Consider the following 288,358-nt stretch of genomic DNA (forward strand, 5'->3'; position numbering starts at 1 on the left):
TGAGGGGACAGGCGTTGTCTGTCGCGTTCGGCGTCTTCGTGCTGACGAGCTTGCACGAGTGCGTCGTCCAGGGAAAGGCTCGGAGTGCGGCACAGCTTGTCTGAAAGGCGAGAATCCGCCAAACCCACGACGAAACGGTCGCGAACAAGACGCTCTTCAACGGCAGGTGACGGGTAGTTACACTTGCGTACCATGTTTCCGAAGGGCCGTGAAGAAAACTGTCGCGGTTTCGCCTGGCTCTTGCGTCCGCTTGTGGAACCGAGAGCTCTCGTACACCTCGTTTACGGGGTGCACGAAGTAGCTTGTGAGCCGCCGGGTGACTTCCCGCGTAGGACTTGTACGCTTCTTCATCGGACATGAGAGAACTGAGGACAATGCGTGCACGGGGCCCATACAGTAGAGGAGAGTCCTAACCCTCGTCTCGTCCGGCTGCGGTGCATGCCGGTGGCGAAGGCATAGTCCTCAAATTGCCGTAACCAGGGCAGCCACTCGCCGACATCGTCGAAGGGAACGGAGCGGGACTCCGGAGACTGCGGCAGCGAGAGCAGGAACTGAGCGTCTTTGTTAAGCCATGGCAAGTCGCGGGAACCACGGATCCCACTTCTGACAACCATGGGGTGGGAGGGTTCGAGCCGAGGCGGCCGAGGAGGCAGGCTGAAGCCCGAGGGCCGCGGAGTAAAGACACACGCTCCGAGTCCCCAGCAGAAGTGCCCCTGTTATTCACAGCACAGCCTTTATATGCTACATCCTATAGAGGGCGCCTCATAATCGGCTTAGCACTCGCGCCCTCTACACTGTAATGCTGCATGCTTGGTACCAGGTTACAACAGTATGCGTGCTATCAGCGTGCAATAACATTCTTGACATGAAAGCAGAGAGCGCAGAGTTTTTAAGGAAGGAAACACAAGCAAGACAAATGACGATTGTTTGGGGATCAGGTACACATTTTTTAGAGTGAAGGCATTATGTATGTCTGGCAAGTCTATTAAAATAATGCTCGGCATACACAGCTTCAAGAAACTCAATATATGCACTTTTTGTGTTCTCCAGGTGTCGGCGACACTGTGGCCGAGGACGAAGTGATCTGCGAAGTAGAAACTGACAAGGTACGTTGTGGCATGCTGTGTTGGCGTGCCGAGCACCAACTTGCTGTTCCTTGAACAGCATGTTAAGCCTACGGTAATGGCACTGTGACTGTGTAGGAGTACCATCAAGTTTCATGATTAGAAAACAAACGAAAATGGCAACCTACATGGATCAGCTAAGCTAATGCAACCGTATATTTAATAGTAATCATGCACTAGACTGTCCGAATCGACACTTTTCTACATTGTATGGACAGTACAGTATATATGGCTGTTTTAAGCTGGGTCCAGGTTTTTTGATCAAATGCTGGAAAGTGGAGATTGCAAGATTCTTTGGTTGATTGTTTAACAAAACTTTCTTTTTGCAACTAGCAGTGCTTTTTCTTTCTTTCTGTCTGTCTTTCTATTTTTCTTGACATCATATTTTATATGCATAACAATATGAATGCAAGCTTTGTTTATCATTACCACCCTGCCCTATTCTTCTTCTGCGCACTGCAAAAATATATGGCTAAAGGGTTCTCTTCTACTAAAGCTTGACTACTGCTTCACTTTAGTGCATCATAACCCTTATTTGAGCAAGCGAATTGGGGAATTCCACTGGTTGATTGACCTGAATCTTTGAGCTAGTGCTCGGATTTCGCAACTGCAAGTCTGCCAATGAAAGACGAGCTGAACCGCGGCAGACTGCCACGGAAATTATGATGTGCATCTCCTTTTGGAAGCAGCATTCACAGTAATTCCTGTCTATTCTGTCTATGTTTTATAATTGTCAAGGCATCAGTGTAATTTCAGCATGCCTGTCAACTCTCCCGACTTTTCCATAAAGTTTACGCATTTGGGCTCATTCTACAATTTTTCGAGTGTTTATGTCAAGTTTTATGATAAATGAGTTCTGTTCACTATAAAAGTCTTGCCTGTTGGTCTTTGAACCTTGTGTTAGAAGTCTTCTGATGGTGCAAACATGCCAGAGTGATACCTGCTTCAAGCAAGTTTATACGGAAAGTTTCCTGAAGCAGACGAAATTGGCAACAGCAAAGTCCCTGAAGAAGTCACTATAATGTAAAAACTGTCAGTCTCTGCTCTTCGAACTTTACTTGTGCTTGTGTGTTGCATATAAATGTAAATCATTGTTAAAAATTCACTTATTTATTTCTCGCAAATAAATTTGTGCTCAGGGCAAGCTCTAAAAAAATGCATGCTGTCCCCCTCGTTGTGTCTGTGAGATTTTTACTTATCTTAAAGGGGCCCTGAACCACTTTTTAGCAAAATGGAGGAAGACATTTGAGGTGAAAAGAGGCTATTTCAGAAATACTTTGCCGCAAAAAGTACTTCCATGCGTTCAGTAGAAGCTGAGTTATTGGCAATCAAACACAGCCTCATCTGTGCTCCCCCTTCCTTCTTCAGTGCCTTGCACTGCGAAGGCTACAGCGGGGTGCGCAGTTCAAATTTCCAATTTTGGTGCCTACGCCGCACTAAATGTATGCCAAACGCGGCTGTCCTCGGAGAGCTGCAGTGCTCTTAGCCAGTGGACTCGTGGCGGCACCCCGCGGCGACCGCGGTGTAACTGACCGCAGCTACGAATAGCAGCCGCGTAATGGAATGTGCTTTATTGTTCCAATAAAGCACACACAAGAGAGTGAGGATCATGGCTCTGTGAAACGAGGGCGTTTGAGAGAAAGGTGACTCCGCGGTCCGCTTGCGAGCTCCACGCACCGCGTACTACAGCAAAACTTAGCTGAGATGTTCACAGCAGCGTATGCTGACTGTGTTATTTCACAAAGCCCGAGGGGTGGTTTTGGGACCCTTTAATGTTCAGAGGTTGGCAGGTGGGTTGTTTCAGTACCCCACCTCTCTCACCTGTAATGTTTGAAATTCTGATCAAGTCCCACACTGACATGAGATGGAACTATAAAAATATATATGCTCGACATTACTTGTCAATGTTTACATAAAGCGCTAAAGCCGGACACTATCTTTTGCTCAGCTAGCGATAGTAATGTGACATGCCCTTGCATTTCCAGCTAAAGCAGTGTCTCAGTGGCAGCGCGCAAGGAAGAGCACTCTGTCGTGTTGCTAGACGATTTGAAATGACCCATGGAAGAGACAAACGTGGAGCTGTATTTTGCAACAATTATTTTCAGTTTCTGTTCTTTTCTGGTGTTCTAAGATTGGCTCGCCCGGCCCAGTTTCCCTTTTATTACTGTCGCTTCAGTTGAACATTCGGCTGAACAGTTAAGAAACAAATGGTCGAAAGAAAAAGTATCCTCGCAAATATGGCCCCCTAGATCCAAGTCGCCCAGTGGAATACATTATCCTCACTGCAAAACAAAAAAACAAAAAGGACGCAAAACTTGCTCTGGATCGGCAGTATAATTTTCCATCATATTTCTTACACAAGTGCAAATGATGTACAGTGTGGTCCACTAATATAGAGAACACACAGCTGGTAATAATGCCGATATATTTGGAACACTTCAATCTTATTTGGAGAAAAAAATGACTGATAGGACGCATTTTAAGCTAACATCTATACATTGACAGATAGCTGAGCAATTTGGTTAGGATTCACAGTATGAAAAGGCAGGCATTTGTGTTGTCTTCTTCAGGTGTCTTGTTTTCATGTCTTGTACACCTGCCTTTTAATACCATCAACACCGTTCACTGCGGTAGCACTTTCTGAAACCTCGATTCCTGTGGGTGATGACCCTCTGGTGGGTCGCTTGTCACGTTCCTCTGGTGAGTCATGACCCACCAGTGAGTCACCAGGAAGTTGTGCTCCATTAAAGCTACCCTCAAGGTGCATAGATGGCACCACCACGCGTCGGACCAGAAGCAACAAGAATTTTTTCCTCTCCGCTGATTTCTAGCAAAGGTGTCGCTTGTGCACTTCAGGAAAGCCCTGCACAGCCACACAGATGCAATAACTGCCTACACCCCAGTGCTGCCTACCTCCAAAGCAAGTTTTTCTCTCAGTTTTAAAAATTCCCTGGACTTCCCTTGGTCTGGAGAAATTTTCCCTATTTCCCTAAATGCTGCCCAGATCTACGGAATTTTTCCTAGAGTTGGCAGCACTGCGGGACTAACCTGTGACCCATGTCGCAGTCAGCGTGCTACCTGCCATGGCCTCTCACTAGCTATAATGTTGCGCTGCGGAGCTTGAGGTCACGGCTTCAATCCCGGCCATGACACCCCCATTCCAATGGGGGTGGATTACAAGAGTGCTTGTGTAGTGTACATTGGGTGCACATTAAAGAAACCAAGGTGGTCAAAATTATTCCAGAGCCACTTATGATGCCTTTAATAAACCACTGTGCATTTTGGGAACGTTAAAGAGACGCTAAAAAGAAACACTAAATCATTTTAGACTCTTGAGGTATTCTTTCGGAATTCTATTTTCTCTAATTTCGAGGTAACAGGCAAGCTATTACCATGTATTTAATGAAAATATAACAGAAAAATTCAAGTTAAAGCTTCAATTTTTTCTATTAAGCAACTTATTAGAGGAGAAATTTAAATTCAAAGTCAAATTTTTTTAATTCTTTTTCTCTTTAATGTCCCTTTAGACCTCACAATGTAGTCTTTTAAGTTATAGTCGAGGTTCCTTCGAGTCACAGCTCGCTGTAATTGGTAGTCAAGTACTTAAATGGGTGTTGCCTTTAGCAGTGGACCATTCTGCACCGTAATGTACACGCATTGACACTCGAATTTTATTCAGACATCAGTGCCAATTCACGCTCCGGCCGGTGGAGTCATCCTCGAGATCCTAGCCTCTGATGGAACCACAGTGCAGCCTGGCATGGACATCTTCCGACTGCAGGTTGGAGGTGAGGCGCCATTGTTTCTCATGTTTGCAACAAAAGCTGCTTGACAGCGTTATGTTTGTATCGCAAGGAATTCTCAGTTGCTTTGTGGAGCGTCCTTAATGCATGCTTATAATGTTTCTTTGTTTGTTTGTTTTTCTCAGCCCTTTGGTGAATCTTTATCTGAACACAACATTTCTGTTGTATGAAGTTCTTCTGTATTATTTTGTCATTTATTTCTTGGAAAAACACCTGTGTACTTTGATTTTATTGCACATTAAAGAGTGCCCAGGTCGTCCAAATTATTCCTGTACCCCACTGCGGCGTACCTCATAATCAGATCGTAGTTTCGACACGTAAAACCCCATAATTTAATTAATTTGCACTTTTTCTACAGATTATGATTTGTGTCAGTATAATCCAACCTAACTCATCTGAAGGTCATGAGCAGTCATTGTTAATTGTTGCAGCCTTCCGTTACACGTATTACTCCTCACAAAATACCAGATTACTGGAGACATAGACGTGAGCAGCCACATTAGTGGAGCCATCTTGTGGTGCAGACTTTAACCAGAAGGGACATGCAGCAATTATTACAGTGACCAATCATGTTCTACCTTGGCAGGGCTGTAAAATGTAAACGATACGTAAGCGTTAAAATAAAGTCCTTGCATTTCTAAAATTTTTTTCCGACGAGAACGTCGACGTAGCGAATGAATTTGTAACCCTTTAAGGGCTATGCTCAAGTATGGTACTCGTCTGGCTGCAAATGCACGCTCCTGGATGTGCCCAAGGTAATTTGTGACTATGAAACACCTGTAAACTGCTCACACCATCAACTCAGAAGTTTGGTAACCTAAAACTTTAAACTAGAATTTTATGTAGATTTTGTTTTTATATGGCAGATATTGCAACAAAGCTCATTGACTGTCAGTGCTGTTCGCATCTCCTATTTTTTGACATGGCAAGCAGGTGCAAAAAGTCCATGCATATTTTTTTTCACAATGGAGAAATTTACGAACTTCTTATAAGCGATGATTTAGAGGACTTTGATGTCGATTACAAGGTGCCTTCGAGAGACAATGGCAGCGAGGAAGAGACCTTGTTGCCTGATGAACACTAATTACCCTAATTAAATTTATTGTAAGCATATCACTAATAAATAGCGTTTGAATTCAAAGCCCGCAGATGTTTTACTTAGACGAAAATTGAATTCGTTGCACTTTGGAAAAAAATACTTGGTGACCAAAAGGGGTAATGCATTGTTGTTGGACAAAGAGCCACAAGTTCTTGCTACAGCATATTAGAATTTACAAGAGCTGTTTAAGATGCATGTTAATGAACAAAAGGAACAGATGAACTGAGTGTGTTACATAGCACACTGCTGTAAATACATTGGAAATAAACATTGTTTTGGTTACCTTTGCTAGTCCATGCCTTATTTAAAACCCCATTTGGTGGGGTATTCCAAGTACTGCGTGTAAATAAATTTCGTTAAGGGTAATACGTATATGGACACGGTAAAGCTCCCCAGTGACTACGGTCACAGCAACCTTGGCCAGGTCTTTCCCATTTGCTGTTGTTTACAACTCACATTCGCTCGTACAAAGTTCTTTTATGATTCTTTTATTCCAAATACCTCGAATGACTCAAACCACCTGCCCACCTCTATTGCCTAACTGACCGATGTAATTGCATTTAAAGCTGCAGTTGAATGTTATATGTACTCTTAGCATGCGCATTATTTTGTTCGTGTTCTCTATGCATATTGTTCATATATTGTTGACTGTGTATATTGTTCCCCACTCCATTCTGTAACGCCTTCGGGCCTTGAAGATATTGAAATAAATATATAAATAAATAAATCCCTCTCAGGAGCCGGGGGTGCCCCTGCTGCTGCGCGCCCAGCAGCTGCACCGGCAGCTCCGGCGCCAACACTGGTGACCAGCACGCCACCGCCAGCCGCGTCATCGGGACCAATACCAGCAACGCCACCTCCCACGCCAGCAGTGCCCACAGGTTAGGAAAGCAGGGAGCGTAAAAAAAAGAAAATGTTTGTTATGTGCAACATTCAGTATAACACACACGCAGACATCAGCACTAACAATTGGTTGCACCCTCAGGATAGCAGCTTGCTGCATACCTTCTGTTGGGACTTGATTGTGTGTAAGTGCAAGCGCCCAGATAAACTCATATTTGCACCTCGGATGAGCCAGATATGTCGAGCAGCACAGTGACTGTGTTCCCTTCGCAAATGTATTTTAATGTTTTCAGTTTCAGTGTTTCAATTGCTGCTGCCTTGCATATTAAGCTGCATTGAAACAAAAATTCGTGTTTGGGGGATTGGGGGGGGGGGTGGGGGTGATGTCACCTCAGGCCAGCATTTTAGTTTTCATTGTAGCAGTAGAACACTTCCTGCAATAAAGCATGGCCAGCGATCTTTTATATTCACTTGGGTGCGTCGCATAATTCGCAAGCCCAGAATCTGTAATACAGAATTTAAATTTCGCACATCTCACTCTGCAGCTTGGCTGACTCTGCAGTGTCATATTCTTGTAACTTGAAAACAAAATTCAAAAATTCTATGCAGGCCTGTGTGTTTTATGAAAAATTATCAAGATATTTGTATGAATCTAGGGCGGTATTCTCAGACGATCACTTTATTGAGATTTCACATGACTCAGCAATGGACACGTTAGCGTCTATGGCCGACAACTATCTTTGCATAGTGCTCTGGAGGATCACTGTTGTCCATAGATGCTGACAGGTCGGTTGCCGAGTCTAGTGAACATGATCGGTGAGCTAGTGTACTAGTGAACATGATCATCAGAGAACACCGTCCCTGTATTTGAAAGCACTGCTGTCCACACAGCCTGATCGAGCAGGCTGGCAGCCTGGTTAGCAAAACAGAGTAAGCTACTGCGCAAATTTTCTGAAATGTCTGTGCACGCATGTGCAGGACCAATGGCCTCGATTCCAGTGTCCAGCATCCAGCTGCCGGGCCCCGCTGCACAATCCGCTGGTGCCGCAGCCGCGGCAGCGCCAGTTGGCGCCAGAACCGAACAAAGGGTAAGGGGCTCATTTTCATGGGAAACATGCTCTCTGTGCTCATGCAGAAGTCGCACTGCATAAACTGGCGCCCTGACGGCGCAAGACATCACCACCAAGGAAATAGATCCAAGGCCTAACGCATGTGTAAAACCAGGGCTCGTATAACGTAGAACTTTTCCGATCTGTTTTTGTTCCAAGTCGGCCATTGGCCCTCCGTGTTAGGTCGAAATGGCTCGGGCTCTGCCCATTTGGACATGGCGCCTGCCCATACGGGCTGGACTCGAACTGTTCTAACCTATCACGGAAGGCTAATGGCTGATTTGGAATAAAAACAGATTGGAATAGTTTTACATTATACCAGCCCATGTGCACTAATAGCGAAAGTTTAGAACCTATATACATTGGATTTCTTAGGGTTAGGATTTCTGCTAAGCAAATATGACTTCACTACTCCTCGGCTTCAATTTAGCAAGTACATGTGCCCTATAGTTTGTAATTAAAAAGTGCATTAGCATATTTTAGTAAATATCGAAATTATTGTGGAAAATGTTTTTGCTGCTAGTGTCCGCCCAGCCACGTAGCCTACTTTCAAAATAGTAATGGCCTAGATGCGACTGTTCTTTTAATTGTTTAGTGTGTTCTCCATAAAAAAGCAACACCTGGTAGTTCTGCCAATATTGACTGCAACATCATCGCGTAACCGAATTGGCACCATAATGGACAGTTTTTGCTTGGTTCGCTGTCTTATGTGTCTGTGATATTAAATAATTTTATTCGGTATTCTGAAGCTCGAATTTAGAATGATTAATTGTAAGGATTTATTATAAATAAGGCAAATTTGTTACCTCAAGTGCGCAGCAGCCAACAATTTTTTTTTTTTTTTGACATAGACGGAACTGCAAAAATGTCCGAATAATTGGTCAGTGTGCAAAAAAAATTTTTTTCAGTGGCCAAAAAAATTTTATGGTTTTTTTACAACTCCACTGCATAGAATTTCCTTACAGAATTTTTCTGTGCGTTGTGCTTCATCAAAGTACAGTGAAATTTCGATAATTAAAAATCTCATAATTATAATTGACATAATTAAAGCAAAATTATTGACCCCGACAGAGTCCTATGTATTTGGAAAGAGAAAAGCTCCTGCAAATTCGAACTCCAAAAACTGCACAACGGCTATTTTGAAATAAATTTATCGCTTCCATGGACTACCTTTTGGACAAACTAGAGCCAAAGGCCAAGGTTCTATGCGTTGCTAGCTACCTAATGTCAAGTGTTGTAAAAATGATGAGAAAAGACGCACGGGGAGCCAATATTCAACCGGAGCAAGAAGAGCGGCGCGCGCCCTCCTTTTCCAGCAAAGCTTGTATTGCCTCAAGTGTTGGCGGTGGTAGTGTTGGGGATGTCACGCTAAAAAACCCAGCTGCTCCCAGAGTAGGGCAGGTGCGGGGAAAGCTACGGCGGCGCCGGATTACGTGACGCGCGCGACCAGTCAGGGTCATTCGGTGTGTCGTGGGGAGAGAAAGTCCGCCGGGCTACCCTCGCCTCAGATCAGTCTTGGTGCCCGGATGGGAAGGCCACGCATGATGCGTTCCGCCGAGGAGCAGGCTGTGTTTGAGCAATATCGCCGTGAACTCACTCGGGAAAGGGCTCGTCATCGACGTGCCAATTCTAGCGTGAGGGCTTCCAAAGCCCAGGCGAAACATCAGCGAAGATCTGCCGATCCTGAGTTTAGGGCAAACACTTCGAAGCAGAATGCCTGCGAGAGTGTCATCTTGCCCTCCAGGAACCCGACAATGATGGTGCGCGCCTCGTAACTACGGGAAAGCAGTAGGTCAGGTACACACATGACAAGCTTCGCTTACCCCCATTTTCTCGACAAGAAAAGGGCTGGTGATTTTTTCATCCAGCCTAAAAAAAAACATATCTGGAAGGAGTCCTCAAGCGTGCACTTAATCACGTGACCTCCAACGTTGGGGATTACGGCGTGCATCGAGCCACAATCCTTCTCGGCTCACCTTTGCACCCACAGAAAATGGCGTGGAAGGTGTGATCTTATCGCACTTGGACTTTACCATCTAGGCCTAACCAGTGCTCACCAGAAATTTCAGTCGAATGTTTTATTTTGGCCGTGTAAAGTAGGTGACAGCACTAAGGGGAAGTCCAAATAATCGAGCAGGTCCAGAAAGTTGGTCGGTGACTGTAGTTAATAAACGAGTCCCGCAGTAGCCCTCTAGACAGGTTTTCTGTATATCTCTCGCAGCTTTTTTTTTTTTTTTTAATATAGGCCAGCTTGAACTGGTCCTAACCAAACAGTGCACACACTAACTCAGATTAATCGCCTTTTCACCCATTAAAGCACTGTATGAAAAATATTGAGTAATTCTTATAATCTTTCTGTACTGCTCTATCCAAGCGGTTGGATATTTTAAAAAAGCCATTTGTCTAGGAGTGTGCGAATATCTGAAACTTTTGAATAACGAATTAAATAGTGTCGTATTCGATTCGGCCTCAAAAACTACTAATCGCACACCCCTACTTTCTTTCTTCCTCCCCCCCCCCCCCCCCCCCCCCCCCCGCGCCCGACGGTCTTTCTGCCTTACTTACCGTCTCCTCCCCATTCTCGCACAGGTGAAGATGAATCGTATGCGGCAAAGGATCGCACAACGTCTAAAGGATGCCCAAAATGTATATGCCATGCTGACAACGTTCAACGAGGTTGACATGACGTGAGTGTTGCATCTTCTATTCCGCAGTAGAAGGGGCAGTTGTCCAATCACAGCTCCCCTGGTAGTCGTGCTTGTATTTGATTCATTCAGTGGCAGAATGGGAACAATAAATGCAAGATGTTTGTCGAATCGTTTTCGAGTTTCCCTACAACCGCTTTGAGCTGCTGTTACAGAGGCTCATATCTGTTGAAGGCCTACTGCAATTAAATTTTGCAGCAGCGCAAGAAGCCTAGCTTAATATATGTGGATATAGATTAGGCCCCCGTGTAAAATTACCGTATATACTCGTGTAAGGGCCGCACTTTTTTTTTTCGAGAATCTCGGCTGAGTGCGGCCCTTGCATGAATCAGGCCAATGACGTTTTGAATTTTTTCCTAAAACTGCGCCCTCCAAAGTGGTAGTGCGGCCCTTATACAAGTATATACTGTAAACGGTATCTGCGCTACGCAGCATGCCGGCGCCATCTCTGAGCCCACGTGCAGCAGACGCAGCTATGCACAATTATCGTGTGTAGACCAAAAATGCAAAGATCACAGCAAGATCGCGGCAAATTAGCTCGATTTTACGTCCTTCTTTTGAGTCACAATTCACTCTCGCACCTTGTTCAGGTAAGGGTGAGTTGACCGTTATAATGTAACAATTCTATTCCAATTATATTTCCTTTTGCGCTTCGTTAGTGCCACATTTGTGTTCCAGTAAAATTTCTTTTGGACCTAGTTGGTACATAATTCTGCTCTTAAAGTTACAGTGCCAGTGTGTTTTGTATCTTCCTTTTGTGGTTCGTCTTGGGTGTTTGCTCTGTAAGTTTCAGTTCAATACACTTACGTTATCACAGGTATCGGTCATTCGTGAGCAACGGTTGATAAGGAAGGTACAGAATCGAGCAGATGGAATTCGGCTTTTCATACAGGCCTTGGTTTGCTTTCGCTTTGCGCAGGAATGTCATCCAGATGAGGAACAAGTACAAGGACACCTTTGCCAAGAAGCACGGCGTCAAGCTGGGCTTCATGTCTCCATTCGTCAAGGCTGCCGCTTTTGCACTACAAGATCAGCCAATCGTTAATGCGGGTGAGCACTGATTGAACACATGAGTTTGGAGGATAACGTGCAAGGTAGAGGAAGATTTATAAAAGGGAGACTGGAAAGGAGCGCTGTTCTACAAACAATATCCAAACGGGTTTCTCAGAAAAAATTATTTGCAGTTTTGTAAGAAGAAACCTTTCTGGTCTTATGATTGAACGTGGTTTTCGAACGGTAAAGTCTATTTGTGGGGATAGTTTTAATGCCTTAGCATTAGGAGTGTCAAAGTGGAAAAAAGTGTAGTTTGTGAAGTGTGGGAAGCTGTTTACGTGGTAGAGGTTGAGAGGGGATGGGAGAGCTTAGAAGTGCGTGCGTGCAAGTGTGTGTGTAGGGGGTGGGGGGGGGGTGCTACTGACGGTAGTCTGCTCTGGACCACCACCAGTTGCACTTCCCTCCTCGATGTGGCAGGACGTGTCGAGCAAGCTCCTAAATGCTTTATAATGTAGTGAATGCGATTTAAATAATGGATCCCAGATCTCAAAGAAGTGTGACGTAATGCTATCACATTTCTCTTGCATTTGCTGATAAAACGCCACTGAATTTTTCAATGAAGCACAGTGATTGAACATGGCTTTCTTTTTTTTTATGGCAGTTGCTTTAGCAGCAACAAAGCATGTCGGGCAGCTTGCCGATCGTAAAGCAGTGGCAAGTTAATTGCATGCCCATCAATAGACAAATTCCTCACAATTTCTTTCTAGTAGCGGGGCTTCGATTGCACATTGAAAATTGAAATCTGGCCAGACCTTGCTTTCTCCTTTGTTAAATGAGTGATTTTCAATTGCAATTTGTTGTAAAGTCATTCGACTGCACTAACTTTTGATGGTTGAGTGTGCTTGTCGTACCTTGCTGTGGGTGATAGCCTCGTCATTGAAAACTGTGACTTATCTGCCTGCCTTAGATTTTTGGTGTAAGCACAGTCTGGCTCTTGTTTTCAGTCATCGACGAGCAAGAAATTGTGTACCGTGACTACATCGACATCAGCGTGGCAGTTTCAACACCAAAGGTGCGTTTTGTGCTCTGGATGCTGCTTTTTTGCACTGTTGTTGTTGTTGTGGCTTCAATTCATGGATCATACCCAAGTTTACTTCCTCTTATGCTGCTGTTTGTTCTTTCTTTCTTATTCTTTTTTTTATTTTTTAAGATGCGTTATTGGGTTTGCATATAAGCATTACAGTCAGTACATGCAAAGAAGCCCACCAAAATGTCATAAGGTTGACATACTGCGATGCAGGATATAATGTTGTGAGAGTAGTCATTCTGGTGAGCCCTTCGCATTATAACCGTATCAGTTGTCTGGCATGCATTGACTCAAAGTTGTAATTTATAATAGCCAAGGCGACAAAGCATCTTTCAAAAACCATTAGCCCTCTTCTCTGGCACCAAGTAGAGCATTTATTCAGGATTCCCTTGTCTTCTTATTATTCTGTTTTTTTTTTTGTTTGTTTGTTTTTTGTTTTTTTTTTTGTTTTTTTGTTTTGTTTTTTTTTTTTGCCTTTACCCAAGAGGAATCGCAATATCGCACGAATCACAAAAAAGTAACAGTGCAGTCTTGAGCACGCATCTTGTAAATGATTTGCGCAGGAATCTACCTTTCCTTTTTTTTTCTTTCCATCCAGATTTTCTTTTAAGTGTATTCGAGAAACAGTACATATGCATATTGTAAAGTAGCAGTTGAGCTGTATTCCAAGGCAAGCAAATGTAAAAAACTCACGCAGAAACTCATCTGGGAATTTTGCGTAAGCATTGTGCCATTTGCTCACCTCTAGACAGCCTGGTGTCTTTATCAATGTTATGAAACTTCATCCGACCAGTATAAACCTTTATCAACCCTTATCGGTCGTTATAAACCTTAACGGACTAGAACCAACCCATTGGTTGTTATCAACTTAGCGAACTCGATCGAGCCTTATTTATTTATTTATTTATTTATTTATTTATTTATTTATTTATTTATTTTCACAATACTGCAGCCCCTCCCCTGGTGGGGCTATAGCGGGAGTGGATAATACAATATCCTTATGATGGATATCAACCCTTATTGGTCGATATCCACCTTATCGCAATCGACCCGATACTTATGAACTCTTGTCTGTCCTTATCAATCTTATCGGACTTGATCCAACCCTTAGCAATGCTTATCGATGCTTACTAACCTTATCATAATAGCTGCGACCAATGTAAGCCCTTATTGCTATTTCCAGCTTATCCATCTGCGTCGAACCACTATCAACCGTGATGAGACCCATGTAACTTCTCGTCACTCCTTATCAACTCACTGACTCCTTATCTGTCTGTTTTGCGCAACGTCAAGTTCATGAATCCTCAAAGATCCGTGGCATTTCTATTCGGTGAAGGAATGTCCCAATGGAAAGCGCATCCTGCATCCACTGAAACTCATCGGAAATGGGGCATGTTTGGCATTAAATTTTCGCAAAATCTGCATTTTCCTAATACCCACAATGGTCTAAGATGGCTCTACATGTCCTAGAGATGGCTTTTATTCCACCATAACTAAATCTTACAATGAAGCCTTCATAGAAACTATTCTCCTTCGACATTTGTTTTGTATCGCAGGCACAACACATTCATATGGTTCAGATATATTTACCTTCTGCCAGTGGGTAAAACACTCAGCTTCTGACCATGGGGTCTTAGGTTCCAAACTCACCACCGCCAACGTTTTTTTCCCTTTCGAATGAATTTTTTTATGCATTATCTTTATAGTGATTCGTCTTACGTGACAGATGGACAGTTTTCCTCATTGGGTAGGCATAGAAATGCTTACGCATTTAAAAGTGATTACCAGTCACCATTATAACTTTTACACATTGGAGTTGGCTAGGTCTCACAGTATAGCTTACTTGCCCATTTGCACGACATTTATAGTGCTGCTTGAAAGCTTGGAAGTGACTACTCAGATACCTTTCAGTTTCTGATGTTTTGGCATGGCATTTCTTACAAATGTGGAATCACGAAAGAAGTTTGCAGTTTTTGCTGTATAGTTTTTTTGTGTGTTCTTGGTCTATGTTTGTTGCTATTGTATTCTTTTGCCATTCAGGCTTTCAACTTTTCTTTACCCAACTAGTTTCAGATCTGTACATTGGGTTGCTGAAGCTATCACATAAATGTTTTTCCTCTCACTTGTTGTATATTTATGCAGTGCTTAGATTTATGCTAAGTTCATAAATTTATGTATGTGGGCCAGTGGTGCTCACTGCAAAATTGTACCTTATGGGGCAGGGCTTAGTCAAGCTGCAGTTTACGCAGCTTTTTCTCGTTACCCCGTCTCTCTTCGAGAAATGAATAAAATTTGGTTGATTGATTGATTCATTCATTGAATAGTGCCAGCTTCATTCGTTGTTCACTATGGATGTTGTCAAAGCAACATAACCCCATTTCGTCTTGTCTATCTTTGCACACATTGTTCTAATGGCTTTTCCTTGGTTTTCCCAGGGCCTGGTCGTGCCTGTGATTCGCAGCTGTGAGCGAATGAACTACGCTGACATCGAGAAGGCCATCTTCCAGCTGGGTGAAAAGGCCCGCACGGGCAGCCTGGCCATCGAGGACATGGACGGTGGCACCTTCACCATCAGCAACGGCGGCGTCTTTGGCTCCATGTTTGGCACACCCATCATCAACCCACCCCAATCGGCCATCCTCGGCATGCACGCCATTTTCGAAAGGCCCGTGGCCATCAATGGAAAGGTTGGTTTGGACCTCGCCATTTGTTCATCACAAAATTAAGGAGTTGGCTGACATAAGATAAGAGTAAGCAAACATCGATGGGAGAAACCTTTCTTGTGCAGTAGTCATAAATTAGGCTAATAATTATCCATTAAGAGGAAGCTTTAGCTCGGGCCCAACTCCGACGCGGCCTATTCAAGTAGACATAAAACGCAGAAGCGCTTTTCTGAGATAACCCCTCGACCAATTTTAGTGAAATTTGTTGCATTCGAGAGAGAAATTTGAACTCTAGTGACTGTTGGAAGAGGAATTTCGATTTAAGGCCTGAATTTTGCTGAACGAATTTTCAGGAATTAGAAAGTTTGAAAATAATACAAGCATGAAGTTTACAACTTAATAGCTCTGCATCATGAAAACATATCGCAGTTCTGTAAACGGCATTCATTAGATAATCGAAAGCGGACGAATTGGATATGTCAATTTATATCTTACACGAATTCGTTACGTTGTGTACAAGGGTTCTGCAAAAGCTGTATTTACATAATATAATTTCTTTTGAGATTCATGTGTAACATACCAATTTTGTCCGCTTTAGATGTACTATTAGATGCAATGCACAGAATTGTGATATCATATTTCATTGCAGAGTTACGGTATTGTAAACTTGATAGTTTCGTTTTCTGAAAAATTTGCAATTCCTGCCAAGTTTTAATAAAAAATTTACGACCTAAATCAAAAACTTGAAACCAATAGTCACTAGATTTTAAAGTTTTTCTTGTAATTGCAACAAACATCGTCAAATTTGGTGCAGTGGTTGCCGAGAAAAACAAATTCTCCTTTACATGCATTTAGATAGGAGCACCACAGCTAAAGCTTCCTCTTAATGCATCAACTCTGAACGTCGACAGTGTGGTTCTTCTTTGCATCTTTGCACCACACTATGAACAGTGTTCTTTGCTGAGTGTCTTTTAGGAACTTGGCCATGTGTATTAGACCTTGTCTTCTGAGAAAATTCAAACCAGTAGATTTTGCTTCAATCCTTTCTGCCTTGTGATGAAACGTGAGAAAAGCACCACTGCCATCTTTGTGAGGTCATGCCCAGCAGCGTTGTCTGTAAAATTCCTGTGTGGACCTGTCATTGCAGGTTGAGATCCGGCCCATGATGTACATTTGCTTGACGTACGACCACCGGCTGATCGACGGCAGGGAAGCTGTAACGTTCCTCAAGAAGGTCAAGTCCGCGGTCGAAGACCCCACTGTGCTTATGCTTGACGTCTAGCACTGGATCTCGGAGCCCGGTGATGCACCACGTATAGAAACGTCTGGATAAAGTTAAATGTGTGAGTAGCGCTCTCTGGGTGTTCATCCATAGTGTCGGGGTGTACGTCAGGAACCCATATGTGAGGTACTTCGTCATGACAGGGGTGCATGGATTTCGTCTGGATAGAGTGCTCATCATGTCATGTTTGTCGTGTTCATGCCACATCTATATATTTGTCACGACTCAGTCAATGCGTTAGCTCCTCCTGAGCAGTGGCATAAGGGGGTGGAGTCTGGTGCCTGGCTTTCGCCAATTGCCGTCGTGAACGAGACAAAGGCCCAATCAAAACAAGCAAAGAGCAGTAATTTAATATAGTGTCTCAGCAACAAAGCAAACTGGCGTTATTAAGTAGCGGCTATGGATATGTTAGAAAAAGTAGGAAAGCGACAATTGCAAAGAACAGGTGTAACAATGCAGCATAAACAAATGAACTATGTATGTCTACTGGTACAAACTAAACTTCTAAACAGTAATTGGGACAGAAAATATTTAGAGTCCGCAGTCCACAGAATCAAAAGCAACATACAGTGAACCGGGCGCATCGACAGTCCGTCCACACCGATGCAGCTCGTAAGTGACCCTCGAAGTCGGCGCCTCGACGTCGGCAGCTGGCTTCCACGGTGGCATTCGGTGTTGGGACGTGATGTTGGCAGCCTATTTGCCCGGGAGTTGCTCGGCGTTCATTTATCGTCCCTGGAGCAGACTGGTGAAGTGTCGGATCGGCTCGGTTTTATAAACCTCTCGAGGCGCCAGCATCCACCTCTAGCCGTCCAGATGCACATGTGAAGCATACACGCGTGCACTGGTTCTCACCGTGGTTCAGACTCCACTGGCGGTCACTTTCACTGGCAGGCAATTTAATCACATACAAAACAATAGCTGCTGACAAAGATGGCTTCACGTAGTCCAGGCGTGCTTCCACCGTAGTTCAGACTCCGCTAGCGATCACCTTCACCAGCGAACAATTTAATCACACACAAAACAACAGTGAAGTATGCAAATTGCTCAATGTGTTCTAGATGTACCAAAGATCACGTTCGCTACCCTTTACGCAAAAAGGAGCTCCACGTAGGCTCGTGGCCCATTCTTACAGGAGCGATGCTTAATAGGCGTGTATACTTAGGAGGTGGGTAGGCGGAGAATTAAAGAAATAATGCGACTTTTGTGACAATATTTAAAGGCATGATTACTGCCTTGTATTTCTAGTGTCTATTTATAGTTCCAGGTTGTGCCACAGTGATGCCTGTATAAATAGGATACTTGGTACTGATGGGCTGCATACTGTTTGTCTCGATAAAGTGCACCTAAAGTCATGTTCGTGTGATATCCAAGCTTGGAGGCTCAAAAAAAAAAGACATTAAAGGAAGCTAGCTGACGACCACACGGCAGGCAGTATGAAGGAAAACGGAAGTTGTAACATTAAAGACAAATTATGTATTACAGGAAGGCAGCGAAATGTGATCAGGGATCAGATGCGAGTAGATCATGTTGAATATCATGCTGAAAAGTGGCACTGTGGGAGCTTTTAAGCGGGAGGTCATCTTATTTGCAGAGCATAAAGCAAGTGGCCGATAGAGGAAGATAATGTTCCAAGGGTATGAAAATGTAATTGAGGCTGGCAGAAAATTAGATAAAGAGATCAGGAAAATCACAAGACTAGACTTAATAGAAAGCTTGACCTCGGAAGCTCTTGTCCAGATTATCTGAACTGATCGGAATGGAGAACTCGTTTGCCTCGGGATCCACTGCACTGAATCTGGTGAGATTTGTGAAAAGAAAAAGTTAAGATTTCACCTACTGTAGGACATCGGATCAAATGGGAATTGGGCGCAAGCATGAACGTGAGTGGATGCCGGTAAATGCGAATGGAAGTGACTATGACTGCAAGGGAGTTTTGGTGAGCAGTATGAGTGAGTATCCACTCATTCTGCTGAGCTATGCTATAGGAAGTTTATTTTTAATTTAGTCAATAAACGTGCTGTTTTGAAGAAGTCTGGAAAAAAGTTAGGCCAGAAATTAGCACCGTTAACTCGAGTATGCAGCAGCACACTTAGAATGTGACGATTATGACATCTCTACAGCTGCGCATGAATGCGTCACGTGGAAACTTGCACGCTCGCATTTATCAAAGTGTTGTTTTATACGTACCTCGTATCTCTTACAAACTTGCAATTCCGTGCACGCCGTAACGTGCCCTGACGTACTTGGAGTTTTCTGTCAGATGCCTCCAAATTGGTGAAGTCCGCCTGAAATGCTGTAAGGAAACGCATGACCAGTGGTGTGATCGAACCTCTGTCTTCCAGCCCAGTAGTGTAATGATCTAACCATTAGGCAAATATTGCACACATGCTTCTCTCGTGCTAGAGTCGCTCTTTGAAACACGTCTGGCGTGCGCGTCATGTGCCAGTTTCTCGCTTTCTTCTCGCGTGACAGCTAGCTTCTTTAGACGCTGTGTTAGACGGCACGATTTTCAGAATCTGCGCATATTTTTTTGTCGGATGGATATATACCTCCAAAGCGGTTGAGGTCCACCTATAATGCTGTCACAGTAATACAGTCAAACCTCGATATAATGAAGTTGTACTTGCAGTGGAAAACTTCGTTATATCAAGAATTTCGTTATATTGAGGTTTCGTTAATTCAGTAGAACTAATATGAGGAAATAAAAATAGTTCATTACATCACGAATTTCGTTAAATCGAGGTTCGTTATATCGAGGTTTGACTGTATGGCAAAATGTTTTTAGAAACGCAAGTATCAAGTTTACAACTCTGTAACGCAGCAGTGAACTACGATATTGCGATTCTCTGAACTGTACCGATTGAGACATCTACAGGGGACAAAAGTGATGCATCACACACCATTATGAAATATACCATTGACCAGTGAGTAGGACTTTTGTCAAACCTTCTTTTGTAAAACAGAAACAATTTACAGAACTGCAATATATACTGTTTGGTGCGTAGTTATGGATTCATAAATTTTGTGCTTCTTCCTTTTTAGATTTTTGGCAATTTGGTAAAAGGGCTGAAAATCGAAATTCTGCTTGCTTATTGTGTCCTGGAGTCGAGCACAAGAGACAGACTCTTGGAGCAGACGAAGAAAATATGAAAGCTACACTATGTACCGATATAGCTGGTAATAGCAGTAAGAGCGCACCAGACCGACAAGGCGGCTGGTGGCGACTCGCTCCTCACAAAGGGCCAATTCTGCCTTTAATCCCTTTTTGGTTCCTCATCGGCAGGAACGAGGCGGGGTGGGTGCTGGCGTCACCCGCATCTAATTCGTGATTCGTCGCGGAGATGGCTCGGCGCTGCATATCGTCACCCACGTCACATTCTTGTTTCGTCGCGGTGATTAGTCGTGGTGCTCAGAAGAATGCAGGGGGGGAGCGCTGGTTACCTCGATGATAGGCACCCAGTCTGGCACAATATTGCTACTATCGGTATAACTCAGCTTTCTCTTTAAGTGCAACAAATTTTATTCAAATCATTTCAGCGGCTGTGTAACAAGAGCATTTCTGCATTTAACATGTGCTTGAATGGGGAGATTGAAGGTGCCATTGTCCTGGTGTGAACGCAGACATGCTTGCGATAATGATGAGGGCGCATTTCTTGAGCCCAAATTTTGAAACCTTAGGTAAGGAAGGTTTAAGAATTTCTTCTTCTTCCTTACCATAGTAAGGAAGACTTCATTGCAGTTAGGCCAATTCTGAAAGCATCCTTACTGAGGTGCCCTTAGTGGAGGCTTCCTTGGTGCTCTCTTACGGTAAGGCAACCCTGAAGCTACCTTCAGCTTCCTTTGCTATTTTCACTGAACGAGGGCTTCTTCAAATGCTCGCTCATGATTGGGCTGAATAAAGACATTTGCATGAGACTTACGACTACAAATGCCCTCGAACCCAGACATGTGGAATCCGTTCCTTACCTAACGAAAGGGTTCCTTTAGTGAAGGCATTTAAAAGGATCTTTCAGAATACATTTGCTTCCTCCATGCATCCATCATGGTAAGGAAGCATGAAGGGCTCCTCGTATAAGGTTAGGAAGTGGCCTAAGGAAATGAAGGTTTCAGAATTTGGCCCGTAGTGTCAAAAGCACACTGATACCACGCTCCAAAAATGTTTGCAATTGGCAGTTACATGTTCTTGTTCATAATGTTGTGGTTCGTGTTACTGTTGTTATCTTGTGACTGCATGCCTCTACTTGGGCAAGATATTATGAACTGAATGCCAAATTATTTTTTTTCTCTTCTCCTCACTCTTTCACATTGCAGGACAGGCCTGGCACACTATGGGGGAATGTACCCGAGAAGCGCACTTCAAAGTCTGAAGATTTTTTATTTAGGTCTTTACAAACGTTTTGCGGAAAGATGTTGTGGAGCTAGACGTAGTAATTTGGAACGGGCACGGCCAACAGCTTCACAGCAGCCCTAGCGTTGCCTTTCGTTCATGTACAGGCCTGCCGCTTCTCTTAATGTTTTTTTTTTTTTTTTTTATCTCATTCATCTAGAAAGCAAAGCACCCTCAATAACACAGAAAGCTACTACTTGCAAGGAGACGGTGTCTTTGTACAATTGTTTACTGACTGCTTTACTAGAATGTTTCGAAAGCAGCGTTGAGAAAGGCTGGAGAAAATGTTTTTGTTTTTACCTTTTATCGAGATCACGCTTGCCGGTTTCAAGATAAAAGGGCATGATTCATTAAACCATGTTACAAAGATCTTGTGTGCTGTGTTTGTCTTTTGTCATTTGAGATACCTAGATTTAAAGGGACAGTAAAAAAAAAACACTGAATCAGTTTGGCTGATTGAGTGTTCTTTAAAATATTTTAATTTCACCCTGATAGGTTGGTTATTAGCAAAGAAAATGAAGGCCAAAGTTGTCTTGTTTTTTTTAAATCTCGCGCCAAAACCTTTACACCAGCATGTCTTCGGGACATCATGGATTTCAAAGCGCACATATTTCTGAAGCATAACTGCGAGTCGGCCTAGTTGGAACAGATTCATTTTCTTAAATTTTTCTGCGCAAACAAACAGGGACGAAGAAAAAGGAGACACAAGGACGAGCGCTTTCTAACAACTGATTTTTATTATGGAAGAACCGCTGGCTTAAATACCCACAGGTCTGCGCGATCCTGTCAATATAACACATCAAGAGCGCATAAAATAACGCTTGTCATGAAATGTCGCTACCCAGTCAGCATAAAAAGCAGCAATGATCATAAAACAAGGGTTTCTGGGTTTTATGTGCCAAAACCAGTTCTGATAATGAGGCACGCCGTAGCGGAGAGCTCGAGATTAATTTTGACCACCTAGGGTTCTTTAACGTGCACTACAACGCAAGCACACAGGTGTTTTTGCATTTCGCCTGCATCGAAATGCAACCAAAAGAATTTCCATTCTCTCTAAACCACAAAAATATATGACACATCTGTCTTTTGTTAACTGCAAAAAAGAACCTGAAAAGAGCGAAATACAATATTTAGGTATTAAACAACACAAACGCTATGATACGCTAATTTTTCCTTCCCGGCATCCAATTACACAGTTGAAATAGAGTTCATCCTAACATGTTACATACAGGTGGGAAGTATGCTTCCCAGCAAAGAGGACACAATATGTAGAAACTGGGGCTGTAAATCCTTTTTTCGCACGAGATGGCATGTTTGCATGTTTTTTTTTTTTTCGTGTTCAGCAGAGATTATCCAAGCTACCGAAAATCTTCCTGTGGTGAAAAAATGCTTACGACTAGCTTGCTAACAATATCTAGCAGGTGGGAAATATACCCCCTGCCTTAGATGATAGAGGGGCAGGGGGGGGGGCGCTCTCGATGCCTCCCCCTGTGCGCACGCCTGTGGTAGGGAGCACGGGAACTCTCAGAAGTGAGTCAAAACAATGGACGAGCGGTTCCTCCAGTAAGATGAATTGGCCATATAAGGCGTAGGGTAGATAACCGGTGGGTGCCAAGAGAAGGGAAACGCGGTCGAGGACGGCAGAAAACTAGGTGGGATGATGAAGTTAGGAAATTTGCAGACCCAAGTTGGAAGAAGCTAGCGCAAGGCAGGGTTAATTGGGAGTAGAGTGTACTAGAATATGGTTGAGTGGGGCTAGCGGCTGAGGCGGCGCATGCTTTGCAGTGAGGCGCCCGACGTGGAAATACTCCATTGATAGTGCAAGTCCATTCCACCCACCTCGCATTTGAGTTTAGTGCGACTCCCACTCTGCTCGAGCTCAAATGGAAACTGAACACTCTAAAAAAACAGTAAGCTGTCTTTCGCTAGCTTACCAGCTAGCGTCTAACAGTAAGATATCTTTTAACAACCCAAGGTTGGCTCATCCTGGATTTTTAAAGCAAAGCTTTCTTGGTCTCTTCCTGCGACTTTTCCACTGCTGCCGGCCGCTTCCGCCGTTGTCTTGTACGCCGCGTCGGGAAGTGGTTCAGAGCGTGTAGTTACATGGCAGGAGCGTGGCAGAGACGAAAAGCGACCAAAGGCACCGCTTTCCGCCCTCGCACACGCGAGATTGAGCTGCCATCGTCGCCTCACCCCCGCAGGCTTTCACTCGCACAGCATACTATGCGCGGCGACGATGTTATCGCCCCTGGACTTTACACGGAACATCACGGCGACGGCAGAAATGCGCTGGAGTGTCCGCATAATTGCTATCGCAATAAAAACAGATGGGAATAGTTTTACGTTATACCAGCCCAGTGTTCATTGCGGCTCTCTGGGTCTGCGGTCTCACATGGTGACCGAAGAGAAAGAAATCGAGCTGGGCAGGCCATATAATGCGTAGGGTAGATAACCGGTGGGTGCCAGAATGGGTGCCAAGAGAAGGGAAACTGCGGTCGAGGACGGCAGAAAACTAGGTGGGATGATGAAGATGGGAAATTTGCAGAACCAAGTTGGAAGAAGCTAGCGCAAGGCAGGGTTAATTGGGAGTAGAGTGTACTAGAATATGGTTGAGTGGAGCGAGCGGCTGAGGCGGCGCATGCTTTGCAGTGAGGCGCCCGACGTGGAAAAATACTGTGGCGGCGCTGCGATCAAAGTGGATTGGGCCGCATCATGGGCCGCATCAAGGTCGCGTTGTTGGAAACTGTTGGCGATTAGGGAGCCTACATGTAAGCGCTGTTTTAGGGTAGTGACAACACCAAAATTTTGACCGCTGTTTACCGCCAAATTTAGTGGGTATAGCCATTTTGATTCCAAATCTCGGTAGAAATCGCGGCGCATTCCTGCTTTTTTTTTTTTTTCATGTTCTGATGTACCCATATTGGCATGCGATCTAATAAATTTCTTTAATTTAGTTTTTCATCAATGCACACACGAACCCTAGCTGCACACATCTTTAATATAGTAGTTGCCTTCTCCTTTTATTTTAGCACATCAAACTTACTTTTTTCCTATAGCATATATAAAGCAACAAGTTATAAGGCACGGTGACGTGTTCGTAGTATTATCTCGCGCCAGGAATGTGAACTGCATTAAGCAACTGCCCCACACCGGACGTCACTATTTGCGAGCAGTGCGGCATCGAGAATCCTGTCCCATCACATGCACCCATGCTCTCCCCGGTGCAAATCATGTCGAGGGGACCATCCTACAACTGAACCGAAGTGCACGCTACGCCAGCGACAACCCTTCAACACAGCCTGGGTGAAAAAAAGCCATCGAGGATGAACAGCGGCAACTGAAGGCCTCCACCAATGCGACTCCTCCATCAGCGATAACCCCTGCTTCTGGAACATCATACAAGAAAGCTGGCCGCGGTCTCGTTCGAAGACGCCGTCCAGATCCCGCCCCAAGACTTGGGCAAACTCCAAGTCCCGTTCCCGATCCCGCTCCCAGTCGTCCTCCGCCCGCAACTAGGTGAAGCGTCAGACTGCCCCGGCATCTCAGGCATCCCCGCAGCCCTGCAAGAAGGCACTACTAAGCAAGCCGGCAACTACAGAAGCTACCCCGGACCGTCAGCAGCCCCGGGCCCCGGATAACACCAATGCCAAGGCGGCACCTAGGGAGGTAATTAAGTTGCCCGCGGGATCCCCCACATCTCGCTCCCCCCAACCTTCACCCCACAAGCACAACACGTCCCCCTGTACTCCCCTACCGAACACCCACACCGATCCCCTTCTCTATCCGGCTTCACCACTTTTACGGGTACCTCTCCATTCGTGGGAGCCCTGGTATCAAAACACTTAACGTGCAACTCCCACACTATAAACATCGATATCCCACACCAAATTCTTGAAATCATTACACAGGGCAAGAACAGCTGCAGTCTCTTCATACTTAACGTGTACAGTTCTCCCCGCTCTCGCACACACTCATTTCATCGCCTTCTAATAGAATTTGGACTCCTTGGGCGCACCCTTCTCGTGTGCGGTGATTTCAACGCTCCGCATACAGTTTGGGGGTACCGCAAATCTGAAGCCAAAGGAACTCGACTCTGGGATGACATATGTAACTTGAGATACACCTTACATACAGACCCGGCAGGGCACCCAACACGTTTGGGTAACAGCGTCACACGTGACACGTGCCCTGACCTTACTTTTTCCAAAAATACAGGACCAGTGATTGCACATGGTCCTCTCGATGAACATCTAGGCAGCGACCATTACATCGTGGCCACTACCTTACCACTGTCCCGAGCGGAAAGTGCGCATCACGGACTGGACGCGGTTCAGGGAGCGTCGACAGAATCCTCCTGAAGGTCTGGGATACGAGCAATGGCTCGAGTCCCTTTCTGCTGACCTAGATGCGTGTACGTGCACACTGGTTACCACAACTGCAACCCCAGACGTGTACCCGCACCTACTGCATCTGTGGGAGGCACGTAGGGGGCTCACGCGACGATGGAAACGCCAACGCCTCAATCGCAAGCTTCGCCGGCGTATCGCACAAATTTCGCAGGAGGCACAAGAATATGCTGAGACACTCGTCCGAAACAACTGGCGAGGTTTTTGCGAGCGTCTTTCAGGCACCCTAGGCACCGCGAAAACATGGTCAATACTTCGCGCACTCATAGATCCTTCCACTACAAGGACGCAAACATTTAATCGCGTACACAGCTTAACACACAAGTACCGAGACGATCCGGCTGCTCTTCCTAAAGAGCTAGAAAAACGATTCATCCCCACCGGCACACCTCCACAGTATCCGAATTACCCGCAAGCATAAGAATCTAATGAGGAACTCGACGCGGACATACAATCGACGAGGTTCGCGTGGTACTTCAAGATCTCCGTCGAAATAGGGTCAGACGGGACCATTCAGGATCGACTGCAGCAGGCCGTCGACATCGTCACCGCTTAAGCACGACAGGGCAGCTTGTCTTGTGCCCCGCAAGAGTCCGAGCTTGTTCTCATCCGTGCACGTAGTATTACCCCTCCACCCGAAATCACGGTGCACGTGGATGGCGTTCCTGTCCCCCAGGTAAACCGTGCTCGCATTCTTGGACTACACGTTCAGGCGAACGGGAAGGCGAACTACACTGTATCTCTCTTGTCCCGGCAGACCGAACAGGCTTTGGCCATGATTCAGCGGGTCTCCAACAGGCGCTGAGGTCTACTGGAACGGGACCTACTGCGCCTGGTGGAGGCCTGTGTGATCAGTCGCATTACTTACCACTTTCTCTTCCACAGACTTACGCAGTCGGAGCAGATACGGGTCGACACGATGCTGCGAAAGGCGACCAAGCTCGCCCACGGCCTCCCACAATACACCGCCACGAAACTCTGCTAGCCCTATAGGGACGCATAACACTCTCGGTGAGTTATTGGAAGCTCAGTGGGCCAGTCAATGACAACGTCTTTTGCTCACACCCACTGGGCGGCACCTGCTCTCGAGATTGGGACATCCAGTTTTGCACAATTATGATGAGGACATCGCCATCACTATTCCGACTTAGGCCTTAAAGGTGCATCCACTACCACGAAACATGCATTCTGAGCATGACGCGGGACGCCGGCGCGCCCGTGCACGGTACCTGGTGCACATGCTCGGTGACATCCCTGAGACAAATACCCTATACACGGATGCTGCTCGATGCCAGAACTGGTATTCCGCGGTATTGCTGGATGGCGCTGAAACATTTATTACGGCCGCCTCCTTGCGGGTTTCTACACCTGGACACGGAGAAGTCCTTGGAGTAGCGCTTACTGTGCGACACGCACTTCAGATTCCTGGGGAGGTGTATATCCTAACCGATTTCCAGCAAGCATCCCGCGCCTTTTTGATGGGACGCGGCTTCTCCAAAGCGGCTCTCCACATCCTACACCAGTCACCAAACACAGACACATCTGCCCCAGAACGCATCCACTTGCTCTGGACTCCTGGCCATGCCTCACTGCCGGGTAATGACCGCGCGGACGCGGTCGCTCGAGAAATTACCCTCCGAGCTGCCCGGCATGACGAGGATCGGAGTACAGATCAGGTGGGCTCCCCACTCACATACAGAGACGTATTAAAAACTATACACGAGCTACACACGTCATGGGTCCGCCGCCGCTGTCGTTCTCGCGAGAGGAAGAGGTGGCACTCCGCCAACTCCAAACACACGATCGTACACATTTCCCAACCTCCTCTCCCTACATAAATTTTACCCTGACCGCTACGCAGACTCTTGCCCGGGCTGTAGCAGCTCCCCCACGGCGTTCCATGTCACGGTGGAGTGCACCGCAAAATTATTCCCTGCCCCTGCCAGTCATCCTGCACCCCTTCCGCACCAAAGAGCTGTGGGAGGATGCCCTCCGCGACGGGCCTCCCGAGGTTCGCCGGGCCCTAGTTCAACGGGCCCTTGCTGTCGCTGAGATCGTTCTAGGGACCCCGGACTAGGCGTCCCTCCCACACTCTTACTACCTTTTCTTTTTGTAATAAAATTTTTACTCTCTCTCTCTCTCTCTCTCTCTGCATTAAGCATTGTCGTTGCCTTCCACTTGTACAAACTATAATTTTCCGGTGTTTTTCGAAATGTGCTGTAATAAAAACTGCGGTTACAAGCCTGTTTAACTAAAACGTAGACGTGCCGTGTACTGCTCTCAGACACGCTATGTGTCTCTGGCTGCTGAGGCCAAAGTTTACTTAAAAATGACAGCAGATCCACGAGGTGAATGATGATGAGTGGGCGAAGCTCCGGAGGGAATCATCGGATCTCCCGCTTAAGGGGACGCTATAGCACAAACGCGTTAGAAACGTGCAGTACTCTCTAGTAAGGGGGAGCGGCCACAGCGTCTTACGCAGCCATTTACACATGCCGAAACGTGCACCGCGTTTGCCGACGCCATCACATGACTGCTGAGAGAGTATACCCCCCGTATTCATAAACGCTCCTCGACTTGAACTTGACTTGCCACCGCTTTGGGCAGCGCGTTCGAAACGCGTTGAAGGTAAGGTGGAGAGGCCACAGCGTCTTACACCAGCTTCTTACACGGGCCGTAACGCGCTAGCACAAACGCGTTAGAAACGCGCTAGAAACGCGGCCTTTCGTTAATGTTGGGTATTTATAGCCATCGTGGTGCGTTTGTCCATGTCCGCTTCGTGGCGTAGTGGGCTAACGCCGCGTAAAGTCCCTAAAAAAAACTTAGGGACTTTAACGCCGCGCGCTCGGAAGCGAGGGGTCCCTGGTTCGATTCCGCGCTACGGACACAACTTCGGAAGTTTTTTCTCATTTTTCTCAGACTGGTTACACACTACTACTACTACAACTACGGGGACGGAACGGGTGCCGCCATAAGGAGCTTCGCCCCTAAAGAGGGAATTAGTTTCACGTCGCCAAGGGTTGCGGGAAACGTGGTCTGTCGGTTGGTCTTTCGCCATTTTGATTCCCACATCCTATATTTGGCGGAAAATTTTACCCGCCAATTTAGCTGGCGGCGGCAAGTAACGGTTACATAGCTTACATGTTGGTTCCCTGCTGGCGATACTGCTCGACAGGGTCATTCGTACGTACTATTTCGCGCGCTGGTATTTGCGTTCAGACCGCTCAGATGGTGTTCGTAATTCCACATGACATGTATATTTATGCCTTAAGAATAATTTCCTTTCTTTCTCTTCTTTATTTTGTTTTATTCTTTAATGCCGCTCAGTGATTGCGCGTGCATTGCGACCGCAGTGCCGGCTTTCATTCTACTATGTTATTGTACGGTTCCCTTTGGAGAACAAATATTTTTCTCGTTCTTCAAGCAGCATGCATATCTCGTGTGTATTGTTGCGCATATAGTTTTCCATCAGTAGATCTTGAGAAACGCAGACGAATAAACATATGTAACCTTCCTGCTTGCCGCTTCAAACAAGTAAAACATAACTGTCCGATCCGGCGCTTTGCACTCAGATTTACGGGAAGCTGCTGAGTCGCTTCGGGCGACGGTATACGAGCATTCTGGTCCGACTCCGTAGAGTCTTGGGCAGCCATTTGAGTTGCGACGCTCTCAGCTTTGGGAATGCGAGTGGCAGATTTCGCAGCGTGCGCCGCGAACGCGCGAAGGCGTTCTGCTTCACCCTGGCGTCTCCCTCGCCGGACCAAAGCGATATTCGCCCGTCGACGCCGTTGCCTTTCTGCGCCGCTTAGCGCAGCAGTTTTCTTAGTTGTTGCCATCGCAAGCGAAGCAGCAAGCGGCGTGTAAGCACTGCTGACGCATGTTGAAGCTGCACTCCGTAGGCGACGAGGTGACTACCGGACTTTTCTGATCGTGGCTGCTATAGGTTCTGTAGGTACTGGGTGCTGCTGCTGTCTTGTCGAAAAGCTCATACCTAAAGAGGAAAAAAAAAAAACAGTGGCGATTCTAGCGGTAAATGCGAGAGAAATGCGCTAGCATTACGTCGCACCTAGGTCCCCGGGTCCATGATTTTAAACCACGTTCACCACATTGCAAAATGTTTAAGTGCGAAGCATTACTTGGCGAACATTTGTCACTTTGACAGTATCTATCTATCTATCTATCTATCTATCTATCTATCTATCTATCTATCTATCTATCTATCTATCTATCTATCTATCTATCTATCTATCTATCTAGCCGCCTACGTCTTGGTGCTCTCATGGTCGTATCGTTACCTTGATATTTACCAAAATTGGCATGCTATATGACAGGATTGTATGACGAACATAAATGATAGGTCATGACATGAATATCATGACATGTGTGTCATGTAGGTCATGAAACAGCCGTCTACGTCTTGGTGCTGTCATGCTTGTTCCGTTAACTTGGTAGGGACCGAATTAGCATAGTATGACAACAGTGTATGACGAACATAAATGATAGGTCATGACATGATTGTCATGACCTCAAATCAAATCGAACATAAGATGGTCGATATGTCATGACATGCGTGTCATGCAGGTCATAAAACCGCTGCCTAAATTGACAATGACCCAGCGAAAAAAATATTAACACAAAAAAAAACTGAAATGGGTTCGCACGTGGGTAATAGTGAAGGAAACACTAACGATGATGCCAGAAGTCATATGTCATGAGCATGAGTCAGCAAACATGACAATGGCACCCGCCGGGGTGGCTCAGTCAGCTAAGGCGTTGCGCTGCTGAGCACGAGGTCGCGGGATCGAATCCCGGCCCCGACGGCCCCATCTCGATGGAGGCGAAATGCGAAAACGCCCGTGTGCTTGCGTTGTAGTGCACGTTAAAGAACCCCAGGTGGTCAAAATTAATCCCGAGCCCTCCACTACGGCGTGCATCATAATCAGAACTGGTTTTGGCACGTAAAACCCCAGAAAGAAGAAGAAGAAGAAACATGACAATGGCTCAGCGAAAAAAGATTAACACTCAGGAACCACTGAAATGGGCTTTGACGTGGTATTCTAAGTGAAGGAAACACTAAAGGATGGTGGTAGAAGTCATAGTCATGAGCATGACTCAGCAAAAAAAGATTACCACTCAAAAAGCACTGAAATAGGTTCGGACGCTTGTACTAAGTGAAGGAAACACTAAAGGATGGTGGTAGAAGCCATAGTCATGAGCATGACTCAGCAAAAAAAGATTACCACTCAAAAAGCACTGAAATGGGTTCGGATGTGGGCACTAAGTGAAGGAAAAGGCTAAAGGTCAATGGTTGAAGTCATAGTCATGGTCTCCTAGGCGTTGCTAAAGGGACTCCTGAGGAATCATGACGTGACTGTCATGACATGAGTGTCATGTACGTCATGAAAAAGCCGCCTACGTCTTGGTGCTCTCATGGTCGTTTCGTTAACTTGGTAGGCTCCCCGCACACTGTTTCGCATAACATCGATTCCAACAGGGCGTGGGATCTGCCGGCTTTTCCAGGAGCTCACTCGACGTACGTCAAGCCTCTTCGGGGATCGAAGGGCAACTTACGGTGGTCCGGAGCAGACCACCGTCAAAAGTGTATTTACGTACTACGCGCTCTTCTAATCTCTCCCATCCCGGCCCTCTCTACCTTTACCACCTGACCAGCTCCGCCCCCCCCCCCCCCCCAACCCACACACACACACTTTTTTTTTTTTTTTCGCTTTGACACTCCTAATGCAAACGCATTAAAAAAAATAATTCGGCGAAATGCGAAAACGCCCGTGAGCTGGGTGGTTTAACCGGGTGGTTAAAATTAATCCGAAGCCCCAGGGGTTCTCAGCCGTCTGCTAGGTTGAGGGAGGCTGCGTCTGCCCCCGTGATTGCTGGCATCAATAAATGTTGACTCTCTCTCTCTTGATGTCAATGGCAGGCGGCTGAGTGACAAGGCCTTTGGCATGGCGAGTGGCCACCGCCGGCGTCTGTGTGCGAAATCGCCCACGCAGTCGACAACACCCAGGCTTTACCTCGGAATCCCCCTCGACAAATATCGGGACATATGGCCGAATATCGGAGGGAAAGAACGCAGGAATTGAGCTCACAGACGCAGCGATGTTCAAGCCGCGACCTACCGGTGTTTGCGCGTGCGGTTAACTAACACAGTTGCTCTTAGCTGGGTTAATTTGGAAGAGAATAAAATTGGGAGCTTTGTGGTGGATAAACGTAGACGTTGCATGGCATTACACTTTGCATAGCGTGAACGCAAGCAAAATTGTACGTATCGGCGCGTCAGTTGTAAATCATTTAATTAACCGCTTCAGTAAAGCTTCGCTCGCTCCCCATAGATTTTAATATGTGCGTTGGATCTGCGTGTCATTTTTGTTTTGCCACATTTTTAATGCCAAATAAGACAAGCAAACTTGCAAGGTGTATTACTGTAGTGACACGGAACACGTGACTCTATGATGTTGCGAAATATGAGCGAAAACAACATTGCAGTGGTGAGAAAGCAAGATGTTACTTTATTGTCGGAATAAAAACACAGTGAGGCTAGCTTAGCGGGACTATTTGAAGAATTATCAGGCATTTCCTGGGATATTATTGGCCTTAGTGAGGTTAGAAGAACTGGTGAGGCTTACACAGTGCTGACTAACGGCCACGTCCTCTGCTACAGAGGTCTTCCAGATAAGAAAGAATCCGGGGTAGGATTTCTAGTGCATAACAACATAGCGGGCAACATTGATGAATTCTACAGCATAAATGAGAGGGTAGCAGTTGTAGTAATAAAGCTGAATAGGAGGTACAAAATGAAGGTAGTACAAGCCTATGCCCCAACCTCTAGTCACGATGATGAAGAAATAGAACAGTTTTATGAAGATGTTGAACTAGCAATGAGAAAGGTGCAAACTCAGTATACTTTAGTCATGGGCGACTTCAATGCAAAAGTGGGGAAAAAGCAGGTTGGTGAGCAAGCAATTGGCAACTACGGCATCGATTCTAGGAATGCAAGAGGAGAGATGTTAGTAGAATTCGCGGAAAGGAATAGGCTCCGAATAATGAATACCTTCTTCAGGAAGCGCAGCAACAGAAAGTGGACCTGGAAAAGCCCTAATGGAGAAACAAGGAATGAAATAGATTTCATACTCTCTGCCGATCCAAGCATAGTGCAGGATGTAGAAGTGTTAGGTAAGGTTAAGTGCAGTGACAATAGGTTAGTGAGGTCTCGGATTTCTCTCAATTTGAAGAGAGAGAGAGAGAGTGAAATTAGTCAAGAGGAAACAGGCGAACCTAGAGGCAATAAGGGTAAAAGCAGATCAATTTAGGCTGGTGCTTGCAAACAAATATGCAGCTTTAGAAAAGGAAGATAAAGACAACATAGAAGTAATGAATGAAACCGTAACTAGGTTGATCTCAGAAGCAGCAATTGAAGTGGGAGGTAGGGCACCAAGGCAACCAGTAGGTAAGCTCTCCCAAGAAACAAAGGACCTAATAAAGAAGCGACAGAAGATGAAAATGTCCAACTCAAGAGATCAGATAGAATTCGCTGAACTGTCAAAACTAATCAACAAGAAAAAAGTAAGGGATATTCGAAATTATAACGTGGGAAAGATTGAGGAAGCCGTAAAATATGGACGCAGCATTAAATCAGTAAGAAGAAAGCTTGGCATAGGACAAGGCAAGATGTATGCACTGAAAGATAAGCATGGTAATATAATCAGCAATTTCGATGACATAGTAAAAGCAGCGGAAGAATTCTATACTGACCTGTACAGTGCCCAAAACAGCCAAGCTACTTTCATTCAAAATAGTGATGAACCGGATACAGAGGCTCCTTCTATAACTAGCGCTGAAGTTAGAAGGGCCTTGAAAGACATGACCAGGGGAAAAGCTGCTGGAGAAGATGGAATAACAGTAGATTTAATCAAAGATGGAGGAGATATCATGCTTGAAAAGCTTGCGGCCCTTTATACGCAATGCCTCACAACTTCATGTGTACCAGAGAGCTGGAAGAACGCCAACATTATACTAATCCATAAGAAGGGAGACGTTAAAGAACTGAAGAATTATAGACCCATTAGCTTGCTTTCAGTATTGTATAAGATATTCACCAAGATAATTTCCAATAGAATCAGGGCAACACTTGACTTCAGCCAACCAAGAGAACAGGCTGGCTTCAGGAAGGGATATTCTACGATGGATCATATCCATGTCATAAATCAGGTAATCGAGAAATCTGCGGAGTACAATCAACCTCTCTACATGGCTTTCATAGATTATGAAAAGGCATTTGATTCAGTAGAGATACCTGCAGTCATAGAGGCATTGCGTAATCAAGGAGTACAGGAGGCATACGTGAATATCTTAGCAAACATCTACAAGGATTCCACAGCTACCTTGGTTCTCCACAAGAAAAGTAGAAAGATACCTATCAAGAAAGGGGTCAGGCAAGGAGACACAATCTCTCCAATGCTATTCACTGCATGCTTAGAAGAAGTATTCAAGCTGTTAGACTGGGAAGGCTTAGGAGTGAGAATCAACGGCGAATATCTCAGCAACCTTCGGTTTGCAGATGACATTGTCCTATTCAGCAACTATGGAGACGAATTACAACAAATGATTGAGGACCTTAATCGAGAAAGTGTAAGAATTGGGTTGAAGATGAATATGCAGAAGACAAAGATAATGTTCAATAGCCTGGCAAGAGAACAAGAATTCAGGATCGCCAGTCAGCCTCTAGAGTCTGTAAAGGAGTACGTTTATCTAGGTCAATTACTCACAGGGGACCCTGATCACGAGAAAGAAATTTACAGAAGAATAAAATTGGGTTGGAGTGCATACGGCAGGCATTACCAAATCCTGACTGGGAGCTTACCACTGTCGTTGAAGAGAAAATTGTACAATCATTGCATTCTACCGGTGCTAACATATGGGGCAGAAACTTGGAGGTTAACAAAGAAGCTCGAGAACAAGTTAAGGACCGCACAAAGAGCGATGGAACGAAAAATCTTAGGACTAACGTTAAGAGACAGGAAGAGAGCGGTGTGGATCAGAGAACAAACGGGGATAGCCGATATTCTAGTTGACATTAAGCGGAAGAAATGGAGCTGGGCAGGCCATGTAATGCGTAGGACGGATAACCGGTGGACCATTAGGGTTACAGAATGGATACCAAGAGAAGGGAAGCGCAGTCGAGGTCGGCAGAAAACCAGATGGGATGATGAAGTTAGGAAATTTGCAGGCGCAAGTTGGAATACGCTAGCGCAAGACAGGGGTAATTGGAGATCGCAGGGAGAGGCCTTCGTCCTGCAGTGGACATAAAATATAGGCTGATGATGATGATGATGATGATGAAAAACACAGGTCAACTTTGAGCCTTAACTCACTCACTCACTCACTCACTCACTCACTCACTCACTCACTCACTCACTCACTCACTCACTCACTCACTCACTCACTCACTCACTCACTTTTTTTAGGGTGCTCTTCTTTTTTTTTCCCCGCGATTACTACACTACACCGAGAAATCATCTCAGGTTATCTCGCGAAACAGTGACGTGAATGTAACGCCAACGTCTTGTTCTCCGCTCCAACCCCTTCATAAGGCACTTCAAGTTGCGGCGAGCTCGACCACTATGCGAGTAAGTTCTGCGGAAAAGCTAGTCTGTAGGTGCCCTGGGTAATCGTCGATGGTCTCCTTCCGCCGCCGCCGCCGCCGCCGCGACCATTCGCGTTTCTGTTCACGCCGTCGTTCTTGGTAGGCACGCTGTTCTTCTTCAGACAGTACATGACACGCGGCCTACCCCTTTCACACTCAGAGCAAAACTGAGGAGAGGAGCCTACGTAGAGCATGACGTCAGGAGACAGAAGACGCTCAGATTGGTAGGCACTTGTTTGAATACGCGGGATGGCGTACACGAGTAGGCGCGAACGTAGACATGGCCGACGCGGGTCAAAGTGTAGCATCTGTTCTTATCAGCTTAATATCGGATACGGGTTGTATTTGGACCGAAGATAATAAAATTTTGTTTGCAGGTGGGCGGAGTACGTGCTTGAAGCCTGCTTCACCTCCGCCGCGGGTCGGCCCGGTATTGCACTATCTTCGGGATTTTTTGTCTACGGACATCGATCCGCTGGAAAATAGCCATATACAGCTTCGCTGTAAAACTACCGTTACAGATTTCTGTTGCTCAATACGTGCTACATAAAAGTGTTCTTCCACGCATTAAAGAAGACCCCGAATACACGCAAAGTATAGCCCGAATGGCCAGTCGCGCTGAAAAAAGAAAAGAAAAAAGGTTGCAACAATACACACACACACACACACACACACACACACACACACACACACACACACACACACACACATATATATATATATATATATATATATATATATACATAGTATTTTATTATTATTGTTACTATTATTATTATTATTATTATTATTATTATTATTATTATTATTATTATTATTATTATTATTTGTTTTGAAAACATATATATGCACATTAGAAAGGAAAGGGAAAGCGAGGCACAACGCCTGTACTGTTCAGAAAAGAGGAGACAGAAACACAGACATTACAATAAAGTGGATGCATAGAAATACGACTAAAAGAATTATTATACGAGTAATGAAGTAACCGGAAGATTACAAGGATAATAGTGATGACCAGTACAGACGACTAGAGATATCATTTTCATTACAAAACGCTTTAAGGTGTTAGCACATAGGCAAAAAAGCTTTTGTTTAAACAATGATCATCATGATGATTGCTTAATATCGTTGCGCTGCTAATTAAACTCTAGGGCGGGATATCAAATACCAACCGCGGCGGCCGCATTTCGATGGAGTCGAAATGGCAACAACTCCCGTGTACCGTGGATTGGGTATACGTTAAAAAACTCCAGGCGGTCCAATTTAACCGAGAGTCCTCCACTACAGCGAGCCTCATAATGATATCGTGGTTTTGGTACTTAACACCCCAGAATTAAATTAATTAATTTTATTTCCTTAACATCCAATGGCACCTTGTTCTAGCTGTCAATCGCTGCAAAGGATGGGGTATGTATATACAGTTAGAACTTACCAGTGGTAAAAGAAAGTTGTTGGATGCGAACCTGGTTGGATTCGTAGTAGGCTGTCTTGAACGCGTCAAAGGGAGAGTTGTTATTAAGTGTTCGGTAAAGTAGTATACCAGGTTTGTATTTGAACAAACAAGGTATAGGTAGTAGTTGAAGTTCCTGGAGTAATGGAATAAGTAAAAAAAAAAATAATAAAATAGTACCAATAGTATTTAAAAAAGTAGAATTGTGCTACATGCATGCCACGGGCGATTTTTAAAACTCCTGCTAACGAAAAAAAAATTACGGCAGAAACCATCTCAGAATGACTGTCGACGGTAATGCGATTAGCATTGAATCAATGTGTATGAGGCGTGCATGGAGCCGGACTCGTCCCTCGCGTTTCACCTCCCGACACGATGCGTCATCTAGCGCCGGCTCCACGAAGTCCTCGCGTGGCGCGCGTGTGTGAATATATATATTCAGACAAGATATTTTGAATACACATGACGCGGGGTTGATTCCGGCCAGCACCGGTAAAAAGAGCGGCACATATGTTAAGTTTCACGCACCCAGTTACGCAAATTGGCTTGAAGAGCGTCACATACACAATGGCGCGTATCCAGTGACCCAATTAAGCCGGTTCTATAGCTGGTTGCGAACCGAGTTCCCTCAGCACTGCAGACCGATGACCACGGACTACCAATTAGCCCAAGCCATTAGACCATGGAGTACCCAGTGATTAAAATTGGCGGAAACGTGGTTAGAGACACAGACAGACAGACAGACAGACAGACAGACAGACAGACAGACAGACAGACAGACAGACAGACAGACAGACAGACAGACAGACAGACAGACAGACAGACAGACAGAAACATGTCGGAAAGTGCGCGAAATATGATTTGAATGCTAATCGCATTAAAGGAGCTCCTTATATATATGTGGTGCTTCTTTTATCTTATAAGGCACGTCGTAGTGGGGGACTCCGGATTAATTTTGACCACCAGGGCAGGGCATCTTTAGGGCCCCCAATGTACGGGACACGGGCGTTTTTTGCATTTCGTCCCCGTCGAAATGCCCGCATCGAAAAGCGGCCGCCGCGGCCGGCATTTGATCCCGCGACCTCGTGCTCAGCAGCCCAACACCATAGCCACTGAGCAACCCGGCGGGTAGTGTGCGGGAGCCTAGACGTAGGCGGCTCTTTCATGACCTACACGGCACGCATGTCATGACATTCATGTCATGAGTCCTCAGGAGTCTCTTTAGCTGCACCTAAGAGACCTTAAGGCGAAAGCCTTAGTCATGCTCATGACTCTGACTTCGACCGTCAACCTTTAGCCTTTTCCTTCACTTAGTACCACATCCGAACCCATGCCTTTAGTTGTTGAGTGTTAATCTTTTTTTCGCTGAGTCATTGTCATTTTGCTGAGTCATGCTCATGACTATGCCTTCTACCATCATTCTTTAGTGTTTCCTTCACTTAGTACCCACGTCTGAACCCATTTCAGTGGTTTTTGAGTGTTAATCTATCTTTTTTCGCTGATTCCTTGTCATTTTTGCTCAGTCATGGTCATGACTATTACTTCTACCATCATCCTTTAGTGTTTCCTTCAGTTAGTAGCCACGTCAGAACCCATTCCAGTGGTTTTTGAGGGTTAATCTTTTTTTCGCTGAGTCATTGTCATTTTTGCTCAGTCATGCTCATGACTACCATCATCCTTTAGTGTTTCCTTCACTTAGTGTCCACGAACGAACATATTCCAGTGGTTTTTGAGTGTTAATCTTTTTGGTTGGGTCATTGTCATGACCTATCCCTTATGTTCGTCATACATTCCTGTCATAGTATGCCAATTTTGGTAACCAAGTTAACGAAACGACCATGAGAGCACACAGACGTAGGCAGCTGTTTCATGACCTACATGACACACATGTCATGACATTCACGTCATGATATATCATTTATGTTCGTCATATACTCTTCTCATAGTAGGGTAAATTTTGGTACATACCAAGTCAACGAAACGACCATGAGAGCACAAAGACGTAGGCGGCTAGATAGATAGATACTTTAAATGTAGCAAATGTTCGCCAAGAAATGCTTCGCATTTAAAAGCCGGCAGATCCCACGCCCTGTGGGAATTGATGTTATGCGAAGCAGTGTGCGGGGAGCCTACCATGTTAACGAAACGGCCATGAGAGCACCAAGACGTAGGCAGCTTTTTCATGACCTACATGACACGCATGTCACGACATTCATGTCATGAGTCCTCAGGAGTCCCTTTAGCTACACGTAAGAGACCTTAGGGTGAAAGCCTTAGTCATACTCGTGCCTATGACTTTACCAACATCCTTTAGTGTTTCCTTCACTTAGTACCCACGTCCGAACCCATTTCAGTGATTTTTGAGTGTTAATCATTTTTCGTTGAGTCATTGTCATTTTTGCTGAGTCATGCCCATGATTATGACTTCTACCATCATCCTTTAGTGTTTCCTTAACTTGTACCGACGTCCGAACCCATTCCAGTGGTTTTTGAGTGTTAATATTTATTCGCTGAGTTATTGTCATTTTTGCTGAATCATGGTCATGACTATGACTTCTACCACAATCCTTTAGTGTTTCCTTCACTTAGTGCCGACGTACGAACTCATTTCAGTGGTTTTTGAGTGTTAATCTTTTTTCGCGAGTCATTGTCATTTTTGCTGAGTCATCCTCATGACTATGATTTCTACCAGCATCCTTTAGTGTTTCCTTCACTTAGTACCCACGTCGGAACCCATTTTGGTTTTTGAGTGGTAACATTTTTCGCTACATCATTGCCATGACCTACATGACACGCATGTCATTACATTTATGTCATGACCCATCACTTATGTTCGTCATACACTCCTGTCATACTATGCCAATTTTGGTGCCTACCAAGTTACCGAAAGGACCATGAGAGCACCAAGACGTAGGCGGCTGTTTCATGACCTACATGACACGCATATCATGACATTCATGTCATGACATATAATTTATGTTCGTTATATACTCTTGTCATAGTATGCCAATTTTGGTTTATACCTAGTTAACGAAGCGATCATGAGAGCACAAGTCGTAGGCGGCTAGATAAATAGATACTGCCAAAGTAGCAAATGTTCGCCAAGAAATGCTTCGCATTTAAAACTGTGTGGTAGTACAGTGTACTGTTGTTCACGAAATCCGTGCCATTGTAGCGAATGCTACGGACTGTGTTGGGACGTGTGGATCACTTCGTACATAACTTCAAGCTTGACTCCGAAAGCAGGAACTGTATTTAGTTGTTCTTTTCCCCCCTGCCATTTGAATTGTTTTTCGAGGCTATATTCCTGCCAGGAGATCTCGAGTCGTTGGCTACGAGACCTCGATCCTTCTACGTGTATCTATCTCCCTTACTTGTAAATCACGAAATGTGAAGTATTAACATAATGTTGATTGGTTGACTCAGTAGACCTACCGCCAGTGGCGTGCTTCTGCATTAGCGTACGTCGAAAAAAAAAAAAAAATGGTAAGCGTGTATAATGAAGCAGCTGCACTAGTTTACCCACTGCGGTGGCGTAGTGGCTTTTGCGTTGCTGCCAAGCCCAAGGGCTTGGGATCAGATCCCTGCCGCGGCAGCCGCGTTTTGGTACGTAATACCCCAGAATTTAAACTAATTTTTAGCTGCGTTGGTTTAAAATTGCACCGTTTTATCGTTGGCCAACATGCAGAAGAAATAAGGATGCGGTCCGACAAATCTCGACCGGAAGTTGCATGCCAATGCATGTAATTAGCCCTTCGTAACAGCTTACAACGTTGTGCTTCGTATATACGAGAAAAGAGACCGCGGTTATTGCGTGGTTTTGTGTGCACATGACAGATGGTAAGAGAAAATGACTGGAGAAGCCGCCGCACTAGAGGAAAGAGGGGTGTTCATAGCTTCGGAGATTTGAATGCAGGAAGGCGTATCGAAAGGCGTGCCGACTGCCTTCGCGAAACGACCAGAACAGCGACACTACAAAAGAGGAAGCGAGCAACGCATGAAGTTCATAGCCCTAATGCGGATTCGGACAGGTCGTTGGCGCTTCCGCTGGCAGAATACGCCTACGCTTGAACAATGCTCGGCGTCAAGCAGCTGCATTGGAGCAGCCGCCACCGCGGCCTAGCGCGACCGGCGAACAGCTGTTGCGCCGCCGTTTCAAATCCGCTTTCCGTTGGCGCGCGATGACGTAGTAACGTTTCCGCGTTCGTTTTCAAGAGTCTTTCCGCGTAAAAGACGCCGGAGAAGTGTTACGTCCCCTCGAGAGGCAGCGTGAGCTGCCGTAAATTGTCGTAAGTCAAACAAATCGTAATATTAGTGCAAAAAATACGCGATAAACGTCACCAATAACGATGACGTAGCTTGTAAACAACTTCCTGTGACGTGCAACGCACCACGACATGAGTGGAGCATGTGGGTGCTCGCTGAAAAGTGATACTTTGGTGTTAATCCCTAAAAGGCTACAAAGTAGCCTTTCGTGAAGGCGATGACATGTTCGTGATCAAGAAAGACGCAGCGAAGCAAAGGTGAGTGCGCCTGCCGCTTCACTTTCACCTTCGAGGCGAAGTTTTCCTGTTGAATCGGGTGACCTATTTTTCCACTGCCATTAGGCCTATCACACCGTAACGTGTGTGTGTGTGCGCGCGCGCGCGCGCGTCCGTGTGTGTATGTGTGTGTAGCATCTGTGATCTGTTTTGGCGAGCTTCTCTGGCGTGTTAAGCCTAAGCAATAACCACTTTTTGCGTGTCAGATTCGTAATGAGCTCGTTCCCGTTGCTTCTCAGATCATCACCATACTCGTACCAGCGGAAGCGAGCTTTAGAGCGAGCCGGGTGAGTCACGGAGTGTCGCTTTTCCCGTGCGCAAAGCGGCCAACCGCACACAGTCGGTCCGGTGAATCGGTCTCGGTCTGTCGCGTGTTTACTTGTGTTGCGGCTCTGATTGCTCACGTTTCTCTGTGCCTTTGTATGAGAGATTCGGCGCCCCTCCCTTGCATGATTTGGAGCATATCCGAAGACATTGGGCGCACGCGTAAAGCTCTTCAAGGGCGGCCGCATGGTAGCGTAAACCGAATGTAAACATACGGCTGCTCGTGACAACTTTCGCTCTGCGGATCATGCCCCGCCGGTGACACTTGGAGTTTAGAAACAACGTTGAGTTTCACGGATCCTTCCGTAAGCTTTCGCATGTCGTAGATCGTCTGGCCGGTTGTTCAGAACTCGACTCGTTCGGATCAAACGCGTGATTGACGAATTTGACGTGAGCCGCGTTGTCGGAATACGAGTTTAGTGATTGGGATTTGGCGGTTCGCACGCGCTTTCGGGGTATGACGCACATCGCATCTCAATAGCATTTGCAAAGAAATGTAAACGTAACGTTATACAGCATTATTTCGTAGTTGGCACTAGGCTTACCTTTTAGGGGCCGGCATCGACAAAACTCTGCTCAGATATAGTTGGCGTGTCATATGTCTACGTCAAGAAAACCTGCGCAAACACGTGTTGGTCGTCGTTAGTGAGTGATTAGGGAAACTGTCGAGTGATCGCTACGTGCATTTTCGCCGATAGCTACTTACCCGAGCGCGTCGGTGTCGTTATGCTTTGGCTCCGATGTGTTTTCAGCCAGGTTTCATGGCGATACGGCCGTTAGAACATTATCGCACTATTGTGCATCTGTAATTAGGTGTGTGCTTCATTCAGATGCGTTATTTAATCGCCACCTAAGCACGCATTTCAGCCATTAGAATTCACTGGCAAGTTAACATCATTGTGTATGCGCTACTAAAAAAATGGTTCTGTGAAGGCGTTTCCCTGGGACAGTGCTCGTCTTCGCCTTGGTATGTGTTGATGTCGGAATACTTTAGCAGTTGTTACATCGTTTCTAGTGCACACTTGCCAAAAGAAGACATGAAGTCACTAGTAGCCTAGCCATGAATATCATTCGAACTATGATCATCTGTTCACATCCTTTTATCGTCAGTGTGCGATTGGTACTTTGCTTGAACTCAGTGTTCACTGTGGATGCATGCAATAATGTTGAGTAGTGAAAAATGAAACACATTCATGTTGCTGTCACGCTGAGTAAGATGTCTAGACTTAATTTACCGGGTCTGTTTACATTTAAATGGCAAATTGTGCTCATTGACTGAGATGTCATGTGTGGTATATGGCAACAGATGTTGACGTGCGTGATGATTGAGTGGTCTGGCGGTGTCTAAGAGTGTACTCGGTGTATGCTTCCGTGAAGCGAGGCCTGTGTTACGCCCACTAGTAAAATTTGTTTCTCCTATTGTTTACATTGATCATGATGTGTCATGTCAGGCTTTCTTTAATACCACGTTTCTTATAGAATGTTTTTTTTTTTTTTTAGTTTGTTGGGCTAGTTCGGTGTTGATACATCGCAGTATGATATTGTAACGCCATTTTCTTGCACGAGAACATTGTGGCAGGGATTTGTGACCATTGTTGACACGCTCTCAACCTGTTTGTATTTCTGGCATGCATTTTGCCAGCGCATCATTCTGCTGTTCAAGTGGAGCATGCAGTGGCATCATTTTCGCTGTGATTTGAAGCTTTAAATGCCAGGCGCTTAGTCTGCGGCTAGACCGCTAGGAAGAAGAAGCCAGTAAGGTTAACGTCGAAACAATGCCCGCAGAGATCTGTTCTGCTGTTGCCTGCTTTTAATGCTGCTAAGGATACAAAAGAGGGGTTGAATGTTCATGAAACTTGGCAATTAATTTGCTGAGTTCAGCAATTAATTAACACTTGAAGCAATTAATTAACACTTGTGAGTATAATGTATGAGAACCGCTTGAAAAGTACGACAACAGTGTCACCATTTCACCATGCATTGGGAACTTGCATGTATCAACAAAGACAGCTGGCACATTAATATGCCCAATATTGGTAGCATGAAACTTTTGAAGCCGCGCATGAACAGTCTGCGCCTCGCAGTTCACTTGAGCTTGCGCTTTTGTAGCCTGCTTGTCGGCTAGAAGCTGTAGGTTCTCAGACCAGTGATTCCACCTTACGCAGATGCTCCCAGTACAAGGAATCAAACTGGTACATTACGTTGTGCTTCCAACCACTTCCATATCTCAGGTCTAGCATTGTGCCATTGGAACCATTATGCTATAGTTTCCTTAACTCTCCCGAGAACCACAGTGTTGGCCTCTGCCAAGCTTTTGAAATTGTGGTGCCATATATTGTAGTGATTCCTTTAAATTTCTTCTCCTTTTTGCCATTTGTCATTGGTTTGCATGAAGCCGTGCCTGTGCAGTTGCTGGGATCAGCCACTCGGTGCCACAAACTAGAGGGGAATAGAACTGGAAGAAAAACTGAAGGCTTAAAAATAGAAATCCTTAGAAGGGCTTCCTTACTTTCTTTAGGTTCAGTCTTTTTCTTTTTCATCTGCATTCTATTTGTTGAGCTGGTTTTCCTCGACTTAATTCACTTTAGTGTTGGTTTTACGATTACCTCCGCACAGCAGAGCGTACCAAAATGGGCAGCTTGTGAGAGACTTAGCTGCTTAGATTCTTGCACTTTACTGGTGTTATGGTGACACAGTTGATTGGAGTGCCTGATTTTGGCAGTGGAAGGGTTTCAGGTTTGAAAGTCATTGTGGCGAGTTATTTTCGTCAAGCTTTTATACATATTTTATCTAATGCAACATGATAATGATCATTACTGGGGAGCTGCTGTAATGATGACAACATATGGCAATGCCATTTATGCGGCTGAAATAACCAAATTCCACTGCCAAATAGTAGCAGCTTTTAGCTGTAGCACTTCTGTAGGATGCGCTTGAAGCATCAGAGCATCAGTAGTATGGCTTGTGTCACTATAGTTGGCGACAACCTAAGTACCTTGCATATTGCCCAATTCTATTTAGTCTTTGGATCAAATGGTCACTGTCCCTAAATACGAATATTTTTGAGGTGGTTCTTGGGTATTTTGATTGGACAACTGTGCACGATTAAACACGAAATTGTAGTGAAATTGGGTAAAATTTAATCCCGGTGGTCATAGTGTAAACAAAACACGAGAAGTTAATAGTGTAGTCCTCTACGTTGCTCAGGAAGCCACACTTTTTCAGCCAAACCATTGTAATTCACACTCACCAATGAGTTACAGTATGCAAATAAACTGCTTGTTTGTTGCTGGCACTCTATTTGTGCTTTTTAATAAGCATTTCTTCATAACGTGCAGTGTAATGACAAACTTGCTAGCATTGTGAATATGTGAGTGTGTGAAGATCATTTTTATTAGTGGTGAGAAGGACTGTTCAACATTTGAAAACTATTTGAAAAGGACTTGGGGGATTCGATTTACTTTTGGCGCTATTTAATTCGTAATTGATTTGGTTTCGAAAATTACTAGTTGCACACCTTGTGAACACTGGGTCATCGTTTGGAATCTGCTGAAGTTCTTGCTGAGGTGTCTGCCACTCCAACAGAGAGTTGTCATCCTTTTGCTGTAACAGCTGGTTGGTAGCTATTACAGTACAGGCATGGAAAGGACGGTTACTCGTCGCTTCTCTGGAAATGTGGAGTGTCGGCCCCATCTTCTTCCTTCTCAGTGGTCATATATTTCATGTTTTAGACTGTGCATAAGGGTTAAGACTGATACGGTGGCACAGGACATAACTTGACGGACTGCACCTGTCGCTGGTCTGGTGTGACCTGGGTGCAAAGCTTGTTAGTGTGTACGTGGGTTGTAATATATTGTGATTGTATGATGTGATGTGATATGAGCTGGAATAACTGACATAGCTTGTGGCTGTGATGGGACACTGGAATTAAGGCGTGATGTTTGCAATATTTCTAACCTTTAGGAGCGGTCCCTCATCCTGAATTTCTTTCAGATGTGCATTGCAGTGGTAGTATGAAATTGTTGGTGGTTGCAGTCTACAGTTGCTTGACCTCTTGAACTGCATTTCTAACCTTTTTCATAGAAGTAAACATGATGTACTGGTTGCATTGAGGGATGTGAAGTGTAGTGATAGTTATTTCTTGCCTACTGGAGCACCTGCGGCTTTATACCAAGGTTACGGGTTGCCGCAGCTACTCATTGAAGTGTTTTTGACATGGGCAAAATTGCTTACCGTTACTGCTGCTGTTCCCGCCACCTGCTAGCTAATCTGTGTCGTGCATGCATCTGGAACAGATTAGATAATGCGTACATTGCTGGCAGGTGGCTGGGAAGATAATGGTTGCAGTGTGCGGGGTAGCACCATGCTACAATGATTTAATGAAGCAGATTAAAATTTTGTCCATGACGGACGGTGTTGCTGAGTAAAGTGATATGGTTGGTGGGAATGTGATAGTTCATTAATGTTGCTACTATCTGGGTTCTAACTGCTCTTGAAGCTGTGTGGTGTTGTAACTTCAAGAATTTGACTGCTTTAATTGGTTCAGGGGTTCGTAACGAAAAGAATGTGCACGGTGTGCGAGTAAGTCACTCATGTCATACTTCCACATTTGTACAGTATGGTCAACTGTTAAAGGGAACACAAAGTTAGTATTCCGCGATTGGTTACCAGTGAGTTGTGGAATAAAGATTCATATACTAATAATTCCTGTATAAATGTATGTCCAGTTGATCATATCAGAAACTTTTTTTCTGATAAAGGCAAATAAATGTTATATTGCTTTTATTACTGGTTAGTGTTCCCTTTTACATTGGATTGTACTGTATGCAGTCATTTCTTTTAGACAATAATGACCTAGACGTGGTACTGGTGGAAAGAATGAACAGTAGGAATGGGGAGAAAAAGTGGCCGTAGTGTAGTACTGAGAATGTCATCATTGACAATGCACCACGTTTCAGCTCTCACACTGAAGATATTCACACAGAGCTGCACAGTGTCTGTATGCGAGCTCATTCGACACGTATTTGCTAAGTCAGTCATATCGTTTTCGGTATTCGCCACTTCTTAGCGTGCTTTGATGGCTGCATATCGTACCTTCCACATTCGTTTCAACATTTTCTGGCTTGTGCAAACCAGTGCCAGTGGCTGTGGCATTGTGCTGTTGAGGTTCAGGGTTCGATTCCCAGCCACAGTGGCTACATTCAGAGGGAGGCCGAATGCAACAACGCTTGTGTACAACGCTATAGGTGCATGTTTAGAGAACCCAACATGGTGAAAGTTAATCTTGAGCCCTCCCCTGCAATATCCCTCGTAACGCGCTCTTTAGCTTCGAGCAGTTAAATTCCTCAATTTTTTAACCTCTGCTGTCCCACACTGCCTCGTTGGCAGCAGCAGTACCACAGGTTGCAATGCCGCAGTCTTTTTTCCGGAAGCTTGTTATTCGCTAAGTCTCCTGATTGTCCTGGTCTAGCTTAGCAAACCAGTATGTAATGCAGCAATGCTTGCCTGTGCGTGAACACACCTGTCTATTGTCCATTGTCTATTCTCCTGGAACAGCTGCCCACGTGCTAGACATTGCATTTCATCCCCCCCCCCCCCCCTTTACTCTGGGTCCACCTGCTTAAGCCTAGTCGTCGTGAGCGAGGCGGGTTACTTGTTCATGCACTTCCAATGGCGCCCCAAAACTTTATGCCGAGATGCGAGCACGCGGCAGCTGTTGCTTTTGTGCACTGCCTAAGTTTATTGTCTGCATGGCGACTGAACTGTGCCGAAGGGGTTTGCGCGCGTCTATAAGGCGTACTTCACGTTCCAGGCGAGAATATACTACTACACCTCTGGCCCCATTGTTTCTTCGTGGCCTTTTCTTGTGTGGCTTCTACTTGCTGTTGTGTTGCTGTTGCCGTTGTGGGGCCACGTGTAAGGAAGAGTACGCTGTGCTTTGAATAAGGCCGTACCCGCGATCGAAGGTGCCGAACTTGAATAGTTATTTTGGCAAATGTGGTGCATGAACTTTTCGGCATTTTGTACTGACCTGTGGTTAAGGTGATGTTTTCATCTTGAGAAATGCAACACTTTTGTGCAGAAATTTTGAATTGGTGCGAAGCAAATGTTTCCTGACACAAGTGGCATGGTCAAGCACTTTTCTAGCTTGTTATGACGTAGTTGCTGTCAGTACATGGTTCCTGGTAGAAACAGTATTTTTAAGTTACTGGGGGGCTAGCTGCGGTGGCTTGTTGGCTAGGGCGTGCTGGTTGCTTAGCAAAAGGTTGTGGGTACGATTCCTGGCTGCTGTGACTGCATTTTGACGGTGCAGAACACAAAAGTGCTCATCGATTGAGTTAATGAAGACGAGGTGTTTGTAATTTGGCAATAGCTCCTGTCCTTTAGGCTACTAAATAAACCACGTCAGTCAATCAATTAGTGAATAACTTGAGGTGACTGTAGGGTGAGAGCATGTATGCAATGCCATGCAGTGATGCTTGAAATGTGTGTTATGCTGCATTGGGGTTCTCAATAATGGTGTCAAACACTGTTAATTGCCTGTAAGGGTGCACGGCTTGAATGATAGCCAGCGCATTCAACCTAGAATTTATTTTTGTTGTGCAACTTCTTGTTTCCTACCTGGGTTGAGCTGTCACCTATCCTTGAATATTTTATGGAATGGTACGTACATTTGTATGCCCTACTCACAGTAAGGCGTAGGTTGTGGAGTTAGCGTCATTGTTGTACGCCATGTTCACTTCCTGTATTGCTTGTTGAATGGTCGGCCTAGTCATGATTGAAATTATTTGGAGCTTGTCCTTATTGTCGGAATAATATATTACTACAGTCGAACCCGGATATATCGAGCCCACTTATAGCGAATTATTATGTATATAGAACAGCTGTAAAATCTCTTTGAAAATTCCTATGCAAATGTATAGGGCTGGTGCGTATATAGAACACCTGTTCACCAGCTTATTTGATATTTCGAACGCGTGGCCAAGCCGACGACCTCAAAGTGCACTTGTGCACTTTGAGGTCTTCTGGCACCTGGAGGTGGAAAGATAAGGTGCAGTCAGTTGAGCCGTGTAGGTCATGTGGGCAGTCAATTGAACCCCTTTGAGCTGTTCGGCTAGTCTGCGGAATACCTCGAATGTCAAGATTCCTTCTTTCCAATTTTCGTGGCGTTGTCGTGTGGGTAGAGCAATTCATGAGTTCATTTTCTGCAAGCGATGGCCGTTGCAAGTGTAAAAAAAAATGAGCTTGGACTTCGCAATGAAGTTGACAGTGATCCAGCAATTTTTTGCACTTAAATAAAGTGTGCTTATTTTTTCCCTGAGTTGCGTGCAGTAACATAGTGGCGTTCGGATGCACCAATCCGTAAGCCACCGTTTGCCTCAGGGCATATTATTTTATATATAGAATTACCTATATATCAAACATTTCTGTGATCCCCTTCAGATTCGATATATCCGGGTTCGACTTTATATGAGTTATTCCCCTGTTGTGAGATCCTCAACACAATGTGCTGAAACTGTGGACTCCATCAGGTACTGGGTCTGGCATCAGGCTAAAGGCTGAAGAGACATCCCACCTTGGAGCTTTGCATGTAGATCTTCTATATTGAGCCATGCTTAGTCTAATTTATTGTGTCCATGCTTATCCAAATAGATTCTCTCTTAGAGGTGACACTTAATGTTTCCGAATATTTCTCATTGAACAGCTAGACATTCAGCTTTCCACTGTCAGTGCTTCTACAAAATTTAGGCATCAGAAATGTGCTGCAAAGAGTTTAAAAAAAAAGGAAGAAGCGGTTGGTACATAATATATACTCATTTTCCCTTAGACATGCTTTTACAGGATGCTGTTTTATTAATGCGATTAGCATTCTTGGGATACTTGAAGTTCTTTTCAATATTTCTGTTCATGTGTCTAACCGCTTTCCCCATCCCAGTAACTGAAGTTGTCTACTAGCTTTGGCCTCTAGGTATGGGCTCGTGGTCATGATGCCATCGGGGGTCATTGCATAGTTGTCATTCCAGCTTCGATATCCGACTCTTGTCATCCTGTCGCCATCTTCGTCGTTTCACCGACGTCATTCTATCGTAATCATGCTGTTGTCACTCATTTGAGATTATGACGCTGTTGTTATGCCATCATCATGCAGTCATTGTCATACCTTAGTCGTGAAGCAGACGTGGTTGTTTCATCGTCGTCATTGCAGCTTCCTCATCCAATTCTCGTCATACCATTTTCACTATCTTCAATGCTAATCACATTAATGTCGACATTCATCGTGAGGTGGCTTGTCCCGTAACTGGTTTGCTAAATCTTCAGATACATTCTCTTGTATTGTGCCTTTTAAGTACTTTGCCGATGATTGCTTTCACATCTTTTTTGCTGAGAGCAGAAGTTATGAACTTGCAAGTGGGCTGATTGGCGTTCATGTGGTTGGCGAAATAATCACAAGATGTCCCTACCAGCCCTGCTACTGCTGTCCACATTCTCTGGTATCGTGATATTTTGTGAAGGGTGAGGTAATACTGCTACATGCGGGTTGTATTTGGTCGCTGTAAATATAATCTGTAAATAGTATCTCGTTTAATTGACTCATCCTTCGCATAACAATACGTATATGGACAAGTTCTTTTTTTTTTTGCTATAGTGCAATCATAATCGAACTGACATCGACAATTTCTGCAAATTTGTTAGTCATGTTGGAATGCCTTTCTAGCGCTAGCCGAAGCGTGCAATAGAGATCCAAGGACACACATGTACTTCAAGTGTCCTTGCATCTTTCTGGTCTCTTTGTCAGCACTTAAGTATAATTCCAACAGCTATAGCTTTCGGCGGGCCTCATAATCAGATCGTGGTTGTGGCATGCAAAACCTCATAATTCAATTAAAAAAATTTTAGCTATAGCCTTTATGGATGACTCTTAAGGCTTTTCATTTCAGTGAACCCTGTCTTTGTACGGCACGTTCAGCTCTTAATGGGCACACCTAGCTAACCAGTAGTGAAGGCAATCTAATCGCTTTTATGGCGTCCTTATTGGAAAGAAGTGGCTGATATAATCAGTTTGGCAGGCATTTATACAAGAAAGATTAGTCTGTGGGCACTTACACTATATCTCGGCGGTAATTCATGGCGGAATACTAAATGCCTCTTCCCTTTACCAGTGGTCCATATCGTACTTTCGTTTCAGTGACCCTCCTTGTGTGCCTAGTTATGAACGCGCTGCGGGTTCTCGGTTTTCTTGGCTTCTCAAATCAAAGAGAAGATTACATGATAGCATAGTTTCGGTGCGTGTTTGTTTCTATTCTTTATTTCCCGTGCATTCCTTACTCCTTCGCGTGCTGCTCGGTCGGGTCGAGTGGTCTGTTCCACGGAAGTCCGCGAGGGGGCGTGCATTGTGCTAGCTTCGCGTCCCGATTCGCGGCGACGTGTAGAAGGGGGGCGGTGGTGTAGAGGCCATTGCCCCATTGTGTACACGCCGCGTACAGCCGAAGCTGGTCGGCTAACTAGACACGCTACGCACACAGCTGGCGTGTCTAATGAATGCCTCCGCCGAAAGGGTGAAAAAAGACGCGAAGAAAGGACGTGGAACGGAGCCGCCGTGTAAACGGGAGCGCATATAGCGGCATAATTGGTGGACAAAAACCATCGGTTTTCGGTATTGTCCTTACAGCGATAGCCGTTATGGGTTCTTGACTCGCTTCGATGCGCCCGGAGTCGTGTTGTGTTGTGGTAGGGCGTTCGCCGCCACAAATAGGGTCACACACAATGCTGGTGTGTGTGTGTGTGTGTGTGTGTGTGTTTACTGGAAGACGCGTCGCAGTTGGCTTGGCGAGCGGTGTTGTGCCTTCACGTGTGCCTTGTGCGTCATCAGAAAGCTTTATGCTAGGGGACGCAGGGCGGCTTTGCATACGCAGAAAGGCATTTTTGAAGGTGCGATCGCAACATCACTTGACGGAAGTGGCGAGCCTCCGAGCGCCCTAAATTAATTTATAATGCCTCTTCTACAGCCTGTTTCGGTTTCGTTGCTACTTTTTCTTGACGTCACGACTTAGAAAATGGTCACGTGGGAGCAGAACGTTACGAGGTTTTGGCACTCGCTCCGGCCAGCGCCTTTGTTCCGGCTCGCTTGGTCATCTGATATGATGCTACATCGGCCCTCGCCATGAATAGGCGATCGAGCGTGTCAACACGTCGCAATGACCGGCTTCCACGTGACCGCCCTTTGTGTCATGACAGAAATTCCCGGGAAACGAAAATCAAACAGGTTTTAGACAAGCTGTGGCATGATTTAGGATGTTCTGAAGCTTGCCTCTATTATTTCTGGCGTTTAGAGGTCTAGGACCTTCATCTACGCATGGAGAAAGTCCACAAGTGGAAACACCTTTTATAGCTGACGCAAAAGTTGAGGTCAAAACCGAAGAGTCCGTTGATTTTGCTCACGAGAGTAAGTACAATGCGGCCCACTGCTAAAGGGAACGCGTGATTGTAGAACAAGCGCGACTTCTTCCCTCTGGCAGAAGTAGTACAATCGCCCGGTTTTGCAGCCTTGTGGTTGGTGGCACTGGTACCTTTTTCCAAATATGTACAGCGCTTTTACATAGCTTCAGCATGCACTTGCATCTAGAGCGCCGGAAATGTGAGAGCCACCTAATGAAATGTTCCCATTAGCAGTGAACCGGCATTGTACATTACTCTCACATGCGCACAACACAGCCTAAACACGCAGGCTGAAATCAAGTAGCACGGCCTACGTGCGGTCAGTGTAATGCATCGAGACACTTCCACGTTGCACGGCTGCGCTAGAAGTAGTCTACAAATTTCGCCGATGTCGTGGTCCATAGACTTTTTAGCTCCCGACTGCACGCACATACGATGACGGTCGCTTATGACGTGCCCTTTCAATCGGGGTGGTTATAGTCACTTCGACTCTGTGAGCAACTTATGTGCTACCGTATCGTAATTTCTTTATTTGTAAAATACTGCAGTCCCACCCGTCTGGGCCCAGGCAGGGTGAGGCCTGACACTCTGCCTCTCTTTCTCTCTCTCTGCTTCATCTCGTAAAGTTAGCCATGCCTATCGCGACCCCGTTCCTATGGTTTTTTTCTTTCGCCAATACTCCAACAATCTCTTGCCGATTTCCGGCGCTGACCAGTCGGCACTCCCGTCAGCTTTGAACCCCGGCACCTCTGAAAGGTCTTTGCTCGGGTGAATATCTTCTAACTCCCTGTGTAGTACAGGAACACTTTCAAGCACTGCTGTGTGGTCCTTCAGTGTTGGCACACTCCTGTCGCGCGAACCTTTCCGCATCTCCCGCCGTGTCCCCCCTGTCCGTCCGTCCGTCCGTCCGTCCGCCCTTGAGTCGTCGAGAAAGTGGATTTTCCTCTCTGGGTCCGCGACGGTCGCCTCCTCCCCGAATCGCGCCTGTCCCCCGCGAGCGCGCATGCGTGCGTATCGTGGTGCTCTCGCTTCTTCTCGTTTTTCTTTCTCGTTTGCCGCGTGTAGAACTCGCTCAGCTGACCAGAGATATTCGGGAGAGCGCCGCCCGGTCGAGCGACTCTTGTTGGGCGAAAGGCCGGCCCGGCCGCTGTCCCCCTTTCTTCGTCTTCCTGGACCCGCGCGAGCGCGTTTTCACTTTCACTGCGCCCGCTCGGCTCATCTTCTTCGTCTTCCTAGTTCCTCGTCGTGGCTGCACCCTCTCCTCTCGTGAGATCGTGCGTCTCCGTCGCTCTTCTTCCTCGCCAGATCATCCTCATCTCGCGGAGGAGCGGCCGAGGGCGACGAGCTGGTTCTTGGGCAAGGCCGTGTGCGTCTCCTCTTATCCTTCGAGCCTGCAGTAGTAGTACACCCGGCGCTTCCTCGTCTGTTATACCCGCTTGATGATGGCGATGCGGGCCGGTCTCTTGTGTGTGTCTTGTGTGTGAAGCTTGGCTTGGCTCGGCGGCCGTTTCGGCGGCGCCCTCTAAACGAGGGCAGCCTCCGCGCACGGGTGGAGGAAAAAAAAAAAAAAAAGCGAGTCTGCGGAGCTGGCGAGATCGGCATTAACCCTACCTCATTTTTAGTCGGGCCTTTTTATTTGTTTGTTTTTCTTTTGTCGTGGGGCGCACCCTATACACAACCGGTGCAGCACTTCCCCACGTACCTCCAGTCGTGGTAGGGGTGGTTGTAGTTGTTGCGAGGTGGCGAATAAGTGTGTGGGGGAATCCCCCGTGACGCGGACAACCCCTCTTCTTCTTCATCTTCTTTTTTATTTTGTTCTTTTTTAAGCTTTCGAGCCCAGGGCGACACCCCAATTATTCTGCGGCAGGTGAGTAGCCCGAGTTGTGCGGCTTGTCTATACATGCGCCGAAGACGGAACACGTATACCGTGAAACAGACCAGACGGGCGCCGATTTCATGCTGCGTTCCGCGTTTAGCGCCGCATACATGTCGCACGATTCAGGCAAACCGACCGTGGAATGGATGTATAGTTCGGCTAGTTTGGTGTTTCATTGTTGGGGAAGCTTGTGCGGCAAGAATGACGAGACACGAAGATGGCACAAAGAAGCGTTTTGTGTCGTGTCTTCTTCCGGCGCTCTCTCTTCCCAACCAACCGTGGCCCAGTTGTACGTCTTCACAGAGAGTATAGCCCGCCGGGTCTACTCTCCCAAGGTCGTGATAAACCGACCTGTTCGGAGTGATGTGTTCATCCTGTTGTCGTCCCTTCTGTCATTGTCAATGCTTTCTGCTGGAAAATCCTTCGTTGCCATGTGCAGCGCAACGAGCTTGGGCAAACGCCATTCTCGAGTGACTTGGCTGCGCGTGCGCTTTCCGCTGCTCGAGCCGAATGTCGCGGGTTCGATTCCTGGCCACGACGGCTACGGTTTGCAGAAATGACACTCTGTGGGAGATTCCAGCGGGCGTTAGAGACGAGCGTTAAATGTATACGCGATGCGGCGATAATGAATCGGGAGAATCTGGCAGTGGTGGCATCCAGCGTTGTTCTTTGCGTTCCTTCTCGACCTGCAGTCACGATTGGATGATGAATGCGCACCTTTTGCTGAGCGGATGCTCTGAACCATCACGTCATTTAGCTTTCCCGCTCGATGGCTTCCGCCGATTAAAAACTATAGGGATTTTGGGGGATCGTAAATGATGCGCACAACAGATAACCGGTGGACCCGTTATAGAGTACGAGATCAGGTAGAAGAATTAGGAGAACGGAGTTAGAGAATTATGTGGAGTGATGAGTTCATGCGCAGATACGCAGGCTGAGTGCGCAGTAGATTGACACTGGACAGAGGCGCAACTTGATAGCGCCGGGAGAAGTCCTATTTATATCAATGAACTTAAAAAAAAAACAGTGGGGGGGGGGGGGGGGTCCTTTTTTTTGAAAGTGCAGATAGCGAATTAAGCAAGGGATCGCTAAGCACGCCTCTATTTGTTTTCGTTTGTGTGGTTTGCCTTAAGATATGTTAATAATGCCCGCCAGCGAAGGTTTACATTTTCGACGTCTGTAGACAACTTGTAGACGTTTCGGCGAGGGGACTTGTCTGTCGTCTTGTTGAGAAATTTGACTGTTCAACGAGGAGACTTGTAGACGTACTTATTGACGAGTCCACTCGTCCTGTAAACGTTTCGACGAGGCCCTTAGTCTGTAGACAACTTCTAGACGTTTCGACGAAGGGTCTTGCCCGTCGTCTTTCAGACAACTTCGGCTTTTCAACGGAGGGACTTGTAGACGCATTGACTTTGTCGGGATCTGCGACAGCACGTCAGCATCTCGGGGTCTGCACGTTCCGACGGCTCCAACCACGTAATCGCGACGCAGCTATACGACAATGGCCGATCCCTCATTCACGATTCCGCTTACATGTACTCACGCGCAGTGAAGTATTTGGTATTGCAGACCCGCCGTCGGGTGGCTATGGTGTGACGCTGCGAAGCCCGAGGGCGTGGGTTCGAATCCCGGCCGCGGCAACTGCATTTCGACGGGGGGCGAAAGACAAAAACGCCCGTGTCCCGTGCATTGGGTGCACGTTACAGAACTCCAGGTGGTCAAAATTAACGCGGAGTCCCCCCACTATAGCGTGCCTCATAATGATGTCTTGGTTTTGTCATGTTAAACCCCAGAAATTAAGGTGTGTTGCAGCGGTGGCAGCAGTACAGGGGGGTAGACTTGGGGGCCAGCGCACTAGCGCGTGTGCGCGAGGAATGTATAGCCGTTGTTGTTCGCATGATTCCGCGCTGACGTTGTTCTGAGTTGTCTAATCTGAAAGTTTATTGATTAAATTACGTTTCGTTTTCGGCTAAACCTTTTTTTTTGCTCCCTGTTCTCGTGGCTGGCAAATTGCACTGCTTCTTGAAGCCGAACGGAAGCTAGGACGCTTCGACTTGTAGACGAGTCCCCTCGTCTTGTAGACGTTTCGGAGAGGAGGACTTGTAGACGAGTCGAAACGCTGGCTCCTTCCTGATGCTTCCCTTGTTCGGTCGCTGTTGGTAAGTGTAATTCGTGGCTGAACCTCTTTCGAATGCCACGCGCGCTGCCCTGTCCAGCAAATTCGAGCGATTGAGACCACTTGCGCGCAGCGCGTTATCAATCTATTCCGAATCCTCTCTTGGCCGGCTCTTCGTGTTATAGATCTGGGCGCCTTCGCGTCCTATAGGTGTCGTCGTATTTACACGCGGTAAAGAGTGCAACCGGCATCTGGGCAACGGGAACTCGTCGGCGGTTTCTGCGCGGAGCTTGCGCTGCGCTGTCTTGGCCCAGGTGAGGCGACGAAGAAACAGTTCTTGGATGAGAGAGAGAGAGAGAGAGATAAGACGGTGGGGGCCGGGCGAGAGGGACAGCTCTGCAAGCGGCGGCGGCAGCAGCAGCAAGGCGTCGCCTTCGTCCTAGTTCTGGCAATCAGGCGGCCCTGATTATTTCCCGTTCGAAGAATAGAGAAGAAAAAGAAAAGAAGAAAAGAGACACTTCTGCTCGCATTCGTTGAGGGAACGGTCGGTCGCGGGGGACCGCTCGCAAGACGGGTCGAACCGGTATATGCAAGAAATACGCGAGGTACGGCGAGGGGGGGAGGGGTGGGGGACGAAGGAGGTCTGTGCCGGGCTGGGCGAACGTGTGCGGTTCGTGCTGCGCGAAAGAAAGGAGCAAGACGAAGCAGGAACAAACGGCAGCGGCTTTCTCTCCACCGTTGGTACTGCTGCTGTTGAGGCGCCTTGCTTTGCCTAAAGCCTTGCCTTGCCTTGTTCAATCTGTCTGTTCTCTTCCTCCTCCCCCGGGCCCCCCCTGAGCTTTCTTGCGTGCCGCTGCGGGGAGAGAGCGTGGATCGCGGGCAGGTCTCCAGTTTTTTCTGTTCTCTCTTCAGTTTTTTTTTTTTTGTGTTCTTAATTCATCCGTCGCTTTCTGGCCCACAAATCGCTCGGCAGGGCAGGTGTGTTCCCTGCCGCGAAGCGTCGACGAGATTGTGTAGATTCGAGGGCTCACGCGTGTCTTGTAGAGCGAAAGTTATGGTTAGTGGTGGAGGGGGAGGGAGCGGAGGTGGCGGAGACTATCAATATTGATAGTTGTAATGCTGTTAGTATTGTTGTAAGCGGTGTTTAATTGAGATCTCTCGTTAATAATGAATTATGGGGGGTTCTTGGGAGGTTGGATGATGCATCTTAGTGGATAAGCGCGAAGAATAAAGGAGAAATGCTGGCCGCTCTTGGGTGAATCGAATAGGTGGCTGAACGAGTGGATGGATAGAGCGTTGTACTGTGAATGGAATTAGCTTAGAATTAGACCGTTATAGCCCGAGTAGGTGGCCTACTTGGGGGAGCATTTTGTGGACTGCAGGCGCAGGGGGAACGCAACAGCAGCAGCAACTACAACAACAAAATTGTTCGGCGAACGCACCGCTAGTGGGTATCGTGCGTCTGCACTTACTGTAGTTTACGTCGGCGTTTTCTGTTGGAAATCATTTTAGAATACAGCTCGTCGTTTGTTCTACGTCGTCGTCGTTATCGTCATCATCGTCGTCGTATTTTATGTCCTCCTTTTGCAAGGACGAATGCATCTCCCAGAGATCTCCAATTACCCCTTTCTTGCGCCAGCTGACACCATCATATGTCTACAGATTTCATCACACCACTTCGTTATATGTCGTCTCTTACTGCGCTTGCTCTTGTCTTGGCATCCATCCTGCAACACCAGTACACCAACAGTCATACATTCAACTCATGGTATGACCTGCCCAACTCTATTTCTCCCTCTTAATCTAACGTAGAATGCACCCCCCCCCCCCCTTCCCTCCCTTCCTGTCTCTTTAACGTACGCCTATCATTTTTCGTGCCATCGCTGGTTGTGCGGTCCTTATCTTCTACCCAAGGTTATTTGTGTAATCCGCATACTCAATGCCGAAGGAACAAAAAGCAAAGTGACTGCCGTGTTCCGCCTCGCCCGCACGCCAGAGGGCGACACTTGAATCTGCCGGGTTTCGCGGCCCGTGCCGAACATTGTGAGATCTAACGAAATGTTGCTGGCGCTAATGATTCGACCATAGGACCATAGGACCTTGTTGATACCAAGTTACACCTTCCGTTGATCCTCGGTGTTCTTTGATTGTGGAAGGACTGCGTAGTGTAAGGTTTCGGAATAATCCCTGCCGCCTGGAGTGTCCCCGTAGTCGTAAGTCGAGGTAGCTATAAACGTTATAGGCTTTTACTAGTACGACGACGTCCTAGGGCGCCGTTGTAACGGTAAGTTCTAATACGACGGCGCCTTTCCGTTCCACCCCCGTCGGAACGCAATCTCCGCGCGCGTCCAGGAGGAGTCGAACCAGCCACCTTGCGCCCAGCAGCCGCGAAGCGAGAGCGCTGAGCGACCACCGAGGCGCCGGCGACGCGGGTGTTTGACTTTCAGAAGGTTTTTAAAGTTCGTTACTGCGGCTTACAGTCGACGGTCGGATTGCGCGATTCAGCCATTAAGGCGTGCAGGTACACACAGCTTGCGGCATGCGTTCGAGACAGCGATGCTTACAAGCAAAACTACAGCGTCAAGCCTCGACGCAAACTTTCACCGCCCCTTCCCCTTTTGTCTTGATATGCGCCAAGGTTTTTTTCGCTGGTTCAGTGTCATTTGATGTGTGTGTGTGTGTGTGTGTGTGTGGTTGGGGTTGAGACATAGGAGGGATGGGAGACGGGGGTACAGGTGGTTTACGTCGTTTGCATAAAAGGCTATATCGTGTACGCGCAGTCTCTCTCTCTCTCTCTCTCTCTCTCGCGTGTCCGCGCACAGCAGCGGCGCCCTTGCGTTCCCGCGAGGTTGTTGACACGTACTTGCCGCAACAACCTCGGCCGCGCGTGCCGCGCAAGCTTTAGCGCCTCGCGACTGCCTCTCCCGCGAGCCCTGACGAAACTTCTTGCCTCAGCAGCGTGCGACGACTTTTCGGCGTGCCTCGCGCGCCAGCCGCGCAAGGCCGGGGACCAAGGTTGGCCCCGCTCCTGCTGCCGCCCTGCGTGCTTGCTTGCCTTACGGACTGGCTGGCTTGGCTTGCTGGCTGGCCTATACGTGTTGCCGCTGGCCCCGTCTCGTGCGTGCGTGTGTGTTGCGACGGTTTCACAAAAGCTTTCGCCGGTCGTCCGTCGACGACGACGCTTTCGTGGCCGCCGGGTTTCTTGCGAAATGGCGCGCCGCGCTGCGCGCGCGCCTGGGGGTGAGGGGTGAAGTAAGAGTCTCTCTCTTCCCTCGGCGATGACCGGTGGAAGGGGGGAGAAGGAGGGGGGCGAGCCGAAAGTCGGCTTCGCGAATAACGGGACTCTGCCGATCCGTGTAGTAGTCATTACCGCGGTATGCGACGCGTTAAATAAGCACCGACGTGTCATTTGCGACCTATCTCTTTGTTTATTTGTTATTATTATCATTGTTTTTAACGGAAGGGCCGAATACCTCTAAACCCCGAAAAAAAGACTGACAAGCGTCATAACGTCCTATGTAATATACATGAATAGTTGGGGGTCAAAATCCGCGCCCTATAGCGACGGTTGCCCCGTAGAATAGCAGGATCAAAAATATATATGCTTTTGTGGCCTGCGTGCGCCGGAAGTGATTGCGGAGCCGGAAATGCGTCAATGTCGCCTTGACGCCACCTATAATTTGTTTCTACGAATCACTTTTGGTTATCTGGGAGGTGGATGCGTCGTGACGTCACGATGCAGTGGCTCTCTTCGTTCCTGCGATCGCCACGACGGCAAAACGCGAGCGCAGCAAGAAGAAAAGCTATAGCTGTATGCGCGCTTATATATATGTACATTTTTTTTAATGAGCAACGTCGTCACAGCTTAGCCTTATCGCTACACAATAACGTCAGCAAATTTTGCTTTCAGTTGTGACGTCACGATAATGTCGACGACGCAAGGTGCGGAATTTCGAGACCGACTTCAGTATCAAATTAAAATATAAGTGTTTCTGAACCTTTCGCCGAGTGTAATCCTTTTAGTTGCGAGAAACGTACGGTAGTGAGTCTACAATTTCGAAACTATAGTGTCAGTGCACGTTCAAAGGGACAATAAAGGAGAATATAAGGTTTATATGTAATATGCATTTTGTTTCTGGAATACCGCTAGAGGTCCCTCCGATTGCTAGCGGTGCGGCTGGCGGCGTCGCATTAAGTGCCCCGCACCAGCTCGTCGTGACGTCACGTACTTCGACTACGTCTACCGGGGCTTACTTAGTTGTTTGTGGTAAATATAGACTATGCACATTATTTTGAAGAAGCCAAGTAGCGGACGAAAACTTTGACTGCGCTACGATGGCCCAAGTATACTAGAAAATACTGCGAAAAGTATTTCTACTATAGAAATACTTTTCTATACTAGAAATACTTTTGACGTCACATTGATTAACTGGCGCTGTGGCTCTTACGCGAAAAAGAAATTGGATTTTATTATATTTATAGTAATCAAACCTTTTTCCGCAAAATTAATGAAAATGTAAAGATTACTTTATCTGTCTTGACTGATTTGGGGTTGAAAGCTGATTTAGTGGCTTTGGTTTCCCTTTAGGAAGAATGTAAATTGAGTCAGACTATGGTAATTAGCGCAAAAATGGCGGACCGACACAAACAAGATACAGACAAGGACTTGTTTGTTTCTGGTTTGTGTGTGTCAGCCACTTAGCCATTCTGTTCATGGTACTTAACGCCAAGCCCAAAACTAACAAGGTGCGAAGACCCAGCTTGGTTGGTAACCGATGATGATGTCCTCTTGAAGCAACACGAGCTGCGTGATTTATGCGATGTGTAGCTGGAATGCGGCACGCAAGATGACGGAGAACGCATATAGGACAAGGCGCTATACCAACAACTGACTGTTTATTACTACTAGTTAGTACATATACACCAAGCAGGAAGCAGAGCGAAAGCTAAGCGGGAAAAAGCAGCACACGACATAGATTATACATTACCAGCGAAACCATCTCCTGTCACCATCTGTCTGGATGCCCCCGTCTGCGCTACACATCACGGGGTGCAGTAGCAACTGTCCCGTCGGTCTGTCGTTTTGAATTGCGCGACTTAGTTCGCTGCGCACGGGCGCTAGAACAGGGAAGAAAAGGTGAACGCTTCAGTCGGCATATGTGACGTCATTGGCGATAACTTCGGCACATTCCGCTGAAGATTATGCATACGGAAGGAAACGCACGTGGTACGACTCTGCCTCCTTCCTGTACGACGCCCGGAGTATCAGAACGGCAGCTACACTCCGATTTGTGTAAAGTATGCCTTACAAGTCTCCCGCATTTTCCGTAAAACTTTATGAATTCTGGACCTTTTTACATTTTTACGATTGTTGCGTGAAACTTACTAAAAATAAATTCTGTTCTCGAAAAAGTTCCTCTAGTCGGGTCTCCGAACTTTCAAGTGGGCTTGACGTTGAAAGGGCGCCCAAGGGGTGCTTGAGTCGAGCAAGTTTGTACAGACAACTTCTCGAAGCAGGCGAAATCTCGGCATGTCTTGCGGTTTGTCAGTCTTTGCTGTTCCAAGATTGCTGCAGCTTGTGTGCTGCGTCTGAAACTAAATATCATCGTTATTAAAGTGTGTATGTATCTTTCAAAAGGCGTGCAATCCCCCAGCCCTCCGCTCTTTCAACCTCCATCGCCCTGTAGGCGTTGTGTCGGCAGGATTTTTACGAATTTTAGCTTCACAGGCTGGCTGGTGTATGTGTAGCTTGCTCGAACCTGTTCAGGAACTTCGTTGGATGCGCCTGTTTGACTCGAAATGCCGCATGGGACGTCCGGATCGCATATACCGGGCATCTCGGCAGACGCATGGTACGATGCGACTTCCGATACCACAAGCCGCATGCATCCGAAAGATCGCTGAATTGGAACTCGACGGAACACGTGTTGGAAACTGCTTGTGTGTGCCACGGGCTTAACTATAGAGCGCGCGAGTGACGCGCGCTACGAAACGAAGACAGCGATATATATTTTGCGTTTCTGCTCCGTGTGAAGTATACATTACTTGTGTGAGCAACGGTGGTCGTCTGACCACGTGTGCACGGAGCACTTCCGATCGCGACTGGGGGCATTACTCTGTTACACAGACTTCAGCGCGGCTTCCTCAACTTATAATGCAACAAAACGGTCAATAGTTGGTTAATTTGCATCTTAAACACTTTTTTTTTGCTACGCACCCCTGTTTTGTTGCGCATACGCGATCACCCCCCTTTTTCTTGCACATATATAGTTGCGCTCCTTTTCAATAAATCTTTCAGTTGCGAGTAAGCGCCAAACTTGTTGTTTCTATCGCGTATTGTCTATCGTTGCGCTTAAATAGTTTTCAGCATCCTGAACGTGTATTAGCTGCTTTGGCGTGAGCGTCTGCACGTGTGTATATAACCGATGGCGCGCGGAACCGTGTACCACGTGCACCCTGCTTCTGGGGACACACGGTATCCGACTCGGGCGTCCGATTCGACGCGCGGCTGGTTGACTGTCTGTTGAAATCTGACGCATATGTATGACCTGTTGGTGAAATCTTGTCGTCGGATGCGGTTGTTGGGTCTTATACACGTTGCCAGGTAGGAGGTTATGGCCGTGGCTTGCATGTTGTACTGCGACCGTTGTTGCTCTGGAGGGGGAGGGCGAGCCTTTTTTTTTTTTTTTTTGGCGCCCGGTGGGTGGCGTGACGGAACTCGGTGAAATTGTCCCGTTCGCGTCCATCGCCGTCGAGAAGAACTCGAGTGTGTTTCTGTTTGTTGCTGCTGCCGCTCGCTTCGCTGTTCGGTGCAACGGTCGTGGTGTCATATGCCCTCCAGCCTCTCTCTTCTCGAGAACCGCTTTCGCGCGAACGTGCGCGCGTGCGTCAAATGCGGCGCGTCGCCGTTCCTTTCCGTTTTCTCCGGGCTCCCGAGTCTGCTGCTGCTGGCGTCGATGGCGTTTCCCGGCGTTTTCTTTCTTTCTTCCTTTTCTTTTTTTTTTCTATCCTTTTTTTTTTTCCGGGGCCGCTATCCGCACCTCGCTGCCTGGCTCGTCGTTCCGCCTTGGCCTCGCTTACTCAGTTCACTTGAGCCCGACACTATCCCATTTTTTTTTATTACTTCGAATAAAAAAAATATGTTTCAGTCCAACGGCTGTCTCTCGCTTTCATATCAGAAATAGACGGGGAAGACGCCTGTTCGTTCTTTATTTGCGTTGTGTCCGCGGGTGAATTCAGCCTTAAGTTATGCTTGGACGTGTCTCACGGGCTATGGAACACAGTGTGTGGTTGAGGTTTTAGTAGATTAACAAATTCACGCTCCGCCGTACATTTGGCGCAGGCACCACGCCAGGCTTCGGCAAAGCGTATATATACAGGGTGTCCCAACTATCATGCACCAAGATTAAAATTTAAATATATATATATATGCAGATGCCACGCAGCTGGACAGAACCAAGGTAATGCTGTTTGCCGTCGCTGGGAGATACTCAGATTGTTTCTAGCATTCCGCCTGATTACATAATTAGTCTTGATTAATCAGCTACTGAAATATTATAATTAGATGTAAAGTGTCAACGAGAAAATCGCAGAGCAGCATGAAGAACTCCCGATACAGCGTTCTATTGCTCAATACGTGCAGCATAAACGTGTATTTTTTTTTGCGAGCGTGATAGAAGCCCGCCAATACACGTGGAGTGGCTCGATGAGCGGGCTTAGTAACAATCTCCCTAGTAGCAGCAGCTGTAGCTTCGTTTACTCTCTAACTTCGCGGGTCGAGTCAGAAGTCGACCTGTGACTCAGCCCGACCCCGCATAACGCGTTTTTACGTGCATCTTTCCAAGTGGGTTGGGTGATTCATATATCAGCCCTTATATAGCCGGGTTGACTGAATTCGCATCGACGCCCGTTCGACCCGACCCGCTATTCTAACGTTTTCCCGAACCCGACGATTGGTGTTCGGCCCCACAAGCCGACTCTAGCCGACTTTATCGGGTTCGTGTGAACGTAGCTTGTGTGCTTGCCGGTGCTCGGTCTGAGGCGGTCTCTCGGATTCTGGGCTCGAGATGAGGAACTGCTCTGCACGTTAAAGGTTGAGGAAACAAGATGGTTGCAGTTTGTATTGACTTCGGTGGCCGTGTCTCGTTTTTTTTTTTTATTCGTCGTATAACGTTCTTGAAGAATCGTACAACTTACGAGAACTACATAAAACTATTATAATAAAGATGGCTGGTATAGCCTGTCGTTGTATAGTCTGTCGGAGGAGGAAGAGAGACCTCTTCCTCCTCCACTTCTACAGCCCGCTTCCTTCTTTCTCGTTTCGTCTGTCAAAAGCAAACCGCTTCGCTTATTTTCCTATGTTCTGCTCGTCGGAGCGTGCATGTTCGGCGGATAAATTTTCGCCATTGTTCCGTATTGCTTTTTTCCGTCACCAAAAACTGCGCTCGCATGGAGCTCGCTCACTCTCTCCATTTTGTTCACTGACAGTTACTCACAAACTCAGTCAATAACTCTCACTGTGGCTCACTCATTCTCTCGCACAGGCAGGCATTCGTTATAGCGAGGAAGCGTACGAGAACATAAATTAATAGTGCCTTAGCCTGTACCTACAAAATAGAACGTGCTAGAGACAAACAAACAAAAAACACGCAAAGACCCGACCAGGCTAGATTAGACAAGACAGGCGTCCGTGCCGGCCCTTTTCCGCTGCTCCGTACGGTATACCGCGTATGCTCGCCAGTTGTTGAGCCTCTATACACACCGCACGATATAGCTGTGCGGCGGCTTCCCAGTGGGAACGAGTTGCGTCGTACTCGAGTGCGCGCGGCGCGCCCAACGGGCGGGCTCATGGCGTGCACACAGCGGACTGCTGTGCACATGTACGCGCACGTCAGGGCGGTCAGTGGGGCCTCCACAGAGTGTAAGTGTAGGCTTATAACCATGCGTGCCGCATTCGCCGAGTGTTATATGCCACGGAGTCTGGAAGATTGGCGCAGAGCTCGGCGCGCCCCGTTTCCTGCACTTCCCTTTCCACGCGCTTTTTACTCGTACCGTTACGGTAGACCGACTGGTCATGGCTTCTCTCGTCGTAAGCGGAGCGCTTCGCATCAGCGCCGCGGTATCTGGACGGAAACCATTGTGCGGCCAGAAGGAGGCGGCACTTTCAGCGCGCATATTTGGGAGATAGAAGGCGAAAGGGGCGGTGGGGGGGCTGCTGTCTATAATTTTTTTTATAAGACAGTATCGTATACGGAAGTGAATAGAAGGAGGAGGTTGTGAAAGGACAAGGTGGTGTCTCGGGCCGCCATCTTTGTTGTTGTCTCCCGGCTTCTCTGCCTCCGCGTAAAAACAGTGTAAACGAACATTGTCAGAGCGTCTCCCCGTGACATCGACAACACGTTACTATGCCCGTTTGGGCGCGTAAAGAGGAAGCCGTAATATAGTATGAGCAGTCGTACAGTTTCTACCTGAAACTACTAGAAGGAACTTTGAAAGCTGCGATCGTTTCGCTGCCGTGGGAATGGTGCGGACATATTCCTTACAAAAAATCGCGCATGACATTTGCATCTCAACAGAATTGTTACTCACGGCAACGCACTGTCATTAGAAAAGCTACATAACACCTACAACGATTTTTGTGAGAGCATAAGCGTGGTTTTGCCTGTAATTTTCGTGCTTGTGGCGTCACACGTTCTTGTGGCGGTGTGCATCACGCTTTATATCTTCGTAAATTCACAAGCAATTAGACTTGCCTATAGGCGCACGAAGGCATTTCTGTACAGGTGCGTGACCATTGCGAATCGTTGCACTTATAACGCAATGTCTTGTTTGAAGGCGATACAGTTGGCCGAAGTCGCAAAGCCGTCCGAAGCCATAGAAGTTTAAGCCAATCCACGTATACTAACCGTCACTTCTATGCTGGCTAAACCGCAGGGCCTGCAGCACCCATTGACGTTAGCGTCACTACTAAACACACTGGACTCACATAGATGCGCTATAGCGTCTTCTGCGCCGTTCCCTCGAGATACGTTGCTTTACCAACTAGCTCGGATTCAGACACTGTGGTTTTACGTATTGGAAACTCCATGAAGTCATCCTGCGGAGGCCAGGCTGACTTCATGAGTTTCCTAGGCGAAGCCACAAATCTAAATGTGGCGCTAGTGTCTGAATCCGAACTAGTTAATAAAGCAGCGTATCTCGAGGGAACGGCGATCTCAGAGGCTACGAAGTCGGCAGACGCGAACCGGGAAGTGTGTGACGCTAAAAGAAGACTGCACTGCAGGGAGTGGGAAACGCGACGCGGACCATTCGGCCGACGTTTCTCGCGTTTGAAAGGTTGCTTCCTATATAGACTGCTTCTGCGTTATCGAAGCGCCAGCCATCCGCATCTAGCGCCTTTTTTTCTCCTTCTCTCTCTCTCTCTCTCTTTTCTTACCGCCGAGTGGTGGCGGCGGAGAGGTTTTGTGTGCCTGTCGCTGGTCGTTTCGATGCTCGGTAAAAGCGTGTGTTGCTTGTCGAGCTGTTGCCAGATCGATGGCCGCGGGTGCCGTATTTTCTGTGAAGTTCGGTGCTGGATGCGGGGGGGGCGTTGCTGAAATGACGTGTAGGGTGTATACTATATAGTTTCCCTCGAAGAGGCAGGATGTTTGTCGAGTAGGAAGGAAGGAAGGGAAAGTGAGAGGTGAAAGGCAGAGAGGTGAACCAGGTTAAGTGTCTACTCTGTGCACAGGGGGATGGAGTAAGGGCAGAAAAGATAAGAAAATGAGAGAAGATACAAAGGTTAATAAAAAAAAAAGAACGGATCAGTTTGCACATACTGTATAGTTTTCCAATGAGTCCTGTTTCTTTTAGGAAGCATGCTATAGTGTGTCGAGTAAGCTCTTGAACAACACGCGGTTTAAATCATAGATCCGGGGCAAGGCTAACACAGATTTGGCGTAAGGCTAACACATTTCTCTCTCATTTACTGCTAAATCACCATTCATTTCTTGATTTTTCTTATTTTTTTGCGTATAACTATTATTTTCGCTTATTTTGAATGCGACAGCATTACACAGGACAATGAGCCATCGTCGTTGCCGATTATATATGTCGACTATATATGTATATATATAGAAGCAGAGGCAGGTTTCCTTAGGGCCGGCTATGCCAAAAGGCCGTGTACATTACTCAGGCAAGACTAATAATAATAATAATAATAATAATAATAATAATAATAATAATAATAATAATAATAATAATAATAATAATAATAATAATAATAATAATAATAATAATCAATCAATCAATCAATCAATCAATCAATCATGTTTATTTAACGTGCCCAGGAACAACCCTAAGGTCTGAGTGCTGGCGCATGCATACATTACAAACCAAAAACAAGACACTCAGGGAAAAATCATTAAAAAATAAATAAATAAAAATAAAAATTTGAAAAAAAAGAAAGTACCGACAACAAAGCGCAAAGTAATACAAAAGAAAAAGGAGGAGAAGGGCACTTGAACAATGCATAAAATTATAGCACAAGGCAAAGCTCGGAAAAGAACGATGACAAGGAGTTATGAAAGATATCAAGTTCACGAAAGTAAGCGTTATAAAGATTCTGTATTCTGTGGACAGTTGAGTGTTCGTGATGACAGGCAGGAACATGGAAAGGTCTATGTTCTCTGGTGATCTTGCGTGGGATGCGGAACATGACACAGCTGAGAAGTTCGGGACACGTGAGGTTACCGTGAAGGAGTTTAAAGAGAAACATGAGGTCAGCGCGATTACGTCGGTCGCGAAGTGAGGGCAATGACAACAATCCAACAGTGCTAGTACAGGGTGCAATGTCCAGGTTTGCAAAGCGGTAATTATATATGCTTAGAAACTTTTTCTGGACACGATCTATAATGTTACTGTTGGATCTAGAAAAGCCATTCCAGACGACCGACGCATATTCGAGTTGAGGAAGACAGATGGTTGTGTATAATTTGCGGAACGGTGTAGGAGACTTGAATTCTCTCGATAGTCTGCATACAGAACCAAGAGAGCGCATACCCCGCATTGCAACACGTTTAGTGTGAGCCGAAAAGTGTAAGGTTGCATCAAAAAGTACACCAAGATCATTGATCTCGCAGACCTTACACAACGGCACAGAATCTATAGAATAAGAAAAAGAAATACTTGCTGTTTTGCGTGTGAAAGTCATGACTTTGGTCTTAGCAGCATTCAAGGTAAGGTTATTATCCTTGCACCATTTAGAAAAGGAAAACAGGTCAGACTGCAGGGCGCGACAGTCATCAACAGTGTGAATTTTCTTAAAAATCTTGATGTCATCGGCATATAGAAGGAAAGAAGAGTTCCGAATAACAGAAAGAACGTCATTAATAAAAATTAAAAAAAGGAGTGGTCCTAATACTGACCCTTGAGGGACGCCGCTAGTTGCCAAGTAAGAAGAAGATGTTTGGCCATTGACGTTAATATAACACGATCTATCAAGAAGATAACTGCGCAAGAGATTCACAACTGACGAGTCAACATCAAGGTGCGTAAGCTTGATCAGAAGCAGCGAGTGGCTGACTACATCAAAAGCCTTGCTGAGATCACAGTAAATGGTGTCAACTTGCCCCCTTTGAAGTACCGGCGTGGAGATCTGTGTCATGAAACTTGCGAGATTTGTGATAGTGGAGCGGCCGGTGAGAAATCCATGCTGATTCGGAATGAGCGAGTTCTTCACAGTAAAAGACAATATGTTGTGAAGAGCAAGCTCAAAAATCTTGGACGTAGCACAGAGAAGAGAAATTGGGCTATAATTCGACACATCTGATTTACATCCAGACTTAAATACAGGAAAAACACGAGCAGTTTTCCACATGTGAGGGAAAGTGGAAGTAGTCAAAGAATTATTAAATATAAATATCAATACTGGAGCAAATATACTGCCGTAAGCTTTTAGAATTGCGGAGGGGATGCCGTCAGGGCCGCAGGATAGGGAAGGCTTCAAGCGCCTAAGGCATTCGTGGACAAGCTCTTCATCAAACAACACCGCACTAGATGTAGGAACCGTCGTGTGCTGCTGACTGACACCAGCGTTGAAACCTGAAAAGAAGGGTGCCATCAGCACTCGATGTTCCCAGGTGGTCTCCCTCCCAAGTACTGACCGAGCCCAATGCTGCTTAGCTTCGGGGATCGGACGAGAACCGGCGTATTCAGCATGGTATGGCCGATGGCCGATTAAATAATAATAATAATAATAATAATAATAATAATAATAATATTAATAATAATAATAATAATAATAATAATAATAATAATAATAATAATAATAATAATAATAATAATAATAATAATAATAATAATAATAATAATAATAATAATAATAATTAACAGCTTATCGTGCAACTAATGCCCGCCTTCTCATTGACTAGAATCATGTTAGCACCAACAGACGGTTAAAAAAAGATCCCTAAAGGTTAAAAATGATCACCCTGTATGCAGTAACGCAATCAACCGAAAGTGAAATTTTCAAGTTTGCTTACAAAACGTATTGGCATGCTGGGCATTAAGTTTCATTAGATTGTTTGTTAATCGATCAATAATAATTACTCTGTTAATAAGAACGCAACTATACACATAAGATAGACTGGAGGCTTTTCCATTGCGCCGCAAACAACATACGTGGGTCTCAACCGTACGGAGGGCGCCTCTCTTTTACTTTCTTTTTAACTCAATCCGCACTAGGACAGGCGGCGTATACTGCGCTCTTTGCGTTCTTTAGGCGCGGTCGGAGCATCAGGTGTCCTTTCATCTTTTCTTTTTTTCTGCTGTGTCTAGAGACCCATGACACTTGCTGCTGATTCTGGTCTGCCAGAGTCTGACGCAAAAGCAGCAGCTGTCCTTTGCACACACGAGACGGAATATGCCTTATATCGCGTCGGGCGGTCATGCCCGCTTTATTGCTCTCCCTTTTTTCATTTTATTTTAATTTTGTTATGCGTGTGTCGTACGCATCACAGACGTAAGGCACGCTGCTGCGAGCTAGCGCGATGCCATACATAGTTCAGTATAATAGGCAGCAGGAGCAGACGACACACACACACAGACCTGCCACTCGATCGCGCAAGGGTGGGGGACCGGTCACGCTGGATCCAGGTAATGAATCAGGCACAGTCTAACACAAAATTTAACGGAACATGAGATCGGAGGAAAAGCTGAGTTATCTGCGTCGCCTCGCAACGCAGCCTATATAGTATTCGTATTTGCAGCCCCTTTACCAGTATACATGTGAACAACGTTGCGATATGTTCGCTTTTTACCGGATACTGTTACAGGCTGCTCGGAAATTGGAACGTTTTACGAGATACCGTGGTCGGTAAACTTTTGTGTTTGACTGTACGTACAAAGAAAAGAAGCGAGAAAAAGAAAAGTCAACGGCCAAAAGAAACATTGCCGTAACTTAACGAGGCCAGACTTTAGATTCATGAGAATTAAAAAAAAAAAAAATAGCACAGTGGCGAACCCTTCGCGAGTACGATCAGGATGTCGTCGTCTTTCTCGTCGTCTTTCGTCTCGTTTGCAGCCGTAGCCCTCTGTACTTTCTAATGCTCGCCTTATACGGACGCCAAAACCGAGAGTCACTTGGAGGTCAACCGCAACGAAATTTTGGACCGCGTAAAAAGACTATAGGTTCAGATAGTGCACATAAATGATGGAAGCAGCCTCCGTGCGTAATCTTACGTTTGAAATACGAGTGAGTGGCTTACGAGAAACCCGCGAAACTAGACGTTTTCGATACCGATACTGGGGAGAAAAGAAAAAAAAAATGTACAGATACCACACACTGTGACACTGTGAGAATCAGTGAACTATATTCCGCTGCGCGCGCGCATATTGCCTGTGTGCCTTCGGCAGTGCTCTCTCTCCGTACCTGCAAACCGAGCCGCAACGCTGCAGTATGGTGGCTAGCGGCAGGCACCAGTTGAACGTGACTTCGGTTGTCGCTGACATCGCACGGCGCACTCTGTCCACAACAAGAGCGCGCGACGCGAGCGATTGGCGTGGTTGGTCACTGCAGCTTGACTACCACTTGTCGCGTCCAGCCGCGCATTCCGCCCCGTCCCTTTTGTTGTCTCGTTTTCTGTTTCGCGCTCCTGTTTCTTTTGTTCGACTCTTTCTTTGTTTTGTGCTTTTGTCTCTCGGTCGTCCGTCGCCGGCTTCGCGTTGTCGTATATGCACTCCTCGACCTGCTGCTGCAGCTGTGTCGTTGCGTCTGCTGCGGGCACCAAACGAAGCGAAGCGCGCTCTCGTTCTCTTTATTTTCTTTTTTTTTTTGTTCGCTTGTTTTCTCGTAGCTACTGATCTGCCAAGAAAAGGGGCGCGCGTCGCGACTTTGCTCTCCACGGCGAACCGTTAATTGCTTTTTTAGCTGCAGCCGCAGAACCGGCGCGCGCTCGCGCTCGTTCCAGTGGTGGTGGTTGTTGTGCTTGGCGAGTTGGAAAACTGGGTCGCGTTCGTTTCCAACTGTGTGTGTGTGTGTTAGTAGGTTTTGTTCGCGCTGTCTTATGTAGGTTTGCGCTGATATGGCGCGCGCGCGATCCTGAAGCTTGCAGGGAGAAGCACTGTTTACACTGAGAGGAGAGAGAGAGAGAGTGAGCAAAACTTTTAACAAAAAGCTTCTAAGGAGTCGCTGCTGTTCTGGCGTCACAGCCAATTTGGTACGGCTGAACCACGTCGACGCCCGTGTGCAGGACTCTTTGTTTCTTTCTTTGTTTGTTTCGGTCTTTCTTTCTGCTGTGCAGTGTACGTCCTTCGCATACTGTTCCTATCGTTTCAGCGATAAATGTTAGCGGCGTTTGCTCGTTTTTTTTTTTTTTTGCCACAGCTACTTAGTGACTTATATGCAAGCGGATAAATAGCCGGTAGAAGGAGGAGGGCTGTCAGGCTCTGTTTGCGCCGCACTGGAACGCACCCTAATAAATCACGCCGTCGCGGCGTTGACCCCTTTAACGCTGCGTAGATCGCGGACCGACCGCGACGTATATAGTTACAATTAGCCGGAGCGTTGGCGCAATCGATCGCCGGTTGGCGTTAATGGTTCTAGTTGCGTCACGCCGTGTCGAGAGCAGTTATAACGGGCCGGCATGGAGTACTGCAGCGAAGTGAAGTAGAGAGGCGCGCGTACAAGTTTTAGCCCGTCTGTATATACGTGTTGCAGTTTACGGAATGCAAGAGTGCACGACGTGAGCGTCACCTTGTGGTCGTTTGTGCAACCACGAAGCGTTGGAAACGTTTCTCAGTTTCCTGCTGGGGGGGGGTATTCTGGAAGAGTCCACCTAGTGGACTGTCCATTTCAGATCAGATGTAAGCGATTGGCTGCAGCTGCCCGAGCGCGAAGTAGACTGGCTGCCTTCGTCGCGCTCGTGCACCTGGAGCCAATCGACGAACTGGAGCCAGCCGAAATGAACAGTCGCACTAGATGGACTCTTACAGAATACCCCCCCCCCCCTCCCCTTGTTCACGCCGTAGGAAAAGAGCCACTGTACATCGATGATTATATCGACAGCTGTCGCCTGTCGTATAGTATATTATAAGCTATGTGGCTCAACTCAATGTTGCAAGATGGCGTCCCGAGCGTTGCTGTTGAAGTGTACGTTTCCTGCATTCCGTACGTGGCATTCCGTACGTGGCTTAAGCCTAATATTAATACTAATAATATACGGGGCACGTAGACGTTAGAGGCAACAATGGTGGCACCGGCGCATATCGTGGTGCTGAGCTGAACCAGGGCGTACGAAAATGTTGTTGTGTAGCTACGGGCGACTGTGTGCTACCGAACTCTTGACGTAAAGGCGCCGTTAACGGCGCACTCATGAATGTACGAACAATTCTCACATTTTTTTTTCCCCTTCGACGAGAACAGCAGGGAAGAAATAAACCATTCGGGCGCTTTGTGTTTGCAAAAACTGCCACCGGGTGTCGCTTCCAGCGCTGGAGGTGCTACTCGCGTCTTCTGTGTTTCGGTATTTGCTAAGCCGCAATACACTCTACAATACGCTCACGTACAAGCAAGAACACGCGTCGCGGCTAATATGCGGCGAGCAAGCGCCGATTTTGCGCCTAAATGACGCCCCGTTTTGTTTTACGCGTCAAATCGCACATCTCCGCGCCGAATTCCCTTGGCACTGCACTGCAGACGCCATTTGGGAGACAGCCGCGGGTGAACGAGACACACTCGACGTGGCACCGTGTCGCGCCCTGTGTACGTGGCCTTGTGTCGTACGTACAGTGTACACGTAAAACGAACGACGGTCCTGTAATAGGCGCCGCGCTGCCGTGTATTATGTCACCGCAAGGCGCCGCAGTGTCTCGGGACGTCGCGCGGCCTTTGTGTTGGTTGGGGATGGCATGCGGCGGAGTCCTGATACCGGCGTCGTCTTTTGTCTTTTCAGGTGGCCTCCGACTCCCCCCTGACGTCGGTGCCTACCCGGGCCAGCTCCGGTGAGTGTGCACCGAAGCTACTAGTTCGAAAGCGAAGGAGGCGATGCGATGCCCGGAATCCAAGTGATCTACAGTCGAACCCAGATTTGTCGAACTCGAAGGGGATTGCGAAATAGTTCGTTATAGTAATAATTCGATATATGAAATGAAAATTTTATACGAAAAAATTTCACTGGGGACCGACTGTATATACTCCATCAGGGTTGACTGGCCTTTGGGAGAAAAAGTAGCCGAAAAATTCCGTCGTCGACAGTGTAGCCGAATAAAGTCGTCGACAGTGGAAAACAGCTTTATTTGGTAGCAAAAAAAAAAAAAAAAGAAAGTAGCCACGGTGCGACATGTCAACAATAGACGATTGTTGAGTAGAAAGGATAGAAAAAAAGGCGAAAAAAAAAAAAAAGACTGGCACTTTTCGAAAAGGGCTGGCAGCGCCAAAAGTAGCCAGAGATTAAGTAGCCGAGTCGTCAACCACGATTTTCGGTCGTTATAGGACCCTCTAAAAGTAGCAGATTTGGTGAGACGTCGGCAAACCTGGCAACACTGTAAACTCCCATCTCGCAAGTCGTTTGCCGCACTGTGGAAGCTGAAGGCCTTCTTAGCCAATAGGAAGGCGTTAGAACGTCTGTCAAATTGGGTTCACCCGCTCCGCGTCGTCTGCTCAGCGGCTGCTGACATTCGCGGTATACGGCGCGCATGCGCAAAGGGGGCTAACATCTCGCGTATCGCTTTAACGTATCACGTTGCAAGTAAATAAAATGAAACTTTCTTTATCCTGCCATTAATGAGACAGTTACGCCCGGAACTGCAATCCGCTGCCCAAGGATATTGCCCGTGTACGCCTCGTACCTTCGACGACGACTTGGGATGTGGAGTGAGGTGGAGTGTAGGTAACTGTAGTACAAGAGAGCCTGTATATGAGCAAGGTCGTCAGACGTGTACGCCGACATCGCGCTATCCATTTTTTTTCACTGTCATGCCTTTCAACTCTCCCGAAATTTCTGTAAAGATTGCACGAATTCGTCGATCTCAGACCATACCTTTTCAAGTCTCCCGATTGTAAAAGGACATGAGTGGGGTACCTGCTTCGGGCTAGTTTTTTTTTTTTGTTTTTTGTTTTTTTCGGAATAAGTTGTTGGGGCAGGCGAAATCGGCAACCATAATGTCGCTGAACAAGGCGCCGTGATTTAAAGAACAATTGGTTTTCTTGTCAGTCTGCCGTTTCAAGTTTTCTGCTGCTCGTGGGCTGCACCCTAAAGGTAAATTAACGCTAATAAAAAGTGCGTACGTGTCCCGCAAAATGTGTGGGCTGAGGGCAAGACTTGCCATTGCCCTCGTCGCCATTCTGGTGTTGTGTCTGAGTTATTTTTGGGAATTTTAAAACTCATTTTGGGCAGATATGCAAATATAGACGGAACACACACACGTTCAAGTCGAGCACGACCGCGCCCGCGCCCGCTGGTCCTATTCCTAGATCGTAATGTACCCTGCGTACTTTTTGTAAGGCGCACTACACTGGGCTGGCCTGAACGCTTTCCGAGTCGGCTTGGTCGGACTGGTAATTCGTCCGTCAGGCCTCGTACACCCGAGATAACCAGGTTGGACTGAACGAGCGGCATGGATGTAGGGCTGGGCCAACTATAGAAGCAGACAACTCTTGTCTAATGCTGAGACAGCGCATCCCGGACAAGTTCTTTTTTTTTTTTTTTTTTTTTTTTTTTTTTTTTTTTTTTTACGTCTAGGAGGTGTTGTCTGGGAAGATACTATAGTCTAGGAGCTGTTGACTGAACCGGCCCACTTGGCAAGAGTTTATCGAAGGTTTGTCAGAAGGGAATCGGAAAAGTGTCATCACTAGCCACGTCGAAGGCCTCTTCCCCTCCCTTGCTGTGTCAGCGGGATTTTCACGAATTGCATAGTTTGGCAGGTACGCAGTTTCTTTATTTAGCTTGTTTTCGTCTTAGTTGAGCACTGTGCCTTACAAAAATGTATTTACACAGTCTATAGACCGTCTATAGAAACTCTAAATAATAGTCTGTGAAAAGTCGGAGATGTTTGTAAAGAGTGTAAGGTATTCTATTGACATTTCTCTATAGATATTCGGTAGACGATAGTCGATAACATTTGTAAGATGATGAAGTCATTACACTGTCTGTAGACCAGTCTACAGACATTCTATGACAATACCCTGTGAATAGCGTAATGCCATAAGTAACTCTATAGACTAGCCTGTACACAGTGTGTAGAAATTCTCCATAGAAGTCCATAGATGTGTAGTTAGGTGGTCTATCAACCATATAGATAAATGTTAACAGACTTTTATAGACCGTCCAAAGAAAAAGTTTTGTGAGGCGTGAGTCGATGCTTGCGTGGGTGACGCTTAATCGAGGAGGAGGAGGAGGAGGAAAGAAAAGGAGAAGGCAGGGATGTTAAACGAAAGTGGTGTAGGATTTACTGTCTCGGAAGGTTACTCGGCGTGTGAAAATCACATTTTGGGGCATCGCAGGCAGCCGTCGTCAGGTGAGCGCCGCGGTCTATATACCTATACCATACGGCGGTGTCTCGCCCCTTTAGAGAGAGCCTCCAACGTCGTCGTCGTCTTCGTCGCGTTTTCTTAGCCGCCCGCGGTCCCGTTTCCCGGCATTCCGGGGTCGGGTCTTGTCGGGCCTGTTGCTCGCCGGCTATTTAGAGCTCGGTATAGGGCGCGTGGCTTTTGTGCGCGGCTCGGGGCTCGTCGCCATTTCCCGAGAGCGTGCGCTTGTCTGTGGACGATCGCGCATAGGTGCATGCTGTGACGCGCGTCGCGGCCCTGCTCTGCGACTTTGACTGCGGCAAGCCGTGCGTGTCTCGCTCGGATTCCCTTCCTTGTCGGGAAGTGCCGCTTCCGTATCGGGGTCACGCTGGCTGCCTCGCGGTTTCCTCGAAGCCATTCGGAAAAAAAAAAGTTTTTGTTTTCTTTTTTCTTTTTCAACTCTCCGCCTTCTCTTGCAGGCGCGTCGAATTCGTTCGTGGACAGTAGTAAATATCACTTCTTCGGGAATCTGCAGGGCGCAGACGTTCCTTGAAAGGGGGGAAAAAGTGAGGCAAGGGACCCGTTAGATGTAATATCCACTAGTCGAACCCGGATATACCGAACCCACGTATAACGAATTATTGCGTATAATGAACAGCAGTAAAATCCCCTTGAAAATTCTCGTATAAAATTTATTATATATATCGAATTACCTATGTATAGAACTTTTTGGGATCCCCTTTAGATTCGATATATCCGGATTCGACTGCATTCCATTGACATGTCGGTGTGCTTTTAGGGATAGCCGTGAGACGACATTTGATCTGGTTTAATGTAGAATTCATTCTTTTTGTTACGCACAACAGAGATGCTAGGCTTACTTGAACTACATTGTCGGTCAGCACACGAAGGTTATATTTAAGCCCGTTCGCTGGTAGTACTTGCATTCGGCGCACATATGTAACCTTCGTTCAATACATGCCATCGTCAATGCGGCGACCGGCGGTGTAATTTAATCAAACCCATTTTCACTATTCGTTCGCAATGGGAATGGCGGCTAGTGCTAACTGTAACACAAGTGGCGCGAAAAAAAATTTTTTTAGCACACCCGTTGTGTGACTGCCCATTATACGAAGATCAGAAGCTTGCCCTCAACCCTTGAAGGGCAGTTAGATGCCAGGCCTCTTACGGAAGAGAAGATCTTGGGACTTTGGCGTCTCGTGTTCCTGCGATGTGCAAACACCACAAAATTAGCTGCTGCGTTTCTTGAGGTCTACACGCCTATGTTACGCCGTTCAGGTCTTGTAGGCATCAGTTCTCGTAGGCATTCTTCGGCTTTTTGTTCATCGTCTGGGCTTGGTTGATTTATTTATTCCTAGTTTATATATATATATATATATATATATATATATATATATATATATATATATATATAGTGACGTCACAGTAAGGTCCTGGGTATATATAGTCTTGTTCGCTTCTGTAATTCCTCTTCAGGGTCACCTCCAACACCTCTTATGAACTATCAAGCCCTGCACCTAGCAGGGCTGAGATCCTAAGTTTCCACTAAATTCTTTTTCTCTCTCTCTCTTCAGCCTGTATAACATCTCGTGGCGGACTACAATGATGAATCCTTCAGCGTGTGTGCGTGTTGTGAATTTCTTTTTACCCACTCCTCCTATTTATATCCCATAGTCTCCTTTCCCAGCGCAGTGTCGGGGGTCATCCTGGTTAATATCTCTTCTTTCTCCGTTTCTCTCTCCCCTCTCTCTCTCTTCACTAAACTCGCGAGTGCGTAAGAAGGTCGCGACGGTCGACGCGGAAAACGATGGGAGACAGCATGATATCTTTTCTTTTTTTCGTTTTAATACCGGATCTGTATACGTGGCGCTGTCTCGAGGCGTACCACGAGAGGCAGATTCCTCCGAGGCACCCAGCCTTGACTAACGTGACGTCATTTGAAGGAGCGCTCGCTACACATCCTTTATGCGCGAAGTGTTTGACTTTCACGAAACGCGCTCGCGACACGTTGCGACACCTTTACTCCGGCCGCACCCCGATACGCTAGAGCGCCGTCGCGGTTTCCATTTTTTTTGTTTTTATACTTTTTTTTCTATTTCACCGCTCGTGGTCGTACTTCCTCCGGCGTTTTACTCGATATACAGCCTTTATCGAGAGCTGAGTTCGGTTAGGTTAGGTTAGCATTGATATTGCAAAATCTGGCCGCCCCTTGCAGGACGACCGGAACTGGGCTTGGTGCAAATTGTCATTTGTCAAATTTGCTTTTAACCCTTGTCTAGTGGCATTAGTAAAAAATTGTTTGAGCTCTTATTAAGGGCACTCAACGGGCATCTAGGCATAGAGTTCAGGTTGACTCGAAGAAAATCAGGGAGAAGTCAATTGAAACTCCAGATGCATCATCTGTCGAGATTTCGTAAAGGATCACTTGTCGAAGGTTTCAACGGAGGTTGAAGAATAACCATTGACGGACATGCCGAACTCAGCTGATTCGTAAAACTGCGAGATGTCTGCTTTTACGCTTGTCTGGTGGCATCAATAGAAAGTCGGTTGAGTTCTTATTGAGCGCACTCAACATGGCACCTAGTTATAGTCATTGGAGTTCAGATTGACTCGATGAAAATCAGGGAGAAGTAAATTGAAACTCCAGATGCATCGAGAGTTCGTAATGGATCACTCGTTTGTCGAAGGTCTGAACGGAGGTTGAAGATTAACCCTGTGATAGATATGCCGATCGAACTCATCTGATCGGTAAAACTGCACAACGTCTGCTTTTTTACCTTTTTGTCTAGTGGCGTGAGTATAAGAGCGTCGTGACTTCTGAGTGCGCTCAATATGCATTCACTTGGAGTTTAGCTTTGTCACTAAATTCAGCACAGGAGTCATTTGAGACCAGTGATAGGCCTTTGTCGAGAGTTCGTAATAGGTCACTCTGCCGAAGGTTAGAACTGAAGTAAGAAATGAACTTTTGCAGACAGGAGTAACTTCGGCTGAGTTGAAGAACTTATTGTGCAATACTTTGATTAGCCTTGAGGTCTCGTTGGTAGATCGTTCGACTTCATACTTGCCGAGTGAGCTCAGTTGGCATTGACGGTCATTTAGTAATGGTACTGTCTCTGTCGAAGGCTGGAACTTGATCCAACCTAAAAAAATTTGATCAAAAATGGTCCGGACCCTTACAAAAAGTCATAACGACATTCAATTACACCTCAACAGAAAAGTCTACCGAGGCAACAAACTTCCATTAGAAGCGCAACAGACTTCTTGTATAACTTTTGTAGGATCCCTCCTAACCCACTCTAGTTTGGGGACGTCAAACACCACACCGCTTTCTTTTTTTTTCTTATTCCTTACCGAATGCGCTCGAAACCACCGCTGGGTCATTTTTGTACCTAGGGCGTCACTTCGGCAAACTTGAATGTCACTTTGATGGCGGGCTGCTACACTCGGGAATGTGTCATGCGGAATTGATGGCAATGACCGTGAGTAAATGTACTCACATAGTATACGTACAGTGGAACCTCGTTGATGCGATTCTGCGTAATACGTTTTTCGGGATGATACGATTTTTCTTTCTTCTCCCGATAATACGATTTGGTTGGATAATACGTATGATGATATACGATTTTCGGATGATACGCTTTATTTTCCGGTTCCCGTGAAGAATCGCATCAACGAGATTGCACTATATTATTTCCAGGTAATGTTCGCACAATAGCACTGCCTTTTCCTTTCTGCATTTTCTGAACAAACTGAATTTCTTTCCTTCCTCTCTTTACCTTCTTTCTTTTCCCGCGCAAGAGAAAGCCTACGCGCGCGGTCGCCTTCTTGTTGCTCGCGCATTTCGGGTCGTCGACTCGGCCGGCTTCGTTCTTCTTCTTCTTCTTCTAAGGCCAGCCTGCCTTCCGCGTTTCCCGACGAGATTAGAAACGTCTGCCGGTGGCCATTTGCATGCGCGCTCGCGAGCGGCCGGTCCCGAAGGCGGCCCCTCGTCGACCGGCGATACTTTTGTCGAAATCGTGCCGCTTTGCTTTCTTACCCGTGGACTCGCCGTGCGCAGTTCGTGTGTGTGTGCGCGCATATTCTATACATATATACTTATGTGGGTCGCTTGTTTGCCTTGCGTGTATTTCGAGCGTCGGCCCTCTTCTCGGGCGCCCCCCTCCTCGAGCCAATTAAAAGGAAAAGGGGAGAGTGTCAAACGCGTGGCCACGTGACTGTTTTAGGTGTTGGGCTTTCGAGCAACGAAGAGAACGAAACCCATCGGGAGCCTCTGTTTTTTTTTCTTCTTTTCTCCCATCAACCAAGCCCTCAAGATGCATGCTCAACATTGAAGACAAAAAAAAAAAAAAAAGAAAGAAAAAAAGCTTCTGTACTTAGATTTTAGCGCGCCTTAAGTAACCCTCGGTAGTCGAAATTAATCCATAGTGCCCCACTACCACGTGCCTCAAAATCATGTCGTACTTTCGTGCACGTAAAACCCCAGAGTTTTTCCCCTTCAACACTGTTAATAGCGGAAGCTCGGCCATCTTGCTTAGGGCGAGTTAGATACATGGGAAAGCGTAATTTCGCGTATCGCCTATAGAGAACTTGCACGTGACGTCACGAACGCGCCTTCTCAAAGTGCTTGTTCTCCAACATGGCGGCTAGGATGAGCTTATAGCGTGTCATATTCACTGACCCATCAATGTCACAGTCGCGGCCGGAATGCTGCTGGCGTCTGTGCAAAAAAAAAAAAAAAAAAAAAAAAAAAAAAAAAAAAAAAAAAGCCGCAGAAACGCCCGCATCACCGCGCGAGCAGCCAGCGGACGCAGCTTGTCGCTCTGCTGGTCCTCCAACATGGCGGCGGCTACAGACGACGGTTAGTGTAAGCTTACACCCAAACTGGCCTGGTCCTCTTTAGTGTCCCTTTAGTGTACACTGTAAATTGCAGCCTTATTGGTGCACGAGAGTATAAATCGGTCTATAACAATCATCACACCCATAAGGGGTGTAATGGTGTGTTATAAACACATTTACACCCCTTTTCATTTTTTTAAGGTCGTAAATTATTTTACAGCTATAATACAGGGCCAGCGCGACGGGTGTCAATCAATGCGCGGTGATGAGGAAGAGGATCGGGAGGAGCTCCGCGGGGAGCCATCATCTCGGTTGTTGCGCTGGCGGGGCCACGTGCCATTGACCTTGACCCCCCACCTAGCGATGGAACGGACGGCCCTGCTGACGTCAGCGTTTCGGGGAAACTCCCCGACGCCGACCACACTCTAATCGGGGGCGTGTTCCTCGCTCGCCGCACGGTCCGGTCTTCGTGCGCGGCCGGCCGACGGACCGGCCAGGTTTAGCCCGCGACCCGCTTTTATTTTCTGCCTTGGCATCGGCTTGGCTCATTCTCCTTTTTTTTCCCCCCCTTTGGTCGCGCGAGCTTAACGGGGCGCGTCGCCGCGTTCACTCGCTTCCGCGTCCATATGCAGATGGCGAACACGATGTGGCGCTGCTGTCGCTTCGCATTGGTATCGCTGTGCTCTTACTTGATACGTAAGCAGGTAACGGTGAAAAGGCTCTTAGAGTGACTTTTCTCGCTGCACTGTAAACTAATTCACGCCCCTATGTGTGCATATGGGTGTAAATCGGTCTATAACTCCCATGCACAAGTGCACGTGCGTAAAGGTGTAAATCGGTGTATTACTCTCACACTTAACCCGAGGGGGGGTGTGAGGGTGGGAGTCGGTAAATCGGTTTACACCTCATAGCGGAAGGGTGTGAATCGGTCGATAGCTCCCGCACTTGCACCCGAAGAAGGTGTAAGAGTGGGAGTCGCGAAATCGGTTTACACCTTATAGCCTAAGGGTGTAAATTAGTTTGACTCACCCCCTTGCACACAGGAAGATTGTCGGGGTGGGAGTTATAGACCGATTTAAACCCTTATGTACACTTAGTGTGTAAATTAGTTTACTCCGTGCACTCTTTCTCGGCAAAAAAAAAAATACAGGCATGCGTCATCTTATTGGAATTGACGGTAAGTGTGATGCTTTCGTGTCGCAAAGTGTGACGCGATAATTGCGTCGAAGGCGTCGAGGTTATAGACCTATTCACCATCGTTAGGACCAGGAGTAGTAACACGTTTATGCGACCAGTGGCGCCAAGTATTGCGCCCGTGACCGAAGCGTGTAGAGCTTTCGCGTGCTATAGACGACCGTCGAGTCGCGCGAATAATGCGTAACTCGACGTGTACCGCTACGGCCGCAAGTCGTGGCTGTAATACTATATGAAGTAGTTATTGTGTAGAAAGCCTCCCAGATTTAAAAAAAAAAAAAAAACGCGATTTGACTGCGAGACGCCAGGAGTGAGATTTCTGTGGCCGCACTGTTTGCGTGGCGTCTGCAAGATTGCCTAATGTAAGTGTGAAACGGGAGTTAGTAGCATCGTGGCAGGAGCCTAGGCAACTCTCTCTCTCTCTTATCGCTTGAGCCCTTGATAAACCTGGGGGAGCCTGCTGCCCATGAGCATATTATGCGATTTTGTTGTTGTTGTTGTGCAGGCATGTATATAATCATTCTTCTATGAATGAAACATTCAGTTGTTAGTGCATGGGTCGTCTCTTCTGTATGCGTCTCCTTTCGCGCTACCAACAATGAACGCGTACCAAAACTTGGCCAGTATTTGATGCTGCCGCATTCTGTAAGAGTCCACCAAGTGGACTGTCCAATTCAGCGCGCGCTGATTGGATAGAGCTCGAGAAGACGGCAGACCGGCGCTCGTTCGCTCTTTCTCTGCCCCTTCCACTCTTTCTCTTTTTATCCCCCTACTCCTTCCCCCCGTGCAGGGTAGCCAACCGGGACTACCTCTGGTTAAACTCTCTACCTTTCTATGCATCCCCCCTCTCTCAGCCACGTACGCGCGGCCGTCTTTCGATCTTTTAAACGTCTCGCCTGTCATTTTATTTGCGTTTTTTAAAAATCTCCTGCAGTGGTTATAATACACGTTTAACTAACTGCAAGGCCGACAACAGCGTCGACAACTACTTCCGCGTTCCGTAACAATTGATGCTACGCTCTCTACCCATTGCTAACGGGATATCAAATGTAACATCGCTACGTCCTTTCTTTCTTTCTTTCTGTGCGGTACGCCGGAGATCGCTAGCTAGACGGTGTATTATACCAGCACTCTCTCTCCAGCCGAGCGAGCTGCGTCTGTAACATGTTCTATCGCCCGTGGTGACCCGTTATCAGTGTGCACGTATTCCCGTATCGAAAGCGAAAGGGAGCCGGGCGGGGGGCATACACGGGACCTCGCGACGGGGGCGATGGTTTAAGATTCGCCTTCGCCATCTCCCGCCTCGCTTATCGGCTTCCTTCGGCGGCTGCTTCGTTCTTTAAATATAGGAGCGAAATTCCCGAGCGTCTGGGAAATAATGCGGTGAATGCGGATCGTGAGCACTCTCTTTATCTCGCCGTGGAGATTGTATTATACGGTATGTACATGTATATACGTTGTCGATGAAGCCCCTCGGGGCGGTTTGTTCCGCTGACGTTCGATGCGACGGGATTCTCGCAGGGTCGATCCCCCCTCCCCTCCGTGTCGCACCCGATCAGGTGCTGTAAACCCGCAAGGTCGATCGCCTCGCGGATTAGCTTGTAGGTTGTTTTGCGAGTGATCGCGCCGCTGTTTTTCTTTTTTTCGTGCCTGCCTGCATGCCCCCGAGGCGCGAACCGCTCTAAAACGGTTGCCGCTTCGAAGCGAGGAATTATTTGCCCTAAATGTATTTAGGTACGCGTCTTACGTCTCTGTGTGTGCTTTTCACCTCTGATCCAAAAACGTTCTTCCCTCGTACAAGCATCGCGCGCAGCGTCCGCGTGACGCATCAGCTAATAACAGCGTATTCAGGCGACGAGGCTGGGCTCGTCATCAGCTATACTGCTGCTATAGCTCGTAAACTCGAACGAGCTTGCTCGTCATTTAGATTAACAACACTGCGTTGGATCAGTGTAGATGTAGATCCCTGCGACATACTGGAACTCACTCTGGGGGGATTGGCCAAGAATCCGGTAGGTCAAAGTAAGAGGTCAGCATATTTGCATGATGGTTAAGTTACGAGAATCGAGAGAGGAGAGCCTGGTTGGTTTTATGCGAAAGTGAAAATTGTACCGTAACCGTAAAAAAAAATCGGCGTCTATATTTCTTTTTCTCTCAGAACGTCGTCTTCGTCGTTCAGTGGGAGAACGATTTGTTTAAACCCGTGGTGCGCCGATTAATTAAGCGCGCGAGAGACGAGATTGTTTTGGTTTCCCGCGTCTGGATGATCGTAGACAAGACGCTGCGATGGCAGCAGCCGCAGTACGGCTTTCGCTGCGGTGGCGTTCGGGTCTGTAGCGCGGTAAGGTATAGCGGGTTCGATTGGTCGACTCTGCGCGGCCGCGTCTCGAAGGGGTCGGAATATCTCCTCGGTATCCGTGTCTTTGCTTCTTCTTCTCCTTGTGTCACGTTTAATTGTTCGTGCGTTTGCGACGTGTTTTCCACGAATCTAGCTTCGACCAACTATTATAGCCCGTCTAGTATAAGTGAATGACTCGGAAAAGAAAAAAGAAAAAAAGCCGAAACGTTGCAGTCGTATACGCTATAACCTGATCAACTCATTGATCTATGACAGGGAAGCACAATTGGCGTGCTTGAACCTGGTTTTCAGCTCCACCTAACGTCGAAAAAAAAAAAGGTTTATGATATCGAGCCGAGCCGAGCCGAGCCAAGCCAAGCCAAGCGAAACCATCTGCGCTTTCGTGAGCTCGATCTGCTACAGGTGTCGAACTGCGGTTCCTTGTTTCGCGATCGCTGCGCTGCGCGCGTACACTGTAAAATAATTTACACCCTTAAAAGCGAATAAGGGTGTGAATCGGTGTATAACACACCTTTACACCCAAGGGGGGGGTGTATGGGTGAGAGTTATAGACCCTTTTACACTCTTTTCACTTTTGAAGGTGTGAATTGTTTTACAGTGTACAGCTCCCGGCATGGCGAAAAGTGTTTTCTCCTCTTTGATCGTCGCCTCCTGTCGGCGCTAACGTGGGCGGAGAGATCAACGAACTCGTGCTGTGGAGTGCGGCGCGACGGCCTCTGATGGACGACTATACTCCGTAAACGAGTTAGAAACATGGAGCGAGGTGCAGCCTGCGAGTCTCTCGCGTTCGCTGCCGAGTGTCGAATCGATCCTGCCGCTTCTTGCGTCGACGTGAGGCGCTCGCGTTGTCAGCTGTGATGCTGCAACGTTGTTTGCACGCCCAAATCTGTAAACCTTCATTCCCCCCCGCAAATATTTTACTGCAGCACGTGTTGTTTCTCGCTGTACCCTTCCTGTGTGCCGGGTCTGTAAGGTCGCGAATGAAACACGAGCTGTTTAACGATTCGTATCAGTATATTTCACCTAGTGAAAGAATCAACTCGCTTGGTCGTTCGACGAGCAGCGGAAGATTCTTTTTTACTTTGGTGTGTTGCGTCTTTGTCGTTGTTTGAAAGCACGTACGTATGAAGATTTTCCCTAATAAAACTTGTTGTGGGGCTATATAGCCCAAAAATTTTATTAAGGAAAATCGGAAGTTCTGCTCGTTTGCGCACGTTGCGTGCTGGCGAATGCGTTATAATTATGATAGTGTAGCTCGAATAATAGACGGACACAAAATAACAAAGTGGACAAGGACGCGTGGTTTGTTCTTTTGTGTCCGTGTGTTAGTGTGCGCTAAGTAAGCTGCCGTAATTATGACGCATGACCAACTAGCCTGACTGTCCGTCCTGCAAATAATGTGTCTGTTGCGGCAAATCCGCGAGCACGAATTTTATACAAATTTATTGTACTGCGAACCAGCATTAATTTCCATGGTACACAGTCGAACCCAGAAATATCGAACCCGGATATAACGAATTATCGTGTATAACGAACAGCAGTAAAATCATCCTTGAAAATGTTTGCATAAATCTTTTATTTTAAATATCGAATTACCTATACGTCGAACTTTTTCTGATCCCCTTCAGATTCGATGTATCCGGTTCGACGTATAGGTAATTCGATATTTACAATAAAAGTTTTATGCAAAAATTTTCAAGGGCGATTGTACTGCTGTTCGTTATACATGATAATTCGTTATATCCGGGTTCGATATTTCTGGGTTCAACTACATGCAGTTGAAAGATATAGCGGCGCGCCGGAGTTTGCTGCAGTAATTTTGATACAGGAAACTCTACGGCGATATCTACAGCTTCGCTGCAAAAACAGCTAGGCTTGTAAGCGCGCGGCGTCGGTCGGGGTTCCGCGATCCGCTGCCGGCGCATCGGCTTTGGCTGTCCAGCGTGTTGCGCGCAGCCGCTGATAACCGCGCGAAAAACTGTTTGCGCGTGCGTCTGAACACGGGGGAGGCCGGCGTCTGCGCGACTCGGCGGTCACTGAACTTTTTTGCCCGACAGTGCGTTTGGCTCAGCCGGGTTGGGAGGAGCTCGCGAACCTTTAGTGGGCGTTTGTGACTCATCTTCGGCTGGGAGGTGTCCTTTGTTTCGTAGCGCGCATACTGCAAATTTAACCGGCGCAAATGAACGAGGACGTAAGGACGTATACGCATGACCAGCGCTTGTTCCTGTGTATAGGTGTTCGTGCGTGCTCGTCTGCTTGAGCCGGTTAAAGTTGCGTGTATATGTCGCACCGACTGGCCCAAATTGAAGTGCTCCCCAGCCGAATTACCGTGTATAGCCTGTTGCTCGCTTTGTGGGAGAGTAGTCGAATATGCTTGAATTCTTTATCCGTGTACTTTTCTTCTTTTTCACTTCTTTTTTTTTTTAATCGTTCGGTGTCGATAGCGTCGACGAATATGCCTGCTTTTCTGAAGAGATTGCGAGCGTATACGGGAGCATCACGGTAGTCATTTCCTGTCCTCTTAGCTCGTCTCAAGCCTTGAAGTGTGTTAAAGAAATGTGAGTGCTAATATTGCAGCGGCACTTTACCTTGCTGGGTTGAACTACTCTGGATAGCGAGCATTGCAGAGAACGCTCACTGGAACCCTGACGCGGACACTCGTATATATATTTACGTTTCGTTATACCTACTAGGCAGTTTTAGTTTAGCGTGTTTACCGTATCAGCGGGCTTACCGGAGTAGCGGGATCCCAATGCGCGCATGCGCAGAACGCTAAACGACCCATACCGTTTAGCGTACGCACGCTATTTCTCAGATTTAACGTCACCGTCTTTGCATGGTTTACGTAGTTTACGTAAAACATGGCGGCGGTGTCCCGGTCGCCCGCTTCGAACTGAATTTGGCGTTCTTTTTGTAGAATTCACCTCGTTCGTAGCAAATGACTGCTCAAACTGCATTTGCTTAGTCTCATGCCGCTTCGACGAGAGAGTGTTATGGCTAATCTTGAGGAATTTTCGAGATCGCTTCTCGTTTCGAACGTATCTAAGCCTAACGAGATAAATTTTCTGAGATACGAACGCCACCTGTCGGTCAAGTTGGGAGACAGGCGCGATGACGGCATATGGCCTCTGAGGTGGGAAGATTTCGGAGGCTATGGTAGAAAGCTTGTACTGCTTGTCTGTTTCGCTGCAGATCGGCGGACACGGGAAGTCAAAATACAACGGCGCTCCTGGCTTCCATCGCGCTGCCTCTCGCACTTTCCGGACGCACACACACGATATCACTTAGGTGGCCTGTGTGTGCGAAATTCAAGGCGTAATGGAATAGCGTCCCGCACGTAAACTACGCTATCATGCTATGTACTAAAACTGTCTTTCTGCAAAGTTCGTTCGCGGAACGGTAACGCCATTTCCCTTAACCCGGCCATTACGCTAACGATAAACTAAAACTGTCTACTACCAAACGCACGCACGCACATTGACGCGTGAACGTTCGGTATACGCGTATGACAGAAACGAAAACGGGCTAAAGGAACAAACAGCAGAGGAAAGAGAACTATTTCTGAACATTGACGTTTCTTTTCTTTTTCTTTTTTCCGTGTTGTCTCCGGGAAATAACGCGCTGTGTGTAATGAACGTTCGAGGCGTCCTCCGCGGTCGCGCGTCCGTCGCCTCGCGACCACATTTCACGCTACCGCTGCCACGCCCCGACGAAGCTTCTCGGCTCGGCCCTCCTTCTCTGCCACAGATAGGAGAAAGGCAACGCAAAAGAAAATACACGCGAAGCGAATAAAGGAAAACAGCTATTAACGGGCGTCCACCCGCTAAAAAAGCGCTCGCGCGCTCACGAAAGGACAAACTCTTCTCTCTCCTCTCCTCTCTCGTAGTCTTTTCTCTTTTACTCTTCCCGGAGGAATGACTGCCGCGTTGATTCCTTCCCGCTTGGCTTCACTCTCTTCTCGTTTTACTTTTTTTTTCTTTGTTTTTTTTTTCTTTTTTTCTGGCGTCGTCGGTCCGTCGTCGGCAGCGACGGCATTAACCGCGATGCAGCGACCGAAGAACCGGGTGCCCCAGAAGATCGCGTACGGTCGACAACGACTCGAGGAGAGTTTAAGATAGGAGAGGGGCAATAGGGGGATGGGGATCGATTTAACAATCTATAAGGGGCGCGCGCGCGGGCTCGTACGCGCGTCAGCTTACACCGCGTATCGCGACAATTCTGCGTATATATAGTGCATCGAACTCGGAATTAATCATTGCTGGCAAAAGCTGCAAATCAGGGCTGCAGTCTGTCACGCGTTGCGCTTTGGCTAAACGCGCGCTGTTTGGCGCAAAAATTAAGGACGACTGCGAAACGGGGCGGGACACACGGGACATTATATAGAGCTTCGTTTACACGAGCGACGTTTACGTGAATGCGACAGTATATAGTGCGTCGGATTGTTTAGCGCATCAGAGTAATGTGACAGCATTTACGCGTGACTCGTCCGCCCCCCGTCTGAAACATGATGTAACCTTGTTTCCGGTTATTTGCATCCAGCCCGTGTGTGTGTGTGTGTGGAATGAGAGCACAGGGCGACAGCCGTCTCTTGCGCTAAAGCCGACGCGCTAGCGTTTTCGTGCACCGCGCGAGACAACTTAGGTAACCCAACTCGACCCGTATCGAACTGCCCTGCCCCTGTCGGATGAATGCGTTTCGCCTTCCCAGTGCATTACCGCCGTTTACACGAATGCGACGCGTCGCTCGCATTCATGTAAATGCCGCCAATATAACGAGAGTCGGCGGCGTGTTCCAGGGAACGGTGGAGGAACGCATCACCCGATGTGCGCTCCTAATCCTACCGCGAACCGTTCAGTCGACGTCGCACGGAGGGCGATCAGAAGCGGACAGCGGAGGAGAGCCATTCTTCTCGTTCTCACTTTTCTGGTCGCGACCCGTTAGCTTTCGCTGCATTCCATGCGGTTGGCGAGTTAGAGATAGGTAGGTAGGTAGGTGTGTTCGGCGCCGGCTGGCGACGGCTTTCCTTCTTTTTTTTTTTTGCTTTGGAGCGGGCGGCCGCGCGCGCGTGTCGCTGGTTATTTCCCTCCTCTATAAATAGCCCACGGGCCTCTCTGCCGACTGTTTTGCGGGAATGAAAAAGACAGAAAGAAAGCGCTGGCAGTTGCGATCGGGCGGCAACCTGTATTCTTTTCGCTTTTGTTCCTGTAAGATGCGCGGCGGCTTCTCGACTGACTTCCGCGATTTCGCTATGACGGGGTTCACTATAGAGGTTCAAGAACACTGCAGAGTTCGCCGTGGAGGTCAAATAGCACTGCGGAGTTCGCTATAGATTTCCAATAACACTCGTGTATTGGCGTGGAAGTGGAGACTGCGGATGACAAGTTTGACTATATGTAGTTGGTATATACAGTGATCCGTCTCGAGCAGCACCAACTTGAGATAAGTACGATAAGAATCGCCGGAGGCGGTCTATATGCGTCCTGCGCTGTGTCGTACACCTGCGAATCACACTTGTCTAGAATGGTCAGTGGGCCGGCTCATTCGGTCGGCATCTTTCGCGAAATCAAGTGCCGGTTGCAACACCGCACGCACCACGACCTTGCATGGTCATGCCCCCATGCTCGGTCCATGCGCTGAAGAACATATAGAGATCTGGAACACATATACCCACCCGCGGTGTACCACTATAGGTAAGCTGCGTGCGAACGCTCGCAGAGTCTGTGCAGCCGGCCGCTCGACCACCCTATACAAGTTAACGAGAAGAAGAACGCACAGTGTGATCACATTGTGCATCCCGTGCCACATGTGGTTCATCTCTTCCTCTCCTTTCATCAAGCGGTGCTCGCACTTGTATACAGTGGCAGCGGAGGTGGGTTCCGGGGATTCTCGGTTCACAATGTCCCGCACATGGCTGAAGTTAACCCATGACTGAACTGTGGCGGCACGCAGTGTAGTTGACTTGCTGCTACGTCAGTCGGTTATTCGCACCGCCTGCTTAACATGTTATCATAATTCCGCATATTGATTATAATAAGGGCAGCGCGGCACGAACACGCACGATAATATTTAAGAAGCGCGGGGCGGGCACTCTATAGTTCTTTAGTCGTCGCAGAGACGGGCAATCTGCTACTACTACCACTAGTACCACTATTACCACTACTCGCGGACCGTCCGGGCTCCACTGGCCGGCGATCCTCCTAGCTCGTCGGCGCCTTCCGCGTTGTTTTACCCCCTTCCCCTCACCGCGCGCAGACCAGCGTCTCCCTCTGGGTCCGCCCGTGTGTGTGTGTGTGTGCTCGCGGTGGTAATGAACTGTCGTTTTTCTCGTGTGCATGCGTTGGTTCTTTCTCCGGCGGTTCCTGCTGCTATACGGCCTTTCAAGATCCTCCCTTCTCCTCTGTGCCATCGCCGAGGCGGCTTCCCCGTTCTAGTCTCCGATAGCGCTATCGCTTTCTCCGTGTTCGGCGGCCGCTCGTTCCTCGTCGTCGTCAGTGACCGAAACGCGCTCCCTTTCGGCCAAACATTCGAGGAAGGAGGACGCTTTGCGGCGAAGCGAGCGAGCGAGCGACCGACCAGCTCCGCTGGGTGGCCGGCCGTTCGGTCAGTCGAAGTCGGCCCCCTTGTCCGAGCGAGGAGGATAAAAAGAAATAATAACTGGGACGCTTTCGGGCTTGTTTGGTGGGTCGGCGCCGCTGAGACGCCGTTACTGCTGTTGGGTAGCCCGTGCTTAAGCGCACACTCTTTAGTAATGCATTGGAGAGTTGGGGACGGAATACCGTCCGCGATCGGGTGTAGGATCATACCTCGAAATGGCGCTTCGAGATGCGTGCGGGTCTCGAAACGTCATTTTGTTTCGACCGCGGTCAGTGACCTGCTTATTTCCTAGCACTACACACAGGGTCCATTCGATTCTCCCGCACTTCCTGAACTGGTTTCTGGAGGTGCCTCCCCCCCCCCCCCCCCCCCTTTCGCTATATCGTTCGCAAACAAGGTTTCTTTCTTTTTCTGTTTTTTTTCTTTTAAGCATGCTTTGACGATTCCAGTGAATGTTAGCAAAGTTTAAACATGACCGAATCGGCACGTCCCCATTCGTTTCGCACAGTGCTGGCTTCTTGTGGGGCGATTTCGTGGCAACTATATCGCGCACGTTAGGAGAGATGGCATACATAGTGCAACCACGGCGGCCGCATTTCGATGGGGGCGAAATGCGAAAACACCCGTGTACTTAGATTTAGGTGCACGTTAAGGAACCCCAGGTGGTCCAAATTTCCGGGGTCCCCCACTACGGCGTGCCTCATAATCAGATCGTGGTTTTGGCACGTAAAACCCCATAATTTAATCAAGATTTAGGTGCACGTTAAAGAACCCCAGGTGGTCTAAATTTCCGGAGTCCCCCACTATACGGCGTGCCTCATAATCAGATCGTGGTTTTGGCACGTAAAACCCCATAATTCAATTTTTAGGAGAGATGGCATACATAATGCAGGGCTCGCGTATTAGGGTGCTGCGTGCCGTTTTTTTTTTTTTTTTGCACGAGCCCGAACTGACGTCAAACTGTAGTCAACGAAATGCAGGCCCAATAGAATGGACCTTGTGGAGCAAGCTATCAAGGTGAGCGCAGCTGGTTAGGATTCATCGTACGTTTTGTAACAGCGCAAGAGCAACGCGAACAAATGCAAGAAAAAAAAAAAAACACATCACGTGGCGCTGACTCGCAACTGATATTTGATTAAGGAAGCTCACACATATAGCAACCGAAGTCCAAAAAATGAAGCCTATACCATCTGTCCAGCGCATGTCCGGATTTTTGGACTTCGGTTACTATATATATATATATATATATATATATATATATATATATATATATATATATGGGAGCTCCCTGAATAAAACATCGGTTGTGAGTCAGCGCCGTGTTTTCGTGTTCTTCCTTTTGTCCTTGTTGTTGTTGCGTTGGTATAAAATATACGATGAGTGGATCTTCTGTTACAGAGCCGGCGCTATACCAGCGCCGCTGAAGCCCAAGTCCGGGGATGACTCGGCGCATCGTAATGGAATGCCATGATCGCGATGGTAAACACCGCGTAGCCACGGTATATTCAGCCATCGAGAACCGCTGGCCGTTCACATGACTCGGCAATGCCTGCCAAATGCGGTCGAACCTGCTAATCTCACAATGGAAGCATACCGGAAGTCCTATTGACTTTCGTCAAGGTCTTTCATCGACATCTGCCTCTCGCAATCGGAATGTCATATCTTTTCTCGCTGTCGGCGTTGCCAGCCACAGTTGTGCGAACATCCCAAGTTGTCCGTCGTGAGCCTTCGTGGCGCGAAATCTCCGTCAGATTTAGCTTATATATATATATATATATATATATATATATATTTTTTTCATTCACCGCGGCCCCGGCGCATTTCGATGAGGACGTACGAGTGCACAACCGCCGGTCCATGCTCCGTCGTCGTGGCCGTCGTCGTGCCGTTGTCGTGCCATCGTTATCGCGCCATCGTCGTCACACCATACCATCCTCCGCTTCACTCCTTCGCCTTGTGGTGTGGAGCAGTAGGCCAGAGGCATTTCACTCAGGCCGACGACCTGTCCGCATTTTTGCCTATAAAGTTTTTTGCACTTTTTACAGCGAAGCTGTTAAGGGCTCAGTCTTCGATGGTCGCGTCCGGATGTAGAAAAAGAACTCTCATTGGCTGTATGCTGTATGTGCGAGTGAAAGCGCGCGAGGGACGCGCGCTTTCACTCGATAGACCGCATGAACCTTAGCTCGCTGCTGCTGGCGCGCTTGCTCACGCCAGCGTTTTGACAGCGGTTGTGTGTGGCCACACAAACAACGCGCAGAACTGTTGTCGACGGCGGCGGTGTTTTGCCCGCGTTCGCACCGAACGCGCGCGCCGTTGGTGACGTGTTTAAGAACGTGCCAACCTTTGCCGTACACACTATGGTGACTGTACCGTAGCGACCATAAGGCCGTGGTCCCTGTGGTCATTAAATAAATGAAAACCACCGGATCATATATATTTCTCATTCTTTAATAGTTCCAATAACCAATTGCACCATCACATCTTAATAGTCATAATTGGAAATACATAATTCCCACCATAGTAAAGATTCGCTGGTCTTCCATCTCCACCCCAGGGGAAGGGCTGACAGTTTTTCTTTTCCTCTTCCCCTCACTTTGAGGGTGCTGCCTGCTGCTGTCTTGCCGAGTAGACAACAATATAGGATCCACTGAGTATGTGCGACTGGGCACCGTGGTAATGGATACGTGTGAACACTCTTGGCCAATCCCCCAGAATGAACATGTGTGCCACTGGGTAAAGTGCGTCAATGAACGTGAGGCAAGAAATGAAGTCGGCAACAGAAAATTGCATAAGGCGCGGCTACGGATAAGTGATGCAGTCGGCAACACAGCAGTTTTGGTCCGGACCGAAACACTGCTGTGAGGCAGCAGGGAAATTGCGAATAAGTGTTGTAAATATAGGTACGCTGTTTGAAGGGAATACCCCTCTCCCCAAGCGTTACTATCTGGAAGTTGTTGAAATTCAGCCGAGCGTTCGAAGTATCACTTTTTTTAAGCACAGCGAAGGGTGAAAGTGAACGCGGAGCGCAGCGGGGGATGAAAGACGATGATAGCGAAGAGAGCGCGAGGAGGAGGGTATGGCGAAAGCGTGATAAGAAAAGCGTAGTGCCGCGCAAGACGGGCTCTGCGGCGACGACCGATACGAGATGGCGCCGGAGTAGCGCGCCGTCGTCTCTTGACCGACGGCATGTGGCGAGCGCGTCCACCGCTACCACGTATCGAAACAAAGTGTTGCATGAGCGGAGTTCTGTCTGCGGCGGCTGCTGTGAATCGCGCCCACACGTCACCCGCGCGCTGCCTCTCGCGATCTCCCGATTAGCAAGGTGGTCGCGCCGCGCTTCGCTCCGTTTGCAACGTGCTGCACGAGACAAGATTGTCCGCGCTAGCCAATATATCGAGAAATGAAAACACACAGAGCTGCACTCAAATTTCGCATTAGGGAGTATCGTAATCGTCGGTGATTTTTTTTTTTTTTTGCAATGCTCACCATTGAGTTACACCGGTTCGTTGCGGTGAAGTTCGACAGATGGCCGAAGGGGCAATGTCCAAAAATTCCTGGGCGTGGGGAATCCGGCCAAGTGCGTCTACCGATGGTGAAATGAAGCCAGACGGGCACTCGCGTCGAGGGAGTTTGGTCAGACGAGTTCCTGAAGCAGCCGAAATTGGCAACGGCGGTGTCGCTTAAAAGAAGCCAAGAGTGAAGGTGTGTGTTTCCGGCTGGAGACGAATACGAGCTTCGTTTCCTTTCCTCTTGTGTCTCGTTTTCGCACTGTGGAGTTAGCGTCGTGGATAACCAACTAGCAGTGTCCCGTACCCTACGTTATCAGCCTTTCTGAAAGTGAGCGAGTGTGAACTCTATATTTGGCATAGGTGGATTTCAGAGTGCCGGAGGCGGGTCGTTGTTAAGCGGCCGCGAGTCCTTTGCGGTTTCCTCAGCTCGTGCAGTGATCCATTCTAGGACAACAGCGTCCCAGCTGAGTAACATGGCCCTCCCACTGCTCATGAGTAGTTTCTTCTCTTCTTTCCTCCTTGAGGCATGTCCATAAGATACGGGTCAGATTTGCTGGTTCTTGACATTTGAAATTCTTTCTCAGAAAGTTTGCCCAACGCGCCAAAGCTCGCCTCAGGGAGTACGTCGAACCCGGATGTCTCGAACCCGCATATAACGAATTCTGTATAACGAACAGCAGTAATAATCCCCTTCGAAATATTTCTAATTTTTATTTTAGGTATCGAATTACCTACATATCGAACTTTTTTGTGATCCCCTTCAGGTTCGATATATCCGGGTTCGACTGTAGTAGTGCGGCATCAACGTTCTCTCCATCCGTCCGTTCGTCACGACTCTAGGTCATCGCTCTCTTCTTGTCCTTCTGTGCTCAAGTCGCTTCCTTCTTGGGAAACTGTTTTGGAGACACACCTTTCTGCTGTTTTCCGCGGTCCTCAGACCCCCCCTTCTCTTCACGGTAAAAAACGAGAAATAAAAACGAAAAGCACTTGTCTCTCCCCCCCCCCCCCCCCCCCCCCTTTATTTTTGCCGCTCCCCCACTAGCTTCCCGGTCTCTCTGCAGCGCGCGCGAGTTTTTGCAGTACTACTCGAGAAATGCCCTGGCAGTCCGGCCGGCGCCAGAACCTCCGGGTGGAGGGAGAGAGTTAGTGCTCACGAAAAAAAAAAAAAAAAAGAAGAAGAAGAAAAGGAAAGGTCTGTTTTAGCGTATTGTGGCGGGAGGGGGAGGGGAGGAGAGGGTCTGTGATCTTCCTTGTCTCAACGCGGCCGTTTTCGCTCCAGTTTTGATCGCACGCCGAGCGTCTCTATCTTTTTTTTCTTTCTCAATTATTCTCCTCCTTCGCTACCGGGTCTGTCTGTCTTTCTTTTTTTTTTTTTTTGCAGTAGAGGAACAACACACACAGACACACACACACGACACGCGCACCTGTGGCGCCCGCGCGCGCTTTCCCGTCCGCCGCTTGCACTCCCGTCTTCTTCATCACCTGGGCGCTCTCCGTGGAGGCCGTCGTTTCCTGGACTGTTTTGGCGGCGGGCTGCTGCTGCTGCTGCCACACTTTGCTTCTTCATACTTTCTCCGCTGCGGGATCTCCCGACGTCGACGCGCTGTAGCGAAAAACGGGGAAGCGGTAGACAACCAAGAAGAAGAAGAAGAAGAAGATGATGATGATGAGACGTGTAAGAAAAGACCGAAGAGAGCAGAGAGAGGAGCAGGAGGTCTCCCCCGTGCAAGAATGCCGGTGAGCAGTGTGAGAGAGGAGGAAACAGGGATGCGGTAGTGGACGCGGGCTTTCGGACGAGGGGGGGGGAAGAGGACGAGGAACCGCGCGGTTGTTGTTCACTACGACGACGACGACGTCGACCGACGCGAGCGCGCGCGCTCGCTGGCGCTGCTCGGCGGCGCAAATGTAGGCCAACCGATCGTGCGACGATGGAGGAGGGGGGGGGGGGGGGGAGCTGGTAAGGCGGCTAGAAAACGGGTGGCGGGCTAGTAGGTGGGGGAGGGGAGGTAAGCGAGTGGTCGTTCGAGGGTGGGGGGTGAGTAAGTTGGATACTCGAGGAAGGAGCGCGCGGTGGTGGCCGGCTACTACTATACGTGCCGCGGCTGGCTCGCGCCTCGGCGTACTTTCTCTCCTCTCGGGCGCACCACGCGGCGTCGCTCGCTGGCTACTCTTCTCCCCCCCACCCGGCGGTGGGCAACAACTTTCTTCTTCGGCGGGGCCGAGTCGACACGTTCTCGGAGAGACGGCGGTGTCTACCTCTCGTCGTCGTCGTTGTCGCTGTGTCAGAGTTCTTCGGCGACCGTGGTGGTGGAGTTTGTTTTCGTTAGTGGTTGCGGATGCTGGCGATCGCGCGTGGCTTTCTTGCTTAGCTGAACAGGCTGCATATAGGAGACCGTAGCCTGCCTACCTGTGGCCCACATCAGCGTCGTCGTCGTTTGGAGCTCCTTGTGTGTGGACCTCGGAGGAGTGTGGTGGTGTTTGTTCGTTCCAAGCTCTTGACGGAGGAGAAACTACGAAAAAGCGAAAACGAGGACTGCGACCCGTCGACCACGATGCCGCCGCGTTCCTGGGAGCCTGGTTGTGCCGTTGAACGCTGTTGCTCTCTGTTTCTGTCGCGTCTGAGCCTCGGTTGCTGCTGCTGACCGCGCCGTAGTCGTCGTCGTCGTCGTCAACGTCGTCGTCGTGGGGCTCTGTTGTTGCGGGCAGTGCGATGCAGCTGATCCAGGGTGCCTGGCCGCCCCAGCGTCTCGGCGACGTCCTCTTCGACAGAGGTGCGTTGGAAGCCGTGGTGGTTGTTGGTGGTTTGTTCGGTGCGCGCGAGATCGTCTCTGGAGGAGCTAGTATACTTCCCGTTCTCGTTTACCCCCCGTCCCCCACTCACCAACCCTGATCTACACGTGTCGCGGCATCTGAGCCGCCGCGCTTACTGAGGAGGCTCGGTTGGTGGCTACTCGACCAAGACACGCTTTAAAGCTGTATGTATGCGCATGACTCTATCGCTTTTTGTTGAAGAGTCTTTAAAACCGCGGTGATCGCATTCTGGAATTTGCCCTACTCGGCCAACTGGCTTTTGTCAGCTGGTCGGCTGGTGTGGGTCCGGAGCAGAGGTGAGAAAGAACCCGAGAGCCTCCGCTGAAGTATCATCGATGATGTTCTATAGTTTCAGTAGGAAGTAGGCAGATTTGTAAAGAGTGTATAAGCAGATAGGTAACGGGAATACAATACAAATCATGTTTCTATAAGCGAAGAACATGCCGAGGCACTTCGAAGGACAATTGGGGTCCTGCATGGAGCTTTTCGGTGTCGGATTACCTTGAGTTTTAACATCTCGTTCAGCCCTTGGAACATACGTTGCTCGAGTAGCGGCCGTTCAGGACCGGTTTAGGTATGAGAAGCACGCATTGAGCCTCGTGTTGGATCCCCTGACACATTTCGCTCGGCGTCGGTAGCTTTCTCGACACGCGTTTTTTTTTTTTTTTTTGTAACATTTTGAAATAGGACGTTTGGGACCTATCCACATTCCGGTGCGCGTTAAAGCAGCTCCAGGTTGAACTTAGAACAGTGCTTCCAAGTTGTGCGCGTTCATAAGTCCCGCCGCTTGAAATTACTTGCGTTGCGACCAGTCCTCGCTGCTTTGGCGGTCTTTGTGCCTATGAACTCCATAAATTATAAATCTTTTTTTTTTTTTTTGATTTGCGGACACCTGACTGAAGCGCTGTGGTTCTCTTTTGCATCGTCAGTGCAAGAACCGCGTCGGATGACTGTCCGGTGTGCTTTGAGGGTGAAACAATGTCAGCAGGCGCTAAATTTATCGTGAATGTGCTGTGATCTGATTAAAAAAAAAAATGACCTCGCTGTATCTGAAAAGTTCAGCTTTTCGTGACTGGATGGGTGTAGGTTTTGTATGTACAGTGCACCAGATTCGTTGACGAAAATTGACTAGAATTACGACATTTCGGAAATTCAAGTGCAAGATGTCCAAAGCTGGAATTTCGGCAGCGGAAAGAGATGTGTCACCTAACTGTAGAACAGCATGTTACTATGCTTCTCTAAAGCGGGTCGAAATTGATACAAGTGGCTCGAGAGGTCGCCACTGTGTTTTGACCGGCCGCTGTGACTCCGGAGCTATGGCGTTGTGCTTCTGAGTACGATCGAGGTCACGTGTTCGATTCCCGGCCGCCGCGCAAAAAGAAAGAGAAAACTACCTCGCTGTGAAGGCACGTTTGTTTAAGGGAACACTAAAGGAAAACAATCGATTTAGATTGATAAAGTACTCTTTGAAAACACTGCTGTAGTCAATTACGCAATAATAGACTGATTATTAGAAGAGAAAATCTAAGCCCAACGTTTGGTTTCTTGAATTTCGCGCCAAAACGCAACTCCGGTACGTCAGTGTAACGTCGCGGAATTCAAAGTTTATTATATATATTTCCCCCGTATTTTGCCCACGTTAGCTCAGTAAACGTTCACGAAACTTGCCGTATCAAGTCTTAATTTGGCTCCTTTAGAACACAATGTAGTTGATCTTTACCCCTAAGTAATTAACTGTGCTCTGGAAACACGTCAAAACCTGGGACGTCACAGCAAGCTGGTTCGGGAGATTCAAGGTGGCGTCGCCACCCGTATTTTGTGTATTTGGTTTTTCTTTTCTTCTGGCTTACGAAACGTCTTCTCGCGGAAAGAGTGGTGTTTTTTGGTATCTGGAAGGGTACAATTTACTGGTACAGAAGAAATTATGTTTTTTTTTTTCTCCTTAGTGTCCCTTCAAAGAACCCTATAGGCGGTCATCAAAACTATTTTCGAGCCGTTGTACTACACGGTGTTCATCTTAACCTGCTGTGCAGCTTGATGACGTTAAACCTCACTCTTTGATTTCGTGCAAGTCGGCTCACGTGTTCAGAGACTGCACATTAAGGTGTTTTAGTCGTCTAGCGGAATCTTCTTTTTCGCGCTCCGCACGCATCCTATAATAGCGAGGGCTTCCGAACTCAATCTCGCACACTCGAGCACGCGCGTCCGTCTACGCGTCGTTAAAATAACTGGTTCGGTCGGATAGTAAAGGGACGCGCCCGCCACGTAGTCGATCGACCGCTTCTTCTCGTTAAGGTTATCAGCATGCATTGTGCCCACTTTCTCGTACGTGGCGAAATTGAGAGGAAACCGCAGGAAAACTTTGGTTTCTCGCGGACTTGGCGACGTGCCACTTGAAGTGTTTCCCAGAGAGATGTCGGCTCAGCTTGCCTCATCATCAATCGTCTGCGCTCGTTTGGTGCGTCCGCGTCGAGGTTTCGTGTCGAAGTGTACGCGTATATCCGAGCCAATGTAGTCTGCGTTCGTCCAGGAAGCGGCGGCGCCTCAGGACACAGGTTCCGCAAGATAAAGGCTAGTGTACTATACGTCGAGAAATCGCATCGTGGACGGAGTCGAACGCACGGATACTCAATCAAAGCAGTTGCGACAGTCTCTCCTTAGGTCCCCATATTTCAAAACCCGGACGTAGTGATTAATGGACAGCGTGGTTTGAAGAAGGGGGCGTGAACCGTGGGGGAGGGGGGCAGGGCAGGCGGTGGACTTTGTTTTAAGGGGTATTCCGTTAAAAGCGGAGATGCTCTTGGTCACAGTAATGCGGGCGTGCACATCAGCTGTGCGGGAGGTCGTAAAGTTATATAGTAGTGTGCAACGTTTTGTGTGAGGGTGGCTTCTTGTCTCATCAGTATAACGTTGTCGCTAGCGCTATCGGATGTCACGTTTTCCCGGGTATTACGTTATTTTACCATGGTCTCCGAAAGAAAAAAAAACCTATCAACCGGGTTCTTCATGTATGTAACATATGTTAGCGAGCTTGCACACAAATATATGTACCGGTTGTTGCAGCGAACACTCTCAAACATGTTTAAAGGTTGCCCTGTGGCAGATAGCACAATTCTAGTTCATGAGCTGGTCTACTCGAAGAGGCGGACATTACTCGCACAAGAAATGAAATGCATAATCTACTAATTAACAAAAATCCACTAATTAATTTTTAAACTAATTACCTTATGGCCTATATTGCAATTTACAAATTCTAGCCGTGGAGTTCGCAAGGCGAATCGACTTGGAAGGAATTCTCAGGATGACACCAGTTTCCTAATATTAATTCCCGAAATTAGCGGGGATATGCGTTGGCGTTCCAGTGACTTTCTTAAAACAAACGTCGTTTTATGAATTGAAGCACAAAAGTAGCTGGAACGCCAATGCATTTCTCTGCAAAGCTTGTGAATTAATATCTCGAAACTGGTGTCGTCCTGCGAATTCCTTCAAAGTAGATCCGTCTCGCGAACTCCACGGCTACAATTTGTAAATTGCAATCTGGCCCTTAAGGTAATTAGTGGAAAACTTAATCCGTGAACTTTTGTTAATTATTCGAATATGCACTTCGATTTTTTGTGCGAGTAATGTCAGCCTCCTCGAGTAGACCAGTTCATGAACTAGAATTGTGCTATATGCGACAGGCAACATTTAAAATTTTCGAAAGCGTTCGCTGAAACACCCGGTATAACGCAACTTTTTTTTTTTTTTTTGATACCATCAATTGGCACAATCACAAAGCCTTCAAGTTTTGAAGCCAGGAGGTCAAGTTTCGAGCTTATAAATCCGCGCACTATGGATCATTGTCATGCTGGCCGAACCGCATATAACTTGCAGCTTACGTACACCACCGTAGCGCCAGAATTCGCTCTGTAAAGTAATTTTTGCAGGAAGCCGTATTGTTAGAAGCGTGGCGTCCGAGAAGCCCACAGGCGCGTCGATGTGTTCTAATAGGAGGCCACGGTATATATATATATATATATATATATATATATATATATATATATATAGAAGCAGTTCAGGCTAGCAAATATTACGGTCCATAGGGAGCCTACGTGCAAGTCCTGTTTTAGGGTGGTGACAGCCTTTGTAAGGGTACTTGCCGCCGCCAGCTAAATTGGCGGGTTAAATGTGGGGAACAGGAACGACATGGCGAAAGACAAGCCGACAGACCACGTTTCCCGCAACCCTTGGTGACGTGAAACTAATTGACTTCTTTTAATAAACTTTGGCCTCAGCAGCCAGAGCCATGTATATATAGCGTGTCTGAGCGCAGTACATGGCACGTCTACGTTATAGTTAAACAGGCTGGTAAGCACTGTCTTTATTACAACACACTTCGAAAAACACGCTTCATGTATTACGTACAAGTGGAAGGCAACGACAATGCTTAATGCAGTTCACATTCTTGGCGTGAGGTAATACTACTACGAGCACGCCACCGTGCCTTATGACTTGTTGCTTTATATGCTATAGAAAAAAAAATGTTTTGAATAGTATATTAGTATATATAGTATATTAGTGAACTAGTATATTAAATGTTTCGAGGTTTCGTGTACACATTGGTGCAAAACTAAATTAAAGAAATTTATTAGATCGCGTACCAACGCGGGTACATCAGAGCGTGGAAAAAAAAAAAAAAAAAAAAAGATAGGAATGCGCCGCGACTTCTAGCTGGACTTGGGACCGAAGTGGCTATACCCACCAGAGTTGGCGGTCAATATAGCGGTCAAAATTTTGTTGTTGTTGTTGTCACCACCCTAAAACAGCGCTGCATGTAGGCTCCCTAACGGTCCCGCGTATACTTCGCACAGCGCGTCGGTGTACTTACCGCGACTGCCTTTCGCGAGAACTGGTTCTTAAAAGGGCACTGCGGGGTTCGCACTCTGTACTTTTCTCGTTACAGTTATTTTGTTTGGGCGATTGTTACGGCTTCTTTAGGTCGGCTTAATCCCGTTAATAACTCGCCGCGGTCGCTGTGCGCGCAGCGTCTCGTTTATCTCTTTGTCTGTCTCCTCGTCAGTTAGGCTTCTCTGAAGTCGTGCACGTATTATATTGGTCTCGTTTTGGGGGTTCAGTATACACACTGCTGCTGGTTGCCGCGTTCCACTGGTACGTGTGAATGGCTGGTGGCGGGGGTGGCTGGCCGGCCGTGGTCTCGCACCGCCACTGCGCTTCCAAGTATAGTTTGTACGCTGACACGCGTTCTCGAGCCGTGGCGTGAGAGGGCTCTCTTTAGCGGTGAGAAAAAGATGCGCGGCCAGTTCTTAAGAAAGGGCCCAAAGTCTTCGCCGCACACTGAGCGCGCTCAATCCTCCTCGCACGGTGAGAAGTGTGGCAGGCCCGCGTATACGGTTCTCGTGAGTCCTGTAATGCACACTTTGCGCGGGTATAATTGGTTGTTCGCAGTTAGTATTCTTTTGTGGCCAATGTGCGCTATATATATAATTTCGGCATGAACCAGTTTTGTTTTAATGAGCTGTTCTTGGCTCTCATGGTTTGTACGGACGTCCACACTTCTGTGTGGAGCGCTCGAGCACTGCGCTGCACACAGAGAGAGAGAGAGAGAGAGAGAGAGAAAGAGAGAGAGAGAGAAATAACGCAGCAGCTATCTAGGTTCAAGACACCGGCCTGAATACTGTGTGGGCCGCGCGGTTTTTTGTGGCTCACGCTTTTGGCCAAGCATTTCTCTTTCAGACTAGCCAGTTGTTTCAATGTATTTATGGATGCGGGTCCATCGACAAGGAGGTGTCGGTAGGTCGGGTTAGACATTCTATAGGAGAACGCATGACTCCGGTTTGGTGCGTAGCAGGCGAAGCTGCACGAAACACTAGAGATAGACATTTGCGAGCAATGAAGTAGTAGTCGGTCACATATGAAAGAAATCTACATACATATATTTATAGGTATGACGTCGTGTACTTCGACGTCAGATTTTATCGTGCTTTTACGTCGTAAGATGTGAACATGGCGTTATTACTACGTTGAAGGAGTGGCAGATCTGATTCTGTGTTTATAGCCGAGCGAGCGGAGTGGTACCTTTCTGCGGCCGGCGGTCACTGTGGACCACTTGCACTCGCACAGATAGCGTTCTGAACGCGCGGAGCTGCGCAAATGATAGGTGGTTTGACTTGACTTTACTTCCGCCGGTTGTATTATGCGAAGTTGGTATTAAGCGTTGCCGATCAAAAAAAACGAAGTTCGCGCGCAGTGAGACTGTGCTACTACTGCACTACTTTCGTAGCTTTCTGCAGCGTTGTCTGCTTAAGAGGAAGCTTTTTAGCTCGGGGGCTCGTGTCTAAAATACGTGGGAAAGGAGTAAATCGTTCTTTCTCGGCGACCACTTCACCGAAAATTTGATGAGAGTTGTTGCATAAAAAAAAAGAGATAAAAATATAGGGACTGTAGCGAGCGGAATTGTGATTTAGATTGTCGAGTTTTTGAATAAGATAGTTAAAAATGTCAAAACTTCGAGAACGAAACTATGAACTTTACAACCGTAACTGAGCGTAGAAACACGATATGAAGACTCTGTGGACTGTCGAATAAATAAATAAATAAATAAATAAATAAATAAATAAATAAATAAATAAATAAATAAATAAAGCATATAACGAATACGTGCTTATAAAGGATATTTGAATATAAGGGAGCCATTTCGTGACGGATGTCACATCTTGTAACTTTTTTTATGTTCTTATGTAATACTGTCGATCTGCGGGTTCTTTACGAATTTTAATGTTCATAGGTTGGCAGATATGCATATATTTTTTTTAAATGTCGCGACACCCATGTCGAGTGCTGAACGCGCGGCAATCTATAGTACGGGCAGTCAGCGGTACGCCGTATAGCGCCCCAGCCACCGTGGCGGATGCGATGTTACTCGCGCGAGAAAGCTCTAGGCTCAACGACGAAACCTGCATATCGGTGTCGTCATGCGCACCGTTCGGGTGCCTCCCCGCGATCTCCGATGCGGAGCACGGCGTGCACCTCGGATCGCGCGGTCGCCGCCGTCGCGCGGCGATGACGTCGCGTCGACGCGACGGCGCAGGAAAGTTCCGTGGCACCGAGGGGAGGGGCGGGGTCGCGCATGCACGCTCAGCACTTGCGACTGGTGTATACGTTGCGCAACGCACTGCGCGCATTGCGAGTCGGTGCCGGATCCTGTTGTGTGTTCCTCGCTGCCTGCATGGGGGCTTTTTTTTTTTTTTTTTTCAAGCGAAGAGGCAGGACGTGTATCGAGCGAGCTCCCGAACGACACTTCGCGATGAGGTGAACGCGCGTTAAACCGTGGATCCGGGACCTCAAAGAGGTTGCGTCGTAATGCCTTACGCATTCCTCTCTCATTGACCGCCATATCGCCACAGATAAAAGAAAAAAAAAAATCTCGGCCGTAATTTGGCGCCGGCTCCGACTTTCCCATTCCGGCCGCGCGGTGCTCGTATTTCCAGACGTGGAGGTTCCGTGCATCCTCGAATAAATCGTGAATTACCTCGGACCCATGCAAGCTCTTCCTCACGATACGTTACCGATGAGTCTATTTTTGTGCTCATCGCTTCAGATGATTAGCTTGGGCGAAAATATATATAATATATATATATATATATATTTAAACTTAGGCTTGTCTTTCAGTACCAAAAATATTGCTGCGCATATTTGACGGCAGTGGCTATCGGAGCGCATACCTTGGCGTCTAGCACATTCACAGCGATAGCTGTACGAAAAAAAGTGCGATAGCTCTACCGTATGCCCTCGGGTACAAACGCACTGACAGCGGTTCGGTGGAAGAGCGTGTAACCAGGGCGAGACGTACAATAGAAGACGTGGCAAGCAAGGCCAATATGTACAGCGATACCTGTACGAAAAAAAAAGTGCGATAGCTTTACCGTATGCCCTCGGGTACAAACGCACTGACAGCCGTTGGGTGTTAGAGCGTGTAACCGGGGCGAGACGTACAATAGAAGACGTGCCAAGCAAGGTCAATGTCTACAGCGATAGCTGTACGAAAAAAAGTGCGATAGCTCTACCGTACACACCCTCAGGTACAAACGCACTGACAGCGGTTCGGTGGAACAGCGTGTTAACCGGGGCGAGAGCTACTATAGAAGACGTGGCAAGCAAGAACAATGTCTGCGAGCCGCATGCTGCCGACGAATGTGTCGCGATACAGCGAAGTGAACTGCAACGGTCCACCGTCGACTCGCGCTTGTACCGGTCGCTGGGCGTCGCAGACATCGCGAGACGAATCGTCGTCGTTACGCGAGGCGCATGGCGATGAGCGAGTGCAGTGCATCTATATGGGTGTGTTCCAGTTCTTGGCCAGCATCGGAGACAGTCTACGTAGACAGCTGTACGGAGACAGCCGAGACTGCTGTCGAGCCCGAGTAATATGGGACGCGTCTCGAACCGTGTGGTAAATGCTTATGGAAGACTCCTCTGCGACTTGACGCCATCTCGCGGCGACAAGAAACTGAAAAAAAAAAAGCGCGCGCATTGACGCCATCTCGCGGCGACAAGAAACTGAAAAAAAAAAAAAAACACGACGTAACTTCATTAAGCGCATATATGAAAGCGTGACCATGTTTTTTCTTTTTTTTTTTTTTGTCTAGGCAGGCGACTTTCCCGTCGAGTGTGCAAGAGAACGCCTAGCTGCCATCTCGTTTGGACAGGGAAAGTAGCCTGCATTGTTTTTTGCCTTAGAGATGCTGTCTTCGTGAAGCTGTCTTCATTGACGTCTTCGTCAGAATCGGAACGAAACCTTTAAAAATGGCCGCTGTTCTCTTAGCCGTCTTACTTTGTCGCCTAGTATTGGAACTTTGCTCGGCAGTGAAGCACACTGTCTCGCTGGCTGGCTCGCGTCGCCTCGCGTCCGGCTGACCACGGGTCGCCTGCCTACAGGTGTAGAATTTCCTGCTAAAATTGCTAGAGGGCGCTCCCGCGCTGTTCAGCTCTACCTTGATAGTGAGCGGTTAGTAGTCTTAATTTTCGTGCTTGTGCGGTCATATGTTCTTGGCGCGCTGTTACGCTTTAGCTCCCTCTATCGGTAGACATTTTCCAAGCAATAAGTTTTTTTTTTTCTGAGCGCATGAAGCCAATAAGACTGCGCCGCATACTTAATCAATTGGGAATGGTTTGCACTTAAAAGGCAACATTTTGTTGATTATGATCCATTTTCGAAGTCACAAAAGTCGTTTGGGAAGCCGGAACGACAAAGTTTATGGGCAAATCCTTGTACTACCGATCAATTATTCCTCGTGCTGGCGGCACCGCCGTGCCTAGAGCTCACTGAGACACTAGAGCCAGGGGCGCGATCTTGTACGCGTTCCAAAATGGAACGGAGGCGGTCCGTTCCATCGAGCCGCACACGATTGGTCAATTTGAACCGTGACGATCAAATTGACCAATTGTGTGCGGCTCGATGGAATGGACAGCCTCCGTTCCATTTTGGAACGTGTACAAGATCGCACCGCAGGTTTCCCTCTAGTGACTTTGCGGGAAGCTCAATGCCTGTCGGTGGACCATGGTTCATTCCTTGATCGTTTTGGACGTGTTCCTTCCCTGAGTGGGTAAAAAAAAAAACGTGGGGCCACTCCGTCGCAGTGGTTCAGGTTCTATGGTGATTTCCTGAGTGTGAGGTCGCGGCTTCGATTCCAATCGGCGGTGGCTGCAAGTGGTTGTTGGAGGACTGCAAAAAAAAAAAAAAAAAAAAAAAAGCGCTCGTGCCTAGAACTTTGGGTGCACGATGGACTCCGGGTGATCCGAATCTGAAGCTCTCAGCTACGGCGTTTCTTGTACGCCCCTGTGTTGTGCTTAATAAGCCGTCAGTCAATCAATAGAGGGTGTAAGCTGATGCGGCATTACATTAACTGGAAAGAGAAACCTGCACCTACATCATTTGTAACGGGTGGTTCTCGGCCTGCGTAGACTTCTTGATGCACCTTGACGGCAGATTGCCTAAACGGACCGCGCGTCTCTCAACCTATTAGCCATCGTCGTCCGCTACTTTTACGCGTGTAATGTTACTGCTGATATCGATCGCAGTCGATTGATCGATGGAAACGTGGGGCTGCTTGCACAAATTATTTTACCAGGTGGTAAACTTATTCATAAAACACCTGCAAGCGGCAAATGGCCTATCTCAGCCTACGTATATTTAGCGGGACGAATTGTACAGCCAAAGTGAGGCCACCTTTTGACCAAAAGGTAATCAAAACGTGAAAATTTTTGTTTGATTTGAAGGAAACTTACGAAGTTTCTTCACTTTCAGCCCGTGTTCCGGTTTCGGCGGCGTTGTATGACGTCCACGTGATGTTCAGCAGCCCTGGTCCATTTTCAATCATTGCGCTATCAGCGCGGCATAGGCCACGCGATCGGGGATGCGATTAACTCGTTTTCCGACGGATCAGCGAGTGGATCGTAACAATTATCCTGCACATGCGCCGTTCGCCCGGCCACCTAACGACGCAATCACCGCAACAGGTGACTTTCGTGCGTGTCCTTCAGATTCTTCGCGGTTTCTCTAATGTAAGCTAGCGCTGTGTGGTAAAGGAAGAGAGAAAATCTGCAGACATGGGTGCATATCCTGGCGAACCCGCAGATCGACAGCGATAGTTGTACAAGCTTACACCGTTTAATACGAACACGGCGGCAGTGATGGCTGTACGAGAAATACACCCTTTGCTCCGTAGACATCGACAACAATTGCTGTAGGAGCGTATGCCCTTCAATACAAGCGCTTCTGCGGTGATAGCTGTGCGAGCACATAAAAACATCAACAGCGATAGCTGTGCCATTGTGTACCATTATATGCAAACAAATCTGCAGCGATAGCTGTACGGTTATACACCTGTTACTAGAAGCGCATTAAGAGCGATGGCTGTACGAGCAGATACCCTCGGGTACAAAAACCATCTACAGCGACAGCTGCACCATTATATACCATTAGGTACAAACATCTACAGCGATAGCTGTACTAACATATATACATGGCTCCGAACACATCTACAGTGACAACTGTAGGGGTGTAATCTTACTAGAGGCACATTGAGAGCGATAGCTGTGCGTGTACATACCCTCGGGTACTAAACACATAAACAGCGATAGCTGTGCCATTATATACCGTTATGTACAAACACATCTAGAGCGGTAGATCTGTTTGTAGATCTGTCTAGATCTGTTGTGTTTGTTGAGTGGTAGCTCTAGACGTGAGCAGCGATAGCTGTACGAGCGCATCCATGTCCAAAGAAACGTCGAGAGTGTTTGCTGTAGGAGTACATACGCTTGGCCGCAACTAATCGACAGCAGGAGCTGTAGAATCGCATTTCTGCAGTGAAGTATTGCGCGAACTTGCAAAAATCATACGCACTTGCTTCTCCACAAAGATTGCAGTTAGTGAAGAAAATGTAAAAGAAACCCATCGCGCGCAGGTTAACAGTTTAACGCAGTATCATGTTTCAAGCATATGCAACCACACATCCACATTACCTACATGTTTATTATCAAACGTCTGCCGATCGTGTTCACAGAAGTACTCCGTAAAAAAATTATACTGTGGTGGCGCACGTATAGTAATTCAACGTGTGCGCTGATAAAATCCGAAGTTGTCATGACATAGTGTCACGCACGCACACACTACACTCTAAGAAAAAAAGGACGAAATGGGGTATCGAGGTTAGTCCTTTTGGGGAGTAACTGACTTGCCACAACCATTCGTCCTTTTGGGGAGTAACTGCGAGGGGATGAACTGTTACTCCCCATGCGGTTACTCCATCAAGGGGACTAACAGTTGCTCTTTTCAGATGCCCCTCAAGGGAGTAACGGTCATTTTTTCCGATGCTCCGCAAGGATGCAATTGACGAAATTAGCTATTTACACGCTGATCAGAAAGAAAAAAAGCTATTGAGGTGACAAAAAAAAAAAAAACGCTCCCGCAGCAGCATTCGAACCCACGTCCTCTCGCTCACAAGTCGGGTACCCTACCCACTATACCACGGCAGCTAGCTTGACGAGACAGGATACTGAGACACAGTTATGGATCGAAACGCAGGTGTGGCAATGCCAGAGACTCGTCATTTTGTGCATGCTATGCGGGGAGAGTCTAACGCTCTGTGTACTTGCAACCATGCGACTGCAAAAACAAAGTTGCCCGATTACGCGATGAGACATTACGCGGTGTACGTGTACATACGTGTAGCGAGCGTATCGCAAGACGACAGAGAAGGCAAGCTTATCTGTCACTTAGCGTGCCCAGTTTGAGCTACATATCGCTTAACTCAAGTTCGTAATCTCCTTGGAACGGTTGGAACTTAGGCACTATTGACCAAGAACATGTGGCAGTCCATCGATGACTTGCGCGTTTAATGTGTATCGTTCACTTATGGCTTGCACATGACTTCCATGTGTCTTCACACTCCACATTTTAAATTTCACACAATTTTCTCAAGAAGAGACAAAGTGCTGCTTTGCATGTAGTTCAATAGACAGCGCACGAACTTCAAAATATTCACGATTTATAGACAATACGGTTTTCGACGCACCACTCCACGACACGGACGAAAGCAGCGAAATGCTTGGGGAGTAACTGTTGCCGTTCGTCCTGCCGTTGCTCTCTTTTCGACCAGGGACTAAACACTTACTCCCCAAAATTTGCACACGACACGCACACTCCTGCAGTTAGTCCTTTGAAGGACGAAATCGCACTTTTTAGGACTAACAGCCCAGTTACTCCCGTTTTCCCCGGGATTTTTCTTAGAGTGTAGTTAAGTCGATAGTAACACGACGAAATTTCTGTAACTATAGTAGGATACAAAAACAGCAGTTGGCAACAAAGGCACACGCACCGCGCGGGCTTGTTACTCCGCCAGCCAATCACAGCAGCAAACAAAATTGTCGTCATGCGACCTTCTCAAAATGGCGCCGTACTTGATACGACTGTACTTGTACGTTCCACTGTAATATGCGAGTGAAAACGTATAAAGTTACGCGCTTATAATTTTATTAGTGTTGTTACCGCCGAATATAGGTAACAGGGAAAGTTTGAAGTACGAACTATTTGCAGCCTCGCGGAGGAACAATGGCTCCCGGTTATGAGGGCGTGGGCGGGGCTTCAGTGCAGACTTAAGTTGTATCCGACTATACTTGCGCACGCCAAGTCAATAGAAACACAACAGAGTTTCTGTAACTGCGCATGTAAGGACGTATAGCGGCTGACTTTCGTATAGGCAGACGTATCTGAGTCGCGCTTCGCTGAAATCTTGATTCCAACCGCATTCCTGGGGCGACCGCGGGTTTATTTTTGGCCCTATAGTGGGCAGTGCACGCTCGAGTGCGCACTATAACAAGAAACCTCGCTTTTGTGACTTGTACAGCGGTATTGTGTGAGGTGCTCTAGCGGGGGCACTATAGAGTGTGTTAAGCAGTGGCGCGCGTGCAGTCCAGTCCTTTCTTGCGTGACACGCCTTATGGATGTATACCACTACGTGGGCTCGATTTGTAATGATGGCGTACGGTGGTCGTAGCTTATACCCATACAGAAGTGGTGATAGAAATTCTCTTGAGTTTCCATTGATCGACATTTTATTTTTGTTGTCGTCGACCGATTTCCTTGGTGTGATATGATTGAATATCATTCATGACTTTCGCATGAGGGGCCAACGGAAGACACTACTCTTTTTAAATCGTCGGTGCGGCACTTAGGTAACGTACAAGCTCTGTGGTTGACGATAATGCTGGATGCAAGGACAGTGAACGCTTGTGCCGTAACGGCGTAGTACTCTGACGTCTTGCTATCGCGTCGTTTTTTTCTTCTTCTTTTTCCTCTTTGAACGTTGCAGCTGACTATGTGCGACGCGAGGCGTGAGGTCGTTGAATAACCGACCCTCTTGACGCATAGGCTTTCACAGCTATCTACACCCTTGTCTCAATTTCGCAACATATAGTGACTGTAATCTCCCAGATCGGCTCGTGTAATCTCCCAGATCGGCTCGAGCTGGCTTGAGCGACGACGCTAAGCCGGATTCTCGTAACACGCATAGCCGCGTGACGACTAGATAACGGCGCCGCGTTAAATCGGATAATGAGCCTGCCCACGAGTGCAATTTCGGGGGAGCGTGTTGATTCGTTGTTGACACTTAACCCTGTAAGGCCCAACGTATCATATACATATGCTACGGCTCAGTTGATGCCTCAAAATGCTGATTGAAGTGCAGGAAACCTAATACAAAGCCCGTACTTGCGTTTTTAATATGCTGGAGTGAAGTTTCAGCTCTGAATAGTGCAGCAATTCATTTGCTAATTAATTAGTACAGTAATTAAGTTGTAACTGAAAAAAAAACATTTCTAGTTTTTTTCCCTCCCTTCACTAATGTACTCTACATGGCCAGAAATGAATGTCGACAATTTTTTCCAACTTTCCTTGGAGTCGAACTGTGTTTGCGCATTACAGGGTTAACTGTTAACCATCCCTCATAAGAATGGTTGCTGACCTTTGATTGCTTTTCTAATGAGTTTTGTAGCCTTCAATAAACTTTCTGCAGAAAAGCTTAAGGAATGTTCTTTTTTGTGAGAAGCACGTGCACATGACATGCTGCGTAACATGGTGGCACACGCTACTGTGTCCCAGGCAACTCCGCCTTGGCAGGGGACCAGAACGTCTAATACATATAAAGCGACTTAAATAAGTCGCTTTATATGTATTAGACATCAATAGCATCTCAATACGTCGAACTCCCTATATATATACACACACACACATACACATACGATCTTTTACAACATTCTGTGATGCTTTAGGGTTGGAATGTATTGATATGAATAAGTAGGCTTATAGATATATGCGCCTGGATATGTATACCAGGCTATGTATATACCAATATATATATTGTAGCGAAGAAGACTGGCGCCCTGTGTGACTGGCGCGCCCTGTGGACGCACTATCATCATCGGCCCGCCGACGAAGACGGGCTCGCGCTCTCGGTGTCCGACGCTCAACTGAGATGGTCGCGTTTCTGAGTCGTCAATAAACCCCATTACAATATATATATATATATATATATATATATATATATATATATATGTAGTCTCGGCCTATGCAGCCTCATCGCGCGGTCTAAGCGTGCGTGCTTTGGTAGTGCAAAATCGTATAATGCCGAAACGCAGCTAAACTTAACCTTCCTCTTCTGTGTGTCCCGTTAAGCGCAAGTCGTTACTTATGCCGGAGGCCTTGTATCTAACCTAATCATCTTCACCTTATCAGCATGCGACCATTCGCGAACGGCACTGCGATACACGATTCCCGCGACGTCGCGCGCATCGCGGTTTCCCCGTAACACGTTCGCCGTTTCTTCTTTTTCTTCGTATACTGTTAAAGAGGACCCTCGACGGTGCCTCCTTTCCCTTCCGTTAATCCTTTCGTCTCGAACGTTCCCGCTAACTTGTTCGGCGACGCGGAAACGGCGGCTGCGGCGTTATAATCTACCTTCGACCCTATCTTTTCTCCAGGTTTCCGGTGGCTGCGCGCCGTGTCTGGTTTGGGGTTTGATTGACGGGGGATGTCGGAGCACGCGCTTTGGCGGCAGTGAGCCTGCGGTCCCGAAAATAGTTCCGGTCCCGGCCGTGTTTTATCGATCTTATATTAGCTCACCGTAGGCTCTGTCTGTCGCTGTTAACCTTTCTTTTCGACTTCTTTGCACTACAGTATCATGTCGTTCAGCGAGCACCAACTCGCCCAAGTTATTGTTACTCGCCTCCATGCGATTTTGAATAAAAAAAAATAAATAAAATAGCGCAGAATTTAGCTACCGCGCTAATTCTCAAAGTATGCGATAGGAATCTTATAAATTTGAGAGGTATACATTTGTGTATATTGCTATATATTGACGAATGGATTCAATGCACGGGCTGGAATTCAGCCTGTGGGAAGCAAAGCTTTAGCTATGCGGTTATTTAAATTCTATAAAACTGCGCACCACATATTTTGCAGGATTGCGATTACTGCAAGGCCCAGAAATAGCATGGCTGCGGCGCAGTTTACTATTGCACTATATATCTCCAGGATCGACCCACATTTTCTGTTAGATGGATAGTTGCCTGATGGCTGAAGTCTGCAGCCTTAAGTGCTATCGCGTTAAAGAAACCCTTGTCATGCCTCAAGCGCACCTATTTATCGTTTTCTGGGCATTATACGGCGAAATTGATATGCATATCTGTGATTACCTGGAGATTGAAACTGTTGAAAAATGCGCGGGGCTCTGTATCGCCGCGCAATTATAACTGTGCCCCACAATTGTCTTGGCCACTCTACGTCAGGGGTGAAAACCGGGAACTCGTCAGGGTCCCAGTTTGAAAACGGCACCAGCACTGGTACACGGCATGTTTACTGCGATAAACTAACCGTCATCTACCACAAATCGGGCCGGTGCGTCCGCTGGAGCGGCGGCGATGGTGGGATGTAACGGTGCACCAGGGCGCCCCGGTGCGCACCGGTATGCGATTTGTCGAGGACGCCGTGAGATACGCTGACGCAATCCGGTTAGGGAGTCTATGATGGGTTACCTGCCGGGGTGGCTCAGTCAGCTAAGGCGTTGCGCTGCTGAGCACGAGGTCGCGGGATTGAACCGCGGCCCCGGCGGCCGCATTTCGGTGGAGGCGAAATGCAAAAACGCCTGTGTGCTTGCGTTGTAGTGCGCGTTAAAGAACCCCAGGTGGTCAAAATTAATCCGGAGCCCTCCACTACGGCGTGCCTCATAATCAGAACTGGTTCTGGCACGTAAAACCCCAGAAAGAAGAAGTCTATGATGGGTTGTGACTTGAGCTTGCAGGTACGTCGTCACGAAGGTGGTCAGTGTACACAGCGCAACTAACACATGGACGCGGAGGAACAAGGCCATCGTCGCCAACTTCCAACAACGGTTGTTTTTACTCTTGTACCCTTGTTTGTAGCAATCGGAATCGGTAGCTTAATCTCTACCCCAGTCACCGCCTGTCGGCGCGGCCCGAGCCAACACCACCTTGATATCACAGGCCTACGCACTCTGATCTATGACGTCATGCTACTTGACCCGAAATTTCCATTGCCAAGGCTGGCGTGACGAAAGCGGTGACGTCAAAATAACTTCCTTACGCGGGAGCATCCCCATTAGATTCTATGGCAGTCGGGCCAGGTAGCTTGATGTCATGGATCAGAGTTGCGTAGGCCTTGCGCAATCTAGGTGGTGTTGCCGGAGCAGGGACTGCGACGCGCCGCGGGTTTGATGACGAGGCGGCAGCTGATGACAGAGCCACGGCGAGCGAACACTTAACTGGCGGCCAACATGCGAGAGAAACAGGCCGAACGCTATGTCACCCGTTCGTTCCGCTAGTTCCCGCAGCCCTCCGAGAAAGATAACTGTCAGCTACGAGCGCTCGCAGATTCTTGTCTATGTAGACTCGCACGCGACGAGGTTCCGGGTCCACCACCTGCGCGTGGTGTCGCGGTCGCAGCAGGGCCCGCGCTAACCTTGCCTGCCTGTCTTGCGAAGGGCCGGCCTTTGGTGCGCCGGTCTCTTTCTCTCCCCTCCTCCTCGGTCAGACACCATTGTCCTTCTCTATCGCATGGCGCGCCTCCGAAGAACGGGGCTTTGGCGCGAATGCAGGGGCCGCCGAGGCTAGCAAGCGGTGGTGCACCGATCTGCGACGCTGTGTGAGGAAGGAAGGGAGTGAGAAGGATTACGGACGGAAGAGAAAACGAAAGAAAGGGAGAAATAAGGCGGGAAACCGGACGTGCCGGCTCGTTCGCAGACGGGCTTTTTTCTTCGGCTTTCTCTTTTCCTCTGTCTCTGTCTCTCTTTGCTTGCTTCTTTACTTTTCTTTTTTTCTTTCTGGTTCGATCGAGGACGCGACACACTGTCTTCATTTTGTCTTCTCCTGAGAGCCCCATGCACCGTAGGGTTGTTTTTTTTTCTCCTTTTTTTTTTCGGGAAAGTTGCTAGACAGAACTTCGGCGCGACGGTGTCGTCTATACGGGTGCTGCGACTTTGCAAACTGATCATTTCCAAACTAAGTATCCCGTTGTATGTGCAAGCAATCATCCGTGCGTTCTGAGTACAGCTGTCTTCCCCTGTTTAGAAAACTACACGATCAAATGTCGACCGCGGCAGTCCGCATTCGATGGGGGGTCGAAAGGCAAAAAAAAAAAAAAAAAAGAAAAAAGAAAAATGCACGTGTACCACGCGTTGGGTGCATGCTAAAACAATCCCAGGTGGTTAAAATCTATTCAGAATCTACCCACTACGGCCTGCCTCATAGTTAAATCATGGTTTTGGGCACGTGAATCCTCAGATTTTAATTTCTTTTTCGTGTGTGTGTTCCCTTATCATGCGTCACCAATACTCCAATCGTCCTTTACTGATTCTCCGTCGCAGATTCATCAAGCCTTCCTTTAGCTAGCACCGAAGTTGCAAAGTTTTAGCGTCCCCGGTATACCGGTAAACGCGAGCGGGACTGGCCGTTATTTACCGGAATACCGGACACGCTAGAACTCTTCTCTATAGTGATATTTTTGCTGGCAACTCTGCGGCGCGGCAGGTTATATCGTAATGCGCCGCTCTCAGCCGCTATGCGCTTGCCTGCTCGGGTATTCCGCTAAACGCAAGCGGACTGGCCGTTTTTTACCGGAATACCGGCCACGCTAAAGCTCTTCTGCTGGTGATTTTTGACCGGAAGCTCTGCGGCGCGGCAGGTCACATCGCGTCGTTCTTTAAGTGCGCCGCTCGCAGCCGCTATGCGCTTGCCTGCTCGGGTATTCCGCTAAACGTAAGTGCACTGGCCGTTTTTTTAACGGAATACCGGCCACGCTAAAACTCTCTACTGCCTCGGGTGATTTTTTGCCGGCAACTCTATACGGCGGCAGGTCACATCGCGTCGTTCTCTAAATGCGCCGCTCGCAGCCGTTATATGCCTGCTCGCGCTGGTAGGCCGCAGCTAGTTGGCTCGCCGAAGCATAGTGGTAGTCCTTGGCGGGGCGTGCGCACTCTCCGACGCCGCCTTGACGCTCGAGCGTCCGGCGTCGTACATACACGTCCACGCGCGCGCCGGCGGGCATTCTTCTTTTTTTCCCCTGCACGTATAACCCTGCTGCTTGCTGCTTGCTGCTGCCACTGAGGAGTGCATGCAAGCGAAGAAACGGCTCTGTGCACTCTCGCCACCGCTGTCTTAATAATTTGTTTTCCCGCCACGCGTTTCCTGCGCGCACGCGGCGCCATGGCGGCCGATCTTATAATACACGGGCGGCCGTATGGTAATTAAGCATGCGAGACTGCAGGCTGCTGCTATGCGCGCTCGCCCGCTATGCGCGCCGAGGTCGCGCGCGGTAAGAGAACGTCTCGCTCGCTCGCGCGCGCGCGCCGAGCTGCTTTTGTATAGTGAACCGGTCAGCAGCATGCAGCCGCCGGCCCCGCGGCCACGCAGCCAGTCAGTCCCGTTCACGTGGCGCTTTCTTCTTCTGCGACGATCGGCCAGTTCGTTCGTGCGTGCGTGCGCGTGCGTGGCGGCAGCGGGTCGAGTTTTTCTCTCGGAAAGGCTCGCGGCCGCTGGCATACGTTGCTGATATGGCACAGTCGAAACTCGTATAACGCGAATTACCCTTTATATCGATCGAGCGCGCGTAAGTTACCGGCCGATACTGATGTAAAATACCGGATACTTCGCGGATATAGCGTTTTTTTTTTAATATGGGACCTCAGAACCCGTCTACATTCAGGTTCGTGATGGGAATGCAACGTGATTTTTTTTTTTTTTTTGTCTGACGCTTGGAAGTACACTGAGCCTAACCATTAGGCACCACCGTGATCGCTACCACGTATGCGGAGCCGTGTTAGAACACACACGTACGATCGAACACGGTTTTGCCGTGTTCGGTTCTGTGTTCGATTGTCCCGCGGGCTGCTTGTCGATTGTTCCAAGCAGCCATAGGACAAGCAGCCATAGGGCTGCTTGTCCAATAACCTTGGTGGCAATGAAGGCCGACGCCGTTCTCGCCAGCAGTGATAAAGACGTCAGCATGTGCCAGCGAGTAAATTGTGCATGCACTCGTCCTCTTACTGTATTTCTTGCGACGGCAGTCGTTAACAGTAACCATGAACAAAGCGCCTTGCGCGCATCCGCGTTTACGCATCGTTTTCCGTTTCTTTGCTGCATCCATTTGAGTTACAATCCTAAAATATACATTTTTCTTTTTTGTGGGACCGAAAGTTCCCCCTCGCGTTATATTCGTGGTTATAGCGTTATTTACTGCAAATATGGTAACTCCCTCACAACGAACTGGACGTTGGATTTGATAGACATTGCTTTCAGTTCGAACGAAGCGTAACATACACGTTTCTTTTGATGTGATAGATGAATTAACAGGTTTCCCCGCTGCCTGGTTTCCTAACAGGCACTGAGCAGGATATTCATTATGAGTGTGACCGGGAAATTAATTATGCAATGAAGAAACAGAATAAAGTGTATTCTATAACTCGGACGCATTCGCTGCCAGCTCGATAATGTGATACAGTGCACTGGAACGGGCCTTCGCAACTTCGCGCATCGAGAACGCTTATAGTGACGCCGAGAAAAAGTTCCAGGCATAGGCAAACACAGCTGCCTGTAGGCCGTTTAATGGAGGACGCCGCCATTTTGCGATCACAGCGCCGTCTACCGTCCGGCGCCATGCTGGTATGTGGGATCACGCCGAAGGGTGCACAACGAACCTGTTGACGACGAGTGACAAGCTTTCTCGTTTTCATGAGAGGTCTCAACGAGTTTCTTTTTGTGTTTGGGAAACCAGTTAGCGTGTCGTTACTAAGCTTTGAGCTTCGATATAGCCGCAATATCGAACGGCTACGGACATATAGAGACGCTGCCACAGCTCTGCCCGCGATCGAACTAGGAGGCGAGTCAAGTCTGAACATTGTCGGTACGTAAGATGCGTGCAACGTGTTATTTTTCTATGTTTAGTCTTGCACTCTGTTAAGGTGTCACTCAGGTGAAAACAATCCGACGTACGTGTCTCCGTCTGTCATGCGGTGTGCCGCTCCAGCGTACATCCCGATCTAGGTAACTATAGCGAAGAAGCTCCGAGGAAACACGTTTTGCTAGCGGTCGTGCTCCTAAAATGTTCGCGGTACGATTTTCTAAGCATTGTTTACCTGTCACCCGGGCATCAAACTTTACAAAATTAAGAAGTGTAAAATAACTCGACCGGAAGGGGCCATTAGCATGGAACTTACTCGATAAAACCACCTGGGGACAGTGGCCGCGAGTATGCCGCGATCATCCAGACGCACGCGACGCGTTGAAAGAATATGCGCACTCTAGGGTCTCGACTGGTGTCAGCAAGGGACCACCCGACCGATTCGGGAGAGCGGGAAAAACGAACTACTCTCTGCAGCAACAGCAACTTTATTTTCTGAAGTAAAAAGTCGCAGTTTCGCCCTAAAGGCGAAGCATCAGTTGCGATTGCAAATTAGTAGAGAGCTATACGGAGTAAACTTGGACACATTCGCTTACTAACTGAATTAACAAGCATGGTGTCAGCGCGCACAAGCAAACATGAATAGATCGCACTCGGTGACCGCAGACAACCGCTGTCAAAACGCTGGCGTGAGCAAGCGCAGCTGCAGCAGCGAGCGAAGGTTCGCTGGTCTATCGCGTCAACGGAAACTGAGCGGCGAAAGCACAGTGCTTACAAAGGTAGGAGCCGTGTGCAGATCGCTTTCAAGATACGGTGTGCGCGACCGCCCGCAGCCGTGCGAAGTAAAAGTACGCAGTTGCTGCCAGAGTAGAAGCCGCACCCCCTCCCTCCCGCGCTGCCTTCCCGCTTTCCTCCTTTCGCGTGCGAGATTAAATCGCCAGTTCCCCTTGCGCCCGTTCGCAAGATACGCACTTGGTGCTGCAAGACAACGTCGCCCCCCTTTCTCGCTCCCATCCCCCCTACGGCCTTTCGGCTGAAGGAAAACGTCGCGTTTGCTCTACGCCGTGCGTTCGTTCTCCGTGAAAGCGCGCGTCCCCCCGCGCGCTTTGACTGGCACATACAACGTACGACGCGAGGCGACGATTTTATCGCCCTTGCTCTTTACACGGAACCTCACGGCGACGGTTGCGCAACGGCAGAAATCCGCTTGGAGTGTCCATATAATTGCTATCGCAGTAATAATAGGTAATTGAGCGCGCGATGCGCGCGTCGGCCAGACAGCTTGTCGCCGATATTTGGAATCATACGAAAGCCCATGTGAACTAGGGGTGGCCGTCACACGGTAGGCATGGCTTTGGTTACGGAAAGACAAAGAAAAATTTGTAGGACGCTTAAGCTTCGCCTTTAAGAGTGGAACGCGATAGCATTCAAAGATCCCTGACTGCTTGTCAGGCTTCCCGGTAAGTGCAGTTTTTTTTTCCACCTTCGCCTCCGCGAACCACTGCCGTGGCGAGCGCCATCTGGGTGGTGTGTTTGCAAGGAACCGACCTGGGCGCGACGCTGTATGAATGGTAGGAATGATGCTGGAAAAGTGGTTTGCGTTTGAGTTTCCGCGTAACAGAATTATGTTTTCTCGTATATTCAAGTTACAATCCGACGCTATCATGTCTGTAGGTTGTGGTTAAGTCGTACTTTACGATTTTTCTGACGCATTTTACTTTGAAAAATTCAGTTAGTTCACTAACGCCGCTGCGCCACGCGGGAGGGCCTGCGTGGTTGGGGTGGTTCGGGATGATTTTCTCGGCCGCGGATGCCGGCACCGACGCCGGATTTTCTGCGACACGGGGCCCTTAACGCTATCGCATTAACAAACCTTCATTTTCTTCGTCGGCACTTACTGTTAATATGCATAATACGTCCCCGGTCAGCTCCCACCATAACGTTGGTCGCCAAGCATGATAATCTTGGAACACAGTTGAAAAATATAACTTTAATGTGCGTGCACGAAGAAATAGTTGACTTAGGCATTCCCAATAGTTGACCGACTCGAATAGGCACCTTTCGTTCATATCCCAATTTGATCACGGGTGCCCATTTCGGCGCCGTGCGCTCACTGGAAGCAAAATCTTCTGAACATACACGCGACGAAGCTGATGGCGTCAATCGAGTATTATATCTGTTTATGCTGGCAATCCAAAACGGACGCTTGTATGCAACCGCAGCGCCGGAGTCCACGGAGTCGCCGCGCCTTCGCATTCGCTTCCGAAAGTAAATTTTGTAGCCGAGTACGGCACAGTGATAGGCCGTCGACCTTCAGTCATTTGACATCGCAGCAATCACAGACGGAACACAGAATCGAAATAATTTGCAATGGCACCGCAGCCGTTCAAACCTGACGCTCGGAGAATCGGCGATCCGCACACATCAGTGCAAAAAGGAGAGCGGCGCGGCGGGCTGGTTCGAGGCTACGTTCCTCCTCGCCGATAAAACGGTCTATAGTATGCGTAGTTCCGCATTCAATAAATAGTTTGCCTCTATATTCTCCGCTCGATGAAACAGATCCGTATGTATCTAATGCATAAAAAAATGTTTTAAGTTCGTTATAGGCGAGTTTGGGTATATCGAATTTCCTGATGCATCGAACGCATCACAAACGTTTCCAAGTTCGTTATAGGTGAGTTTGGGTATATCGAATTGCCCGATGCCTCTTTTTCATAACTGGGTGCGGCTGCATACAGCGACGTGCCCCGGACTGGAGCAGCCCGAGCTTTTCTTCAACTGTAAAGTCTGTGTTTCTTTCATTATTTCTTTGAGAACTCCGTATCGGGTTTTATATTTAGCTTCGTGGCTACTTTCGGCTGGACGACAATTTTTTTCCCCCCTTTCATGTTGCTCTGCATCATGTTGCCATTCACCCGGGCTTTGCGCGATTATTTATTTTAAGCTATCTATATGAACGCCCAAGAGTCTCAACGCTACCTTTTCACCCACCGGAGAGCTCTATGCCGAAATATTTGTACTGGCCGGCGACTTGTGAACGCACAAGTCTTCTGTATAGTACTTCTAGGGGGAACGTCCTCGAAGCGCAGCTTCCGTTCTGTTCAGCGCGCGCCTCATATTCGTCTATTGCCTCCGAGATCTGCTCGCGCCGCCCTGTAGCTCGGGAGGCTACGAGTCGGCTCACCGGTCGCATAGCACCCGACGGCCTCGTGAGACGCGTCCTCTTGCTTGTACTGCAGACAGCATTTCGCTAAATTTCATGGACAACGCTGTGGGCGTAGGGGGTGGCCTGACTTGATGTAGAACTGTCTTTTACTTTTCTGTCTCTTTCTGCTTTTGTTTTGCGAGCAGCTTGCAAAGGAGATTCCTTTCTTTTTCTGGCTACCTGGCGACATAGTTCGCCATACTCAATCACGACGAAACATTCTCTGCGACACTCAGTCATACTCAGTCATACTCATTTTAAAAGGCGTGAGTGTGAGTGAACGATGAAGAAGGGTGTGAGTAGACGGGGGTATAGTAACGGTGACCGAGTACCGGTAAGTGTGAGTATGTAGACGCGAGTATGTCTGGGGTTCTTTAGCACGCGTCCCCGTAGTGCATTGCGCGAGTGTCTTCACGAGCTGACGTTTGGACAAAGGGGAACCTGTCTTCGTCTGCGTCATCGTCGTCTTCCTCTGACGAAGCGAAAGTCCCCATGCCGAGCCAACCCGGCCTTGTAGACTTCCCTCATTCCTCTTCCGCTGTCGATTAATTGACGTCTTCTTCTTCTCTGGGAGGCATTCGTCTTGGTTCCGCACGTCTTCTCACCTGTGCAGCATATCGAAGCACCCACTCCTGGATACTAACGGCGTATAATTCTCTTTCAGTAGAAGGGGCCACATCGAACATTCGAATAAGCTCTCTCGCGAGTGATCAGCCCAGAGCGTCGCTAGCTCGTGAAACGTTTCGACGACTCTCGCGCAGGCGTTCCGGTTCTGCCTGGAGGACACAGCCGGCGTGTCTGCGTCGCATACCTTAACGCCGTTATCGATATTCGCGCGCACACAATAGCGGCGGTTAAAGTCTCCAGCGCGCTCGCCTGGTGTATATGTCGCCGGCCTCGACGAGAAATTAAATTCATTTTGGTCCTTGAGGACGTGGCGTTAGTTATACCGAGTGTGCCTGCCGCCGGCGACTGTGCATGCGCGCTTTTCTTGCCGCGCATGCGCAGGCGGCGTCTGTAGCTGTTTGTAACGCTATGCTATATAGAATGCTCTATGCGTATGACAGAGAGGATTGCATTGCACGCAAGAAAGGAACTGAAAAAAAAAAAAAAAAAAAAAAAAAAAAAAAAAAAAAAACTTGCACTACTGCTTCTCAATATACTTTTTTTTTTTTCCCTGCTCGAAAAGCGACTACGAATCGAGCGTAAGTTCTTTGCGAACCCTCCCAGACTTGCTGCTTCTGTCTTGTAGAATAGCTTACATGTTGGACAGCACTACCGTATTTACTACCCTTACCTACCCGTAGGTTTACCTACACTTACCTTACCAGGTAAGGGAAGGTAAACCTAACATCTTTATACTGTACCCTTAGTACCATTGCTACCCATGGCTGATGGCTTTGTTTTCTACGAAATTACTTAGTTATAAAAAGGAATTATACCTAAATATCCTTACTGCAACAATTATACCTCGTCAAAAGCGCATTTCCTTTAATGAAGAAAACCTTTCAATGAATATACTTTTCTAAGAAAAGGTTTCGGAGTTCGGCGCATCTGCTTCGTCTGTCTTTGGCCGAGTAAAGTGCAGTTTACTGTTGCACTGTCTCCATGCTCGGCCTGCTCTAATCGGCCCGTCATCCCGGGTAATGCATAATGCGGGGGGTCACGTGGTGGGAGTTTCCGCGTCTTGCCGTGTCTTCACTGGCGCGGACAGGTAATCGATACGGCGCAAAACGCTGTGCCGAATATGATCAGTGAACTTCGGTACTGGGTATGTGGCCATTCTTGGCCGGTCCTCCAGAATGAATGCGCCGCTGCGACTCAAGGGGTATGCAGCCTTAAATGTATTTGCATATGTGTTGCACTCCTGCGTGCATATACGCCTCTCAAGAACACTTTCCTCGAGAACCATCATACACATTGCCCCCGTCCTTGTGACGCAAATTTAACAGCTACAGGCGACGGCACTGAGCTCGTGCCATTCCCTACTGATGCTGCCCAGCTAACTCGAACAAGCTTTGCATGATTTATATTTCAACATTGCATTGGTTCTGTGTTTTCTTGTTTTTTTCTTACCCGTCCGCGGAGAAAGCGAGTTTGACCTCCGTGAACGTGCGCGCTCCCCTATCTGTCAATGTTTAGTGGACCAGGACACCCGGTGCCATTGTTCACCCGGTGAAATGTGTTTCTCACTTTACCTCGATCAGTATCGTATACGAAACTTGGCGCGCGGCCTGACCTGCTGTGTGCACGCACCTTGCATCACCACTAACCGCACCTCAGTAGAAAGCCGCGCCTCGCTTTGCCCGCGGTTTGTGCGCCGACGCTTCTCCCGAATCGCGGAGGATCTGTGTCGTTTGAATTTCCTCGTGCGCACGTCCCAGGCCGCGCAAGGTTTCGTTTCACATCTCTCTCTCTCTCTTGCCACGTCGATGGTGCTCGCGCCGGTGCCCCGGCATTATTGAATTTCGTGCGCTTGTGCCGATCGCCTCTTCCGTGCCCGTTTCTCCTCCTTTCCGGCCCACTGCGATGACGATGCTGGCCCCGGCGACCCAGGCGTGGCCGTCGGCCGGTCAACCCCCCCGCCCGACCCACCAACCGCGCTCGACCGAATTTCTTCGCTCTGCGAGGTCGGTTTCACTGCGTCCGCCGGCTGGCTTGGTGGCTCACTTTCCCGCCGCCGCCGTCGAAAAAAAAAAAAAAATAAATAAATAAATAAACAAGAGAGAAAGCGCGGACGGGGAAGTGGCCTCTTCCGAGGTGGAAGGGGTCGGCCTGGCCTGCTTCCTCCCCCCTCCCCGACCCCCTCGGCTTCTTCTTCCTCGTCGCTGCTGCTCTGGCGCGAACGCGCGCGTGAGGCCAAGCGTCTCAGCGTCAGCGGACCGCGGCGCCCGCTCGAGCGTTCGCTCGCTCGCCGCCGCCGCTGTTGCGTCGTTGCTCGGTCACAGGCGGGTGGTACTTACGCGCCACCGTCGTCAGCGCTGCGGTGAAGGCGAAAAGGGGGAGGGGGTTCTTAACGTCGTCGTTGACGTTGTTTGGCGGCGATAGTATAGGGTGGTTGGTGGTGGTGGTGTTCTCCCGGAACAATGATCGTGTGTGGTGTTCGCCGGTATTACGCTACTCGACTACGGCGATTGCGCCACTGAACCTCTTTCCCTCCCCCATTCCTTCCCCCTCGTCCTTCGGTGCGCCGTCCGCGTCGTGTCGTGTTGTTGACGGAAGCGACGAAGGTGCGAGAGACCGACCGTACGTACACGTGCGGGGTCGACTTTCTCTGCTGGCTGGGCGACGCGCGCAGTCACGCTTTTAATGTGGGGCAGGTAGGCGGCGCTCGACCGTGTTGTGTGTATATGACGGAACGCGGACGGCTTTGGCCCCCCTCTTCTATAGCGCAAGCTGTATAGGCTCTGCCTTGTGGCGGCGGGAGTGCCTTATTGCCCGCCCGTTATAGCCGAGGTTCGCGTGCTTCTATACCGTGTGTCCCAGCTAAAGTTGCATTCCTGTAGCCAGCTGCTCTGCGCTGGGGAAAGAGGGAAAGAGAGAGGACCAAGATGGCTGACGATGGCGACAGAGGGAAGATGCAAAACAACGGGCAAGTCAGCTCATAGCCTGGATTCCAGGCCCGTAATAAAAAAAAAAGAAAGTCGGGGAAGGCCTGAATTGGCCTGTAAACTAGATCTGCCCTCACGCCGCCGAAGGCCCAATATAACGTCCTCTGACAACGGTTGGCTGTCGTGGCAGGAGAGATCATCAGTCAACCTCTGCTACTCTTTCCCGTACCGAGTGCAGTCGCATTGCACATGCTTTACAGATACACACACGTCACAATTCTGAAGACGGTTTGTGTCGCAAGAAGTGCGCGTAACCACGCGTCAACGCCACACCGAGCCTAAGCCTGTGCCCAGGACTGGCACTGCTGCGCTGGACTTTTTTGATGGTCGCCTAAGTGTTACGTTAGGGTCCAGTCTCTGGTGGTGTCTGCGTGCAGATTTTCCGGGTGGTCCCAGTGCTTTTCTGTCGCTTTCCGTACGAGACTTGAGAGAAGGCAGTTGGTGTCACGCTATTTTTAAGCAGTGGCTCCAGTCTTCTTCGCTTCGACATCGGCCAGTTCGTTGCAGTGTAGACCACAGTGACCGAGAACCCATTGAAATGTTATGCAGTCGTTCTCTTCCGCTAGAGTGTGCAACGCGGCAGTGTGACGATCCAACACTGTCTAAGGACTTTCTTTCTTTAATTAAAACTGTAGCGCTAAGCGACGTAGGGACAGGTCTGAAGCGAGAAAAGAAAACACGACACCCGAGCATAAACTATCAAGCGTATTATTTTTTCAGAAAACTAGGCGTACATATAGCCAACTCGTATGCCCAGAGATGCTCTACCGAGTCTACCTACGCCCTCTATTGCCAGTGATTAAGCTAATCTCTCCTCTATTGCCAGTGATTAAGCTAATCTCTCTATTTTTGTTATTATTATTATTATTATTATTATTTTTTGCTGAGTGATATAGACGGCGCGTAGGATGGATAACCATTAGAGTTACAGAATGGATACCAAGAGAAGGGAAGCGCAGTCGAGGACGTCAGTAAACTAGCTGGGGTGATGAACTTAGGAAATTTGCAGGCGCAAGTTGGAATCAGCTAGCGCAGGACAGGGGTAATTAATTGTAGATCACAGGGAGATGCCTTTGACCTGCAGTGGACATAAATATGGGCTCACGATAGACGGCGCGCTGACACATGAGCCATGCAGGGCCATCTTGATGTTGTAGGCTTCAACGACTTCTCTTTTTCTTAGGTGTCTGTCGTTTGAGAGGAATCAATAACCGTCCCGTGGAAGATAAGATTGCACTTGCATGAAACGGGTAGGGCATCTCTGCGCGTGCGAGTAGGCTATATGTGTGCCTCGTTTTCTGAATAATAAAACGGTTGATAGTTCGCGCTTGGGTGTCGTGTTTTGTTTTCTCGCTTCAGTCCTGCCCTTTCGTCGCCTCGCGCAACAGCTTTAATAATGTCTAACACACTAGCCCGACGCGCAATTTTCCTTACCTATCTTTCTTTACACATACAAGCAGCTGCAGAGCCGATTTCGCGTCTCTGAATACTGTCAGTACGTGAGGGGGTTTGTCACGAAATGCAGATGACATTGTTCCTGGCTCTGATTGCCACTATAGTTCCGTAAATCTTGATGTTGCCCATGTTACGTACGCGATGTGCATGCACGATGAACACCACCTGTGGTTCTTTCACGGCTAATAGCAAACAGCGCACTGACAGCGAAGGCGGAGGAAGCCGTACACACAACACGAGCGCTGAAAAAAAAAAAAAAAAAAAAAATAGAAGCGGGGAGTTGACAAACTTCAACCGCGCATGCGTTTGCAAGGCTTCGAAAGAACGTGACAGAGATCGTGGTTAGATCAGTAACACAAGCGAATTGTTGGACGAAATAATAAGTAAAAGAGTTTTAAAAGCAACAAAAACAGTGTCATGGCGTTCGACTATCGTCGATTTGCATAATCTAGAAAAATTATTTTCCCTGTAGGGCTTTTCCCTACGTACCGTTGCACCCAATGAGCGGTACACGAGCTTTTTTTTTTTAAAAAATTCCGCCCTTATCGGAATGGAGCCGCCGAGTTCGGGATTCGAACCCGGGACCTCGTTCTCGGCAGCGCAACGCCGTAACCATCGAGTGACCGCGGTGGCGATAGAAGTAGCCGATATGTTCGCATAGGCAGAATACTCCCAAAGTTTCCATTTCCTGTTTGATTCGCAATATATATAGCCGAACTCCCGGCGTCCTTTCTGTACAGTGGTCGACTGACACCCGCCCGGGTGACGTCAGTCCACCACTATAGCAAGGACACCGTGACGTCAGTCGACCACTATAGCAAGGACGCCGGGGCTTCGGCTATACTTTGCGAGTGGTGGCGTCAGTCGGCGCGCGCGTTGCGATGGTTACGAACGCAGCCTGCAATGCGGTCTAGGCGAGCTGTGAGCTCGCTCGCGCTTCAATTAAGGTTGTCCGGCTGTGTAGCTTTCCTCCTCCTCCCTCCCTCTCTCTCTCTCTGGGTAGCTGCCTTCTCGCCGCGCCAGTTTAGCTCGGCGCGCGTGCCCTGCCGTTTCTAACGGAGCGTGGCAGGGCAAGGACGCCGGCTGAAGGAAGGCCTTGACGCCGGCGAGCCGATGCTGCATGCTGGCCACGCCGTCACTGGGCGAGCCTTTTTGTACTTATTTCTTTTTAAGTATTCTTTGAGCGTTTCTATTGCGACGGCAGTTAAACGAGTGCACTGACGCATATTTTCGAAGAAACTCTCTACCGTGCACCTGGCGAGCACGAAAGTTGGGCCACGCGAGATATCTTAATTCGATACCGAAAGTTCGTCGCGAGAATGGCCGGACTGTGCGTTGTGGACATCGTCGTGGCGTCATGACACGGGGCGAAATTTGCTGACGTTGCATAGCGATGTGGGTATAGGTGCGATGACGTTGCTCATCGAAAAACAAACGGGAGCGCCGCTGAGTCCCCCCCCCCCCCCCCCCCCTTTTTTTTTTTAACTTGCAAGTGTGGCAGCTGCAACGACCGCTGGAACGGAGTGAGACGGTGCGTCATGACGTCATGACGCACCCATATCATGAATACGAAAACCGAAACTAACCCGCAAAAAGTATATAGTAATTTGGGGTGCTCCGATACTTTCCACTATTTCCCCGTTGGAATTAACGGGAAAGAAATGACAAGTCGGAAATTTCATGTCAGTGCTCCGTTTATTTGCTGTTTTCGATGCAATTTAGTTTGCCATTTATTGAATAGACACATTGACAAGTAGTTTATTTTGCGCTATGAAAGTACAGAACGAAGGAAGTGGGGCTGTCTCGGACAATCGAGAAAAAAAACGTGGTAAATGCGAGTACTCCTTTAAAGGGGTACTTTCAAGGAGTTGACGTACCCAGCAAGTGCATGTTCGGTGACGTCGTGGTACACTGGCTCGCTTTTTTCCTGCGATAGCTTCGGCTACCATACGCGAATGCAACCAGAAGGAATGCGCGCAGCTGCACTCCTTTTGTTTAATGAGCACCGTCATCGTGCCTATAGCTTACTGCTATATGTAACGTCAGCAAATGTCGCCGTGTCCTGACGTTACGATATTGTCGATGACGCCAGGTCCGTCATTTTGAAAACCGCCTTCAGTGTCAAAATATCTGAACGTGTTTCCCAACCTTCGTACGTACAAAGTATTTTTCGTACGAGAAGTGTGTGGTATTGTACAACTTCGAAGATATGTCGACAACTTTTGAAAGATTCGTCAAAGGGTGGCGCGTTTGGAGCAATATAACGCGTCGATAACGTTTATTGCGATAGCAATTATATGCTCATTGCAAGCGGATATCAGCTGTCGCCGTGATGTTCCGTTTAAAGTCCAAGTGCGATAACATCGTGGCCCCGCGCCTCTGGCTGTGGGTGCGAATGAAAGCGTGCGAGGGTGAGCCGAGGAGGGTGGCTCGATCTCGTGCGCGCAAGGAAGGAACGCGGGGAGGAAGCGCGCAGTCTTCCATCGCGCGCAGGGCACCGGCGGGCGGTCTATTCCGGCGGCGGCTGCGTATCGCGCGGCTGAAAGCGGCCGCGTGGGCCCTATCTTAAAGCGATCTGTGATGATTACAGTCTAGGTGCCCCGGGGGCTGATAGCTTCGTGTGCGCTGTGTTCTCGCCGCTTCGCGTTTAAGCCGAGAGGCAGCGCGAGTGTCAGTTCGCTTGCTGCTGCTGCTCGTTCTCACTCCAGCGCTTTGACAGCGAGTTTCCGCGTTCATCGAGTGAGATGTGTTCGTTTGATTGTGCGCGTGTGACACCATGCTTGTTAATCTAGTTAGCAAGCGAATGTTTACTAGTTTTTGCGGCCGATAAAGTTTGCTATGGAAATCGATTCTTAATAGCCTTTCGGGTGAAACTGCGACTTCTTTTTCTTTCTTTTTTGTTTGGACAAACTGGTCTGCAATTTTACGATCCAGTGCCCTTCACACAGAAGCTTCAGGAAAGAGCTGTTAGGAATGTAGGAAGATCAAGAGGAAGACGATGTGCGTCAAATCTTTCCTGTAGTGTTGGCTATTTACCATTGCTAAGACTTACGAGGGTGCAGCGCGATGCACAAGGGAAGAAATATATTGCGTTCGTTATATTCATCGTCTCTGCATGCACGCTTAGCTGCCGCGTGCGACCGATGTGATCTAGGAAGAGATGGCGCTGCTGTTCCGTGTTGCGCCACTTGGCAGCGTAGCTATGTGGGAAAGCCTGCTTAACGGAATATCGCGAATGCCACAACGTCGCTTAATTGGATGTACTGTAGCGTGGTTGCGTATATAACTTGTGACATTTTTTAAACGATGGAAATAACGCAAGAAATTAAATACAATCGATGCAAGAGAAATGTATTGATAACATGGTGTTGCGCTGCTGAGCACGAGGTCGCGGGTTCGAATCCCGGCTACGGCGGCCGCATTTCGATGGAGGCGAAATGCGAAAACACCTGTGTACTTAGATTTAGGTGCACGTTAAAGAACCCCAGGTGGTCCAAATTTCCAGAGTCCTCCACTACAGCGTGCCTCATAATCAGATCGTGGTTTTGGCACGTTAAACCCCATAATTGTTTTTAACGTACGTTATTGTTTATTATGTTTCCGGTTTAATAATATTATTAAAAAGCTTCTTGAAGCTGCCTTGGCTTGCATTTTTTAAACCATTGGGGCCACAGCGATGGGCATAACGACGTCCGTCATTTATTTCTAGGGAAAAAAATGCATGCTCATTCCGGTCTTTTTTAACTATCACAGTTTATTCCGATTCTTTTCTGTCTCAGTTGTTCAACGAATCTCTCTGTAATGCGATCGTCGATTCATCGGATCTGAATGCACAACCACACACTATTCTTTGCTCTCAGTTTTAGCTCTCCTAGCGCTTCGCCTCATTCCTGAAGTCATTATCTGCGAGCTTTGTCCTAAAAAAAACCCCCGATTCCTGGCCTGTGTCGGTTGGCACGTGCCGTGTTAACGTTGGCCATGTTTTAAAAGGACGCTGAAGGCAAACAGTAAGCTAAAGGGATATATTAGTGCTCGAGAACGTCTAGGGCGCCGATATTATCGCGAACAAAGCTCTGGTAATGGAGAAATTGAGGTAAATGCATGACACGATTTGGGGAGACTCACCCGGGACATTCAAGTGTAGGCACTCGTCATTATAATTCTGTCACTAGTGTTGAACCACTCGCAATAAAAAAAAATATAATAGCATTGCATTATAACACGGAAGAAAATGCTACTTGTCCAGTTATATTCGATTTCTAAAGAGAGAAAAAAAAAAGTTATCCTTCACAACGACGCGAGCGGCCGAAAGATTTCGTTTTCGTTCGAGTCTGCGCCGCCAGCGTTTTCGTGTTTCGGTAGTTTCGTTATTGCGCAGGGCTGCGCTGGTTGTGTTGCTGGCTTGGGAAACTTGACACAAAACTGCAAGTAGCAGGGTATTTCACGTTCCTGTGATGTCACCTGATGCCCGAACAGTACATGCCACTTGGCCAAGAGCAGGTGCAGCGGAGAATACAACGTTCTATCCTTGCTCGGTTTCTCTTTTTGCGCAAAAAAGCGTAGCGCCGTCAGTCGGGCGTCATTTTACCCACCTACGGCAGTAAAGGCAGGTGCTGGAATATGCAACGTCATCGCTCGGTGGCTGGCGACCTAATTTGCGCTAAAGCTATGCGGACCCTTCAGACGCGATTTTCTCTTAGAACAAGTAGTTTCTTGTTGCGAAACAAGCACTGCGATGTTTCTGGAGTGGTATTTTAAAAGTCCACGTTGACTCAATATTTGCCTTTATGCCTTCAGTGTCCCTTTGAGGGTCATCGTCGTAAGTCGGGGTTCCGTTTGGGAAATGTGGGACTTGTTACTCGGGGTGCTGCCGTTCGTGTGCGGTTTCCGGTTTGTTGCACCGTCATTGTTGCGAGGTTATTGTGCTCAAGCACGGTGCACTCGGGTTCCGGTAGTGCTGCTCGCCACTGGTATTCTGGTCTGATATGCTTGGTCATTGGGACTAAGCTAAGGTTCTGTTGGTGGACAACAGCACGAAAGCGACAGCGACGGATGGACGGACGCGAGTGTGTTAAAAGTGGATGGTTACGTGATATTCGTTCGTTCTGGTGATCATTTCAGCTTAGCACCTGCTTAACTAGCGTCGTAATTGCTGCGACCTGTCCAACCTAACGAAGTCCGTGCTGCTGTGCCACATAACATCGAAGTTGTGTGGAGCAGTTACCTTGCGGTTTAAGGTCGGCTTTTTCATTGCTTACGCGTCCGGTGGCCGAGCACGGTACACAGGCGAAAATGATCGCGCAACAAGCATTTGTAGGCCGGGAAACGCAAAAAAAAAAAGGTATAAAATTGTGCAGGTATGGTGGCGATGCTTATTTGTAATGAAATGGCAGATAGTCTGACGAAGAGCGCCTATTGGATGCCATCTTTTAATACTTCCTGTTCCACTCGTGTAATGGAGAGCCAAGTTCAGGAAGTGAGTTGGGCACCACATGGGCACCACATGAACTTATTATTGCGGTAGCAATTATATAGACACTCCAGGTGCATTTCTGCTGTCGCCGTGATGTTCCGCTTAAAGTCCAAGACCGATAACATCGTCGCCGCGCGCCGTATATGCTTAATTGCGAGTGAAAGCTTCCGAGGGTCGGCCGACGATCGCGGCTCGATCTCGTGCGCGCAACAGAGGAAAGCGTGGAGAAAACGCGCCGTCTTTCGTCGCGCGCGAAGCACCAGGTGGATGCCATCGCAATCGATGGCAGACTAGTTGTCTACCATTATGTTGCTACACAGTTTGCCCGTAGTGGCTCTCAAAGCTATCGCTGTAAGGGCAAGCATGATGGCGATGATGTCAACAACAGATGGCACATAATTTGACACGAGAAACTCACTTAACAGCTTTGCTGTAACGGGGTGTTGGTCCACAAAATTTGTCCGAAGTGGCTCTCAAAGCTATCATGATTTCGACGATATATACTTCGGTACAAGTGGCACAGAATTTGACCTAAAGGTAACCCCTCCTAAGAGCTATCACTGGAGAGAAATGAAGTGGCGCAGGGGAGGCGTAGCATCGTGTGACGTTTGTACTTTTTCTCGTCTGCAGGACCGGGCGGGGCGGCCCCGGCGGGCGCCGCGGTGGCGGGCGGCGGCGGCATGAAGTCTAGCCTGGTCTTCCGGGACCAGGTGGCGGCCATGGGCTCGTGGTTCGAGCTGTGGAACCCGTGCGAGCAGACGGTGGGCCTGTACTCGCTGCTGCGGCGGCTGGGCCCGACCCAGGCGCGCTTCCTGGCGCTGGTGCTCGACCGGTCGCTGGCCGACTGCGCCGAGCTGCGCCAGCGCGAGCGGCACGCGAACGACCCGGCCTACATCGAACGGCTCGCGCGGGAGCCGCGCGACCAGGCGCTGGGCCAACTGCTCGGCCTGCTGCCCCTGCTCGCGCCGGGAAACCAGGCGGCCAAGGCGGCCTACCTCAGCCTCATACCGCAGGTGCGTATACTTTTTCCGGTGGCAGTGGCGTAGCCTGCAATCTTTTTTTTCAAGGGGGAGGGGCACCCACTTGACCGGGGAGGAGGGCGAAGAGGGAAAGCTCGGCAGGCCGCACACTAACACCAATTTCTGGGGAAGAGAGGCACCTGCCAGGCACGCGCTGGGGGTTGGCGGGGGGGGGTGGAGGTGAGCGCAGGCCTCTCGGTGCGACTCCGCGGCTCCTCCTTCAGGCTGGCCGTGACTGCTCATGGTCGGCCGTGCGCCGTATCGCGGCGGGTGCAACGGTTGGGCGAGCTGAGATAGCTGGTTGCTTCATGTGCGCTGTCTTCGTGACCATCTAATTTTGGAGGTCGGGTAAGTGCTCTTAATCATGCTAGCGTTGTGACAGCAAGGGTTCGGATTGCCAGTTGAGCGGAGGCATAAACGTGAGCGTCTGGAGTGGTGACGCCACCTGATGGTGCTGAGCTCAACCAGTGAAACACAGGTATTATTGCAGTTACCAAGTGTATCCTACTTTGCTGCTGGTGTAAGTTTTCGGTAGGGGCGTAATCGTGAACAGCTCTATTCTGGTTGAGATCTGTGCCACCAGGTGGTATCGCCACTCTGGCCGTTCATGTTAATGCCTCCGCTCAGCGTCTGGCCATCCGCCCAAACCGCCTGCATTTGCTGGAATACTGGACATGCTAAAGCTCTGTAATGGCACAGGTAATGCTTGTACCGAAACAAGAATATAGTAACGACTTTCTTGAAAGCCACTGCATCAATGAGGAACACCTGATCCACCACCTTGAATACATCTTATTGAGATGTGGGAAGAGTGCTTGCAGAGGATGTACGATGCATGTCAATGTGGATTAGAGATGGGAGGCAGGCAGATGATGGCCTTCAAAAATAAAGAAATATATAACTGGAGCTTGACTAGGTCATGCAATGCATTGAGAAAATATAATTGGGCATCTATTATAGTAATGGATGGATAGGTGGGGTAGAAATTTAATCCCTTAACTACCCATGATGAGGTAACTTGTGATCAGAATGATCGCCTTCTGGTGCTGATGACGTAACTTATCGTGAAATTTCCGCAATTTTTGCACATGTATATATGTGCAGTTTCTTGTAATACTGTCAAATAAATAATACACTATGACATTTACTTGCTATCTTTTTTCAACAAGACCAGTAAGAATGCAATATGCATTCTAGGTATGATATATATTTTTTAGAAAAGATTGGTGCAAAATATGCAGGTCTAAAAAAATTGGGCGCTTATAAAGTGGATTTTGAAATTTGTCATGGCAGTTAGGAGGTTAAATCGGCAATACATAGAAACATTAAATTGGCCTAATCTGGTGATTATATTTCTTAAAATTTACTTTTATTTCCTATGGTGCAAAAATATTTGTTACTAATGGAGAAAACAAAGGGCAAATTTCCCTTTGTTGAATTTCACACCAAAACCGAAGCACTGACATGCCAGTGCGACGTCACAAATTTCAAAGTATTTTCTTGTATTTGGGTTGTTTAGGTGCAGAGAAAGAGCTGGAAATCTGTACTCTGCCAGTAATTTTTTAGACCCTGACATCAGTTAGTTACTAAAAGTAATTAGCTAGCATATTAATTATTTTATTGTCAAGATGCTGGTTAGGAAGTTATAGAGAATTGTGCCACATATTAATGATGCAGAAAGCACTTCATTTTCTCACCCATTAGTGCTTTCAGACTGTTGTATGATTTAACTGTGATGTAAGAGCATTTTAAAGCAAATCTTCTATTGCACCGAATGCACTCAAGTTTTGCCAGCTGTCTGATTCGAGCTCGTAAATTTAGTGTCATGACCCCTTTAATGATTGTGGTTATTGTGTAGTTATCGCAGAGGTGTACAGGGTTGTCCAGTATGAAAGGGAACACCGGATTTATGTTCAAAGCCGGTAATTTTTCTTGTGCATGCTTGTATTGAGGAAAAGTTCCACGAGCAGGATTATTGAACAGGAGAACAACATAGCAGGTAGCAGTGAGTGAGGTTCTGACTTGCACATTTGCTGGAATTGCGGTTTGAGCTTAGATAAGGTGTACCCTTTCATGTTGGATAAAGGTACACATCCGCCTCATTCGAATGTTTATTTTCATTCACTGCAGCCGTGCGAATGTCCTTTCTGTAATGTTTCACGTTTAACTGGCATGATTGCCCAGGTGCTGGCGCACGCCTTGGATTGCCGACCACTGGTGGAGGGAGCCCGCCAGCTGCTCTCCTACTCGCTCATCCACCCGGCCATCAACTCTCGGGACGACCGCCGCCTTCTCACGCTCTGGCTCAGGCACCTCGAGGAGCGCATCTCCTCTTCCAGGTAGTGACCTACGAATTACCTGTTTGTGCGCTCTTCCTTAAAGGGATAAAAGGACCAGCTTATGGTCTTTGCAACACAAGTTTTAGTTTGGAAAGCACAAAGCTGACAGCGCATGCTTTAGAGTGGATCAGTTGAGGGCTGTGGTGAGCCGCTGCAGCCCTCTGCTGATCTCTGTGTTGAGCGCTCACGGTCAATCAACGTCAAGCTGTCTCGTGGACGCGCTGTCGTGGTTCTTCAGGACAGCTGGAGTACTTGCGGTGCTGAGTATTGTGTCATCCCTCTTTCCCCAGCTGCATGTTTCTTTTGGAGATAGTACGATCAATGCCGGATATATCGAATTCGAAGGGGATCGTGTCGCGAGAAGCGCACTTTCAGGGGTTCAGTGCGGAGCAGCGTTCGATTATATCGAATGTGGTGGTGAACAGGAGTCTGATGTACAAGTAGTAAATCGCTTCTCTTATGCATGGAATTCTCAAGGTGATTTTACAACTTTTTGATGTAGAAAATAATTCAGTATATTTGGGTTTGGTATATCGACTGCATTGCCATATCACATGTGCACACCATGTGACTTTCCCCTCAGTCTGTGCACGCCTCTTCTCTTACCAATTGCACACTTTATTGTGGACACGCGACCAACAAGGCGAATACTCAGTGTAGGCTGATTAGCTGCTGCATAGTAAATCTTGGACAAATGGCTGCAGTATTTATGAAGAAATTCAACTGAAACAACAAGCCTGGATCCACAGACAGTGTTTGGAGCTGGGGCTGTAGATTCTGGCATGTTGTCTTTAGTGGCCTGGGTTGCCACATGACATAATGTGGGCATGAAATGACATGTAAGCGTGGAGGCCTGTTTCATGCAGATACTGCAACAGCCACTTAAGTGTGTTGTCCATGAGCCTTCTCTCATAGTCACGTTGTTCACTTCCGAAATTCACATCCCTGAGGACATTTTCGTGGACTGTCTTTGTCCCTAGGGCATATTCAAAGCAGACGACGGACATCTGCTGCAGACGCAGGAGGGGAGCACTTTGAGCACTGGACGTTGCGTATATTTGGTTGACCAGAGGTGCAAGTGATGGCTTGTGTAAAGGGTCTCACCGGCCTGAAGTCTCTGGAGAGAGACTACCACCACCATGGAAAGATTGTGGTGAAAGGAGCAGATATGTGGGGAGATGAGGGCACACGTGTCCTAGCAAAGGATCAGAGGGAAGAGAAAGGGGAGGGAGTTACAGGGGCAAGGAAGAGTGAGCACTGCGGTTCGCAAGGTCGTTGTTGCATGACCATGTGCCTGCATCCAGTGGACAGTGATGTTAATGTGTGGAAGCTTGTTTAGTCTATGGATCTGCTGACAGATGCGCATCATTTTTATACTTCCACTTTCTATTGTTTCTGCCCTTTGTCATTAGCTTATGCTATGCCCACTATCGCCAGTGTCGGCTACTCGGTAGTAGGAATGCTGATAAGAAATGGATAGAACTGCTTGAAAAGAAGCCTCACAAGTCTGGCGTGCCTTTGCAGGTACCAAGAACACGGAGGCGGCGGTGCGGAGTCCCTGAACGGCACAGGTGGCCTGGATGATGGAGGGGGCGGCCTGGCCACTGGGCGGCCTCCGACTGGCGGTCTCGACTCGTGGGCGGCTGTCGACGGCCTCGGCTCTCTCAATGGCCACAACCACCATCACCACCATCACCACCACTATGGGGGCGGCGACCTGAATGGATTCGGGCTGGCACCGTTGGGCACTGCAGGCGGCTCCTTGCCTCCTGGTCTTGACTCCAGCCACATGGCACTGCACCCGAGCAACCTGTCCACTTACGCGCCTGCTGGTCAGTGGCTCCATCAATTGATTGATCAATTGATGGATCAATCAACTAGTCAGTCTGTCTGTCCGTCCATCTGTTCATCTATCTTTATATCTATCAATCAACCACCCTATCATTGTACAGTTGAACCTCGATAAAATGAACGTCAGTATAACGAAATTCTCGATTTAACGAGGTATTTAGCCTTTTGTAACTTCTTGTCTATAGAACACCATGTATTTAGAACATCAACCTAACAAAGTGTGTTTATACACGATTTCAACATAATGAAATTTCACTGGCACTGCAAATATATTCCTGCCAGGTATCTCAAATTGTCCGGGAGGCTCCCGAATTTTGATGGTTTTGTACGATTGTACGACCGAAACAGAAATCTCCTGAAAACGCGCCCGTGTTCGGCCGAATCCTTCTCCTAGTCTGGCCACATAGCGCCAGAGCTACGTGACGCAGATTGACATCGTGATCAGTGAAGAGTCTAAAAAGTGTAGCCGGTCAAGCGCAGGATTGAAGCTCCTAGTATCACTTCTGCTTTGCTATTTATGCGAATGCAGCGCCGCCGTCGTTTTCATCTATGCATAAGGAAATTGTCTATGCAGCGGCCGAGGGTATCACAAGCGTGGCACTAGGGTCCGATTCTCGCTGTAGTTTCTCTCCACTTTCTTGTGCCGGTTTTTCCTGTAGGCAGCACTAGGCCGCCTCCACACGCTCATTGCAAGTTTTCTTACATTCTTTGTTGGCTTCGGCGCTCCGGTGCTTGGTGTAGTGCATCCTTTACGTAGTTGTCAGCAATGGCGTTGAGTAAAGAGTGCAAGAAATACCTTCAAGTCTTTTTAAGGCAGTATACCACAGAGTTTGGGAGTTTGGCTGTATTGTGGCGTCAGCGGAAAGGCGAGCATCATGTATTTTGCACTGTTTGCAATTGCAACATCAGCATCTCGCCGGTAGAACCGACTTGACTACGCACATGGAAAATGCATGTGAAATGGAAAATGCGTGTGAAATATTGTGACTCCGAGACCCCCCCTGTCAGATCTCCCTAATGTCTTCTCTGCGAACCTGGCAGGTATGCAAATGTATACCGGGGTGATAAATAGAAATTTTCGTGGACGAAGGTGGTTAAATGGTTGAATTACAAGCGGCTGCTTGCGATTACGCCTCTGAAGTCTGGCACCGGGCAACCAAGAGCAACCGACTACCGCTGTGGTGCAGCGTCACGTTTCCTATAAAGTCCAAGTGCGATAAGATTCTAATGTGCCCCGCACGCTGTGTACAGCTTTTGGTGCGAGTGAAAGCGTGCGAGGGTGAGCCGAGAAGGATGGTGGCTTGATGAGCGTCGCCTTCCCGCGTGAGTAAGATGAAAGTTGGGGAGGAGGGCATCAAGCGCGTGAGGGGACGGGGGAGGGGCGGGCAGGTTGACGTGCTTCTCCTTTTCTAGTGCGGCCGTGACTGCACACGGCTGTCAGCTCATACGTTACCCTCGCACCTTGTTTTAGAAGTAATCTGCCACGGGTGGAAAGGAGTGGGCGTGCCGAGATGGCGTCACACCATAATCTGGAGTTTCAGATATGCGTTGAAGCGAGAGACACACGCAGTATTTGCCCGGCGCTTTTCATGATAGCGTTGTCCCACTGCAGGCGACACTATCAGCTGCGGAGATGGAGTGGACGCGAAAACATGGCTGGCTTCGCTTGGCATGAAACTGTATTTCATCACCAAATCTCAAATTCAACAAAATGAATTATTTTTTCTTATTCAAATTGGCTTTTTACGATTGCCCGATAATTCGGAAAATATTGTAGCCCCTTTCATGTAAGAAAACTCTGTTGGTGACTGTACTTATTTTGCATAAAAGATTGAATTTCAGTAACTAAATTTATGTAATGAAGCAAATTGACAACTTTACCGACTTCTTTATATCAAGGTTTACCTGTATATTTAACATTCTACGATCTGTGTTTATCTATCCATCTATTTACAGTGCTGACCAATTTCCTTGTACAAGGAGGGACTTTAAAAATGAAAATAATTAGCGAGTCTTGACAAACAAATTTTGGCAGTATAAGTGGTTAGGAACTTTCTCTTACAACTGCAGCGCCGCTGAAAATTTCTTTAAAGAACTTTGCTATATTTTGTGCTTCATTGAAATGCAGTTGAACCTTGTCGGCAAGTTCAAAAAAGAAAAGTAAAAAAATAGTTGTCGCAGTTTCACCTGAAATGCGAAGCATCAATTGCGATAGCAAATTTGTAGAGAGCTACGGAGTAATGATAGTAGCTTTATCAGCTGTATAAACTTGGACATGCAGTAGCACCGGCAACACGCAGAACTGTTGTCGACGCCGTCGGCGTTTTGCCCGCGTTTGCCCAAAATGCGTGCGGCGTTGGTGACTGTTGCCGGAGCCTCTGATATAAATAGGCACTTAGTGCTGCAGCTAAACGTCACCACCCTTCCCTCCCCCTCCCCCCCACGGCCTTTCGCGCGTCAGAAGAAGGCGCGTTTGCTCTACATATATGGTGATTGTAAAGGAGAAAAGAGACGCCTACTTCTGCAGCCCTTAAGGGAGCATGGCGCAGAACGCGCGTTTGTTCTCCGCCGTGCGTTCACTCTCCGTGAAAGCGCGCGTCCCTCGCGCCCTTTCACTCGTACATACAGCGTTCGGTGCGCAGGCGACGATTTCATCTCCATTGACGTCTTACGGAACCTCACGGCGACGCCGACAGCAGAAATCTGCTTTGGAGTGTCCATATAATTGCTATCGCAATAAAAAGGGGAGAAAACACCTAAGAGGTGCAACGTACTACAGTCAAACCTCGGTGTAACAAACATGGATATAACGAATTGTCGGATATAACGAAGTGAGTGTAAAAACTTTTCACCAATACCAGTGTGTACCGAAAGTGTGCTTATAACGAATATCAGATATAACGAAGGTATTCTCGTGACAGATAGCGACTTCATTATAACGAGGTTGAACTGCATTTGCAGTCACCAAAAAATTAGGAAGACTCAACTGTAGTTGAGATTTATATAAGGCCGAATCGTTGCCACGCGAGACACCAACGCGCGCCGAGCTGGTGGAAGTGAGCGACCTGAAATGTGCATTGTCGGTTTTGCGGCTTCGGCAAGTCTACATTCGCGTTCCTGAATTTCAGCTTGGGTGCAGCACCTTATTCGAGCGGAACAATTTGGACTAAAGTTTTGACTGTGCCCACTTAACGCTAATGCTTGCAGCACAAAATGATGACACGTTAGTTAGTCACGATGACACGATGACAGTTAGTCAGGCTTGAGCAACCCGGGATGCACGTTGTCTTTTTTTTCTGTTGCGTAGTTTTAAGACGGCGGTGGGAAACCAAAATGAGATCTAGCTGGCGGATGACACCGGAATACGATGCTGCCAGAGTGAAACACGACGCTCTCTTTTCGCGCCGCCTGCAGCCGGAGACAGCATTCTGAGAGCATTAGAATGAAGAACTAAATGCGGTAATTGAGCAATCCCACAGAATCGGCAACTGTCCCCATCTCTGTATCTGTGTCATCATTCAATCAGTCTTCCGGCCATCTCCACCTGCCTATCGAGTCAACCGGATGCTCAGGTGTAGGTTCAGTGTGAATGTCGGACTCTTCGATTGAGGCAGTGCCCCCTTGCCTTGTGCTGCAGGCCAGTCGCTCTCCCAGCCAATGCTCAAGCGCAGCAGCAGCCTGACACCACCATGCTCCACCACGTCCCTGCACCAGCAGCTGCCACAGGCACAGCAGGGCTTCGGGCCAGGGCGACTGCTTGGATCTCACCCCACCTCGGTGAGTCCCACCTCCTCACCACCCGAAAGGGCTTAACTGCAACCCAACAGGCCAACAGCCACGAGCTTTCGGGCCGCGTAGGAAGCCTAGTTTTAGGTAGTCTACAAAGTAACTTCTGTCTAACATTTTTCGTTCGAAATGCGAGTGGAAGTGTCACAAGCTTGCAGTTCAAATTGTAGTCGTTTTTGGTACTGCAACTGAAAGAAACCCTGCCGTTATCTCTCGCTGGAAGTGACACATTACTCGGACTGCACGGCTCCTCTCCTCGGCATGACCACCCCCGAGATGAGGCGCTGCTGCGGTTGCCCGCACTGCGCTGAGAAATCTCGGAGGCGAGGTGTTGGGGCTTGCATCATAGCCACTAGCCACCAGGTGCACATGTTGTCTCCTTAGGTGCTGTTTAGAAGCTTCTAATTCTTCTTTCTGCAGTTTTATGTGCCAAAACCAGTTCTGATTATGAGGCACGCCGTAGTGGAGGGCTCCAGATTAATTTTGACCACCTGGGGTTCTTTAACGTGCACTACAATGCAAGCACACGGGCGTTTTTGCATTTCGCCTCCATCGAAATGCGTAGAAGCTTCTAATGAGAACATACAAGCTTATAATGAGAACATACAATTCATACAGTCATCACAATGCGTTGGCGGGCTAGTTGGTGCGAATCCATAATTACTTTGTTTAGCGCAAAACTACGCATACAGCACATACAATCATATAAGCTCTGTGGCTTTGCCACGATTAGTAGCATGACTAACTCATTTAGCCAAAGAGAAATAGCATTGCCCTTGGCGTTTAAAGGAGAGAGACATTTTCTGCTCCCAGTAAGATCTGCATTGATGAGGTTTTGTTGGGTACGGATGCTAAACTCGGCATTGCATTGAATACGGCAGTGTAAAAATTAGTACGCAGGAACCATCGAAGATAGTTGCCAAAGCACGCAAAGGTTCTGATTGTTTCGCTGCCTTTGCTGCCTCTCCCTGCAGTCCAGCTTGTCATCTTTTGGCTAAAGCAGCTGCATTGCTGTTCACTGACCAACAGGCTGCTCCATATGGAGCCATCTGTGTAGTTAATTTGTAGTTAATGATAAACAACACGCCAGCCCAGAACGCCGGCGTAATCAAATGCTACTGAGGTGTGACCTTTTTGCTGTGACTGAATGCAGATGTGCATCTGCCGCAGTGCTGATGTCGTGGTCACTGAAGCAGCGAGCCAATTGGAGTCGTGCCTTACACTGCCCTCCTTTTCGCCGTACAACCACCGCAGCCTCAAAGCCCATTCCCCTCGGCAAAGAAATCTTCGCTTTAATATTGTACCCAGTAAAGATGTGTCACTTGTGCTCAGCTGTAGTAGTCGTGATGGTCAAGTTCCTCTTGACATTTGACGCAGATGTTGTCTACAAAGTGTGAACTTGAGTGAGTTGGTAATTGTTGGGAGCTGGCCGTGTTGTACTTATCTCTTTGGCTGTGACCTGTTTGCTGATGTTGGCGTTAATGTTTCATGAGAGCATGAATAGTCTTAATCACCTGATCGGGGAAGCATAATGAAGCAACCTTGCAAGTATGAGCAGAATTTATGAGGGGGACGAGATAGTGAACTGCAAGCCAATATTGCGTTTGCTGGCCTATGGCCACAGCACTAACTTTATCGCCAAACTTTTGCTCATGCTATTCGCAGGTGGACTGGCGCTGTGGCCCGCCCCCCGGCCCTCCACACGAAGCAGAAACCATCGGCCCACCTCTGTCCCCCCAGAGCAGTGGGGCATCCTCAGGTTCGGAGGGTCACGGAACTGAGGACCTGGGCCAGCCGGGTTTCAATCTCGATGGCTCTGGCATGAAGGGCAAGTGCCTTTGCGGTACTTGACAACCTTGCCACCTCTTTTTTGTCTTGCTGGTGCACGCTCCTGTCTGAGTGTTTTCTGTTCTGTATTGTGCATCGTCATTTGCATGCATTGTTTGTTCCATGAAGTGTCATTTTGTGCTGCACCCTGTGGAGTCGCTGCTTGCTCTGAGCAGTTTCTGAACACAGCCAGACATGTGAACCAAAAACGTAAAAAGAAGGCAATTCGCAGGTTTGTCATTGTACTCTGTAAATTAGATGGACAGGCGATAGGTAGATGGTGTTGTAAGCATACTTATATGCCAGGGCGTGCTGTCGAAACACATTACAGGTCACATCTACATACATGGATCTTGCTGTCGTTTTGAAGGTGTCTGCAATATTTGTGGCAGCTTGGACACCTTTGTCGAAGCTAGCTTCTCCACTATAAGAGGACTTGTGGGGAAGCCTGATTTTGTACTATAATTGTCTTTGTATCATGGGTGACGATGACTATCGGAAGTAATAAAGGCCCATTATTAGATACCAATCCTTTGCCCTCCTAATTCTGAAACTTGCTCAGTGTATAATGCGGTCAGGATGTCACATACTCGTTTAACAGTGCGCCAGGGGTATAAAATACAGTCGAATCTCGTTAATTCTAACTGCCGGTTTAATCGAACTGACGTTGTGGTCCCGTCAAAGTTATGTGTATTTCAATGGGCGAAAAGCGCTCGGTAATTTGAACGCGAAAGCATTTGCTACGGTTAATTTGAACATACCGCGAACCGACAATGCACTCAGCAGCGCGCCAAATAACGCAGCGGTCCTCCGACCAGCGTTGGTCCGACACCGCCATAGAGCAAAAGCTTAGGAGAGACCCCTTAATGCAGTGATGGAGGCCTAGTCTGCCAATGAAACTGGCCACGCCGACAAACGCTCGCTTCCCGATAACGGCAAAAAATGAAACTTCAGGGAGCGGGCTAATCTGCGCCGGGCCGGCTGTACCGGCGGTGCTGGCACGGCGGCGGGTGTGCACGGAGACAGTCGAAGGTGAGGTGCTGCGAGGGAGTTGAGAGAGAGGGCGAGGGGAGCCAACGAAGCCACTGCCACCGAAGTGGCAGAGTTGCCGAGGCCAAATCCGCTTCCCTGCCACCCTCCTCCCTCACCTTCGACGGTCTCCGCGCGCGTGCACCGGTCGCCATGCCGGCGCCGTCCGCTCCCAGAAGTTTCGTTTTTTGCCGTTATCGGGAACCGAGCATTGGCCAATGTGAGCGCTTGCGCGCCGCGATATTTCACGATTCGCACTGTTTGTACATTGTGCTATGGTGCTCGAATACTTCAAAAATACATCCTTCCTTTAATTCGAACAAATTTTCGGGCCCCTTCGAGTTCGAATTATTGAGATTCGACTGTATCTTGTGATGTAGGGTTAGGGTTACAAACTGCATACTGAGCTGAACACTAGTGGTGATTGCCAAGTCCTACAGTGGTGTGACGTTTGGAGTGTATCGAAGAGATGGCATTGGAATTTAACGCATGTAAGGTAGTGGGAAGGGTAGCTTCAAGGTCAGAAGCACAGTCGACTCATGATAATCTAAGCTTGGGCATTTAGCAGTTAACTCAAGACATTGATTGGTCTGCAACATTCTCAGTGCATCTTGAAAAACCTTCTAATTCAGGCATGCCTTTCGGCAAACGGAAGCGTCTTGGGCTCCTCGGGTAAGAAGACAGAGAGAAATGAGACAGAAGTGGCACTCGGAGGACATTCATAAGGCGTAATACGAATAGTCAAAATGCGCCTACATCTTTCAGATGCTGTCTACATTGATTGGGGCCTTGCAAAATGACACTGCCAATCCGCTCATAATCGTGGCTTTGAGTACACATATCTGTCTGTTTATGCAATTATGCATAGTTCTGTTTTGGACTGTGTTTTATTAGGCTGTTTCCAACTGAAGTACAAATGTCTGGTCTTTTCATAGATTCACCTAAGTTGACTATAAATGCAAATCTCGGGCATATATTGAAAGCGCCCACGAAGGTTTTCGGAAGTGAGCCATTGCAGGTGGAAGTGAGTAAAAGATTATTAAAGAAGTTAAAAGGCAGCATTGTGGAAGGGTGCATAGAAGTTTTTAAAGGCATTTATACATCACTTATGTTTCCGTTTAGGATAGTGGTGCAAAGTTTATTGATAAGTCTGGAAAAGCTTAAGTACCAACTACAGTTGAGTCCCGCTACAATGAAAGTCACGGGACGCGCGAGTGGAAGGGTGCATAGAAGTTTTTAAAGGCATTTATACATCACTTATGTTTCTGTTTAGGATAGTGGTGCAAAGTTTATTGATAAGTCTGGAAAAGCTTAAGTACCAACTACAGTCGAGTCCCGCTACAACGAAAGTCACGGGACGTGCGAAAAATTTCGTTGTAGCGGAACTTCGTTGATGCCAAATTAGTATGCATATAGGTACGCCAAACGGCAAAGCCGCGAACAAAACCGAAACCATCGTCTGGGAAATCTTCGCGATGGCGTGGGGGCAAAGGTTGAGACGTACCGAAGGTGGTCAATAAAGTGTCAACTTCACGAGAGAATGCATTTCGCGCCGCTGTTACAGCATTTTTCGCACATTGCGGCCAACGCCTAACTCAATGCGCATGCCCGGCCGATCGCGAAATTTATTTTGCGGCACATGCACCGTCGCAATGAAGCGGTTTGAATTATCAGAATTTCATTGCATATTTATGACAAAGTCGGGAAACTTGGCAAGCTTGCGCTTACTGGAAGTTTTATTTGCTTACGCTTCACGGCAAGCAAAGGCGTTACGTGAGTCTCGCAGTCCGTTAAAAGAGCCATCGCAATGTCATTATCGTGGGCTCTGATAACTTTGAAGATGAGGTCGAAAGGATCCATTACTTTCAAAGCAGTCGCTGGAGTCAGTGTGTCTAGCAGTTTGTCATTTTCCCCTGACAACGAGACGTTGGCATCATGATGACAACAGCGGCCGTGGCGCGGCCTCCATATCTTGAAAGCAATCTGCGATGTGCACAAAGAGCACGCCCGCGCGTGCCTCATCTTCAGAGCGTTTGTATCTTTAGTGATTGTAACTTTAGCAAAAAGAATGGAGGACCTAAATCAAAAATCCGCTTCCGACATTCACTAGAATTTTACTTTTTATTCGAATGCAATAAATTTTCTAAAGATCGGTCCAGGGTTTATCTTGGAAAAGCATTTCTGCGTTGTACATGTATTTGAGAAGGTGGCATTGGGATTGAGCCTGAGCTTAAGCTTCCTCTTAATCCAACTGCAATGCCTTTTTCCAGGTAGCGTGAATATAGAGCAGCCTCTATGCAAAATGTTGCATTTAAAATACGAGTGGACACCTTACGATAAGCTAGCGAAAACAGACATTTTAATAACGAGAACGGTGGAAAAAAAGAGAAAAAGAAATGGGGCCATCACCACTAGAAAGAGTACAGAAAACCTTGAACACTGAAAACCAGTGTGAGCATTCGACACGATTTTGCAAGATTAGCTAGTGCCTAAAGTGCGCCGAGAACCTTGGATGCCATGGTCTACATTTGCGTCGCATCTGCTAACGACCAGGTGCCTGTGTCGTCTGGCTGGGCACTCTTCTAAGGCTGTTCATAAAAAAATAGACACCCACCATGGTGGTGTTTGCATAGTGGCTATGGCGTTAAGTCTGCTAAACCCGAGGTAGCCGCGGCAGCCACATGCAAAAACGCTCGTGTACCATGCATTGGGGTGCACGTTAAAGGACCCCAGGAGGTCAAAATTAATCCAGAGACCCCCACTATGGTGTGCCTCATAATCATATCTGGCACGTAAAACCCCGGAATTTAGTTGTAAATTAAGAAAATAGAAATTACTAGACTGGCAGCTTCGCATCAAGATTACTTGAATAGTATGAATGCTGCACATTTGTAACCATTTGAAAATTTTTTTCAGTTAGCCCTTAAATGTGTTCACAGTTTGCAAGTGCCACAGTAGCTTCATAGCTCTACTGGTGTGTGTGTGTTTGGTTGTTTGCAGATGTGCCCAGCTGGCTCAAGAGCCTCCGATTGCACAAGTATGCCTACCTGTTCGCCAGCATGAGCTACGAGGAGATGATGAACCTCACGGAGGAGAAACTGGAGGCCCAGGTGCAGGAGATGTTTTATTTTTCTTTCTGTTTCGGTCCTGCTGAACACTTTTGCTTAGCAATTGAATAGTATGGACAGCCTCTCTTCCTCAAACCTATGTGGCAAAACCGTTTTCCATATTTCAGTAAAAGCTCATTAATTCACCGCTCATTAATTCGAAAGTTTCGATAATCCGAACCGGTCGCCTGCGGTCTGTTCCACAGTGCATAGAAGTCTATGTATAATACAACCCGTTAATTCACTTGAAAATTGGCACCTGCACCTATAATTTGAACCTGTGTGCCACCGAGTGTCGCAGTTGTGATGGCACCACCATTGGAAGCTTTCACGGCTGAGCGATAGGGGGCACAACCATCAGTAGTTCCGGCATGGTGGTCAAAGAGAATAGCCACATCGTCAGCAACACCATCATTTCGTGTTGAACAGTCTCGCCTGCTGGTGGTGGTACTAGTGCTTTTGTATTGTTGTGTGTGCACGCTGTTTCTGTGCATTGGTTCTGTTAAGCCTACGTCGAAGCTGCAAGATGTCGGTGCAGGGAAAGTACTGCGCGAAGACTGTGAAGGAGAAAGTGGAGATTCTGCGAGAAGTAGACAAATTGAAGACCAATAAGCTTGAAATCGCGAAGAAACACTGCATACCGCGGAGTACATTGTCTACGTAGACGAAGGGAAGACCAACAAGCTTGAAAACACAAAGAAACACTGCATACCACGGAGCACATTGTCTACGTAGACGAGGGGAATATTAACAAGCTTGAAATCGCAAAGAAACACTGCATACCGCGGAGCATGTTGTCTACGTAGAAAAAGGGAAGACCAACAAACTTGAAATCGCAAATAAACCCTGCATACCGCGGAGCACGTTGTCTACATAGACAAAGGGAAGACCAACGAGCTTGAAATCGCAAAGAAACACTGCACACTGGGGAGCATGTTGTCTACGTAGAAAAAGGGAAGACCAACAAGCTTGAAATCGCAAAGAAACACTGTGTACCGCAGAGCACGTTGTCTACGTAGACGAAGGGAAAACCAAAAGCTTGAAATCACAAAGAAACACTGCATACCACGGAGCACGTTGTCTCTACGTACATCCGCAATAGAAAGAGCATTCAAGATGCGTACCAAGCCGAGGATATTTCCAGCAGCCGAAAAAGGCTACGCATAGCTAAGTACCCTGACTTGTGAGCGCTGTGATTATGCGGGTCAAAGAAATGAGAAGCCAGAACTTCGCTTTGAGCGGACCCCTCATCATGACAAAGGCGGCCGATTTCGCCCAGCACTTGGACGTCCGAGACTTCGTCGCCTCTGAGGGATGGTTTTGTCGCTTTAGGGAAAGGCATAACGTTGTCTTCCGCAAAATATCTGGTGAGGCATAGAAAAAGGACGCCAACACATGCGCGACGTGGGAAAGCGGCGCCCTGCGGCAGTTCCTTGACAGCTACTCGCCAAGTTATATTTCTAACGCTGACGATACAGCGTTGTTTTGTTAACTTCAGCCAGATAAGACCATCATGTACAAAGGGAGATGTGTCGGCGGAAAGCGCAGCAAAGAGCATGTCACCGTGTTGATCGCCGCAAATATGACCAGGACGGAAAAGGTCCCGCTCTTTGTGATTGGGAAGGCACACAGCCCCGGTGTTTTAAAAACGTTCGTAAGCTGCCGACACAATACGCCGCCAACACGAAAGCATGGAGGACGGCCGATTTGTTCAGAAAGTGGCCACTCCAGTTTGTCAGACGAATGGGACTCCGCAGCAGAAGAGTTCTCATCGTCGACTATGCGGCACACAAAATCGAGTTTGAGCTGAGAGCCACGGGGTTGGTTTTGCTCCCTGCTACCACCACTGCGGCCCTACAGCCGATGGACCAGGGCATTATCAGAAACATTAAATGTTTCTACAAGCGCCACACGCTTGAAAGAATGATTTAGTGCTCGGGCAGCAAAAAAAAAAAAAAAGAAAAGAACTACTCACTGCCATGCACATGTTGGTGCGGGCTTGGGATCAAGTTATGGCAGCTACCATCGCGGACTGTTTCCGCCACTGTGGTTTTGCTGCTGGAGTCGTACAAGGAAGTGGCAACGACGGGGCTGAGGAGCTCGTGCCTGAAGCGATGCGTGACGTACATTACGATGTCACTTTTAGTGATTATGTCGAAGTCGACAGTGGTGCATCGGTGCGTGGTGCCTTAACAGATGAAGATATTATCGCCGAAGTAGGAGGCGCTAAGCAGTCAGTCGCCGAAGAGACGAAGAAGATGACAACGAGGAGGAGGTGGTGCCCATGCATCTCTCGGCTTCGGAGGTCATGGAAGCACTGAATGTCGCGCGCCTCTTATTTAGCTTTGAAGAGGGCAAGGATGACTCCCTGCGTCGCATTTCCGCACTGGAGCAGAGGACGACAACTATAGCACTCAAATAAAAAAAGCGGCAAGTGATCACCATTTTTTTTTTTTTTTTTTGCAGATAAATGTTTTCCATGCCCTCTGGGTCCGAAACGAATCCATTTTTTGCTCACTTTCGTTCGTTCAAATTATGTGTAAATTGAATTGGCCTAATGGTCCCGCGAAATTCGAATTAACGAGCTTTTAGTACTATATTATGCCTCCTCTAGCATATCAATACAACTGACTCGGTGATAACCTAAGAATTCGCTACAAACTTCCGCCCTTAAAACTGCAGTGTGCCTCCCTTTTGCACTTGATAAAAGTTCCAGAGGGATGTTGAAATTGAAGGACTTTCAGCCCTGCCGTGCGTTCCTGAAATGAGTGAACATATATTGCTGGAGCAACTGTCCAGATTATCTTTAAGAGTGACAGTGATGTAGGTACCATATCATTGATAGGTTGTCGCTGTCTATATGACAGTAGATCCTCATTGATACGATCCCATTTCGCACGATTTCCCAGAGCCCTGTGACATGCGTTGTCGTCACGTTCTTGGGTCAGCAGCTTCTTCAGGTGTGGCATTCTGGTACCCGGAAAGTTCCGACTTGCCCACTGAGTGAGAATCGGGGCATGAGAGGCCGACTCGTCAACCTGATAGGGCCCGAGCTGCCTGTGGTGCGCTTTGATGTTTTGCTGTTGCGCTGTGCTTTAAGGCGGCAACAGGAAATCGAAATGTAGCTGGTGGGCAACACAGGAACACAATGCTGCCCAAGCGAAACATGACACTCAGTTCATGCTGCCTGCAGCTTGGAATGGCAATGAGTTTGGGTTATCGCATATTAACCCTTTCAGACGCTGTGTACACAATTGTTTATACCAGGCTAGTGCATCAACAGCAAAAGCACTGATGAAAGTAATGATATTTAACATGTGTCGCTTGTATTGAAAATTACCCGTACTTTCTACGATTCTGAAGATGCAAGAAATACGGTGAAAGTAAGTTTTCAATCAGCCGGATAAAGTGGCGTCTGAAAGGGTTAAGATAATGCCGTATGCTTCAGTCGGCGGGGGCACCACGTCGCCACACACGCTGTCAAGATAAATGAAGATGCTTTTTTGCTATGAGGTTGGCTGCGATGCCTGTGAATGCAATGTGCAATGACTCGCGAGGAGATTTACAGGTACCAGAAGAGGAAACTCAGTGAATGGCGGCATTTTCTTGAGAACAAATAAAACGCCATCTTTGATGTCAGTCGTTACAAAGCTGCGACACCAAAAATAAACACTGCTTGGGGCTGATAAATGATCAGTATGCTATATGGCAGGTAAATCTTGATTTAATGAACTTCAGTATAATGAAATCTTGGTATAACGCTTCTGTCCCTAGAACATGTATTTCTTAACCTCATTATAACAAAGTGTGTTTATATGTGATTTCAATATCACGAAATTTCTCTGCCACCACGAAGCGGCAGCTGAGAGCATACTAAAGTCGTGCAAATGCAGCTCGCACCTTTATCTTAGAGGTAATTTGCGGCGGGTGCAACGCTGGCGCGAGCCAAGGTGGCTCATAGTGTCCTCTCACAGCGGGGGACGCTATCAGCCGCGACGGCGGAGTGGATACAAAAGCTTCACAAGCATCACTTCGTACTGCTGATGTAACAATATCGTTGACATGGCATGAAATCGTATCTTTGGTTGCTGACTCCAAAATTCAGCATAAAGATTTTCTTTTTCTCACTCAAATTCATGTTTTCAGATTTCTCGATAATTCGGAAAATTTTACAGCTCTTTCTGTGGGCAGGAAAATGCCGTCAGGGACTGTACTTATTTGCTTAAGAGGTCCAATTTCAATATAACGAAATTTCAATATGACAAAGTAATGGGCAGATTTTGCTGTAGTCTCATCATCTGCCACCAGGCGATGCACTAAATGCCTGCATGTCCGCCGCATGCTCAGCTAAAATCAGTTCTTCCTCCACTCATCTGCTCGGGCAGAGTGAGCACGCACAAGTGGAGCGAGGAGCAGAAAGTGTTCTGTTAAAATTGTAGAGATTTAGTGGGAGTGCGTATGACTTTGTGTGTTCACAAGCTCAGTGCTCATTTGGAAGGTAACAGGACATGGGTTTGTTTTGTATTTTCTTTCTTTTTACTTTTTTTTTTCTTTTTGTTGGTAGTGGTGTTTGCCTGTTTCTCTTGAGCTCATCACACATTTCCTCTGTTTCATGCATTCCGGATGCTGTTTTCTTTCGAAGAGTGTGACTAAAGGAGCACGTCACAAGATTGTGCTTAGCATTCGGAAGCTGAAAGAGCGCCCGGCCACGTTGCGTCAGCTGGAGAAGGTGAGGTCTTGATCCAGAGCTTTGCGAGGACCTTGTGAAGTAGTGTTGGGATGCGGCTTGTCCCAGCAATCCGTACAAGTCATGTTGTTGAGGAAATTGAAGTGAAGCGGGCAGTCTTGTGTCTGTTTCTTTTTCTTTGGTTGTTGTTGAAGACAAGGTCTTTTTTGGAGCCTTACAGATCGATTCGGGATTCGTGGTGGGATGTGGGTGTTTGGCTGCCACTTTCTGACCACTTTTGTCAAAATGAGGCGATTCAAGGCCTTCTAGGGCATAGTGCACTTAGAACAATGAAAAAAGCGTTGAAATAAAGCTCGAACGAAAAAGACGCACCAAGTTAGCGTAGCGCTATGTATGGAGCATTTAAAAGGGTGAAATTGGTGCAAGAAGGCCGAACGAGGTGTGCTCGTTCAAGCTGCGTACACCTAAAGCCATAACCATAACGTGACTTCATTGAGCAAAAGATGAGCGGCTGCTCGAGAGAATGCCGTCTATAAATGTGGGCCGATCCTAAAGGTAGTGCAGTCTAAACAACAAACCACATGGCACACTAATGCACCCAAGAAGACCTTGTCCTTCTTCGACGTTAACTGCCGTTGATTTGCCTTTCGGTCCTGAATACCTAATTTGCTTTTTCATTTGTTGCATAGAATTTAATAGTTAATATGAAAATTTGACAATTGTCTAATTTCATTTAAAACGGCAACCATATGCACGCAGTATTGAAGCAACAGCGACAAGCGGTGCGACAGGCGGACCGTTGTCAAATCATTCGGAAATTTGCGACTATAAAATTAGTGGCAAATTGTCATTGTTGCCCACCAGATAGGAGGATACGCCCTCCCCAAAAATTGCCCATCTCCCGAGGCCAACATTGCAGCCAGATGTTCTAGACCTAGTCTTGACATGACGTCATTGCCAGTAAAAATGTGTTCCATGTCGGCAGCATTCTATGCTGTGGAGCTATCCGGTAGGTGGAAATCAGTACTCTTCAGCAGCTCTTGGAGGCCTCTCAGACCTAACAGCATGAAAACAAACAGCTGATTTCAGTAATACAGTCAAACCTTGATAGAACGAACTTCGATTTAACGAAATTCGCGATGTAACGAAGTTTTTCGCTGCAAGTACAATTTTGTTATATCGAGGTGTGACTGCAATGACAAAGCGTTGTCAATACTTGAGCCTCAGTGTGAGATGAGGTGAAGCGAAGGCTGATCTTTAACATTTTTTTTCTTGCTATCACAGCGGAGAGCAAGTAGCAAGAGCAAATTCAGATTGAAGCTACTGCACTGGTCGCTACAATATTGTTACGCAATCAAGTGGTAACCGCTGTAACTAAAGAAAGTCGCGGCATGTACTTCCTGGCGATACGCGACATTTTTTGGCTGGTTAAAAAGCAGAAGTGTCGGGTACAGATTGCCCTCCGAGATGGCAGTACCTCTCGCTCAGCTCTGTCGCTTGTCGCTGTCACTAAAGAAATTGTGTGCACTTCGTTGAGCCCTTGACAGCACCTAAGCCGACGCGTACACTAGTGGCTAGCAGATGTGATACAGATCCTAGCATTTCGCTTCCCAAGTTTTTCAGCGCCTATTATCAGCGTGCCGTGGGCGCTGCCTAATCTCAAAAGTGACGCAAGGAAACCATACCAGGGGCGGTATTCTGTAAGAGTCTACTTAGTGGACTGTTCATTTCAGCTGTTTCTGATTGGCTGCTGCTTCACGAGCAGGAAGGAGACTGGCTGGCACCCTCGCGCACGTGAAGCAGCACCCAATGGCGACAGCCGAAGTGGACAGTCCACTAAGTAGACTCTTACAGAATACCGCCCCTGGTTTCTTTACCTTGCACAATGTGCCAGGTTCTGTATAATTTCCTGCTAGCGCTTATGGCTGCATTTCTTGCAGTCTCATTACAAAAAAAAAATTATTAAAAAAAATTTGGGGGGCTTTCTGTGACACGTCCACTTTTATCTAAAACTTAAGATTTTTCAGTGGAGATCGCTCTTATATCAGGTCTATACCGGGTGTTAAAAATTAAGCTTTACGGAATTCTTAAAAATCGCCTGTGGCAGGTAGCGTAATTCTTATCGTTGAGCTGGGTTATTCAAAGAGGTGGACATTAGTAGCACGAGAAATTGAAACACATATTCAACTAATTAACAAAAATTAACTAATGAACTTCTTAGTTAATTACTTTACGACACATATTGCAATTTACGCATTGTAGCAGGTGAGCTTGTCAGGCGTATCCACTTGGAATGAATTTCCAGAATGACACCAGTTTGGAGATACGTGCCATCAAACTTGGTGTAAAAATGCATTGTTGCTCCAAAAACTGTTTCACCAAATGCTGTTTTGCACATTGAAGAACAAAAGTAACTGGAATGCCCATATATTTCGTGCCACTCTTTGGGAAATAATATCTTGAAACTCGTGTCATCCTGGAAATTCATTTCAAGTTGATGCATCTTGCACACTCACCGGCTACATTTTGTAAATTGCAATATGTGTCGTAATTAACTAAGAAGTTCATTAGTCACTTTTTGTTGATTAGTTGAATATGTATTTTGATTTCTTGTTCTACTAATGTCCGCCTCTTCGAATAACCCAGCTCAACAATACGAATTAGGCTACTGCTACAGGCGATGAAAATTCCGTCAAGCTTAGTTTTGACCACCCGGTATGCACACTACGAAACTAGGCTTTTTGTGCTGTTAAAAATTCGGTTGCAGTTGTCCTTCAAGAGCTTTTTTGCTGTAAGCCCTTTAAAGGAACACTAAAGAGGAGCACTAAATCAGTTTAGATCGATTAAGTACTCCTTCAAAACTCTATTCTCAGTAATTTTGCGATGATAGGTTGATTATTAGAAGAGAAAATAAAGGCAGAAGTTCTACTTCTTTAATTTTACACCAGAACTGCAGTGCCACATGTCACTGTGACGTCACTGTTTTCGAAGTATCTTCCTACATTCGGGTCTTTACAGCTCAGCAAAGGTTCTTGAAGCTTTCTGAGCTCATCCTATGGCTTTTTTACAATACAGTGTAGTCTGTCTTTGTCATTAAAATAAATCAGGCTCAAGTAGATGACGTCAAACTCCATGAGTTCATAGCGAGTGGGTGCGCAAACTTCAAGGTGGCATTGCCACCCATCTTTCAGTATGACGTCTTTCTTTGCTTGTCAACGTTGCTCTTGCATTAAGAGTGGCTTTTTTGGTATTGTAAATCAACAGCTTACAACTACAGCTCGAATTATTTTTCTCTTTAGTGTCCCTGTAAGGAACATTGGTGATCACATGAAGGTTGTGGTGTTTTTGCAGAAGTTATATTTTATAACCATGTTTCTCATCCTTTCATCAACAGAGCCTCCAAGAAGAAGGCGACATCCGCACAGCCCTGGCCGAGCTCCGTGCCATGCTCCAGACCCCCATGAAGGCCTCGAGTCGCGCGGAGGACGGTCAAGATGGTGGCGGGCCACTCCACCGGGCGGCCTCGCCCGGCTCATCAACTTCCACCGTGACGCGTCTTTCTGGCAACAGCGACGACATTGGTGGTGGAGGTGCTGTGTCCCTGTCCTCTGCGGCGGAGGAAGAAGGAACGAGGTCGAAGGAAGAAGACAGCCCTCCATCTTCGCTGGACTCGGCCTGCGGTGGGCCGAGTCCAGCGCACAGTCCTAACAAAGGCGGCGCTGCTGCTATGGCGACAGACATTTCCGGAGAGGAGGATGAAGACTTGCCGGGTCTTTTCACTAGGGTGGTAGGAAAAGGTGGGTAATCAGTAAAGGTGTTGGAATGACAAAATTTTCTGATCGAATTTGAATACCTTGAAACCTTGACATTAAACAGATGTAATTAATTTATTTACATATTTAAATAACTGTCAAAGCCCATAGATGTTACAGAAGGGAGTAGGGCAAACATGTAAGAAATCAGGTATCCAGAGGTATGGCAGGAATGCATGAATAAAAACAGTACAACACATATTAATGTGTAACTCTAGATACATCAAGTAAGTTTACTGATGCTTTGGAGGCAGTCAAATGTTTCAATCTTTACTATCTGAGGGATGAATGGGCAGAAGCTTGAAATTTTATCATGGCCCTTTTAAGCCTGCGCTTGTTATCGCATTGCTTTGCTGCGGTTGAAACGGACTTTTCTCTGGGTGGCACGTGTGCAGTGTGCAGCAGTCTGCTGGTGAGCGTGCGCGCAGAGGACCAGAGTGTCAGTCAGTTTGTGACCCTGGTGGACAAGTGCCTGGCGCACGAGGCGTTCAGCCCCGCCCAAAAGCGGCGCCTCTTCTCCTGGCGGCAGCAGGTGCACAAGGCCTGGCACCCCGTGCCACCTCGGCGGTCGATCGACACCCGCCACCACCATGTCTCCACGGCGACGGCCGCCACCCAGGGTCCTCGGTTGCCCCCGGCTGGGTGAGTGTGCCAGCTTGTTTCTGCGAGTACTAAGCAGTGCCAAACACATACCTGCCAACTTTTCTGCTTTTACTGTGAAATACAGTAAAAGCTCGTTAATTCGACCCTCGTTAATTCGGAAGATCGGTTAATTCGGACACGTCCTTTGGTCCCGGCAGGCGTTTGCATTATTTAATGCAATGAAACTCTCGTTAATTCGGACGTATTTGGTCGCACATCGGTTAATTCGGACAACTCTCGGGGCTTGGCGAGCGCGGAGCGCCACAAATGTGCGACGCAAACGAGCCATAACTAGAGTGTACTCTACCATAACGGCGTTAGCGTCCACGGAAACGAAGTGACGGAGTTCGCATCGCCATATCCATCAGTGGATATCATACGGGAATGACAGCAACGCAGAACACTTCGTGTCTATTTGAGCCTTTAAAGCTTTTATTCTTGCGTTTGCAGGCGCGCATAGCACCACGTTAGCCGCGTGCCTTCAAAACTGCGTAGTTGCCATCTGTGATCGCGTTGATAGCAGCCGCGGTTTCATCCACAGCGCTTGCGGCAAAAAGTTTCGTTTTCACTCAGTGTCCGTGACGACAGGGAATGGAATACGAAATCCTTGAAAAGAAAAAAAAGAAAGAAAAGAAATATGGAGCCATTCCACGCCGCTGCGCGTTGTTTTCCATCCTTCTCCGCATCGCCAGCCTCGCATGCCTCTGTCCCGCCGTTGCCCTTCCGCCCCTCCGAACACGAATGGTCCGCGCCCATAGCTCTGTAAGCCACACCACCCTCCGAAACATGAATGGACCGAGCCAAAACAACGTTATCGTCTACCGAAACGAAGCGACGGAGTTCGCATCGCTGTAGTCATCACTAAACATCGTATTGGAATGACAACAACGCCCGAAGGCTTCGTGCCTATTTGTGCCTTTAAAGCTTGCATTTACCGCCGCACATAGCACCGCGTTGGCCGCGCGCCTTCATGACTGCGTAGTCACCATCCATGATCGTCTCGATAGCGGCCGCGATTCCGTCCGCCGCGGTTGCGGCAAACAGTAGTTTCGTTTTGACTCGGTACGCACGTCGGCCGCCTGCCTTCATAACTCGGTAGTCGCCATGCATGATCGCGTCGATATCGACAGCGGTTTCGTCCGCAGTTGCAGCAAACGGTAATTTCGGTTTGACTCTGCGTGCGTCGGCCGCGCGCCTTCAGAAACGCGAGGTCGCCGTGCATGATAGCGTTAACAGCGGCCGCGGTCGCGGCAAGCAATAGTTTCGTTTTTACTCCGTGCAAAGCTGTCGAGGATGAAGAGAGAGAGAGAGATATTGCGGTTGGGAAGAGGAAGAGGCGCACCGTCTATATCGCTATGGGCGGCGACCCAGCGACATTGGTGAAAAAATAAACAGGATGTGCGCGCGCGCTAGTGAAAAGCGCGTCTCAGATGAAGACGCGCGCCGCGGCCGCGATGTGAAGGAAGTCGCGAGACCTTTGCCGCTGCGAGCTCTAATCAGTCACGAGATGACGAGAATTGCAGTTTCCGCATTGCGTTTATGCAAAATAGAAACAGAATTTGCTGATTCATACTGCAAATAAGAGCGTGTTGACGCAGTAAGCATTTGTTTATTGTTTTCTTGATACCCTCGATAATTCGACATTCGGTTAATTCGGACATTTTTTTCGCTCCCGTGAAATTCGAATTAACGGGCTTTTACTGTACCACATATTCAGTTTTGTTTATGGTTGTTGTACTGTTGTCACACCACGGGGACGAGCGCTGCATTCATCAGGGATGCTAATTGGTGCCTGCAAAAATGCCTTTCACCGACACAAAATGGGTTGAGGCAGCCCAGCCAGCGCACAGTGCCAATGTCTATGTAATGTCTCTCAAACGACTCTCTTCCAGTCGGAAAGGAATGTGCGCCGGTGACATCACCACCTTGTCGTGCTCTAAAGTGGACCGGCGAGCCCGCATTGCTAAAGGCATGTAAGGCTGGACCGGCCCATTGTTACGAGAGAGAGAGAGAGATGCTACCAGTAAACCTAGTTGGTCTGGCAGCATCTGCATGTGCACCAATGACAACAACATGCAGGGGTGGGAATCCTGTGCCAGTTGCGCCATTTTGCTACTCATGCAAATGGTTGCGCCAGAACAGCTTTGGTAGCTTTGGCTCAGTCGGGATTCAGCGGAAGATTGCTGGTGAGGCGCAGGGCGTTATGGGGTTGGTCTCAGCGGTCGTGTAAAAGTAGCTTTTGTATTCTGACTGCCAGTGGGTGCCAACAGCCCTATTAGGCCCCCTGAATAAATGTAAAGTTAGCGACATTCTTTTATCTTGTCCTCTGAGCTGGCGTGTGAGAGCAGGCGAGGATGTCCTGTTCTTATCCGTGTGTCCCTGTTGGTGGAGCAGAGTCATGCGGTTTTGCTGCTGCCGTTTACGTGAAAACAAACGTGCGAGCGGCCGCACGCTGCCAGTCGCCCCTTTTGTTTTGTTTTTTTTTTCTTTTTTTTTGTTTTTACTTGCGCTGGTGCCATAACAGTTGCTTCGATCGTGGTGATCGTGAATCTTGATAATGCAGCGATCCCCACCATGGAATGCCTCATGATCACGCAAATCCCCCAGAATCTAATTAGACTTTTTTTTTTTGCCGCAGTCGCTGGTGTGCTGTGGGCTCCTCAGTGCTTCCCCCCCTGGCGGGGGGTTCAGACTTTGGCCGGCTGGCCGGCCCCAGTGGACCCCCAGTGGCCCCTCCGCTTGGGCGACCTCCCGCTGTGTTTTTTGGTGGCGGGGCCTCTGTCGACTGCCCCGGTGGCAGCAACGGCGGTGGACCCCTGGGGGGACCCCTCGCTATGGTCATCAAGAGGCCCAGCCTGCAGGAGGTGAGTGCTCTGGTTTGCCGAGTCGCTGCCCTTGGGATGAACGGGAAACAATTCGGACGAACGTGAAAAAATACCCGTGTTTCCTCGCGCATTGCTTTAACAAAAGCTGCAATTTTTATGAACGCTTGGTGGCGCTTCACTTCCCTTTGTCTGAAATAGTTGTCGGTAAAATAAATTTTTTGAAGGTGCCTGAAAGCTGTGACGCTCCTTCTAATGTTGAATATATCGTATTTACTCGAATCTAACATGCACTTTTTTTCCGGTAAAACGGGTCCAAAAATCGCGTGCGCGTTAAAATCGAGTACGACCCTAAATCTGCGTTACCATATCGCCATCGGTAGTTCAAAATGGCTGCCTTGTACGCGCTTCGAGCCTAGGTGCCGTAGCTTCCTCCATGTGCTGTAGTAAGTGTGCTTAGGCATTAGTCTACCATCTCTCTTCCCGTCTTCTGCATTTGCTATATCTGCATGAAGTGCCGAGTTCATCGTGATGCCGCATTTAAAAGTTTGAAGGACGCTTAAGCTTCACCTTTAAGAGTGGAACTCAATAACATTCAAAGAACCCTGGCTGCTTATCAGGCTTTGTTCTCGTATATTCAAATTACAATCCGATGCTATTACATTTATTGGTCGTGGTTAAGTCAGATTTCGCTTTTGAGAAATTCAATTCAATTCACACGGAAGGCCTGCACGGTCGGGGTGGTTCGGGAAAATTATTTCTGCCATCGATGCCGGCGAGTCCGTGCCCATGCCGACACGGACGCCGGATTTTCTGCGACACGGGGCCCTTAACACTATCGCGTTAAAAGGAAAGTGATCATGTGTGCTGATACGGACAGAAATCGGGCCGCGTCACAGGTATTCGGAGAATCCGAAACCTGCATGCAGGACTGGAGCAAACAGGAGAGGATTTTCGCCAGCAAAGCTACGCGGAAGGGTTTCAGTTGCCCGAAGCAGGACATATTCTGCGACGATCCACTTCAGCGATACGATCGCATCGGCCCTATCTTGAAAGCGATCTGCGACGGGAGTCCGCACACGCAGTGTTTTCGCCGTTGGTGCTGTCACTCCAGCGTTTAGACAGCGAGTTTCTGCGGTCATCGTGCAAGATGTGTTCATGTTTGCTTGTTAATTTAGTTAGTAAGCGAATGTTTATAAGTTTATAAAGCCGATAAAAAGTACAGTGTACACCACTTATAACAAAACCACTTATTGTGCAGGACCGGATATAGTGCGGTCTTTTCAGACTCCCGTTAATTTTCCCATAGCACTCTATGTATACACGTATCGCTTATAGTGCAGTTGCGGGAAACGAAATACCGGTTACAGTGCGGCTGCCTGGGAGTACGGAAGTCAGCCGAGACGGCTAACGCTCCCCTCAAACGGGCGCCCCAAGGAGTGCTCGAGGAAGAGAGACGAAGTGGAGCAGAAGGGCACGTGGTGCGAACGAACAGCCAGTGAGGCTGAAACCAGAATCTTGTGCGAGTCGTGAAATGTCATGGCGCGCATAGCGAGCGAGGGCCACGAAACTGCCAAGGCCGGCCAACGCTCGTTTCACGATAATGGCAGTAAACAAAACTTCAGGGAGCAGCCGGCGCCGGCACGGCACGGGGAAGGGCGCACGCAGAGACCGTGGAATGTGAGGGAGGAGGGCGGCAGGGAAGCGGATTTCGCCTCCGCAACTCCGCCGTTTTGGTGGCTCCCCTCGCCCTCCCTCGTAGCTTCCTCATTTTCGACTGTCACCATGCGCGCCTGCCACTGTGCAGGCGCCACCGCTACAGCCGGCCCGGCGCCAGCTCCCCGAAGTTTCGTTTTCTGCCTTTATCGGGAAGCGGGCGTTGGCCGGCCTGGGACAGCACCGCTACTTCCCTCTGCGCCGTAGCCGCAGCGTGCAAGGTCACGGCGGAGCGCGCGCGCCAGTCGAGCCCGGCCGTGGCAAGGTCAACACGTGACTAGAAAATAGAGGAATCATAAAGGAGAAAGAAGGGTTCACAAGTTTGTATGGGTGTTCTGGGGGTTCACTGCCATTTTCTACGCGTGGCTACGGTAGCGTGGCTGAGACGTTGGCATGTATACGCACGTTCTGGCGCAACGCAGAATCAGCGACCTTGCCATTTGAGAGAGGGTGAAATTTTCGCCGCCATTTTTTTTTTCTTTCTTTTTTTTGTTTTGTTCGCGCGCGACATTGAGGGGTCTCTCCTAAGCTTTTACTCTATGTCGGTGCCGGCGCAATGCTGGTCGGAGGTGCCGCCGTGTGATTTGGTTCGAATTAACGAGATTCGACTGTAAATTGAATGCAAACATTCTAGCCGCATTCCTCGACTGTCGCATACGCGTGGCGGCTCGGTGCACGTTTTGCATATGTGCGGGCCTTGAAAATTGTTGCTTTGGTTATAGTGCGGTACTGCTTATAGTGCGGATATTCGCGACTCCGGCGACTTACGTTATCAGCGGTCTACACTGTATATTCAAATAATTCTTTATAAGTTTCTTAGCTATTTTAATATGCAGGGGCCGACCTACATTCGTGTTCGACCTACTGCATTTGCTCGATTGTAACAAGAGTTTTTTTTTTTTTTTTTTGGGTGTGATTTTCGATGCTTGAACTCAATCCTAGTTTTAGACTCGAATAACGGCAAAATTCGCAGTTTTAAAGCAAATATGCTAAATTTCGCGACTTTTAGCATTACGTTGCAACCTATATCTTTACATCTCTATCCAATCCATAGACAAGTCGACCGAACTCAAAACTTGTTTTTTTTTTCTGGAATTGATGCCATTTTTGCTGTACTTGTGACTGGTGTTACGGTTATGTTGACACCCTGTTACCCTGTAGTCCATGGGTTCTCAAAGTGGGTTCCGCGGAACATACGGGTTCCGCAGGCCCCTGCTCGGGGTTCCGCGAGCCACTGATAAATTTTCCCTGGTCCCGCTCTCGACAAGTGTCTAAAACGGCAAACACGAGGTGCGCTTGATCCAAAGAACCTCCATTACCCATGCCCGAGTGTCAAAAAGCACATCACAGTGCGTAACAGCAACGCGCGAACTGCACAATAAATACGCAAGCAGCTTGTAGCCACCCAACCTCTGAGAACGGGCAACGCGCCTAAGCTTTCGCACTTGAATCTCGGAGGCCGTAACTTACCACCATGCGCCTTTCTCCTATTTGTAGATAGGGTAGGTGCCGATAGCGTGCGCACTGACCTATACGTTGGAGGAAAAATTTAAAAAAAAACGCGGAGCACCGCAAATGCGCGCTGCAGAAGAGCAAGAACGGCGTAGCGTCCAACCGAAACGAAGCGGCGCAGTCCGCATCGCCATGGTCCTCAGCGGCAATCGTACGCGGCACGTGACTGACAGCAACGCCGAAGCACTTAGTGCCTAATTGTGCCTTTAAAGCCTTTATTCTTGCGTTTATCGCCGCACGTAACACCGCGTTGGCGGCTAGCCGCGTGCCTCCGTAAGTGCGTAGTCGCTATCTCTGATCGCGTCGATAACCACCGCAGTTTCGTCCGCAGCGGTTTGCGGCAAATAGTAGTTTCGTTTTCACTCAATGCGCGCGTCGGCTGCGTGCCTTCACAACTGCGTAGTCGCCTCCCATGTCAGCGTCGATAGCGACCGCAGTTTCGTCCGCACTTCTTGCAGTGAAAGGTAGTTTCGTTTTCACTCAATGCGTCTGTCAGCCGCCTGCCTTCTGAACCATAAAGTGGCCGTCCATGATCGCGTCGATAGTGGCCGCGGTTTCGTCCACACTTCTTGCAGCGAACGGTAGTTTCGTTTTGACTTGGGGCGTGCGTCAGCCGCCTGCCTTCTGAACCGCAAGGTCGCCGTCCATGATCGTGTCGATATATAGCGGCCGCGGTTTCGTCGACAGCGGTTGCGGCAAGCAGTAGTTTCGCTTTTACTCAGTGCAAAGCTGTCGAAGATAAAAAGCACCGGCTACATCGCGATCGACGGACAATTTGTTGGCGAGCAGCTGAGTGGCGAAAAAATAATCGGGATGTGCGCCCGTTGGTGCAAAGCGCGTCTCAGATGAAAACGTGCGCCGCGAAGGATGTCGCGAGGCCTTCGCTGCTGCTAGCGCTAATCAGTCATGAAATGAAGAGAATTTCAGCTTCCGCACTGGTCTTGTGCTAAATAGAAACAAGATTTGACGATTCATTGAGTAAATAAAAGCGTGTTGACGTAGTGCAGCATTTGTTTGTTTTCTCGATACCCTCGATAATTCGGATAAAATGGGGGGGGGGGGGGTTCCTTGGCACTTTATGGAGCGTAGCAGGGTTCCCTGGGATGAACGTACCTGAGAACCCCTGCTGTAGTCCTTCGCGCTTGAACTTCGCTTATTTGTGATGTTATGGCGACGCAGCGCATTCGATATGATGCCCACTTCGAGAGACGAGCAATTTTGATGGGCGAGAAGGAGGGAAACTCCGTCGTGGCTCGGCGGTTCAACAATTCGTGGATGGCAGGACATTGCGACGTTGGTCGGAAGGGCTCTGTGGACCTCGTAGTGGCCTGGTACCATCTAAGAAATGAAATGGTTGTTTGGCCCTTTAAGAAGTACTTAATGTTAAGCAAGCACGAAGATGAGGTGATCTCGTGCGATTACTTACGGAGACAGCTTCACTGTCGCGAGACTCGGCTTGTCCCGGCACCAAACCCCTTGAAGAATATGGCTGATAGTGCTCCTGGCACTGACAACAAGCTTGGCACAGCGCCAGACACACTTGTTGGAGACGCTTTCCGTGCCGAGTCATGCAAAATTTCCTGAGACCGAAAACTATCTCTGAAAGGGTTAGCCCAAGAATACAGCCCAGAGAAAGCTGTCTCCACCTCAGGCGACGACGATAAGTAAAGAGAACTGTATTCTGAATTGCGATTTCTTGAATAAAGGTACCCTTTTTTCGGTTCTTCTCATGTTACATTTGCAGTTTAATTCTTTTTATTTCACGTGACTGCGACTCTCGTGTTACGATTGCATTTGCGTTTCATTATAGTAAATACAGTATATTTGAATAAATATGGTAGCTCCCATTGCTTTCAACATTTTCGTTGCGTCACATGCTCTGCGCCTAGCTGTGCTCTGCACTTTTATATGCAACTCCTTTGCTTGCGCTCGTTTATTTACAGCACCTGAACAAGCCACACGTGCAGATCCAGAGGACTCACTCTGCTCCCGTGCGACCAAATCCAGTGGTCGCTTCGCTGTACAAGCAGGCTGCAACTAACAATGGTAAGGAGCCTCTACTCCTGCACTTGTGTTTTTCGGTGAATGTGGTTTGCGAGTCAAGTTTTGGAATCATCTAATCTTCGTTGCACTGTTGCATCTTCAGAGAGTAAGCACATGGCTTATTGAAACTGCTGAAGTGCGTGCCTTAAAGGGGTAAGGATTGACAATGAGCCTACATTTCTCTATAGTACTATAGCCAAACCTCGATATAACAAACTTGTACTTGCAGTGAAAAAACTTTGTTATATCGAGAATTTCGTTACATCGAGGTTTTGTTAATTTAATAGAACTAAGATGGGAAAATAAAAATAGTTCGTTACATTGCGAATTTCATTAAACCGAGGTTCGTTAAATCGAGGTACGACTGTACACACTTCATTCACGAGCTCCACGTTTACGCACCGTTCCACCGCTCACCCTCAAGTCCACGCACAACACACCATGCAAACCCCACTCATTGTGCTGCCACCTAGTGCTCTGTCCAGAAACTACACTTCACATCTCCGTTCTCCCCTGCAACACTTGCACCATTTCCCGGTGGTCCCCCTAACTGTGTACGGGTTCGCTTGCACCGCCACTTCCTGCTCACCGGGTACCGACATGGTGTTGTCAACTTTTTGTTTTCTTTTTTTTGGGGGGCTAAAATGAAGGTCCAAGCTTTTTAAACCAGAAAGAGTACTGTCGTGCATCAGGGTGCCCTAAATAATTTACTGTTACAATTTGGTCTACGAACTAGTTACAGTTTTGGTAGCCAGCAGGTACCCAGGAGCGACATGTTTATGCGACCAGTGGCCTCGGCGCACCCGTTGTGCTCGCGACTGAAACATACCGTATTTACTCGAATCTAGGCCGACTCCAATTCTAAGCCGACCCCCCAAAAGTTCGAAGTCAGAAAAAAAAAAGCTTACCTCGAATGTAGGCTGAACGATAAAGCGAGGACAGCATTCGCAAAATGAAATAGCATTTATTAAATATGAACATGCCGAGCTCATTCTATGTCACCATCGCTGCTAGCCTCGTCGCTATCTTCCTTGCTGACATCTTTAAACAGTGCGCTATATTCAGTACCATCCAGCGCACTAGAGATGCTGCATTTTTGGAAGGAGCGCACGTTGCGGCGCACGCAAGAACCATCTCCCGTGGCCCCCTCCAACGACAGACCGATGCCGAAGTTCCGCCCGGCTTGAACATTTGACGATGCCTCTACGGCTAGCACAACTACTGTATTTACTCGATTCTCACGCGCACCCGTTTTCCGTGAGGAAAAAGTCCTTTACCAGTACCGCGCACCTCATGCTTTCAAACTGAAATTGGAAAATAATTTCTTCCCGATGAACAGATGTTGCGATGAATTAAAAAAAAAAGTCGCAGTTTCGCCCGAAAGGCAATGCATCGAATGCGGTAGCAAATTAGTAGACCGCTATTAACAAGCACGGTGTCACGTGCGCTCAAGCAAACATGAACACATCTCGCTCGTTGACCGTGGAAACGAACTGTCAAAACGCTGGAGACGAAGCGCGCCTTCGTGCTAGCATGCCTCTCGCTTCAACGCGGCGAAAACACGGCGTGCGGCGGACTTTACCCGTCGCAGATTGCTTTCAAGATAGGGCCAAGGCGATCGTATCGCCGGAGTGGATCGTCGCAGATTACGTCCTGCTTCGGTCCACTGAAACCGTTTCGCATTGCTTTGCTGGCGAAAATCCTCTCCTTCTGTTTGCGCCAGTCCCGCTCGCAAGTTTCGGATTCTCCGAACGCCCGTGATGCGGCCCGATTTCCGTCCGTCTCCGCACAGATGATCACTTTCCTTTTAAATGCGGCATCACGATGAACTCGGTACTTCATGCTGATAGATAGAACAGACGCTGAGAACGTGAAGACAGACGGTAGACTATTGCCTAAGCACGTGTACTGCAGCACACGGAGGAAGCTTCCGCATGCTATGGTAGCTAGGCTCGACGCGCGTGTGAGGCGGCCATTCTGAAATGCCGACGCAGATTTAGGGTCGTGTTGAAAGTGCGCGTTAGATTCGAGTAAATACAGTATTCATTTAGAAAGCGGCACTATAGTGGCATCGCCCATTTGGTGCCATTACGATAACGCCACACCGCGCGCCGATGCTGCACCACACCGATACTACCGATACGACGCAGGTCAAAATGGCGACGTCGTTCATGCACTTCAGTTGGCTACTGGCGCGGCTAGTAGCGGCTGCGATACTGACTTTTCTAGATGGCGCTAACTATGCACCATATTTATCAGTTTCAGTTAAAAACTGGCGCGTTTTTTAAAATCCTCGAATCTAAGCCGACCCTAGAGTTTCGTATGTGATTATTTGAAAAAAACTATCGGCCTAGATTCGAATAAATACGGTCGCGTGTCGCGTAATGAAACTGCAAAGGTGCAGAAATAATGCGAGATTCGATGTGACCTTACCTCGAGTGACTTTAGTTGCAATATATGAAGTAGTTAATCCATAGAAAGTGTTGCAGCAGAAATAATGCGAGATTCGATGTGACCTTACCTCGAGTGACTTTAGTTGCAATATATGAAGTAGTTAATCCATAGAAAGTGTTGCAGATCAAAAACAACTGCGCTGCGAAACACGGAAGAGTTGGACTTGTATCAGTGCACTTCAAAGTCTGCCAAGGTGTCTGACCAGGAGTGAAAAACAGACTATTGCATCTACTAATTTAGAAATTCAATTTAGCTAAAGTGAAGTTTTGTTGCATTAGTTAATGACAGAGATTAAACAGAAAGGAAATCTCATGTGCAGGGCGTATGCAAGCTGACACATCGGCAAACGACCCGGAGCTCAACAACAGGCTGGAGTCCCTCTGTCTCAGTGTCACCGAGCACGCCCTTGGAGGTTCCGGTAAGAGCTGCTTCACGGCCAACGTCTGCTGCACTTCATGAAACTTTGCAAACCTCATTGCGCATGTTTGCCAAATTTATTAGTGTTGGCTCTCGGAGGGGAAGAAAAACTTTGTGACAGAAAATTGCACTGTTAATGAAAAGCTTCCTATCAACTTTTCATTCGTTGGAAGCAGATACAGTAAACCCTCATTATAACAAAGCTGCGTTACTCAGGTTAACGCTTTATTTTTTTAGATTTCTCCCAGTCCCTCCCCAAACGCATATTTTTTAAACTGGATTACTCGAAGCATACCGACAAGCTGCTGCGCATAGAGTGAAAAGTTGAGAGGCTGTGCACACTCACGGTGGCTCTCAGCGCCAAACAAAATAAAAGATTATGCAATTTATACAGCTTGCTAAATGTGTCAGCAAAATTTAAGAATTTACTACACTGTGAATTTTGACCCCTTTGGGCCAATCGTTCCAGACAAAGTGCTCAACCATCTCCGGTCTACGAAAAAAAAAGAAAAAATCATGAACGATCATTGGCACACTGTCTTCATAAATTGTAAATGATAGAAAAAAAAACATTTTTTTTCCGTCTGCAACTGCAGTTAGGTTATTGCAGTGGTGATGTAAAACCACTTCTTGCTGAGAAAAATCGGCAATACAGCTTAGACCACTTATAACGTCGTCGTCATCATCATCAGCAGCAGCCTATATTTATGTCCACTGTAGGACGAAGGCCTCTCCCTGCGATCTCCAATTACCCCCGTCTTGCGCTAGCGGTGTCCAACTTGCGGTGTCCAATTTCCTAACTTCATCATCCCACCTGGTTTTCTGCCGTCCTCGACTTATAACGTAACTGTTTATAATGCAGAACTGGCTACAACGCGAACTTTTCTGACTTCTGTTTACCCTCACATAGAACTTGTATATGCACACCGCTTACAGTGCATTCACGCTAGACGAAATACCGGCTTTAATGCAGCTTCCGCAGGAAAATCCTGCGGACAAACGTGGTAGCGAGCATGCGTCTCAACGAGGTGTGCCCGCTGATGGGAGAGGAGAGCAACGAGGCCGATGTGGAGGAGGAGCACGAGGCGTGGAGTCATACAAACGAAAAAAAAAAAAAGCGGTGGCAGTGCGATGCTAGTGCATGATGGTTGCCTAGGTGACGAAGAGGCCTTTTGCTCTGCTGCTTATCTGTGGTGCACTTTGCATTTAATGCGGCTTCAGTATCTGTGCACCCATCGTGATGCGTGTCGTGGAGTGCAGATATCGCATGTGTGACACTGTCAGTGTAGCAGTGTTCCGCAAATTTAGATTGGCGCTGTTAGGCTTTTATGTGCACTTGTGAGTTTCCGCCGTTCGTACCAGTGTGCGCACGTACAAACGTGGTAGGCATTCGTAGTAGTTGCCTCGGCAGGTCGCCTGAGGACGCCGCTTCGTATGCATTGCTTTCAGTGCAGCCCGTGCTCTGTTTGCATGCATAGTCTCTACATGCATTGTTTCTACGTAATCGTCTTCAGGTATGAACATATCAAGGGTGAGCTTCCCGCGATGACATGCCACCCAACCGCCCCGCCGGATAGGCCTTACCAGCGCGCCTCGTCAGCGACCAAAGTTGTGGTTTCATGCCGTGTTGACGAAATGCTTTGCAATGGCTGTACGGCACATGGAAAACGAGAAACCACCTTGATAACGGAAGTGAGGGCTTGGGCAACACTCGAATGGCGACCATGTTTTCGACACCATGTGTACGCCGATTAGTCTGAGAAATCAGATCGGAAATCGGACTGTACTGTGCCTGAAATTTCAGTAGCCGTTTTTTTTTTTTTTTGTATTTATTATTAGTTTGTCTGCTTCATGTGAAGACCGTGGGTACTTGGACATTAACTTTTCTACGTTCGTAAATTTAAACGGATGTAAAACTCGCGGTTGCATGCTTTGATTCTCGAATATGCGTGGCTGCTTGGTTTACATGTTTTGCATATGTGCAGGCCTTGAAAATTGTTGTTTCACCCGCCGGGGTGGCTTAGTCAGCTAAGGCGTTGCGCTGCTGAGCACGAGATCGCGGGATCGAATCCCGGCCCCAGCGGCCGCATTTCGATGGAGGCGAAATGCAAAAACGCCCGTGTGCTTGCGTTGTAGTGCACGTTAAAGAACCCCAGGTGGTCAAAATTAATCCGGAGCCCTCCACTACGGCGTGCCTCATAATCAGAACTGGTTTTGGCACGTAAAACCCCAGAAAGAAGAAAATTGTTGTTTTTGTTATAGTGTGGTACTGATTATAGTGCAAATATTCGCCACTCCAGCGACTTACATTATGGGCGGTCTACACTGTAATATAGTCTCTTGCAATAGCACTTCAAAATAGCACGAAAAGGCATCTTGCTTGCATGTGCAAGCTCATTAAAGGCCGCTGGTTTGCTTTGCAGCGTGTAAACCAGTATGTGTGAAAGCATTACAGTAATTTCAAGGAATATTTGAAGTATTTTCTGCGGTGCTTTGTCAAGAACAGTATTGCAAGAGCAGTCAGCCACGATACTGCTCTGTACGTGAGCTTCACTGCATAGTGCATTTCTTTGGGGCAATGGAGAGATGCGGTGCGGTTCCGTGCACGGCAAGGATCGTGCTTGATGGGTTTTCAAGCTGTTTGCGGCCTCTAAACGGCATGGTGGGCCGGCACACTAGTACACCTTTGGCTGTTGAGTGTTGTTCGGATGTGCCAAATAAGCACCGCATCGCCATCGCTATTTCGTTCGATGCTTCGTTTTTAGGTGAAACTGCCTAATTTTTTTTCTAACAAAACTACAGTCGAATCCAGGATAATTCGGACTCGAAGGGGCCCGAAAATTTGTTCGATTTAAAAGAAGTTCGAATTAAAGGAAGGACCTGTTTTTGAAGTATTAGAGCACCATAACACAACGTACGAACGGTGCGAGTCTGAAATAACACGGTGCGCAAGCACATAGCGAGCGAGGGCTACGAAACTGCCCACGTCGGCCAACGCTCGCTTCCCGATAACAGCAGAAAAGAAACTTCAGGGAGCGGGCAGCGCCAGCATGGCGATGGGCGCGCGCGGGGACCGTCGAAGGTGAGGGAGGAGGGCGGCAGGGAAGTGGATTTGGCCTCGGCAACCCCGTCGCTTCGGTGGTAGTGGCTTCGATGGCTCTCCTCGTGCTCCCTCTCTACTCCCTTGTAGCTCCTTCACCTTCGACTGTCTCCGTGCGCACCCGCCGCTGGCCCGGCGCCAGCTTAGTCCGCTCCCTGAAGTTTCAGTTTCTGCCGTTGAAGCGAGGCGTTGGCCGGCGTGGGCAGTTTCGTTGGCCGGACTTGGCCACCGCCATTGCTTGCCTCGGCGCCGCACCGTTGACTGAGACGTCCGCACGTACACGAGTGTTCTGGCGCGACGCAGAAACGGCGACCTTGCCATTTGAGAGAGTGAAATTTCCGCCGCGGTTCTCTCTCTCTCTTTTTTCTCCGCGTGGCGTTGAGGGGTCTCGCCTAAGCTTTTTGGAGCAGTGCCGGTCGGAGGCGCCGCCACTTGATTTGGCGCGCTGCTGAGAGCATTGTCAGGTGCGCAGTATGATGAATTAACCATCGCAAATGCTTTTGCGTTCGAATTACCGGGCGTTTTCGCCCATTGGAATACACATAACTTTGACGGGACCACAGCGTCAGTTCGAATAAACCGGAAGTTTGAATTAAGCATGTTCAAGTTCACGAGATGCGACTGTAATTTATGAAGACGAACAGTGCAGTGAAGTCATCGCTCATTATTGTTTGTAAATAGGATACGGGCTAATAGAATGTCTGGGATGTCTAAGGGTATTGCGGGAAATTAATCCTTTGCTGTTTCCGTTTGTATGCCAGTGGTGAAAAGAAACTAGTGGCATTACGGACTGGCAAGGTTTAGTGAGCAGCGGCTTGACCTTGATGCTTGCAGCGGCTTGACCAGTGTCATGCTTTCTTTTTCTTTGCAGATGGCATGCCTCCATTTTAGGCACCACTGTTTGCGACCTGTGCTGGAAACATGGCGGGAACGATTGTCTGTCATCGTGCCAATCCGTGGCCTCATCAAGCTTGTCGCTCCCCCACCTTATTTTGTTTCTTGTTAGCGCACGACCTTCTGTGAAGACCGTCTTCATATTTCTCTTCCTCCACATCGCCTCTGGTCGCAGCCAAAGTTCTTTGTTGACGTTGCCGGCACTACAGACTTTCTGTTGGTGCCACTGTTGGTTGTTTGCTTTTTTTTTTTTCCTTCAATCATCACCTGCCTCTTGCTCCCTAGTGTTTACAACGCTGTTCTTATGAGACAGTAACTTTTATCATGAGACAACTGCATGTGCGAGTGTGTGTGTTTGTGGGCATGTCATTTTCCTCCCTGCCATCATTTTCTTCATTGTTGCCCCTTGCTCAGTTGATCTTTAGTTTGTTGACGGCATCTAGCTGCTATCTTTTATTTCTTTGTTTTTTTACCATTGCCTCCGGCTGTTGTATCGTGGGTCCACACGACAGAACGAATGCGCGTTTTTCATGCCGGACAGCACATCATGTGACTGCACTTCACGGATTGCCATTGGTTATCGTTGGGTAGTAGTGCACACAGACGTGAAATGCCGAGCCATTACTCGCATCCGGATTCTGCCAGTTGAACGATGCGGATTTTACCTAAAATGCTTTCCTACCAACAAGCAGTGTCCTTTCACCAAGACAGTTTTTGAGAGAAAAAGGTACCTGTCATCCAATTAAACAAATAAAAAGGAAAACGGCAGCCATCGTCGAAGCCAGCCAACCCAGAGTTTGAGTTAACAAAATTTAGTTGTGGCGCCACCTCTACAAAACGTAAACATTCGTAATTTATGGCCTCTGAGATTGCGCAAAGCCAGTGGCTTGCTGGGCGTGCTGCCAAATCTTGGAGGCCATGTACAACTAGTGCAGCTTCTCTTGTTAGGCCTAAGGCATCGAAATTGAAAAATCTCGGAAGCAGCGCCGAATAGTCAGAAATACTTTGCTGTCGAAGTGTCATGGCACGACTCTAAAGAATATACAAACATCAGTTAGGAACTAACGGCCAAACAGTGCACTACGATAATAGATCCGAAGGGGACAGCGGCCACTTTCTGGTGCAGTCATTTGCTTGTCTCATCCGTCATTTGTATGCTCTTCACAGCCGGACGGGCTGTGGAATCATTGTCTGTAGAACAGTTGTTTGCGGAGTCATTCGTCGTGTGGATGCAGTTCAGCGATGACAAACTCTCCTTCCGGCCATCTGAACTGGCCGAATGTGAACCGAAGGCTCTGGCTTTTAACTGTGACGTTGGAAACTTGGCCCGCCTTATTTTTTTGATCCCAAGTGTGAATATTACTCGTCTCTCCTTTGATTCTTTGCTGATTGCGCCATTGTTGCATTGTCATCGCAATTTGTGCGCGTCACGTTTTGAGATGTGTGAACCCGCAGTTTTACGTGCCTTAGTCTATGATCAGTTGATCACTGCTGCGCGTGTGTCTGAAGTGCGTGCGGATGTGGGCAGTCTTCCAGGCTGACTTTTTTTCTTTTTTTTAAGTCCTCACCCCTTCTGTTTGCATATCTGTACCGATAAAGCCACTTGCCTTATGTTATTGTTTGCGAGTGAGTGCGTAAAGAAAAAAGGTGAACTTGTCACTCGAATTTTTTTTCAAGTGCCTTCCCATGTGGTGCACGTTTTATGTTATATTTTTAGTGATGTCTCCAGAGCTGGCAGGTTGGTTGGAATAGTGGCGCCAAATTAGAATCGTTGATAACCAACCATGCATCGGCCAGTCGAGATAAAGCTTTGCAGTTCAATGCGCTCCAATGACATAGACTGCTGCGCTAAGTGTCAGCTTGGACTCTGTAGTCCTGTATCTTTGTTGATGTGCCGGTGAAAACTAAAATAATGACCTGCAGCATTTCTCATGTTCAACTTATGTCTGGAAGCAAGGCTTTGTTGAAAAACCTTCTATTAGGTTTCATGTGAAATACAAGCACACGAATGCATGTGTGCACGTGTACATTTCACGGACACTTTGGGCAAGTGTGTGGAATAATATCCAAGTAGCAGGAAGGCACACAGCCTTTGCCTTCTGGTAAAGAAGTGCCACTTCTGGTTGGCACTTCGTATAGTCTTGGCATTTCGTATCGTTGCCTCCTCCCTGTTTTAATTTTTTTTCTCTTTCCCGCAGAGCGTGTGACGCACAGTGCACTCATTCTGAGTCGTTTAATGGATTCTGCTGCATACTTTGCGCGGTCAAGTTTTTTTTGTGTCGTGTGTGCTTCTGATTGCACCCCGCAACATGGGGGGGGGGGGGGCTAGGACTGTGTATGTATACATACATATATATAAATATTATATATATTATAAATATAACGTATACAGTGACTGTACATAACTTTGGCCAGGTGCCATACACTAGTAGGTAAGACACTTCCGAGAGGCAGAAGTGGCCGAAGAATTGCGTGTCGATGCCTTTCTCGTTGTCCCTCCTGCGGGCTCCCGTCACTGGTCAGGCGCGAGAGTGCCGGTTTGCGCAAACGAAGGGAAGCATTTAAGAGGGCTGCAGTATTCAAATGCTCTTAACGTAGCTGTGAAAGCTAAGCCAATGTAAACACCAGACCGGGCCAATTTCGGGCTATGCCGCCAATGTAGGCCCGATGTTGGTTTTACATTGGTGGGGCACAGTGCGCCACTTGGGTCTTGCAGAGGCTTTCTTTTCTTCTTTCGCGTCCCCCGGATCGTATTCCTTTTCGTTTTTCTCTCTCTGTGACTATCCTCTCTTTGAAAGAGAGTGCAAGAGAGAGAGAGAGCAGGAGCTTGTTTCACCATCTCCTATTCTCCTCCCTTGCTTTATTTTTTCGCGCAACGCTGCAGGACCGGTGTTGCGCGAGTCACAAGGTACTCACGACGAAGAGTGTCTGCTCCTGGACAGAATTGAGGACGACCTCCTGTGCATTTTGTGACGAGTCAGGGCCATCCAGCACAGTCGGCTGCTGCTTAGAAGGGTCGGAGAGCGCGCCGGAAATGGTGGTCGCATTGATGCGTGAGAGTTTTTGGAAGTAGCGGAGACAAGGGACTTGGCATGCCCAGATGCGGTCAACAAGGCCTGTGCATTCTATAAACCCAAACTTGCCCCGTCGTTCTGTTCACAGTGCTGATAGCTTAAATAGACCAATGTTGCCATATGTTTTTCTACAATGGGCCCCATTGAAACAGTTGTCGAAATCCTTTAACACTGGTCACGAATCTGCTGTGAAAAATTGCAGCAATAAAAACAGTTCGAAGTATTGTAAGAGTACCTTGAAGGCTTGCAAATATACATGTAAAAAAGGCAGATACAAAATGCTCGTTTTGCATGGATAGCACATCATTCTTTAATATGTTTTAAAGTAACATCCATGCTTTACAAATTATGCTGTAGGAGTTGCATGGACAGTGACCTAACATATTTTCACAAATATATCATTATAAGGCACTGCATTTCACTTGTAATTTATTTAATGTAACATACACAAGTAGCCAGAATCTGCTCAGTATTTGCGAGTTCACATTAAGCGTGCAGAGAAAATTTTATGTGAAATTCTGAAAAAACAATGCTATATCATGACATCATTCCTTCCTCTTAATGAGTCGATAGGTTTGCCAGATATTAGTGGAAAGTCCTTTGAGATGGCGACTCAGATACCAAGTTTGAAATTTTCACTATTCCTAAAATTTCCTGTGCGCTTCCAAAGCTTTTCAGGCTTCATCAGTCAGGACATGCACTGAACATGTCAGAAAAAAAAAATTTGTCTTCTAGATATTTTGCTCATATGCATCCCTTTTTTGTTTGCATTCTTTTACCACGAATTTTAGTCAGCTAGCTGTAAATCTAAAACTGAATAATTTTCTCAGTCTGTTGTTTGAACTGCCGGTAGTTTACCTTATATTGCTGTAAACAGTGTTCCCCATAGGATGTAATCACTTCTGTTCAAAATGAAGCGTCAAATTAAAGTATGTTTCATCTCAAGCAGGTCAGTGCAACAGTGTGAACTGAGCGCGTGGTGTGTTTCACTTCGAGGGGGTTTTAGGAGAATGGCAAGTGCAAGCGGCTAGGATATGAAAGGGGACCTTGTTGTATCAAAAAGTATCGCCAGTCAAACTGATCATGTGCAAAACCCAATGCTGACTTGGGGCATTTTATGTGGATTATGGATAGCATCCGATAATGGTGGGTCTGCCATTTCTGAAAACTCGCCAATGTCGTGTGTGGTGATTGCAGTGGCAATTCTGGTGCATACCATAAAGACCATGTGATTTTTAAAAAACGATTGCACCTGCTGCTCCCAGAATGGCTTTCCTTTTCACAGGCATCTCGGAGGCTGGCGTGTGGTACTGCTAGAGAGCTTTAGTGAATGGCGGACACGAGTGGCTAGGATATGCAAGGGGGACTATGTCATTCTGGATTGCAAGTGGAACTGCGCATGCACAAAACCCAAAGCTGGCTAAGGTTAACTTGTGTGTATTGCATGCAGCATCCGCTTACTTTGGGTCTGCTGCTTCCAAAAACTTCCTAATTTCAGATAAGTGGTGCATCACAGTGGCAGTCGATTCTGGCACATGCTGCATTAGCAACATTAAAATTTTTAAAAGAGAAATGCCTGCTGTCCCAGATCAAGTTTCTTTTGCACAGGCTAGTGTCTGATGCGACAGGACTGCTCCATTGTCATTTGGTGTTGGACTTGCACGTATCAAAGATGCACTGGCGCCGAGGACGGCACCCCTCATTATGTAGCCGGCAGGGGTGGCACTGAGTAAGCTGACAACATGCCTCAGATGTGTCGTTGAACGCTCAAAACCTGTACGACTGTCAGGAGATGGTTGTGGAAGCCTTCCTCTGTGTGCACGTGTGACGAGGAAGCAGTGTGCAACTGATGTGACTTGCACTTACGTTTTGCTTGCACTTCTGTCAAGAGAGATGATTTACGAATAAAGTTTATGACATCATTGCACCCGGTGCACTTCTTTTTCAATGTGGAAACCAATGTATGGGTCTTTGACAGTGTTGAGGCTGCTCCGGTTTAAGAGACTGCACGGCGCAGTCTCTTATTTCTCCTTTTCAGATATATGTGAAACACGCAAACGCTTTCATTAGACAACTGTTGAGCCGATTTGTAAGAAATTGGATGCATTTATGAGACAAATCTAAATTCTACTAACTGTTGAAGGCAAAGTCTTGACTTCAGCGTCTTAGTTTGTATGAAATTGCTGAAAGTTGGGTATACTCTGTTTTAGTAGTTACGTGCAGCCGAGCTAAGGCTACGCGTTCTGCGAGCGCAGATTCTTCGGCAGCGAGTCTGAGCGAGATGTGCCACAGTTCGGAACTTGGGCGACTAAAGATAATTCAAAAGTGGTCTTGTTGGCAGGTGTTTACTTGGACGCTTCTCTGTAGGTCGCAGGACTCTTTATTGCACGATTTTGCTTAGTTCCCTTATAAATAATTTGAGGCACTACGACCGGCCACAGCGGCCGCATTTCGATGGGGGCGAAATGCGAAAACACCAGTGTACTTAGATTTTCACCATTTCTAAAGTTTCCTGTGCGCTTCCAAAGCTCTTCAGGTTACTGTACCCAGGCGGTCTAAATTTTCCAGAGTCCCCCACTACGGCGTGCCTCATAATCAAATCGTGGTTTTGACACGTAAAACCCCATAATTTAATTTTTTTGAGGCACTACGATACTAAGAGTTGACCGCTTGTTTGAAAACGTGCAGAGAGAAAAAGAAAATGTACAGACTAATTCGCAAATTTAAAAGTACGAGCAATTGATTTGACAGTGGCTAAACTTATACGTGTAGACAACACCGCGGAGAATTCGCTCCTGGGTAGGGCTTCGTACTTCGCAAAGAATGGCGTCCGTAGACTAGCTTGTGCGGTATCATCCAAAGCTGCTCTTTTACACAAAAGGAACGAGTAAGTTGATGTTGAGCATGCCGAAAACAGTGCAGTAAACGTGCACGAATTCTAATTAGGAAAACGCTCGCTTACGAATATCGGGGAGCGCGCAGGTATAAGTGGATGTTACAAGAGGGATCAAGAGATGGCGCCACCATCCCGGGTGACACAGAGGAGCCTTAGGGCGACACACTAGCCGAGTACTCCTTCTCAACCCCCCGCTTCCACCGTCTCTGTAACCCTCCTTCTCTGCATCTCGAAATATCTTGAAGACTTACGCCTTTTGGGTGTCAGAGCGAACGCGGAACGAATTTTCTACCGCTGCTATCAACAGCTGCTGTCGCTGCCTGCGCTGCAGCAGCCGCCGCGAGCAGACGACAGGGCGCGGAAGGGCACCTTTAGGACGTGTTCGTCCCCCCTTATTGGTCGAATAAGCCTGTAGCTTCCACAGTGCTTCAGAGAACTAGTGAAACGGAGTATGCTTTCAAGCACACAGTTTACAAGTACGTAACTCCGCCAAGAACGGGTATCCAGGTTACTGTTAAGGCATCGTAAGTCGGCAATTGGGATGTGCGGGTTTAGAGATTGTTCTGTAGAGGTGCGCGAATATTCGAAGGCGAACGGAATGTTATGCACGAATTTTTCGTTTTATTGCGATAGCAATTTTATGGACACTCCAGGCACATTTTTTCCGTCGCCGTGATGTTCCTTGTAAAGTCCAAGGGCGGTAACACCGCGGCACCGCATTCTGTGTGCCGCGCATTCTGTATGTGCGTGTGAAAGCGGGCTAGGGGAGCCGACGATCGCGGCTGAATCGGACGCGCAAGGGAGGAAAGCGGGAAGGAAGTGCGCCGGCTTCTGTGGCGCTTTAGTTTCTGCGGGGAGGGCTGCGGCGTTGTACTCTGGAAGCAACTGCGTATTCTGCGGACGCGGGCTCGAAAGCAATGTGCGTTGAGGGCGGAGTCATGCGTTTCGACGGCTTATACCTTTGTGCGTGCTGCGTTCTCGCCGCTTAGTTTACGTTGAAGCGATAGACAGCACAAAGGTCACGTTGCTCGCTGCTGTGCCGCGCTACCTGCTTTTCAGCGTTTTGACAGCGAGTCTCCGCGCTCATCGAATGTGTTGTGTTCATGTTTGCATGTGTGTGCTGACACCATGCTTGTTAATTTAGTAAGCGAGTGTTTCCAAGGGCAAGTAGGCGTCATTCACTGCAACACTGAACGCGGGAAAGCAGCTTAAAAAGACCAAGCTTACACCGATCCCCTAAAAGTCGGCTTCACTTTTAAACAGAAATGCATTGCTCGAAAGACGTTTTTCCAGGGACAATGTAAGTGGTCTTATATTAAAATGTGAAAGCCCTAGCACCTTTTCTTTATCATTTTAATAATTGTTTGCTATTTCCCCGACGCGTGCGCGTGTCCAAAACGAATTAGCAGACGGAGTTCCAATTTGACCTGCCTAGGATGCGAGCGCCATATGGATATGATTTTCGCAAGTAAAGAACCTGAACGCGCGGCCGTAGGTTTGGTGGAAAAAAATGCTGGAAAAGGGTTTGTGTTCAAGTTTCCTCGTAGCAGAGTTAGATTTCCTCGTACATTCAAATTAAAATCTGACGCCGAATGGTGAAGTCGTACTTTACCATTTTTGTGACGGATTTCACTGTGAGAAATTCAATTTTTGTTGGCCAAAACTTTGCACCGCGTGAAGGGCCTGCGTGGCCGGGGCGGTTGGAGAGGATTTTCTCCGCCACCCGCCAACATTGCACGCCGACATCGCACGCCGACGCCGGATATTCTAAGACACGGGACCTTTAACGCTGTCGCGTTAAAATTGACAAGGATGAATAACTGCGCCAACCAGAGGAATAAATCGATGGCGCACCAAATAGCCCTGCTTGAAACCTTGCTGACGTTGGAGTCACGACCACGATTATAGGGCGATGGCGTGACGGCATTGAAATAACAAAGTACTGACGACGACGGTCTTACTACGACGGTGTGACGAACACAGTACGACGATAGCGGGATGGCCCGACGACGAGCATGCGATGACTGCGGAATGAGAAAGACGGCACAGCAAAGGAATATGTGAGCGAGAGACGTCGTGAAGGGTAAACTCTACTGAAACCATACAAATAGACGAGAGGCGTTTTTTCTGCATATTTATTTCATATTTTGTTATCTTCTGGCCCAGTTCATCACAATACACACACTACACTACAGTACATTTTCTCCTTATCGAGGGACATGAGTATCTTATGCCAAATTTTACAATGATGTTTGTCTAAACTATATTCTATAGTAAAGCAAAGCATGCAATATTGATGTTGCGTCGATTCCGAAGTAAAAGCGCAGTTATGCGTAGGGCTGCCTCGCTGATGATTTATAAGCGTCCGCCCTATTCTCGAATTCGGCAGAGTTTTTTACGATATGCAGCATACACGCTGTGACGTTCAAAACTACTGGAAAGGCAAGCTCTGCGTCTGGGTCTCGAGCTGCCGAGATCTGTGGCTTACAGTGCGTTTTAACTGGAGGCTAGAATTATTCTGCTTGATTCCACATTTGAGCAACTTACTGTCCTGACTTTCATGAAGCTTTACGATGCACGTCGCTCCCGTTCGCAATCCATTTTGATCACTTCTGGTTCATTTTCGAGAACATGGTGGCGGCGTTATCAACAGCCTCAGGCTATTTTTGTTCAGGCGCTGTTATGGAAACTTTCAAGTTATAATCAGAGCCCTTCCACTACTGTGAAGATGGAAGCTAGCGAAGCTGTGACTATGGTGGGCTGCTGTAGTGAATATTGCTATAGTGAATTTATATATTATCATTGATCATATTGAGCGTATTCGGCGAATTCGTCAAAGCGCAAGGACACCGGCGTCTTCACCCTGCGCGATGGCCAAGTAATGAGATTGCTGCGCCAAGTCCGCCCCATCGTCATTGACTAGCGTACGAGCCCAGCGTTCATAGCCGCGGCACACTGCACGGCAACGTAAGGATCCTCTGACATCACTCCCGCTCCTGTTCTCGTCGGCTCAGGAGCGGGAGTGGGCGAGATATTCCAGCTGATATTGATAATTTTTTTTTCTCTTTTCTTCCTTCTTTACTTCTTGTCCCTGGCTCATACCCGCATTGGATATGCGGGTATGCGCCACACGCGATGTTATTATCGTTAATCGTGACGTAACTGACGAGCATGTGATGATGTCATCGGTCATGTTAGCCATCCGTTTTGACACCTGTGCTAAAGCACAACCGGCGGGAAACCGCCACGCACATGGAGCCGAAATCCTGATGATGATAGTTTTTTCGACACGCGGACACGATCCTGTGGGAACTAGCCCTTAACAGCTTCTCCGTAAAAAGACCATGGAGATATACAAGAATGAGAAGAACGAAACAACACGAAGGGAAGTGCCTTGCTGTTCGAGACTAGCCCTCGCGCATGCTAGGGAGAAAGGCGGGGAGGAAGCGCGCAGTCTTCCATCGCGCGCGAGGCAGCAAGGGGGGAGGGGAAGGACTGTGTTACTCCGCTGGCTGTTGCATATGGCGCCGCTGAGCGGGGCCGTGCTGGCCCTATCTTAGAATCCATCTGCGTTGGGTGCAGAGTCTAGGCACGCCGAGGACCGACGGTTTCGAGCGCGCTCCGTTCTCGACGCTTAGTTCGCGTTGAAGCGACAGGCAACACGAAGGGCGATTCGCTCGCCGCTGCTGCCGCTCTTCCTCACGTCAGCGTTTTGATAGCTTGCGTCCGCGGTCATCGAGTAAGAAGTGCTGATGTTTGCTTTTTCGCATGTGCCACTATAATTGCTATGGAAATCGACGCTTCGGGGCGAAACTTGGCAATGTGTTATTTAGCCTCATCTGCCGACTATTGCTACGTATTCGCGGCATGGCGAGTTATTTCACACCACTGTCATGCTCACATCACACCACAGTCAGTCTACAAGTCGCGTAACCGACCGTTTCTTTCTAGAAGTGGTTACAATATACCCAGGTCCCCGATAGGCTCAGTCGTTTAAGACCGCAGTCGTTCAAGACGGCGTTGTCGAAAAGAATGCGCACGAGACCACGCCGCAGCGCTACCACGTAGAAATACATGTATACTGTCTGGCGCATAGCGTTTAATGACACTATATCCGTCGATCGACTATAGCCGCCCGGCTATGCCTGTTTAATTGCAGTTCCCTGCACCCTTTAAGGCCTCGCAAGTATAGGTAAGGACTTTGAAAGGTTCGGCGCTGCATGTCCTTTTGATGTCCTCCAGGTGCACGTTGTAGAACAGCATTGCCAGACGGCGCCGAGGTTTCGCAAGTGCCCGGCGGGCTTTTTGCCACTGCGTGCATGGAACACATGTACGTCCGCATTAGTGAAGGTACACGTCAAATTATCATTGTTTTTTTTTTGGTTAAGAACAATTTCGAGAGAAGATATCTCTAGCAGACATCCGTGTAATCGCGAGCTTTTTTCACGCTCTTTTATGTAGCACGTATTGCGCAACAGAAAGCATGAAATGATTTTAGCTCCCGTTGTCGGCGACCTTCAAATGACATTGAACCAACAGCCAGAGCCGTTATCCGGGCACTCAAATCGAGAACGTGCCGGCAAGTGTCGAGAACAAAACGAGATCATCCGGTCAACCAGGGCCGCATTACATACGCTAGTTACACTCCAAACGAGTTTCTAAAAATATTTCTTCCGAGTTCTTCCTCATGTTTCTTCACAATATCACTCAAGCTGTAACGGTGTTCAAAAGGCAGATACAGGAGACCTAAAGCCGACCACTTCGATGCGACAAGAAGAAAAAGTGGCGGCAGACGCCGAGCGCGCTGGACTGTTGCTTGAAGAAACGCGTTTGAAGGCGGCGGCACCACAGGCAGCAAAAGACGCCACATGGTAGTACTTTCATGCTTACATCTACTCTCGATTACGGGAGAGCCAGCAATTTCTCATGTTGCTCTACAATTTTCGCATTGACACTTCATAATTTGGACACCAGTTTTGAAATATAAATTCCCGAACTTGGCGGAGAAATGCGTTGGCGTTCCAGTTCCGTTCTTAACAAAACGTTTTATGCGTTGAAGCACAAAGGTAACTGGAACGTCAATGCATTGCTCCGCAATGTTTGAGAAACAATATCTAAAAAAATTGGTGTCATCCTGAAAATTCGTTCCAAGTGAATCCGCATCTACGGCTAGAATTTGTAGAGAGAGAGAGAAAAAAAAAAGGTAAAGGAAAGACAGGGAGGTTAACCAGAGATTACCTCCGGTTGGCTACCCTGTACCGGGGGAGGGGTAAAGAGATTCGGCAGGAGAGAAAGAAAAATAAGTATAAAAAAAGGGGGGGGGGAAGGAAAAAAAAAGAAAATCGCGCGCACGCACGCGCGCACGCACGCACGCACGCACGCACACGCACACGCACACAAACACACACGCACACAAACACACACACACACACACAAAAAAACAACGCAGTCGGCGAAGGCGTTCTAGTGTTAGAATTTGTAAATTGCAATATGGGCCATAAGGTAATTAGCTGAAATACTAATTCGTGATTTTTTGTTAATTAGTCGATTATGCATTTTTTTGCTAGTAATGTCTGCCTCTTCGAGTAGACCAGCTCATGAACTAGAATTGTGTTATCTGCCACAAGCAACCTTTAAAAATTTTGTAAAGTGTTCGCTGTAACACCCTGAATAATGAACGACGAGAAGGGGAACCGAGGGGCCCAAATTTTTGTTAGTGAGATCATAAGAAGCGAACAAAAACACGAAGAACCGCATAGCGGAAATTACTTTTAGTTCTTAACTGAATTAAACAAATGATAACTGAATGCATTTGAAACAAGATAAAAAAACTGGCCGTAGGTGGGATATGAACGCAGGTCTTGGCATTACGCATGCGATGCAGCGAGAACTACCGCGGCGCCTTCAGGTAGCATGTGCGGGTTTATTTACCAGTTGCCTGCATTGAAAATGTTCACTTGCTACGTGACACCTGCGGTGGATAGGACGTTCTACTTTCACTGCCACAGCCGTGAGTGGTGGCGCTGGCTAACACACCCAGTGTTAGTTCTAGTACGCAGACATAAGTACTCCAGACAGTGACAGTTTCGAGTGAATAAAACGGCTCGGCGTTCGCTTAATTTGTAATTACTCGCGTAATGCGAAGATGTGGGTTCGCGTCCGGCCCTGTGGCCCAGTTGCTTTTCACCACTTTCACTACATAAAAGTGTGTTTACTTTGCGTGTATTCGCAGGCTTCTTTCACGCTCGGAAAAGCACTTTTACGTAACGCGCATTGAGCAACAAAAAGCTGTATCGAGAGTTTGTAGTTGCTCTACAATTTTCTCTTTCCGACTTTGATAGTTAATTGCCTGATTAAATCTCAGTGATGAAAAAAATTACTGGCGGCTACTCCACTGTACTGGAAACAATATACCCGCCGTGGTTGCTTAGTGGCTGTGGTGTTGGGCTACTAAGCACGAGGTCGCGGGATTGAATCCCGGCCACGGCGGCCGCATTTCGATGGGGGCAAAATGCGAAAACACCCGTGCACTTAGATTTAGGTGCACTTTAAAGAACCCCAGGTTGTCCAAATTTTCCGGAGTCTCCAACTACGGCGTGCAGGCCTCATAATGAAATCGTAGTTGTGGCACGTAAAACTCCATAATTTAATTTTAATTGGAAACAATATTGTCACGAAGATAATAGGTTTTCTTCGAGTTGGGATACCCCGTACAAGTCCAGCACATCCCCATTTTACCTACCTTGTCTCGACCTGATGTGTGATATTCCGCATAGGCGACGTCCGATTTTGTTCCATCCGAGACGAATGAGCCGTAAGTGAAGTAGGGGTCCTTTATCAATGTAGGGCTTGTCGCTTTCCCACAAACCTGAAACGGAACGTCAATTTTGAGAGAATCAGTCATGGCTCATGCGCGTGCAAAGTCTAAAGTGCGTGGGTTATGTAAGGTCATCGCAGCACATTTCTTTATCCAGTGCTTCAAAATCGCGATACTAGCCGTAGTACGCAATACTTGACAGTGTCCCGCGAGAACTGAGAGCGGTAAAGACTGGTTAGGTCTGCTGTGCGCACATAATTTATTGTGTGAGAGTCAGTTACGCCCACTGAAGCAAGCTGCTTATTGGACCACTTGAAAGCGGTGTATACACAAGCATTATACGCATGAATGTCCCGGTGGCGTATGTTTAAAATCTAGAAGGCACAGCGCCTTAGCAATCGCGATTGAACGCGATTGGCTGAAACGGCGCCGGCGACGCCCTTTGCAACCTCGGAGACAGTACGCCGCGCCACCTAACGCCTTTTACGCTAACCTAACCTAAGCTGACCTGACCTAACCTAGCGTAACCTAACTTGACCAAACCAAACCTAACTTGTCGTGGGTGACACGCAAAGGCTATCATTCTCACGGCGTGACGTCAGAGCGTCGCCAGCGGCGTTTCAGCCAATCGCGCTCAACCGCGGTCGCTAAGGCGCTGCGCCTTCAAGATTTTCGATATACGCGTCCCCAGTCTGAACGGGGAGGATGAAATGGGACACAGTTTAGATTTGCAATGAATGGGTTCCATGTTACGTACTACGAGTGGGCAAATCTTTCAAGTGTGTGGGGCGAAGCTTTGACCTGCTCGATTGGAACAGCTTGGGTTCCTTTTTGTAAGGTCGCAGAAGTCTGTGTTGTCTTTTATACGCTGCCCTAGCGTCCGGGGATGATGATAAGTTATGTTAGGATAGAGGGACGCTGAGCTCAAAAGGTACAAATAAACCAGGGAGCTTAACCAGAGGTAGTTCCGCCTGGCTACCCTGCGCGGGGGATGGGTGCAGGGGGATAAAAAGAGTGGAAGGGGACGGGGAAGGGGAGACGATCCCAAACCAACCGCGTAGACTATAGAGCGGTAGGAGGCGGCCTTCTTAATGTCTATCGTGAAGCCCCGTAGACCGCAGCAATCTTAGTAGCGCAAATAAAGCCCTCTGGAGGATGCTCTTAGGTAAAACTGACCTAGAGCTTTCAGTTGTGCTAGTGGTCGATTTTCCAATTGGTTTGTCACTCTGAACCTCACTTGCCTGTCAGCACTATAGCGCAGGGAGACACAGATAACGCGTGCGAGCGTCTCTTCCCAGCTGCATGTATCGCACGTGGGGCTGTTGGCGATTTTAATAAGGAATTAAGGCATAAGGGTTAGTAAATGCTACGTCTATGGCCACAGACGGTACAGTAAATCAGCTTGAACAATCGGTATCGCACTTCTGTAGACCTGTATATATATATATATAGGGCTGATGATGATGCTGATGATATACAGCATGCAGAATTTATATAGATCCATCCGAATTACATGAACAATTCGCGAATATTTCTCACCAAACTTGCTTATAAACAATGCATGCTCTCACATGCGCTGTAAACGAATAGATGTCTGTCCTGTCCATCTGCCGTGCCTCTCCGCTTCTTCCTAGCATTTTTTTTCGCTCAGCGTCATTTTCGATCAGATTAAATGATATCGTGACGAGAATAAACAATAAACAATAATGTTTGTGACCAAGGTAGACCGTATAAATCATGCCGTAAAAGCGCCAGTTTGAATTAGGGCTGGGGTATTAGATTTTGCGTACCCAAAGTTTGGTGACCCAAACCGCCGGGCGTACAACAGAATGCAAGAAGTTACAGAAAATAAACACAAGGCAGTAAAAAATAACGTGAAAAGGACGAGGCGCCTTCGGTGCGTAAATGACACTTCGGGTATCACGCGCGCGCAAGGGAGGAAAGTGTGGAGGAAGCGCGCAGTCTTCCGTCGCGCGCAAGGAACTGAGCGGAGATGAGGGCGGCGCTGTAGTCAGTTTTCACGATTGCCGTCACCGTCCGCCTTACGGTTTCGCATCTTCTGTGGCATCACAAAGCGTCCTGCAGAAGCGCCCGTTTCACATTGCAGATATGTTATTTAGGAATAATTTAATATTCTTCATCATGGTCCCTTTGTCGTTGCTAAACGCATGCTCGTTTGCACGATTAATACTACGCAGAACGGATACTCACCGCGGATCTAGTAGTCATGCCGAAATATAGGCACTGGCCGTAGACACTGGAGGCGACATCGGACGCTTCGGACTTCAGCGCGTACATCAACGTTCCCATCTCGAAAGAGAGGCCTACCACAGTCTTTCCTTTCCCGTAATCCATGTTTTCGGTTATCAGCGTCCAATGTCTCGTCTGCACATAACCACAGGCAGACGGGCAAATTTGTTCAAAATGTTCCGTTAAGAGAGCTTTAAACTCTTACGGGTAGATCACGTGATCGAACGGCGCATGCTTGCAATATATTGAAGCGTATGGTAATTCATTTCGTTCAGAATAAATCGGGAAAAGGCGATCGTCTGCAGCCATAACGGAAGAAGACGGTGGCAGCGCCATCTGGTAACGTTATGGCTTTACAGGGTAAGTGCACCGCCTCTTTCACTGCATGAATGAACGTTTTCAGAAGTGTTCAGTAGTGGCAGGGAACCATATACATGGACAGGCTTCTCTCTCGTATCTGCGCGACTCTTGTGAGCATGCGTGATGCACGAGAGAGAAATCTGTGGACTTTTGCGTCTCTTAATCTGCCCTCGCCGAGGTATATACTACGATTAAGGAAGACTCGCTTTGCTCCGTTTGTCCTTGACTGAGCTGTATGCACAGTGCGCGACGACTGATCATCCTCAGCATGGGCGTCCGGAAGGTGAGGTGAGGGGGGGGTGGTATTCCCCCCCCCCCCCCCCCTGGGAATACCGCGACCATGGAGCCGACCATTGTGCGTACACAGATGCTGCACGTTTATCATGCCAGGTGCAGGTATTTCGTTTGCGCTTTTACTATTCAATAATGTGTTCGTTACTCCTGCACTAGAAGCCCCTGGGAACTTCATACAACGAAGTTTTTCACTCTCTTCTCCCGTAATTGGGAGAGGCGAGAGTGCCTGTCATTTGCGTATTTGGCAAGGAGCGACGCGCAGAGGCGTCCCGAAGTTCACATGCCAGATATGGGCGTGCGTGCATATATGGTTGGGGGAGGCACGGACAAGTTGTCTATCCTCTTCGAAAGACCTCCACACTGACCTGTGAAAAAACGTGTTTGCGCGAATTTCCGCCGCGCCCCCGCTCGCTGGCCGTTGTTTAGTTGCAAGCCTTCGCGAGTGTCGTCAGAAGAATTCTGCCCTCTGTCTTCCAGCAAGGACGAATAATATTCGCATTTTATTGCGATAGCAATTATATGACACTCTGGGCGCATTTTTGCCATCGCCATCACCGCGATGTTTCGTGTGAGCATGCTGTACGTGCGAGTGGAAGCGTGCGTGGGGAGCCGACGATCGTGGACCAATCTCGCGCGCGCAAGGGAGGGAAGCGGGGAGGAAGCGCGCTGTCCTCCGCCGCGCGCACGGTACCCGGCGGAGGGCTGCGTTGCACTCCATCACCAACTGCGGAGTGCGCGGCCGCGCGCGGTCTGTGATAAGGGCAGAGTCTAGGTGCGCCGACGGCTCATACTTTTGTGCGTTCTGGGTTCCCGCCGCTCAGTTTGCATTCAAGCGAATGACACCACGAAGGCCGCTTCACTCGCTACTGCGGTTGCGCTTCCTCACGCCAGCCTTCTGACAGCGAGTGTCCGCGGTCATCGAGTGTGATGTGTTCATGTTTGACTGTGCGCGCTGATACCAGGCTTGTTAATTTAGTTAGTAAGCGAATTTTTGCAAGTTTATACGGCCGATTAAGTACTATCTTTATTTTGTACAGGTGTCTAGTAATTTGCTATCGCAATCGATGCTTCGCCTTTCGGGCGACACTGCGACTTATTTTACGAATTGTTTAAGATTGTCTGTTTCTGGCTGTAAGTGGGCTTACTGCTTAATTTTCAGCAATGCGTTATTTCTTGATCTGCGGCAGCAAGCTAGCGTGCGAACGTGCTACTGAACCGGCTGTGCATAACACGCTGAAAGACTGCGGCAGTCTCATACGGCCGCCTCTATGAACACGGGTTCACTTGGCAAGTTCTCGCTTTGGCTTGATCGCTAGACACGCGATTACTAAACTTGGCGTGTCGCATATTCACACACCCCTAGAAAAAAAGTCATTTCTTATACACAACTGCGTGCACCTCATTCGGTAAATTCGCGAGGGCCCTTGCGTTTTGCAAAACAGCACGTTCGCTATAATTCTAGACTATCTACGTATACTGTGCGTCTGTCACAGCAGTGCGAACGCAATTGACAAAGGGTCGCAGAGAGCTCAATAAAATGAAACCAGCGATGGAAACAGCAGAAGACTATACCCAACGGCTCTCCAGTTAAGATTTTATAAGTTAGTGAAAGGCCTTGGACTACAGGGCTGTGGAGTGTCACACACGGCACCGCGAACATAGACCGTTCGATCGAATATGCCGTGGAAAGGCGTTTGCGACGCGACAACGACACGAGATTTGCCTAGATTATCGCTTGTTGCCATCCTGATCTGCACTTCCTTTCAGTAGCCACCGCCCTAGACGAGACGCATTTTTTTATATTTCAGAAACACCGTTACGACTCCACCGATGATTACGTAACTCAACGGGATGCAACCGCTGCAAAGTGCTTTAAAGAAAATGCGTTACTGCAATTCTTTGCAATCGTAAAAAAATGCACTGGCAAAAAAAAAGGGCATACGGAGAAAAAAAAATTATACCACCTTTCCACTCCGTGAAGATGGTCGAACAGCGAAGCTGTGTTAGTTACACCGACTGTTACTTGTGCATGTGTTGCACGTGATGCTATTGCATAAACACATGTGATAGAGGTCTGCAACACGAACCTATATATTGAAACGTTGAGAGGCAGCGACTTCTTCCTCTGCTGGTCACGTGACCTCTCTTCCCTCGGCGCGGCTGTCATTCTGTTCCGGTCACATGACCTGCGTGACACCGGCGGACGGACGGACGGCGCAGCCTCGACCTACAAGAGCTCCGCTGTTACAATAGCGACTGCATCTCGGATGAGCGTAGGTGCGGCTAATGCCGGTGACAGCAACACGGGAAGAGAAGACCCGCTGGTCTCGTCCATACACCTTTTCTTACACCCAAGGCAACGCTAAGAACGCTGCAGAAACTTTCCCATTAAGTTCTACTCGCGCTCGCGAATACAGTGCGTTACACGTGTAGGAGAGGGGTATGCGTCGTGCAACCCGGTCTTAAATGAGGTCTCGTGCTCGTATGTCGCAGAATAGGACGTTATTACATGAAACGCGTCCAAGACATGGAACTATTTACCACCAGACGGGCGCTGTGACACGTTGGTGCGATCAGCGGCGACGGTGCATCACTAGCCCTCGCGACCAATTATATTGTCTGTGTACTTTGCCTGTAGGAAGCCGAGAAGTGCGCCAAGTAAATCCACGTCCGGACGTCCGCAACTTGCTGTAATACGTGAAGTAGTTATTCCACAGAAAGCGTCGCAGTTAAATAACAGAAACAGCTGCCACACTAGGAAACCCATACAGAAACGTATCGGAGACTTCTAAGATGGCACTGCGTGAGTAGCGGTAGTCTCGTCGCAGACACGCAGAAAACGCCCTCCTACGGCGCTGCTAACAGTCGCCACTCGGCTTTTAAGCAGTCGACGCTCGTCCTATAAACAGTCGACGATCGTCCTTTAAGCAGTCGACGCTCACCCTTTAACTTCATATCGCGCGTGAAAGTGTTTGTGTGGCTAATACCCACCAGGTCTGGGAAATCGGTATACTTGCTGGCGTAGACTGTTGGTGGCTGTGCGTAGCAGTATCCTTTTTTTTCCATCATGGTCATCATTGTGAACGAGGAAATGGCGACCACAATGTCAAGGCTGAAGTTGCTGGAGAGGAAACATGCCAACAGTCAACGCTATTGTATCGTCTACGTAATCAAACAGGAGCGTCATGGGGTAATATTAGAGCCAGGTGATAAAAAAATGCAAACTAAACGCTCACATATGAAACAAGCGCGCGCACGTAGCGATAGGAAAGCGGTAATTTCTAGCCGCCGAGAGTATACGAGTATATGAAGGAGACCATAGTAAAGAGTGAATGAAATGGTGTGAGCCGTTGACGACGAGGGCGTCACTAAAAGCTACCAGAAACCAAACTGATACACAACGGATACCCGAAAGGCCCGTTAACCTTGGATGACCTACTTCCCAAGAGCCAACGCGTAGATAGGCCGCTAAAAACTTGGAGGAAGGCAATATATACTATAGGAGAGAGCAGTACCTCACGTAGCCAGCATTTACGAGCGAACTCTCCGTGAAGCCACTGCTTTAGCTTTTGCAGCGAAGCTTTGTATAGCTAGCAGATTCGTCCGTCTGTCGCCTGTACGCATAAACTATCATCAACAGCAATGGCTCGAGCTTCGTCGTCTGCTTCCTCAGCTGGCTCCGTTGCCGTTAAACATCCCAGCCAGCGCTGTCCCAGCGTAGAATTTCACTTCTCTTCTGTCGTGGTAAAGGGGAGGCCATGTTTACGGGGGTATGAGCCATTGCTTAAGGAGGTATGAGCCATTCATTGCCTTACGGGACGGAAATATTTAATTTTTATGAAATTTCGAAGAAGCGCAAGCGGCAATGCGACAACAGCGTGTGTGTAACATGATTTAGAAACACAAATATGTAAGCCATTCATTGAGAAAGACTAATGTACCGGGGCCGCACGTTTCAGCTTCGCTGGTTTACGATCTGTACGCAGTACTGGGCGGTGATCTTTTTCCTTCGCCTTATCGACCAAACAAGTGACCTCCGAGACTCGGCCTGGTTTGGCTATAGGTTATGTTAGCGTAGGTTATGTGTTTGGTATATATGGTATGGATAACTTTATTTGGGTCCTGAGGAATCAGTCTGGGACTGATGCGGGCCGCTCCCACGTCGGGACAGAGAGGCCGAGCCCCTCTGCCGCCACACGGGCCCTCTGGACTGCCCCGAGTTGGTCCGCCAGCACCTCACTGTGCAGCATCCGCTGCCACCACCGTTCACTTTGAGAACCATCACCGGCCAGTGCTGGGCAGTGCCAGAGCATGTGTTCTAAATCGACCAAACCTTCACACTTACTGTAATAGACTGAAACCCCACAGTCCGGATTAATTTTATTCATAACTACCGGGTTAGGGTACGTCCGTGTCTGCAGAAGCCTCATTGTAACCGCCTTTGGCCTATTTAATTTAGAATGTGACAGGGGGAATGCCCTGCGTTCTAAGTAATAGTGCTTGGTGATCTCGTTGTAGGTCAACATCTGGTCCCTGAACTCAGGAGCGGGAAATCCAGCTCCATCAGGGAGGGCACGGCACACTAATCCTCGTGCCTCCCTGTGCGCCACCTCGTTGAGGTTACGCGGGGATCTCTCCACTGACCCCATGTGCGCCGGAAACCAAGTAACTGTATGCGGAGTGATATCCCTACCCTGCAGCAATCTGTGAGCCGGTTCCGCAACAAGTCCCCTCGAGAAGGCTTTAATCGCAGATCGCGAGTCACTAAACACCGAAACTCTTCTTGAATCAAGTAGTGCTAAAGCAATAGCCACCTGCTCAGCAACCCCCGGATCCTTTGTATAAATGGAAGCGGCATTTCGAACGCTCCCTTTTCCATTTACCACCACCATCGGATAACCATCTTTCCCATTAATCCATGCCGCGTCAACGAACGCAGACTCCTCCTCCTGATCCTTTGCTTCTCGCAACAAAGCCCTAGCTCTCGCCATCCGCCTCCTTAAATTGTGCACAGGGTGCACATTCCGCGGAAATGGACGAACCATGATATTGGTCCGAAGGTTAACGTTCAACTCGTGTAGCCGTGCCCCATCGCGCGACACAGCCACCGATTCTCCGATTGACTCCATATACCTACCTAAGATATACCTACCCGCTGGTGTACCTAGCAACCGCTCTCTCTGTGTCGTACGCTGAGCCTCGGCAATTTCATCTAAAGTATTATGCAAACCCAGTCGCAACAACATATCGTTTGACGTACTCACAGGCAGACCCAGCGCCGCCTTAACGGCTTTTCTAATTAAAGCTTCCATCTTTCTCCCCCCTATTCCAATGTAGCATAGCTGCCACATACGAGAAATGACACAGAATAAATGCGTGAACTAGACGCATCGCACCCTCTTCGCCTAAACCCCTATGCCTATTAGAGATCCCTTGGATAATTCTTATGGCCGCCTCCGTCTTCTTGGTAATACGCTGAATGGTTCTGTTATTCGACCCATTCGCTTCAACTACCAAGCCCAGAACCCTGATAGCCTCCTCAACTTTCGGCATCAACGACCCATCCCTATTGTGGATTATAAAGCAAGTCACAACTTCTGGTACCCAAACCTTCGGCCTACGGCCCAGCTTCTTAAATTTGAAGATCAACAACTCCGACTTTTTAGTGGAGAACTTGAGCCCATAAGACCTAAATACTCTTCCGTAAGTGTTACCACCTCCTGCAACCTATAGCCTCAAGCACTACCACCTACATACACTCCATATAGTGACGTCATCCGCGTAGATAGTATAGCCAATACCCTGGACAGTGTCCAGTACACTCTAAGAAAAGGAGGAAATGGGGTATTGAGGTTACTCCTTTAGGGGAGGAACTGATCTGCCACAACCATTCCTCCCTTTAGGGGGTAAGTGAGAGGGGATGAACTGTTACTCCCCATGCGGAGGACTAACAGTTGCTCTTTTCCGATGTTCCTCAAGGGAGTAACGGTTATTCTTTCCGATGCTCCTGCAAGATGGAATTAATTAAATTAGCCATTTATTCGCTAATAAAAAATTACTGGGCGAAAAAAAAAACCGCACCGGCAAGTAGGATTCGAACTCACATCCTCTCGCTTACAAATCGCGTACCCTAACCACTTCACCATGGCAGCTCGGTTGACACGTCAAGTTACCGAGTCGAGGTTAACCAGCTTAACGCAGGTGCGGCAATAACAGAAGAGACTCGGCATTTGGTGTATGCTATGCCGGGAGAGTCTAACGTTGCGCATACTTACAAATCTAAGCGACTACACAAAGAAAGTTGCCTGATTATTCTTACGGTGATTTAAACTGAGACATTACGTGATCTTCGTGTAGCGAGTGCAAACGGGGCACGCAAGACGACAGAGGACAACTTCTCTATCGCTTAGCGTGCCCCTTTTAAGCTACACATCGCTTTAGTTAAGTTTATAATCTCCTTGGAACGAAAGGAACTCCTTAGGTACTACTGGCCAAGAAAATCTGGCAATCCATTTATGACTTGCGCGCTTAATGCGTATCGTTCACTTATGGTGTGCACGCACACGAAGTGCACGGCTCTTCAGATTCCACCTTTTAAATTTCAGGCAATATTCTCACGAAGATGCAAAGTGCTGCTTTACATCTAGTTCAGATAGAAAGTACACGAACTTCCAACTATTCATGATATATAGACAATACCGCGTTCGCCGCATCACTCCACGAGACGGACGAAAACAGCAAAGTGCATGGGGAGTAACTGTTGCAGTTCGTCCTCGCCGTTGCTCTCTTTCGGACCAGGGATCGTACACTTACTCTCCAAAATTTGCACACGCCACCCACACTCCTGCAGTTACTCCCTTGAGGGACGAAAGTGCCGTTTTTTGGACTAACTGTGCAGTTACTCCCGTTTTCCCCGGAATACTTCTTAGAGTGTATATTAGCCAACTTTGACATTGCAAGATTGAATAACATAGGCGATAGTACGGATCCCTGCGGCGTACCACGGCAACCCAATTTAAAGACTTCCGATTTGATCTCCCCTAACCTAAGACATGTCCTTCTACTTATAAGGAAAGCCTTGACAAAATGGAAAAGCCGCTGCCCCAGATTCAAGTCCGATAGCACCCGTAGAATGAAAGAATGTCGGATATTATCGAAAGCCTTTTCTACATCAAGTCCAAGTAGTACGTACCTTAGTATCCCTTGTCTGCCGATCAAGTAGCTGATGCTTAATCCTGATCATAGCATCCTGAGTCGAGAGGCCGGGCCGAAATCCTATCATCGAGTGCGGAAAGACCCCATTGCCCTCAAAATAGCGCGTTAGCCTATTTAAAATGACACGCTCAGCGACTTTCCCCAAACACGATGTCAGGAAATGGGTCTGAGATTTTCAAGCCCTATAACTTTCCCCGGTTTGGGTATCAGAAGAGTAGTTGCAAGTTTTATACTCTTCCGGGAAAGAGCCTTCCTTCCATAGGCTGTTTATCTCCCGCGTTAGGAACTCCATAGACCCCTCATCTAAATTTTATTCATGATGCCATTCGGCCCTGATGCCGATCGACCATTGAGATCCTGCAGCGCCACCCTTATATCGCTTTCAGTAAATTCCTCATTCATATCGCTATTCTCATCCCCACGATATTCCAAAACCACGTCAGATGTATCGTGCCAGGTCTCAATAACGGAAGGTATCTGTCAGTACCTTCAGCAACTCCTCCTCCGTGGAGTCCCGACACGCCTGATCGACCAGCTTACCTTTCACCGTCCTCTGATTAGATTTAGTGTTTGTCTCATCTAGTAAATGTCTGAGCAAACTCCAGTCGCTTCCCCTTTTAATGCGACCATCAATAGAATTACATACTTCATCCCACTGCTGCTTGCACAGTACCCGACAATGGTCTTAAATTTCTCGTCCAATAATTGCTATGCGCTTTCTGAGCCTTCTATTCAACCTCTGACCCTTCCATCTCACTAACATTGACTGCTTCGCTTCCAACAAATGCGCCAGGCGACTATCCATTCGTTCTGTGTCAATATCGGTCTTAACCTCCTTAGTGGTCGCCTCAACGTCACTCTTAAGCTGACTAGTCCACTGTTCCAAGGTCAACTCACTCCTCTTCGATTCGCTCCATTCTTCCTTTCCTAAATGCATCCCAGTCAACTACCCTGAATGTGCGCTCCTTTTTATTAGCCACTACCAAAGTAATCATAAGAATGTAATGATCGCTACCAAAATCTATATTAGAATTGGACCAGGACGAATCCACCACCCCCCGAACAGAAGTGAGATCCGGCGTCGAATCTACATGTCGACGTGCCGCATCTAGTGGGATACGCAGGGTCTGTAATCAGAGATAAATTCAAGTCTAGTGCCCGCCTGCCACAGTCTCTCCCTTTAGTAGTGCTATAAACATACTTCCACACACGATAGGGTGCACTAAAGTCTCCTCCAATAAGCAACGGTGCATCCTTAGCCAGATTGGCTGCCTTGGTCTAGAGAGATTTGAAACTCTGCTTCGTAAGTTAGTTAATTCTGGTTTAATGGCGCAAAAGTGACTAAGGCCATGCTGCGCCAGTCACAAGACAATACAAAAACAATGTTAGGGCAGTAAAAGCTGCGTTATTTTATAGTTGATGTAAATAACCAGTTTCATCTAAAAAGTTGAGCAACTCCGTGAATGGCACTAGCGGGTCGTTCCCCTAATAGTAAGGTGGGGTGTAAAGGTATATGCAAGTTATCTAGATTTTGTAAAAGTTTCCGTCTCTGTGTTTCGGTATGTGGACGTGTCATAATAATGTGCATTACTGTAAGTGGTTCATGGCACTTCTTGCAAGTTGGTGGGTTTTCTTTTCGAAGTAGAAAATTGTGTGTTAGATGTGTGTGCCCAATTCGAAGTCGACATAAGATTACCTCATAGAACCGCTCTTGGTGACTGCATGATTTCCACTCGCCAAGCAGGGGTTTAGTCACATTTAACTTGTTATTTATGCACGAGTTCCATTCCTGTTGCCATTTTGACGCAAGGGCCTTACGAATCGCTTGGATACTGTCTTTGTATGGAAGTGTTGTGCGAGTTATGTTTTTGAGAGCTGCCATGGATGCACATATATCTGCTGCTTCTAGAGCACTGCACGGGCCGATTTTTGCGGCCCGGGCCCGGCCCGGGCCCGTTTTTACATTGGGCGGCCCGCCCGAGCCCGATCAAAGCATTTATGGCAAGACCCGGGCCCGGCCCGGGCCCGGAAATATTCTACGTTACCCGCCCGGCCCGGCCCGCCACCCCTTTACCTTAAGCCCGAGCCCGGCCCGAGCCCGACTCGAAACCGGCCTGAACCCGGCCCGAGACCGAAAAATACATGTTTTTCAGAGTTGAGAAGCCCGAGAATAACTCGCAGAAAGCCCGAGCCCGGCCCGGGCCCGCGTCAAAAAACCCGAGCCCGGCCCGGGCCCGGGTCAAAAAGCACACGCCGTGCCCGAGCCCGGCCCGAGCCCGTGAAAAAACTCCTCTACCCGGCCCGGCCCGGCCCGTGGGCCGGGCCGGGCCCGGGCTTTCGGGTAAGCCCGAGCCCGTGCAGTGCTCTAGCTGCTTCATTCCCTGGTATCCCAACATGGCTTGGGACCCAGCAGAATCGTATGGTTCTTCCGTATTTGTTACAAAAGACCATGTTTAAGATAGCACCAAGTATGGGTTTGCAGGCGGAATATAAATTTAAAGCTCTCAGTGCACTTAACGAATCAGTATAAATTGTAGCATTTTTCAGCTTCTCGGTGATAATTTTTTTTTACTGCTATCCATATTGCATAAACTTCGGCGGTAAATTGTGTGTTAGATGTGTGCACAGATGGGGCGGGGTGGGAAGCAGAATGGTGCATTCGAATACTAGTTTCCCAATTTTTCGTTGCGATTCCCACGCCCACATATTTTTGTGTTTTAGAGCCATCAGTGTAAAATTCCGTGTAATTTTTGTATTTTTCTTGGATAGCTCGGAACTCTTGCATTATGTGTTCTTGTGGGGTGCCCTTTTTCTTTAGATGTGTTAGTGTCCAATCACATAACTGTGTGAAATCGCACCACGGGGGCAATCTTTGTGGCCTTTCAGCAGCTTGGAGTACCTCTTGAGGAATGTCATAAGTCTTGCAGTATTCCTCGTGCCGTAAAAGAAGTGGCCGAATCATGTTCGGCCTATTAGTGTAATGTAAGCGTGAGTTGCACTGTGTGACGATATTGTAACATAACTGCTGCGGTGATGACTGAATTTTGAGTACAAAAACTTTGAGGGTTCGGATGGCACGTCGATAGGTTGAAGGCGACCAGCCACTCCGTAGAGGTGGCTTTTTCCGGCGCTGACATAAATCGCAAGAAGCGACGTAGCGGTTGACGGATCGGTATAGACCGGGCCAAAAGAATCGGCGTCGTACACGATCGCACGTGCGAGAGACGCCAAGGTCACCAGCCGTGCGTACATCGGGTAACTGAGAGAGAATGGTGGCACGCAGATGGCGGGGAACGACAAACAGCAGCTCGGGACTACTAGGGTGCATGCTGCGCCGATACAACGTGCCATCCTGGATGATAAACAGTCGAAGGGAGGCCGGTCGGACGGCGCAGACGCGAGCTTGTCCATGACGTCACGTATGTAGGGGTCACGGCGCTGCTCGGTGGCGAGGTCAGCGAATGCAGAGAGCGAGGGAACAGGAGCAGGAGTGTCGGTCGCAAAAATATCCGGAGGGTCGACAGGATGACGTGACAGACAGTCGGCATCTTGGTGTAAACGACCCGACTTGTAGGCCACGGTGTACGGGTACTCCTGAAGTCGCAATGCCCAGCGACCGAGGCGGCCTGTAGGGTCCTTCAGGGAAGAGAGCCAGCACAGCGCATGGTGGTCTCTAGTGACTGCGAATGGCCGACCGTATAAGTATGGACGAAATTTCGGGACGGCCCAGACAAGTGCAAGGCACTCTCGCTCGGTGATAGAATAGTTGCGTTCAGCAGCAGAAAGCAAACGACTTGCGTATGCAATCACACGGTCATTCCCTCGCTGACGCTGAGACAAAATGGCGCCGATTCCATGACCACTGGCGTCAGTGCGGACTTCCGTAGGCGCAGACGGGTCGAAGTGCGCCAAAATAGGTGGAGATGTCAACAGGGAGATGAGCTTCGAGAAGGCGGTCGCTTGCTTAGGGGCCCAGGAAATTGAAGCATCAGCTTTCAGAAGCGCAGTAAGAGGTCGGGCGACTTTCGCAAAGTTATGAACAAAGCGGCGGAAGTAAGAACACAGGCCCACAAAGCTCTGTACATCCTTGGCGCTGGTCGGGACGGGAAAATTCTGCACAGCCCGCACTTTATCTGGGTCTGGGCGCACACCAGATGAGTCAACAAGATAGCCAAGGATAGTGATTTGGCGGTGACCGAAGTGACACTTCGACGAATTAAGCTGGAGGCCAGCATTTCGAAATACAGAAAGAACTAATGAAAGGCGCTCGAGGTGTGTGGCAAACGTAGGAGCGAAAAGGATGACGTCATCTAGGTAACAAAGACAGATGGACCACTTGAGTCCATGCAGAAGTGCGTCCATCATACGTTCGAACGTGGCTGGGTCATTACACAAGCCGAAAGGCATGACTTTCAACTGGTATAGGCCATCCGGTGTTACAAACGCTGTCTTCACGTGGTCCATGTCGTCTACAGCAATCTGCCAGTAGCCGGACCGAAGGTCGATGGAAGAAAAATATTTCGCACCGTGAAGGCAGTCCAGCGCGTCATCGATGCGGGGGAGAGGATAAACATCTTTTTTTTGTTATATTGTTCAAGTGCCGGTAGTCCACGCCGAAGCGCGAGGTGTTGTCCTTTTTAACTAGGATTACGGGGGACGCCCACGGGCTTGAAGACGGCTCAATTATTCCCCGAGAAAGCATCTTTTCGACTTCCGTTTGAATAACTTGTCGCTCATGCAAGGACAACCGATATCGTCTCCGGTGAATCGGATGGGCGTTGACAGTGTCAATTATGTGTTTCGCAATAAATGTCTGACCTAAAGGGCGACCATCCAAGTCAAAAATGTCGCTGAATGAGGCGAGCAAACGACGTAACTGGTCGGCGTGCTGAGGCGTGAGATCAGGAGAAATCATGTTGGAGACGTCGGTTAAGGTAGTTGGTGAAGAAGGCGATGAAGCACCTTGAGACGACGTTTCAGTCGTCAAGGCCGAGAGGTGGTAGTCTCCACAAGATGACTGTGTGCCTAAAGCTATGTCTTGCGGTAGAACGTGGCTGTATGGTCCGAAGTTTAGAATAGGCAGGCACGTAGAATTGTTCGTAACATTGACAACAGTGTGAGGAAGCGCAATGTTATGGGTCAGGGGGACGTCCGAAATAGGAGAGACGATGTAATCGCCGTCAGGCACAGGTGGGGAGGGCGAAAGAACGGCGCACGTCATAGCTTGTGAGGCAAGACAAATGTGCTCGGTTGAACTTAATCTGCTGGAAACTTCCTCAGGAGGGTCAGAAGAGCAGGGCAAATCGAGCTGAACAAGTCCCGCGGAGCAATCAATCAACGCCGAATGCGCTGATAGAAAATCGAGACCCAAAATAACGTCGTGGGGACATTCTTCCAGAATAGTGAAAGGGACAGAGGTCTGACGGCCGGCGGCACTGACACGAGCAGTGCACATTCCTATGACGGCCGGCGTTCTGCCATCGGCGACCCGCACAACACAGGACGCAGCAGGTGTGATGACTTTAGTCAGGCGTCGACGAAGATGGTCACTCATGACAGATGTGCGCGCTGGTATCAAAGCCGTTACAAGGACACCATCCACATACACCTGAAGTAAATTTCTATCCGTCGGCAGGGTCAGCAGAGGAATTTCAGTCCAGGTCGATGTAGCAGCGTCACCCCTCGGAGCTGCACCCGCCAGTTTTCCGACGAGCGCCGGTACATGGGCGACGGAGAACGACGAAGAGTAGCTGGGTGAGGCAGGGGCCGTCGAGGAGAAGGCGAACGACTGTGCCGTGTAGGTGGCGAGGCCTCAGCACGCTGGTAAGGCTCTGTGGGTTCTTCCGGCGGCGGGCGACTACCTGGTGAGCGATGGTCTGGTTGGGATGCAGATCGAAATGAGCGTGTCCAGGTGTTGCGGCAGTGACGAGAAATATGGCCAACACGTCGGCAGTTAAAGCAAATAGGCCTGTCATCTGATGTTCGCCATTCCATTGGGTTACGATAGGGCCGTGAGAGGTACTGGTTCCGCGGAGCCGGGACAAGAGTAGTAAAGGCGTTGGATCGGTTGATGGGCCAACGGAGGGAACACCAAGGTTCGCCAGTTCTTCGCGAACGACAGACTGGATTAGAGAAACCATTGGTCGAAAATCGTTCGGGGCATACGTCTGGGAGTTAACCGGCGATGCGGCCTCTATCTCTCGGCGAACGATGCGCACAATGCTTTCGGACGTGGTCGGCTGAGGCGCGGAATGGTCTTCGCACGATGATGTAGCGGCTGTATTCGGAAGACGGGTATACTGATGGACAATTCGACAGCCTTTAGCTTCTTCGAAACGTCTGCATTCACTTATGATGTCGTAGATGCTGGTGCAGTCCCTGTACACGAGCAGGTTAAAGGCATAGTAAGCTATGCCCTTCAGCACATGGTTCACCTTTTCATCTTCCGGTATTCGCTCGTCCACCTTGCGGCAAAGGGCAAGAACGTCCTGAATATACGTCACGTATGACTCGGCTGACGTCTGGGCGCGAGTTCCGAGTTCCCTCTTCGCGGCTCGTTGTCGCCCAACTGTCCTCCCGAAAAGGTCGCAGAGCTTTTTCTTACATTGCTCCCAACTCGTTAGCTCCTCTTCGTGTGTCTGAACCAGACCCTTGCCGTGCCGTTCAAGAACTAGATCAGATTGGCTAACATAACGGTCTGGTCCCACCTGTTACTTTCGCTGACACGCTCGTACAGCCGGAGCCAATCTTCGACGTCCAGGTTGCCGGTCCCCGTAAATGTGCCAGGGTCGCGGGGCTGAGCCAAGATGACGGTTGGCATGGTGGGCACCCTTGTGGTCGCCGTTGTAGCCGCTTCGTCAGTCGGCATGGTGGTAACGGCCAGGCTACGTCCGCTTCGAAACTCCGTCTCGCATGAGATGTACCCCGGTGCTCCACCAAAATGTGACACAAGGATGAAACTAACAGTGAAATATATTTACAGCTGATAGTACAAGAGACAGGCAGCGCAGGCAAGTCCCTAACGTTGTTGTCTTCCGACACCAGCTCGTTCCTAAGGAAGCCAGGGGCTTTCAGAGCATGTTGGCTCGCATAGACCAGGTGGTCTGGCCTCCACTCCGCATCCAAATACGGCTCCCACGGTCGGGACCAGTATACATGCTGCATCAAGCATTCAGCACGGTACCATGCGTTTCACTTCCTAATTCCTCCTTGTCTAAGGAAGCCAGGGGCTTTCAGAGCATGTTGGCTCGCATAGACCAGGTGGTCGGGCCTCCACTCCGCATCCAAATACGGCTCCCACGGTCGGGACCAGTATACATGCTGCATCAAGCATTCAGCACGGTACCATGCGTTTCACTTCCTAATTCCTCCTTGTCTAAGGAAGCCAGGGGCTTTCAGAGCATGTTGGCTCGCATAGACCAGGTGGTCGGGCCTCCACTCCGCATCCAAATACGGCTCCCACGGTCGGGACCAGTATACATGCTGCATCAAGCATTCAGCATGGTACCATGTGTTTCACTTCCTAATTCCTCCTTGTCTAAGGAAGCCAGGGGCTTTCAGAGCGTGTTGGCTCGCATAGACCAGGTGGTCTGGCCTCCACTCCGCATCCAAATACGGCTCCCACGGTCGGGACCAGTATACATGCTGCATCAAGCATTCAGCATGGTACCATGTGTTTCACTTCCTAATTCCTCCTTGTCTAAGGAAGCCAGGGGCTTTCAGAGCATGTTGGCTCGCATAGACCAGGTGGTCTGGCGCACTGTAGCTGCTTGGACCACACACATGGTTTCTTGAAGAGAGGACAACGGAAAAGCATGAGCGCTGGGAACGTTCAACGAAGTACAAGCCCCAGTACGCTCGTCCTGAGCGCGACAACGCTGTAGGTGGCTTGAGCGCGTATCTGCTGATCAACCTCGTAGATTAGAATTATTAGAAGGGATGAGGCACACCAGTAAAAAAATACGTTATGCGCTCAATTTGTGGGTAACACGGATGAACTTCAGAGCGTGACGTCAGAAAGGCTCCACGGTGGCACTGCCTTCACTCACACCGTTTATGACAAGAGATGGACGTATGTACACAGTCGATAGAAGCGAGCATGATGCCACGATGCCTAACGGGTAGAATTAACGACACTCGTTAAATTACCACCACCCCCCCCCCAAAAAAAAAAAAAAAAAATTTGAGCGTCTGAATGGCCGCGCTGTCGACTACCACAGATGGGTATACCTGGCCTTTGGTTTTTTTTAGACCATACATAATTTAAAAATAAATCGCCTGTGAAAGACAACAAAAGCCTAGTCTTCGAGCTGGATTTAACCAAGTGGCCCTTACCCGAGAAATGAAAATGAGTGATCAAATACTTACGGAAATTTTACTTATAACATCTTGAATTTATTACTCACAACACATATTGCAATTTGCGAACTGTTGTCGGTTGAGTTTCCATGAGTGTTCACTTGGAAAGTACGGCACCAGTTTCGAGAAAATCATGCTCAGTGTGTGTGACGAAATAGATTGCCGAACGTTAGAGGTATTTTTGTGCTTCACTGACATAAAACAGTTCGTACTGAAAACGAAAAGAGCTGGAACAATAGAATAAAAATTATTTATGCCCCTTTTCTACACGTAATTCGGATGAGCTGCAGAGCTTGACGTAGCGTTTAATACGTTGCATCATTGCTTAAAAATGAACAGAACATCCGGATATCTCGGGACCAGTGGTGTCCACAAAGTTTATTGGAAGTTGATGTGCTTCGCCAGCACAACGGCTACAATTCGGAAATTGCAATATGTCTCGCAAACAATTAACACAAACCGTTCAATGCAAAATTCCATTATTTAGCGATTTGCGCATTTCATTTCTCCTCCAAGTACTGTCCGCCTCTTCGAGAAATTCAGGTCAAGAAATAGAACTGTGTCCTCGGGTACAGACGTGTTAAAGAATTATGTACGGTATAGAAGAAGAAAGATCGGGCATATAAGCACCTGAGGTATATCTTATAAAGTCTTCGCACATTGCACGAGACCGGGAGACCGGGGGGCCCGGCCCGCCCGGCCCCCTCACCATTTTTAAGGAGAGGCTCGCCCCCCCCCCCCCTCCCCCACCCCCCTCGGCAGGTGAACTGTAGCACTGCGGCACCCATTCAACAGACGCTGGAGGCGATTTTATTCCCAGTGGTGCCTTCTTCGCGGCAAATCTAACTTTCATATTTTTCAATCAATGATTTCATCGCAATTAATCGTTTGATGTGGGCGGAGTGTGGGCTGGTCCCCGGCCGAAACGTCATTAAAATCGCGGCATGTTTCCTACGTGCTTCTATGCTTTGACCTGTTTCATTGCTGGATCTTGTGATTCAATGCTTCAGTGATATATGAGGGAAGCTATCGGGAGCCATTTCGGCCTCTGTTAGCTTCTTTGCAATGAAATTGTAAAAGCCTTGGGCGTCAGTTACAACTGACACGTAACAATATGTATATATATATATATATATATACATGTACGTATATGAGAGCGCTCGTGCGCTATACTGGTTCTACTCATGCGCTGCGTTCTGTGAGCCCCCCCCCCCCCCCCCCCGCCCTCGTTTTGAAGCCCGGGGGTTTAAAGCCCTGGAAGAAAGCCATTGACTTACGAGGCAACCCTCTTGAAAGCTGCCTTGAAGTCGTCCATGTAGCTGCCTCTGTAGTAGGCGAATCCTACTGCGAGGACAGTAATTCTGTCTGGGTCATTCTCGGTCCTCTTGGAGAGCTTCTGCCGGAAGAGAACAAAGCAGGGGGAAACACAGGTTTGTTTCCTGTTAGGAGGTCCCCCAGACAATGTTTGCTTCGGGACATGCGGCTGTGCATTTATACTTGTGTTTCATGTGTTACCTACTCATGAAAATAAATTCAACTTAAACATGAGTTCCAATATTCCCACAGCGTGCTCAAGTGACACCAGGTACCTGAAGATCTGTGGCCTTGCGTAGGAAGTGAAACATACGGCACCATGCTGAATGCTTGATGCAGCATGTATACTAGTCCCGACCGTGGGAGCCGTGTTTGGATGGGTGGGAGGGAGGGGATGCCGAAGTGCTCGTGCACTTAGATTTCAGGTTGTGCGTAACCGGTGTTCGGATTCTAATCCAGATTCCACCCACAGCGGCGTACCTCATACTCAGATCGTAAACTGGCGCGTAAAACCCAAGAGCTTAATTTTAACAGCGAAGCTGTTAAAACTGGAGCAAAAATGTCCGAAGTCCGCAGAAAACTCCGCGCCATCGCCTAGCAACAACCAAGCCACAGCTGCGCACCTCCTGGTTAAACCTCGCCTAGCCGCGCATGCGCCGGAGCAGTAGCGATGACGTCATCTCGCGTTGCCTAGTAACCACCGGCGCAGGTACGCGCTCGCTTCGCCCGATAAAGACAGCATCGCGGAGCTCCCGCCAGCTGCGCGCTACTGCGAATGCGCCGTGACGTCATCCCGGCGTGTCGTCTGCTGCGCGCCGCCCGTACACGGGGCATAGCTTTCGACCCAAAGCTGAACCTACGTGTCATCGGACTGCAAGCGCTTCGCGAGGCGTTCCCCGATGGCACGGACCACGAGGAAATGCTTATACACTCCGTATAACTCAGCATCACTTGGCATTACTCCATATAACTTAGCATCACTTCGTATAGCCAGGACCACCTAAGAACCGACCAGCTCCGCTTTTTCTTGAGCCTTGCGCCACTACAAGCTATCCCGAATTTTTTTAGTTAATTACGGAAAACAGTATTTATTATGTCTTGCGCAAGTTGCATAACGAAGCGTTTGCTAAAGAAATATGCCAGTCAGAATAAAAGGTGAGACATCGTTGGTTGTGAAAACATTCGCAATCTGGGCGAGAAGATTGCGTCGGCACAGGCCGCGCTCCTATTCCGCAGCGCGATTACTCCTGCGTGATGCCGCATTTTATTCACGGAACGAACAAGATCACAACTTTTACAGACATGACGCGACGCGGCGTACAAGCTTTATATCACGGCCCATCACAGGATATGATTACTGTTTACCGCCGGAAAAATCCGAGTGGTTTAAGGACTACATTATCTTCACTTTTTGCAGTCTGTGCATGATCTTCCAAACAGCAGTGCAGGTAGCATCTCCGTGATGTATAGTTTATAAAACAAACTGTAAGTGTTAGTGACGGCCAAATAAACCGCGGTTGGTCGTGTATTTGGCCAATTGGCATAAGAAAAAGGTCAATTTCAGTTGGATTAGTAAATTATGCCTCTACAATACAAAAAAGAAAAATGAAAACGCCACTCTCGCGTGGAAGCGAGAGATGGGTGGCGAAGCCATCTTGCAGTTTTCACACCCGCACGGCATGACGTCATTAATTTCGGCGCTGTGTGCTTAGGCCTAGTTAACTTGTTATCAGTAAAAAAATACGCTGTACGGTTAAACTACGGGAATACGCATTACCGTGCGCGGCTCCACAGTGACGTCAAGAATAGAGATTTTGGCACGATATATAAAAAAAGGAACTTTTAAATCCTTTTAAACATAATAACAGTTCCGTAAAAATACTTTCTCTCTCTCACTTGATGTAGTGTATCTCTTCAGTCCTTCTAAGGCTTTCGGCCTGTGGGAAGCTTAGGAACTGTGCAATGGCCGCGCGGCTCTCTTTGGCTTGAGATAGGTATACTTATCTCAGCAGTGAAGTGAAAGCTAGACAGGGCCAACCTTCTGCACAATCGTGTTACTCCGCCAAGTAGTGCGGATAAATCAAGTAGATATTACTTCAGCTACGGCGGTGCGAAAACTATTTATGAATTTAGGGAACTCTTTCTTGGTGCGTAAGTAGACTCTGCGCTTCGGTCCCATACCTTTCCCTGCACTGCCAACGAAAGTTGTCCCCGAGTACAGTGCGATGTTGGAGCACAGACACATTGAGGCCTCGCACTCACCTCCAAAACAGATCTTTTGGAGCCCACAGCGCTCGTCAAATCACTCGGTCTCGTCACGAAGTTCAGAATGCCGTAGCTCTTAATGTTCCCGGTCCTCTGTAGGTCATCGAGTTCAGTAGCGGCTTGCTGCAAGTTCGAATCCGTCAGATACCTGCAAATGAAGAGGAAAACTAAGCTCGCACGAATGGCCGCGTCACCGGACACAGCGTCTATAGAGCGAATTGGGTGAGCGATATACTACGTTCCACGGTATCACGCTATATTGATGGCAGTGGAGACGCCGTCGCACAAACACAGTGCCGTGAGACATGGCGCTGCAAGTCCCGCAAACATCATCACGTCTGGAAACCAATATGATCGTTGCTGAATTGTGCGGGTGGCGCAACTCTTTCGCCAGTCGTCGGCGTTTTGCGTGTTCTAGTTGCGAGTGCTTGGAAGAATTGAGACGGCTTGACAAAGCAAGAAAAGATGGTGAAAAGACGAGACACCATTTTGCTTAGTATAGGAGCACTTGCGAAGTCTAACCATGGGTCGTGGAAGTTGGCACGGTTACACGCGTAGTTTACGCAGTTGTATTAACGACATTTTAAATAACTTCTGACAGGTCGCGGGTGCATTCGAGCAGATTTGAGCCCCTGTTCGACAATATTCATCCGAAATTCGGATACATACGTCCATACGAAGAGAATGTTGAATTAGTTGGTAGTACCGCAAGACACCGACAGCTCTCCAAGAACATGGATCGACACCATAATGCCGAAAAAAGGGAAGAAAGAGTCCGGTGGCTCAAGGAACAAATAAAAGAAAAAACTAACGTCATGTACGCAGACGCTGCCAGATGAAAGCAATGTGCAGCAACAGCGATAGACTGGGATATGAAGGCGGTCACGAACGCTTCTTTGCACACCTCCTCAATCACCGAAGCAGAGTCTGTTGCCACTATAGCTTTGGCCTTGAGAGAGCAGGGACACAGGGAAAAGCAGTCAATTATTGTCACAGATTCCCCAGGTATCCCGGCACCCTTCCTAAACGCCCGCCTACCCAAAGCAGTCATCAAACTACTGGGACATGAATTGACCCAGAAACACCGACTGGTATGGTGCCCGGAATACGTCGGGCTCGAATGGTAGGAAAGGGCCAGATGCGCTAGCTCGAGAACCTATCAACCGTGTAGAGCATACCCATCCCGTCAACGAACCTCATTTAACAACTTCAAAAGACATTCTCGACACGGGCGGCAGAAGCCAGTGGAGCCCTGGACTTGAGGGCCCCCACCCAGAACGTCCCGTTCCCATTTCCCCTTCCCCCCGCAACAATAAAGTTTCTAATAATAATAATAATAATAATAGTTGGGTGGGATTCATGTTAAAGATGGGCGTGCAGACACGGGCACAAGTAGAGGGCAAGGGACCACGATGCATTTCCGATACGTTCTAATTCTACTTCCAAAATCGGAAACAATCCGTTTTCGGTCCGTTGCCCTTCTACTTGTATAAGTTATTACAGCGAAGCTGTATATGGCTAGTTTCCAGCGGATCGATGTCCATGGACAAAAAATCCCGAAGATAGTACAATACCGGGCCGACCGGCGGTGGAGGTGAAGCAGGTTCAAGCACTCCGCCAACTTGCGAACAAAAGTTTATCATCTTCGGTCCAACCCGTATCAGATAATAAGCTGACAAGAACAGATACTACAATTCGATCCGCGTCGGCCATGTCTACGTTCACACCATACACGTGTACGCCCTCCCGAGTATTCAACTATAGTTCCTACAAATCTGAGTGTCGTCTGTCTCCTGACGTCATGCTTTACGTAGGCTTCTTCCCTCAGTTCTGCTCTTACTGTGAAGTAGGTAGGCCGTGTGTTGTACGGTCTGAAGAAGAACAGCGTGCCTACCAAGAACGACGGGTTAACAGAAAAGGGAATGGCCGCGGCGGCGGAAGGAGACTACCGACGATGAGCGGGCAGCGGACACCATGCGTAAGCGTGCTGCCCGCCAGGATTGCGAGGCGGAAAGAAATGCGGACCGTCCATGCGGCTCCGGTCCCGCATACTTGGAACGTCTCACCGGAGCAACGGCCAATCACCACATACACAGCTTCGCTGGCCATCCACTTGCACAGTATGGAATCACACTGAAGTTTTCATCTAACAATTGAACGTCTAACGTGCCAAGCCAACCTCGGGTTCCGTCATAGCCGCGGCCGCACTCTGACGTGCCGTAGCTATACTGAGCAACCGCGACAGATGTTCACGTACTCGAGTGGTGCTATTGCTCGCAACTTCTCGACTCACCGGTAGTCAAAGGCGATGCCGGGCCGAACCCGTCTATACTTCTTGGCCATCATTTGGAAGGTAGTCCAGCTGGTCTGTACTTGAGAGGCGCGTATTTTTTGTTTGACGATGATCACGTCACTGTAGAACAAGTAGTCACAGGGCGCCTCGCCCGGGTACATGTTCGGCACGACGGCGCCGCTACCCACGGTGCAAAGAATTAGCTTCACTGGAATTGGAATGAAAATTAACATCACATTGTATGCTCATATACAACGGAACGAGGACATACTCGTAGCATTCACTGTGTACCTATACTAATGCGGCTACAAAGCCTAGTCGTTAAATATTGTGCATTCGTATGTACGTACGTAGCCGTAGCCGAACGACTGACTCGCACGATTATTTTCGGTATCAAGATTCTGCGACATGGATTGTTTTGCAAAAAGTTTCTTTTTTTTTTCGTGCAGCTGCATGCTCTTAGAAGGATAGGTGAAAAGATGCAATCTGCGGATGGCATACGCTGCTGTGAACATCTCAGCAAAAATTTGCAGTCTTGCGTGAATGTGCAGCTCGCAAGCGGAGCTCGCAAAGTCACCTTCTTTTCAAACGCTCGCTTTTCAACAGAAACCTTCTCAATCTTTTCGGGACTGCCACATTTCCTCATATAGCAGAAACGCGGCTGCTGCTGCCCAATAGTTGATACCAATCACGACGGGCGTTTAGATCAGTACACTTCTTGCTGTTACTGTATAGATTTACTGACGTAATTTATGAAACGCGCTGAAACACGCGGCCGTGCCCACCTGCGTAGTAATGATACTTTGTCCAGATTGCTTATCAGTGTCGTAGCCGTTGGACTTCGCTGATTTTGACATTTTTGAACACTCAACTGGCCTCGTAACTCGCAAAACTGAAGGTCAGGAAATAGACGCTCTCACTCCTGGCCGCTCATTTTATAATTGACAGTTTGCATCTGATTATAATGTCTGAGAAGTTCATTTCTTAAGACTAATTACAACATTACCTTGCTACTGTCCAGCTACGTGGCATTTGCACATTTTTATATCTTGGTGCACGATAATTGGGACACCCTGTATATTAAACGTGGGTTTACGGTGTTGCTAACTTACGGCCTCAAACATTCTGAAATTTGATTTCGGCAATTGGTGTTTGAGAAATACATTATAGCGCACCAATTTTGTGAGTAATTGCGGGATTTCATGCACGAAATTTCCTTCGAATCGGTCATGAGGTTGCCTACAGCGCGAGCACGTCTGTGTTCCTCGCGTAAATATAATTGGGAAATCGCAATTGGCCCGTAGTAACGCTCTCAGAAAACGGTAGTAAAAATTTGGTAACCGCGGCTGTCACTATCGCCATTAGACATTTACGATTTCTTTATGACATATCATCATCATCATCATCATCATCATCATCATCATCATCATCATCATCATCATCATCATCATCATCATCAGCCTATATTTATGTCCCCTGTAGGACGAAGGCCTCTCCCTGTGATCTCCTATTACGCCTGTCTTGCGCTAGCGGATTCCAACTTGCGCCTGCAAATTTCCTTACTTCACCCCACCTAGTTTTCTGCCGTCCTCGACTGCGCTTCCCTTTTCTTGGTATCCATTCTGTAACTCTAATGGTCCACCGGTTATCCATCCTACGCATTACATGGCCTGCCCAGCTCCATTTTTTCCGCTTAATGTCAACTAGAATGTCGGCTGTCCCCGTTTGCTCTCTGACCCACGCCGCTCTCTTCCTGTCTCTTAACGATAGGCCTAACATTTTTCGTTCCATCGCTCTTTGTGCGGTCCTTAACTTGTTCTCGAGCTTAGCACCGGTAGAATGCAATGATTGTACACTGTTCTTTTCAATGACAGTGGTAAGCTCCAGTCAGGATTTGACAATGCCTGCCGTATGCACTCCAACTCAATTTTATCCTTCTGATTCTCATGATCATGATTTCTCATGATCAGCGTCCCCTGTGAGTAATTGACCTATTCACAGACTCCAGAGGCTGACTGGCGATCCTGAATTGTTGTTCCCTTGCCTGGCTATTGAACATTATGTTTGTCTTCTGCATATAAATCTTCAAGCGCACTCTTACACTTTCTCGGTTACAGCCCTCAAATATTTGCTGTAATTTGTTCCCATTTACTACATATATACTTACATAAATGATGTATACGGAAGTGCATCGAGGCTTGGTTAACAGAGCCTACCACCTAGTCTGGGCCGTTGTCTAATATGCCGCGTAGTGACAGTTTAAGGCAAAATGATGTACAGTGGAACCCGGATATATCGAACCCACACATATAACGAGAGGCAGGAAAATCCCCTTGAACATTTTTGCATAACACATTTGATTTATATATGGAATTACCTATATATCGAAGTCTTTTGTGATCCCCTGCAGATTGGATATAGCCGGGTTCGACCGTAGTTTCTTTCATTATGTTTGATTAACTGTTATGTGCTACGTTGTCGCTCGCATAAGTGCATACAGTAAGCTATAAAATTTTAGGTGCCGCGCCAAGGTACGGCTATAAATACTCCTGAAATCGTTCTTGAACTATGTGTACTTGTCGCGTAGTCACCTTGTAGTTGCTCTGTATGTGCGACGTTATTCTCTGTCACTCTTTCGCAACTTTCCCTGCATATTTACCCAAAGTGGAACCATAGTGTTGTCCCTGGTAAGTTTGAACATTAGGTACGATGGCGAATGAATGCAACAAAAGAATGCGGTTCTCGTTTTTCATTTGTTGGCCTTGATGTGCTTGTGTAATGGCATTGACCTAATACGACAACCGAAACGGCGCTTATAAGCGAAACAGCTCTGACTATATGACTGGTAATTATAGTGCAGTTATGTTAGTAGCGATTACTGCGTTTCGTAGTTGGTAAATGAACACATTAGTAAAGCTGGCTACCTATTTTCGTTAGGAAAATTACTACGGCTACTACCTGCATGTAAACTACCACGTAGTCAATATTGCGGCAAAGAGTTAGCCTGACTTTAGTCACTACAACCACCTGTTTTTTTTTTTTTTTTTGTTTTTTTTTTTAGGAGTGTATAGAGTCTTCTCTCGGCAGTTTGTCACTGCCTTTGTTTTTCGGCATTGCAAGAAGTAAACACGCTAGTCACTGCTCGTTAGGCAACCTGCTCGCAAGGGTAAGCGCACTTCACGCATTATTGTAGTGGCTCTCTGTCGCTTACCTTCCGGCTCCAGCGTGGTCGTCGTAGTCGTAGTAGTAGTCGTTGTCGTGGTAGTCGTCGTTGTCGTGGTTGTCGTGGTTGTCGTGGTTGTCGTAGTCCTGGTCGTCTTCGTAGTCTTAGTCGTCTTCGTAGTCTTAGTCGTCTTCGTAGTCTTAGTCGTCTTCGTTGTCCTGGTCGTCTTCGTAGTCCCGGTTTTCATCGTGGACCCGGGGGCCGTTTTAGGCTTGGGAGCGGTGGTTTGGTTGGGCGTCGTTGTCGGCTCTGCAAACGTGACACGACAAGCTATAATCGCAAGTGCCATAACAAAGCATACAGTTTCTGAAAACGTTATGGAATAACGTCGGCACCCATTGACATACTACGTACTTGTAAGCTTTCTTCCACTCTGGTCTCATCGTTGAATTAAAATTAGTCCTTGACAGGCTAATTAAAAAAAAAAAAAGCAGGCGACGCATATAACCTTGCACTCGGAGAAATGTCCACGCTAGTACATAACACTTTATTGATCTCGTTTGTTTCTTTTTGCCGGCACCTAATGCGTGCACACTAAGCAGATCGAGGGTTATGTCACAGGACCTTTTCTGGCGACCAATACGGTGAGCGCAGGTAACAAGAGCGGGTGCGTATAAAGGCTCCCCGCCGTAACCATTTAGAACGGCCGCAATGAGTTGCCGCAGGCAGCCAATCCGCGTTCCTGCATCCACGGTTGGCCTTGTGTTCGAGGCTAACTACAAGCAAGTTCCAGTTTGGTTAAATTGGGTTTTAAGATAATAGCACATGCTTATGAAGCAATTTCGGCAAATCTGCATCGCTGGTAATTGTTTTTTCTTTCTTTTTTATTAGAAGCTTCTGTGCAACACCTAAGAGGCGGCACGGGCGCCTTGTGGTGAGCGCGCCTGACTTGCAGATCGCCTCCGAGATTTTTACAGTGTGCAGCGGGCAGGCACCATATGACAGACGCCTGCAGGTATAGTCTCGGAGGCCATGCCGAGGAGCCACGCGTTCTACGCCATGCGTCACTTCCGGCGAGCGGTAATTTTTTTTTTTTTTTTAGTTATCAGTTTTTGAAGGTTTCGTTATCAAAAACGGTCATTTTTGCCAGCTTGTCGTTACCACTTCAAAGTGTTAACCACTGCATGTTGCTTAAGTTCACGTGGCGCGAATGCCGGCGAATTACGAGCGTGGGAATGCATATCTCGTTATGAATGTATTTGTGAGAGGGTGGGTGCTTATTTGGGCGAGGTGCTCGTGCAGCACCACTTCACTTACGTGATAGCAGGCGCCTTTCGAGATACGTGCGATGGATCACGGATTCCACGTGCACTTGGACTTACTAGTGGTGGCCTTAGTAGTCGCCTTTGTAGTCTCCTTTGGTCGCGAGGGTGGGTTCGACGAATAAGCAGCGGGCGGAGGATCACCGCCACTGCCGCCGCTGCCACTACCAACCTCGGCCGATTCATCGGCGGTGTCTGCAAGGTGACGTCATGAAAACGATAAGTAGCTTTGAGCTAGAACCATCCCCACTGAAAAAACCCCGAATATAAACAACAGCATGTTACATGCGGGAAAAGCGGGGTTTTGTATGGGATACCATATGTTTCATATGGGAATTATGGGGCATATGTTTTTTTTTTTCAATAGGGATGCCCTTTGATTACCTATGACACACTTACAAACAGTATTGACGTGGGATTGACGTGAGTGGGATTCACGGGATATGTTCTAGCACTCAAACAGTATCTTGCTGAAAACACCCTAGTTCGATTTCTCTCATATTTGTCTGCAACCTCGTAAATGACAACTGCAACAAAATTTAGCTTGGATTAAAATGCCTATAAATGCTTAGCATATACTATCAATGTAATCTTGGCAAATCCGCAGGGCTAGTAAGTGTCTAATTTTTTTATTAGCATGCCCTTAAATAGCGCCGAAGCAGACGACGCGTTCACCTGGCGGTGAGCAGTAGTGGTGCGGAAATGGCGGCGAACGTTTCAGAACCGTACACGACTGCCGATCCCTCACTAGCGCCTGGGCGCCCAGGCGCAATGTTTGCGAGTTGGTGGGTGTCTCTCTCGGCGTGCTTTCTCGTTGCGCACGTGATTTGAGCTGTTGTAAGAGGGCCGACGCATTGCGTGGCCGTTGGGTGCTATAGGGCACGTGCTCGAACACGAGCGATGGGTGTGCAGTACACAGCGCTGCATAAGACGAAGGCCGAACACATCTCTCCTGTCCTACCTCTTAGAGCGGCAGGGCGCACCGCGTGCCGCACCAGCCAAACGCGACGCGGACCGGCCAACGCGCACACAAAGCATGTGAACTGCGCTTGACGACATTGCACACGCTAGATTTCACGAGCGCAGTCACCCATCATGCAAAATGTGCTTGCGAAACTCTTTCTCTGGATGACTATAAGTATTGTAAGCCTCGATGGGGCACGAAAAGCAAAGGTAAGGTGCATTCACGGGCGATATTCTGGAGCGATCATTTCCGGTGTTGCACAATCTTTCAAATGCATGAAAAACTGTTCCCCTTTACAAAGAAGGGAGGTACAGGAGTACAGGGGGTATACGTGAATATCTTGGCAAATATCTACAAGGATTCCACAGCAACTTTAGTTCACAAGAAAAGTAGAAAATTACCTGTCAAGAAAGGGGTCAGGAAAAGAGGCACAATCTCTCCAATGCTATTCACTGCATGCTTAGAAAAAGCTTTCAAGCTCGTAGACCGGGAAGGCGTAGGAGTGGATCAACGGGGAATATCTCAGCGACCTTCTGTTTGCAAATGACTCACTGGGGACCCTGATCATTAGAAGGAAATTTATAGAAGAATGAAATTGGATTCGAGTGCACACGGCAAGCATTACCAAATCCTGACTGGGAACTTACCACTGCAGTCGTTGAAAAGAAAAGTGTACAATCATTACATTTTACCAGTACTAACATATGGGACAGAAACTTGAAGGTTAACAAAAGCTCGAGAGCAAGTTAAGGACCACACAAAGAGCGATGGAACGAAAAATGTTAGGCCTAACGTTAAGATCGAGACAGGAAGGGAGCGGTGGGGATCAGAGGGCAAACGGGGCCCGATGGCCGATATTATAATTGACATTAAGAGAAAAAATGGAGCTGCGCAGGCCATGTAATTCGTAAGATGGATAACAGATGGACGTTAGCATAACAGAATGGATACCAAGAGAAGGGAAGCGCAGTCGAGGACGGCAGAAAACTAGGTGAGGTGATGAAGTTAGGAAATTTACACGCGCAAGTTGGAACCAGCTAGCGCAAGACAGGGGAAGTGGGAGATCGCAGGGAGAAGCCTTCGTCCTGCAGTGGAGATAAAGGTAGGCTGATGACGATGATGATGAAAGGGAAGGGGGCATGCAATGGGATCGAGGGTTGGGGGAGGAACTGCTTGAAGTAGGCCTCTACCATCGCAGCCCACTCCAGGATGGCCTCCTGAAGGTCGGGCCTCGAGCTGCGCAAGTCAGCCTCCCACTGCTCCTCACTAGATATTAATTGTTTGTGGAAAGAGGGAAAGGGGTCATGATGTGGTTTAAGCCTGCTCTGGGAGAGGCGCACAATTTAGAAGCGGGAGAAAGGTGAATTACGGGATGAATGCCGCAGAGGAGGTAGGAGGAGGGGAAAGATGCGAGTCTACAGCTGTCGCCACAGAACTTCACAGCTGCGCGGGGATTTGCGCATGGGCGGCGGAAAGGTTAAACGCTCTAATCGGTAGTGCGCGCCGATGTCGTGGTATACGTAATAAGCCGATACCGTGTTGTAAACGGCGCCTCCTTCCTAGCGAGGTCCGACACAACTGATGCTTGCGCCCGGACCGTAAATGCTCGGGCACTGACATGAGCCGCTTCGTTTACAGCAAGGCCCACATGCGCGGAAGTTCAGAATAATGCTAGATGAAAAGAATGGGCCGAAAGGCAGGGAAAGGGCTGGCTTAGAGTTATGTATGACTGTTTTGGAGTCGCTAACCATAACTGATCAATTTGGGATTGCGAGGGCCAGGGCTACGGCCGCCTCTCCGAGGAAGATCCAGGATTGGAGGCGTCCGCAGCGACCTGGCCGTGAGAGTTGATGACTGATATAGCATCTTCGAGACATTTCGCGCGTCTCTACGTCGGACGCGTTGAAGTTACACGAACGAAAGCCTTTCTGACACAGCATCAGAAACGCTGTCAGCAGGAAACGCATGTTGCATTTGTCAGGAAGGAGAACGCGATGCCGCGGACGTTGTGCAGATGCGGTGGCAAGCCATGCAAGGAATGCGATGACGCCACAGCGCATTGGGGTGATACTTCGCCAAAAACTTGTCGATTTAAATATCTCCGGCCTGTCTAGCCGTGACCTTACGCGTCGTCACGGCGGACTATATCCGCGCTTTTAGCTTAGTCACGTGACCCAAGGCGCTCTTCTTGTCCGAGCGAAGACAGAAGGCATCGAGTCTCTGCTCGTTAAACGTAGACAACCAGATACAGAAAACCGGCTTGCCTCGGATAATACTTCAGGAATAAATTTGGGCTAGCTGGTGTTGGTGCAGTTGCTGGGCATAGTTACTAGCGCGCACAAGACTAACGGAAGAAAGGAGGGACAGGACAGAGCGCTAGACTTCAAGTGACAGGCGTTATTAAGAAAAACATGCAAGGAGGCCACCGTATGTGCCACGTAGAAGACAACGAAATGCGCAACGAAGCCGATAAGCTCCCACAACAATCCATTACAAAGCATTCACCAGGTACTATAATCTCAAGGTACAACACTTCTTTATCAGTGAGTGCCACTCCCTCATAGTACTTCGCGTTAATCGCAATGGCGTCGGTGCACAGCGCTCGAAGCAGCTTGCACAGCACAGGGTTTTCATTTTTAAATTTTACGGAGTCTTTAAAAATCGCCTGTGGCATGTAGCCTAATTATTATCGTTGAGCTGGGTTTTTCGAAGAGGCGGAAATTAGTAGCACGAGAAATCGAAACACGCATTCATCTAATTAACAAAAACTGGCAAATGAATTTCTTAGTTAATTACCTTAGGACGCATATTGCAATTTACGATTGCAGCCAGTGAGCTTGCAATACGCATCGACTTGAATTTCCAGGATGACACCAGTTTCGTGATATTTCCCAAAGTGTGGTACGAAATACATGGGCGTTCCAGTTACTTTTGTGCTTTAATGTATAAAATTGCATTTTGATAAAAAAGTAAGTGGAACAACAGTACATTCTTACTGCGAGTTTGATGGCGCATTATCTCCAAACTGGTGTCATTCTGGAAATTCATTGCAATTGGATACGCCTGACAAGTTCACCGGCTACAATTCGTAAATTGCAATATGTGTCGTAAAGTAATAAGCTATGAAGTTCATCAGTCAATTTTTGTTAATTAGTTGAATATGTGTTTCGATTTCTGGTGCTACTAATGTCCTTTTCGAATAGCCCAGCTCAACGATAAGAATTATGTCACCTGCCACAGGCGATTTTTAAAAATTCCATAAAGCTTAATTTTGAACATCCTGTACACCAACTCTGTGGCTGCCAGACGTGCGGGACTTGCTCGCTGATACTCGGGAACGGTATACGAGCAAGGGAAGCCGACGACCTGGACGCTGGTTCTCTATACAGTCTCCAAAGTACGTCACTTCCGGCGAGTTGTAATATGAAGTTTCCGTATGAAGAACATTGATTTTTGCGTTTTTTTTTAAAAGGAACCGCTCGCATTTGAAGCGTAAAATTTTCTACAGAGGCTACTGTATGTCTAAATTATTTGAAGCGGGGCTTTTTATAAAAGGGGCGAATTGTCATCCACCCGAATATAGCACGGAATCTACAAAGGAAACCCATACGTATTTCCCAGGAACGCCTCGCACTTGAGGAATAATTTGTCCTGGTCTGGGTTCCAGAATTTCCTCATCCAGAATTTCGTTGGAGTTGGCCTTTAATGCGCAAATTTAAATGAGCACCGTAATAATATGTTAGTGTATTAAAACAAGTAACTCAATATAATGTACTCGGATTTGTTCACGTAAAATTTTCTTCTTTTTATTATTTTTTTTACGTGACAGTTGGTACGCCATGTGCATTTGGTTATGCCTTATAGGAAGCAGCAGACACAAAGTGCGACAAGTCTGAAATATTGCTGCTCTGGAATTTGAAACCTCTTTCAGCCTGCTGAGACCTGTTCCAAAATATCTGGATGTTAATGCTGGTACGAGTAGGCGTCGTGATGAAGGGCGTAATTTTTCTGTGAGCAGGAGACAAATAGTACGACAGGTAGCGCGACGCAACGTACGACGACCATGACGGACCGTTAGAATGTGATGGAACATGCATGACACTATTCACGCTTGTCGCTTGTAGCTTATCGAGAGCCCGTTGTTCAGATGTGCTCACCATCGGATGAAGTCCCAGACGTGAGGAAAACGATAGCGCCGACTACTCCCAACAGCAGTAGGCAAAGGCCGATGACCATGTAGGTTTTCTTGTCACTGGGGGGGGGGGGGGGGGGAGGAAGGAAAAAGAGGTCGCAGTTTAGCCCGAAAGGTGAACCATCGATTGTGATAGCAAATTAGTAGACAGCGATACGAAGCACGAATATTAGTTTTGTTGGCCGTATAAATTTGCAAACATCCGCTTACTAATTCAATTAGCAAGCACGGTGTGACGCGGGCACAGGTAAAGATGAACACATCTCGCTCGATGACCGAGGAAACTCGCCATGAAAACGCTGCAGTCAGGAAGCGCGGTAGCACCAGCGAGTGAATTGAACGTCATGCTGTTTCTCGTTTCAACGCGAACTAAACGTCGAAAGCACAGCGCGTACGAAGATACCGGCACTTGGCACACTTTGTCCACATCGCACACCGCTTTAAAGTAGAGGCCCACGCGGTAGCGCAGTTTGTGCACGTCGCAGATCACTGTCAAGATATGGCGCCCGCGCGGCCGCATCGTAAGCAGCAGCCCCCCCCGGTGCCTCGCGCGCCACAGTTCATGGGTCCGACTCCCACCAAAAAAAAGGTCGTGGATTCGAGTGCTTTACCTATATATTAATTAACTGTAGCCCAATTACTTCGTCTTAATGTCACAGGTAATGGGTTCGACTTTCACATAAGCTCGAGAGTGCGACTCCCACCGAAGGTCGTGGGCTCGAGTGCCTGAATTAACAGGATCACAACGGTGACCCACACACAATCAAAATTATTGCGTGAGTGTTGCTTGCTTGACCCGCGCACCATCAGAATTGTTGCGTGAGCGTAGCTTGCTTACTCATAGAGGACGATGACGACGGTGACCCGCACACCATCAGAATTGTTGCGTGATCGTTTGCATATAGCTATGACATGACGACACGGTTTTCGCTCAAGGACGTTGAAGGTCGTCTGAACGATGAGACATATAAGGTCTTAATAAAAGACAGGGAGCGAGCATCGCCGAGACAGCCAGCTCTGACGACGCTCCTGGCTCCCTTCAGGGCTTTGTCTGCATGTCGGAGCTTGGGAAATAGGCCTTTCATGGTTGGCGGAACTTTCGCGGCGTTGTTTGGTTTGTGGTAACTTCTAATGGCCGCCGTCATCACCATATCCTCTCGCTACCCGCTCTACCCTCTGCCATCCCTTTATTCAACGTGCGTCCTGAAGCCCCGCGGGGCTCTGGACCTCAAAGAGTCTTCCAAACACGCAGACATCGGCTCCGCAGTGGCCCACTACGTGGGCGAAGTGGCCTGTGGGGACCCTAGCGTTTGGTCAGTGTGGGACAAAGACATAGTGGTGTGCGGCACGCAATCCACGCAAATGGTTCACAAACTAACACCAGATTTGGACCTCAAGGTAGGCGCATCATCCTACTCATTCAAGGGGCACTTGAAAGTCAACGGTGAAGTGTGTAAGGGCGGGATTAAAGAAGAAACTTGTGCCGTTTTGAAACCGGAGCTCTTCTGGCGGGAAGCTCTTCTGGCGTGCGAAAATTGGGGGACCACAAATGTAGCGGAGGTGACCGTCGGGCAGCGGCTGCCACGATATATCCACTACAACCATGAAGGCGTCCCAGTGAGGGCCTACAAAAAGACAATTCCTGCCAGCTATAACCAGACTATAACACAGGGTGGGTAATTGTCCACACCCTGACGATGGAAGATGCGGGTTTTGTGGCTCACAGGTCGGCATTACTATTGCGGGCCACCGCGAACACGAGTACAAGCCAACCTGCATGATTTGCGGGGAAGGGCATCTTACGGGCTCCGCGAAATGCACCGAAAGTTTCGGAAACTCCGCCGCCCCACGAACCAATCAGGTGGAGCTACCTCAATGCAGGGTCAGCGGTCGGGTCAACCACCTCGCGATAGGAAGCTGAACAAGTCTGGGCAAGCTCCCCAGCAACAACCATCGAAGACGGGCAAGCCTGGACAATTCGCCCACTAAAAGAAGACAAACAAAAATGAACAGTCCGGGACCAGGCCGAAACCACCAGCCTTGAAGGTCGGGGACTTTCAACCCCTGGTCAACGGGCCAACAAAATAGGCGAGCAACTGGGGCAGGCGTGACCTCTCAGTCCTCCCCTCCCTCACCCCCCTCCCCCTTACCCCCTATCCCATTGATAGCAGATTGCGGGCAGAACTCGAAATAGAAATCAGAACGTGCAGTTAGCAGCCAAAATTGCGACACTCGAAACCAATAGGGCAGACACCCTCATTCCAGGAGTTCACTTGGATGATACGGAGGACTCGGCATCGGTGTGGTCGGGCAGCACAGTGACGTCAGCGCACATGCCCTTCTACGCCAATATGGAAGCCAGGCAAAACGCCCACGAAAAGCAAATACAAGCCTTCGCTGAGCAAACGACCCAGCTCCCAAATCTGATTACTCAGGCAGTACAGGCCATATTACAGATGCTAGTTCAGCAAAGTATTGCCACAATAACTCGGCAGGTGACCAAGCTGTTCAAAACCTGGATTCAAAACAACCCCTAACTCCTCCGCCACACCGGTCCCATTAGGGATGCCGGGTGCCCTAGCAAGTACCTTCGTACTAAAGAGGAAGAAATTGTAGACTCACTGTACACCGTACAAGGTGTCATAACTTGAGGTATGCCCAGGGAGCCAATTTGAGCCGGTTGGCAGTTCCGTTCTACGAGAGCTTATTCATCTTGCGCGCTTTATGGTGCATCAGTAACATTCGGGCTCTCTAGTGTCCTGCGTGCCCATCTTAATCGTCGGCCCGGTGACATTAGACGCGCGCCAACCTGGCCGTCGCGATGCGAGCAAAACGTCGAATGTAGCTGATCAGGGCATAGCTACTCGGGGATCACCGCAACCTTGATGTGAAAGTTACAGAGTAAAGACTTCGGTGTTGATGCAATACTTACTCACTGTCCCCTTCTGCAAGAAAAGTAGGGAAAAAAAGGTCAGTTCTCAGAGAACCACAATACGCGAACGGCAACGCGCCGGGAATAGCCCCTTCAGTCACGAATTACGATCGACTGTCGATAAGTATAAATAATTTTATGCCAAGGTGCTGCAGACTCCATTATGAGAAAATAAAGGTGGTATAATGACTGTGTGCTTTATGATGAGTCACCATAATTACGGAGTAATTAAGTTCTTGTGCACTCAGGAATGATACGTTTCTTTATAAAAAGTATTGAATCACTAGCGCGAATTGCTTGCGCAAGTTAATTATTGGCTGCAAGCTATAACAGAGAGAAAGAAAATTATTTCGCAGTTGGTACAGAAATGTCCCACGTCACACCTCCCGTCAAACACTGTAGTGCCTTCTCTAAAGCGATATTCGGATAGCGATCGATTTCCCTCAGAAGTAAAATGAAGGTAGTTGACGTAAGCAGAACGTTCAATTTACCCTAAGCTGAAATTTTGTGGTCTATTCCTCTCCACAGCTGTACAGAAATGGCAAAAATACGTCGGGTCCACAAATGTGTACACACTGACTGAAGGGATAAGAACACTGGATGCGCAGAAAGACCGGGCTCATCAAGATATTTTGTTCGGCCTCGGTAGTCGCAGTCGCCCACATCACGTGACCTCCAACACTTGACGCACGTGACCTCTAACACTTGACGCACGTGACCTCTAACACTTGACGCACGTGACCTCCAACACTTGACGCACGTGACCTCCAACACTTGACGCACGTGACCTACACTTGACGCACGTGACCTCCTACACTTGACGCACGTGAGCTCCAACACTTGACGCACGTGAGCTCCAACACTTGACGCACGTGAACTCCAACACTTGACGCACGTGACCTCCCACCAGTGGCGCACCGACGGGGGGGGGGGGGGGATTCGGGGGTTGTAACCCCCCCCCCCCCCCCTGAGGCCGACTTAACCCCACCTTTTGTTTAACCCCTTTTCTTTCCTTACGCATTTGAGTACTGCAACTAAGATGTAAGACGCGCAATCGTCTGCACACTCGCAAAAAGCGCATTTTTTTACAATTTCCCGTGAAGAAATCGAAATTAGTGCTGTTTAGATGGTATTGGCAAACTGTCAACCCCCCCCTGGCAGACATCCTGGGTGCGCTACTGCCTCCCACACTTGACGCACGTGACCTCCCACACTTGACGCACGTGATCTCCAACACTTGACGCACGTGATCTCCAACACTTGGCGCGCAGACAGCGCAGAGAGCGCGTTCAGCAGCGCTAGCACTGCCGCAGCCACCATAGCCTACACGGAAGCCTACACGGAAGCCTACAGGGTGTATCTGGAGTTTGCGTAATAATGCGATCGCAGTATATTCAGCTGGTCTATGCATGTTTGTTTAGTAACCTGTGCCCTGACGTATTTGCGACTCGCTGCCCTTATAATGTCGCTCACTAAAGTTATTCAGTATAGCTATTCAAGTATAGTTATTCAGTTTGAAACAAACTGACAGCCTAATGACAAAACAAAATAGGGCACTGTGATGCGTGAAACGAGACAACTCCAACAAGCTGCATGAGAGCAACACGAAAAAACACCATAAACGGTAACATCATAAAAATACTTAGGACTATTTGATTTCTGAACCAAAGTAGGTTACCGAAGAAGCGGCGTCCGCTAAGTGGCCAAGGAACCGGAATATAGTAGCCATAGATAGGTTTCCATGTATATGGCCATTGAAGTCTCCATATTCTCCAGAACTAATCCATATTCGTCTGTCTAGCTATCTTGGAAATTTTAACTTATTTCACCCTGAATAGTTTGGATTCCGTCTCGGGTATTCAACTAACCTTGCTCTTATTTACTTCACTGATAAATGCAAAATCGAAATTGACAAAGGTAACTACGTTAGTTCTGTTTTTTTTTGTTTAGATTTCACTAAAACGTTTGATACAATAATTCATGATATCCTATTCTCTAAACTTGATTCTTGTGGCATTCAAGGAACCCCTGTAAACCTTTTTCAATTTCACTTATCTCATCATGAGCAAGTAGCATGCATGTATGGCCTTCATTCTAACAATATAATTAACATCTGGGTTCCACAAGGCTGAATTCTACCTAAATGCCGATGAGACCACTCTTATCTTCGGCTAAATGTTTGAACAATCATAACGGCCCTTAATGCTGATCTTATGGATATCTCGACTTTGTGTTAAAAACACACTTCTAATTAATCCTTCCAAAACTAAAATTTTAATCTTAATTTCTTGGTCCACTAATGATTTGCAAGTTGCGCCAATTTCTATTGATTTGCATGCTATTTATCCATCCAACCTCTGGTCATTCCTGGGTGTCGAGCTTGACTCGCCCTTAAAATTTACCTTAAACACCGATGAACTACAAAGAAAAACTTCATACAGTATTAGGAGTCTACTCAAAGCTAGATGTTATTTTGATTTACATACTCTGGTAGCTATAGTACGCACTCATTCATAGCCATCAAAACTGTTACATAACTTCCTGGGGTCAACCTGTCACCGCCATCTTTCTTCTTTACAACATGTCCAAAATCATGCAATCCGAATGATTAGTAAGAGTAATCGCCGATCACATGTTACTGAAGTCTACTGTAATCTTACCATACTCTGCTTTACTAATATTGTGAAATTTAATGTTTACATATTTGCATATAGAGCAATTAAAGACCATCACCTTCGCAAATTTGTTTTCATGCGTGGACTTACGTACAAAAATACACGTTTTTCCCTAAACAACAACTTTTTACTTCCAATATTTCGTACTAACTGCGACACTCAAAAGAGATTGTTTTGTTTTAAATAATTTTGGAATTCCTTGGGTTGGTAAACTTTTTTTTCCGTTTCATCATTTTATTTGTAATCAATAACAATTCGACTAGTCAAGTAACCTGACCTTTATCGTTATATGCTGATTACTATTTGTTTATTGACTAGAATTGTTTAACAGCTCAATTGATTGTACTTGATTAATTGTTGTATTAATTGTTGTGTTACTGCTCGTATTTTATAGCATACGTTTTTTTATTATTATTCTTTTTGCTGTTTCATGTAACCTTATAGTGTTTTCACTACGGGACGTCCTTCTGCACGCTATCATAACCACTTTGTACATCTCTTTTAGCAGAACAAACTTCAAACGTCCAGAAAAGAAGTGCTCGGCAAGCTGCACAGTCTGAACCACTTTCCCTGGCACCAGCGTTCCTTGCTCATTTCGAAGGCCCTGTTGGATTGTCAGTCCTATGGCGGTGCCCTCGATGGAACCGACCCTCGTGATAGAGCCTAAAATTATCTTTCAAGAAGAAAGTTTGAAGTCAAAACTAACCTAAAGCCTAAAGTTTAGCCACGAGAAGTTCACGCATGTTGGATGCGTTAAGGATGAATGAAACATGAAAAAATGCAAGTTGATGTGTCCGCGCGAGCGTTCATGTACGAGCGACGGCATCATGCACGCTGTGGGATGCTGCCTGAATCAACGCCAACCGATATGCAAAGTGAGTGTCGGCTCAAAATATACCGATTTCACTGCAACGAATGGGACTAATATAGAATATCTTTAAAAAATTAATGTTCGTTGTGGTAACCTCTACTGCTACCATTTCTTGGAACAATCGTGAGTTAACTGTGCGATGCCCTCTCCAGAACTGCCGGCCATCACAAATCGCCACAGGTCTATTCTACGTACTCAAAACCAAGTTGAGTATTCATTATTCCTTATTTTACACTCATTTCAATTACTGTTCATTAGTCTGGGGAACAACTGCAGCACCTAACAGCCAAAAGCTCTACAGCCCGGGATTCTATAGCTTGCTGTTCCAAAAGCTTCCGGGATTGCAGCGCCACCTATCGACGAAGTTGGGAGATTAACGTGAATACATATGGCCTCCGAGATTTGCACATCTCGGAGGCCATGGTAGACAGCTTGTAGTGCTTGTACCGATTTCGCCGCGTGCAAATAAAACGCGCTCCCGGCTTTCATTGCGTTGCCTCTCGCACTTTTCGGACGCACACGCAAATCATTACGAATAGACAGAATCACTTAGGTGCACTGTGCATGCGAAATTTAAAGCGTCATCGAATAGCGTCCCGCACGTAAACTACGCTATCACGCTATACTAAAACTCGCTTTCTGCAAACTGAGTTTGCGGCACGGTAACGCTATTTCCCTTAACCCCGCTTTTAGGCTAACGTTAAACTAAAACTGTAACGTGTCATCATCATCATCATCATCATCATCATCCTATATTTTATGTGCACTGCAGGACGAAGGCCTCTCCCTGCGATCTCCAATTACCCCTGTCTTGCGCTAGCGTATTCCAACTTGCGCCTGCAAATTTCCTAATTTCATCATCCCATCTGTTTTTCTGCCGACCCTCGACTGCGCTTCCCTTCGCTTGGTTTCCATTCTGTAACCCTAACGTGTCATGTACCAAGCTAAACTCTCTAATCCCGCCATTATGCCCGACACTTTATTCCGATGCTCAATGATACATTATCTGCGTACGCCTCGTACATTCGGCAGTGCTTCGAAAGCCTTGTCAGAGGAAGTATGTAGGCAACAAAGTGACCACGCAGCTAAATTTGAGCAAGCGCGACATTTTCTCTAGTTGTTAAACACAAGAGAGCGTATAAGCCACCGTAATATTCTCAGACTAGTTCGCGAGGCCGTTGTTATATATTGAACCGGCTATTGTACAGGCGCTCGAATACTAACAAGGCGTTGCCCCACGGAGAGCAGACAGGTCTGTACGTACGGATTCGGAACTTTTGCCGTCATATCGCGTACTTACCAGCTGGGGTGGATTCCAATACTGAAAAACGAAAGGCACAAAAACGCACGTTACGCACGTGCTGAGGTTACATGGCGCAAAACGTTTATGAGTGAACGTAGCATGGCGACGTTCAGGAAAAAAGAAACGGGCTGAAAACAACAAGTGTTCAACACTAGGCTGTGTTACCCCTAAAAGTATGCTAAATATTTAAATCTTGCAAATCACTTCTGCTCAAGCCTACAACGTACGTGGAGGAAGAATCAAGAAAAGGAAACTATGGCATCCACCCGGCAACAGCCAAAGCTGCCAATAAACATGAACATTTTAAAGAAACCCAAATGAGTGTATAAAGAAAGCATAGCGATTGCACTAAAAACAGTGCCATTCCACTCTGTGAAGATGGATGACCAGCGGAGCTGTATATATATATATATATATATATATATATATATATATATATATATATGCACACATTCTATGCAAAAACAAAAACAAAACAAAAACAATAAAAAAAACCGTGCATAAAGCGCATTCACATGTTGTAAGGGGCGGGCAGCGAATTCCATTCAGAAATAGTCCCGGGAAAGATGGAGAACTTGTAGATGTCTGTCCTAGCATAGATAGGTGTCAGTGTATCCGGACGATGGTGTAGTGTATACCTTGTGGAGAGAAGACTTACATATAGTGAAGGGTCCAGAGCCAATTTGTGATTAATTAGATTATGTAAAAAATCTAGCCTGTGTTTCTGTCTTCTTGGTTCAAGCGAAGGAATGTCGTTAGCCAATATCAACTCTGACGGCGAATCCGAACTTTTGAACTTGGAGTAAATAAAACGAACATATTTTCTCTGTATTCTCTCAAGTTTGTTAACATTGACTTTAGTATAGGGATCCCATGCAACGCAAGCATATTCAAGTTTTGGGCGGATATAAGTTAGATAAGTGAATAGCTTAACGTTTGAGGGGGCGTTTCTTGGTTTCTGTCGCAGATAAGTTAGCTTCCGAAAGGCAGAAGAACATGTGTTGTCAATGTGAAGGTTCCAGGAAACATTATTAGTGAACGTTACGCCAAGGTAGTTGTAGCTCTCAACTTGCTTTAGTGGCACAGATCCCATTTGATACGCGTACTCCAGGGGATTCTTTCTATGCGTTATGCGAAGAGAGACAGTTTTATCTACGTTTGCAGCCATGCCGCATTCTTCGCACCACAAAAATATATTATTCAAGCTAGAGTTAAGTTCCTCCTGATCATCTACAGACTTAATTGTACGAAATACAATGCAGTCATCTGCAAACAGCCTTATTTGTGTTCCAGGTGTGACGACGGTAACAATGTCATTAATATATAAAAGAAAGAGAAATGGATCCAGGACACTGCCCTGGGGAACACCTGAAGTGACTGGCAGATATCCCGAGTTGTGATCGTCAACTGAAACATACTATTGGCGATTATCCATATAGTCTGTAATCCAGCTAATTATGATGTCCGGAAGGTTAATGTTCCTTAATTTTAGAATTAGCTTTTTGTGAATTACCCTATCGAAGGCTTTACTGAAGTCGAAAAACACAGCATCAATTTGACCGTTGGCATCCAAAGCTTTGGCAATGGAATCAATAATTGTTACTAATTGTGTAGTAGTGGAACAGCCTTACGTGAAGCCATGTTGAGCACTTGATAGTATGGAGTGTTCATCTAAGAATTCAGTAATGCGAGTTGCGATTATATGCTCGAAAAGTTTGCAGCAAGATGAGGTTAATGATATGCGGGGCGGTGATTCTCGAGCAATAATCGATCGCCTTTCTTAAAGACCGGAACAACTCGAGCCATCTTCCAATCTTCAGGCACTTTCACGCATAACAAAGATGCTCTGAACAATACAACTAAGAACTTAGCAAGAGTTTTGGCGTATCGCCTAAGAAACACATTCGGGAGGTTGTCAGGGCCAGGAGTTGTTTTGGTTTTTAAATTGAGTAACATAGACACATATCAGTAGAGACTTACCGCTCATTCCGCTGACGGCGGTGGACTCCATCATCGATTCTTCTGAAATCGAAAGCAGTCGCAGTCAGTAGACCTCAAATAAAATCACATTCTTACTTTTTTTTTGTAAATAAGTGATGGAGGATAAAGTTTGAAGTTTGAAGTTTGAAGTTTATTTATAAAGACAGCCGTCTGCAAATAGTCTATGGACATTCTATAGTTATGGATGAGTTCATCCTTCAAGGGAGCCCAGTGTAGCATGCAATGCATTGCCCAAACAGACGCATATAGCTTGGAGCGCGATTCAGCAACCGCGTCTCGAGTCAGAACCCTTAATCCCAACTGCCCATAACAAAACATACGAAGGTGCCAGGTCACTCATTTGATAAAATCAGAGCCGTGATTACACAATGCCGGTTTTCGCTCACACTTTGAGGGAGAAATTGATGAATCCTTCCGCATGTATACGTTCAACAATGTAGTGTATAGGGCGCAAACGAAAACGCTGGCGAACTTACAAGCCTGCCCAGTACTTAACCTCAATTTCTTATACTTATATATCAGTCCTTTGCTGGCACGATACGGAAGCTAGCTACATTTGTGATAAGCTGGTGCGCAATATTTTAATGCAATGTTCGCATTCCCGTGCAAGCTGAACACCGGCATGTGGCACATTCAGCGCATTCTTCTCACTTCGCGCGCAATGCAGCGAACCTGCCTTTATTCTTGTTCCCCGTTCTATAGATTTGTTCAACTGTGCCTGCCTTAGAATACGCGCTGATTTCAATTCACTCTCCACATCCTTTTTATTTCCTTATTGCTTCACAATTTTATCAAGCTACAAGATTGCACATCGCTCTTCCGATTGATACCCATACAGGCTTTGATGGCGATTACGGGTGTGAGTTATGCTTCTCATTCATTACTTTGCAGGCTGTGCGAATTTGCAGTTTGTGTATCTTCGAAGTCTACGCGCCTTATCAAGTTACTGTCAAATGGTGTTGCGCATGGGCAGCACCATTTAAAAATGCTTAAAAAAAAGGCTGTAGACTTCGTATTGTCACTCTGACCAAAGTCTGGCTCCTGGAGTCGAAACGTTGGACTGTTTGAATTGAAACCTGGGAAACCAAAAACCACGATTTGATTATGAGGCACGCCGTACTGTGGGGGACTCCGGATTAATTTTTTTGACCACCAGGGCCCCCAATGTGCGAGACACGGGCGTCCTTTTTTCATTTCGCCCCCATCGAAATGCGGTCGCCGCAGCCGCGATTTGATCCCGCGACCTCGTACTTAGCAGCACAACACCATAGCCGCGAAGCGCTGCTAAGCAACCGCGGCGGTTGAAACGTTGGACAGTAAAGAAGTGTTTATGTGTACGTGTTTTAACGCGACTGCGTTAAGGGCCCCGTGTCGCAGAAAATCCGGCGTCGGCGACCGGCGTGCGATGTCGGCTTGGTGGCGGAGAAAATCATCCCCAACTACGCCAACCACCTCGACCGCGCAGGCCCTCCACGTGGTGCAAGGTTTTGGTGAACAAAAAATTAATTTCTCAGTAAAATACACCAGAAAAGTTTGGCGTTGGATTCGCCGTCGGAATGTTTACTAATCGGCCTCGGATTGTAATTTGAATGTAAGAGAAAACATAACTCTGCTACGAGCAAACTCAAACACAAACCCATTTTCCAGCATTTCTACCAGACCTACAGCCGCGCGTTCGGGTACTTGCGAAAATGATATCCCGATGGTGCTCGCATCCTAGGCAGGTCAAATTGGGACTTCGCCTGCTAATTCGTTTTGGACACGCGCGCGCGTCGGGGCAATAGCAAACAATAAAAAAATTGTCGCAGTTTCACCCGAAAGGCGAACCATCAATTGCGATAGCGAATTAGTAGAAAACTATACGGAGTAAGGATAGTAGTTTTATCAGCGGTATAAACTTGGACATGCAGCAGCACCAGCAACGCGCAGAACTGTTGTCGACACCGTCGGCGTTTTGCCCGCGTTCGCATTGAACGCGCGCCGCGTTGGTGACTGTTGCCGGTGCCTCTGGGGGCGGCTCGGAGGTTTCCGACGGAGGTTTCCGACGGTTTCCGACCCTTTCGTCCCCATCGTAGTAGGTAGCCACGTCTAGTTTTATGAATTGCTCAATAGATGGCGTTGTGTGTCCGTATATGTATGTATACCCATATATACATATATATGTATACGTATAGTATAACCGGAAGCCGACTTCCGCTTCCGGTTCCGCTTCCGGAGAACGCTTCCGGCGTTTTATGAAAAAAAAATTCCGAAAGTTGTGTCCGTAGCGCGGAATCGAACCAGGGACCCCTCGCTCCCGTACGCGCGGCGCTAACCACTACGGCACGAAGCGGACATAGACACACGCACCACGATGGCAATAAATACCCAACATTAACGAAAGGCCGCGTTTCTAGCGCGTTTATAACGCCTTTGTGCTAGCGCGTTACGGCCCGTGTAAGAAGCTGGTGTAAGACGCTGTGGCCTCTCCGCCTTACCTTCAACGCGTTTCGAACGCGCTGCCCAAGGCGGTGGCAAGTCAAGTTCAAGTCGAGGAGCGTTTATGAATACGGGGGTATACTCTCTCAGCAGTCATGTGATGGCGTCGGCAAACGCGGTGCACGTTCCGGCATGTGTAAATGGCAGCGTAAGACGCTGTGGCCGCTCCCCCTTACTGCAGAGTACTGCACGTTTCTAACGCGTTTGTGCTAGCGTCCCCTTAAGCGGGAGATCCGATGATTCCCTCCGGAGCTTCGCCCACTCATCATCATTCACCCCGTGGATATGCTGTGATTTTTTTTATATAAATCCGCATTTTGTGCCGCATTTAAACCTCGCCTCCCCTCCCTCCCGTTCCCTCACGGCCTTTCGCGTGACGGAAGAAGTCGCGTTAGCTCTATATATATGGTGATTGTAAAGGAGGAAAGAGACGCTTAATTATGCAGCCCTTCAGGGAGCACGACGCAGAACGCGCGTTTGATCTCCGACGTGCGTTCGCTCCCCGTGAAAGCGTGCGTCCCTCGCGCCCTTTCACTCCCACATACAGCATCCGGAGTGCGGCGACGATTTCATCGCCGTTGACGTCATACGGAATCTCACGGCGACGGCGACGGCGACGGCGACGCCGACGGCAGAAATCTGCTTTTGAGTGTCCATATAATTGCTATCGCAATAAAAAGGGGCTATACTCGCGGACAACTTTCTGTGACAATGAAGGAAATCTACGGAGGCAAAGCGCGCACAAGTGAGAGCGCGTTTTAATCAAAAGAGTTCCGCGTTTTAATCTAGGTGCGTTTAGGCTGGGGAAGAGAAAACATAAACAGCTTATTAGCAAGAGTTAAATAAGACAGAACACACCACTGAGCGTAAAAGTTTACTTATTTTGCGGCATTTCCCTTCCGCGTCGACGCGAAACCGTCGCACGTGAAAGCTGCGTCGATTCAGCGTCTGTTCGGAGCAACCAAAAGCACTCTCAAACGCTGCCGGACTACTTGGCGCGGTAACACATGGGCAGCATCCACGCGCGCGTAGCTTTCCCTTCATTGCCACAGAAAGTTGTCCGCGAGTATAGGGCCTTCACATTTTCATGCAAGACCACTTATGTTGCCCCTGGAAAGACGTCTTTCGAGCAATGCATTTCTGTTTAAAAGTGAAGCCAATTTTAAGGGTGTAAGCTTGGTCATTGTAAGCTGGCTTTCCCACGTTTAGTGTTGCAGTGAATGAAGCCAACTTGCCGTATGCGAACGATGCGCTGCGAGCGGTTACCGATAACGCTATCGCGTTCTACTCTTAAAGGCGAAGCTTAAGCGTCCTCCAATTTTTTATTGCGATAGCAATTATATGGACACTCCAAAGTGGATTTCTGCCGTCGGCGTCGTCGTCGCCGTCGCCGTGAGGTTCCGTATGACGTCAACGGCGATGAAATCGTCGCCGCGCTCCGGATGCTGTATGTGCGAGTGAAAGGGCGCGAGGGACGCGCGCTTTCACGGGGAGCGAACGCACGTCGGAGAGCAAACGAGCGTTTTTTGCCGTGCTCCCTGAAGGGCTGCGAAATTAAGCGTCTCTTTCCTCCTTTCCATATATAGAAAGCAAACGCGACTTTTTCCATCGCACGAAAGGCTGGGGGGGGGGGGAGGGAGGGAGGGAGGGGAGGCGACGTTTAGCTGCGGCACCAAATGCGTATTTATATAAAAACGCCGCGCGCGTTCGGTGCGAACGCGAGCAAAACGCCGACGGCGTCGACAACAGTTCTGCGCGTTGCTGGTGCTGCTGCATGTCGAAATTTATACAGCTGATAAAACTACTATCCTTACTCCGTATAGCTCTCTACTAATTTGCTATCGCAATTGATGCTTCGCCTTTCGGGTTAAACTAACGCTATATTTATTTATTTATTTTATTTTTTATTTATAGACTGTCACAGCAGCGAGTATCTATCTCAAAGAGCTACCTGTATGCGTAATTTGCAGCGCGAAAGAACGCATTATTTAGCTGAAATAGCCGTGTACAGCCCGTGTGAAATGTACGTGGGCCACTTCGCACCTCGAGTATATTATATATGGCCTCCAAGATCAGGTGGTGCGCGAGAAACACAGCGCGTGCTGCCTGATCTCCGAGGCCAGGGCATATACCATGTCGTTTGTTTGTAAGCCGTGGCTCCCCAGACGCTTCTGACTATAAATACCTCTGAATGGCGAGCACGAGGCTTCTTTTAATTTAGTAAAACGCTGAGACGTTTGACTTACCACAGGAACTGCTTTAAACTGCCTGTTGTCAGCTTGGTGACGCCAGGCTACCTAATACTGACAAGGACTGTTCGGCGTTGTTCGGATGGTTCGACGATGTTGGGTCGAACGATGTTGCGTTCGACCCTCGGAAATTGCGATTGCCGTAGAGATAAGTGCGAAAGGACATGTGCTACTTCCCACTTGGTGCGCGAAAACAGAATCGCGTTGCTATCTAGTACACTCTGGCACAGCAAAGGGTTGAGACACCATGAACTGCAGCGTAAATAAATTGAGGGATAGCCTCCGAGTTTGGCGCGTCGTATCTATAGGCGCCAAAACCGGAAGTAGTATCGTCTACATACATGATGGCCACAGATGATGATCATCTACATGATGGCCATAGCGCTGGCCATCATGAACCCAACTACCCATACTGTCCTGAGCGACTATAAGAGCGCTATTCTCAGCTTTATGAGGGGCAGTGTGAGTCTAAATACAGCCAAGATCTTGAAAAACTTTAATCAGGACGACAGAACAAAAATCAATCTTGTCTGGGTCCCCGCTCACTCGGGAAATCTCGGTAACGAGGAAGCGCATAGAGTGGCCCGAGGGTTAACAAACCGGGTCGCGCTCTCCTTGGAACCGGACCCCCCGATGGGAGAGGTAGTGACTTCCTACAACGAACTCACCAACCTATACAAAGAGAACAGGAGAATATACCCAATACCACACAGCAACCTTACAAGAGCGCAGGCCACTGTCCTCCGCCGAATTCAAACTAACAGCCTTATCACTCCTCATCCCTTAGCGACCTTCACAGATGGGGAGGTTGACCCAATATGCCAAAACTGCGACAAAAATGCCATAGCAAACCAAAGACACATCCTCTGGGAATGTGAGGGTCTTCCCCCACCCAGAGAGCTTCTGCCAGCTCCCTCTGAAACGACATGGGAGACCCTAATACGGTCTCCTGAAGAAAAGCTACAAAAAGTAATCGTTGCATGGGCGGAAGAGGTTGCCGCAGACAAGCGGCCACCTACAACGCCCTGAAATTTTTTTTTTATAAAGTTGTTTCCTCCTCTACATGAACATTCAAAATCAAACTTGAACTGCGCTCCACGCGGTGACGTTTAGTAGGCGTTGCTTTGTGGGCACGCCCTGCTCCGCCATAGCCTTCGCAGTGCAAGCCACTGAAGAAGGAGTGGGAGTAGCGTGAAGGGCGGAATCATAAGCAGTCTTTGATTGCCAATAACTCCACTTCTGATTAACACACTGAAGTACTTCTTGCGTCAAAGTACTTCTGAAATAGTGTATTTTACCTTCAAATGCATTTCTCGACTTCCAGAAAAAGTGGTTCTGGGCTCCTTTAATAAACGAAACCTTTTCAAACCTATACTGTGCCTCCTATACCCTAACAGTTATGCAGACGAAGTATCGCCGTCTCACGGATTTGCGTGATGATCATCGGGTGACACACGTGGATGAGAGCGACTTTCGGTGGGTCAGGGAATAAAACGCTTTCGTCGTAGTAGGTTAAAGGAGCTTACCGCTCATGGTTTAGCCGCAACAGTCGGGTGCCTTAGCCGAGTAGAGAGCGAAACAGTGGAGCCCAACAGGAATTGCGCTACCGTTCTCTCACAGCTGGTCTGCGAGAATGCTGAAAAAAAAATGGAAGGCTGGTTTGTTGGGCGAGTCGGTATTCCATTCCCGAGGTCACAGAAATACGAAGGAATGAAAGGCTGTGTCCGTCTTCCCTTCCTTCGTATTAGGTGCTTGCGCACAGTTTGCCTCAAGAAAGTGTAAATGGGACGAGGACGGTGAAATATTGTTCTCCGCACACGTTATATAAACAAGGCAGCGTAGGATTTGCACCGTCAAACTGGTGGATACTCGGCCATTGCACCGCGCTCAAGGAAGCAACAGATAGCTGGAAATACTGCACTGTGCTTCTCCGAGAGGCCGACCTAACGGTATAATCGTGTCACCTATAATTAATGCGGAAGGGCTCTGCCATTAGTTGCATTCAACACACTTTAGACTGGTGCCCTCGCAGCCGTCCGGGTTGGCTGCGTGACGTGAACAGCGAAAGAAAAAAAAAAGAGAAAGAAACTAAAGCAAAATGTGGCGTCGCTTGTGACGATTATATACGCCAGCCACAGACGCGCGCTGCGGTTCACGCTGCGGTTCGCCAACCCCAAGGAACGATTTTCCAGCGCATTTATAATGTCGCGTCGCGCAGCGTCGGCGAGTTCATCTCAAGGCGCGTAATACACATGCCGTACATCGAACTGCATGCTTAGGTCTTGCAGCGCTGGACGACCGGCATCTTTCCCAGAAGGGTGGGGTTGGAGGGCCACAAGGCTTACGGCCTAGATCCGCGAGCGCCAACAGCGCACATCTTCCTCTGCGAGCTCTACTAAACACAAGTGTGTCTCGCGAATCTCGACGGGACGCATATTCTCACCTTACGAGGTTGCGACGTGGGCGCTGAACAGGGCTGCAGACATCAGGGCGATCAGCTCAGGACCTGAGAGGACAAAGAAGGGATGACCGTCCGAGTCGAATGACAGCAGGAACTGAGAGCGACGGTTAGCTGGTTGACTGGTTCGTGTTGGTCAGTTGGCTTCCTTCCAATTGGCTGGTTCGTTATATACGATAAGTTGGTTCGTTGCAATTGTTTGTCTGGTCCACTCGAATTGGTTGGTGTGTTGGCTGAATCCCATTGGTTGCGCCTGTTGGCAATCGTGGCACAACCCACTACAGGGACTAGACACAAAAATGGGCGCTCGTGGAGAACTGATGATGATGATGCCTCAACACTTGGCACAACCCACTGAGGGGATAGGCCATCCTCAACATACTTAGTTTATTTCAATAAGTAAAACTTCCTCGTTATCTTGGCTGATTTTTTACATAAAGACAAAATTGCTTTATCTCAAAATTCTTAATAGTATTTTTCGAACGACTGCTATGCAGATTAAGTTTTTGATAAATTTCTCATAAACATAGTTGAAACCGCTTGCTTCTTGGCCAATCCCCCGTAGTGGGTATGCGGCAACAAGAAAAGACAAGGCAAGACGTCATGTTTTGATGCAACAACAACAGCAACAACAGCAAGACGTCTCTAATCTGCAGCGGGTAAGCGCCATGCTGTGTAATCAGGATAGAAGCAACAGAGCAAAGCTCTTTTTTTCCGATTTAGTGCTCAGAACATCTGGCTTCCGTAGAATTTTCCCTTTGCGCAGCGTCCCGCTCTGGCATTCGCTGTTGTCATACCGCCTTCGTCATTTCGCGGTCATCGCAGGCTCGTCGTCGACGTTGTCACGCTTTCATCCTTCTATTGTCCTCTTCGCGCCATCGTATTCTCTGCTGGTGTCATTCCATGGTCTTCACGCCATCGTCTTCTCTGTTGGTGTCATTCCATGGTCTTCACGCCATCGTCTTCTCTGCTGGTGTCATTCCATGGTCTTCACGCCATCGCCTTCTCTGCTGGTGTCATTTCATGGTCTTCACGCCATCGCCTTCTCTGCTGGTGTAATTCCATGGTCTTCACGCCATCGTCTTCTCTGCTGGTGTCATTCCATGGTCTTCACGCCATCGCCTTCTCTGCTGGTATCATTCCATGGTCTTCACGCCATCGCCTTCCCTGCTGGTGTCATTTCATGGTCTTCACGCCATCGTCTTCTCTGCTGGTGTCATTCCATGGTCTTCACGCCATCGTCTTCTCTGCTGGTGTCATTCCATGGTCTTCACGCCATCGTCTTCTCTGCTGGTGTCATTCCATGGTCTTCACGCCATCGTCTTCCCTGCTGGTGTCATTTCATGGTTTTCACGCCATCGTCTTCTCTGCTGGTGTCATTCCATGGTCTTCACGCCATCGTCTTCTCTGCTGGTGTCATTCCATGGTCTTCACGCCATCGTCTTCTCTGCTGGTGTCATTCCATGGTCTTCACGCCATCGTCTTCTCTGCTGGTGTCATTCCATGGTCTTCACGCCATCGTCTTCTCTGCTGGTGTCATTCCATGGTCTTCACGCCATCGTCGTCGCGTCGTCTTCGTCATGTTGGCATCGTCACGCTGTCCTTCTTGCGTTGTCGTCACGCTATATTCATCACGCTTTCGTTGACGCCCCATCATCATCATGATCATCATTTCATGGTTAGCCCGGGTCTTATAGGTGGTGCGACACCGATTGACCGCTCTGATTTCCGCGCAGTTGATCGTCTTTTTAATGCACTAGCATTCTTAGGTCACTTCACGAAACTCCCGGGGGCTAACTGTCTATCCTGTGTATGCAAATATCTGACCATTTTCCCGCCTACTGGGGTCACTAGGTGGTCCATGGTCAAATGGGTAGCGCATTGGACTGTTGTGCCGAGGGAACAGGGTTCGGCAGCAACCATCGGACCAACTTGAGCCACTGAGTAGAGAGAGAGAGAGTATGCAAAGAAAGGCAAGGAGGTTAACCAGAGGCACTAGTTTAGGTTGGCTACCCTGCATGGGGGGGGGGGGGGAGGAGTATGGGGATAAAAAGAGGAAGAGAGCGGTAGAGGGAGCGAGAGACAGAGAGACCAGCACAAACAAATCGCGTATGTGGCAATGCATGCATATATGGACCGCTTTCCAACGAACCTCCTTCACGCCGACATGGGCCATTGGCTTTGTGCCAATGGGTTTGTGCCACTCTTCAAATAACGTTTTTACGGCCACCTGAGTAACCAGGTACTCGTATGTGCCACTGGGAATATGCCAATGTTCGGTGGTGGAAAATATACCTTAAATGTCTCCGATGCTGAGCAGAATCGAAGCCCCGTCACAAGGGTTCCTCAAAGACAGCAACCCGACGCAGGCTGTGCAACAAATGCGCTGGGTTTATGTGCGGCTTTTCAATGAACGTCTTTCTGGCCAGCGCTTTAGCGAACTGCGCCATGAATGCACATGGTATGTGCCGCTCTTCAATGAACCTCCCGCCAACTCTGGTCGTTTAGTATGTGCCACTGAGTGTGCGACAAGCGAAGAAATGATTCTCAGCGTTCTCAGCCACCGGCGAGCCGCGATTCTCGCCTCGAAGGCCACGCGCGGACTTCTCGGTAGCATCGCTAGGTGGCACAGCGTGTCCAGAAAGAAGCGCGAGAGAAGGAGCCCGGTATCTGCATCGCGCGTTGCTAAGCGTTCGCACGCAGCAGCATGCCATGCATCTCGGAGGCCACCCTCAGGCTTCGTGGCGGAGGCGGCACTAGATGGCGCCGAGAGTTCTTAGGCAAGGGAAAATCTTAGGAGATCTTAGAAGGGAAGATCTGTGCGATAACACAAAGGGCAGTGCCTTGCTATTTGAGGCCCGAGCCGGTTGATAAAGGACCAAAACACACCTGGGAAAATACTGGGAACTAGATGAGGCATGTGTATGCTGCAGCAAAGATTGAGAGACCACTCAACACATCCTAATGGAATGTGAAGGGATTTACTCAGTGAGTGCAGTAGTTAACACACCTTCCAGCAGCGCTTGGGCGGAAGCATCAACCGGTCAGCAGTCGAGATAAACAAGAGGCATTTGGAGTATTGGTGGAAAAAGTCACATCATCTCACCCTACGGGCAACCATGGGGGGATTCGAAAGCATCGCGGGGGGTGCGCATCGAGTTTCCGTTTCGTTTCATTTGGCAACACAACCCAATGAAAGTTAGAGTGAGAGAATGTATTGAGAAGAGAGTAGACGTTTGTACGGGGTTGTTGCGGGGAATCACGTACAGCGATCGTACGTGATTCCTAGCGTCGGTGCGCGCGGTATCTTGAAGACGATCCCGAAGTTCGGGGTCCGCTTGCCGACGCTGACGTTTACGTTCGGCTTCCCGAGCCTTCCTCTGCTCCGCGGCGGTGGCGCTGCCGCTGCAACTAGCGCCGACGTTGACGTTGTTCATGGTGTTTCGCACATAGAGTGACCTAGAATTGGAGAGTGCCCGGAACGAGCTTCCAAAAGTGAAGCCAAACGACCGTAACGCCGCTTGGGGCGCTGCGGTCGGTAGCACACAGCCCGCCGTGGTTGGCCGTGGCTCAGAGGTAGAATGTCTGCTTCCCACGAAAAAAAACGGGGTTCGAATCTCGGCAGGAGACGATGTATTTCCGTTTTTTTTTTACTACTTCATGCGTTGATTTTTTTATTTATTATAGTGTTGCTTAACACTTGCTTCCCTTGCTATGTAATGCAACAAAAATTCAAGCAGAAGCTGAAGGAATAATAACAAAATAACAATGTTTTGCAGTGAATGATAATGTTTGCAGCGCCACCTCACGGGAATCCACAAAACTATTCTATCCAAAGCATGGCCTCAGAGAAGGGCACGCATACAAAACCCCGTCGACGCCTGCTTGACAGGCTCCGCTGTGCGCTCAAGGCTCATTCACACTAGGTTAACACGGCACCGATTTTGGTCAGCCGACTGTTGGCGACAGCAGTCTACATGACGGAAAATGCTGTCGCCAACAGTCGGCTGACCAAAATCGGTACCGTGTCGGGCTGTCGACCTAAGTGTGAATGAGCCTTGAGCGCACAGCGGAGCCTGTGAAGCAGGCGTCGGCGAGGTTTTGTATGCGTGCTAATCTCAAAGGCCATGCTTTGGTTAGAATAATTTTGTTGATTCCCGTGAGATGGCGCTGCAAACATTATCATTCACTGCAAAACATTGTTATTTTGTTATTATTCCTTCAGCTTCTGCTTGAATTTTTGTTGCATTGCATAGCAACGGAAGCAAGTGTTAAGCAGCACTATAATAAATAAAAAAATCAACGCATGAAGCAGTAAAAAAAAAACGGAAACACATTGTCTCCTGCCGAGATTCGAACCCCAGTTTTTTGCGTGGGAAGCAGACATTCTACCTCTGAGCCACGACGGGCTGTGTGCTACCGATCGCAGCGCCCCAAGCGGCGTTACGGTCGTTTGGCTTCACTTTCAATGCATTGAAAATGCAGCCGTTCCGGGCACTCTCCATGTTCTAGTACACTCTAGTTGCACAGACAGAGAATGACGGAAGCACCAAGGTAAACCTACCTGGTAGCGAAACTTCCGTAGAAGCCCATACGTTCAAAACATGGCGGTTCATCAGCGGTTCATGGGGCTTAGCGCCATCTGTGTGAGGAGGGAACACTTCCGGCGGAAGAAAAATAATTTGGCGTCATATCCGTTAAAAGAGAAGTGACGCCATTTTGTTCTTAAAGGCGAAAAATTTGTTTTCGAAGGCCTGCCATTAGGGCTGTATATTCAAATGCCCCGCCATTCGACTTGATGGGCGTTCCGAGCTTTCAGCGCGTAAAGCGATGCAGGAAAAGTTCAGCCGAACGGGTGTCGAAATCGCATCGCTGCACGGAACATACTTTCTTAGGAGGCCGACGAACGCTTTGGGTGGGCGTAGAGTGCTCGTCCTTTCGTCGGACGCCAAGCCCGTCGGCCAGCGCTGTCCCACGAAAACAACTAAAGTAAGTAACTATCTGGCGGTCGCAACTCACTACTTTTGACTGAACAGGTTAAGAAACAACGAAACTACCCGCGTCACCAAATTCAGACAAACGCCGACAAGCAAAGCAACATGTGAGGGGGGGCGTGAGCTTTACGAGCGCGCCTTTCTGTCCACTTCAAGAGCTGCATTGCATTGCAAGTTATGGCGGCGTCAATCCCCGCCGCTATCGATGGGCGCTGAAAAAACGTATTTATTGATAATGGTCAAGTAAAATAGTTAACATACATAACTACATACATACATACATACCTACATACATACATACATACATACATACATACATACATACATACATACATACATACATACATACATACATACACCATACATACATACATACACCATACATAACTGATTAGGAATTTTATTTTCGTTTAATGAATCTAACTGTGTATCACTTTAATTAAAAAAAACGTTTTTATCTTTCCCAATCTTTGTTCCCTCCAAACATAGTCGCGCTTCAATCGCTGCTCCCATAACCACCCTTGCTGATGTCGGTGACAATTCGTTCTGAACAGCTTTTCGTCCGTAGCTTCGCGACCATTTGGATCGACCTTGGAAGCACAGCGAACGCGCGCTTTATATTGCGCCGCGACACTTGCGCCGCCTACCGACGTACCCTTAGAGAGAGGGAGAGAGTGAGAGAGAGTTATATGCAATGATTTGCTGCGCCGCACTGTGGCGGAGAGGGGGAGAGGGGAGGAGGAGAGCGCACACCTGCGTAGGAGAGGAGAATGACGAAGAGTTGCGCATGCGAGTATGGGTGCGGACGCCGCAGAAGCATACTCGTATCTAAAAAGCAGGGAAGAGACTGATACGACCTGATTTGGTCTCTAAGTCATATATGTAGCGGTACAAGGTAAAGAATGGAAACAAAATAATCAGAGCCCTTCCACTACTGTGAAGATGGAAGCTAGCGAAGCTGTGACTATGGTGGGCTGCTGTAGTGAATATTGCTATAGTGAATTTACATATTATCATCATTGATCATATTGAGCGTATTCGGCAAGTTGGTCAAAGAGCAAGGACACCGGCGTCTTGTTTTCGCCCGGCGTGATGACCAAGTAGTGTGCTTTCTGCGCCAAGTCCGCCTCATCGTCACAGACTAGCGTATGAGCCCAGTGTTCATAGCCGCGGCGCACTGCACGGCAACGTAAGGATCCTCTGACATCCCTCCTGCTCTCGTCAGCGCAGGAGCGGGTGAGATATTCCAGGTGATTGCTGCATAAACTTTTAGGGGCGAAGCTCCTTAAGGCGGCACCCGTTCGTCCCTCGTCGTAGTAGTAGTGTGTAACCAGTCTGAGAAAAATGAGAAAAAAAATTCCGAAGTTGTGTCCGTAGCGCGGAATCGAACCAGGGACCCCTCGCTTCCGAGCGCGCGGCGTTAGCCCACTACGCCACGAAGCACACATAAACACAAGCACCACGATGGCAATAAATACCCAACATTAACGAAAGGCCGCGTTTCTAGCGCGTTTCTAACGTGTTTGTGCTAGCGCGTTACGGCGCGTGTAAGAAGCTGGTGTAAGACGCTGTGGCCTCTCCGCCTTACCTTCAACGCGTTTCGAACGCGCTGCCCAAGGCGGTGGCAAGTCAAGTTCAAGTCGAGGAGCGTTTATGAATACCGGGGGTATACTCTCTCAGCAGTCATGTGATGGCGTCGGCAAACGCGGTGCACGTTCCGGCATGTGTAAATGGCTGCGTAAGACGCTGTGGCCGCTCCCCCTTACTAGAGAGTACTGCACGTCTCTAACGCGTTTGTGCTAGCGTCCCCTTAAGCGGGAGATCCGATGATTCCCTCCGGAGCTTCGCCCACTCATCATCATTCACCCCGTGGATATGCTGCGTTTTTTTTTCCCTTTACATCTTGTCCCTGGCTCATACCCGCTCTTCCTCGCGTCAACGTTTTAATAGCTTGTTCCCGCGGTCATCGAGTAAGAAGTGCTCATGTTTGCTTTTTCGCATGTGCCACTATGATTGCTATGGAAATCAACGCTTCGGGGCGAAACTTGTAATGTTTTGTTTAGCCTCATCTGCCGACTGTTGCTACGTATTCGCGGCATGGCGAGTTATTTCACACCACTGTCATGTTCACATCACACCACTGTCAGTCTACAAGTCGCGTAACCGACCGTTTCATTCTAGAAGTGGTTACAATATACCCAGGTCCCCGATAGGCTCAGTCGTTTAAGACCGCAGTCGTTTAAGACGGCATTGTCGTCGAAAAGAATGCGCACGAGACCACGCCGCAGCGCTGCCACGTAGAAATACATGTATACTGTCTGGCGCAGAGCGTTCAATGACACCATATCCGTGGATCGACTATAGCCCAGCAAATGAGACGTTAAGGACGCCGCCCGGCTATGCCTGTTTAATTACAGTTCCCTGCACCCTTTAAGGCCTCGCAGGTATACGTAAGGACTTTGAAAGGTTCGGCGCTGCATGTCCTTTTGATGTCCTCCAGGTGCACGTTGAAGAACAGCATTGCCAGACGGCGCCGAGGTTTCGCAAGTTCCCGGAGGGCTTTTTGCCACTGCGTGCATGGAACACATGTACGTCCGCATTAGTGAAGGTACACGTCAAATTATCATTGTTTTTTTTTTTTTTTGGTAAGAACAACTTCGAGAAAAGATATCTCTAACAGACATCCGTGTAATCGCGAGCTTTTTTCACGCTCTTTTATGTAGCACGTATTGCGCAACAGAAAGCATGAAATGATTTTAGCGCCTGTTGTCGCCGACCTTCAAATGACATTGAACCAACAGCCAGAGCCGTTATCCGGGCACTCAAATCGAGAACGTGCCGGCAAATGTCGAGAACAAAACGAGATCATCCGGTCAACTGCAGGGCCGCATTACATACGCTAGTTACATTCCAAACGAGTTTCTAAAAATATTTCTTCCGAGTTCTTCCTGATGTTTCTTCACAATATCACTCAAGCTGTAACGGTGTTCAAAAGGCAGATGCAGGAGACCTAAAGCCGACCACTTCGATGCGACAAGAAGAAAGAGTGGCGGCAGACGCCGAGCTCGTTGGACTGTTGCTTGAAGAAACGCGTTTGAAGGCGGCGGCACCACAGGCAGCAAAAGACGCCACATGGTAGTACTTTCATGCTTACATCTACTCTCGATTACGGGAGAGCCAGCAATTTTTTTTTTCATCTACAATTTTCGCATTGACACTTCATAATTAGGACACCAGTTTTTAGATATAAATTCGAAATGCGAAAATACCCGTGCACTTAGATTCAGGTGCACTTAAAAGAACCCCAGGTTGTCCAAATTTTCCGGAGTCTCCAAGTACGGCGTGCGTGCCTCATAATCAAATCGTAGTTGTGGCACGTAAAACCCCATAATTTAATTTTAATTGGAAACAATACTGTCACGAAGATAATAGGTTTTCTTCGAGTTGGGACACCCTGTACAAGTCCAGTACATCCCCATTTTACCTACCTTATCTCGACCTGATGTGTGATATTCCCCAAAGGCGACGTCCGAATTTGTTCCATCCGAGACGAATGAGCCGTAAGTGTAGTGAGGGTGCCCTACCAATGTAGGGCTTGTCGCTTTCCCACAAAGCTGAAACGGAACGTCAGTTTTGAGAGAATCAGTCATGGCTCACGCACGTGCAAAGTCTAAAGCGCGTGGGTTATGTCAAGTCATCGCAGCACATTTCTTTATCCAGTACTTCTAAAGCGCAGTACAAGCCATAGTACGCAATACTTGACAGTGTCCTGCGACAACTGAGAGCGGTAAAGACTTCACACGTGGCCCGATCGGCTGGTTAGGTCTGCTGTGCGCACATAATTTATTGTGTGGGAGTCAGTTACGCCCACTGAAGCAAGCTGCTTATTGGACCACTTGAAAGCGGTATATACACAAGCATTATAGGCATGAATGTCCCGTTGGCGTATATTTAAAATCTAGAAGGCACAGCGCCTTAGAAAACGCGATTGAACGCGATTGGCTGAAACGGCGCCGGCGACGCCCTTTGCAATCGCTGTGACAGTACGCCGCGCCACCTAACGCCTTTTACGCTAACCTAACCTAAGCTGACCTGACCTAACCTAGCGTAACCTAACTTGACCAAACCAAACCTAACCTGTCGTGGGGGACACGCAAAGGCTATCATCCTCCGGCGTGACGTCAGAGCGTCGCCAGCGGCGTTTCAGTCAATCGCGCTCAACCGCGGTCGTTAAGGCGCTGCGCCTTCAAGATTTTCGATATACGCGTCCCCAGTCTGAACGGGGAGGATGAAATGGGACACAGTTTAGATTTGCAATGAATGGGTTCCATGTTATGCACTACGAGTGGGCAAATCTTTCAAGGGCGAAGCTTTGAGCTGCTCGATTGGAACAGCTTGGGTTCTTATTTTGTAAGGTCGCAGAAGTCTGTGTTGTCTTTTATACGCTGCCCTAGCGTCCGGGGATGATGATAAGTTATGTTAGGATAGAGAAACTCTGAGCTCAAAAGGTACAATTAAACCAGGGAGCTTAACCAGAGGTAGTTCCGCCTGGCTACCCTGCGCGGGGGGAGGGAGCAGGGGGATAAAAAGAGCGGAAGGGGACGGGGAAGGGGAGACGATCCCAAACCAACCGCGCAGACTATAGAGCGGTAGGAGGCGGCCTTCTTAATGTCTATCGTGAAGCCCCGCAGACCGCAGCAATCTTAGTCGCGCAAATAAAGCCCTCTGAAGGATGTTCTTAGGTAAAACTGACCTAGAGCTTTCAGTTGTGCTAGTGGTCGATTTTCCAATTGGTTTATCACTCTGAATCTCACTTGCCTTTCAGCACCATAGCGCAGGCAGACAAAGATAACGCGTGCGAGCGTCTCTTCCCAGCTGCATGTATCGCACGTGGGGCTGTTGGCGATTTTAATAAGAAATTAAGGCATAAGGGTTAGTAAATGCTACGCCTATGGCCACAGACGGTACAGTAAATCAGCTTGAAAAATCGGTATCGCACTTCTGTAGACCTGTATATATATATAGGGCTGATGATGATGGTGATGATATACAGCATGCAGAATTTATATAGACCGCACCGAATTACATGAACAATGTGAATATTTCTCACTAAACTTGCTTATAAACAATGCATGTTCCCACATGCGCTGTCAACGAATATATGTCCTGTCCAACGAATGTCCTGTCCATCTGCCGTGCCTCTCCGCTTCTTCCTAGCATTTTTTTTCGCTCAGCGTCATTTTCGATCAGATTAAATGATATCGTGACGAGAATAAACAATAAACAATAATGTTTGTGACCAAGGTAGACCGTATAAATCATGCCGTAAAAGCGCCAGTTTGAATTAGGGCCGGGGTATTAGATTTTGCGTACCCAAAGTTTGGTGACCCAAACCGCCGGGCGTACAACAGAATGCAAGAAGTTACAGAAAATAAACACAAGGCAGTAAAAAAATAACGCGAAAAGGACGAGGCGCTTTCGGTGCGCAAATGACACTTCGGGTATCTCGCGCGCGCAAGGGAGGAAAGTGTGGAGGAAGCGCGCAGTCTTCCGTCGCGCGCAAGGAACCGCACGGAGATTAGGGCGGCGCTGTAGTCAGTTTTCACGATTGCGTCACCGTCCGCCTTACGGTTTCGCATCTTCTGTGGCATCACAAAGCCTCCTGCAGAAGCGCCCGTTTCACATTATATGTTATTAGGAATATGTTAGTATATGTTATTTAGGAATAATTTAATATTCTTCATCATGGTCCCTTTGTCGTTGCTAAACGCATGCTCGTTTGCACGATTAATACTACGCAGAACGGATACTCACCGCGGATCTAGTAGTCATGCCGAAATATAGGCAGTGGCCGTAGAGACTGGAGGCGACATCGGACGCTTCGGACTCCAGCGCGTACATCATCGTTCCCATCTCGAAAGAGAGGCCCACAGTCTTTCCTTTCCCGTAATCCATGTTTTCGGTTATCAGCTCCCAATGTCTCTTCTGCACATAACCACAGGCAGACGAGAAAATTCAAAATGTTGCGTGAAGAGAGCTTTAAACTCTTACGGGTAGATCACGTGATCGAACGGCGCAGCTTGCAATATATTGAAGCGTATGGTAATTCATTTCGTTCAGAATAAATCGGGAAAAGGCGATCGTCTGCAGCCATAACGGAAGAAGACGGTGGCAGCGCCATCTGGTAACGCTACGGCTTTACAGGTTAAGTGCACCGCCTCTTTCACTGAATGAATGAACGTTTTCAGAAGTGTTCAGTAGTGGCAGGGAACCATATACATACAGACTTCTCTCTCGTATCTGCACGACTCTTGTACGCATACGCGATGCGCGAGAGAGAAATCTGTGGACTTTTGCGTCTCTTAATCTGCCCTCGCCGAGGTATATACTACGATTAAGGAAGACTCGCTTTGCTCCGGTCCTTGACTGAGCTGTATGCACACTGCGCGACGAACGATCATCCTCAGCATGGGCGTCCGGAAGGTGAGGGGAGCAAATGCCTTTGCAAGTTTATACGGCCGATAAAGTACTATCCATACTTCGTACAGGTGTCCAGTAATTTGCTATCGCAATCGATGCTTCGCCTTTCGGGCGACACTGCGACTTCTATTACGAATTGTTAAAGATTGTCTGTTGCTCTGCATGCCGCAGACCAAGAAAGCTAGCGTGCGAACGTGCTACTGAACCGGCTGCGCATAACACGCTGAAAGACTGCGGCAGTCTCATACGGCCGTCTATATATGAACACGGGTTTACTTGGCAAGTTCTCGCTTTGGCTTGATCGCTAGACACGCGATTACTAAACTTGGCGTGTCGCATATTCACACACCCCTAGAAAAAAAGTCATTTCTCATACACAACTGCGCGCACCTCATTCGGTAAATTCGCGAGGGCCCTTGCGTTTCGCAAAACAGCACGTTCGCTATAATTCTCGATTATCTACGTATACTGTGCGTCTGTCACAGCAGTGCGAACGCAATTGACAAAGGGTCGCAGAGAGCTCTATAAAATGAAACCAACGATGGAAACAGCAGGAGACTATACCCAACGGCACTCCAATTAAGATTTTATAAGTTAGTGAAAGGCCTTGGACTACAGGGTTGTGGAGTGTCACACACGGCACCGCGAACATAGACCGTTCGATCGAATATGCCGTCGAAAGGCGCTTTCGACGCGACAAGGACACGAGATTTGCCTAGATTATCGCTTGCTGCCATCCTGATCTGCACTTCCTTTCAGTAGCCACCGCTTCCGACGAGACGCATTTGTTATATTTCAGAAACACAGTTACGACTCCACCGATGATTGCGTAACTCAATGGGATGCAACCGCTGAAAAGTGCTTTAAAGAAAATGCGCTACCGCAATTCTTTGCAATCGTAAAAAAAAAAAAAATGCACTGGCAAAAAAAAAAAAGGCATACGGAGAAAATAAAAGAAAAATTATACCACCTTTCCACTCCGTGAAGATGGTCGAACAGCGAAGCTGTGTTAGTTACACCGACTGTTACTTGTGCATGTGTTGCACGTGATGCAATTGCATAAACACATGTGATAGAGGTCTACAACACGAACTTATATTGAAACGTTGAGAGACAGCGACTTCTTCCTCTGCTGGTCACGTGACCTGTCTTCCCTCGGCGCGGCTGTCATTCTGTCCCGGTCACGTAACCTGCGTGACACCGGCGGACGGACGGACGGACGGACGGACGGGTGGACGGCGCAGCCTCGACCCACAAGAGCTCCGCTGTTACTATAGCGACTGTATCTCGGATGAGCGTAGGTGCGGCTAATGCAGGTGACAGCAACACGGGAAGAGAAGACCCACTGGTCTCGTCCATACACCTTTTCTTACACCCAAGGCAACGCTAAGAACGCTGCAGAAACTTGTCTTTCTACTCGCGCTCGCGAATACAGTGCGTTACGCGTGTAGGAGAGGGGTATGCGTCGTGCAACCCGGTCTTAAATGAGGTCTCGTGCTCGTATGTCGCAGAATAGGACGTTATTTTACGTGAAACGCGCCCAAGACATGGAACTATTTACCACCAGACGAGCGCTGTGACACGTTCGTGCGATCAGCGGCGACGGCGCATCACTAGCCCTCGCGACCAATTATGTTGTCTGTGTACTTTGCCTGTAGGAAGCCGAAAAGTGCGCCAAGTAATACATAAATCCACGTCCTGACGTCCGCAACTTGCTGTAATACGTGTAGTAGTTATTCCGCAGAAAGCGTCGCCGTTAAATAACAGAAAAAGATATACCACACCAGGAAACCCATAGAGTGAGACTTCTAAGATGGCACTGCTTGAGTAGCGGTAGTCTCGTCGCAGACACGTAGAAAACGCCCTCCTACGGCGCTGCTAACAGTCGCCACTCGCCTTTTAAGCAGTCGACGCTCGTCCTATATAAACAGTCGACGATCGTCCTTTAAGCAGTCGACGCTCACCCTTTAACTTCATATCGCGCGTGAAAGTGTTTTTGTGGCTAATACCCACCAGCTCTGGGAAATCGACATACTGGCTGATGTAGACTGTTGGTGGCTGGGCGTAGCAGTAGTCTTTTCGTTCCATCATGTTCATCATTGTGAACGAGGAAATGCCGACCACAATGTCAAGGCTGAAGTTTCTGGAGAGGAAACATGCCAACAGTCAACGCTATTGTATCGTCTACGTAATCAAACAGGAGCGTCATGGGGTTATTTTAGAGCCAGGTGATAAAAAAATGCAAACTAAACGCTCGCATATGAAATAAGCGCGCGCACGCAGCGATAGGAAAGCGGTAATTTCTAGCCGCCGAGAGTATACGAGTATATGAAGATAGTAAAGAGTGAATGAAATGGTGTGAGCCGTTGGAGCCGAGGGCGTCACTAAAAGCTACCAGCAACCAAACTGATACACAACGGATACCCGAAAGGCCCGTTAACCTTGGAGGACCTACTTCCCAAGAGCCAACGCGCAGATATGCCGCTAAAAACTTGGAGGAAGGCAACTAGGAGAGAGCAGTACCTCACGCAGCCAGCATTTACGAGCTAACTCTCCGTGGAGCCACTGCTTTAGCTTTTACAGCGAAGCTTTGTATAGCTAGCCGATTCGTCCGTCTGTCACCTGTACGCATAAACTATCATCATCAGCAATGCCTCGAGCTTCGTCGTCTTCTTCCTCAGCTGGCTCCGTTCCCGCTTAACATCCCAGCCAGCTTTTGGGCGCTGTCCCAGCGTAGAATTTCACTTCTCTTCTGTCGTGGTAAAGGGGAGGCCGTGTTTACGGGGGTATGAGCCATTGCTTAAGGGGGTATGAGCCGTTCATTGCCTTAAGGGACGGAGAAATTTAATTTTGATGCAATTTCGAAGAATCGCAAGCGGCAATGCGACAACGGCGTGTGTGTAACCTCATTTAGAAACACAAATATGTAAGCCATTCATTGAGAAAGACTAATGTACCGGGGTCGCACGTTTCAGCTTCGCTGGTTTACGATCTGTACGCAGTACTGGGCGGTGATCTTTTTCCTTCGCCTTATCGGCCGAACAAGTGACCTCCGAGACTCGGCCTGGTTTGGCTATAGGTTATGTTAGCGTAGGTTATGTGTTTGGTATATATGGTATGGAGAACTTTATTTGGGTCCTTAGGAGTCAGTCCGGGATTGATGCGGGCCTCTCCCACATCGGGACAGAGGCCGAGCCCCTCTGCCGCCGCACGGGCCCTCTGGACTGCCCCGAGTTGGTCCGCCAGCACTTCACTGTGCAGCATCCGCTGCCACCACCGTTCACTTTGAGAACCATCACCGGCCAGCGCTGAGCAGTGCCAGAGCATGTGTTCTAAATCGACCAAACCTCCACACTTACTGTAATAGACTGAAACCCCACAGTCCGGATTAAATTAACTTCCGGGTTAGGGTACGTCCGTGTCTGCAAAAGCCTCAATGTAACCGCCTGTGGCCTATTTAATTTAGAATGTGACAGGGGGAATGCCCTGCGTTCTAAGTGATAGTGCTTGGTGATCTCGTTGTAGGTTAACATCTGGTCCCTGAACTCAGGAGCGGGAGATCCAGCCCCATCAGGGAGGGCACGGCACACTAATCCTCGTGCCTCCCTGTGCGCCACCTCGTTGAGGTTACGCGGGGCTCTCTCCACTGACCCCATGTGCGCCGGAAACCAAGTAACTGTATGCGGAGTGATATCCCTACCCTGCAGCAATCTGTAAGCCGGTTCCGCAACAAGTCCCCTCGAGAAGGCTTTAATCGCACATCGCGAGTCACTAAACACCGAAACTCTTCCTGAATCAAGTAGTGCTATAGCAATAGCCACCTGCTCAGAAACCCCCGGATCCTTTGTATAAATGGAAGCGGCATTTCGAACGCTCCCTTTTTTCCATCTCACACCACCATCGAATAACCATCTTTCCCATTAATCCATGCCGCGTCAACGAACGCAGACTCATCCTCCTGATCCTTTGCTTGTCGCAACAAAGCCCTAGCTCTCGCCATCCGCCTCCTTAAATTGTGCACAGGGTGCACATTCCGCGGAAATGGACGAACCATGATATTGGTCCGAAGGTTAACGTTCAACTCGTGTAGCCGTGCCCCATCGCGCGACATAGCCACCGATTCTCCGATTGACTCGATATACCTACCTAAGATATACCTACCCGCTGGTGTACCTAGCAACCGCTCTCTCTGTGTCGTACGCTCAGCCTCGGCAATTTCATCTAAAGTATTATGCAAACCCAGTCGCAACAACATATCGTTTGACGTACTCACAGGCAGACCCAGCGCCGCCTTAACGGCTTTTCTTATTAAAGCTTCCAACTTATCTTTCTCCCCCATATTCCAATTTAGCATAGCTGCCACATACGAGAAATGACACAGAATAAATGCGTGAACTAAACGCATCGCACCCTCTTCGCCTAAACCCCTATGCCTATTAGAGATGCTTCGGATAAGTCTTATGGCCGCCTCAATCTTCTTGGTAATACGCTGAATGGTTCTGTTATTCGACCCATTCGCTTCAACTACCAAACCCAGATCCCTGATGGCCTCAACTTTCGGTATCAACGACCCATCCCTAGTGTGGATTCTAATGCAAGTCTCAACTTCCGGTACCCAATCCTTCGGCCTGCGACCCAGCTTCTTAGATTTGAAGATCAACAACTCCGACTTTTTAGTGGAGCACTTGAGCCCCATAAGACCTAAATACTCTTCCGTAAGTGTTACCACCTCCTGCAACCTAGCCTCAAGCTCTCCGTCACTACCCCCGGCACTCCATACTATAGCCAATGCCCTGGAAAGTGTCCAATATATTTGCTAGCCACCTTTGACATCGCAAGATTGAATAACATGGGCGATAGTACGGATCCCTGCGGCGTACCACGGCAACCCAATTTAAAGACTTCCGACTTGATCTCCCCTAACCTAAGACATGTCCTTCTACCCATAAGGAAAGCCTTGACAAAATGGAAAAGCCGCTGCCCCAGATTCAAGTCCGATAGCACCCGTAGAATGAAAGAATGTCGGATATTATCGAAAGCCTTTTCTACATCAAGTCCAAGTAGTACGTACCTTAGTATCCCTTGTCTGCCGATCAAGTAGCTGATGCTTAATCCTGATCATAGCATCCTGACTCGAGAGGCCGGGCCGAAATCCTATCATCGAGTGCGGGAAGACCCCATTGCCCTCAAAATAGCGCGTTAGCCTATTTAAAATGACACGCTCAGCGACTTTCCCAAACACGATGTCAGGGAAATGTGTCTGAGATTTTCAAGCCCTATAACTTTCCCCGGTTTGGGTATCAGAGCAGTAGTTGCAAGTTTCCACTCTTCCTGGAAAGAGCCTTCCTTCCATAGGCTATTTATCTCCCGCGTTAGGAACTCAATAGACCTCTCATGTAAATTCCGTAACATTTTATTCGTGATGCCATTCGCCCTGATGCCGATCGACCATTGAGATCCTGCAGCGCCACCCTTATATCGCTTTCAGTAAATTCCTCATTCATATCGCTATTCTCATCCCCACGATATTCCAAAACCACGTCAGATGTATCGTGCCAGGTCTCAATAACGGAAGGTATCTGTCAGTACCTTCAGCAACTCGTCCTCCGTGGAGTCCCGACACGCCTGATGGACCAGCTTACCTATCACCGTCCTCTGATTAGATTTAGTGTTTGTCTCATCTAGTAAATGTCTGAGCAAACTCCAGCCGCTTCCCCTTTTAATGCGACCATCAATAGAATTACTTCATCCCACTGCTGCTTGCACAGTACCGACATTGGTCTTCAATTTCTCGATTAATCATTGCTATGCGCTTTCTGAGCCTTCTATTCAACCTCTGACCCTTCCATCTCACTAACATTGACTGCTTCGCTTTCAACAAATGCGCCAGGTGACTATCCATTCGCTGTGTTTCAATATCGGTCTTAACCTCCTTAGTGGTCGCCTCAACGTCACTTTTAAGCTGACTAGTCCACTGTTCCAAGGTCAACTCACTCCACTTATTTTCGACTTGCTCCATTCTTCGTTTCCTAAATGCATCCCAGTCAACTACCCTGAATGTGCGCCCCTTTTTATTAGCCACTACCAAAGTAATCATAAGAATGTAATGATCGCTACCAAAATCTATATTAGAATCCACCACCCCCCGAACAAAAGTGAGATCCGGCGTCGAATCTCTACATGTCGACGTGTCGCATCTAGTGGGATACGCAGGGTCTGTAATCAGAGATAAATTCAAGTCTAGTGCCCGCTGCCACAGTCTCTCCTCTTTAGTAGTGCTATAAACATACTTCCACTCACGACAGGGTGCATTAAAGTCTCCTCCAATAAGCAACGGCGCATCCTTAGCCAGATTGGCTGCCTTGGTCAAGAGAGATTTGACACTCTGCGTCGTGTCCCGGGGGCTACTGTACAGGTTAAGCAGGTAAACGCTCCTCTGACATGCCCCTTGCCGACCTAAAATTACCTCCACTATAATATATTCAACCCTGCAGTCCGCCATGTGAAGATCATGCCTAACATATGCCAACCTCGTATTAATGAGAGTTACGAGTCCTCTGCCCTGCTCATTACCCTTAAACTCTGCTTTGAAACCCGTTAAGGTCACGCTAGACGTGAGAGTTTCCTGTAACATGATAACCTGAGGTTTCACGCCATGGCTTCTAACAAACTGCTGCAGGGACGCCTTCTTATGATTGAACCCCCTACAATTCCACTACCAAATACTAAATGGACTGTTTAATAGAGCCATCTTGGCTATGTAAGGTCGGTTCACTTAATTTGAGTTTCATTCCACTCGACGACTTCCCTGCTAGGCCAGCGTCCGAGAGCACTCCCGCTCCATAACAGGGACCACCGTCTCGTTTAAGTATACTTCAATTCTGCATAATCTCTGATCAGTGATATTGTGACACAAGAATGAAAGTAACAGTGAAATATATTTACAGCTGATAGTACAAGAGACAGGCAGCGCAGGCAAGTCCCTAACCTTGTTGTCTTCCGACACCAGCTCGTGCCGTTCTTCCACCTTGTTGCCAGCGTTGCAACATATGGCCCTCCGGCGTGGAAGCACCGTCCCGGTGCGTCTTATGTAGACGAAGACTGGTAGCGTTTGAGGCGGCCAACATGCCCGACGTCACGGGGAGGCTGGGCAGAGCAAGCGGGAGTCGTGACCGGGAAGATTTCGTATGTTACAGCTGTCACCTGGCGGAGGACCCGGTAAGGACCAGCGTAGCGCGACATTAGCTTTTCTGATAGGCCAACGCGGCGGCTAGGAGACCATAGAAGGACAAGGTCCGCGGGAAGGAAATTAGCGTCACGGTGGCGACTGTCATATGTGCTCTTCTGCTTGTTCTGGGAAATAGAAAGGCGACGACGAGCAACTTGACGTGCCTGTTTGGCTGTGGCAATGACGTCTCGGGCGTATTCCGACGTAGAATCCGAGCGATGGGCAGGACGGTGTCGAAAGGCAATACGGGGTCGCGGCCGTACAACAGATAAAATGGTGAGTAACCGGCTGTGTCGTGACGCGACGAATTGTACGCGAATGTGACGAAGGGGAGAGCATTGTCCCAGTCACGGTGGTCATAGGAAACGTAAATTGATAGCATGTCGGTGATGGTGCGATTAAGGCGCTCAGTCAAGCCGTTCGTCTGCGGATGGTAGGCAGTAGTAAGCTTGTGCTTGGTGGCGCAGGAACGAAGTAGGTCGTCCACAACTCGGGAGAGGAAATACCGGCCGCGGTCTGTAAGAACGCCACAAAACTTGCAACAAGGCACACAGTTATGATCCTCTTCGGGGTTCCGAGCCCCACACCCTCGGCACTCAAGACAATCGGGCGCAGGACAGACATCGGCCCGATGTCCAAGCTTGCCACACACATAGCATACATCCACCTGCTTTCGATACAGGTAACACCGGACTAGGGTTGGCGCATATCTGACAAAATTGGGCACTCTTAACCCGTCGAAAACAGTGATAACAGATCTTGTATTCTTGATTCTTTTGACCGCCATAGCCAGCGGATTGCGATCATTAACAATGTTCCGCTAAAGCGCCGCAGGGCCATCCATAATGTCAACATTGCGAATGACTCCTTTACACGAAGTGTGTGGGGCCGTGTCGTACGCACCCACTTCAATATCCTTGTCCGCCACTCTGATTGACCCGAGTCTCACATATCGTTCAGCGTTGCTCCTTTCTGGCGTACTAGCCACCAAGATATTTTGCATAAAGTTAGGGCAGCTAACATCTTCCTTAGTCTGCTCAGTACTGAGGTCTGCGGTCTCTACGATAGCCCTGCCCACCTTTGGAGGGTTAACTTTCTCTAAATTCAATCCACCCCGTGGGCGAATTACTATTTTGATGTGCTCTTCTGGCATCGGTGGCATGCGCGATGCCTTCACAATGCGATTCTTGACTACCAAGCCTTTGCGCCATTCACCTGCGCCCCTTCGTTGAGGCATCTCGCTTCGTGCACCGCCATAACCCAATCCAGGCTTCGTGGTAGCTCTAGACTTTCGGCTGGACACTGTCCGCCATCCCAGGTCTTCAGTAAAGTCCTTCGCTTGGAGCGTTTCCCCTTCGACTTGCGTTGCTGCCATGCCGGACGCGCGCGTCCCACTGCGCTAGGTCTACCAGACGCTAGCTCTCGGCCAGCGTGGCGTGAGCACAAAAGTTCCAATAAAGTCCAAAAAATGGGTGGCCCACCTTGAAATCAGCTATCCGCCGAATCCTCTCGTCTTCACAGATCCGATGATATCAAATTTGCGCCACAATATGAACAAATACCCGCTGAAACATTCAGAAAAGACGGAGCCGATGCGGGAGTGCGTCCACTCCGACGCTCCCCGAGACCTCCCTATGTGTTTGGTGCCCTGAAGTCTTTACTCGATGCGCATTTGTCCGGCTGCCCTGCCGTGGTTCTGGCTACAGAGAGGAACAATAAAACATACCGCGCACACTGATGTGATGGTCACGTGTTTGGCCGATACGTTTGGCTTCAATCATGTTAAGCAATGCTGTCTCCTAATTCCTCCTTGTCTAAGGAAGCCAGGGGCTTTCAGAGCATGTTGGCTCGCATAGACCAGGTGGTCTGGCCTCCACTCCGCATCCAAATACGGCTTCCACGGTCGGGACCAGTACACATGCTGCAACAAGCATTCAGCATGGTACCATGCGTTTCACTTCCTAATTCCTCCTTGTCTAAGGAAGCCAGGGGCTTTCAGAGCATGTTGACTCGCATAGACCAGGTGGTCTGGCCTCCACTCCGCATCCAAATACGGCTCTCACGGTCGGGACCAGTACACATGCTGCATCAAGCATTCAGCATGGTACCATGCGTTTCACTTCCTAATTCCTCCTTGTCTAAGGAAGCCAGGGGCTTTCAGAGCATGTTGGCTCGCATAGACCAGGTGCTCTGGCCTCCACTCCGCATCCAAATACGGCTCCCACGGTCGGGACCAGTATACATGCTGCATCAAGCATTCAGCATGGTACCATGCGTTTCAATTCCTAATTCCTCCTTGTCTAAGGAAGCCAGGGGCTTTCAGAGCATGTTGGCTCGCATAGACCAGGTGGTCTGGCCTCCACTCCGCATCCAAATACGGCTCCCACGGTCGGGACCAGTATACATGCTGCATCAAGCATTCAGCATGGTACCATGCATTTCACTTCCTAATTCCTCCTTGTCTAAGGAAGCCAGGGGCTTTCAGAGCATGTTGGCTCGCATAGACGAGGTGGTCTGGCCTCCACTCCGCATCCAAACACGGCTCCCACGGTCGGGACCAGCAGTATACATGCTGCATCAAGCATTCAGCATGGTACCATGCGTTTCACTTCCTAATTCCTCCTTGTCTAAAGAAGCCAGGGGCTTTCAGAGCATGTTGGCTCGCATAGACCGGGTGGTCTGGCGCACTGTGGCTGCTTGGACCACACACATGGTTTCTTGAAGAGAAGACCACGGAAAAGCATGAGCGCTGGGAACGTTCAACGAAGTACAAGCCCCAGTACGCTCGTCCCTAGCGCGGCAACGCTGTAGGTGGCTTGAGCGCGTATCTGCTGATAAACCTCGTAGATTAGAATTATTAGAAGGGCTGAGGCATACCAGTAAAAAAATACGTTATGCGCTCAATTTGTGGGTAACACGGATGAACTGCAGAGCGTGACGTCACAAAGGCTCCGCGGTGGCACTGCCTTCACTCACACCGTTTATGATAAGAGATGGACGTATGTACACAGTCGATAGAAGCGAGCATGATGCCACGATGCCTAAAGGGTAGAATTAACGACACCCGTTAAATTACAAAAAAAAAAAAAAAAAAAAAAATCGAGCGTCTGAATGACCGCGCTGTCGACTACCACAGATGGGTATACCTGGCCTTTGGTTTTTTTTAGACCATACATCATTTTTTTAAAAATCGCCGTGAAAGTCAACACAAGCCAGGCAATAGATTGCCGAACGTTAGAGGTATTTTTGCGTTTCACTGGCATAAAACGGTTCGTACTGAAAACGAAAAGAGCTGGAACAATAGAATAAAAATTATTCATGCCCCTTTTCTATACGTAATTCGGATGAGCTGCAGAGCTTGACGTAGCGTTTCATACGTTGCATGATTGCTAGAACGGTGCGCTTTCTTAAAAATGGATAGAACATCCGGATATCTCGGGACCAGTGGTGTCCACAAAGTTTATTGAAAGTGGATGTGCTTCGCCAGCACACCGGCTACAATTCGCAAATTTCAATATGTCTCGCAAACAATTAACACAAACCGTTCAATGCAAAATTCCGTTATTTAGCGATTTACGCATTTCATTTCTCATGCAAGTACTGTCCGCCTCTTCGAGAAATTGATATCAAGAAATAGAACTGTGTCGTCGGGTACAGACGTGTTAAAAAATTATGTACGGTATAGAAGAAGAAAGATCGGGCTTATAAGCACCTGAGGTATATCTTATAAAGTCTTTGCACATTGCACGGAAGAAATCACTGCTTAAAATCTGGGGGAGCCCGGGGGGCCTGGGGGGTGGGGGGCGCCCGGCCGCCTCACCATTTTTAAGGAGAGGATCGTCCCCCTCCTCCCCCCCTCCCCCCTCGGCAGGTCAACTGTAGCACTGCGGCACCCATTCAACAGACGCTGGTGGCGATTTGATTCCCTGTGGTGCCTTCTTCGGGGCAATTCTAACTTTCATATTTTGCAATCAATGAATTCATCGCGATTAATCGGTTGATGTGGGCGGAGTGTAGGCTGTTTTCCGGCCGAAACATCAGTAAAATCGTGGCATGTTTCCTACGTGCTTCTATGCTTTGACCTGTTTCATTGCTGGATCCTTTGATTCAATGCTTCACTGATATATGAGGGAAGCTATCGGGAGCCATTTCGGCCTCCGTTAGATTCTTTGTAAATTGTAAAAGCCTTGGGCGTCAGTTACAACTGATACGTAACAATATATATATATATATATATATATATATATATATATATATACTACAGTATATACACTATAGAGAGCACTCTCATATATATATATATATATATATATATATATATATATATATATATATATATATACATGTACGTATATGAGAGTGCTCGTGCGCTATACTGGTTCTCCTCATGCGCTGCGTTCCGTGAGCTCCCCCCTCCTTTTGAAGCCCGGGGGCTTAAAGCCCTGGAAGAAAGCTATTGACTTACGAGACAACCTGCTTGAAAAATGCTGTGAAGTTGTCTTTATCGTAGCCTCTGTAGTAGGCCATTCCCATTGCGATGACAGTAATTCTGTCTGGGTCGTTCTCGGTCCTCTTGGAGAGCTTCTGCCGGAAGAGAACAAAGCAGGGGGAAACACAGGTTTGTTTCCTTTTAGGAGGTCCCCCAGACAATGTTTGCTTCGGGACATGCGGCTGTGCATTTATACTTGTGTTTCATGTGTTACCTACTCATGAAAATAAATTCAACTTAAACATGAGTTCCAATATTCCTAGAGCGTGCTCAAGTGACACCAGGTACCTGAAGATCTGTGGCCTTGCGTAGGAAGTGAAACATACGGCACCATGCTGAATGCTTGATGCAGCATGTATACTAGTCCCGACCGTGGGAGCCGTGTTTGGATGGGTGGGAGGGAGGGGATGCCGAAGTGCTCGTGCACTTAGATTTCAGGTTGTGCGTAACCGGTTTTCGGATTCTAATCCAGATTCCACCCACAACGGCGTACCTCCATACTTGGATCGTAAACTGGCGCGTAAAACCCAAGAGCTTAATTTTACCAGTGAAGCTGTTAAAGCTGGAGGAAAAACGTCCGAAGTCCGCAGAAAACTCCGCGCCGTCGCCTAGCAACAACCAAGCCACAGCTGCGCACCTCCTGGTCAAACCTCGCCTAGCCGCGCATGCGCCGGAGCAGTAGCGATGACGTCATCTCGCGTTGCCTAGTAACCACCGGCGCAGGTACGCGCTCGCTTCGCCCGATAAAGACACAGCATCGCGGAGCTCCCGCCAGCTGCGCGCTACTGCGAATGCGCCGTGACGTCATCCCGGGGTGTCGTCTGCTGCGCGCCGCCCGTACACGGGGCATAGCTTTCGCCCCAAAGCTTAACCTACGTGTCCTCGGACTGCAAGCGCTTCGCGAGGCGTTCCCCGATGGCACGGACCACGAGGAAATGCTTATACACTCCGTATAACTCAGCATCACTTGGCATTACTCCATATAACTTAGCATCACTTCGTATAGCCAGGACCAGCTTAGAACCGATCAGCTCCGCTTTTTCTTTAGCCTTGCACCACTACAAGCTATCCCGAATTTTTTTAGTTAATTACGGAAAACAGTATTTATTATGTCTTGCGCAAGTTGCATAACGAAGCGTTTGCTAAAGAAATATGCCAGTCAGAATAAAAGGTGAGACATCGTTGGTTGTGAAAACATTCGCAATCTGGGCGAGAAGATTGCGTCGGCACAGGCCGCGCTCCTATTCCGCAGCGCGATTACTCCTGCGTGATGCCGCATTTTATTCACGGGACGAACAAGATCACAACTTTTACAGACATGACGCGACGCGGCATACAAGCTTTATATCACGGCCCATCACAGGATATGATTACTGTTTACCGCCGGAAAAATCCGAGTGGTTTAAGGACTACATTATCTTCACTTTTTGCAGTCTGTGCATGATCTTCCAAACAGTAGTGCAGGTAGCATCTCCGTGATGTATAGTTTATAAAACAAACTGTAAGTGTTAGTGACGGCCAAATAAACCACGGTTGGTCGTGTATTTGGCCAATTGGCATAAGAAAAAGGTCAATTTCAGTTGGATTAGTAAATTATGCCTGTACAATACAAAAAAGAAAAATGAAAACGCCACTCTCGCGTGGAAGCGAGAGATGGGTGGCGAAGCCATCTTGCAGTTTTCACACCCGCACGGCATGACGTCATTAATTTCGGCGCTGTGTGCTTAGGCCTAGTTAACTTGTCATCAGTAAAAAATTACGCTGTACGGTTAAACTACGGGAATACGCATTACCGTGCGCGGCTCCACAGTGACGTCAAGAATAGAGATTTTGGGACGATATATAAAAAAAGGAACTTTTAAGTCCTTTTAAACATAATAAGAGTTCCGTAAAAATACTTTCTCTCTCTCACTTGCTGTAGTGTATCTCTTCAGTCCTTCTAAGGCTTTCGGCCTGTGGGAAGCTTAGGAACTGTGCAATGGCCGCGCCGCTCACTTTGGCTTGCACAATCGTGCTACTCCGCCAAGTAGTGCGGCAGCAAGCAGCTGCTTTCGGTGCCAGTTTCGGTGTTCTTTACGCGCTGTGTACCCCCGTTTCCCGTCTTCACAACCTACGGTATAGCCCTGGATGTTTAATAAAATTTGACGAAATGTCTATTTTAACGTTGAAAATGTCATATCAAGATCTCGTATGTTTGTATATCATGTACGGCTTCTCATAGGCGTTGTTAACGTAATAATAAATCAAGTAGATATTACTTCAGCTACGGCGGTGTGAAAACTATTTATGAATTTAGGGAACTCTTTCTTGGTGCGTAAGTAGACTCTGCGCTTCGGTCCCATACCTTTGCCTGCACTGCCAAGGAAAGTTGTCCCCGAGTACAGTGCGATGTTGGCGCACAGACACATTGAGGCCTCGCACTCACCTCCAAAACAGATCTTTTGGAGACCACAGCGCTCCTCAAATCACTCGGTCTCGTCACGAAGTTCAGAATGCCGTAGCTCTTAATGTTCCCGGTCCTCTGCAGGTCGTCGAGCTCAGTAGCTACTTGCTGCAAGTTCGAATCCGTGAGGTACCTGCAAATGAAGAGGAAAACTAAGCTCGCACGAATGGCCGCGTCACCGGACACAGCGTCTATAGAGCGAATTGGGTGAGCGATATTGTACGTTTCACGGTATCATGCTATAATGATGGCAGTGGAGACGCCGTCGCACAAACACAGTGCCGTGAGACATGGCGCTGTCCCGCAATCATCATCACGTCTGCAAACCAATCTGATCGCTGCTGAATTGTGCGGGTGGCTCAACTGTTTCGCCAGTCGTCGGCGTTTTGCGTGTTCTAGTTGCGCGTGCTTGGAAGCATTGAGACGGCTTGACAAAGCAAGAAAAGCTGGTGAAAACACGAGACACCATTTTGCTTAGTATAGGAGCACTTGCGAAGTCTTCGAGCAGATTTGAGCCCGTGTTCGACAATATTCATCCGAAATTCGGATAAATGAGCTCTTGCGAGAGCTACGTCGAGTGATATTGCGCATTCGTAGGCTCGCTCAAGCGAAACTGATCGGGCAAAAAGGACAATAATGACGCCGTCCTTACCGCCCTGTGCATTTCTTCAAGTTGCCGACACGACAAATGGCGCGCTGCCGCGAATAGATTCATAGCTGCCGGCTTCCTCACGCCTCGTAACGTTTCTTTTTTTGTAAATCGAATAGCTTCCTTTATTTTTACGGGACGGTCTTCCGGATGAGCGTCGGATATTTCGCACACGATTTCTGGGGAAGAAGCTTGGGGAGGAGGGGAGTGCACCCCGATTGGTCTCCGACCGCGTTCCGCCTGACGTCATTCTATGAGGAGCGGACGCCGATGTTAGAAATCCTCCATTTGCGCTTTTTTTTTTTTTTTCCTCAGTGGGTTTCGACTGTAGCGAACCCGTGAAAGAGCAGTAATTGTTGTCGTAGTTATCACTTCTTCAATAAAATTTTTTCAATGAAAATTGCATTCTCATCTAGACAACGACGACTGAGGGTATCAACCTCTTCGAAAATCTTTAATTAGCCACCTAAAATCATTAGTTAAGGCGCTAACTAACCCAACTCCGCAAATTACGAGTGTAAGTGTCGTAAGCATAACGTCAAGCGATTTGTATTGCTCTAATTGCGTGAATTTGCGGCTCTCCAGGAAACGCCCTATTTCTCTCCTTAAAGGGAGCTTGCCGCTGTAATATTCAACCATCAAACTACAGGCCGTGAAATAAATGCGCCTGCAGAAATCAAATTCTGGGGTTTGTAAGTGCCAAAATGGCGATGTGATAATGAGGCACGCCGTATAGTGAAGGGCTCCCGATTAATTTTAGCCTTGCGAGTTATAAGTCTTATAACCACGTACTAACTAGTCTAATAACCCCTTACGACTGGTTAAAGAAATGCAATGCACCCGATTATATTCTGAACAGCGTTTTGTGGCACGCAAAGGTACCCATCCCGTGTTTGAATATTATATTGTCTCCGGTATCGGCCCCTCTTGCTATGACCCTGTAGCCGCGGGGTCAACGCGCCGACTAGAGCGGGCCAATCCTGGAGATAGTGAAGTACTAAACTGGCCTTTATTCGGCGAAAGACTGACCAGGTAGACGGCCCAGACCCAATACCTTTGGCATGTTGTCATACAAAGTTTTATTTCTTGGAGAAGTTTGGCTGTTGATGACGTGCATTTCGTGCAATGAAGAGATAATTCTTTAGAAAATAAGGCCAACAACCAGGACACTTGTAATGGTAGTAAAGATCATAGTGCTGTTCTGCATGAGAGCTATTCGGCAGGAGAGCAGCGGCAAGGTCGAGCTATTGCGGCCAGCAAAGTAGGAAGGAAAAAAAAAAAAACGAATTAGCTGGCGAAGTCCCAATTTGACCTGCCGAGTATGCGAGCGCCAGTAAAGTACCCGAACGCGCGGCTGTAGGTCTGAGAGTTTCCTCGTAGCAAAAGCAGGTTTTCTCGTACATTCCAATTGCAATCCGACGCCGATTGGTAAACAATCCGACGTCGAATCCGACGCCGAATGGTAAAGTCGTACTTTACCATTTTCTGACGGATTTCACTGAAATATTTTTGTTAACCGAAACCTTGCACCACGTGGAGGGCCTGCGCGGTCGGGCATGATTTTCTCCGCCACCCGCCGACATCGGACGCCGGTTGTCGACGCCTAATTTTCTGCGATACGGGGCCGTCAACGCTATCGCGTTAAATCTGTGCGGACCCCACGCACTGTTGGAATCAACGTTATGCGAAGTATTTTGCATGCAGCTCGCTAAGCGACATTGTTTTGGGATTCCGCAAAGCGCGACCAGGTTGACAAGTGCGCGCGCGCGTGTGTGTATGTAAAGACAGCAGCAAGACGACAGACGATGGTAAACGACGGTCGCACAATTTTACTCGAACGGCCGAATTGATGCGAACAAGCGGCATGGAGGTGCGAGACGGAAATGTTTACCGGGAAACGCTGGCGGTGAACGCTATGCACGAAGGCGCGCTTTCTGGTAGAAACGCAGCCTCTTTCGTCGGCCGGCCTTCTTTTATTATTGCGATAGCAATTATATGGACACTTCAACCGGATTTCTGCCGTCGGCGTCGCCGTCGCCGTCGTCGTCGCCGTCGCCGTCGCCGTGAGGTTCCGTATAGATAAAATCTTCACCGCGCGCCGTATGCCCGAGCGCAAGCGTGCTGGGACGCGCGCTATCACGGAGAGCGAACGCACTCAATCCCCCACGCGCAAGCAACGAAGCGGGAAGCCAGCGCCGGAGGGAGCGGGGGGGGGGGGGGGGCACTTCTACTGTGCCAACAACCGCGCTCGTCGCTCGACCGCACGGTCTCTTATCTCTCCCACGCGCAAGCAAGGAAGCGGGAAGCCAGCGCCGGAGGAAGCGGGGGGGGGGGGGGGGGGCGCACTTTTCTTCTGCCAACAACCGCGCTCGTCGCTCGCCGCACCGTCTCTTATCTCCACACGGCTCTGACCTCTATGCGCCGCGTGCATTCGCAGCTCAGTTTCTGTTGAAGCGATAGACCGCACGTACCTTCGCCCGCAGCGGCGTATGCTTGCTGCCAGCGTTTTGACAGTCGTTGTCTGCAGTCATTCAGTGTGATCTCTTCATGTTTGTTTGTGCGCGCTCACACCACGCTTGTTCATTCAGTTAGTAATAGTCGGGTCACATTTTCCAACGCACGCTACACATGTAATGCTGCCCGGATCGGCAGTGCAGCGCTACAGGTGTGTCCCTTCGCACGCGCGCTGCCCACGGGAAGCGCTTCTCATCAACACCACCGTTTCACACGCGCCTTCTCGTGGTCATCGAGTCTCTCTTCATGTCGGTCTACTTACGCCGCAGCACACCTGCTTACTTAATCAGCTCATGTTTACTACAATTCATATTGCTACCAAAGCCGCTCACCTTACTTCGTATGACATTGCTGTGTTGCTATCGCATTCATTGCTTCGCCCTTAGGGCGAAACTGTGACATTTTTTGTTTACACCTTTAATATTTCAGCCTGAGAAGATTTAGCGTATAAGGCATGCGCTGTGTTTTGTTTCATGACAATTGTTTGTGGGCTGTCTCTCTCAAAATTCCGAGGAGTAACTTTGTAAAGAATGCAAGACAAAGTGCCTACCAATCTGAGTGTCGTCTGTCTCCTGATGTCATGCTTTACGTAGGCTCCTCTCCTCAATTCTGCTCTTACTGTGAAGTAGGTAGGACGTGTGTTGTACGGTCTGAAGAAGAACAGCGTGCCCACCAAGAGCGACGGCGTGAATTTTTCATCTAACAATTGAATGTCTAACGTGCCAAGCCAACCTCGGGTTCCGTCACAGCCACGGCCGCACTATGACGTGCCGTAGCTATACTGAGCAACCGCGACAGATGTTCACGTACTCGAGTGGTGCTATTGCTCGCAACTTCTCGACTCACCGGTAGTCAAAGGCGATGCCGGGCCGAACCCGTCTATATTTCTTGGCCATGATTTGGAAGGTAGACCAGCTGGTCTGTACTTGAGAGGCGCGTATTTTTTGTTTTACGATCATCACGTCACTGTAGAATAGGTAGTCACAGGGCGCGTCGCCCGGGTACATGTTCGGCACGACGGCGCTGCTACCCACGGTGCAAAGAATTAGCTTCACTGGAATTGGAATGAAAATTAACATCACATTGTATGCGCATATACAACGGAAAGAGGACATACTTACTCGTAGCATTCACTGTGTACCTATACTAATGCGGCTACAAAGTCTAGTCGTTAAATATTGTGCATATTGTGCCCACGTAGCCGTAGCCAATCGACTGACTCGCACGATTATTTTCGGTATCAAGATTCCGCGACATGGATTGTTTTGCACAAAGTTTCTTTTTTTTTTTTCGTGCAGCTGCATGCTCTTAGAGGCATAGGTGAGAAGATGCAATCTGCGGATGGCATACGCTGCTGTGAACATCTCAGCAAAAATTTGCAGTCGTGCGTGAATGTGCAGCTCGCAAGCGGAGCTCGCAAAATCACCTTCTTTTCAAACGCTCTCTTTTCAACAGAAACCTTCTCAATCTTTTCGGGACTGCCACATTTCCTCATATAGCAGAAACGCGGCTGCTGCTGCCCAATAGTTGATACCAATCAAGACGGGCGTTTAGATCAGTACACTTCTTGTTGTTACTGTGTAGATTTATTGACGTAATTTATGAAACGCGCTGAAACACGCGGCCGTGCCCGCCCGCGTAGTAATGATACTTTGACCAGATTGCTTATCAGTGTCGTGGCCGTTGGACCTCGCTGATTTTGATTAGGTTTGAACACTCAACTGGCCTCGTAACCCGCAAAACTGAAAGTCAGGAAATGGACGCTCTCACTCCTGGCCGCTCATTTTATAATTGACAGTTTGCATCTAATTATAATATCTGAGAAGTTCATTACTTAAGACTAATTACAACATTACCTTGCTATTGTCCAGCTACGTGGCATTTGCATATATTGAAATCTTGGTGCACGATAGTTGGGACACCCTGCATATTAAACGTGGGTTTACGGTGTTGCTAACTTACGGCCTCAAACATTCTGAAATTTGGTTTCGGCAATTGGTGTTTGAGAAATACATTATAGCGCACCAATTTTGTGAGTAATCGCAGGATTTCATGCACGAAATTTTCCTAGAATCCGTCGTGAGGTTGCCTACAGCGTGAGCACGTCTGTGTTCCTCGCGTAAATATAATTGGGAAATCGCAATTGGCCCGTGGTAACGCTCTCAGAAAACGGTAGTAAAAATTTGGTAACCGCGGCTGTCACTATCGCCATTAGACATTTACGATTTCTTTATGACATATCATCATCATCATCATCATCATCATCATCATCATCATCATCATCATCATCATCATCATCATCCTCAGCCTATATTTATGTCACTGTAGGACGAAGGCCTCTCCCTGTGATCTCCTATTACGCCTGTCTTGCGCTAGCTGATTCAAACTTGCGCCTGCAAATGTCCTTACTTTACCCCACCTAGTTTTCTGCCGTCCTCGACTGCGCTTCCCTTTTCTTGGTATCCATTCTGTAACTCTAATGGTCCACCGGTTATCCATCCTACGCATTACATGGCCTGCCCAGCTCCATTTTTTCCGCTTAATGTCAACTAGAATGTCGGCTGTCCCCGTTTGCTCTCTGATCCACGCCGCTCTCTTCCTGTCTCTTAACGATAGGCCTAACATTTTTCGTTCCATCGCTCTTTGTGCGGTCCTTAAGTTGTTCTCGAGCTTAGCACCGGTAGAATGCAATGATTGTACACTGTTATTTTCAATTACAGTGGTAAGCTCCAGTCAGGATTTGACAATGCCTGCCGTGTGCACTCCAACTCAATTTTATCCTTTTGTAAATTTCTCATGATCAGGGTCCCCTGTGAGTAATTGACCTATTCACAGACTCTAGAGTCTGACTGGTGATCCTGAATTGTTGTTCCCTTGCCTGGCTATTGAACATTATGTTTGTCTTCTGCATATAAATCTTCAAGCGCACTCTTACACTTTCTCGGTTACAGCCCTCAATTATTTGCTGTAATTTGTTCCAATTTACTACATACATACTTACATAAATGATATATACGGAATTGCATCGAAGCTAGGTTAGCGGAGCCTACCACCTGGTCTTGACCATTGTCTAATATGCCGCGTACTGACAGTTTAACGCAAAATAGATACACACTGGAACACGGATATATCGAACCCACACATATAACGAGAGGCAGGAAAGTCCCCTTGAACATTTTTGTATAACATGTTTGATTTACATATCGAATTACCTATATATCCAAGTCTTTTGTGATCCCCTGCAGATTAGATATAGCCTGGTTCGACCGTAGTTTCTTTCATTATGTTTGATTAACTGTTATGTGCTACGTTGTCGCTCGCATAAGTGCATACAGTAAGCTATAAAATTTTAAGTGCCGCGCCAAGGTACGGCTATAAATACTCCTGAAATCATTCTTGAACTATGTGTACTTGTCGCGTAGTCACCTTGTAGTTGCTCTGTATGTGCGCCGTTATTCTTTGTCACTCTTTCACAACTTTCCCTGCATAATTACCCAAAGTGGAACCATAGTGTTGTCCCTGGTAAGTTTGAACATTAGGTACGATGGCGAATGAATGCAACAAAAGAATGCGGTTCTCGTTTTTAATTTGTTGGTCTTGATGTGCTTTTGTAATGCCATTGACCTAATACGACAACCGAAACGGCGCTTATAAGCGAAATAGCCTTGACTATATGACTGGTAATTATAGTGCAATTATGTTAGTAGCGATTACTACGTTTTGTAGTTGGTAAATGAACACGTTAGTTAAGGTTACCTACCTATTTTCGTTAGTAAATTACTACGGCTACTACCTGCATGTTACTACCATGTAGTCAATATTTCGGCAAAGAGAATGGAATGGCAAAGTGACTTTAGTCACTACAACCACCTGTTTTTTTTTTTTTCTAGGAGTGTATAGAGTCTTCTCTCGGCAGTTTGTCACTGCCTTCGTTTTTCGGCATTGCAAGAAGTAAACACGCTAGTCACTGCTGGTTAGAAAGAAACTACGGTCGAATCCGGCTATATCCAACCTTCTCGCAAGGGTAAGCGCACTTCACGCGTTATTGCAGTGGCTCTGTCGCTTACCTTCGGGCTCCTGCGTGGTCGTCGTTGTCGTCGTTGTCGTGGTAGTCGTGGTAGTCGTCGTCGTGGTTGTCGTAGTCCTGGTCGTCTTCGTAGTCCTGGTCGTCTTCGTAGTCCTGGTCGTCTTAGTAGTCGCCGTCGTAAGCCTGGTTTTCATCGTTGACCCGGGGGCCGTTTTAGGCATGGGAGCGGTGGTTTGGTTGGGTGTCGTTATCGGCTCTGCAAACGTGACACGACAAGCTATAACAAAGCATACAGTTTCTGAAAACGTTATGAAACATCGGCACCCATTGACATACTACGTGCTTGTAAGCTTTCTTCCACGCTGGTCTCATCTTTGAATTACAATTAGTCCTTGACAGGCTAATTAAAAAAAAAGCAGGCGACGCATATAACTGTGCACTCGGAGAAATGTCCACGCTAGTACATAACACTTTATTGATCTCGTTTGTTTCTTTTTGCCGGCACCTAATGCGTGCACACTAAGCAGATCGAGGGTTATGTCATAGGACCTTTTCTGGCGACCAATAGCTATTGTGGCTACGCCACAATAGGTGAGCGCAAGTAACAAGAGCGGGTGCGTATAAAGGCTCCCCGCCGTAACCTTTAGAACGGTCCGAATGAGTTGCCGCAGGCAACCAATCTGCGCTCCTGCATCCACGGTTGGCCTTGTGTGCACATACTTATGAAGCAATTTCGGCAAATCTGCATTGCTGGTAATTGCCTTTTCTTTCTTTTTTTATTAGAAGCTTCCGTGCAACACCTAAGAGGCGGCACGGGCGCCTTGTGGTGAGCGAGTTTGACTAGTAGATCGCCTCTGAGATTTTTACAGTGTGCCGCGGGAAGGCGCCATATGAGAGACGCCTGCAGCTATAGTCTCGGAGGCCATGCCGAGGAGCCACGCGTTCGACGCCATGCGTCACTTCCGGCGAGTGGTTATTTTTTTTAAGTTATCGTCAATTTTTGGAGTTTTCGTTATCAAAAACGGTCATTTTTGCCAGATTTTCGTTACCACTTCAAAGTGTTAACCACTGCATGTTGCTTGAGTTCACGTGGCGCGAGTGCCGGCCAATTACGAGCGTGGGAATGCATATCTCGTTATGAATGTATTTGCGAGAGGGTGGGTGCTTATTTGGGCGAGGTGCTCGTGCAGCACCACTTTCGTGATAGCAGGCGCCTTTCGAGATACGTGTGACGGATCACGGATGCCACGTGCACTTGGACTTACCAGTGGTGGCCTTAGTAGTCGCCTTTGTAGTCGCCTTTGTAGTCTCCTTTGGTCGCGAGGGTGGGTTCGACGAATAACCAGCGGGCGGAGCATCACCGCCGCCGCCGCCGCCGCCGCCGCCGCCGCCGCTACCAACCTCGGCCGATTCATCGGCGGTGTCTGCAAGGTGACGACATGAAAACTGGAATAATTAGCTGGAAGCTAGAACCATCCCCACTTTAGAACCCTCAATATAAACAACAGCATGTTAGATACGGGAAACGCGGTGTTTTATATGGGATACCATATGTTTCATATGGGAATTTTTGCAATAGGGATGTCCTTTGATTACGTATGACAGACTGATAAGCAGCATTGACGTGGGATTTGTCATGATCTCTAGCACTCAAACAGTATCTAGCACTCAAACAGTATCTTTCTGAAAACATCCCAGTTCGATTTCTCTCATATTTGTCTGCAACCTCGTAAAAGCCAACTGCAACAGAATTTCGCTTGAATTAAATTGCCTATAAAGGCTTAGCATATACTATCAATCTAATCTTCCCAAAGCCGCAGGGCTAGTAAGTGTGTAATTTTCTTATTAGCATGCCCTGAAATGGCGCCGAAGCAGACGACGCGTTCACCTGGCGGTGAGCAGCAGCGGTGCGGAAATGGCGGCGAACGTTTCAGAACCGTACACGACTGCAGATCCCTCAGTTGCACCTGGGCGCCCAGGCGCAACGTTTGCGAGTTGGTGGGTGTCTCTCTCGGCGTGCTTTCTCGTTGCGCGCGTGATTTGAGCTGTTGCAAGAAGGCCGACGCATTGCGTGGCCGTTGGGTGCTAGGGCACGTGCTCGAACACGAGCGATGGGTGTGCAGGACACAGCGCTGCATAAGACGAAGGCCGAACACATCTCTCCTGTCCTACCTCTTAGAGCGGATGGGCGCGCCGCGTGCCGCACCAGCCAAGCGCGACGCGGACCAGCCAACGCGCACACAAAGCATGCGAACTGCGCTTGACGACATTGCACAAGCTACATTTTACGAGCGCAGTCACTTACCCATGCAAAATGTGCTTGCCAAACTCTTTCTCTGGGTGACTACAAGTATATTGTAAGCCGCAATTAATGGGGCACGAAAAGCAAGGGTAAGTTGCATTCACGGGCGATATTCTCGAGCGATCATTTCCGGTGGTGCACCATCTTTCAAATGAATGAAAAACCTTATTTATCCCCCTTTACAAAGAAAGGAGGGACAGGAGTACAGGAGGCATACGTGGATATCTTGGGAAATATCTACAAGGATTCCACAGCAACCTTGGTTCTCCACAAGAAAAGTAGAAAGTTACCTGTCAAGAAAGGGGTCAGGAAAAGCGACACAATCTCTCCAATGCTATTCACTGCATGCTTGGAAAAAGTTTTCAAGCTTGTAGACTGGGAAGGCTTAGGAGTGAATCAACGGGGAATATCGCAGCAACCGAAGGTTGCTGAGATATTCCCTGTTAAGAGACAGGTAGAGAGCGGCGTGGATCAGAGAGCAAACGGGGATAGCCGATATTATAATTGACATTAAGAGAAAAAATGGAGCTGCGTAGGCCATGTAATAGGTAAGATGGATAACAGGTGGACATTCGAATTACAGAATGAACACCAAGAGAAGGGAAGCGCAGTCGAAGACGGCAGAAAACTAGGTGAGGTGAATAAATGAGGAAATTTGCAGGCGCAAGTTCGAATCAGCTCGTGCAAGACAGGGGTAGTTGGAGATCGCAGGGAGATGCCTTCGTCCTGCAGTGGACATAAATATAGGCTGATGATGATGATGATGATGAAAGGGAAAGGGGCAATGACAGGGTGGGGGGACGAACTGCTTGAAGTAGGCCTCCTCTACCATCACAGCCCACTCCAGGACGGCCTCCTGAATGTCGGGCCTGGAGCTGCGCAAGGCAGCCTCCCACTGCTCCTAACTAGATAATAATTGTGGAGAGAGGGACGGGGGTCATGATGTGGTTTAAGCCTGCTCTGGGAGAGGTGGTAGACAGGTGAATAGGTAGACAGGTGAATTACGGGATGAGGAGAAGAGGTAGACAGGTGAATTACGGCATGAATGCCGTAGAGGAGGTAAGGGGAGGGGATATGTGCGAGTCTAGAGCTGTCGCAACAGAACTTCACAGATGCGCGGGGATTTGCGCATGGGCGGCGGAAAGGTTAAACGCTCTAATCGGTAGTGCGCGCAGATGTCGTGGTATACGTAATAAGCCGATCCCGCGCTGTAAACGGCGCCACCCCCGTAGCGAGGTCCGGCACAACTGATGCTTGCGCCCGGACCGTAAATGCTCGGGCACTGGCATGACCCGCCTCGTTTCCTGCAAGGCCCACATGCGCGGGAGTCCAGAATAATGCTAGATGCAAAGAATGGGCCAAAAGGTAGGGAAAGGGCTGGCTTAGAGACCCTGTGCGCTCCAAAGTTATGTATGGCTGTTTTGGAGTCGCTAACGATAACTGATCAATTTGGGATTGTGAGGAAGGGCTACGGCCGACTCCTCCGAGGAACATCCAGGAATGGAAGGCGTCCGCAGCGACCTGGCCGTGAGAGTTGATGACTGATATTGCATCTTCGAGACATTTCGCGCGTCTCTACATCAGGCGCGTTGAAGTTAGACGAACGAAGGCCTTTCTGACACAGCATGATAAACGCTGTCAGCAGGAAACGCATGTTGCATTTGTCAGGAAGGCAGAACGCGATGCCGTGGCCGTTGTGCAGATGCGGTGGCAAGCCATGCAAGGAATGCGATGCCGCCACAGCGCATTGGGGTGATACTTTGCGAAAAACTTGCCGATTTAAATATCTCCGGCCTGTCTAGCCATGACCTTACGCGTCGTTACGCCGGACTATATCCACGCCTTTAGCTTGGTCATGTGACCCAACGCGCTCTTCTCCGAGCGCTGAGAGAAGGCATCGAGGCTCGGCTCGTTGAACGTAGACAACCAGATACAGAAAACCGGCTTGCCTCGGATAATACTTAACGATGAAAGTTGGGCTAGCTCATGTTGGTGCAGTTGCTGGGGCATAGTTACTAGCGCGAACAAGACTAACGGAAAAAAAGGTGGGACAGGACAGAGCGGTAGACTTCAAGTGACAGGCTTTATTCAGAAAAAGAAACATGCAAGGAGGCCACGTATGTGCCACGTAGAAAACAACCAATTGCGCAACGAAGCCGATAAGCGCCCACAACAAGACATTACAAAGCATTCACCAGGTACTATAGTATCAAGGTACAACACTTCTTTATCAGTGAGTGCCACTCCCTCATAGTACTTCGCGTTAATCGCAATGGCGTCGGTGCACAGCGCTCGAAGCAGCTTGCACAGTACAGGGTTTTAATTTTTAAATTTTACGGAATTTTTAAAAATCGCCTGTGGCAGGTATCCTAATTATTATCGTTGAGCTGGGTTATTCGAAGAGGCGGACATTAGTAGGCCGAAAAATCGAAGCAGCCATTCATCTAATTAACAAAAATCTGCTAATGAACTTCATAGTTAATTACTTTAGGACAAATATTGCAATTTACGAATTGTAGCCGGTGAGCTTGCAAGACGCATCCACTTGAATTTCCAGGATGACACCAGTTTCGAGATATTATTTCCCAAATTGTGGGACGAAACACATGGGCGTTCCAGCTTCTTTTGTGCTTTAATGTATAAAATTGCATTTTGGTAAAAAAAGTAAGTGGAACAACACTGCATTTTTACTGCGAGTGTGATGGCGCATTATCTCCAAACTGGTGTCATTCTGGAAATTCATTCCAATTGGATACACCTGACAAGCTCACCGGCTAGAATTCGTAAATTGCGATATGTGTCGTAAAGTAATTAACTATGAAGTTCACCAGTCAATTTTTGTTAATTAGTTGAATATGTGTTTCGATTTCTCGTGCTACTAATGTCCTCTTCTTCGAATAACCCAACTAAACGATAAGAACCTGCCACAGGCGATTTCTAAAAATTCCGTAAAGCTTAATTTTGAACACCGTGTACAACTGTGCGGCTGCTAGACCTGCGGGACCAGCTCTCTGATACTCCGGAACAGAATACGAGAAAGGGAAGCCGACGACCCGGACGCTGGTTCTCTATACAGTCTCCAAAGTACGTTACGTTCGTTGAGTTGTAATGGCGGCGTTTCTTCAGTTTCCGTATGAAGAACATCGATTTTCGCATTTTTTAAAGCAACCACTCGCATTTGAAGCGTAAAATTTTCTACAGATGCTACTGTATGTCTAAATTATTTGCAGCGGGGCTTTCTATGAAAGGGGCAAATTGTCATCCACCGGAATATAGCACGAAAGCTACAAAGGAAACCCATACGGGTTTCTCAGGAACGCCTCGCAGTTGAGGAATAATTCTTCCTGGTCTGGGTTCCAGAATTTCCCGGTCCAGAATTTCGTTGGAGTTGGCCTTTAATGCGCAGCTTTAAATGAGGACAGGAATTAATATGTTCAAATAAGTAACTGAATATAATGTAGTCGGATTTGCTGACGTAAAATTTTATTATTTATTATTATTTTTTTTACGTGACAATTGGTACACTAGCGCATTTGGTTATGCCTTATAGGAAGCAGCAGACACGAAGTGCGACAAGTCTGAAATATTGCTGCTCTGGAACTTGAAACCTTTTTCAGCCTGCTGAGATCTGTTCCAAACTTTCTCGATCTTAATGCTGGTACGTGTAGGCGTCGTGATGAAGGGCGTAATTTTTTTGAGCAGTAGACAAATGGTACGACAGGGAGCGCGATGAAACGTACGACGGCCACGACGGACCGTTATAGAATGTGATAGAACATGCATGACACGCGTGCCGCTTGTATCTTATCGAGGGACCGTTGTTAAGATGTGCTCACCCTCGGGTGACGTCCCAGACGTGAGGAAAACGATAGCGCCGACTACTCCCAACAGCAGTAGGCAAAGGCCGATGACTACGTAGGTTTTCTTGTCACTGGGGTGGAAGGAAAAAGAGATCGCAGTTTAGCCCGAAAGGTGAACCATCGATTGTGATAGCAAATTAGTAGACAGGCTTACGAAGTAACAATATTAGTTTAGTTGGCCGTATAAATTTGCAAACATCCACTTACTAAGTCAATTAACAAGCACGGTGTCACGCGCGCACAGGTAAACATCAACAAAACTCACTCGATGACCGCGGAAACTCGCCGTGAAAACGCTGCAGTCGGGAAGCACGGCAGCACCAGCGAGCGAATTGAACGTCAGGCTGTATCTAGTTACAACGCGAACTAAGCGTCGAAAGCATAGCGCGTACGAAGATACCGGCACTAGGCGTACTAGCTTTGTCCACATCGCACATCGCTTTGAAGTAGAGGCCCGCGCGGGCGCGCACTTTGTGCACGTCGCAGATCGCTGTCAAGATATGGCGCCCGCACGGCCGCCCCGTAAGCAGCAGCCGCCGCCGGAGTTTCTCAGTTTCTTCCAAAAGAGGCAATGCTATAAAGTCCAGAGAGCGAAGTCTGCGAAGAATCTCACTCAGCGTTCGACTAGGGCGCACTCTAGTCGTACGCTGCCGAGCGTCTTTCTGCCGAGCGTCGAAAGACGCTCAGCAGCGTTCGTGAGGACGCTGGTTCGGACGCGCTGGCCGGACGCGCTGGCGCATCGGCTCCGCCAACTTTTGGCTGGAACCGCGGCTCAAGTCATCGGACCTCCGAAACTCTGGTACCATCAGATGCACCAAGACGAGAGGAACCTATGGACACTGGTCTTCTGCAGATAGGCCTAATTTCGACACTTCTAGAAGAGCCGGCAGAGTCGAGCCTAACCCTCGTTAGGGTTAGGTTCGACTCTGCAGGCTTCGAGTATTTTCTCTCCGTGGCGTTGACGACGATCATCGGTTATGACGTGACGCAGCAGTCATGAGCTGGACAGAAATGGACCAATGAGCCCAATGAGGACAGCTGCCTACCGAACATGAATGCCTTCAGACCCTGGTGCGCCTTCGGCAACGTCGGACGCAAGGGAACAACGCGGGAACCAAGGGCGGCGCCGGCATGGCACCGCTGGCATCAACCAACTGACACGCCGGCGATACTCCTGCTGCACTGCTGCTGCAGAAGAAAACGGGCAACCAGTGGAGACCGAGAAAGACACCTAGACTGCCCTACGAAGACTTGGCTGTGGTCCTGAAGCTCCGCGGGGCTCTGGACCTCAAAGCGCCCTTCAAAGACGGAGACATCGGTTCCACAGTGGCCCACTACGTGGGCGAAGTGGCCTGTGGGCACCCTAGCGTTTGGCCAGTGTGGGACGAAAACATAGTGGTGTGCGGCACGCAATCCACGCAAATGGTTGACAAACTAATACGGGACTTGGACCTCACGGTAGGCGCATCATGCTACTCATTCAAGGGGCACTTGAAACTCAACGGCGAAGTGTGTAAGGGCGGGATTAACGTGCGTGAATAAGAAACTTGTGCCCTTTTGAAACCGGAGCTCTTCTGGCGGGAACGTGAAATAGCCTTCGTGCGAAAATTGGAGGACCACAAATGTAGCGGTGGTGACCAGTCGGGCAGCGGCTGCCATGATATATCCACTACAACCATGAAGGCGTATCAGCAAAAATACAATTACTGCCAGCTACCGGTACGAGACTATGAAACAGGGTACATACTTGTCCACACCCTGACGATAGCAGATGCGGTTTTTGTGGCTCACAGGTCGGCATTGCTCTTGACGGGCCTCGGCGAATACGAGTACGAGCCCACTTGCATGATTCGCGGGGAAGCGCATCTCACGGCCTCCGTGCAATGCACCGAAAGTTTAGGAGACTCCGCTGCCCCGTGAACAAATCAGGTGGAGCTACCTCAATGCAGGGTCAGCGGTCGGGTCAACCACCTCGCGACAGGAAGCTGAACAAATCTTGGCAAGCTCTCCAGCAACAACCATCGAAGACGGGCAAGCCTGGACAAGTCGCCCACCAAAAGAAGACGAACAAAAATGAACAGTCCGGAACCGGGCCAAAACCGCCAGCCTTGAAGGTCGGGGCTTTCCACCCCTGGCCAACGGGCCAACCAAATAGGTGAGCAATGGGCAGGGATGGCCTCTCAGTCCTCCCCTCCCTCCCCCTCCTACCCCCTATCCCATTGATAGCGGATGCCGGGCCGAACTCAAAATTCTTAGAAATAAGAACTCGCAGTTAGCAGCCAAAATTGCGACACTCGAAACCAATAGGGAAGACACCCCCATTGCAGGAATTTACTTGGATGATACGGAGAACTCGGCGTCGTTGTGCTCTTGCAACACAGTGACGTCAGCGCACATGCCCTTCTACGCCAATATGGAAGCCAGGCAAAACGCCCAAGCAAAGCAAATACAAGCCTTGGCTGAGCAAACGACCCAGCTCCCAAATCTGATTAGTCAGGCAGTACAGGCCATACACAGATGCAAGTTCAGCAAAGTATTGCCACAGTAACTTGGCAGGTGACCCAGCAGGTCAAAACCTGGATTCAAAACAACCCCTAACTCCTCCGCCACAGTGCTCCCATTAGGGAGGCCGGGTGCCCTAGCGAGTGCCTCCGTACTAAGGAGGAAGAAATTGCAGACTCACTGTACACCGTACAAGGTGTCATAACTTGAGGTATGCCCAGGGAGCCAATTTGAGCCGGTTGGCAGTTCGGTTCTACGAGAGGTTATTCATCTTGCGCGCTTTATTGTGCATCAGTAACACTCGGGCTCTCTAGTGTCCTGAGTGCCTATCTTAATCGCCGGCCCGGTGACATCAGACGCGCGCCAACCTGGCCGTCGCGATGCGAGCCAACGTCGAATATAGCTGATCAGGGCATAGCTACTCGGGGATCACCACAACCTTGATGTCAAAGTTACAGAGTAAAGAGTTCGGTGTTGATGCAATACTTACTCACTGTCCCCTTCTGCAAGAAAAGTAGGAAAAAATAAGGTCAGTTCTCAGAGAACCACAATACGCGCACGGCAACGCGCCGGGAATAGGCTATTCAGTCACGAATTACGATCGACTGTCGATAAATGTAATTTTATGCCAAGGTGCTGCAGTCTCCATATAGAGAAAATCAAGGTGGTAGAATGACTGTGTGCTTTATGATCTTGTGCACTCAGGAATGATACTTTTCTTCATAAAAAGTATTGAATCACTAGCGCGAATTGCTTGCGAAATTATTGGCTGCAAGCAATAACAGAGAGAAAGAAAATTCTTTCGCAATTGGTACAAAAACGTCCCACGTCACACCTCCCGTGAAACACTAGTGCCTTCTCTAAAGCGAGATTCGGATAGTGATAGATTTCCCTCAGAAGTGAAATGAAGGTACTTGAAGTAAGCAGAATGTTGAATTTACCCTAAGATTAAATTTTGTGGTCGATTCCTTGCCACAACTACACACAAATGGCAAGAATAAGTCGCGTCCACAAATGTGTACGCCCTGACTGAAGGGAATAGAACACTGGATGCGTGGAAAGACCGCGCTCAAGATATTCTATGGTTCGGCCTCGGTCGTCGCACTCGCACACATCACGTGACCTCCAACACTTGGCGCGCAGACAGCGCGTTCAGCAGCGCTAGCGCTGCCGCACCCACCGTAGCCTACACGGAAGCCTACACGGAAGCCTACACGGAAGCCTACACGGAAGCCTACACGGAAGCCTACACGGAAGCCTACACGGAAGCCTACACGGAAGCCTACACAGAAGCCTACACAGAAGCCTACAGGGAAACCTACAGGGAAACCTACAGGGAAGCCTACAGGGAAGCCTACAGGGCCTATCTGGAGTGTGCGTAATAATGCGATCGCAATATATTCAGCTGGTCTATGCATGTTTGTTTAGTAACCTGTTCCCTGACATATTTGCGACTCGGTGCCCTTATAGGGTTGCTCACTAAAGTTATTCGGTGTAGCTATTCAAGTATAGTTATTCAGTTTCAAACAAACTGACAGCCTAATGAAACAAAAGTAGTACACTATGACGCTTGAAACGAGACAACTCCAACAAGCTGCATGAGTGCACCATGAAAAAACACCATAAACTGTAACATCATAAAAATACTTAGGACTATTTGATTTGTTAACCAAAGTAGGTTACCGAAGAAGCGGCGTCCGCTAAGTGGCCAAGGAACCGGAATATAGTAGCCATAGATAGGTTTCCATGTATATGGCCATTGAAGTCTCCATATTCTCCAGAACTAATCCATATTCGTCTGTCTAGCTATCTTGAAAATGTTAACTTATTTCACCCTGAATAATTTGGATTCCGTCTCAGGTATTCAACTAACCTTGCTCTTATCTACTTCACTGATAAATGCAAAATCGAAATTGACAAAGGTAACTACGCGAGTTCCGTTTTTTTTTAGATTTCACTAAAACGTTTGATACAATTAATCATGATATCTTATTCTCTAACGTTGCTTCATGTGGCATTGAAGGAACCCCTCTAAACCTCTTTCAAAGTTACTTATCTGATCGTGAGCAAGTAGCATGCATTTCTGGCCTTTCTTCTAACAAAATTATTAACATCTGGGTTCCACAAGGCTGAATTCTTGGTTCGCATTTTTATTATGTATTAACGTTCTACCTAAATGCCGATGAGACCACTCTTATCTTCGGCTAACTTTTTAAACCATCATAACGACCCTTAATGCTGATCTTATGGATATTTCGACTTTATGTGCTAAAAACAAACTTCTAATTAATCCTTACGAAACTAAGTGTTTAATCTTTATTTCTAGGCTTACTAATGAATCGCAAGTTACGCCAATTTCTATTGATTTGCATGCTATTTATCCATCCAACCTCTTCATTCCTGGGTGTCGAGCTTGACTCGCCCTTAAAATTTACCTTAAACATCGATGAACTACAAAGAAAAACTTCATACAGTAATAGGATTCTACTCAAAGCTAGATGTTATTTTGATTTACATACTCTGGTAACTATAGTACGCACTCATTCATAGCCATCAAAACTGTTACATAACTTCCTGGGGTCAACCTGTCACTGCCATCTTTCTTCCTTACAACATGTCCAAAATCATGCAATCCGAATGATGAATAAGAGTAATCGCCGATCACATGTTACCGAAGTGTACTGCAATCTTATCATACTCTGCTTTACTAATCTTGCGAAATTTAATGTTTACCTATTTGCATATCGAGAAATTAAAGACCATCACCTTCGAAAATTCATGCAAGGACTTACCAACACAAATACACGTTTTTCCCTAAACAACAATTTTTTATTTCCAAAATTTCATACTAACCGCGACACTCAAAAGAGTTGGTTTTGTTTTAACTAAATTGAGGAATTCTTTTGGTTTCTCTTTCTGTTTCATCATTTTATTTGTAAGCAATAACAATTCGACTAGTCAAGTAACCTGACCTTTATCGTTATATGCTGAATAATTACTATTTGTTTATTGACTAGAATTGTTGAATGACTTAATTGATTGTACTTGTGGTGTATTAATAGTTGCGTCACTGCTCGTATTTTATTGCATACGTTTTTTATTGTTATTCTTTTTGCTGTGTAGTATAGTTTTAATTTTCAAGTAACATACTAATAGAGCTCCCCCTATCGTGTTTTCACTACGGGACGTCCTTCTGCACGCTATCATACCCACTTCTGCACATGTATTTTAGCAGAACAAACTTCAAACTTTGAGAAAAGAAGTGTGATTAGATCGTGGTCGGCAAGCTGCACAATCTGAACCACTTTCCCCGGCACCAGCGTTCCTTGCTCATTTCGAAGGCCCTGTTGGATTGTCAGTCCTATGCCGGTGCCCTCGATGGAACCGACGCTCGTGATAGAGCCTAAAATTATCTTTCAAGAAGAATGTTTGAAGTCCAAACTAACCTAAAGCCTAATGTTTAGCCACGAGAAGTTCACGCATGTTGGATGCGTTAAGGATGAATGAACCATGTAAAAATACAAGTTCATGTGTCCGCGCGAGTGTTCATGTACGAGCGACGGCATCATGCACGCTGTGGGATGCTGCCTGAATCAACGCCAACCGATATGCAAAGTGAGTGTCGGCTCAAAATATACCGATTTCACTGCAACGAATGGGAATAATATAGAATTATCTTTAAAAAAAAGAATGTTCCTTGGGGTAACCTCTACTGCTACCATTTCTTGGAACAACCATGAGTTAACTGTACGATACGCTCTCGAGAACTGTCGGCCATCACAAATCGCAACAGGTCTATTCTACGTACTCAAACCAAGTTGAGTATTTATTATACCTTATTTTACACTCATTTCAATTACTGTTCATTAGTCTGGGTAACAACTGCAGCACCTAACAGCCAAAAGCTCTACAGCCCGGGATTCTATATCTTGCTCTTCCAAAAACTTCCGGGATTGCAGCGCCACCTATCGACGAAGTTGGGAGATTGACGCGAAGACATGTGGCCTCCGGGATTTGCACATCTCAGAGGCCATGGTCGACAGCCTTTACTGCTTGTACCGATTTCGCCGCGTGCAAATAAGACGCGCTCCCAGCTTTCATTGTGTTGCCTCTCGTACTTTTCGGACGCACACGCAAATCATTACGAATAGACATAATCACTTAGGTGCACTGTGCATGCGAAATTTAAAGCGTAATCGAATAGCGTCTCCCACGTAAACTACGCTATCACGCTATACTAAAACTCGTTTTCTGCAAACTTAGTTTGCGGAACGGTAAAGCTATTTGCCTTAACCACGCTTTTAAGCTAACGTGAAACTAAAACTAACATGTCACGTATCACTAACGTGTCATGTACCAAGCTAAACTTACACTCTCTAATTAGAGAGTGTAATCAGACAGTTACGCCCAGCACTGTATTCAAGGATATATTGACTGCGTACGCCTCGTACATTTGACAGTGCTTCAATAGACTTGTCAGATGAACTATAGTCAAGCACCGGTAGAAAATCTTATATCGAACAATGTAGACAAGAAAGGGCCCACGCTGCTAAATTTGAGCAAGCGTGAAAACATTTTCTCTAGTTGTTAAACACAAGAGAGCGTATAAGCCACCGTAATATTCTCAGACTAGTTCGCGAGGCCGTTGTTATATATTGAACCGGCTATTGTACAGGCGCTCGAATACTAACAAGGCGTTGCCCCACGGAGAGCAGACAGGTCTGTACGTACGGATTCGCAACTATTGCAGTCATATCGCGTACTTACCAGCTGGGGTGGATTCCAATACTGAAAAACGAAAGGTACAAAAACGCACGTTACGCACGTGCTGAGGTTACATGGCGCAAAACGTTTATGAGTGAACATAGCATGGCGACGGTCAGGAAAAAAGAAACGAGCTGAAAACAACAAGTGTTCATCACTAGGCTGTTTTACCCCTAAAAGTATGCTAAATATTTAAATCTTGCAAATCCCTTCTGCTGAAGCCTACAACGTACGTGCAGAATCAAGAAAGGAAAATTTTGTCATCCACCCGACAGCAGCCAAAGTTGCGAATAAACAACATTTTTAAGAAACCCAAATGAGTGTATAAAGAAAGCATAGGGATTCCAGTAAAAGCAGTGCTATTCCAGCATATATATGTATAACAATAAGCTACATTGATTTAAATAAAGACACCTACCACATGAATTGTCATTTTATACAGTCTTTATTATTTTGTCATTAAGGTGATGATAGCTTTGTGGTCGCCATGGGTTCTGTAACGATGCTTGGGCAGGAATGGGCGCGAAGGCGGCGGGAGGCGTGAGCAGCCTGCCGCCGCCTTCGCTTCCATGCATCCCCGCTTCTGCTCACGTCGTCGTTCTTCGTAGGCATGCTGTTCTTCCTCGGGCCGCACAATACGCGGCATACCCATTACATGGCCGGAACACAACTGAGATAACTTGCCTATGCAGTGCGTGACGTCACCAGCCAAAGAGAGACACCCATTGGCTATGAAACGAAGCTGGGGCACACCGGCGATACTCTTTTGCTTTGTGTCAAACAATTTGGTCTTTGTCGGAGACCAAACCTCAGATTAAGCCTTTCCTGGCTAACTGTGATCTGCTAGCGTTGTAGTTAGCTCGTTGAGTAGCCGCACCGAAAGGCGATTGTCCTGGGTTCGATCCCCGTGAAGGAGGAATTTTTCTGCGACTGCAGAGAACCTGTATGGTCGGTCCTCTTTAGCGGCTACATATTTTGGGGTGGATGACAGTTTCTCTAACGCGTAATCACAGTAGGTGCTTCATTGTGTGTATGCAGACAGCTGCATGGCAGCCGTGAACGCACGCTCGATTCCACACGAGGAGTGTTGATTGCCAACACAGTGAAACCTGTAGCCAGTGCCAACGAAGGGAACAGCATATACGGCCATTGCATTCTGCCAGTACAGACTATTGCACAAATTTCGCATATCAAATGTCAAATTTCCAAAGGAAATTATCCGTTCTGTTCCGAAATATTTTGATGTCCGTAGTACGAAATGATATACAGTAATACCCTGTTAACTCGAAATAGCAATAACTGGAAAAAAAATTCGAGATAATCGGAGTTTTGAAATGGCCGAATTCACGAAAATATAAGCGTAACCACCGCGTAAAGCCAACATGACGCCTTTCCAATATGGCGCCGGTAACCGCCGACTTTTTCAGAAAAGCTCAATGTACCAGGAGCGGTACGTTTACTAGATCATTTTTACGATACTATGTCCAACCCAGCAACCGACACGCCATTCGTAATAGGCAACGGCGAACCTCGCACAATAAGCGCAAACGCAGATTCATGTTGACACCGTGTTCGAAACAGGGTCTCGCTAAAAATCTCGCGGACGGGCTCGGTTCCAGACAGTTTTCGACCGAGGATAACCTCCACAGAGTGTCGTTCTGACCACGGACAAAGCGCGTTCTGACCACGGAGTGTTTACAAGTGGCGGCGCGCATGCCCGCTTCTGGCTAGGGAGCCTACATGCAAAACGGCGTTGCATGTAGGCTCCCTATACTTCTGGCCGACGCTGTTCTTCCTCGCACTCTTTGCGCGCGTCAGTGGTCGGAGCGACGCTCCGCCCGCGTTATCTGTGGGATCAGCCAGCCGAGAACTGTAGGTGAGGGTGGAGTGGAATCAAGCAAATGCATTGGGACAAAATTGCAGGCTTGGGCCGGTATTTTGTAGCGATGCGTTACCCTTTACTCTATGCTAGTCTTTTCATCCACCGTTCACGGCCGGCTGATGCCGTTGATAACGTGAGCGGACCGTCGGATCTGACCGCTGACCGAGCGCGAAATGCGCGAAAAGGCATTAGCATCGGAAAAGGCATCACTACATTATACCGGCCCTGGTTTCACTTTTTGGCGATACCTCAGCTGCGCAAAAAAGTAAACGTTTCGGTGCTGTCTTTTTTTTTTTTTTGCCAGCGTTATCGCAGTCTATGTATCGAGATATCCGGAGTTCGGAGCAGGGGCGTTTCGAGATAAGAGGTGAAAAACCCATGGAGTTCAAGATATCGGAGTTCCAGTTGACGAGGATTTATTGTAGTTTGTCTCGTTTGACTAAGCCAATTTGCTGGGCTTTGAATGCAACATCATATCGGTAGAGACTTACCGCTCATTCCGCTGACGGCGGTGGACTCCATCATCGATTCTTCTGAAATCGAAAGCAGTCGCAGTCAGTAGACCTCAAATAAAATCACATTTTCACTTTTTTGTAACTAAGCGATGGAGGCTAAAGACAGCCGTCTGCAAATAGTCTATGGACATTCTGTAGTTATAGATGAGTACATTCTTCAAGGGAGCCCTGTGTAGCATGCCATGTATTGCCCAAACAGACGCATATAGCTTGGAGCGCGATTCAGCAACCGCGTCTCGAGTCAGAACCCTTAATCCCAACTGCCCATAAAACATGCCAAGATGCCAGGTCACTCATTTTATAAAATCAGAGCAACGATTACACGAATCCGGTTTTCGCTCACACTTTGAGGGGGAAATTCATGAATCCTTCCGCATTTATATGTTCAACAATGTAGTGTCGGGCGCAAACGAAAACGCTGGCGAACTAATAAACCTACCCAGTACTGAAACTCAATTCCCTATACTTATATATCAGTCCTAAGCTGGCACGATACGGAAGCTAGCTACATTTGTGATAAGGTGGTGCGCAATATTTTAATGTAATGTTCGCATTCCCGTGCAAGCTGAACACTGGTATGTTGCACATTCAGCGCATTCTTATCATTTTGCACGCAACGCAGCGAACCGGCCCTTGTTCTTGTTCCCCGTTCTACAGATTTCTTCAACTGTGCCTGCGTTGGTATACGCGCTTATTTCAGTGCACTCTACACTAGAGCACTGGACGGGCCGATTTTTGCGGCCCTGACCCGGCCCGGGCCCGTTTTTACATTGGGCGGCCCGCCCGAGCCCGATCAAAACTTTTATGTCGAGACCCGGGCCCGGCCCGGGCCCGGAAATAATCTACGTTACCCGCCTGGCCCGGCCCGCCACCCCTTTACTTTAAGCCCGAGCCCGGCCCGAGCCCGGCTCGAAACCGGCCCAAACCCGGCCCGAGACCGAAAAATACATGTTTGTTTTCAGAGTTGAGAAGCCCGAGAATAACTCGCAGAAAGCCCGAGCCCGGCCCGGGCACGCGTCAAAAAACCCGAGCCCGGCCCGGACCCGGGTCAAAAAGCACACGCCGTGCCCGAGCCCGTGAAAAAACTGCTCTACCCGGCTTTCGGGTAAGCCTGAGCCCGTGCAGTTCTCTACTCTCCACCTCCTTTTTATTTCCTTATTTGTTCACAATTTTATCAAGCTACAAGATTGCACATGCGCACTTCTTATCGCACTTCCGATTGATACGCATACAGGCTTTGATGGCGATTACGGGTGTGAGTTATGCTTATCATTCATTACTTTGCAGGCTGTGCGAGTTTGCAGTTTGTGTATCTTCGAAGTCTACGCGCCTTATCAAGTTACTGTCAAATGGTGTTGCGCATGGGCAGCCCCATTTAAAAATGCTCAAAAAAAAAAAAAAAAGGGGGGGGGGGGGGCTGTAGACTTCGTATTGTCACTCTGACCAAAGGCTGGCTCCTGGAGTCGAAACGTTGGACTGTTTGAATTGAAACTTGGGGGTTTTACGTGCCAAAACCAGAATATGATTATGAGGCACGCCGTACTATGGGGGACTACGGATTTAATTTTTTGACCACCAGGGCCCCCAGCGCACGGGACACGGTCGTTTTTTTTTTATTCTTTTTTTTTGTGTTTCGCCCCCATCGAAATGCGGCCGCCGCAGCCGGTATTTGCCCCGCGACCAGGTACTTAGCAGTACAGCACCACAGCCGCGAAGCGCTGCTCAGCAACCGCGGTGGTTGAAACGTTGGACAGTAAAGAAGTGTTTTCGTGTACGTGTTTTAACGCGACAGCGTTAAGGGCCCCCGTGTCGCTGAAACTCCTGCGTCGGCGACCGGCGTGCGATGTCGGCTCGGTGGCGGAGAAAAGCACCCACAACTACACCAACCACCTCGACCGCGCAGGCCCTCCACGTGGTGCGAGGTTTTGGTGACCAAAGATTGAATTGAATCGGTGTAAGCTTGGGCTTTGTAAGCTGGCTTTCGCACGTTCAGTGTTGCAGTGAAGGAAGCCTACTTGCCGTATGCGAACAATGCGACTGCAAACGGGTCCCGATAACGCTATCGCGTTCTACTCTTAAAGGCGAAGCTTAAGTGTCCTCCAATTCTTTTTATTTTCTTACGCTATATTTTATTTTATTTTATTTATTTATTTGTAGACCGTCACAACCGCGAGTATGTATCTCAAAGAGCCACCTGTATGCGTAATTTTCAGCGCGAAAGAACGCATTATTTAGCTGAAAGAGCCATGTACAGCCCGTGTGAAAAGTAGGTGGGCCACTTCGCACCTTGGGTATATTAGATGGCCTCCGAGAGCAGGTGGTGCGCGAGAAAGACAGCGCGTGCTGCCTGATCTCCGAGGCCAGGGCATCTACTATATCGTTCGGTTGTAAGCCGTGGCTCCCGAGGCGCTTCTGACGATAAACCCTATGAATGGTGAGCACGAGGCTTCTTTTAACAAAATGCTCAAACGTTTTACATACCGCAGGAACTGCTTTAAACAGCCTTTTGTCAGCTTGGTGACGCCAGGCTACCTGTCCCCCTGTAATTTTGACAACACTGTTCGACGTTGTTCGGACTGTTCGACGACGTTCGGTCGAACGACGTTGCGTTAGACCATCGGAAATTGCGATTTCCGTAGAGGTAAGTGCGAAAGGACATGTGCTACTTCCCACTCGGTGAGAGAAAACAGAATCGCGTTGCTATCTAGTACACTCTGGCACAGCAAAGTGTTGAGACACCGTGAACTGCAGCGTAAATAAATGGAAAGATAGCCTCCGAGTTTGGCGCGTCGTAGGCGCCAAAACCGGAAGTAGTGTCGTCTACATGAACATCCAAAATTAAACTTGAACTGCGCGTCACGCGGTGACGTTCAGTAGGCGTAGCTTTGAGGGCACGCCCTGCTCCGCCGTAGCCTTCGCAGCGCAAGCCACTGAAGAAGGAGCGGGAGTATACCGCGAAGGGGGGAATCATAAGCAATCTGATTGCCAATAACTCCGCTTCTGATCTGATGTACTACTTGCGTCAAATTATTTCTGAAATAGTGCGTTTTACCTTCAAATGCATTTCACGACTTCCAGAAAAAGTGGTTCAGGGCCCCTTTAATAAACCACACCTTTTCTAACCTGTATACTATGCCTCCTATATCCTAACAGTTATGCAGACGAAATATCGCCCTCTCGCGGATTTGCGTGATGATCATCTGCTTACGCACTTGCATGAGACCAACTTTCGGTGGGTCCCGGCATAAAACACTTTCTTCGTTGTACGGTAAAGGAGCTTACCGCCACCCGCCAGGGTGGCTAAGGCGTTGCGCTGCTGAGCACGAGATCCGGGATCGAATACCGGCCGCGGCGGCCGCATTTCGATGGAGGCGAAAATGCAAAAACGCCCGTGTGCTTGCGTTGTAGTGCACGTTAAAGAACCCCAGGTGGTCAAAATTAATCCGGAGCCCTCCACTACGGCGTGTCTCATAATCAGAACTGGGTTTGGCACGTAAAACCTCAGAAAAAAAAAAGAAGGAGAGCTTACCGCCCATGGTTGAGCCGCAACAGTCGGGTGCCTTAGCCGAGTAGAGAGCGAAACAGTGGAGACCAACAGGAACTGCGCTACCGTTCTCTCACAGCTGGTCTGCGAGAAAGCTGAAAAGAAATGGAAGGCTGGTTTGTTGGGCGAGTCGGTATTCCATTCCCGAGGCCGCAGAAATACGAAGAAATGAAAGGCTGTGTCCGTCTTCCCTTCCTTCGTATTAGGTGATTGCGCACAGTTTGCCTCAAGAAAGTGTAAATGGGACGAGGACGGCGAAATATTGTTCTCCGCACACGTTATATAAACAATGCAGCATAGGAGTTGCACCGTCAAACTGGTGGATACTCGGCCATTGCACCGCGCTCAAGGAAGCAACAGATAGCTGGAAATACTGCACTGCGCTTCTCCGAGATGCCGACCTAACGGTATAATCGTGCCACCTATAATTAATGCGGAAGGACTCTGCCATTAGTTGCATTCAACACACCTTAGACTGGTGGTCCCGCAGCCGTCCGGGTTGGCTGCGGGACGTAAACAGCGAAAGAAAGAGAAAGAGAAAGAAACTAAAGCAAAATGTGGCGTCGCTTGTGACGATTATATACGCCAGCCACAGACGCGCGCTGCGGTTCACGCTGCGGTTCGCCCAACGCAAGGAACGATTTTCCAGCGCACTTAACGTCGCGTCGCGCGACGGCGGCGAGTTCATCTCAAGGCGCGTAATACACATGCCGTACATCGAACTGCATGCTTAGGTCATGCAGCGCTGGACGACCGGCATCTTTCCCAGAAGGGTGGGGTCGGAGGGCCACAAGGCTTACGGTCTAGATCCGCGAGCGCCGACAGCGTACATCTTCCTCCGCGAGCTCTCCTAAACACAAGTGTGTCCCGTGAACCTAGACGGGACGCAGATTCTCACCTTATGAGGTCGGGACGTGGGCGCTGAACAGGGCTGGAGACGTTCAGGGCGATCTGCTCAGGACCGGGGAGGACAAAGAAGCTGTGACCGTCCGAGTCGAATGACAGCAGGAACTGAGAGCGACGGTTAGCTGGTTGACTGGTTCCAGTTGGTCAGTTGGCTTCCTTCCAATTGGCTGGTTCGTTCTATACGATTGGTTGGTTCGTTCCAAATGTTTGTCTGGCCCACTCCAATTGGTTGGTGTGTTGGCTGAATTCCATTGGCTGCGCCGGTTGGCAAGCGCGGCACAACCCACTATAGTGACTAGACACAAAAACGGGCGCTCGTGGAGAACCGCCTCAACGTACTTAGTTTATTTCAATAATTAAATCTTCCTCGTTATCTTGGCTGATTTTTTACATAAAGACAAAATTGCTTTATCTCAAAATTCTTAATAGTATTTTTGTAACGACTGCTATGCAGATTAAGTTTTTGTTAAATTTCTCATAAACATAGTTGAAACCGCCTGCTTCTTGGCCAATCCCCCGTAGTGGGTATGTG

General features: G+C 48.0%; 4 protein-coding genes, 1 long non-coding RNA gene, 2 other non-coding genes and 1 pseudogene across 10 annotated transcripts; 3 read left to right on the plus strand and 5 right to left on the minus strand.

Moving 5' to 3' along the window:
- Positions 1–612: 612 nt before the first annotated feature.
- On the plus strand, positions 613–21,470 carry LOC119457876 (dihydrolipoyllysine-residue succinyltransferase component of 2-oxoglutarate dehydrogenase complex, mitochondrial). Its single transcript, XM_037719635.2, has 11 exons — positions 613–625; positions 1,051–1,106; positions 4,804–4,912; positions 6,764–6,907; positions 7,848–7,957; positions 10,568–10,665; positions 11,603–11,733; positions 12,681–12,748; positions 15,199–15,450; positions 16,574–16,769; positions 21,023–21,470. The coding sequence occupies exons 1-10, from the start codon at positions 613–615 to the stop codon at positions 16,706–16,708; spliced, it is 1,116 nt and encodes a 371-aa protein (XP_037575563.2). The 3' UTR covers positions 16,709–16,769; positions 21,023–21,470.
- Positions 21,471–35,442: 13,972 nt separating this feature from the next.
- Positions 35,443–35,629, plus strand: LOC119459773 (U2 spliceosomal RNA). Its single transcript, XR_005193801.1, has one exon. It is a non-coding gene; the product is annotated as a U2 spliceosomal RNA (small nuclear RNA).
- A 5,351-nt stretch (positions 35,630–40,980) lies between these two features.
- On the plus strand, positions 40,981–175,984 carry LOC119457877 (protein Smaug homolog 2). 4 transcript variants are annotated; one of them, XM_037719638.2, is made up of 15 exons: positions 40,981–41,135; positions 73,339–73,387; positions 132,557–132,939; positions 135,130–135,284; positions 136,809–137,116; positions 140,773–140,912; positions 142,587–142,764; positions 146,778–146,887; positions 151,527–151,613; positions 154,966–155,368; positions 155,779–156,025; positions 158,664–158,889; positions 164,019–164,121; positions 166,892–166,990; positions 170,961–175,984. In XM_037719638.2, exons 3-15 carry the CDS (start codon positions 132,607–132,609, stop codon positions 170,978–170,980), a joined length of 2,409 nt encoding a protein of 802 aa, XP_037575566.1. In that variant the 5' UTR covers positions 40,981–41,135; positions 73,339–73,387; positions 132,557–132,606; the 3' UTR covers positions 170,981–175,984. The 4 variants fall into 4 exon arrangements, with proteins under 4 accessions (XP_037575566.1, XP_049526461.1, XP_037575565.1 ...); XM_049670504.1 differs by lacking the exon at positions 40,981–41,135 and adding an exon at positions 41,313–41,440; XM_037719637.2 differs by lacking the exons at positions 40,981–41,135; positions 73,339–73,387 and adding an exon at positions 96,826–97,177 and having other exon boundaries at positions 142,587–142,749.
- LOC119459755 (5S ribosomal RNA) lies at positions 69,003–69,121 on the minus strand. Its single transcript, XR_005193791.1, has one exon. It is a non-coding gene; the product is annotated as a 5S ribosomal RNA (ribosomal RNA).
- A 5,060-nt stretch (positions 175,985–181,044) lies between the features above and the next one.
- On the minus strand, positions 181,045–186,144 carry LOC125946496 (uncharacterized). The gene is made up of 3 exons (XM_049670007.1): positions 185,982–186,144; positions 183,696–183,821; positions 181,045–181,264 (listed from the first exon to the last, which is right to left on the minus strand). The coding sequence occupies exons 1-3, from the start codon at positions 186,123–186,125 to the stop codon at positions 181,103–181,105; spliced, it is 432 nt and encodes a 143-aa protein (XP_049525964.1). The 5' UTR covers positions 186,126–186,144; the 3' UTR covers positions 181,045–181,102.
- Positions 186,145–203,520: 17,376 nt separating this feature from the next.
- On the minus strand, positions 203,521–227,552 carry LOC125946899 (uncharacterized). The gene is made up of 8 exons (XM_049671076.1): positions 227,522–227,552; positions 225,539–225,559; positions 220,697–220,705; positions 212,665–212,799; positions 211,331–211,591; positions 208,120–208,327; positions 205,824–205,974; positions 203,521–203,643 (listed from the first exon to the last, which is right to left on the minus strand). The coding sequence occupies exons 1-8, from the start codon at positions 227,550–227,552 to the stop codon at positions 203,521–203,523; spliced, it is 939 nt and encodes a 312-aa protein (XP_049527033.1).
- Positions 207,367–207,539, minus strand: LOC119459805 (U2 spliceosomal RNA; annotated as a pseudogene).
- A 55,742-nt stretch (positions 227,553–283,294) lies between the features above and the next one.
- LOC125946773 (uncharacterized) lies at positions 283,295–287,986 on the minus strand. Its single transcript, XR_007467870.1, has 3 exons — positions 287,819–287,986; positions 286,906–287,015; positions 283,295–283,394 (listed from the first exon to the last, which is right to left on the minus strand). It is a non-coding gene; the product is annotated as an uncharacterized LOC125946773 (long non-coding RNA).
- Positions 287,987–288,358: the final 372 nt, after the last annotated feature.

The sequence above is a fragment of the Dermacentor silvarum genome, chromosome 7 (assembly GCF_013339745.2).
Source record: "Dermacentor silvarum isolate Dsil-2018 chromosome 7, BIME_Dsil_1.4, whole genome shotgun sequence".
Classification (NCBI taxonomy): Eukaryota; Metazoa; Arthropoda; class Arachnida; order Ixodida; family Ixodidae; genus Dermacentor; species Dermacentor silvarum.

Coding starts and splice junctions, on each gene's coding strand:
- LOC125946496 (XM_049670007.1), bottom strand. CDS start 186,125: ATGGATTACGGGAAAGGAAAGACTGTGGTAGGCCTCTCTTTCGAGATG. Junction 183,822..185,981: donor GCATGACTACTAGATCCGCG/GTGAGTATCCGT, acceptor GTTCCGTTTCAG/GTTTGTGGGAAAGCGACAAG. Junction 181,265..183,695: donor ACACATCAGGTCGAGACAAG/GTAGGTAAAATG, acceptor CCATGCACGCAG/TGGCAAAAAGCCCGCCGGGC.
- LOC119457876 (XM_037719635.2), top strand. Junction 7,958..10,567: donor GCGCCAGAACCGAACAAAGG/GTAAGGGGCTCA, acceptor ATTCTCGCACAG/GTGAAGATGAATCGTATGCG. Junction 11,734..12,680: donor TCAGCCAATCGTTAATGCGG/GTGAGCACTGAT, acceptor TCTTGTTTTCAG/TCATCGACGAGCAAGAAATT.
- LOC125946899 (XM_049671076.1), bottom strand. CDS start 227,552: ATGGAGTCCACCGCCGTCAGCGGAATGAGCG. Junction 211,592..212,664: donor GACTACTAAGGCCACCACTA/GTAAGTCCAAGT, acceptor TCACGTTTGCAG/AGCCGACAACGACGCCCAAC. Junction 208,328..211,330: donor GACCACGCTGGAGCCGGAAG/GTAAGCGACAGA, acceptor TTCCAATTCCAG/TGAAGCTAATTCTTTGCACC.
- LOC119457877 (XM_037719636.2), top strand. CDS start 97,117: ATGCAGCTGATCCAGGGTGCCTGGCCGCCCCAGCGTCTCGGCGACGTC. Junction 151,614..154,965: donor CGTTGCGTCAGCTGGAGAAG/GTGAGGTCTTGA, acceptor TTTCATCAACAG/AGCCTCCAAGAAGAAGGCGA. Junction 166,991..170,960: donor GCACGCCCTTGGAGGTTCCG/GTAAGAGCTGCT, acceptor TTTTCTTTGCAG/ATGGCATGCCTCCATTTTAG.